At 45.8% G+C, this 236760-nt stretch overlaps 2 protein-coding genes, 1 long non-coding RNA gene and 1 other non-coding gene across 7 annotated transcripts; 1 reads left to right on the top strand and 3 right to left on the bottom strand.

Annotated features, from left to right (window-relative positions):
* The first annotated feature begins 45530 nt into the window (after window positions 1-45530).
* On the top strand, window positions 45531-80391 carry LOC125644147 (lysosomal dipeptide transporter MFSD1). The gene is made up of 9 exons (XR_012670180.1): window positions 45531-45551; window positions 52718-52831; window positions 68370-68485; window positions 74472-74572; window positions 76771-76882; window positions 77587-77724; window positions 78598-78737; window positions 78959-79069; window positions 79523-80391. It is a non-coding gene; the product is annotated as a lysosomal dipeptide transporter MFSD1 (transcript).
* On the bottom strand, window positions 60184-63894 carry LOC142073353 (uncharacterized). Its single transcript, XR_012670181.1, has 2 exons — window positions 61310-63894; window positions 60184-60721 (listed from the first exon to the last, which is right to left on the bottom strand). It is a non-coding gene; the product is annotated as an uncharacterized LOC142073353 (long non-coding RNA).
* A 4104-nt stretch (window positions 80392-84495) lies between the features above and the next one.
* Window positions 84496-105323, bottom strand: JPT2 (Jupiter microtubule associated homolog 2). 2 transcript variants are annotated; one of them, XM_048867668.2, is made up of 5 exons: window positions 105169-105323; window positions 92477-92625; window positions 90945-91087; window positions 87657-87705; window positions 84496-87048 (listed from the first exon to the last, which is right to left on the bottom strand). In XM_048867668.2, the coding sequence occupies exons 1-5, from the start codon at window positions 105210-105212 to the stop codon at window positions 86879-86881; spliced, it is 555 nt and encodes a 184-aa protein (XP_048723625.1). In that variant the 5' UTR covers window positions 105213-105323; the 3' UTR covers window positions 84496-86878. The 2 variants fall into 2 exon arrangements, with proteins under 2 accessions (XP_048723625.1, XP_074989005.1); XM_075132904.1 differs by lacking the exon at window positions 105169-105323 and adding an exon at window positions 104815-104917.
* Window positions 105324-119346: 14023 nt separating this feature from the next.
* On the bottom strand, window positions 119347-236471 carry CRAMP1 (cramped chromatin regulator 1). Of its 3 annotated transcripts, none has more exons than XM_075132903.1 (21): window positions 236020-236471; window positions 233108-233457; window positions 220867-221060; window positions 219702-219855; window positions 216394-216477; window positions 207489-207537; window positions 191891-191976; window positions 190546-190669; window positions 188894-188975; window positions 173616-174878; window positions 165639-165813; window positions 159938-160119; window positions 154158-154232; window positions 139316-139397; window positions 135819-135923; window positions 134391-134569; window positions 133602-133682; window positions 130805-131042; window positions 128017-128181; window positions 124940-125085; window positions 119347-123334 (listed from the first exon to the last, which is right to left on the bottom strand). In XM_075132903.1, the coding sequence occupies exons 2-21, from the start codon at window positions 233454-233456 to the stop codon at window positions 123170-123172; spliced, it is 3978 nt and encodes a 1325-aa protein (XP_074989004.1). In that variant the 5' UTR covers window position 233457; window positions 236020-236471; the 3' UTR covers window positions 119347-123169. The 3 variants fall into 3 exon arrangements, with proteins under 3 accessions (XP_074989004.1, XP_048722146.2, XP_074989003.1); XM_048866189.2 differs by lacking the exon at window positions 236020-236471 and adding an exon at window positions 233913-234081; XM_075132902.1 differs by lacking the exon at window positions 236020-236471 and adding an exon at window positions 233960-234068.
* Between the last annotated feature and the right edge of the window lie 289 nt (window positions 236472-236760).

Here is a 236760-nt window from a genome sequence, read left to right as displayed (position 1 = left end):
GAAAAGAAGAGAGCTGGGCTCACCTGGGAGCTGACTAATGAGGAGGCAGGAGCTCTCTGTTTGTCTGCCCGAAGAGATTGGTGACCTGCCAACCAGCACGGCCACTGGAAGCAAGTAAATCTTCCCCTGCCAAGGGGAGCCTGCAGATAAGCCCCAACTGCAGGGCAACTGGACTAGTGGGGCCATGCCCCAAACTAAAGAGACTTTAGTAGTAAGTAGCCCAGGAAAACTGGTCTTGACACACAAGTAGTATATACCTCAATAGTATTCATCACCATGTATTTTTGACAGGTTTCCACCCCCTTCTTTAGGGCTTATGTCCTGCCCTCTGTTCCTGTTTCCATTGGTGTCAAGGTTTGGTGACATCAGCCATTTTGAAAAAAAAATTTTTTTTATGTTTGAATAGGGGGAATGTTGCATTCTTATGCTTTGATACATTTGGTTGATTGTTTAGAGCAAAAGTTTGAAAGAATAGAGTGAGATAACTTAAAGATTAAAAAAAGAAAGCTTTTGTTAGGTTTAGAGGGAAAAAGGAAAGAAAGATTATTAAAGAGAAGAAAGATTGTTTGGTTAGGTTTAGTAAGGAGAGATCATTTTTAAATAATAGAAAGAGAGGAAAAAATAAGCACAGGGCAAAGAAAAAAGATTTTTAGTGAATAAAAAAAAAGCAATAGGAGAGGCTGTGTTACTGAACAGATCATAGAATCATAGAATATCAGGGTTGGAAGGGACCCCAGAAGGTCATCTAGTCCAACCCCCTGCTCGAAGCAGGACCAATTCCCAGTTAAATCATCCCAGCCAGGGCTTTGTCAAGCCTGACCTTAAAAATCTCTAAGGAAGGAGATTCTACCACCTCCCTAGGTAACGCATTCCAGTGTTTCACCACCCTCTTAGTGAAAAAGTTTTTCCTAATATCCAATCTAAACCTCCCCCACTGCAACTTGAGACCATGACTCCTTGTTCTGTCATCTGCTACCACTGAGAACAGTCTGGATCCATTCTCTCTAGAACCCTCTTTCAGGTAGCTGAAAGCAGCTATCAAATCCCCCCTCATTCTTCTCTTCTGCAGACTAAACAATCCCAGTTCCCTCAGCCTCTCCTCATAAGTCATGTGTTCCAGACCCCTAATCATTTTTGCTGCCCTCCGCTAGATGCTTTCCAATTAGTCCACATCCTTCTTGTAGTGTGGGGCCCAAAACTGGACACAGTACTCCAGATGAGGCCTCACCAATGTCGAATAGAGGAGAACGAGCACGTCCCTCAATCTGCTGGCAATGCCCCTACTTATACAGCCCAAAATGCCATTGGCCTTCTTGGCAACAAGGGCACACTGCTGACTCATATCCAGCTTCTCGTCCACTGTCACCCCTAGGTCCTTTTCCGCAGAACTGCTGCCTAGCCATTCGGTCCCTAGTCTGTAGCTGTGCATTGGGTTCTTCCGTCCTAAGTGCAGGACCCTGCACTTATCCTTATTGAACCTCATCAGATTTCTTTTGGCCCAATCCTCCAATTTGTCTAGGTCCTTCTGTATCCTATCCCTCCCCTCCAGCGTATCTACCACTCCTCCCAGTTTAGTATCATCCGCAAATTTGCTGAGAGTGCAATCCACACCATCCTCCAGATCATTTATGAAGATATTGAACAAAACCGGCCCCAGGACCGACCCTTGGGGCACTCCACTTGATACCGGCTGCCAACTAGACATGGAGCCATTGATCACTACCCGTTGAGCCCGACAATCTAGCCAGCTTTCTACCCACCTTATAGTGCATTCATCCAGCCCATACTTCCTTAACTTGCTGACAAGAATACTGTGGGAGACCGTGTCAAAAGCTTTGCTAAAGTCAAGAAACAATACATCCACTGCTTTCCCTTCATCCACAGAACCAGTAATCTCATCATAAAAGGCAATTAGATTAGTCAGGCATGACCTTCCCTTGGTAAATCCATGCTGGCTGTTCCTGATCACTTTCCTCTCATGCAAGTGCTTCAGGATTGATTCTTTGAGGACCTGCTCCATGATTTTTCCAGGGACTGAGGTGAGGCTGACTGGCCTGTAGTTCCCTGGATCCTCCTTCTTCCCTTTTTTAAAGATTGGCACTACATTAGCCTTTTTCCAATCATCCGGGACTTCCCCCGTTCGCCACGAGTTTTCAAAGATAATGGCCAATGGCTCTGCAATCACAGCCGCCAATTCCTTCAGCACTCTCGGATGGAACTCGTCCGGCCCCATGGACTTGTGCACGTCCAGCTTTTCTAAATAGTCCCTAACCACCTCTATCTCCACAGAGGGCTGGCCATCTCTTCCCCATTTTGTGATGCCCAGCGCAGCAGTCTGGGAGCTGACCTTGTTAGTGAAAACAGAGGCAAAAAAAGCATTGAGTACATTAGCTTTTTCCACATCCTCTGTCACTAGGTTGCCTCCCTCATTCAGTAAGGGGCCCACACTTTCCTTGGCTTTCTTCTTGTTGCCAACATACCTGAAGAAACCCTTCTTGTTACTCTTGACATCTCTTGCTAGCTGCAGATCCAGGTGCGATTTGGCCCTCCTGATATCATTCCTACATGCCCGAGCAATATTTTTATACTCTTCCCTGGTCATATGTCCAACCTTCCACTTCTTGTAAGCTTCTTTTTTATCTTTAAGATCTGCTAGGATTTCACCATTAAGCCAAGCTGGTCGCCTGCCATATTTACTATTCTTTCGACTCATCGGGATGGTTTGTCCCTGTAACCTCAACAGGGATTCCTTGAAATACAGCCAGCTCTCCTGGACTCCTTTCCCCTTCATGTTAGTCCCCCAGGGGATCCTACCCATCCGTTCCCTGAGGGAGTCGAAGTCTGCTTTCCTGAAGTCCAGGGTCCATATCCTGCTGCTTACCTTTCTTCCCTGCGTCAGGATCCTGAACTCAACCAACTCATGGTCACTGCCTCCCAGATTCCCATCCACTTTTGCTTCCCCCACTAATTCTACCCGGTTTGTGAGCAGCAGGTCAAGAAAAGCGCCCCCCCTAGTTGGCTCCTCTAGCACTTGCGCCAGGAAATTGTCCCTTACGCTTTCCAAAAACTTCCTGGATTGTCTATGCACCGCTGTATTGCTCTCCCAGCAGATATCAGGAAAATTAAAGTCACCCATGAGAATCAGGGCATGCGATCTAGTAGCTTCCGTGAGCTGCCGGAAGAAAGCCTCATCTACCTCATCCCCCTGGTCCGGTGGTCTATAGCAGACTCCCACCACTACATCACTCTTGTTGCACACACTTCTAAACTTAATCCAGAGACACTCAGGTTTTTCTACAGTTTTGTACCGGAGCTCTGAGCAGTCATACTGCTCCCTTACATACAGTGCTACTCCCCCACCTTTTCTGCCCTGCCTGTCCTTCCTGAACAGTTTATAACCATCCATGACAGTACTCCAGTCATGTGAGTTATCCCACCAAGTCTCTGTTATTCCAATCACGTCATAGTTCTTTGACATCACCAGGACCTCCAGTTCTCCCTGCTTGTTACCAAGGCTTTGTGCATTTGTATATAAGCACTTGAGATAACCTGTTGATCGCCCCTCATTCCCAGTATGAGGCAGGAGCCCTCCCCTCACAGACATTCCTGCCTGTGCTTCCTCCCGGTATCCCGCTTTCCCACTTACCTCAGGGCTTTGGTCTCCTTCCCCCGGTGAACCTAGTTTAAAGCCCTCCTCACTAGGTTAGCCAGCCTGCTGGCAAAGATGCTCTTCCCTCTCTTCGTAAGATGGAGCCCGTCTGTGCCCAGCACTCCTCCTTCATGGAACACCATCCCATGGTCAAAGAATCCAAAGCCTTTTCTCCGACACCACCTGCGTAGCCATTCGTTGACTTCCACGATTCGACGGTCCCTACCCAGGCCTTTTCCTTCCACGGGGAGGATGGACGAGAACACCACTTGTGCCTCCAACTCCTTTATCCTTCTTCCCAGAGCCACGTAGTCCGCAGTGATCCGCTCAAGGTCATTCTTGGCAGTATCATTGGTGCCCACATGGAGAAGCAGGAAGGGGTAGCGATCCGAGGGCTTGATGAGTCTCGGCAGTCTCTCTGTCACATCGCGAATCTTAGCCCCTGGCAAGCAGCATACTTCTCGGTTTTCCCGGTCAGGGCAGCAGATAGATGACTCAGTCCCCTGGAGGAGAGAGTCCCCGACCACCACCACCCGCCTTCTCCTCTTGGGAGTGGTGGTCGTGGAACCCCCAACCTCAGGACATCGCATCTCATGCCTTCCAACCAGCGGAGTCTCCTTCTGCTTTCTCGCCCCAGACATATCATCTGGTCCACTCTCCGCAACGGTACCTGTGGAGAGAACATGAAAGCGGTTAGTTACCTGTGTCTGTGTTACTGGAACCCGGACATTCCGCTTACCTCTTCTGGAGGTCACATGTTGCCAAGCTTCTTCACTGGCCTCTTGGCTCCTCTGTGCAACCTGCTCTATATCTTTAGAGCTTTGTGCCCCTAGAAGCCTATCCTGAGTTTTGTCCAGAAAATCCTCAGTTTCTCGTATGCAACGCAGGGTCGTTATCTGTTGCTCCAGACCTTCAATCTTCTCTTCCAATATGGAGACCAGCTTGCACTTTGTACAGACAAAGTCTCTTCTGTCCTGTGGAAGAAAGACAAACATGGCACATCCAGTGCAGGTCACAACAGCTGAACCCCCCCCCCTTCCATATCACCTTCCTACTATGAGCTTCCTCAGAGCAGTTTGTAAGACGTAAGCCTCACTGGGCTCACTCCAGGCGAACTCCCAGGCAAACTCCTGCTGTGAGCTGCTCTGCTGTCCCCCGCTGCTCAGCTGGTTTGCGAAGCTCTGGCTATTTTTAAACAGCCAGGCTTCCCTGACGCAAACAAACAGACACCCTAATGCCCGCCCCCTGCAGGCTAGCAGCCAATCAGACACTCACTCAGGCTCTCACACTGCCCTCCCAGCAAACACACACTCGGATACTTCCTCAGCAAGCAAACAAACACACACTCGGATACTTACCAGTCCCAGGCAAACTCCTGCTGTGTGCTGCTCTGCTGCCCCCGCTGCTCAGCTGGTTCACCGCCACTCAGCTGGTTCACGAAGCTCTGGCTATTTTTAAACAGCCAGGCTTCCCTGACGCAAACAAACAGACACCCATATTTACTATTCTTTCTATACATCGGGATGGTTTGTTCCTGTAACCTCAATAAGGATTCTTTAAAATACAGCTAGCTCTCCTGGACTCCTTTCCCCTTCATGTTATTCTCCCAGGGGATCCTGTCCATCAGTTCCCTGAGGGAGTCAAAGTCTGCTTTTCTGAAGTCCAGGGTCCGTATTCTGCTGCTCTCCTTTCTTCCTTGTGTCAGGATCCTGAACTCAACCATCTCATGGTCACTGCCTCCTAGGTTCCCATCCACTTTTGCTTCCCCTACTAATTCTTCTCCATTTGTGAGCAGCAGGTCAAGAAGAGCTCTGCCCCTAGTTGGTTCCTCCAGCACTTGCACCAGGAAATTGTCCCCTACACTTTCCAAAAACTTCCTGGATTGTCTGTGCACCTCTATATTGCTCTTCCAGCAGATATCGGGGTGATTGAAGTCTCCCATGAGAACCGGGGCCTGTGATCTAGTAACTTCCATTAGTTGCATGAAGAAAGCCTCGTCCACCTCATCTCCCTGGTCTGGTGGTCTATAGCAGACTCCCACCACGACATCACCCTTGTTGCTCACACTTCTAAACTTAATCCAGAGACTCTCAGGTTTTTCTGCAGTTTCATACTGGAGCTCTGAGCAGTCATACTGCTCTCTTACATCCAATGCAACTCCCCCACCTTTTCTGCCCTGCCTGTCCTTCCTGAACAGTTTATATCCAAGATAACCAAGTCAGGGCCGTACAGAATCACCTCTCTGGTGTGTAATGAGTGGCCAACAGATGCAGAGCCAGAAGAGCATGATGAGGTAAAAGCCGCTTAAATTATTTGAAAGAAAAGAAATATATCTATGTAAGGTGGTGGTTAAATGCTACTATACAGTTGTGCTTAATAATAGGTTGCTGAAACGATTACCGATGGAACTCCTGCCTGTGGTGATTCAGAAACAAATGACACAGCCAGGGTGTGTAGCGAGCAGTCGTCAAATGTAGAACCAAAAGAACATGATGAGGTAAAAACAACTTAGAGCATCTTGAAAGAAATATATATATATAATGGGGGGGCGGTTAAACATGGCTATATGTTTGTGTTTAATAACAGGGACCTGACACGGTGCCCGACAGTGCGACAGCCAGGGATAATGATGATGATTCAGAATCAGATGAGAGTATGATTGAGGTAGCATGAGTAAATTGTTTGCCTTTTTATTTTTAAATGATTGCAACAAAGAATTTAAAACATATTTTTTCTCTGCTTTTGACAGACGTCCTCAGAGGATGAAGAGGATAAAGAGAGACGTCCTTTGAGAAGAATAACCGTGATATGCACCTGCTGTTCTTGCATGAAGCAAGATTTAAAAAAAAATACTGTAAAAAGTAAGAAGGGTGACCACCAGAGCTGCGAAGATGATGTTATGGCCAAGATTATTAGGGCCGTTGTAGTAAAAGCCATTTACCACTGCTTGAAAAAACAGAAGGCTAACGGCTTGAAAAAACAGAAGGCTAACGGCTTGAAAAAACAGCTTTTTGAAATTCTACAGCCTGTGTGGTAGATGCTCCCAATCCACTTAGTCACCCGTGTATCTTTTGGGGTTGCTCAGAAGTATTTCACCAGATTAGATGTATTTCTTCTAAACTGAATGTGGCCCAGATCCTATATAAGTATATAGGAATCAATTCTGAAGCACTTAGACGGGAGGAAAGTGATCAGGAACAGTCAGCATGGATTCACCAAGGGAAAGTCATGCCTGACTAATCTAATTGCCTTCTATGATGAGATAACTGGCTCTGTAGATGAAGGGAAAGCAGTGGACGTGTTATTCCTTGACTTTAGCAAAGCTTTTGACACGGTCTCCCACAGTATTCTTGTCAACAAGTTAAAGAAGTATGGGCTGGATGGATGCACTACAAAGTGGGTAGAAACCTAGGGGTTACAGTGGACGAGAAGCTGGGTATGAGTCAACAGTGTGCCCTTGTTGCCAAGAAGCTAATGGCATTTTGGGATGTATAAGTAGGGGCATTGCCAGCAGATTGAGGGACATGATTGTTCTCCTCTATTCGACATTGGTGAGGCCTCGTCTGGAGTACTGTGTCCAGTTTTGGGCCCCACACTACAAGAAGGATGTGGAAAAATTGGAAAGCATCCAGCGAAGGGCAACACAAATGATTAGGGGTCTGGAGCACATGACTTATGAGGAGAGGCTGAGGGAACTGGGATTGTTTAGTCTATGAAAGAGAAAAATGAGGGGGGATTTGATAGCTGCTTTCAACTACCTGAAAGGGGGTTCCAAAGAGGATGAATCTAGACTGTTCTCAGTGGTAGCAGATGACAGAACAAGGAGTAATGGTCTCAAGTTGCAGTGGGGAAGGTTTAGGTTGGATATTAGGAAAAACTTTTTCACTAGGAGGGTGGTGAAGCACTGGAATGGGTTACCTAGGGAGGTGGTGGAATCTCCTTCCTTTGAGGTTTTTAAGGTCAGGCTTGATAAAGCCCTGGCTGGGATGATTTATTTGGGGATTGGTCCTGCTTTGAGCAGGGGGTTGGACTAGATTACCTCTTGAGGTCCCTTCCAACCCTGATATTTTATGATATGTTTTAAAGTAAGATGGGTTAGACGGTGAGGTTGCTAAAGAAAATTTATTACTGTCCTGGAGAAGTTGGGAGTTTTGGGGGTGTAACACACTTATTTCAGGCCACTAAAAGGCACTGTAAAACTTTGAGCAGAAAGCAGGTTGCAGCTTAGCTTGCGGCTCAAGATGCTTACACTTTTACATAAACCGGCTAGGATTAAATTTAAAAGAAATGAAATGGTTGTGCCTGATGTGGACGCGCAATGGCAGGCGGATTTGGTTGCCATGACCTCCTATTTTAACCACAATGATGGTCGTAAGTATATTTTAATGGTGATAGATATTTTGTCTAAATACGCCTGGGCGGTATCTCTAAAGAATATGACAGGGGAAGAGGTGGCAAAGGCGTTTAAAGCTATTTTTAGACAAGGCCACATGCCTCAAAAATTACAAATAGATCGAGGAAAAGAGTTTTTAAACAAAGCTTTAAAGACTTTGTTTAAGCAACATGGGCTATACCATTTTGTTACCAATAATGAAGTCAACGTCGGGGTCATGGAGAGGTTCAACATAACTTTAAAATCAAAGATGTGGAGGTATTTTACTGCCTGTAGCACCTTTCGATACATCAATGTGCTGCAGGCTTTCATCAATGGTTACAACAGAAGTTATCACAGAACTATCAGAAGACGCCCGATTGACGTGACACATGCTAACGTGCTGAGCGTATGGAAAACCATCTACGGGAATAGTTTTAAAATAAAGGCGCCGCGAGTGATTTTTAAGAAAGGCGAATCACGTAAGGGTATCTATAAGAAGGGTACTTTTGAAACGTTATATCAGCAAACTTTTACTGATGAAATATTTATCGTGTCTGGGGTTTTATTACAAGGACAGAGGTGTGTGTACGCATTACAAGATTATGGAGAAGAGGAAGTTGCAGGCTCTTTTTACCCCGAAGTAAAAAGTAAACCCTAACCAGGACCATGTTTACAGGGTAGAAAAGATTCTAGCGAAGAAAGGCCAGGGAAGGAATGAGTATTTTTTTGTGAAATGGAGAGGATGGCCTGAAAAATGTAATAGTTGGGTTAAAGCATCTCAAGTTCAAGACTGCTAATAAAGGGGGAGGGAGGAATGACAGAATGGGGTTTTTACATTACTTAACATAGCAACGCCTCTGCGGGGGCTTTTCCTTAAAATACTAGTTCCAATTTTACGATACAACTGGCCAAGCCTTCAAATTTGATAGGTTACTGGGATGTCGCTTTATCGGAAATACATTATTGTCACTCGTGGAATACAATCTTTCACGATACACTGTTTGTGTTAGCATCAAAAAAAGAAATTCAATCCTACAACATAGACACTGGCTATTATTCAAGCATTCAGCATTTAATAGAGAACATCAACAAGAACATCGACAAAGATTCCGAAAAACCAAAGGTCAGCATCATTTACAGCTAGGTGACTAGAAGAGTTTGGTTAAAAGCAAACAATGAAAACTACCTTTTTTCCCGCACAGGGAGAATTGGCAGCAATATTGGGAACAATTCCGAATCATCCATGTAAGTTAGCACCACACCCTGCAGACATCACAGGAGGGTTTAACTCTTTATACGTTGTGACAAAGTTCCTCCTCTGCCTTGGTGGGTCCTGTGCTTATTGGCTGATTTGCTCGCCTCAGAGGTTCACGGCAGCCCTCAGTTTGGCCACTTTTGTGGCTCAAATATGCCATTCACTCAGTTAGCCTCATCACTGGCCAGCATGGGAAAAAGGAAGAAGAACAATCCTCACAGTCTCTGCTGATCTACCTAGTGGATCGGGGAACAGGCCAGAGACCTTCCCCTCTGGTGGAACCTACAGTCCAGGTCAACTCCTCCAGTATCAAGTAGGGATGGAGGGATGGGGGGAACCCAGGCCCACCTCTACTCCGGGTTCCAGCCCAGGTCCCTGTGGATTGCAGCTGTGTACAGTGGCTCCTGTAACAGCTGCGTGACAGCTACAACTCCCTGGGCTACTTCCCCATGGCCTCCTCCCAATACCTTTATTCTCACCACAGGACCTTCCTCCTCATGTCTGATAATGCCTGTACTTCTCAGTCTTCCAGTAGTACACCTTCTCATTCTCAGCTTCTTGTGCCTCTTGCTCCCAGCTCCTCGCATGCATACCACAAACTGAAGTGAGCTCCTTTTTAAACCCAGGTGCCCTGATTAATCTGCCTGTCTTAATTGATTCTGGCACCTTCTTGATTGGCTGCAGGTGTTCTAATCAGCCTGTCTGCCTTAATTGTTTCCAGAAATTTCCTGATTATTCTGGAACCTTCCCTGTTAAGGAGCCGGAATCGTTCTTCACTCGCTCCTGAGCTATCTGCTTTCCTTTCTTTCCTAAAGCCCCCCGGCCCGGATTTTTCACACTTTTCCTTTTGCTTAGTTCCCCCCCCCGCGTTTGGGCCGGACGCTTTGTTTTTTTGGTTTCGTTTTTTCCCGTTTTTCTGAGCTGCGTCAGTGTGCTGGCCGGTCGCCAGCACCCCCCCCCCCCCGATGCCTGCTTTTGGACTTTGCTCTTTGCTTACTTGAAACCCCCGGAGGAGGGGGGGAGGACTGCCGACCTGCTGTCCGGAGAGGGGAGTGGACCCCCCCAGACCCAGCTGTTTTGTTTTTTGCCTGGACTTTTTTCCTATCATTACAACATTCCTAGCTGCCGAGAGCCTTGGGACAGAGCCAACAGCTGTAGCAGACGCCAGAGGCCGGAGAATTCGCCCGGGCAGCTATAAATCATCGTGGAGAGAGGCCGTAAGACTGAGGGATTTCTTTTGAATTCTACCCTCGGGGGGGGGGGAGTTGACTGCATTTCAGCTGCGTCTGTGGCGGCACAGGGGTGTAGCAGGGAGCTACCCCCAGATCCATCGGTGCCCCCAACCCCCCCACCACTATTACGACTATCACGGCCCCCGCTGCTTCGTCCCTGCTGGCAATCTGCCATCTGCCTTCGGATCCAGCTGTTTGCTTTGGACTTTGCCTTTTGGACCGGGCATAACAACCAACCAAGCGAGACTCTTTGGACACTTGTGGTGGGTTGTCCTCCCTCCACCCCCCCCCCCGGATTGTTTACCCCATAGCCTACCCCTACTACCGGACCCCGATTTTTGCCCCCCCCCCTCCTCCCAGTGTCTCCCTGTCTCTCCCTGCTTACAATGGCAGAGAAGGAGGGACGCAAGGCCCCTCCACCGAAATTGGTTGCCCCTTCCCCATCTACCCTCCTGCCCACCCCTCAAGATTTCCCCACCGCCTCCATTGTTAGAACCCCTGCCACCGCCCCCGCTGGGGCATCGGCAGTGGGAGGCACCGGGGCGCTTACTACTGCTGCTCTGGTTCTTGCCCCATTAGATTCTAGGAACCCCCCCCAGTTAGACGGAAAAATCGAAGCGGGCCAAAAGGGAAGGGCCCCGCTAATGCCGCTGGACCCTCCGTGGCAGAGGCCGCCCCCACCACAGTGGCCTCGTCATCGATCGCGGCACCCCTCCCAGCTGTTCCCTCCACCAGCTCTGTGACCATCCCTCCCCCGGCCCCCAGGACGTATGCCCGGGTGGCGACAGGCCCCCCCTCACCTGCCGCCTCCTCATCTCGCCCACCCACTGCCCCCGCTGCCATTACTAGCAATCGGGGCCCTTTTCCCGCCCTGACCAGGAAGCACGGTGTCCGTTGCCTCCTAGTGCCCGCCTCGCCCCACGTGGAGGCATACGTGCAGGCGTTGGCGAAAGTGGTAGGACCCATGGCCATTGTGGCGGCCTCCAAGATGTATGGGAAGGTCGTTCCCTTTCTGGCCTCGGAGACTGCCGCCCAGGAGGCGGTGGAGAAGGGCCTAGTGGTGGGGGGGGTGTTTCTCCCCCTAGAACCGCTAGAAGATCTGGGCGTTCGCTTCGTCCTCACCTCCGTTCCTCCCTTTTTGCCTAATGTTGCCCTGTTACCTGCTCTTTCTGCCCTGGGGAAGCTTGTTTCTGTTATTAGCCCTCTCCCGTTAGGCTGCAAGGACCCCGCCCTCCGTCACGTCCTTTCGTTCCGCCGGCAAGTGCAGATTTTACTGCCGGCGGGGGTGCGTGACGGAGAGGCGCTCGAGGGGTCCTTCCAAGTTCCCTACCAGGGAGCCCGCTATAGGGTCTTTTATTCCACCGGAGAGGCCCGGTGCTACCTCTGCCGCTCGGCAGGGCATGTCCGCAGGGACTGCCCTTTGGCCCGGGGGAGAGGGGCACCTGAGACCCCCGAGACCCGGCGGGATATCGGCCCTGCTGTTGCCGACACCCCTGGCCACCCGGCACCCGACACCACCCCCCCTCCCACCCGATCCACCGCTGCCCCCGTCCGGGCCCAAGAGGCACCCCTCCAACAACGCCCGGGCGACCACGGGAGTTCCACTCTTGCCGTAACCACCTCGGCAGAGCCTATGGAGGGGGGTGTGGCAAAGCTTTTACCGGGTGCAGGAGAGGGCTCGCCCCAAGGAGAACCCCCCGCCCCTAATGCTGCCTTACCGCTACCCCCCCAAACCCCTGAACCTCTGCCTCCGCGCCCCGCTCCGTCCCCTGCTACTCAACCCCCGGACGACGCCATGGAGGGCTGGACTGTAGTCCAGGGGAAGCGAGGCAAGCGGAGGGCTCGAGCTCCGCTGCATTCATCTGACGCGGAAGCCCCCCGGAAGACCAGGAAGGGAGGTACCGACCTTGAGCCTCCCGCCTCGGCCACGAGTGAGATCCATTCGCTGGTGTCGGGAGGTGAAGATAGACCAGCATTGGAGGGTGGACTCCCCCCTCCGCGGGGGACCCTCCCCTCCGAAGCCCCGGGGGAAGCCCCTTCTAACCGGATACCACCTGAACTCCCAACGAACCCCGACGTGACCGTCGAGGCGGGCCCTAGCGGAGAGGCCCCTGGGGTGGTGGGAGTTGGCCTCTCCTCTGTGTACGCAGAGATTGAAGCCCTAGATTTGACCCCGGTCACCCAGGGAGGGGATGATTTACTGCCAGCCGGCCTCGATTTGGGCAATCTCACCCCAGGCCCCCTCTCCCCATGTTCTTTCCCCCTGACTGCCTTTCCGGGTGAGCACCCCACGGAAAGTGGTTTACCACCTGAGGCCATGGCTGCCACGACCACCCCGGAGCCAGTACCTAGCATTCCTCGGAGCCCCCTCCCTTGCCCCTCAACCCCCGACCCTGCTCGGGAGGCACCTTCTTTTCGCTGCTTGCCTCCTGAAGCCCAGGGCCTTACCTCTGCCCCTGCCCCCACCCCTATTCCGGTTCAGTTTCCCTCCTCCTGCAAGGCTACCGCCGCCCCTGGGGTTATTTCTTTTCCGCCTTTTGCAGATTCCCCCCAGGGAGCAGTCTTTACGTTTTCTAGTTGCGACTCCCCAGGAGTTGCACCTTTCCCCCTGCCATCCCCGTCCACCCCAAGGTACGAGATGGAGTTAATAACCCCAGCCTGTCAGACACCCCGTCGGCGGTCCGCACCCTGCCTACCCGCCTTAGCGGACCACGAGGCTGTATCAAAAGCCCCACCAGGGACTGCTCTGGGACTTGTAACCCTACCCCCCCATGAGCTGCAGCATGCACTACGGGAGTTCTTAAAACAATGCCGTGGTGCCCGCGATAGGGCACAGCTGGCTCTCCAGCAGTGGGGGGACTTTGATCGACTCCTTCGGGCCGCGAGAGCCCTTATGAGGGAGGGTAGAAGGCAAGGGAAGGGCGGAGCCGCGGCCTACGAGCGGGCCCGCAGCTTCCGCAAAGATTTACTTACTCACGGGATGGGACACGGGTTGCTACGCGACCCGCCGGGGGCCTTGAGTACCCCCACCAATGAGAACTCCCCACCCCCCCAGCCCTCCGCATGACACCTCTCATTATTGTAACCCTGAACACCAGGGGCTGTAGGATGGCTCTCCGCAGGTCCCAGGTGCTCTCCTACCTTTGGGAGGGGGGGTACTCTGTGGTTTTCCTGCAGGAGACCCACACGGACCCAACCGCCGAGGATAGGTGGCGGCTGGAGTGGGGGGACGGGGTATACTTCAGCCACTGCATGGCTTGGCAAGCTGGAGTGGCGACCCTGTTCTCCCCCACCCTGCGGCCCGAGGTGCTAGGAGTCACTGAGGCCGTGCCGGGCCACTTGTTGCACCTCCGAGTTCGTCTGGAGGGGCTCGTGGTCAATTTTGTTAATATCTATGCCCCGCAAGTGAGTTCACAGCGGCCACAATTTTACCAGCAGGTGTCCGAATTTCTCGACACCCTAGATTCACACGAGTGCCTGATCCTGGGAGGGGACTTTAACACCACCCTCGAGGAACGGGACCGCTCAGGGGCCGAGCCGAGCCCGGCCGCCGCGACCATTCTCCGAGACATAGTCGACTATCACTCCCTAGTGGACGTCTGGCGTGACCATCACCCAGATGATACTTCCACGTTTACCTTCGTTCGGGTGGAGGCCCGTCGGTCACACCGCTCTCGGTTAGACCGTATTTATCTATCCCGTCTCCATCTTTCACAGGCCCACTCCTCCACCATTCGGCCGGCCCCTTTTTCCGACCATCATTTGGTTGCCGTCACGGTCTCCCTCCGTGCAGAGGGACCGGGGCCGGCTTACTGGCATTTTAACAACAGCCTGTTGGAGGACGAGAGCTTTGTGATGTCCTTCCGGGAGTTTTGGCTGGCCTGGCGGGAGCAGTGGCGTGCCTTTCCCTCGGTGCGGCGCTGGTGGGATTTAGGGAAGGTACGCGCCAAGCTCTTCTGCCGCAACTACACTCGGGGCACCAGCCGACGGAGAAATGCGGCGATAGAGCAGTTGGAACGGGAGGTCCTAGAGCTGGAGAGGCGCCTGGCCGCCAGCCCCGGGGACCCGTCCCTCTGCGGAGCGTGCCGGGAGAAGCGGGAGGAACTTCGAGCCCTCGAGGACCACCGGGCCCGAGGTGCCTTTGTCCGGTCCCGCATCCGCCTCCTTCGGGAGATGGATCGCGGCTCCCGCTTCTTCTACGCCCTGGAGAAAACGAGGGGGGCCAAAAAACACGTCACCTGCCTTCTAGCGGAAGACGGCACCCCCCTCACGGATCCGGAGGAGATGTGTGGGAGGGCCCGTGACTTCTACGCAAACCTTTTCTCCCCGGATCCGACCGATCCTGGCGCTTGCGGGGTGCTCTGGGAGGAACTCCCCACGGTCAGCGTGGGCGACCGAGACCGGCTAGAGCTGCCTCTCACTCTGGCCGAGTTCTCGGAAGCCCTCCGTCGCATGCCCACCAATAAATCTCCGGGCATGGACGGGCTGACCGTGGAGTTTTACCGCGCGTTCTGGGACATCCTTGGCCCAGACCTAGTCACTGTCTGGGCTGAGTCCTTGCAGGGCGGGGTCCTCCCTCTCTCGTGCAGACGAGCGGTGCTCGCCTTGCTGCCGAAGAAGGGGGACCTCCGCGACTTACGAAACTGGCGTCCCCTCTCACTCCTCAGCACGGATTACAAAATCGTAGCGAAAGCAATCTCGCTGCGGCTAGGGTCCGTGATGGCGGACGTGATTCACCCAGACCAGACCTATACTGTCCCGGGTCGCAGCATTTTTGACAACCTCTTTTTAGTCCGAGACCTTTTGGAACTCGGGCGGAGAGACGGTCTGTCGTTCGCCCTCCTGTCTCTCGATCAGGAGAAGGCGTTCGATAGGGTAGATCATGGGTACCTCCTGAGCACCCTGCGAGCGTTTGGATTCGGACCTCAGTTTGTGAGTTTTCTCCGGGTGCTGTACGCCTCCGCGGAGTGTCTGGTTAGGCTCAACTGGACCCTGACCGAACCGGTCAGCTTCGGGCGAGGGGTGCGGCAGGGGTGCCCCCTCTCAGGCCAGCTGTACGCTCTGGCGATCGAGCCTTTCCTCTGTCTCCTCCGCAGGAGGTTGACGGGGTTGGTGCTGCGGGAGCCGGAGCTGCGGCTGGTCCTGTCGGCGTACGCCGATGACGTCCTCCTCGTGGTCCAGGACCCGGGCGACTTGGCGCGAGTGGAGGCATGCCAAACCATCTTTTCGGCAGCCTCCTCCGCCCGAGTCAACTGGGTCAAGAGCTCTGGCTTGGCGGTGGGGGGCTGGCGGCAGGTAAGCTCCCTCCCACCCGCGCTTCAGACCATCCGGTGGAGTGCCGGCCCTCTGCTCTATCTCGGCGTTTACCTTTCTGCCACGCACCCTTCTCCGCCGGAGAACTGGCAAAGTTTGGAAGGCGGCGTGATTGAGCGGATCAGGAAATGGACGAGGCTACTCCGATGTCTCTCCCTTCGGGGGAGAGCACTGGTGCTTAACCAACTAGTCCTGTCCACGCTCTGGTACCGGCTCAACACCCTAGCCCCGGCCCCGGGTTTCCTGTCCCACCTCCGGAGATTGATTCTGGAGTTCTTTTGGTCAGGATTGCACTGGGCCCCTGTTGGAGTTCTCCACTTGCCCCTGAAGGAAGGAGGGCAGGGCCTGAAGTGTCTGTACACTCAGGTCCGCGTTTTCCGCCTCCAGGCCCTGCAGAGGCTCCTTTATAGTGCAGGTAGTTCGACGTGGAGCATATTGGCGCATGCCTTTTTACGTCGCTTCCATGGGCTCCGATATGACCGACAGCTCTTTTATCTTTGTCCGAGAGGTTTTCCGCGAGACCTCTCCGGGCTGCCGGATTTCTACCGGGACCTCCTCCGGGCCTGGAAACTGTTTTCAACGACCAGGTCCGTGGCGGCCATCGTGGGGGCAGATCTCCTCACGGAGCCCCTGCTACACAACCCCCAACTTTGTGTGCAGGCGGCGGAGTCCCGCACGGTGCGCCAGAGGTTGGTCCTGGCGGGAGTTACGAGGGTCGGGGACCTTCTGGACTACGACCGGGGGGACTGGCTGGATCCCCTGACGCTCGCTCGACGCATGGGGCTCTCCAGCCTTCGCACCCCCCGGCGCGTGCTTCAGGAGGTGGAGGCCGCTCTGACCCCCGCCGCTCGGGCTTATGTTAGCCGAGCCTTGCGCGAGGGCGCGCCCCGCCCATCCCTTACCCCAGGCCCGCCGGACCTTTCCATCGGGCCCCTACCCTGCCGATCCCAACACACCCCTCATCCTTTCACTGCAAGCCGGCTGCATGAACTGCAACCGGTCGGTTTTCAAGTTGCATCACGGCAATATTTATATACACTCACGCTTCATACCCTTCATGCCCGCACCCTGGTGTCCCGCCCCGATACAAAGTGGCGAGATCTCTTACCACCTTTGGAGGGTGAGCAACCTCGGTGGACCAGCCTGTACTCCACCTTGGTCCCGAGGCCCGTTGGGGACATCAGTTGGCGGCTCCTTCACGGGGCTGTGAGCACGGGCGTGTTTTTGACACGTTTTACCTCCCTTCCGGAGACTTGCCCTTTTTGCAACGTGAGGGAAACCCTGGCGCACGTTTATTTAGAGTGTGCCAGATTGCAGCCTCTTTTTCGGCTCCTCACAAATATTCTTTTGCGCTTTTGGCTTCATTTCTCCCCCCACCTCTTTATCTATACACTCCCCATCCGTGGCCCCACCAAGTCGCGGGATCTCCTGGTTAACCTCCTCCTAGCTTTGGCTAAAACAGCCATTTATAAGACCAGAGAGCGGAGGTTGGCTCATGAGGCGTCCTGCGATTGTGAGGCCGTTTTCCGACTCTCAGTACATTCACGTATCCGGGCGGAGTTCCTCTGGGCAGCGTCCACCGACTCCCTTGACACCTTTGAGGAGCGGTGGGCGCTGTCCGGGGTTCTCTGCTCGGTGACCCCGTCCGGTTCCCTCCGTCTGACCCTCTGAATGAGGGAAAGAGCGAGAGCCGCCAGCCACAGCCGTTAGTTGCTGTGAATACCATTATTACTGTCTTCTAGGAGGGGTCCTATAATACATGGGTGTACCCCCCTCCCTCCCAATCACCCACCCCGCAGCCGTGCCCATCTTGTCGGGCACTCTCAGGAGAGGGAGGGTCGGTGACCCTGGGCGTGGCACTAGGTAACTCGAGAGGGTGGAAGACCACGAGTGTCGAGGAAGCCCCCCCGCTCTAGGCCACCAGGTAACTCAGGAGGGTGGAAGACCACGAGTGCCGAGGAAGCCCCCCCGCTCTGGGCCTGGGCTAACCTGAACACCTCTCCCTCCTGAAAGCTGTTGTGTTATACCTTCTGATTGCGTTGTTTTGTTGCTAAGTTTTTCTTTATCCTTTTGTATTCTCTGTAACTGTTACAAATAAATTTCTTTTCTGTTTCAATAAAAAAACCTTCCCTGTTACCTTACCCGGGGAAAAGGGATCTACTTAACCTGGGGCTAATATATCTGCCTTCTGTCACTCTTCTGTAGCCATCTGGCCTGCCCCTGTCACAAATCCCCCCCCTGCTCAACACCATGGGGTTGGGCAACTTGGGACGTCAGGCAGTGTACCTGTGACAAACCATCTGCATTGCCATGGTGGCTTCCAGCCTGGTATTGTATGGTGAATTGGAAAGGTTGTAGGAACAGAAGCCATCTGGTCACCCTTGCGTTCTTCTCTTTATTTCGCTGCATCCACTGGAGGGGTGCATGGTCAGTCACAAGGGTAAACCGTCTTACCAGAAGGTAATAACGTAGTGTTTCCATGGCCCATTTCACAGCAAGGCACTCTCTCTCAACCATGGCATACTTCTGCTCTCTCAGGAGGAGTTTTCTGCTGAGGTAGAGGATTGGGTGTTCTTCGTCTCCGACCATCTGCAATAGGACAGCTCCCAATCCTACTTCAGATGCATCTGTTTGTAAAATGAACTCTTTTTTGAAGTCTGGGGCTATAAGCACAGGGTTACTGCAGAGAGCTGTCCGTAGATCCATGAATGCTTTCTCCGCAGCACCAGTCCACTTTACCATGTCCGGACCCCTGGCTTTTATTAGGTCTGTCAGGGAACTCGCTCTGGTAGTGAAATGGGGAATAAATCGCCGGTAGTACCCCACCACCGCCAGGAACGCCCGGACTTGCTTTTTCCGATTTGGCCGGGGCCAATTTTGGATAGCTTCCAGTTTGTTCAGTTGGGGCTTGACCATGCCCCTTCCTACAATGTAGCCAAGGTATTTAGCCTCAGCTAGCCCTATAGCACACTTGACTGGATTGGCTGTAAGGCCAGCCCGTCTTAGCATGTGCAGGACCGCTTCCACCTTTTCCAAGTGGGTCTCCCAGTCAGGGGTATGGATAACTACATCATCCAGGTATGCAGCTGCATAACTGGTATGGGGCCACAGGAGCTTGTGCATAAGATGCTGGAAGGTGGCATGTGCCCCATGCAGTCCAAAAGGAAGAACAGTATATTGAAACAGACCCTCTGGTGTCGAGAATGCCGTCCTTTCTTTTGCATCTTTGGCAAGGTGAATCTGCCAGTATCCCTTTGTTAAATCAAGGGTGTTCAAAAATCGGGCATTGCCCAGGCAGTCAACTAACTCATCAATATGGTTTATGGAGTATGCATCAAATTTGGATGTCTCGTTCAGCCGGCGAAAGTCATTACAAAACCTAGTGGTGCCATCAGGTTTGGGCACCAACACAATCGGGCTCAACCGTTGACTGTGGGACTCTTCTATGGCTCCCAGTTCCAACATCCTTTTTACCTCTGCCTTGATCTCCTCCCTTTTTGCTGCAGGGACCCGGTAGGGCCTTAAAGTTACCTTTGCCCCAGGGTCTGTGACAATGTGGTGATATGCTTCAGTGGTCTGGCCTGGTTTGGTTGAAAACATGTCCTGGTACCGGTCGATCATCTCAGTTACCTCCTTATTCTGGTTCGGTGTCAGATCAGGGGATATCCTGATCTGTTCATGTAGGTTATTTCCCTGGATCGGGGCCTCTTGGGCTACTACACATGCCTCTCGCTGGTGCCAAGGTTTCAAGAGGTTAATGTTATAAATCTGTTCTTGTTTTCGGCATCCTGGCTGCCACACCTTGTAGGTTACTTCCCCCACAGGTTCAACCACCTCATAGGGCCCCTGTCATTGAGCCAGAAGCTTGCTTTCTGCCGTGGGTACCAACACCATCACCTGATCCCCTGGTTGGAACTGTCGGACTTTTGCCTGGCGATTGTAGTGGATTCGCTGGGCCTCCTGTGCCTTTTCAAATGTTCCCGTACAATAGGGGTGACCCGGGCTATCCGGTCTCACATCTGCAACACATGGTCAATTATATTTCTTCCCTCATTGGGTTCCTCTTCCCAGATTTCTTTTGCGATATTTAGTATGCCACGGGGGTGGTGCCCGTATAATAACTCAAAGGGGGAAAACCCAGTTGAGGCCTGAGGTACCCAGTTGAGGCCTGAGGTACCTCCCGGATGGTGAGCATAAGGTAGGGTGTCCAAATCCTTCCCATCCCGACTTACCACCTTCCTTATTATAGCCTTGAGGGTTCGGTTAAACCTTTCTACCAACCCATCGGTCTGTGGATGATAGACCGAAGTCCTCAGGGTATGTATATAGAGTAGTGTACAGAGATCCTTCTTTAGCTTCAACATAAATGGGGTTCCTTGATCTGTTAATATTTCCTTTGGTAGCCCCACTCAGGCAAAGATCCCCACCAGCTCTTTAGCTATCATTTTAGAGGCCGTGTTCCGCAGGGGGACAGCTTCTGGGTTGCAAGTAGCATAGTCCAAAATAACAAGTATGTATTGGTGGCCCTGCGCTGTCTTCTCCAGGGGTCCCACCAGGTCCATGGCTATTCACTCGAAGGGGACCTCTATGATGGGAAGGGGTACAAAGATGCCCTCAAGTGGGGACGGGGACTGTGCAGCTGACATTCTGGGCAGGATGCACAGTACTTCCGCACTTCTTCATGTACTCCAGGCCAGAAGAACCATCATAGGACCAGTGCCAGGGTCTTCTCTACCCCCAAATGCCCCCCAAAAAGATGACTATGGGCAAGACTTAATACAGCATTCTGGTGTTTTTGAGGTACTAGGATCTGCTGTACCTTCTGTCCCTGTACTAGTGCAATCCGATATAAGAGATCCTTCTTCATTATGAAGTCCCTTCCACAGGAACCCCATCTATTTCTATTACCTCCTTCCTAATGTTGTCGTACCTTGGGTCTTCAGCCTGGTCCTGTCCAAAATTTCCTCTCCTGGGGCTAATCTGCCTGAGTTCTACGGGGCCAGTCTCTGTTGCCTTGACTGGTTCAGAGGCATTAGAGTGGGGGTCAGACTCGGGTGCTTCTCCCTCCTGGGCAGCCTCCTGTTCAGCTGCTTGGGTCCGCCTACCTACGAGAGCGACCCTCTGGCTTTGGATCAGTATTCGAGTTCCCAAGGCCTTAGCTGCCCTTCTTTCCCTTTTCGTCTTTCTACCCAGTCTGGGAGGGGAGAACAAATCTGGGGATATTTCAGAGAACCTTGGGGGTTGACAGTCTACTGTGGACGCCTCACTAATTTCCGGATCCCACCGCTCTCTCCAATCCCCCTACTGGGAGTAAGTCTCCAAACCCTGGGAAGTCCCTTCCTGTGAGCACCGGGTATGGGAGTTTGGGACTACACCTGCTGCTACCTCAGAAGTGTTCCCCTGGATTTCAATTTTTACTGGGATAATGGGGTAGTAACTAACTGTCCCATGGATGCATGTTATCCCCATACGTATAGCCTGCAGCAGCTGACAATGCTTCACGAGCTTCCCTGAGATAAGCATGATAGCACTCCCTGAATCAGCCAGTGCCGTGGTCTCTACCCCATTTATCTTCACTGGTCTGGTGTACATATGTGGGGTTAGTGAGACCCCCACAAGGTGGATTAGGGAGCATGGGTCTGCCCAGTTCCCCAGGTTACACTGCATAGGCTCCTCACCATTGGGATACTGTGCAGCTATGTGTCCCCACTCCCCGCAGGCATAATATCTATATGGAGCCTTAGGCATTCCCCAGTCTCTTGGTTTGGGCCTTCTAACATGATCCTCTTCCCCCTCAGTGCTCCGACTCTTTGTGGCTTCTGGTGGGCCTTTAGCCCCTCTCTTTTTCCACCTAGGCTCTTCTGATGGCTCAGTCACCCGAGCTCTAGGGCTTGGTGCTGCTATTTAACCCGGGGTGCCTCTTCCTTAATTGGTTGGGTCAGCTCCCTTGCTGTCCTTTGCCTCTCTACAAGTGCGACAACCTCGTCATAGGTGGAGGGTTCGTTCTGGCTTACCTATGCGCAAAGGTCTGGCAGTAGTCCCCTCATGTTGATGACCAGAACCTCTAGTATCTCTTCTGGACTCTGGGACTCAGTTCGCAACCACTTTCGTGTGAAATGGATGAGGTCGTACAATTGGGACCCCAGGGTTTTGTTTTCCTGGTACCTCCACTCATGATACCGCTGGGCCCTCACTGCGGTCGTTACCCCAGATCTGGCCAGGATCTCTGTTTTCAGCTGGGGATAGTCTGCTGCAGCTTCTTCAGGCAGATCATAGTAGGCCTTCTGGGCCTCCCCACACAGGAATGGGGCGAGGATGCCAGACCACTGATCTCGAGGCCAGGCCTCCCATAGGGCTGTCCTCTCAAAGGCCAGGAGATATGCCTTTATGTCATCCTCCCTCATAATTTTCTGCAGGCAATTGCTGGCCCTTATGATCCGCGTCCCATCATGGCTGCAGTTCATCTCCGTAAGGGCCTTCACTTGATTTACCAGTTCCCGCAACACAGTACGGTCTTGAGCGGCCTGGTCCATCAACAGGCGATTGGTCTCCTGCTGCAGCTGCACTGCCTCCTGTTGGGCAACTGCCTGGACACGGGTAGCCTCCTGCTGGGCAGCTGTGGCTTGTATCAGTGCCCGCACTATGTCTTCCATTGTGGTGAAAAAAAAATGAACCCGCTCCCCCTTTTTTTTTGTTTTTTCTTTTTCTTTTTCAAACACCCTCCTTCTTCCACCACGCTGTGCACACCAGATCCCACTGCTGACACCAGTTGTGACAAAGTTCCTCCCCTGCCTTGGTGGGTCCTGCGCTTATTGGCTGATTTGCTCGTCTCAGAGGTTCATGGCAGTCCTCAGTTTGGCCACTTTCGCGGCTCAAATATGCCGTTCACTCAGTTAGCCTCATCACTGGCCAGCATGGGAAAAAGTAAGAAGAACAATCCCTACAGTCTCTGCTGATCCACCTAGTGGATCGGGGAACAGGCCAGAGACCTTCCCCTCTGGTGGAACCCACAGTCCAGGTCAACTCCTCCAGTATCAAGTAGGGAGTTGGGGGGATGGAGGGATGGGGGGAACCTGGGCCCACCCTCTACTCCGGGTTCCAGCCCAGGGCCCTGTGGATTGCAGCTGTCTACAGGGGCTCCTGTAACAGCTGCATGACAGCTACAACTCCCTGGGCTACTTCCCCATGGCCTCCTCCCAACACCTTCTTTATTCTCACCACAGGATCTTCCTCCTGATGTCTGATAATGCCTGTACTTCTCAGTCTTCCAGTAGTACACCTTCTCATTCTCAGCTTCTTGTGCCTCTTGCTCCCAGCTCCTCGCACACACACCACAAACTGAAGTGAGCTCCTTTTTAAACCCAGGTGCCTTGATTAGCCTGCCTCTCTCAATTGATTCTGGCTTCTTGATTGGCTGCAGGTGTTCTAATCAGCCTGTCTGCCTGAAATTTCCTGATTATTCTGGAACCTTCCCTGTTACCTTATCCAGGGAAAAGGGACCTACTTCACTTGAGGCTAATATATCTGCCTTCTATCACTCTCCTGTAGCCATCTGGCCTGACCCTGTCACAACGTGTACACGGACATAGGGGAACATCAGTTAGTAGGGGACTACTACGTGCTGTTGTTGCGCTGCGTTTTCATCCGCAGTAGCAACAAGGAATTTATTACCATCACGTATGACAAACCGCATTACGTCCCCATGAGTAAGTAGCACATCGGTACCATTACTATTGAAATAAAGATGGATCAGAATAAACACATTACATTTAGTTTTGGGAAGGTGATTGTTAAACTACATTTGCGCCCCAGGAAAGTTGAAGAATGGTGACTATAAAAAACTACGGGGATCCCTTTTTGTATAGGAACTACTACAAGGCCCAGACTGGTTATGCCTTACCGGGATATCAAGGATTACCCATCATGTACGGGGCTGGTTTAGGAGGGATATTCCACAATCTTTTTAGAAAAGTCACTTTTGAAAAGGGATTTTGAAATTATTACTCTGCCAGAGTAGTTCTCATCCCGTGGCCCATGGACTGCTTGCAGCCCACTCCGTACACAGGTCTGTCCTGTGTGACATCCTCAGGGCCATACAGGTAATAGTGGACGTTGGTAAATGGTAAATAATGGTAAATAGGCTGAGAACCTCTCTGTCTGAGCAATGTGAAAAGGCCAGACTCCATCTGGCCAATACTACTCAGAGTCAGTGGCAGAGACGGGAATAGGATGCAGGTGTTTCTGTCCCGCAGTCTCTCGGGGCTCACAGCATCACATTGCTTCCATTTATGTGAGTGTCAGTATGTCTGGGCTCTGCCTTGGGCTTTAAAAAGGCTCTTGGTATTAACCCCTCAAGGCGGTCACACTTTTCCACCAGGCCTCAACACCTCTAAGACTGGCCTCTTGGCTCTACCTCACCTGTTTTTCAAGGTGAGCTCTGCCCAGCGAATATAGAATAGGTTTTATTAGTTTATTAGTCAACTGTTGGGAAATCCTTACGTTAGCACAGAGGATCAGAGGTTAAAACAAGGCTAATGCTATCTGAAGCCAGAGTTGAAAAGGTGTAAGTTTACAATATTTCAGCATCCCTGTTTCTAAATGGGTGAAAGTGACCCCAGGGGTCCATTTGAGGCACGCTGAAGCTCTAATGACAGCCAATGCTAAGGATCCAGAGCACAGGGTGGGCATAAAGATGTTTAGCAGTCCAGTTAGTAATCAGGAAAACCTCTTTTTGGGCCAGTCAGCAAAGCAGCTTGGACTCGGTTTTATAGATAACAATGCCTTCAGCGACAGCTACGTTAAATACCCTTTTAACTTTAGACATTATAACATTAATTTTGTGGCCTTGTATGTGGATGGCGAACAGGTGCCGGCAATAACATGCTCGAAGTGAACCATAGAAGAAACGTCCTGTTTGACTATATGTGATTATGAACACCGTGCAGCTAAGGCGTGTTTTATCCAAGGACGCTTCTTTTTAGATGTTTTTCCAAGCTCCCAAATGGTTTTGTGTCCAGAAGACCTTTGGGGCTTATTGTTAACACGCACGCAGCCCCACGACTTACCTGGGAACACTGGCTGACCCTCTATTTGCCAAAACAGGGACCTGGTTAGTTTTTTACTCCTACAGATTTCCCCCAGACAGTAACTTTTTTCCTAAATCTATCATGACTTTTTTAAACCTTAACTCTAATAACATTGTGTTTCATCAGAGACAACTACAGGACCTTCTAGTTGTAACGCGATTATCACTGTATTTTTTTTTTAAACAACATAGTAGGGGTTTATCTTTTGATCGCATTTTAAAATTATACACCAATGATTTACGAAACAATGACCTGCTGGGAAAAGGCCAGGCATGACCAGACTTGTTCCAAACATGTTTCAACATGTCCCAGACGTGTTTGTCTTATCTTGTCATGAGTTTAACGAGGCACATCAATAAGCACACGTTGAATTTTGTTTACTTCTTTTATTTTACACCATTAACCATTTGATTTTTCGTTTTTTAATAAGGACTTTTTAAAAGGCGTGATGCTACTTATGGCCTTGATAGGCATTAGCCCCGTTTTCAGAGGTTCTAAAAACTCTTTATTGGTAACAAGTCCTACAACGGAAGTAGGCACGTTCAGCTCCGCAAAGGCTTTCATAACAACATTCCACCTTTTACGACACCTCTTGTTATCAAAAGAATAAGAGTCGGTTATCCCCGCGACTCAATCGCTTCTCCCAGTACACACTACTGCCATTATTTGCCCAAGAAAAAACATCTTTACGCTGTTTGGGTTTATTTAACAATATTTCACCTTTTTTCTTATAGCGTGGATTTATCCCCTACAATACTTCCCGAGCGACAAAGTCCGATGAGCCCCCCCTCCTGGACTTCAGGAGGTCGAATTTCCTTTTGCTCTTGCTCTTGCCTGGGTAGAAAGAGGTTTATTTTAGGCTTTTCCATTTCACCATACTTGGCCAATACCAGGTATCTTTGCAGGACCCCCTCGTAAAGTTTAGCCTTTTCGTAGTCGGATAAACCGGATTTTTCAGTCCCTGGAAAAATCATGGAGCAGGTCCTCAAAGAATCAATCCTGAAGCACTTGCATGAGAGGAAAGTGATCAGGAACAGCCAGCATGGATTCACCAAGGGAAGGTCATGCCTGACTAATCTAATCGCCTTTTACGATGAGATTACTGGTTCTGTGGATGAAGGGAAAGCAGTGGATGTATTGTTTCTTGACTTTAGCAAAGCTTTTGACACGGTCTCCCACAGTATTCTTGTCAGCAAGTTAAGGAAGTATGGGCTGGAAGAATGCACTATAAGGTGGGTAGAAAGCTGGCTAGATTGTCGGGCTCAACGGGTAGTTATCAATGGCTCCATGTCTAGTTGGCAGCCGGTATCAAGTGGAGTGCCCCAAGGGTCAGTCCTGGGGCCGGTTTTGTTCAATATCTTCATAAATGATCTGGAGGATGGTGTGGATTGCACTCTCAGCAAATTTGCGGATGATACTAAACTGGGAGGAGTGGTAGATACGCTGGAGGGGAGGGATAGGATACAGAAGGACGTAGACAAATTGGAGGATTGGGCCAAAAGAAATCTGATGAGGTTCAATAAGGATAAGTGCAGGGTCCTGTACTTAGGACGGAAGAACCCAATGCACCGCTACAGACTAGGGACCGAATGGCTAGGCAGCAGTTCCGCGGAAAAGGACCTAGGGGTGACAGTGGACGAGAAGCTGGATATGAGTCAGCAGTGTGCCCTTGTTGCCAAGAAGGCCAATGGCATTTTGGGATGTATAAGTAGGGGCATAGCGAGCAGATTGAGGGACGTGATCGTTCCCCTCTATTCGACATTGGTGAGGCCTCATCTGGAGTACTGTGTCCAGTTTTGGGCCCCACACTTCAAGAAGGATGTGGATAAATTGGAGAGAGTCCAGCGAAGGGCAACAAAAATGATTAGGGGTCTGGAACACATGAGTTATGAGGAGAGGCTGAGGGAGCTGGTATTGTTTAGCCTGCAGAAGAGAAGAATGAGGGGGGATTTGATAGCTGCTTTCAACTACCTGAAAGGGGGTTCCAAAGAGGATGGCTCTAGACTGTTCTCAGTGGTAGCAGATGACAGAACGAGGAGTAATGGTCTCAAGCTGCAGTGGGGGAGGTTTAGATTGGATATTAGGAAAAACTTTTTCACTAAGAGGGTGGTGAAACACTGGAATGCGTTACCTAGGGAGGTGGTAGAATCTCCTTCCTTAGAGGTTTTTAAGGTCAGGCTTGACAAAGCCCTGGCTGGGATGATTTAATTGGGAATTGGTCCTGCTTTGAGCAGGGGGTTGGACTAGATGACCTTCTGGGGTCCCTTCCAACCCTTATATTCTATGATTCTATGATTCTATGATTTGAAGAATGTCTTTTATCTCTGAAGCCAATTGGCGAGTGGTTGTGGTTCTGATATTTCTTTCATCTCTTGAAGCACGCTTTAGTAGTTATAACTGATGGCTAGGAACGAGGTACAATTTTTCAGCAAAAAGAAAAGGAGTACTTGTGGCACCTTAGAGACTAACAAATGTATTAGAGCATAAGCTTTCGTGGGCTACAGTTCACTTCATCGGATGCATACAGAGAAGGTGGAAGTTGCTATAGAAACTATAAGAGGCTAATTAATTAAGATGATCTATGATCAGACGGAGAAAAAAACTTTTCTAGTTATAATCAAGATGGCCCATTTAGACAGTTGACAAGAAGGTGTGAGGATACTTAATATGGGGAAATAGATTCAATATGTGTAATGACCTACCCAGGTTAATGGTATCTAGTTTGCATATTAATTCAAGCTCAGCAGTTTCTCGTTGGAGTCTGTTTTTGAAGCTTTTCTTTTGCAAAATTGCCACCCTTAATTCTTTTACTGAGCAGCCAGAGAGGTTGAAGTGTTCTCCTACCAGTTTTTGAATGTTATGATTCCTGATGTCAGATTTTTGTCCCTTTATTCTTTTGCGTAGAGACTGTCCAGTTTGGCCAATGTACATGGCAGAGGGTCATTGCTGGCACATGATGGCATATATCACAGTGGTAGATGTGCAGGTGAACGGGCCCCTGATGGTGTGGCTAATGTGATTAGGCCCTAGAATATATATGTAGACAGAGTTGGCATCGGGCTTTGTTCCAAGGATAGGTTCCTGGGTTAGTGTTTTTGTTGTGTAGTTACTGGTGAGTATTTGCTTCAGGTTAGGGGGCTGTCTGTAAGCGAGGACCGTTCTGTCACCTAAGATCTGTGAGAGTGAGGGATCATTTTTCAGAATAGGGTGTAGACCTTTGATGATGCGCTGGAGAGGTTTTAGTTGGGGGCTGAAGGGGACAGCCTGACAGTAAAGTGAGTGCAAAGCTCAACAAAAGTCCGATAAAGCCCCCGGCCTGTTTTACAATTAACTTTTTTCTTTTATCAGTCAGCTTTTTAATAATCCCCCATTTTCTTTTTAGGACTGCTTATTTGTCAGGGTTTCAGAGGAACGTTTCTTTTTAAAGTGTTGAGCGCTATTTCTGAGATGGCCGCTACTAGGTCATCAGAAGCTGTGCAGAGAAGAGCCTTCCTTTGCTGGGGCTTGGCTTTGATGAGAAATCTTAAAAGAGCCAGGTGTCACTGCACGTAGCTAGACATGCTTGTCAGGGGGAATGCTCTTTTTTAAAATGGAAGTTTGGTTAAAAATAAGTTTTTATGGTTTTTTTTAAGGAATATACAGAGGGCCAGATGGCGGGGGGGGGGGGGGGGAGAGGCCTGTTCTTAAACTGAAGGCTTCATGCGCTGAAGCGTTTAAAGCCACCAGCAGATACCTATAGGGTTTTTTAGTAGCGTCCTCAAAAGCCTCCAAAAAGAATTATGTTTTACCAGGGTATATTTGCTGGGCTACAGTGCAGTTTATCGCGGGGAGGGTTAAACAAGAACTGTACACTTACTATTGAAATTAATCGGCGTTTTTTGGTCTGACAGGTTTTGCACATAATACTTAGGTTTCTGTGGTGTACATATTTTGTAAAGGCTTTTTCAGTTTCACCCCTTTGACAAGCAGACACCATTAGATCATCTGTAATAAACATACTCACTTTTTTTACTAGGAAATAAATGTTCATCATAAAAAGTGTTAGGTAAACCTTCCAAAACCTTAATGCATGGATATTTTTGAAACAACTCTATACAATGGATACCAACAGCTATAACACCACACAAAATTTTCAGCCAAGCCCGATAACATCTTACTGTCATTTTCTAACAGCTGCCTTATAAAAATGATTTTCCAGAATTTGAAGGACAAGAAAGCAAACAGGAAAAGGGGTGAACAAACTGAACATGGCTTTTTATCCGAGGGTGCCGAGGAAGTTGGCTGATGTGATTGCAGAGCCATTGGCCACTATGTTTGCAAACTCGTGGTGATCGGGGGAGGTCCCAGATGATTGGAAAAAGGGGAACATAGTACCCATCTTTTAAAAAAAAGAAAGAAAATCCGGGCAACTAGAGCCTCACCGCTGTCCCCAGAAAAATCATGGAGCATGTCCTCAAGGAATCCATTTTGAAGCACTTGGAGGAGAGGAAGATGATCAGGAATAGTGAACATGTATTCACCAAAGGGCAAGTCATGCCTGACCAACTGATTGCCTACTATGGTGAGATAACCGGCACTGTGGATCAGGGGAAAGCAGTGGACATGTTATTCCTTTTTAGTAAAGCTTTTGATATAGTCTCTCACAGTATTCTTGCCAGCAAGTTAAAGAAGTACGGGCTGGATAAATGGATGAATGGACTATAAGGTGGATAGAAAGCTAGCGAGAGTGTCAGGCTCAATGGGTAGTGATCAATGGCTCCATGTGTACTTGGCAGCCGGTATCAAGTGGGGTCTCCAAGAGTCAGTCCTGCGGCCGGATTTGTTCAATATCTTCATTAAAGATCTGGAGGATGGCGTGGATGACACTAAACTGGGAGGAATGGCAGATATGCTGGAGGGTAGGGATAGGATACAGGGGGACCTAGACAAATTAGAGGATTGGGCCAAAAGAAATCTGATGAGTCCTGCACTTAGGAAGGAAGAATCCCATGAACCGCTACAGACTAGGGACCAAATGGCTAGGCAGCTGTTCTGCAGAAAAGGACTTAGGGGTTACAGTGGATGAGAAACTGGATATGCGTCAACAGTGTGCCCTTGTTGCAAAGAAGGTTAAGGAATTTTGGGCTGTATAATTAGGGGCATTGCCAGCAGATCGAGGGACGTGATCGTTCTCCTCTATTCAACATTGGTGAGGCCTCATCTGGAGTACTGTGTCCAGTTTTGGGCCCCACACTACAAGAAGGATGTGGAAAAATTGGAAAGCGTCCAGCGGAGCGCAATAAAAATGATTAGGGGACTGGAACACATGACTTATGAAAAGAGGCTGAGGGAACTGGGATTGTTTAGTCTGTGGAAGAGAAGAATGAGGGGGGATTTGATAGCTGCTTTCAACTACCTGAAAGGGGGTTCCAAAGAGGATGGATCTAGACTGTTCTCAGTGGTAGCAGATGACCGAACGAGGAGTAACGGTCTCAAGTTGTGGTGGGGGAGGTTTAGGTTCGATATTAGGAAAAACGTTTTCACTAGGAGAGTGGTGAAACACTGGATTGCATTACCTGGGGAGGTGGTGGAATCGCCTTCCTTTGAGGTTTTTAAGGTCAACCTTGATAAATCCCTGGCTGGGATGATTTAGTTGGGGTTGGTCCTGCTTTGAGCAGGGGGTTGGACTAGATGACCTCCTGAGGTCCCTTCCAACCCTTATATTTTATGATTTGTTTTAAAGTAAGACGGATTAGACAGTGAGGTTGCTAAAGAAAATTTATTACTCTCCTGGAGAAGTTGGGAGTTTTGGAGGTGTAACACCCTTATTTCAGTGCATTAAAAGGCACCGTAAAACTCTGAGCAGAAAGCAGGTTGCACCTTAGCTTGAGGATCAAGATGCTTACACTTTACAAAAACCGACTAGGATTAAATTTAAAAGGAATGAAATGGTTGTGCCTGATGTGGACGCGCAATGGCAGGCGGATTTGGTTGCCATGACCTCCTATTCTAATCACAATGACCCTGTAGTGACCAGATGGTTCCTGTCCCTACAACCTTTCCAATTCACCACACAACACCGGGCTGGAAGCCACCATGGCAATGCAGAGGCTTGTCACGAGTACACTGCCTGACATCCCAAGTTGCCCAACCCTGTAGTGTTGAGCAGAGGGGGGGATATGTGACAGGGTCGGGCCAGATGGCTATAGGAGAGTAATAGAAGGCAGATATATTAGCCCCAGGCTAAGTTGATCCCTTTTCCCTGGGTAAGGTAACAGGGAAGGTTCCAGAACAATCAGGAACCTTCTGGAGACAATTAAGACAGACAGCCTGATTAGAACACCTTCAGCCAGTCAAGAAGCTGTTAGAATCAATTAAGACAGGCTAATCAGGGCACCTGGGTTTAAAAAGGAGCTCACTTCAGTTTGTGGTGTGCGTGTGAGGAGCTGGGAGCAAGAGGCACTAGGAGCTGAGAGTGAGAACGCGGACTGTTGGAGGACTGAGGTGTACAAGCATTATCAGACACCAGGAGGAAGGTCCTACGGTGAGGATAAAGAAGGTGTTGGGAGGAGGCCATGGGAAAGTAGCCCAGGGAGTTGTAGCTGTCACACAGCTGTTCCAGGAGGCACTCTAGACAGCTGCGTTCCACAGGGCCCTGGGCTGGAACCCAAAGTAGAAGGTGGACCCAAGTTCCCCCAAATCCTCCCAACTCCTGGTCAGAAACAGGAGTCATCGACCTGGACTGTGAATTCAGAAAAACGGCCAAGCTGAGGGCTGCCATGAAGCTCCAAGGCGAGGAAATCCGCCAATAAGCGCAAGACCTACCAAGGTAGAGGAGTAACTTTTTCACAGTATTGAAATTATGATGGATCAGAATAAACACATTTCATTTAGTTTTGGGAAGGTGATTGTTAAACTACATATGCGCCCCAGGTTGAAGAATGATGACTATAAAAAACTACCAGGATCCCTTTTTGTATAGGAACTACTACAAGGCCGAGGCTTGTTATGGCTTACTGGGATATAAAGGATTACGCATCATGTACGGAGCTGGTTTAGGAGGGATATTCAATGATCTTTTTAGAAAAGCCACTTTTGAAAAGGGATTTTGAAATTATTAAACCCCACACGAAAACAGCCACAAAAAATATAACCAGAGACGTAGTGAACCACATGTTTAGCGCCATTATAAACAAAAATAGGTGTGCACATGCCACAGGATATTTTAAAACATTAAAAACCCTTTAGTGGTGATGAGGAGAAAAAGAACAGTGTCGCACCAGCCATTTCAAACGCTTCCTAGGCCCTTAAGAAAAAAAGCTGCCAGAAGACACCTCTGTCATAAACCTAAAAGGCACCCTAAGAAGAGGTAGCAAAGCGTCGCCCAGGGTAAAAGGGATATATTTTAAAATGGCTTTTATTCATCGTGGTGCTGACAAATGCACCAAATTAGAACTGGATTTATTTCAAATAGCCCCAACACAAACCAGTAACGAGAACAGCTTTTATGTAGCGGTGCTTCCTTTGGCCACTTTAACGGTGAATGCCCCTCTAGCATTTTGTGTTTCAGGACACTTAGACCTTAACAACACACAGCTGTACATGTGCTGCAAGCTGGTAAAAGAAGATGGGTCAGACATTGACAACAATGCCAGTGTTGCCCAAACAACCTACCCCATTGCCACCCTTTTTAACCAGCTGGACGTCACTCTAAGCAACCGTCTTATCAGTCAGAGCAACAATTGTTACCCTTACAGAGCCTTGATAGAGCTGATTCTGAACTACAGCCATGACACCCTCGCTATGCAGTTTTCGACAGGAGGGTTTCATAAAGACACGGCAGGGGCCCACGAAAGCACTGTTTTGGTCAGGGTGGGTAACAGGGGTTTATGCGCAGGGCCAGACTAATGGCCTGCAGCAGGAAGCTGGATTTGTTGGGGCCTCTACACAGCAATTTGTTTTTTCAAAAAAAACTATTGCTGAATGGCGTGGACTTGAAAATTAAAATTAGCAAAGATGTTTTTTGCCTCAAGAGCGGGAATGCCAACCAGAATTATAAAGTTCACATTATTACAGCATCCCTGTTTGTAAAATGGATGATAGAGACCCCGGGGGTCCGTTTGGTGCACGCTGAAGCTCTAATGACCGCCAACGCTAAGTACCTGGTAGACAGGATGGGCATAAAGGTGTTTAGCATTCCGGCCGGCAGTTGTGTCGGTAACCAGGAAAACCTCTTTTTGTGACAGTTACCCAAGCAGCTCATAATCAGTTTTATAGATAACGAAGCCTTCAGCAGCAGCTACGTTAAAAATCCTTTTAACTTTAAACATAACATTAATTTTGTGGCCTTGTATGTGAATGGCGAACAGGTGCCGGCAAAACCCCTACAAACCAATTCTGAGAATGGAAACTGTGTGAGGGAGTAAATGCAGTTCATGCAGGTGACTGGGAAATATTTAAAAGACCAATCGCTCCTGATTGACCATGGTGAATTTGCCCAGGGCTATACACTGTACATCTTCGATCTGACCCCCGGACCAGGAGGGCGCCAACCCTTATTCTCTGATTAAAACTGGAAACCTGAAAGTGGAAATTCAATTTGCAATGGCACTGCCCTCTACAGTTAACATAATAGTGTATGGGGTTTTTGATAATATGCTCGAAGTGAACCATAGAAGAAATGTCCCATTTGATTATATGTGATTATGAATACTGGGCAGCTAAGGTGTATTTTATCAAAGGACACTTCTTTTTTAGATGTTTTTCCTAGCGACTTGCTCCCGAAGGGTTTTGTGTCTCGAAGACCTTTGGGGCTTATTCTTAACAAGCACCCCCCATGACTTACCCAGGGAACACTGGCTGGCTCTCTATTTACCAAAACAGGGGCCTGGTGAGTTCTTTGACTCCTTCAGATTTCCCCTAGATAGTAACTTTTTTCTAAATCTATTATGACTTTTTTAAACTGTAACTCTAGTAATGTTGTGTTTCATCAGAGACAACTACAGGACCCTCTAGCTATAACCTGCGGTTATCGTTGTATTTTTTTTTTAAGCAATGTAGTAGGGGTTTATCTTTTTATCGCATTTTAAATTGTACACCAATGATTTACCAGAAAATGACCACCTTGTGGTGCAGTTTTAAAAGGGAAGAGACCAGCCATGCCCAGACTTGTCCGAAACATGTGTAAGCAGAGTCAGAATGAGCTCTACCCTGACATCTGGTGGTGAGCTGTGGAAAAGGACTTCAGGGGCTGATCTCATTTGCATTGGCACTCTCGTTTGCATGGGCACACCCACCCTGCCTAGCATGATGGACTGCTTGCCCAAATGGTCACTTTGGCTGCTGTGAGATCTCCAGTCTCTCTGATATTGGGACAGGAGTAATAAAGGGTTGTTATCCTGATTATGTGAATCAAGGACATTAGAACTGTACTTGGCATTTTATGACGGAGGGACTCGCCCTCAACCAAGTAGCACTCGCTAGGCAAGGGACATGGGTTCCAGGTATGTGTACCTGGTAGTGTGGGCCCCTTCTGAGGCTTCAAACACTATTTTGATCCTGTCTCTCTTCACAATGTAATAATGAGAACTAATTTTGGCTCTATTAGGAGTCTTGTTATATTTTGCAGAGCTGAAATCACTGTTGCCTAGGTCTAAGCATTCACTGTACTTTGGGCTAATGGTGCACCAGCACTGAAGTGCTCCCTACTACCTGTTAAAAACCACTGAGAGTTGAAATCACTAAAGAGCTGAAGTTGCTGAGAGCTGTGTTATGGGGGGACCTGAAGACAAGTTGGTGAGCGGACAGCAGGACAACTAGCATGGAGAGGATAGCTGGGTGGCTGGTGGAGAGGAGTGGACTGCAGGACAGCTAGTGGAGAGCGGAGTGGAGTGGATAGCAGGGCAGCTGACAGAGAGGCATGGCTGGTGGTGAACACTGCAGCAGAACCCCATGGAGAGGGGTGATACTTGGCCATCGACCCGAGCAGCGGAGCATGTAAGATGCCCCCCATACCTCCCTCCACTTCCATCCAGGCTGAGAGGTAAACTCTGCAGATGAACTTCTGAACTCTGGGGGACTGCACTGACCAAGGACAGGAAACTGGGGAAGAGGGGGGGTGACTATTGGGTTGCTGGACTTAAGACCCTGAGGGGAAAAGGACACTGCCAAACTTACTTGGGGGTGGGTCTTTTGCTTATAGTTGGTGTTATGAATTCTGTTTGTGGTGTTTCCCCAACATAATTCTGCATTGTTTCCCTCCTTTATTAAAAGGCTTTTGCTGCACTCAGACTCTGTGCTTGCTAGAGGGGAAGTATTGCCTCTTGGAGGCACCCAGGGGGGTGGTATGTAATTGTCCCAGGTCACTGAGTGGGGGCTCAAGCCGGTTTTATACTGAACCCGGCCCTTGTTGCTGCCAACTCTGATGGGCAGAAGGGTTACACGTTTCAACTTGTCCAGACATGTTTGTCTTGTCTTGAGTTTAAAGATGTGCATCAATAAAGCACACATTGAATTTTGTTTACGTCTTTTATTTTACACCATTAAACATTCAATTTTTCTTTTTCTAGCAGGTACATTTTTTAAAGGGTTGATACTACTTATGGTCTTGGCAGGCTCTAGACCTGTTTTTAGATGTTCTAAAAACTCATTATTGGTAACATGCCCTACAATGGACTTAGGCGTGTTCAGCTCTGCCAAGGCTTTCATAAAAACATTCCACCCTTTCGAAGTCCTATTGTTGGCGAAAGAATAAGAGCTGGTTACCCCCCTGACTAAATCGAGCATGTGAGACCCCTCAATTGCTTCCCCCCAGTACACAAAACTTCCATTATCAACCCAAGAAAAAACATCTTTACGCAGTGTGAGTTTATTTAACAATATTTCAGCTTTTTTCTTATAGTGAGGATTTACCCCCTCCATTACCTCCCGAACGAGAAAGTCCGATGAACCCCCCCCCCCTTGACTTCAGGAGGTCGAATTTCCTCTTGCTCTTGCTTGGGGAGAATGAGGTTTATTGTGGTCTTTTCCATTTCACCATGCTTGGCCAATACCAGGTATCTTTGCAGGACCTCCTCATAAAGTTTAGCCTTCTTGTAGTCAGATAAACCAGATCTTTGAACAATGTCTTTCATCTCTGAATCCAATTGGTGAGTGGTTGTGGTTCTGATATTTTCTTCACCATTAGAGGCATGTTTTATTTGTTCAAACTGATGGCTAGGAACGAGGTACAATTTTTCAGCGTGTTCCATTATCTGTTAATTAAAAGGACTGACAGTAGAAAGAGTGCAAAGCTCAACAAAGAACCAATCAAGCCCCCAGCCTGTTTTACAGTTAGTTTTTTTCTTTTGAGGGATAGCCTTTTATCGCTCAGCTTTTTAATATGCTTATTTTTCAGGGTTTTAGAGGACCATTTCCTTTTAAAGTGTTGAGCGCTATTTCTGAGATGGCCGCTACCAGATCGTCAGAAACTGATCAGAGGATAGCTTTCCTTTGCTGCGGTTTGGCTTTGATGAGGAATCGTAAAAGAGCCAGGTTTCTCTGCATGCAGCTAGACAGGGGGATGTTCTTTTTTAAAATGGGAGTTTGATAAAAATAACTATTTTATGGGGTTTTTTAAAGGTGTATACACAGGGCCAGTCTGGGGGGGAAAAAGCCTGTTCTCAACCTGAAGACTTCAAGCGTTGAAGCATTCAAATCCACCAGCAGGTATCCATAGGGATTTTTGGTAGCGTCCTCAAAAGCCTCCAAAAATAATTGTGTTTTACCAGGGTACATTTGCCGAGCCAGAGTGGTGATTTGCAGTTTCTCGTGTGGGTTTTTTTAAAAGAACCATATACTTAGTATTTAAATTAATCGTTCGGCTTTTTTTCTTCTTGACAAAACACGTTTCGCACAATGTACATAATGCTTAGGTTCCTGTGGTGCACGTATTTTGTAAAGCCTTTTTCGATTTCACCGCTTTCAGAAGCAGACTCCATTAGATCATCTATAATAACCATATTCACTTTATTACTAGGAAATAAATGTTCATCATTAAAAGTATCAGGTAAACCTTCCAAAAATGTAATACATGGAAATTTTTGCAACAACTCTTTATACAATGGTTACCAACAGCTATAACACCACACAATATTTTCACGCATCCACGATAACATTTTATTGTCATTTTCTAACAATTGCTTTATAAAAAATGATTTTCCAGAATTTGAAAGAATCATAGAATCATAGAATATCAGGGTTGGAAGGGACCTCAGGAGGTCATCTAGTCCAACTCCCTGCTCAAAGCAGGACCAATCCCCAATTAAATCATCCCAGCCAGGGCTTTGTCAAGCCTGACCTTAAAAACTTCTAAGGAAGGAGATTCTACCACCTCCCTAGGTAACGCATTCCAGTGTTTCACCACCCTCCTAGTGAAAAAGTTTTTCCTAATATCCAACCTAAACCTCCCCCACTGCAACTTGAGACCATAACTCCTTGTCCTGTCCTCTTCTACCACTGAGAATAGTCTAGATCCATCCTCTCTGGAACCACTTCTCAGGTAGTTGAAAGCAGCTATCAAATCCCCCCTCATTCTTCTCTTCTGCAGACTAAACAATCCCAGTTCCCTCAGCCTCTCCTCATAAGTCATGTGTTCCAGACCCCTAATCATTTTTGTTGCCCTTCGCTGGACTCTCTCCAATTTATCCACATCCTTCTTGTAGTGTGGGGCCCAAAACTGGACACAGTACTCCAGATGAGGCCTCACCAATGTCGAATAGAGGGGAACGATCACGTCCCTCGATCTGCTCGCTCTGCCCCTACTTATACATCCCACAAAGACCACAAAGCAAACAGGAAAAGGGGTGAACAAACTGAATGTGGTTTTTCATAATAATCAATACCCATATGGCAAGGTTTTAAAATCCACCTCGAGGGCTCTTTTGTCGTAAACAACTTTCTGTTTCCCCCCCCCCCCCCCCCCAGAGTTCCCATGTCTATCAACCAGTGCTTTTTTACCCCTAAGGTTCCCTGGCTGCTGTACCACAATTTCTTTTGGGACCTCTCCTGTGGGGTAATCCCAGACAAGTTCTTTTAAGCTTTCAAAATTAATTTTCTTGCTATTCCCTGAGTTGAGCATGATTCCTTTTACGTTCATACAGATCTTATCACTAGACAGTTTGTACCCATATGTTTTAGGCCCAGCGGACACAAACTCCGAATGTGTTAATCAGGTGGTATTTCGCTGGTCAGATCCCCTAAATAATCCCCTAGAGGTAGGCTCCATGCCCCTTCTTTACTCACAAAAATCACAGAATCCATATCGTGGTAAAGACACCGCTCCTGTAAGAGATTTAACAGACGGTAGAGCTCTAGACAGGCATAAGTGATGGTAAAGCATGCTATAAACACATTAGTGTTGCTAGAATGGGTGCGGTGTTCTTTTTCATACTTCCAAGACACCACGGCTGTGTCATCGTCGATAAACTCTCACAATGACACATCGTAATAAGGTACAAAGACGTACTTGAAGAGCTCGTCGGTGTCCGCCACTATACTGGTGTTAGTCAAATTTGTTCTCTGACCAAATTTTCCCCACAAGGAATTTAAAAACAGCTTTGCGATTTGCGGAGTTTACCTTAAGCTTGTTTAGACGCAGACACAAGCCTTCTCTTTCATGGTACTCTTTAACGTACTGGGTTATTTTTTTCAACTTGACGGTACACCAGTGAGGGAAGCCCTTGTTTCTGTCTCAGGTGCGTTTTAATGTAGTCTGGAAACGGAGCATCTTAAGAGCAGTTAAAGTGCCAGACTTCATAAATCTCAGCGACCCTGTACTCGTTGTCTAAAGCCTCTGCCAACTCTATTGTGCACCAAGTCCCTGTTAAAGCCTGCTTCTCCTGATTGTGCATGTAGGGGTCCTTTTGTCTTGTTTCTGCACAAAGGGCACACAGAGGGAACATTAGTTTACCACCAACCCTGTATGGTAATACGGGGAAATACAGGCATCTTGGAGGGTACACTTTAACCTTGGCGATGCCAAAGTACTGTCTGATATCCCCAAAACCCTCATACACAATATGGGGGTGCCCCACAGGGTATTGTTTAGTCTTGTTAACAAAAGGGTAGAGGCTGGTAAAATCATAGTAGTGAATCTGCTCCCTGGGCTGTAGTTTGTAACAAATCCATGTGAAAGTTATATTAAGCTTATATTTACTTAAACAATTTTAATTTTTGTTGCATTATCAGACTAGTTTTGGTCTTAAATGTTTGCAGACCACGGACTGAGACACAGATACATGCTTCTGTGTTTGTTTTGTGTTTAGAAGCTGTATTAAAAATAATGCATAGCCTTCCATTCATGTTCCTATACAGTCCTTACCTCAACCCCCTGTCTTTTTAGACATTCAGCCTTAATCATGGTTTGGATGTACAGTTGTCCAGAGGTCGCATTAAGCAAAGGATTGTAATCATTTTCACAATAGCAGATGGGGCAGCCATGAAAAAAACAACAGTTAAATTCAAAGGCTGTAGATTTACCTGCTATGTCGGCGTAACCGTCCAAAAAATAGGACCCCACTTTAAACTCCCCACCTGCAAAGCATGTTGGATGTAAATGTTCTCTGTGTGGGCTACATACAACAACCATTGAATGGCCGGCGTGGAATATCTCTTCTGCTGTTTGTGGTAATTGTCTAATGGCAAAAGGGCTGTGGTTCGCAGTTTTAAAAAATTAAACCGGTACATGGCCATGCAAATCAAGGTTAATGTAAGGTACTGAAAGAGGTCTATACACTTAGTGGCCACCTCCTCGTCTTCCTGTCCTGGGATTTTAACAATCTGCTCTTTTGTCATTTTTATGAGTTTTCTGAACCAGTCGCAAGCCTCTCGAAAATGTCAACATCTTTTTGACAATAATAGCGCAGTTCTTTCTGGCGATTGTGTTGGTACCAGTTCAGAAATTCCATTTTTTCTTCAGGCATCATGTATTCTACTCCAAAGTACTCTATCCCGGGCATAGACCGCACATAGTCCTGATTTTCAGCAGTGTTAAAAAGTGCGGAAAGTACCCTTTGACTTCCTCAAACCCCATAGCTTTGGGTAACTTGCTGAGTTTCATGGGAAGAAAATTTAAAGAATCTATAAATCTGATGTCCAAGTTCACCACCATTATGCACATTACTTTTCCGCCTTGCGTTACGGGGCTGACAGTCATTTTTTCTTTAATCAATTTTCTAAGGATGAAATAACAATCGTAACCTTTAGCATTATGAGCGATAAAAGTGTATCCCTTAAAACGCTTGTCTACAAAGGTTCGAACAAATTCACTGATGCATTCTTCCCCCTTAAATTCCCAGCTGTTTTTTTTTAATCTAAGTGCAAGGCATAAACATAATTTGGCATGTGTACCCCCATTTCTTGCATGCATTCAAAATCATAAAACACATAATCCTTCCTCTCTTCTGGAGACCAGATATTACACATATTACACTCGTGACCATCTATGATATCGGTCTTCTGAGAACACTGGGGACACTTTTTGCTTTTACACCTGTGATTTTTAACTTTGTAGAAGGAGAACTTACGGCAAAGACTTCTGTTTTTACAGTCAACTTTACCGTCTTTTGCCAGCGTGCTGTGCCTTTCTAAACAGGCCTCGGACTTGCAAAACAGCTTACAACCGGGGCGTCTCTTTTTTTCCCCTTGGCCACTTCAATGCACTCTGCACTATTACACATACTGCAGTGGTTTTTACAGGCGGGCTGGTGTTTGTGGCTGTATGTGGCGTGACAGTAGTTGCACAAATATGCTGCTCCTAGAAAGGCTTTAATATTTCGGATGCCATAATAATGTTTGTCATGTAACACAACAAAAACAGTTTTGAGGTGATGTACACCAGCTGTTGGAAAAAAGCGGCAATTCCCATTTTCATGATACATGATTGTAATAGTCACACCTAAACGCTCTTCAAAAGAGCTCACATATGTAAAGCTAATCATTTTTTGGTCTGAAAGCCCCAGCTCCTGTTGGAGATGTCTGGTGCGCTCTAATAGTTGGGCATCTGTCAGTTTTTCATTTGATAAGAGATCCAGCGTGCTACCGGCAAAACACAGGTTGTCACCCTGGTTATTTAAATCAATTAAATGTTTTCTTTTTTTTCGATGATTCTACTATATGTGATAGTCTTTAAGGGTCTTACAGAGCCAACTTCACCAGCCCTGCTTCTAATAATCATGACAACCAGTCTTAGAGTTCCGGAACCCACGATCTCTGCGTTACTCTGCAACACCGTAACCAAGTTATTTAAAAAAATCAACAATGTTTAAATCTTCCCAAGACCTCTGCAGAGAAAAGAGCGGGTGATTTAGCCCCAGGGCATCTAAGCATAGCTGAACAAAATCTTCAGGCCCCACCTGATTATTAATATAATCTAGCAAATTTTGAATAGCGGTTTCAACAGCCACCATGGCCTCTGTGAACCCCATTACTCTGTCCAAATTAGCGAAACAAAATTCTTGAAAATATTCATAAGTGTTAAACTCTCTTCAGGGTCTTATCTAGTGTCTCACATGTTCCAAATACACCTGAGGAGGTGTATTAGGAGCAGGAGAATCTGTACCTTCAGAAGAGGGGGTTTGGGGGGGTCTATGTCTATTTCCCTTTCTTGGTTGGGGGTCATTTTCATAAAAAAGCTCTGGCTTTTTAAAGTTTCTTGGCCAAAAGCCTCCTCAATCTTTTAGATTTCTTCCACTTTTTTCCCCAACCCCTCTTTACGTTGTTAGGTATCATGTTTAGTCACACCCTCCCTTCTCCCTTCAAAACGCTTTCCACCTTTTCAGACAGTGCACGTGTATCTGTTACTTTTTGGTCTAAAACCACCTTTCTTCTGGAGAATGTTGCTTTTGAAACACCTCAAGAATTAGCTTTGAAAACTTTTTATCTATTAAACACTTAAGAGATGTACAAACACTAAACAGCTTATTACAAACAACAACTGATGCAGCAAGACCTACAGGTAGGTTATTATTTGTAGCAACGGTTCTTCAGCAACCAGAATCAGGGGGGCTGACCCCTTGACCCTGCTCAAGCCCACCGCTGGACACTGTTGCTGCTACAGGGTTCTTTGCATTTACCCTTTTTAAAGCTGATTCTTTCTGGGCTGTGATGGCATAGGGTTGCTCAGAACTAGGGGCTTTGACCCCTTTGCATCGCTTACCAATGTCCCTGGAAGCTGCAGAGGTAGATTTCTTGGCTCTGGAGGTGCAGGGCTGTTCAAAATCAGGGGGGTCTGATCCCCTTTTCCCCACCCCTGGAAACTGTCACTGCTTCAGGGGAAGATTTCTTGGCCCTTTTTATGGATGGTAGGCTCTGTGTAATGAAGGTTTTAGATGTGCAGGGCTGTTCAAAATCGGGGTGTGGGGGGGTCTGATACCCTTGCTTCCAACACTGGAAATTGCAGCTGCCTCAGAGGGAAATTTCTTTGCCCCCTTTAAAGGTAGTTGGCTCTGTGTAATGAAGGTTTTAGATGTGCAGTGCTGTTCAAAATCAGGGGGACAGATTCCCTTGTTCTAAACTGTAACTGATTCAGAGGGAAATTTCTTGGCCCCTTTAAGCAAGATCCCCTTTAGCATTTCTTCTTGTGGGATAACATTTGATAAATCTGCCAATACACATAAACAAAATGTTTTTAAACACATAATCCCATAGGTTCTTTTTACTAACAGCAACAAATATATCCCCCATATATATATTTCAAAAGCTTTCACACATAACCCATCCCGTGATCCTGAAACACTTTTTATAGAAATGGTGCTGAAAAACTGTGTGTTCAAATACAATGTAAAAAAAAAAAAAAGTGCTTTTCCCGCTTACAGCACAGGAGCACCATGCGGCTCCCAAACCCTCAACAGCCGCCAGCAAATCCCCCCCCCCCTTTTTTTTTTATTACAGTAAAATCTTTGGGGAAAAGGCAACTTCTTTTTTACTAATAGTAACAAACATAGCCCCAATACACATGTTAATGCACAACCCCTAGGGGGAAAAAATGTTCACTAATTCCAATAACCGTTATTTCACTAATTCCAATAACCGTTACTTCAGACACATTAAATAAACAGCTCATACCATTGATTTTGACTTCCATCTTGTTCTAAATTAAAAAAGTAATAAAATCCTTAAAACCATTTCTTTTAAAAATAAACCATAACTGTGTAGCATATTAATCAGCGTACCACAATTTAAAACTTTTAGTGCAGAATCTGGTATGTCAAGGGAAAAGGTATGGTCCTATTTAAAAGAAACAAATTAACTTTTAACTAAACACAACACATGCATAAAACGGTGGAGGCACACACACACTAGTAATTTTTCTTACCATGTCGTTGCTCCCCAGGACAGCAGAAGTCTTGCATCAGCAATATTTCTTTGACAGCATTGTCCAGTTTTCTGTCTCTATTTATAGGCCTAAACCTGTTGGAAAAAAAGGCATGGGGCCCCCCAAAAAATAAAATTTAAAAAGGCATTTCTTCGAAAAACCAGGGTGTGTAAGGGTCATTTTTTTTCTAGGAAAAAAAGGAGAGAGGCATGTTGCTACATACTTTAGCTTCTTTAAACTTTAATTGTAAATAGTTCTTATTTTATATATTGTGTATTTAAACAGTTAATAAAAATAAAATGTAAGTGTTCATTAATATCTCTGTAACCAGAAGTCTTTAAAAGCTGCAACCTGTTTCTTTTAATTAAATTTCATGGCCTTGGCTTTTGTTTAATGGTAACTAAACAGCTTTTTAAAATAAGCTTGCTGATTCAAAAATAACCCCTGTTAAACATATTACTAAAAGCCCTAAAATGTTTTTTTCCTTCTTATTTTACACTGTTAAAAAGGTGCCTTTTTAGGTTGCTGTGGCTTTTAAAACCTACACATTTGTTTCCTTTAATCAAACCAATATATGAAGAAACTACATAAGCCTTTTGTGGTTTACTGTGGATTTTTTTGAAATTTTTCATATTATGTTCTAACCCTTTTTTAAAAAGTCACAGTTGGGATGGGTTGTAACTGGACCCTAACTTTTAAAGCTTTCTGCACAATTTACAGGCAATGAGGGTTGGGTTTGGTTATCTTTTTATTTTACATTTTTAATAAGTTAGAAAAGATGGGTTTTTTAGGCATTACTTTAGAAAACACATTGTTAAGGGCATTTTAAAATTGTTTATATTATGTAAAAAGAAAAGGAGTACTCACAAAAGCTTATGCTCAAATAAATTGGTTAGTCTCTAAGGTGCCACAAGTACTCCTTTTCTTTTTGCGAATACAGACTAACACGGCTGCTACTCTGAAACCTTTCATATTATGTGTTGGCCAGCTTTTGTCTCGGGCGGGGGGAGGAGGTCCTTTTTTTTTAAAGATAAGAATGGACCAGGGGTCCTTTACTCGTTTTTTGGGGGTTTTTTGTTTTTTTTTCCTGGGAAAAAAGGAGGGAGGCATGTTACTACATAACTTAGCTTCTTTAAACTTTAATGGTAAAAAGTTCTTATTTTATATAGTAAGTTATTTAAACTGTTAATAAAAAGACTATGTAAATAGTGATATGCCCATTAACATTTCTGTAACCAGCAGGCTTTGAAATCTACACCTCTGTTTCCTTTAATTAATTTTATGGCCCTGGCTTTGTTTAATAGTAACTAAACAGATTTTTAAAGCAAACTTGCTCATTTAAAAATGCCCACTAAACTTATTAATAAAAACCCCTACAATGCTTTTTTTCTTCTTATAAACACAAAGTACACAAAAATACTTTTTGTTTTTATAAAGCATTATTTTAAATACAGCTTCTAAACACAAAACAAACACAGAAGCATGTATCTATGTCTCAGTCCATGGTCTGCAAACATTGAAGACCAAAAACAGTCTGATAATGCAACAAAAATTAAAATGTTTAAGTAAATATAAGCTTAATATAACTTTCACATGGATTTGTTAAAAAATGGAGGGGAAAATAAACTTCTCTCTGATCCACTGGATTACAGAATAAGAGGAATATAAACTAGCTGTTACTAAGGTTCTGTGGTTTTAACTCTGGGGTGTTTCTGCATGCTAATTTTTTATTGAAACACATGTAAAAATGTAAAATAAAGGGCTGTTTCCTCAAATAGGCTTGTCTTTTCAAGTGATTATAAAATAGAGCTTTATTACTTTACAAAACTTAATATAACTTTTACTTGCTTTTGTTCAAAAGTTTAAAAAGAAACAAACTTCATATCTCTTTGTTCTGGACATCTAACAGCCTTCTTTATCTCTAATTCACAGGCTAACAAAGCTGCTTTTGCTGCAGCTTCAAATTGTCCTCACCAAAAGCATAGGGAAAAACTTTTAAAAACTGTTTGTTATTAAGGGCTTATGGTTTTAACCTTTATTAAAGCACCCGTGTAAAAGTGCTACATGGCGGGAAAGATGCTTGGGGTTTGTTTTTTTAGATAAGAATAAAGCAGTTAAAGGAGAGAGGGGGTAGTGAGGGAGATCGCTCTTGTTTAAAAATCTTGGGACTGTAGGAGTGGTTCAGGAAAATTTATTCTATGACGCAACTGTAGAACAGCATCTGATTGGTCTGATCCAAAGGCGGAGGTAACTAGCCTGAGGGGTAGTGAGCCTTGGGAGCTCCCTCTTTCCGCCGGAACAGTCGCAAGGGTAAGATCTCTCTCTCTCTCTGACTCAACCACGTGCTGCCAATCTTTGTCCTTTGCAAAGGGGCTTTCTTTTCCTTTTTCCTGCCCTGTTCTCTCTTTTAACCTATCTTTATATGTTTCTCTTTTATTTAACTCTTTTAAATGCTCTTTTCTTAACCTATCCTTATATTTAATATTTTAAATGCTTTTCTATTAACCTCCCTTTATATTTTTTACCATGTGCTTACTAAACAGTCTCTGCTTTATAAAATTCCCTTTTTTGCCATGTGTTTTCTTTTAACCTTTTATATTTTTCTTTTATTTAATATTTTAAATGCTCTTTTTTTTAACCTCCCACCTCCTCTCCGGCTAATTAACTACTTAGCATAATCACCGTATCTCCTATATCTTGCTTGATTTCATCTCCAGTCATTTTAATAAGAACACCATACACTATCCTTTTGTTTCCAGCAGAAACTTGGGGAGTTGACAGCTTACTTTCCGTTTTCATAGAACCTTAGTCTTAAGTAGTTTCCCCACTTTTTTTTTACATTCCACTAACAAATCACCATCTTGTAGTTTCCTAGCTCTCACTATATCACGAGCGCACTTTTTTAACCACTCTGCTACTTTAGGAGGTTAACATCCTCTATCTTTATATCCTGAACCAGTGATTTCACAATTACAAAGTTTCCTATCTCCTCCTTGCTGATCCTTCTGAATCACGCAATCCACCCTTTTCTTTTTCCGAACCTGTGACCATTCTTCCTCCTTGCCATCCCCTTCTACATTTTCTAGACTAGCTTCAGTATCATCCACTAAATTTTCCATCTCTCCTTGACAAGCTACTGCCCCACCTCAAAAGTACTTAGCCTTCCCAGTCTTCCTCTGATCCATCCAGCATGCCCTCTCCTCCATGAGTCAGTCCCAGCCTGCAAGACTTTTCTTGCTCTTTGCAGTCATTTCCCTCCACCTCTTCCCCAAGCTGGGGGAAACGTCAGCCCAGCCCCAAAGCCCCCTCTGGCTCTCCACAGGCCTCTGTTTTATATACTCCAGGCCTAACTGAGTAACACGACCTCCTCCATTTTCTCCACCTAGGGAAGTGAGCTGATTCTGTCACAGGTGGGGCTGAACCTCATCTCCCCTTCTCTGGCTAGCCACCTGTGGAAATTTTTGTATAGCGACATTAGTGAGCTAGGTGCATTACAGATAGATATGAAGATGAGATCCCTCTCCCAGAGACCTTCCAATCTAGCTAGACAGTGTAAACAGAAAACATACAAGCAGAAGAGAGGTGATAGCAAGAGCAGGGAGACTGAGCACTGAAATGGCACGGCATGTGTTTTAGTGGTCCTATGATGTTTATTTAGATTTTTTGAAGGGGGTGGGAATATTGAAGGCTTTCTGTGTATAAAGGAATAAATACTGGTAGTTGTCTAGTTTGGTAATATTTGACCAAGGAGGAAGATTAATTGATTTTAAATAGGACAAGTTCATCCTGGATGCAATTCCACTGAATCAAAGGAGTTATATCACTTCTAAAGAGAATTATAGCATCATAGTACCAATGCTATAGAAAATAATCTGCTCATGGTGGAAGGCATGCTGTTTGGCATCTGCCCTGAAGCATGAGGTTTTATATTCCTTGTGCTTTTTAATATTAATGAATGTTACTGTGAACATTCTTATTAGGTGACAGTTAAGGTTTTACATTACAGTTCAAGTGAGATTAACATATTTTGTGTAGTGTGTGGTTTTATCCGCTGGAGGTGGAAAGGAGTTCCAGATGGAGGGGCAGAGTCTGTCAGTGAGACTTATTAATATGCTGTATTGGTGTCAAAATGTTGTAAATAAGTTGCCTTTTACTGATCATTTCCTTGCTTTTTGAGGGTTTATGTGGCTGGATTTTGCCTTTAAGAAACCTTAACTGTTTTTAACAATGTTTTTGTGCAGTTGGATTATAAATCCATAATCTTTTTCTAACTCCCACTAGCATTCTGTCCTCAATAATATCTTGACACAGTGAATTTGAAGGTTATTTATGCATTGTGTAACATAGTTACTAGAATCATAGAATCATAGAATGATAGAATATCAGGGTGGGAAGGGACGCCAGAAGGTCATCTAGTCCAACCCCCTGCTCGAAGCAGGACCAATTCCCAGTTAAATCATCCCAGCCAGGGCTTTGTCACGCCTGACCTTAAAAACCTCTAAGGAAGGAGATTCTACCACCTCACTAGGTAACGCATTCCAGTGTTTCACCACCCTCTTAGTGAAAAAGTTTTTCCTAATATCCAATCTAAACCTCCCCCACTGCAACTTGAGACCATTACTCCTCATTCTGTCATCTGCTACCATTGAGAACAGTCTAGAGCCATCCTCTTTGGAACCCCCTTTCAGGTAGTTGAAAGCGGCTATCAAATCCCCCCTCATTCTTCTCTTCTGCAGACTAAACAATCCCAGCTCCCTCAGCCTCTCCTCATAAGTCATGTATTCTAGACCCCTAATCATTTTTGTTGCCCTCCGCTAGATGCTTTCCAATTTTTCCACATCCTTCTTGTAGTGTGGGGCGTAAAACTGTACACAGTACTCCAGATGAGGCCTCACCAATGTCGAATAGAGGAGAACGATCACGTCCCTCAATCTGCTGGCAATGCCCCTACTTATACAGCCCAAAATGCCATTGGCCTTCTTGGCAACAAGGGCACACTGCTGACTCATATCCAGCTTCTCATCCACTGTCACCCCTAGGTCCTTTTCCACAGAACTGCTGCCTAGCCATTCGGCCCCTAGTCTGTAGCGGTGCATTGGATTCTTCCGTCCTAAATGCAGGACCCTGCACTTATCCTTATTGAACCTCATCAGATTTCTTTTGGCCCAATCCTCCAATTTGTCTAGGTCCTTCTGTATCCTATCCCTCCCCTCCAGCGTATCTACCACTCCTCCCAGTTTAGTATCATCCGCAAATTTGCTGAGAGTGCAATCCACACCATCCTCCAGATCATTTATGAAGATATTGAACAAAACTGGCCCCAGGACCGACCCCTGGGGCACTCCACTTGACACCGGCTGCAAACTAGACATGGAGCCATTGATCATTACCCGTTGAGCCCGACAATCTAGCCAGCTTTCTACCCACCTTACAGTGCATTCATCCAGCCCATACTTCCTTAACTTGCTGACAAGAATACTGTGGGAGACCGTGTCAAAAGCTTTGCTAAAGTCAAGAAACAATACATCCACTGCTTTCCCTTCATCCACAGAACCAGTAATCTCATCATAAAAGGCAATTAGATTAGTCAGGCATGACTTTCCCTTGGTGAATCCATGCTGGCTGTTCCTGATTACTTTCCTCTCATGCAAGTGCTTCAGGATTGATTCTTTGAGGACCTGCTCCATGATTTTTCCAGGGACTGAGGTGAGGCTGACTGGCCTGTAGTTCCCAGGATCCTCCTTCTTCCCTTTTTTAAAGATTGGCACTACATTAGCCTTTTTCCAGTCATCCGGGACTTCCCCCGTTCGCCACGAGTTTTCAAAGATAACCATGAGTTTTCAAAGATAATGACTCTTGACTTTCTACTGATGACATGAACTGTGAGAGCTAAATCCAGTATTACCACGCATCGGATATCCTCATAGGCTTGTGTTGCTGCTTACGCCCAAGGGTTATGCAAAGGCTCACCTCTTCTACACCACCATTGCGTTTTCCTTCATAGTAGACTCCTTCAGGCCACTCAGCATCATCTCTCTCCTAGGCTGTAAACTGGAGAACCTTGATTTCTCGTGAATAAAAGGGCTTTAGAGAATTAACATGGTATACTTTAGGTTTTAAGGTAGGGTCTGGGGACGCTATGAGGTAATTAACAGCTCCCAGGCACTTTCGGACCATAAATGGCCCTCTCACAACGCTTCCATCTTATTGGCCTGGAGCGCTTTCAGGATCATGACTTGGTCACCTACTTCAAAGGAATGTTCTCTGGCATGTTTTTCATACCAGGCCTTTTGCTCTTGTTGAGCATCCTGTAGGTTTTTTCAAGCAAGGGCTACAGAGTCCTTGCGGGTGTTTTGCAGGCTGGTTACAAAGTCCAAAATGTTAGTTCCTGGAGAAGATGTAACCCCCTCCCATTGCTGCTTCCCCAGCTGTAATGGCCCCTTAACTTCAAGGCCATAACCGAGGTCAAAGGGTGAAAACTCCAGACTGGGATGTGGTACAGCCCATTAGGCAAAGAGCAACTGCTGCAACACTAGGTCCCAATCACTGGAGTGCTCATTTACGAATTTACATAGCATGGCCCCCAAAGTTCCCCATTAAACTTCTCCACTAGGCCATTTGTTTGATGGTGGTAAGGGGTGGCAACCAAGTGGCTCACCCCATGAGTTTCACAAAGACGTTTCATGATCCCTGCCAGGAAGTTAGTTCCTGAATCTGATGGATGTTGGAGGGCCAACCTATCCTGGCAAAAATGTCTGCCAATTCCTGGCTCATGCCTTTAGCCCTGGTGTTGCTTAGAGCTACTGCTTCTGGCCATCGGGTGACAAAATCCATGAAGGTCAGTATGTATAGCTTTCCTCTGGGTGTCCTCTTAAGGAAAAGACCCAGAATATCCACAGCTACATGCTGAAATGGAACCTCAATGATGGGGAGTGGCTGGAGAGGGGCCTTGACCTGGTCTTGGGGCTTTCCCACCCTCTGGTACACCTCACAAGAAATTGACATAGGTAGGAACATCCTTGCCCATTCCCTCCCAGTGAAATGACTTCCCCAAACAGTCTTTGGTCCTGTTCACCCCAGCATGGCCACTAGGGTGATTGTGGGCTAAGCTCAAGAACTTTTCCCTATACTTAGTTGGAACTACCAACTGTCTGTGAGGATGCCAGTCCTCCTTGTGCCCACCAGAAAGGGTTTCCTTGTATATGAGTCCTCCTTCTACAACAAACCTGGACCTTTTGGAAAAGCTGAGAGGTGGTGGGTCTCTCCATGCTGCCATCCAAGCTCCCTTGAGGCTTTCATCCACTTCCTGCTCTGCCTGGAATTGCTCCCTTGATGCTGGAGAGATTAGTTTCTTGCTGGGTTGTGGACTTAGGCTTGGTCCCACTGGAAGCGATGCAGGTGATGGGATTGTCTCCGTCAATTGTGAACCGCTTTCCACTGGTGCACTAGGTTGTACTTCAGGCTCCAGTTGAGCTTCTTGCTCTGGTTTAGCTGCTGCTGCAGGTGCAGGTTCTGTGGCACCCTTTGGTGCTGGCTCCCCTGTCTCTGGTGGGGTTGTAAGCACGGGCTCTGGTGCTGACTACTCTACCAGTTCCAATTCTTGGGCTGGTTCTGGGTAGGTCCCAGGAACTGGATCTACAACTGCTGCCATAGACTTTGGTCTGGGATCTGGTTTCACCACCTCTGCCTGGGTCCCTGTAGGAGGCTCAGGAATGGAGTTAAGTGTGGAGGCCTGTTTAGCCTGGCTGCAGGTGTCCAGCCCCACCCTTTTTGTTAGCCTTACGTGGTATGTCTTCTCCCAGCAGCATGGGAATGGGATAATCGTCATAGACTGCAAAGTCCATATTCCTGACCAGCCCTTCTACTGGACTGAAGGGAACTTGGCTGAAGAGAAGTTAAAAGAGTTGGCCTTAAAGTGTTGCACTGTCATCTGGGCCTCTGGGTCGATGAATTTGGGGTCCACCAGGGATTGGTGGCGAGCTGACATCTGTGCTCCAGTGTCTCTCCATGCAGTAATCTTCCTCTGACCCACACTCACAGTATCCCTTCGCTCTGGGATATTTGCGAGGCATCTGGGCCTGAAGACTCTCGTTGGGACCCTGGGGTGATGAATTGCAGTCGGCTGGTGCTCTTGGGGCAGTTGGCCTTCACTTGCCCCAGCTCATTACATTCAAAGCATCGCCCAGCTGACTGTGGGCTGGGGCGAGGTGGGTGGTTGGAGAGTGGGGTCGTGGGACAAGAGGGCATCTGGGGTTTCCCTGGCTGTGTGGAGGGCTCCTCCTTGCGAGGTGGGGCCTTGGGCTGACTTTGATTGTGGGGTGTTGTCTCGGGTTGCCCCTTCTGCTATCCGCACTAACTGCTTGTAGCTTTCTTCTCCTCTGCCATCTCCACCCATTTGGCTTCGATCTCCCCCACCTCAATTACAGTTTTAGGCTTCCAATCTAGGATGTACCTTTCTATTTCCTCAGGAACACCCTGTAAGAATTATTCCATTTGCATGAGGCGAGACAGATCTTCCAGAGTCTTCACACTTGCTCCTAATATCCAGGCATCCTAATTTTTCACAGTGTGGTAGGCGTGTTGGGAAAATGCCATGTCTGGTTTCCACCTTCGGGCTCTGAACCGCCGACGGTCCTGCTCAGGTGTTAGCCCCATCCTAATTCTGGCCTTTTCTTTAAAAAGTTCATACTTGTTTGTGTGTTCTTTAGGCATTTCAGCTGCCACCTCTGCTAAAGGTCCACTGAGTTGTGGCCTCAGCTCCACCATATACTGGTCTGTAGGGATGTTGTACCCAAGGCAGGCCTTTTCAACATTTTCTAAGAAGACCTCTGTATTATTGCCTACCTTGTATGTGGGAAATTTCTTGGAATGGGGAGCAGTATGTGGAGGACCACCGATATGGCTAACTGGTTGATCCATCTTAGCCTTTTCCAGCTCTAAGCGCTTCAGCTCTTAGAGACTCCTTTTTAGAGACTCCTTTTTAGAGACTCATAAAGGTGGGAAATGTATTAGGAAGCACAGTTTGTGTCAGGGGAAGTCTCCCTGTGCTACAGCACCAACACAGTAGTAAGGAAGAGAAAAACACCAAAGGGATAAGGTAGAGCAAGTAATAGTGTATATTATAGATAAGTGCATGTAACTGCTTGCACCTTCCAATCAAAATTGATTTGAGATTCTTGATGCACACCTAATCTTAGAGTATGCATAGTCTTCAATTCCTTTCTCAACGTACATAATCTCAGGACATGCATATTCTTCAATTCCCACAGCCTCTACTCTCATCCTTCTCTTCCAATCCATGTGGCTTGAAGAAATTCTGAGTTTTTTAACTGCTGATTTGGCATGATAATGATAACCACAAGTCTCCAAAGTTTTAGCAACTAAATAATACCTTGAAGAAAAAAGATAACAGACAATATATGTAATGCCTTTGACTTGGATCTCCAACAGTCAGTGTCTACCTGTTTATTACACAGATATGCACCTTGTTCCTTTGCTTTGTCATGGACACCAGTGTTCGAGCAAGTTACACAGGGACGCGTCACATCATGTGGATCCTGTCATTGTGACTGTATCTGCCATGAACACAGGTAATGCACGCTCTCCATCATGCAGACAGTAATCATAAATTACTCCTCAGGGCATTCTGCACCAAAAAATTAAAAATTATGCGCCAAAAAATTTAAAATTCTGCACACTATTTTAAAATTCTGCAAAATGTATTTGTCAAAATAACACTACATAATCACACCAGTTTCAATTATTTTGGTAATTTATTTCAAAATACCTGTCAGCAAGTATGTCTGTAACAATACAGACACACACAAAAATTCCCTCAGGAATAAAGTTAAAGAAACCCCTATGAAAACCCTGTTCCTGTTTCTCTGCAACTCCCCTGCCCCCAAGTCCAGCCAGGGGCCAGATGCCCACAACCCCTCCCCACAGAGCCCAGGAATACAGAGGGAGAAACAGCCTGATGGTCGGTACCAGGCTTGCATGGAGTTTCCTGCCTGCTGCCCTTTCCTTCTCTCAGGGCATGCTGGGAACAGCAACTGCCAGGAACCCTCTAGCTCCCTCTCCCTCCCACAGCAGTGTCTTCTTTGTGCAAGCTGGGCTCTGTTGGGTCCAGTGGCAGCTAGCAGCATTGCAGCCCATTTCTGTGGGGGAAAGGAAATTCTGTGCACACATTAATTTCTGCAAAATTCTGCATTGCGCAGTGGTGCAGAATTCCCCCAGGAGTATACACCTATCAGGGATGGTCTAAATAATACTTAGTCCTGCCATGAGTGCAGGGGATTGGACTAGATGACCTCTCGAGGTCCCTTCCAGTCCTGTGATTCTATACATTCTGTTCTACCTGAGAGGACAGAGCCTGCCCCACTCCTACCTCCTCAGAAACACCCCAAAGCCCTGCCCCTCCACGCTGAGCATGCCACAACAGTGAGCAAGAGGGACTAAGTGTCACTCTCTCTCACATGCATGACTGCCCATCTTCTCCCCCCCCCCGGCCAGGGTGATTTATGTTTCTATCAGCTGCTTCAGTCACACAAACTGACTTGCCTGCACTGCTAGGGAGGGATACATAACTGCTCTTGCGGCTTCCCTTTGTTTCCCCATCAGAAGTCATTTTTCTGTGAGGAAGCAAAGAAATCTTCAGGGGACATGAATTCTGCGCATGCGCAGTGATGCAGAATTCCCCCAGGAATAATAAATACAGGTGACATACAGAATGGGGTCTCAGCTTTCCTAGTTGCCTTTTGTGATGGCAGATGACACAACAGTTCTATTCGTGTGCCTGACACAAGGGTTAGTGCCCACCTAGAAGACTGTGCTTCTACATTACTGACATCAAAGTATTTTCATGTGAATCTAATGTTCATTATATTTCTTCATTCTGCCTGTAGCTTTCACTTTCAAGGACTTTCCTTGACTTTTGGCTCTCTTTTATCAAACATCAAACAGCCGTGTTAGTCTGTATCCACAAAAACAACAAGGAGTCAGGTGGCACCTTAAAGACTAACAGATTTATTTGAGCATAATAAATCTGTTAGTCTTTAAGGTGCCACCGGACTCCTTGTTGTTTTTATCAAACAATACACTAAACAATGTGTCCCCAGTACCCTTAGTTTACATTCCCTTGGGAACTCTGCAATAAAGCCAGAGAGTGTACGTAAATGGTTTTGGATTTCTCTAAGATGGTATTGTGCTAATTACCACAGCACTGTTTGAAGTGCTGATCCTTACAGCACAGCACAATTTTGCCTTCTATCTGTATATTTTATTCATTCGCTTTGCTTTTGGTTGAGACTCCCTTGCTGTCCAACTCTTCTGTTCATGGCATATGATAATTACATTGATTTCAAAGATTAACACCAAAAAGTCCACATCTTGATCTCTTATAGTGTAATATCTAAACCCAAGTTTTGTTTCTTCCTCAACTGATTTGCTCCTGAAATATTTAATTCCTTTTTCTGAAGTTGTTAAATTTAATTGATAGACACTGAACTGAAGGGGGGAAATATGCCATCATTATGGTCACATCATGCCCTGACCTGCTGAGCCCAGTAACTGATTTTGTGTCCCTGCAGTCTCCACATTGTTCAGTGTGAAGAGAACAAAACAATAGAGTCCACCACATGTGATGTGGTGGGGAAAAGTAGATATGTAGGTAGCCCCTGTCACATCTATCTAGCTACCTTCCCCCACAATACAAAAATATATATGTGACTGATGGGATAGGTAGAAAAAGTGATGTGGGCCAAAAGGCAAGGAGAGAAATTGCCCTATTAACCCCTTGTACGCCAGTGTGGGGCAGATGCCCCATCATAGACAGACACTATTAGAAGCTCAGCAAATTAATTATGGAAAATGCTGCTTCTGTGACATGGACAGAGAACACAAATTAACAAGATTTCCCAGTTAACTGTAGTGTTAAATCCATAGTTGCTTCTGAGGAGTGGAGAAACCAGAACACTTCCTTTTGGTGAAGGAGCAACAGCTTCTAAACAGGCTGGAGTGGGTTGTAAGGAATCAGTAGTAGAAAAGGAAGGGTTATGTTATGAATCAGATTAAGCAGCACCCTTACCTACTGTGAGGTGCTTGGGGGGTAGGGGAGGATTGCTCATCCCAATAGCACCACAGTATAAAAACAGGCATGGGTTTTACTGGGGAAGACTGCAGCTGTAAACAACCCTCCCCCAGCCTGCTTGAGCTGTGGCTCTTGGATTTTCCTCCTTTTTAGCCTTTCAGATGCAGAGATGAACAGCATGAATCTTCAGGCGAGACAGCCTATGGCAGTGTCAGTCTCATCACCAAAAAAACAGCTGGCAGAATATAAGTCTTATGGGGGACTGGGCACGTCTCTGTGTGAAGACATTTGCTAGCCAATGATAAAATTACACAGTCACAATGAGGATGTGGGGAAAGAGTTATTTACCAAGTTAAATACCAGTGATTCTGCTTTTCCTAATTACAGAAGAAAATTGCCCAGTGCATAATCTTGTACAACATATGTATTAATTTTAAGGGACATTGTCATCTTAAAAATCATACTTTTTGAAAAATGTACCTACTATTGTTATAAGTTATATCGAAGATAATCATAACTGGGGGGGGGGGGTGGTTCTCATCCCTCATCTAGTCTCTAATTTTTAAAGTTTGACAGAACTTTGTTTATAGTCAATTTAACTGTTTTCCCCCTCTGTAGTCAATCATTTGAGCCCAGATTCTGCAAACCATGCCATCTGTGAGAGGCATAACTCACAGTGCTTTAAGTGTCCACAGAATTGAGACCTTAGTCAGTTTCTCCTGTCTGTGTGGGTCTCTCTCACAGCAACCAGTGAGGGAAAAACATTTAAAAGAGAGAATTGTAACAGGTGGCTTACCCCTTAATGGCTGGAGGCCAGCCCTGATTACAAAACAGTCCCCACCTCTGAGGAATCAGGCAATTACAGTATAAAATCAACAGGAAGGAGCAGGAGGTTGTCTAGAAATCTGTGGCCATGCCTGTAGAGATTGAGGATATGTCTACACAAGAATAGCACAGCTGCAGCTATGCTACTGTACTGTAGACACTTGTTGCAATGATGGAAGGGTTTTTTCCATTGTTGTAGTAAATCTTCCGCTCTGAGGGGTGGCTGTGGCTAAGTCAATGGGAGAATTCTTCTGTGGACTCGGTAGGTGTCTACACTGGGACATAGGTTGGCTTAACTGTGTCTCTCAGGGTGTGAGTGACATAGCTAGGTTGACCTAAGGGTATGTCTACACTACGGAATAAGGTCGAATTTATAGAAGTCTTTTTTTAGAAATTGGTTTTATATATTCAAGTGTGTGTGTCCCCACAGAAAATGTTCTAAGTGCATTAAGTGCATTAACTCGGCGGAGTGCTTCCACAGTACCGAGGCTAGAGTCGACTTCCAGAGCGTTGCACTGTGGGTAGCTATCCCACAGTACCCGCAGTCTCCGCTGCCCATTGGAATTCTGGGTTGAGATCCCAATGCCTGATGGGGCTAAAACATTGTCGCGGGTGGTTCTGGGTACATATCGTCAGGCCCCTGTTCCCTCCCTCCCTCCGCGAAAGCAAGGGCAGACAACCGTTTCGCGCCTTTTTTCCTGAGTTACCTGTGCAGACGCCATACCACGGCAAGCATGGAGCCCGCTCAGATAACCGTCACTGTATGTCTCCTGGGTGCTGGCAGTCGCGGTACTGCATTGCTACACAGTAGCAGCAACCCCTTGCCTTGTGGCAGCAGATGGTGTAATAGGACCGGTAGCCATCATCGTCATGTCCGAGGTGCTCCTGGCCACGTCGGCTGGGAGCGCCTGGGCAGACATGGGCGCAGGGACTAAATTTGGAGTGACTTGACCAGGTCATTCTCTTTAGTCTTGCAGTCAGTCCTATTGAACCGTCTTATGGTGAGCAGGCAGGCAATACGGATTGCTAGCAGTCATATTGTACCATCTTCTGCCGGGCAGGCAAGAGATGAGGATGGCTAGCAGTCGTGCTGTACCATCTTCTGCCGAGCAGCCATGAGATGTGGATGGCATGCAGTCCTTCTGCACCGTCTGCTGCCAGCCAAAGATGTAAAAGATAGATGGAGTGGATCAAAACAAGAAATAGACCAGATTTGTTTTGTACTCATTTGCTTCCCCCCCTCCCCTGTCTAGGGGCCTCATTCCTCTAGGGCACACTGTAGTCACTCACAGAGAAGGTGCAGCGAGGTAAATCTAGCCATGTATCAACCAGAGGCCAGGCTAACCTCCTTGTTCCAATAAGAAAAATAACTTAGGTGCACCATTTCTTATTGGAACCCTCCGTGAAGTCCTGCCTGAAATACTACTTGATGTAAAGCCACCCCCTTTGTTGATTTTAGCTCCCTGAAGCCAACCCTGTAAGCCATGTCCTCAGTCGCCCCTCCCTGCATCAGAACAATGGCAAACAATCATGCATCTGAGTTGAGAGTGCTGTCCAGAGCAGCAACAATGGAGCACTCTGATGGGGCTAAAACATTGTCGCGGGTGGTTCTGGGTACATATTGTCAGGCCCCCGTTCCCTCCCTCCCTCCGTGAAAGCAAGGGCAGACAATCGTTTCGTGCCTTTTTTCCTGAGTTACCTGTGCAGACGCCATACCACGGCAAGCATGGAGCCCGCTCAGGTAACCATCACCGTATGTCTCCTGGGTGCTGGCAGACGTGTTACTGGATTGCTACACAGTAGCAGCAACTCCTTGTCTTGTGGCAGCAGACGGTACAGTACGACTGGTAGCCGTCATCGTCATTTCCGAGGTGCTCCTGGCCACGTCGGCTACGAGCGCCTGGGTAGACATGGGCGCAGGAACTAAATTTGGAGTGACTTGACCAGGTCATTCTCTTTAGTCCTGCAGTCAGTCCTATTGAACCATCTTATGGTGAGCAGGCAGGCGATACGGATTGCTAGCAGTCCTATTGCATCATCTTCTGCCAAGCAGCCATGAGATGTGGATGGCATGCAGTCTTTCTGCACCATCTGCTGCCAGCCAAAGTTGTAAAAGATAGATGGAGTGGATCAAAACAAGAAATACACCAGATTTGTTTTGTACTCATTTGCCTCCTCCCCCATCTAGGGGACTCATTCCTCTAGGTCACACTGCAGTCACTCACAGGGAAGGTGCAGCAAGGTAAATCTAGCCATGTATCAATCAGAGGCCAGACTAACCTCCTTGTTCCAATAAGAACAATAACTTAGGTGCACCATTTCTTATTGGAACCCTCCGTGAAGTCCTGCCTGAAATACTCCTTGATGTAAAGCCACCCCCTTTGTTGATTTTAGCTCCCTGAAGCCAATCCTGTAAGCCATGTTGTCAGTCGCCCCTCCCTCCGTCAGAGCAATGGCAGACAATCGTTCCGCGCCTTTTTTCTGTGCGGACGCCATACCAAGGCAAGCATGGAGGCCGCTCAGCTCACATAGGCAATTAGGAGCACACTCAATACCACACGCATTATCCAGCAGTATATGCAGCAGCAGAACCTGGCAAAGCGATACCGGGCGAGGAGGCACCATCAGCACGATCACGTGAGTGATCAGGACATGGACACAGATTTCTCTGAAAGCATGGGCCCTGCCAATGCATGCATCATGGTGCTAATGGGGCAGGCTCATGCTGTGGAACGCCGATTCTGGGCTCGGGAAACAAGCACAGACTGGTGAGACCGCATAGTGTAGCAGGTCTGGGACGATTCCCAGTGGCTGCAAGACTTTCGCATGCGTAAGGGCACTTTCATGGAACTTTGTGACTTGCTTTCCCCTGCCCTGAAGTGCATGAATACCAAGATGAAAGCAGCCCTCACAGTTGAGAAGTGAGTGGCGATAGCCCTGTGGAAGCTTGCAACGCCAGACAGCTACCGGTCAGTTGGGAATCAATTTGGAGTGGGCAAATCTACTGTTGGGGCTGCTGTGATGCAAGAAGCCCACGCAATCAAAGATCTGCTGATATCAAGGGTAGTGAGTCTGGGAAATGTGCACGTCATAGTGGATGGCTTTGCTGCAATGGGATTCCCTAACTGTGGTGGGGCCATAGATGGAACCCATATCCCTATCTTGGCACCGGAGCACCAAGCCGCCGAGTACATAAACCGCAAGGGGTACTTTTCAATAGTGCTGCAAGCTCTGGTGGATCACAAGGGACGTTTCACCAACATCAACGTGGGATGGCTGGGAAAGGTACATGACGCTCGCATCTTCAGGAACTCTGGTCTGTTTCAAAAGCTGCAGGAAGGGACTTTATTCCCAGACCAAAAAATAACTGTTGGGGATGTTGAAATGCCAGTAGTTATCCTTGGGGACCCAGCCTACCCCTTAATGCCATGGCTCATGAAGCCGTACACAGGCAGCCTGGACAGTAGTCAGGAGCTGTTCAACTACAGGCTGAGCAAGTGCAGAATGGTGGTAGAATGTGCATTTGGATGTTTAAAGGTGCGCTGGTGCAGTTTACTGACTCGCTTAGACCTCAGCGAAACCAATATTCCCACTGTTATTACTGCTTGCTGTGTGCTCCACAATATCTGTGAGAGTAAGGGGGAGACGTTTATGGCGGGGTGGGAGGTTGAGGCAAATCGCCTGGCTGCTGCTTATGTGCAGGCAGACACCAGGGCGGTTAGAAGAGCACAGGAGGGCGCGGTACGCATCAGAGAAGCTTTGAAAACCAGTTTCATGACTGGCCAGGCTACGGTGTGAAAGTTCTGTTTGTTTCTACTTGATGAAACTCCCTGCCCCTTGGTTCATTCTACTTCCCTGTAAGCTAACCACCCTCCCCTCCTCCCTTAGATCACTGCTTGCAGAGGCAATAAAGTCATTGTTGCTTCACATTCATGCATTCTTTATTCATTCATCACACAAATAGGGGGATGACTACCAAGGTAGCCCAGGAGGGATGGTGGAGGAGGGAAGGAAAATGCCACACAGCACTTTAAAAGTTTACAACTTTAAAATTTATTGAATGCCAGCCTTCTTTTTTTTGGGCAATCCTCTGTGGCGGAGTGGCTGGTTGGCCGGTGGCCCCCCCACCGCGTTCTTGGGCGTCTGGGTGTGGAGGCTATGGAACTTGGGGAGGAGGGCGGTTGGTTACACAGGGGCTGTAGTGGCAGTCTGTGCTCCAGCTGCCTTTGCTGCAGCTCAACCATACACTGGAGCATACTGGTTTGGTCCTCCAGCAGCCTCAGCATTGAATCCTGCCTCCTCTCATCACGCTGCCGCCACATTTGAGCTTCAGCCCTGTCTTCAGCCCGCCACTTACTCTCTTCAGCCCGCCACCTCTCCTCCCGGTCATTTTGTGCTTTCCTGCACTCTGACATTATTTGTCTCCACGCATTCATCTGTGCTCTGTCAGTGCGGGAGGACAGCATGAGCTCGGAGAACATTTCATCTCGAGTGCTTTTTTCTTTCTTTCTAATCTTCACTAGTCTCTGGGAAGGAGAAGATCCTGTGATCATTGAAACACATGCAGCTGGTGGAGAGAAAAAAAGGGACAGCGGTATTTAAAAGGACACATTTTATAAAACAGTGGCTACACTTTTTCAGGGTAAACCTTGCTGTTAACATTACATACATAGCACATGTGCTTTCATTACAAGGTCGCATTTTGCCTCCCCCCACTGCGTGGCTACCCCCTCAACCCTCCCCCCTCCCCGTGCCTAACAGCGGGGAACATTTCTGTTTATCCACAGGCAAACAGCCCAGCAGGAATGGGTTCCTATGAGTGTCCCCTGAAGAAAAGCACTCTATTTCAACCAGATGACCATGAACTATATCTCACTCTCCTGAGGATAACGCAAAGAGATAAAGAACGGATGTTGTTTGAATGCCAGCAAACATACACTGCAATGCTTTGTTGTACAATGATTCCCGAGTACCTGTTACTGGCCTGGAGTGGTAAAGTGTCCTACCATGAAGGACGCAATAAGGCTGCCCTCCCCAGAAACCTTTTGCAAAGGCTTTGGGAGTACATCCAGGAGAGCCACGAATGCCAGGGCAAAGTAATCCTTTCACATGCTTGCTTTTAAACCATGTATAGTATTTTAAACGGTACACTCACTGTAGGTCCCTTCTCCGCCTGCCGGGTCTAGGAAGCAGCCTTGGGTGGGTTCAGGGGGTACTGGCTCCAGGTCCAGGGTGAGAAACAGTTCCTGGCTGTTGGGAAAACTGGTTTCTCCGCTTGCTTGCTGTGAGCTATCTACAACCTCATCATCATCATTATCATCTTCTTCGTCCCCAAAACCTGCTTCCGTGTTGCCTCCATCTCCATTGAAGGAGTCAAACACGGCTGGGGTAGTGGTGGCTGAACCCCCTAAAATGGCATGCAGCTCATCATAGAAGCGGCATGTTTGGGCTCTGACCCGGAGCGGCCGTTCGCCTCTCTGGTTTTCTGGTAGGCTTGCCTCAGCTCCTTCAGTTTCACGCAGCACTGCTTTGGGTCCCTGTTATGGCCTCTGTCCTTCATGACCTGGGAGATTTTGACAAAGGTTTTGGCATTTCGAAAACTGGAACGGAGTTCTGATAGCACGGATTCCTCTCCCCAAATAGCGATCAGATCCCGTACCTCCCATTCGGTCCATGCTGGAGCTCTTTTGCGATTCTGGGACTCCATCATGGTCACCTGTGCTGATGAGCTCTGCATGGTCACCTGCAGCTTGTCACGCTGGCCAAACAGGAAATGAGATTCAAAAGTTCGCGGTTCTTTTCCTGTCTACCTGGCCAGTGCGTCCGAGTTGAGAGTGCTGTCCAGAGCGGTCACAATGGAGCACTCTGGGATAGCTCCCGGAGGCCAATACCGTCGAATTGTGTCCACAGTACCCCAAATTCGAGCCGGCAAGGCCGATTTAAGCGCTAATCCACTTGTCAGGGGTGGAGTAAGGAAATCGATTTTAAGAGCCCTTTAAGTCGAAATAAAGGGCTTCATCGTGTGGACGGGTGCAGGTTTACATTGATTTAACGCTGCTAAATTCGACCTAAAGTCCTAGTGTATACCAGGGCTAAGTTTTAGGTGTGGAGCAGGCCTAAGAAGGCTCCTGCAGGGCCCTGAGTTGCATGAGAAGGCACCAGTGGGGAAGGGCTGTGGAGAAGCAGGTTTAAAAAAACTAAGGTAAGTGGAGGATTCCCTGTAACCAGAAGTCTTTAAACCATGATTTGAGGACTTCAGTAACTCAGCCAGAGGTTATGAGTCTATTACAAGAGAGAGTGGATGAGGTTCTGTGGCCTGCAACATGTAGGAGGTCAGACTAGATGATCATGATGGTTCCTTCTGACCTTGAAGTCTGAGTCTATAAGACAGATTCTCAGGGAGAAGCAGAAACTGGGAAGAGGAGTGTTCTATTTTGCAGGACTTTGTGTTATAGTGGCTTATCAGGACAGGGACGCTGAACTGGGGTTGGAACCTGGAGGGCCAGTGGATGTGAGGACCGAATAAATTGGACCGCAGGTGGGGAATGTTTAATTTCGTTTGGCTTGTGTAGCATTTGTTTAAAGAAGACCTGAAGAAGAGGAAACAGAGGTAGGGCACTGCAGAGGCACCCTTGACCAGGAGGGGGTGCTCTGGAGGCAGTTGACCCTATTTCAGGACGCTAAGCTGTAAAACTATAAAAACTGGCAGGGAAATTCAGGGGCAGGCAGAGGACCTGAAATTATCTTTCTTTTCCTTTTTTTTTTTTTTTGTAATTGACTAGATTTCAAGTTGATGGTGTCCCTTTACAATATCTTGTCTTTTTTTTTTATTTGAATCAGTCTAGGTTTTGACAGAATGTTCATTCCCATGGTATATGAGAGCTTGAGAAAAGAAGAAAACAGATACAGATTTGGTATAAATATGTATTCAAGACACAAACTTTGATATATATTAAAAGGTGTAAAAAGATAAGACTAAAATGACACAGCCTGGCAATTCAAAATTAAGGAAATGTAGAAAATTGATAAGTGAAGCAAAGGGACACAAGAGAACCTCTATAGCCAGCAGCAGTGTTATGGAGGAGTTTCCTAAGAGTATAAGGTACAAAAAGAATCTTAACAATGGTATTGGTTCATCAGTAGATGGAATGGTAGAATGGTAGAAGTCCTGGAAGACTGGAAAAAGGCTAATGTAATGCCAATCTTTAAAAAAGGGAAGAAGGAGGATCCTGGGAACTACAGGCCAGTCAGCCTCACCTCAGTCCCCGGAAAAATCATGGACCATGTCCTCAAGGAATCAATTCTGAAGCTCTTAGATGAGAGGAAAGTGATCAGGAACAGTCAGCATGGATTCACCAAGGGAAAGTCATGCCTGACTAATCTAATTGCCTTCTATGATGAGATAACTGGTTCTGTGGATGAAGGGAAAGCAGTGGACATGTTATTCCTTGACTTTAGCAAAGCTTTTGACACGCTCTCCCACAGTATTCTTGTCACCAAGTTAAAGAAGTATGGGCTGGATGGATGCAGTACAAAGTGGGTAGAAAGTTGGTGAGATTGTCGGGCTCAACGGGTAGTGATCAATGGCTCCATGTCTAGTTGGCAGCTGGTATCTAGTGGAGTGCCCCAAGGGTCGGTCCTGGGGCCAGTTTTGTTCAATATCTTCATTAATGATCTGGAGGATGGTGTGGATTGCACCCTCAGCAAGTTTGCGGATGACACTAAACTGGGAGGAGTGGTAGATACGCTGGAGGGTAGGGATAGGATACAGGGGGACCTAGACAAATTGGAGGATTGGGCCAAAAGAAATCTGATGAGGTTCAGCAAGGACAAGTGCACAGTCCCGCACTTAGGACGGAAGAATCCAATGCACTGCTACAGAATAGGGACTGAATGGCTCGGCAGCAGTTCTGCAGAGAAGGACCTAGGGGTGACAGTGGACAAGAAGCTGGATATGAGTCAACAGTGTGCCCTTGTTGCCAAGAAGGTCAATGGCATTTTGGGCTGTATAAGTAGGGGCATTGCCAACAGATCGAGGGATGTGATCGTTCCCCTCTATTCAACATTGGTGAGGCCTCATCTGGAGTACTGTGTACAGTTTTGGGCCCCACACTACAAGAAGGATGTGGAAAAATTGGAGCGAGTCCAGCGAAGGGCAACAAAAATGATTAGGGGTCTGGAACACATGACTTATGAGGAGAAGCTGAGGGAACTGGGGTTGTTTAGCCTGCAGAAGAGAAGAATGAGGGGGGATTTGATAGCTGCTTTTAACTACCTGAAAGGTGGATCCAAAGAGGATGGATCTAGACTATTCTCAGTGGTAGCAGATGACAGAACAAGGAGTAATGGTCTCAAGTTGCAGTGTGGGAGGTTTAGGTTGATATTAGGAAAAACTTTTTCACTAGGAGGGTGGTGAAACACTGGAATGCCTTACCTAGGGAGGTGGTGGAATCCCCTTCCTTAGAAGTTTTTAAGGTCAGGCTTGACAAAGCCCTGGCTGGGATGATTTACTTGGGGATTGGTCCTGCTCTGGGCAGGGGGTTGGACTAGATGATCTCCAAAGGTCCCTTCCAACTCTGATATTCTATGATTCTAACTGTCAATAATAAGGCAGAGTTCAAAAAATATTGATTTGTTTTGTTTTTCCCCTCCCAAATACAGATGATGTCAATCCATGTGATAACTTTCAATTCCACTAGTATCTCAGGAGGATGTTAAACAGCAGCTAGTAAAGTTAAACATATTTAAATTAGCATTTCCAGATATTCTTAGATGCAAGTTTTTAAAAGAGTTGGCTGAGGAGCTTGTTGTGGTGTTATTGAAAATCAGCATTAAGAATTGGAACACTGGGGAAGTTCTGATGAGAAGAAAGCTAACGTGCCAATATTTAAAAACAGTAAATGGGATGATCCAGGTAATTATAGGCTTGTCAGTCTGACTTTGATCCCAGGCAAGATAATGGAGCGGCTGTTATGGGACTTCATTCATAAAGAAGTAAAGGAGGGTAATATAATTTAATGCTAATTAACATGGGTTTAAAGAAAATAGATCCTTCAAACTAACTTATCTTTTTTGATGAGATTACAGGTTCATTTGATAAAGATAATAGTGTCAATGTAATATATTTGGACTTCTGTAAGGCAGTTGACTTGGACCCCTTTGGAAAGCTTAGACATAGTCTGCAGACCCCCAGGGGTCCTCAGACCACAGGTTGAAAACCACTGAACTAGATGATCAGTGTTCCCTTCTGCCTTGGAAATCTATGAAGGTTTACAGAGGTTGAAAATTTACTAGACATCTAATAGCCACAGACTAATATAAAAGATGTTTTACACACCCACTAGTGAGATCCAGAGGCTTATGAGCTACACTACAGACTCAGCACATACTCTGAGAGTGCTTGGATTCCTACAAGAATGTTGTCCTCTGAACCAGCTCAGGGGGCTCCATCTTCTAGATAGAGGCTGATATGGAAGAAGTCTGTTATTAAAGATGAAATCCCTCTCTGGCTGCGATAGTACAGAAGGAGGTCTTTCTCGCTTTCCTTTGCTCCTTCACTACTCTGTCCCCCCAGTCTTCTGGTTGAGGGGATGAGGTCTCTGATATTCTACCCTTCCCCCAGCTTCCATTTTATGGATCATCCTGCTCCGTGAGTAACTCAAAGGCCTGCTTCTCCTGCTGCCCATAACCTTCCTAATACAGTAGAACCTCAGAGTTCTGAACACCTCCTGAAAGGAGGTTGTTTGTAACTCTGAAATGTTTGTAACTCTGAACAAAACATTATGGTTGTTTCAAAAATTTAGAACTGAATGTTGGCTTTATACAGCTTTGAAACTTTACTATGCAGAAGAAAAATGCTTCTTTTAACCATCTTAATTTAAATGAAAGAAGCACAGAACCAGTTTCCTTACATGGCAAAATCTTTTTTTAAACTTTCTCTATTTTTTTTTTTTTAGTAATTTACAGTCATTAACACAGTACTAAACTGTATTTGCTTTTTTGTTTTTCTGCTGCCTGATTGCATACTTCTGGTTCCAAATGAGGTGTGTGGTTGACTGGTCAGTTCGTAACTGAGGTTCTACTGTAGGTAGCAGAATTAATTGGACATGATTCTTGTCAGTTTCTCTGCTGCCCATAAGGTTCTGAATGGTAGATTTCTGACCAGAGTCTTGTGTATTTCATTCTAGTACTGTTTGGGAAAGCTACAAGCAGCTGGAGAGACACAGGATCAGCCTATTCACAGACTCAGTAAGACAATACTTCATCTGGTCACATTTAGAAAGTTATCTGTAACCATAAAAGCTAAAATATTTTTTAATTAAATTTTGCAGAAATTGAGGTCTAGTGTCCTCCCCACTACACACATACACAAATATGCAAAAGAAAGTTTTCTATTCATTATTGGAAAGTAGTAATTGGCAATCACTTTGAACAGTTTAGTCAGAAGAGTTTATAAAATTTGCCAGCTGTGCCTGCAGAGTTTGTAACTTCTTTGAACCTAAGCAGTTTCCCTGATGTTTACACACTCCACTTACTATGCCACCCCAATTTTGTAAAACTTTTTGAACCAAAACAGTTCAGTTAGAAAAAGCTTACAATCTTTGCCAACATATAGCTTCTAAACTATTCCAGATGTTAGTAAACAAAGACTTGACAAACTGTTCAAAACTCCATTGCAAATCTCTCACAAGTATTGACTTTAACCAAAATAGTCCTATATACTGGGCTCATGAATAAAGCACATGTGAAATTTCTATTCCAGATCATTTATAATATATCATAGAATATCAGGGTTGGAAGGGACCTCAGGAGGTCATCTAGTCCAACCCCTTGCTCAAAGTAGGACCAATCCCCAACTAAATCATCCCAGCCAGGGCTTTGTCAAGCCTGACCTTAAAAACCTCTAAGGAAGGAGATTCCACCACCTCCCTAGGTAACCCATTCCAGTGTTCCATCACCCTCCTAGTGAAAAAGTTTTTTCTAATATCCAACCTAAACCTCCCCCACTGCAACTTGAGACCATTACTCCTTGTTCTGTCACCTGCTACCACTGAGAATAGTCTAGATCCATCCTCTTTGGAACCCCCTATCAGGTAGTTGAAAGCAGCTATCAAATCCCCCCTCATTCTTTTCTTCTGCAGACTAAACAATCCCAGTTCCCTCAGCTTCTCCTCATAAATCATGTGTTCCAGTCCCCTAATCATTTTTGTTGCCCTCCGCTGGACGTTTTCCAATTTTTCCACATCCTTCTTGTAGTGTGGGGCGTAAAACTGTACACAGTACTCCAGATGAGGCCTCACCAATGTTGAATAGAGGGGAACGATCACATCCCTCGATCTGCTGGCAATTCCCCTACTTATACACCCCAAAATGTCATTGGCCTTCTTGGCAACAAGGGCACACTGTTGACTCATATCCAGCTTCTCGTCCACTGTAACCCCTAGGTCCTTTTCTGCAGAACTGCTGCCTAGCCATTCGGTCCCTAGTCTGTAGGGGTGCATGGGATTCTTCCATCCTAAGTGCAGGACTCTGCACTTGTCCTTATTGAACCTCATCAGATTTCTTTTGGCCCAATCCTCTAATTTATCTAGGTCCCTCTGTATCCTATCCCTACACTCCAGTGTATCTACTGCTCCTCCCAGTTTAGTTGTCATCCGCAAACTTGCTGAGGTTGCAATCCATCCCATCATCCAGATAATTAATAAAGATGTTGAACAAAACTGGCCCCAGGACTGACCCCTGGAGCACTCCGCTTGATACCGGCTGCCAACTAGACATCAAGCTGTTGAGCCCAACAATCTAGCCAGCTTTCTATCCACTTTACAGTCCATTCATCCAATCCATACTTTTTTAACTTGCTGGCAAGAATACTGTAGGAGACCGTATCAAAAGCTTTGCTAAAATCAAGATATATCACATTCACTGCTTTCCCCATATCCACAGAGCCAGTTATCTCATCATAGAAGGCAATCAGATCTTATTATATTATCAGATCTTATTATAAAATCAGTGAAAACTTGGCCCTACAGTGTTTGCAACCCAAACTTTCCAGCCTTGTGCTGATCCATACATTGCAAAGAATCCAACTTGTGGATCAATGGAGAAGTACTAGTCATGTTGTAAGAGAGAAGCCAGGAACATGAATTGTGCAGAGGGCTCTGTCATTCAGCTCTCTCTCCTCCAGGAAAGTCCTAAAATCTCTTCTGTGTTTGCAGGTATCCTGCTCTGTATGTTGGGGTTTATTTTGGCCATCACAGTCAGCGTGCTGGACAAAGTGGGCATGAAGCAGCTTGGCTTGGATGGGGTTATCCAGCAAGAGTCCAAGAAAGTGGTACGTGGAATACAGACTGCCTTTTTCTCCAGAGCCTTGAGGTTCTGGCATGAGCTAACTGACTTTTCTTGTCTCTGCTGTGTTTATTTTGTGACTGAAGTTTGCAATAGCAGTAGCTGATGTTAGCCAGAAAAGGGAGCCAATGCCACTTATCCAAGTTTTATATGCAAAAAAGAAAAGGCATACTTGTGGCACCTTAGAGACTAACCAATTTATTTGAGCATAAGCTTTCGTGAGCTACAGCTCACTTCATCGGATGCATAAAGTGGAAAATGCAGTGAGGATGTTTTATACACACAGACCATGAAAAAATGGGTGTTTATCACTTCAAAAGGTTTTCTCTCCCCCCACCCCATTCTCCTGCTGGTAATAGCTTATCTAAAGTGATCACTCTCCTTACAATGTGTATGATAATCAAGGTGGGCCATTTCCAGCACAAATCCAGGGTTTAAAAAGAACGTCTGAGGAACAGTAGGGGGGGGAGGAAAAAACAAGGTAGCTATCCCACAGTTCCCGCAGTCTCCGCTGCCCATTGGAATTCTGGGTTGAGACCCAATGCCTAATGGGGCAAAAACATTGTCACGGGTGGTTCTGGGTACATGTCGTCAGGCCCTCCCACCCTCCGCGAAAGCAACGGCAGACAATTGTTTCATGCCTTTTTTCCTGAGTTACCTGTGCAGAGGCCATACCATGGCAAGTATGGAGCCCGCTCAGCTCACTGTCACCGTACGTCTCCTGGGTGCTGGCAGACGTGGTACTGCATTGCTACACAGCAGCAGCAACCCATTGCCTTGTGGCAACAGATGGTGCAATAGGCCTGATAACCATCGTCATCGTGTCCGAGGTGCTCCTGGCCGCCTAAGGTCGGTCAGGAGCGCCTGGGCAGACATGGGTGCAGAGACTAAATTAGGAGTGACTCGACGAGGTCATTCTCTTTAGTCCTGCCGGCAGTCCTATTGCACCATCTTCTGCTGAGCAGCCAGGAGATGAGAATGGCTTGCAGTCCTACTGCACCATCTGCTGCCAGACAGAGATGTAAAAGATAGATGGAGTGGATCAAAACAAGAAATACACCAGATTTGTTTTGTATTCGTTTGCTCCCCACTCCCTCCCTCCATGAAATCAATGGCCAACAATCATTTCGGTGTGGTCTGTCAGGGGCACCTTGAAAAGTATAATGGAGATCCAGTCCTGCCTGAAATACCGGGGGGAGGGATAGCTCAGTGATTTGAGCATTGGCCTGCTAAACTCAGGGTTTTGATTTCAATCCTTGAGGGGGCCATTCTGTGTAACAGTTGTTTTTGTTTCTCCTTGATGTAAAGCCACCCCCTCTGTTGATTTTAATTCCCTGTAAGCCAACCCTGTAAGCCATGTCATCAGTCGCCCCTCCCTCTGTCAGGGCAACGGCAGACAATCATTCTGTGACTTTTTTCTGTGCAAACGCCATACCACGGCAAGCGTGGAGCCCGCTCAGATCACTTTGGCAATTTGGAGCATATTAAACACTATGCGCATTATCCAGCAGTATATGCAGCACCGGAACCTGGCAAAGCGAAACTGGGCGAGTAAGTGACGTCAGCGTGGTGACGAGAGTGATGAGGACATGGACACAGACTTCTCTCAAAGCATGGGCCCTGGCAATGTGGGCATCATGGTGCTAATGGGGCAGGTTCATGCAGTGGAACGCCGATTCTGAGCCTGGGAAACAAGCACAGACTGGTGGGACCGCATAGTGTTGCAGGTCTGGGATGATTCCCAGTGGCTGCGAAACTTTTGCATGCGTAAGGGCACTTTCATGGAACTTTGACTTGCTTTCCCCTGCCCTAAGGTGCAAGAATACCAAGATGAGAGCAGCCCTCACAGTTGAGAAGCAAGTGGCAATAGCCCTGTGGAAGCCTGCAACGCCAGACAGCTACCCGTCAGTCGGGAATCAATTTGGAGTAGGCAAATCTACTGTGGGGGCTGCTGTGATGCAAGTAGCCAACGCAATCAAATATCTGCTGATATCAAAGGTAGTGAGTCTGGGAAATGTGCAGGTCATAGTGGATGGCTTTGCTGCAATAGGATTCCCTAACTGTGGTGGGGCTATAGATGGAACCCATATCCCTATCTTGGCACTGGAGCACCAAGCCGGCAAGTACATAAACCGCAAGCGGTACTTTTCAATAGTGCTGCAAGGACTGGTGGATCACAAGGGACATTTCACCAACATCAATGTGGGATGGCCGGGAAAGGTACACGATGCTCGCATCTTCAGGAACTCTGGTCTGTTTCAACAGCTGCAGGAAGGGACTTTATTCCCAGACCAGAAAATAACCATTGGGGATGTTGAAATGCCTATAGTTATCCTTGGGGACCCAGCCTACCCCGTAATGCAATTGCCATACATGAAGCCATACACAGGCAGCCTGGACAGTAGCCAGGAGCTGTTCAGCTACAGGCTGAGCAAGTGCAGAATGGTGGTAGAATGTGCATTTGGACGTTTAAAAGCGTGCTGGCGCAGTTTACTGACTCGCTTAGACCTCAGCGAAACCAATATTCCCACTGTTATTACTGCTTGTTGTGCGCTCCACTATATCTATGAGAGTAAGGGAGAGACATTTATGGTGGAGTGCGAGGTTGAGGCAAATTGCCTGGCCACTGGTTACATGCAGCCAGACACCAGTGCGGTTAGAAGAGCACAGAAGGGCGCGGTGCGCATCAGAGAAGTTTGAAAACCAGTTTCATGACTGGCCAGGCTACGGTGTGAAAGTTCTGTTTGTTTCTCCTTGATGAAACTCCCCGCCCCTTGGTTCACTCTACTTCCCTGTAAGCTAACCACCTTCCCCTCCTCCCTTCGATCATCACTTGCGGAGGCAATAAAGTCATTGTTGCTTCACATTCATGCATTCTTTATTAATTCATCACACAAATAGGGGGATAACTACCAAGGTAGCCTAGGAGGGGTGATGGAGGAGGGAAGGATACGGCCACACAGCACTTTAAAAGTTTAAAACTTATTGAATGCCAGCCTTCTGTTGCTTGGGCAATCCTCTGGGGTGGAGTGGCTGGGTGGCCGGAGGCCCCCCCTCCACATTCTTGGGTGTCTGGATATGGAGGCTATGGAACTTGAGGAGGAGGGGGGTTGGTTACCCAGGAGCTGTAGTGGCGGTCTGTGCTCCAGCTGCCTTTCCTGCAGCTCAACCATACGCTGGAGCATATTAATTTGATCCTCCAGCAGCCTCACCACTGAATCCTGCCTCCTATCATCGCGCTGCCGCCACCTTTCAGCTTCAGCCCTCTCTTCAGCCCACCACTTACTCTCTTCAGCCCACCACCTCTCCTTCCGGTCATTTTGTGCTTTCCTGCACTCTGTCATTGTCTGCCTCCATGCATTCTTCTGTGCTCTGTCAGTGTGCAAGGACAGCATGAGGTCAGAGAACATTTCATTGCGAGTGCGTTTTTTTTGCCTTCTAATCTTCACTAGCCTCTGGGAAGGAGAAGATCCTGTGATCCTTGAAACACATGCAGCTGGTGGAGGAAAAAAAAGGGACAGTGGTATTTAAAAAGACACATTTTATAGAACAATGGGTACACTCTTTCATGGTAAACCTTTCTGTTAACATTACATACATAGCTCATGTACTTTCGTTACAAGGCCACATTTTGCCTCCCCCCACCATGTGGCTAGCCCCTCCCCATGGCTAACAGCGGGGAACATTTTTGTTCAGCCACAGGCAAACAGCCCAGCAGGAATGGGCACCTCTGAATGTTCCCTTAAGAAAAGCACTCTATTTCAACCAGGTGACCATGAATGATATCACTCTCCTGAGAATAACACAGAGAGATAAAGAACGGATGTTGTTTGAATGCCAGCAATGCTTTGTTCTACAGTGATTCCCGACTATGTGCTACTGGCCTGGAGTGGTAAAGTGTCCTAACATGGTGAATGGAATAAGGCTGCCCTTCCCAGAAACCTTTTGCAAAGGCTTTGGGAGTACATCCAGGAGAGCCACGAGTGCCAGGGCAAAGTAATCCTTTCACACGCTTGCTTTTAAACCATGTATAGTATTTTAAACGGTACACTCACTGTAGGTCCCTTCTCCGCCTGCCGGGTCCAGGAAGCAGCCTTGGGTGGGTTCAGGGGGTACTGGCTCCAGGTCCAGGGTGAGAAACAGTTCCTGGCTGTCGGGAAAACTGGTTTCTCCGCTTGCTTGCTGTGAGCTATCTACAACCTCATCATCATCATTATCATCTTCTTCGTCCCCAAAACCTGCTTCCGTGTTGCCTCCATCTCCATTGAAGGAGTCAAACACGGCTGGGGTAGTGGTGGCTGAACCCCCTAAAATGGCATGCAGCTCATCATAGAAGCGGCATGTTTGGGCTCTGACCCGGAGCGGCCGTTCGCCTCTCTGGTTTTCTGGTAGGCTTGCCTCAGCTCCTTCAGTTTCACGCAGCACTGCTTTGGGTCCCTGTTATGGCCTCTGTCCTTCATGCCCTGGGAGATTTTGGCAAATGTTTTGGCATTTCGAAAACTGGAACGGAGTTCTGATAGCACAGATTCCTCTCCCTATACAGCGATCAGATCCCGTACCTCCCGTTTGGTCCATGCTGGAGCTCTTTTGCGATTCTGGGACTCCATCATGGTCACCTCTGCTGAGGAGCTATGCACTCACCTGCAGCTTGCCACGCTGGCCAAACAGGAAATGAAATTCAAAAGTTCACAGGCCTTTTCCTGTCTACCTGGCCAGTGCATCTGAGTTGAGAGTACTGTCCAGAGCGGTCACAATGGAGCATTCTGGGATAGCTCCTGGAGGCCAATACCATCTAATTGCGTCCACAGTACCCCAAATTCGACCTGCAAGGCCGATTTCAGCGCTAATCCCCTTGTCGGGGGTGGAGTAAAGAAATCGATTTTAAGAGCGCTTTAAGTTGAAAAAAAGGGCTTCGTCATGTGGACTGTTGCAGGGTTAAATCGATTTAACGCTGCTAAATTCGACCTCAACTCCTAAAGTGTATTCCAGGGCTTAGGCTTCTGCAGCTGCAAACAACAAGGGATCATGAAAATTAAACTAAACAAAGAGAATACATGTTGGCAGCCTACTGGAGACCAGAGCCAGGACTCTGAGCATGAGGGGTCAGCAAACATTCACCTGAGTTCATTGTGCAAGTTGCTTGTGAATACAGATGAGATTCTAGCCTCCTCTTGTGTGATTTACAGAGTAATCTGGTCAGAACTAGCCCATCTTCCTTCCAATGCAGAACCAGTCTTTGTGCTACACTCTCCAAGAGTATGTCTACACTGCAATTAGATACCCGTGACTGGTCCATGCCAGCTGACTAGCCCAGCTGGGCTAAGGGCCTGTTTAATTGTGGTGTAGACATTCAGGGCTCAGGCTGCAGCCTGAGTTCTGGGACCCTCCAGGGTCCTAGAGCCTAGGCTGTGGCCCAAGCCCAAATGTCTATACTGCAATTAAACATCCTGGTGAGCCCGAGTCAGCTGGCATGTGCCAGTCACGGGGGTCTAATTGCAGTGTAGACATACTGTTAGTGTCCCAAGTAACAGGGCTGACATTGCTTCAGGTCATCAGATCCATTAAACTTCAGAAGAGTATACCCTGAGGGAAGGTCTTAATGACAGTTTTCCATTCTTAATGTACTGGTTATATTCTGGTATTTCCCTTCATTAATAACTCCTAGTTATACCTACATCCCTGCTGTGCTTCATCCCATGGTTTGCCTTTGGCAGCTGCAAGTTCTGCTCAGAAAAGTCTTTTGCTGCCATAGACTTTTATGAAGGGAAGGAAAAGCACTTGACCACACTGCCAGAGAAGGGTGGTGTGTGGGTGTAGAGGGGCACAGCAACTCCCAGAGGTGAATGAGTGACCTTTCGGACTCTAGTCACCATCTGGCCCTTCTCATGGAATAGTAGAGGAAGAAGGTAACATAGTTATGAAGTTGGAAGTAGTTTGCATCCTATTAATCTAGGGTGCTTTTCTCTTTACAGCCGGTTCAGGATGGCTGGTGACTGCCACTTCGCTACTGGCTCCTAGTCCTAACCATCATGTTCTTCTACAACGGGGTCTTCCCTTTCATGGCAGATGCCAGGTACTGACTAGAAAGGTAGCATTGGTGCTGGTAACTGTTCCCGGCACTGGAGCTTTGGTACAGAGCTAACTGTGTCCATCTCCCTCTTCATTTAGCTAACAGGGGAATCTCAAAGGAATGGGGAGCTTTCCAAACAGCTTGTTCACTGCTGCCTTTGTGAGCACAAAGCCAGAAAGGGAGCACTGTCCCTCTCAAGCAAGGTGCTTAACATTTAGCAATAGAACATCAGGGTCCTTTGACTCTTCTCTCCCTTGTTACGCAGCCATCTCTGAAGATGATGCAAGACATGGGGATTTCCAATCCAAAGCAACCTTAAAGGCACTTGGATTCTTCCAAAACTCCAAAGATTGGGGAAATTCCAAATCTGGTCTCCTGCAAATTAATACTTCTCCTTTGACTTAAGTGGGACAATGGCAAAGAGGAAACCCATCTGACCAGCACCTGAAAGGCTCATGAAGTGCATCTAGATAGAACTGCCCAGCTTCTGAGGCCAGGGGGTTTGTGTTGCATAAATCCATTCAACTAAAACACTTACTGGAGTGGCAATGTCAACAGGAGGAAGGTGCAGAGGGCTCCGGTGGGGTCAGATTCAAGACCAATGATGCTGTAAAGTGTTTCTTGGCTAAACAACTCAGAACCATTGCAGCCTTCCCAAGACTGCCACACATGTGAGCAGCTGCCTAGAAGATGGCCAGCAGCCAGCATCTTAAGATAAGGCATAGATTAAAACTGCTGTGCATGGCAGTTCCTATTTCTCAAATGCTAGAACCTCAAATGCTAGAACCTCAGTGGGAGGGACTGCAGTTAGAGTAGCAGACTAGGGGGTCAAGAGACCTGGGTTCTGCCTGCCCTGGCTCTGACACAGACTCTATATGACCTTGGGGAAAGTGCTTCTCCTCTGTCTGTTTCCCCCATTTTGCAAATGGCTATACTGCTACTTTCCTCACAGGAGGCTTGCAAAACTTAACATTTGCAAAGTGCTTTGAGATCTTGGGAGAAAAATGAAAGGAGGGCTCTATATTTATAATACAAACAAACGGCTCAGCAGTTTGGGGTGGGGAGGGGTCCTTGCAGGCTTGCTGCAGCAATTAACAAAAAGGTCCTACTATTAGAACCTAGTGAAAGCAAAATGCACAGTACTGGGATCTTTGGGGCTCTCCCTGCACTCCCTGAAATGGGCTCTCTGGCCAGCTGTCATCTGCTTCCTTATCCAGAAATGGTCCCCATACGGCCTGATTCCTGCACTGCTGTATCCCCATGTTCTGTCATGGAGCAATACTCCACAGTGCCTCAGGCACAAAGAGTCATGTTTCAAATATCTCTTTTGGCAGATTAATTCCAGGCTTGTTTCCAAAACAAGAATCATGGCTCAGTGCCTTCAGTGTCATTGATTACTTGGATCTATGGCAGTAAATCTGCAGGGACAGCATTTTGCTGCCCCAGAGCTACAAAGAAGTTCAGCTGTCCTCAGAATAATTCTAGCCACTTAAGAGGAACCAGTCAAAATCTAGGTGAGCAGAGGGTTTCCAAATAAATTAGTTTCTCAAAGCTGCTAAGCAGTGGCTGGCCAGTAGAAATCTGGGTGCCCTACAAAGGATTTAAAAAACACCAGGTTTACGCCATTTTTGTCCTCCATAATGTATGAAGGAAGCTTGTTTTCTGCTGTAGCGATATCGGGGCCTGTCTTCTCTGCTTTTATTGGATATCTTCTTAGAGCAGTAGAGAACTGGAGTGGGAGATTTCTGAGCCCTTAATCAAAGGGTTGAAGTCGTTAAATGCTGATTCTTCCCTCCACACAGTTTTGAGTTAATGTATCTAAAAATTTAACATCCCTCTTACCCCTTCAGTTTCAGGGCTGAGATATCATCTACTCCCCCAAGGAGACCACCAGGGAAAACAGGACTCACTGTTCCTGGAATTTCCAAGATGCATGCTCCCCTCCCCATGCCCCCAAACTTTCAGGCCTCTTTTATCCATCATAAAGCGAGGAAGGGCACAAACCTCCCTCCTCCCCCCAACAGACCTTTTTGTTCAGCACACCTTTTAAAAAAAAATGATTGATTTGAGTTTGTGCTTTGACAAGTTCTCTAATTAAAAACTCCCTGTCCAGATGTGTGCTCAGACTTGCTTTGTGCCAAGATAACCAGACCAAGAATCCTAACGTAATTTTTTTTTGTCCCCCTCAATTTTATTTTTAGCAAGTTTATCCAGGATAAGTACTCTGACTACAGTCAGCAGGCAGCCGCTTACATTGCTGGGGCGGTATATGACAGCTCCCTTGTTCTCTCTGCAGCAGTTGGCGTATTAATTGTGAGTACCCAATACTTAGCAGAACATCAACTACATGGTGGATTGTCTGCTGATAGACCACGGCTTAGTACAAATAATATTTTGTGCATCTCTGACAGAGATCAAGTGTTTAAAATTAGGGCTCTGGAGTTGGGTCATTAGTGATGCAGGGGGTTAAGGGACTAGTCTGGAAACCCTGAAGACCATTCTGTATTAGGTCAGAAGTGAAATGAGTTTGATCTCTGATCCCCTAGTTCGTGCTGTAGAAGTACCACACCAATAGCTGAATACTCATGAGAGGCCCAAGATAAAACAATGAGGGGAGTGTTGCAGGTCAGGATTAAGGGGCACAGACAGAGCGTCACGAAGGATGAGGAGCAGTAGCTTGCATAGAATCAACTCATGCTTCGTCTAATTTATCAATCCCTCACTTCTGTAAGCACTAAAATGCAACATACTGCCTTAAAACTAAAACCTTGGAGTTTCAAATTCAGGTGATTTGGAACAGCCTTACTCTCTAATAGGCACACCAGTCTCTTCAGTCCTTCTTGGTACATGTGAGGAATGGGAACACTTTGTGAGGTGTTATTTTCCATTAGCTGATACTCTTATAAGTTATTATTTACACATTGCTCAGCTGCGCACATTGAGGAAGAGTGCACTGGAGCCCTGGTGGAAACCATGGGGGACTCTAGGTAAATCACCTTCTGTTTGTCCTTCATCAGGACTGTGTAGGACTGAGAGGTGTGTTTGCAGTTGGTTGTGCTGTGCTGACTCCGCCAGTCTTTGCTCTCCTGGCATTTACATTTGTTCCTCCGCTTGTCTCTACCATTTGTCTGGGGATCACTTACTCCTTTGCTGCTGTAAGTATGTAGAAGCCACTGCATTAGCTGGTCATTTTGTAGCTCTGCTCACTCCTTTCCAGACACTGGCATTTTACACTAGCCAAGGGATAAACATTGGGCATGTGTGCATTCTGAGGCTTTTGGATTACAAAGCCCAAAGGATTTAGTCAGCAAACACCCCCGTATAACCGAAAACAGCTCAAGGAACCCATTGGCATAGTCTGTGGGAAGCATTAGCTGTTAAGCAGTACTGTCCTTTCATGACACCTTTTGAGCAGGATCCAGAGTGTCCACCTGAGTCAGTTATCCCAGCTCCTTATTGAGATGTTTGACTCTGAATTGTGTGTGCTTTAAGCTGACTGGAGTAACTGGAGAAGAAAGATGTAGGCACTGTCATCATCCATTTACTGTAATCTACTGGTTTCAGAGTAGCAGCCGTGTTAGTCTGTATTTGCAAAAAGAAAAGGAGTACTTGTGGCACCTTAGAGACTAACCAATTTATTTGAGCATAAGCTTTCGTGAGCTACAGCACACTTCATCGGATGCATTCAGTGGAAAAACAGTTTTTCCACTGAATGCATCCGATGAAGTGAGCTGTAGCTCACGAAAGCTTATGCTCAAATAAATTGGTTAGTCTCTAAGTGCCACAAGTACTCCTTTTTCTTTTTGTAATCTACTGTAATCTTCTAGTGGTCAATGGTGGATGGGTCAGAGGAAGGTGTAAACCCCTCCATAAGGCATCCAAATGTGTAATGGGGACAACTTTCTCCCTCAGTCGATGAGCTAGTGGCCTGAAGCTGGGGCTTGAATTGTAAGACTCTTCTAGAAAGTGTCTTGGCAGCAAACTTTTCCTATTTTAACATCAGCCCATTTCATTACTCCTTACAACAGGCGAGTCTGTGGCCATCCATACCCTTTGTGGTTCCCCAGGCAACGTTAGGGACAGCTATGGGGCTTGCAACCTCTGTGCAGATGATTGGAATTGGCCTCTCCAATCTGATCGTTGGACACATTCTGGGAACCAAGTCCAGGTGAGAACTAGTGCCTTTTGTCTCTTAAGCAAAAGCCCACAAGTTGTGCTGAGGGGGACTAAACTTGAGAGCATAAAACCAGTTTTGTTTGTGGTCTAAACGAAGCATGGTTTCAGGACATGAAACTCAACACCATATGCTGCTTCATTTTATCTGGATGTTATATAGCGCGAGGAAACACATTCTCACATGATCATATGTTAATCTTCTGGACCCAACAGTGAACTAAAGATCCCACTATAGTGCTGGCAACAGATGATGATCTTCATGCTGGCAAATACCATTGCATGCATTATTGCCTTGTTAACCTCAACATGGTGGACAAGCAGCAGGTCATAACATGCTTACACTTTCATTACCCTCCTACCTCCAGGACAAGGTGCCTTGGACTCTAGGTATTTCCTACAAAAAGTGCATTGCGGCAGGTCTTAGGTGTAAACTTAGCTCCCAACATATTGGTTTGAAAGGGACCTTAGGTAGTGTAGTTTGTGTAGGTTTTCTCACCGACTCTGGAGAGGTATTGTTGAGTTGGTCACTGCAGAATATCCTGCAGATACCTACTGCTTTCCCTGTTTTGCTACCATACCATTTAAAAGATAGGCATGGCAATGGTGGGAACCACCAGTATCACACATGTTGGTGGCCTAATCACACATTCCTTCGCCAAGGTGGGTTGCACAAAATACTAAAGACCAAAATATCTGCTGAAAGGTTGTCTGTAAGCTACACCCATTTTCGAGGAAAGCTACTTGTTTGTTTCACTGTCTGCTTCTCTGAATTGCCAGGGTGAGACACTGAACAGAGCAACAAAGCAACCATCTGCAGAACAGGAGGTCAGGGAGCCTGTAGACACAGCACCACTCCTGGATGAAGTGGGAGGAGATGAAGGGTTCATCAACGAAGAAGCACCAGGATGCCCTATTTTGGATCCTACAGTGACAGTACAACTACAACGGGTTGCTGGCACAGTATTGTCCCTCTTTATTTCCAATTGTATGCTTTTAAGGAATACATTGTAATATTTTTAGGGGTGTTTTTGTTTTTTACAAGGATAACCTTATTCAGTCATCCATGAAAACAAGCTGGTGTATGAAGGGAATTATGCATATGAAGGGAAAGTTGTTTTGTTCCTTGTGTCTGGAACAAATCAGCCATATGGTACATTAAGCCAATGATGAAGCTTACGTAGTGCACTTTTTGAAATGGACTACACTACAATGTTTAGAGTCTAAACTCAATCCACCTGAAGTTTGTTCTAAGCAACTATATACCATCTTCTAATTCACCTTAATTCATCATTATAAATGTGTCAATATAAGGTATTTCATTAAAATAATCACTGCACCTTCACAGAAAGCTCCTCACACAGTGGCGTGAATGGGTTGAGGAGCCTTCCATTTCAAGAATTGTTGTCGATTGTCAATGTCCTGTCACAAATTTATTGTGTGTGTAAATAAGTTTGCCATTTTGTAATGGCAGAGGCTGCTGGGATTGTTTTTACTTATTTTAAATTGGCAAGACCAATTATATGAAAACTAGCCAAACCTTTTGCTTAACACTCCCACAAGCTGCATTACTCAGATACAGAGATGTTACCTTCAAATGGTATGAAACGGTTGATCGAAAATAGTAAATAAACCCCTTAAAACCTGAACTTATACTGTCAATGCACATTGATCATTGACTTGTCCGGATGAGTAAAACAATCATCTTTACTATGCAACCTCTTGAACGGTGCTCTTATAAGCATTGAGGACAATGCTTCAAGTGTGTGCTAAGTTCATTGTTAAACAGAGCTGAGAGCAATCACCTGAAAGATGATTTGCTTTAAAAAAAAAAAAAAGACAGGTATGGAATTTGCTTCTTGTACATGGTTGAACAATTGCAGAGTAAAATTACTAACCTCTGTATTAATGTGAGAGCAGACGGTGTACTGATGAGTCTGATAAGTAACCTTTTCTAAAGTAATTGTTACAGAGGAGAAATCCTCTGTTATAGCAAATTTTGTTCCAGTGATACATTTGAGCTAGGATAAGATTTTGATGTAGCAATTGCCTCTCTGCCTCCTGTTAGCATGTGTTAAGTTCATCTGAAGCTACTCCGGCTCACAGTACAACCTAATGCAAATAATGGAAGGACTGGACTTTAGGAACACCTATGACTAAGGCAACTGAAAGACTTATTATTTGTTATGGAGGGGGAGAGGGTATAACCTGCTCCAATTCCTGTGGCAGGAGATTTTGAAAGATACGATGCCCTATCTTGAAAACTTGATGGCTTATGCTCATACCTTCTACTATCATGAGGCAGTACAATGGAGATACTTGTAATGTGAGCGCACGTGTCCTACAGGGATGGTCATAATTGGACTTAGCTTGAAACTTCCTAGTGGCTGATCAGGAGCCTGTGTTGTTTGCCAGCAACAGGTTGCTTATTCTGCAGAAGAGAAGAGTGAGGGGGGATTTGATGATAGCCTTCAACTACTTGAAGGGGGTAGGTTCCAAAGAGGATAGAGCTCAGCTATTCTAAGTGGTGGCAGATGACAGAACAAGGAGCAATGGTCTCAAGTTGCAGTAGGGGAGGTCTAGGTTGGATATTAGGAAAAAATATTTCACTAGGAGGGTGGTGAAGCACTAGAATAGGTTACCTTGAGAGGTGGTGGAATCTCCATCCTTAGAGGTTTTTGAGGCCTGGCCTGACAAAGCCCTGGCTGGGATGATTTAGTTGGTGTTGGTCCTGCTTTGAGCAGGGGTTTGGACTAGATGACCTCCTGAGGTCTCTTCCAACCCTAATCTTCTAGGAGTATAACAATAGTTTTAGCCACCTATTAGTTGAGGGGAGAGCCTTTGGTGAGTTAGTAAAGCAGACCTCAGATATACTATCCCTTTAAATGCATATTTTTACATGCAATCACTGCTATTCTGCATTAGCATCGCATTACTAGACCTCCATGTTGTAACATTCTGTAGTTGCATTTGGAAAGTCATGCTGGGATTTCTATAGTCCAATGTAGCACACAAATGGTAGGGCTCTGCCTCAAAAGAATAACAGATGTACTCTGTGCCTAGTTAACATAGTCATAAGCAGCAGTCTAACACTTCACAAAAAACACAGCTGTTGGTGACCAGAAATGCATGTAGTATTCAAGGTGGGGGCATAGTATGGATTTATATAGTGGCATTATATTTACTATCTTATCTATAGATAAGATACTAAATATCTAACCTACTGGTTCCTAACATTATTAGCCTTTTTGACTACTGCTGCACATTGAGCAGATGTTTTCATAGAACTATCCCCAATGCCTCTAAGATCTTTCTTAAATTAGCTGTTACCACTCAGGCCCCATCATTTTGTATGTGTAGTTGGGATTGGTTTTCTAATATGCATTACTTTGCATTTAGCCAGATTGAATTTCATCTGCCATTTTGTTGCCCAGTCATGCACTTATAGTGAGATCCTTTGTAACTCTTTGCAGTCAGTTTTAGACTTAACGAACGAGGAATTTTGTATTATCTGCAAATTATGCCACCTCTCTACTGTACATCCCCTTTTCCAGAACAGCACAGATCCTTAGGCCCCCATTTAATTCCCTCCATTGAGAAAAATATTTATTCCTAGCTGTTGTGTCCTATTTTTTACCCAGTTACTAATTGATGAGAGGATCTTCCCTCTCATCCCACAACTGCTGATTTTGCTTAAGAGCTTTTAGTGAGGGACATCTTCAAAAGCTTTCTGGAAGTCCAAGTACACTATGGATGCTTATTTGAACCCTCAAAGAATTCTAATATACCTCACTGATCTAACTTACTTTATTTATTTCAAAGGTAATGGGAAGGCCAGTAACCTTCTGCTCCTTCCTCTTCTCTCCCTCAATATGTAAGTTTGCTGTTTCTCATGAATTATGTATAGTGAATTTTGAACTAGACTGTCAGATGCTACCTGACTGCTATTTGAGACATGAAAAAGCCTACAAGTGTTTTCTCTAGTGACTTGCCAAAGCATGCAATTGATCAACACTTCTGCTACATCTTAAGCTAACTTCAGTATGTAAACTAGGCACCTGCACTTTTCTGTTACATTGTCTAGAGCATTAACCTGGATAATGTTTACCTTAATAATCAGGAAACAGTACAGAAGTCAGATTTGTTTCTTCTAGAAGAGAAATAAAAAAATTAATTTGCAGATTGTATAGTATGACTAACATACAGTTCTGTTACTGTGGTCATGCATCAATTAGGTTGCTTAATCCTTTATCGCAGTCTAGGGATTACATCCACTGTTTGCACTCATTTATCTCCTTCCTATCACTGTATTAAGATTTAAATATTATTGATACTATTTCATAGGTGCACAAGCTCTTACCTAAAAGATTGTCTTAAGAATGTGTTCCACCAAGAGATGAAATAGGAAAGCTTGGTCTTACAAGCAGCACAGAGATACAGTGAAGTTGTCTGCAGCTGGAATATGGATCCCTGGTTGTTTACCTTCCAGCTGTGACAAAACATCAACTTTGACAGAGGGTCTGCATAGTTCACCCTAAGTTAATATTTCTCTCTAATTGCCATGCTGTTTAATTTATCTGGAGTTGGATGTGTAATAGTCTTAAAGTATCTAATCTACAGAACAAAAGCAGCTAAATATACAAGGACAGTTTTATGCACTCTAGTCCAACCCCCTGCTCAAAGCAGGACCAATCCCCAACTAACTTACATTTGTTGCAGTAGGGAAAAGGCTTACAGGTATGAATTTTCACAAATATGGATCAATTTCTAGGGACAAGTGTAGATGCTCAATAGCAAAGCAATTAGAGGCAAATTTAGATAATGTCAAGGTTTATGGAAAGGGGCTAAGATAGCAGAAAAACACATCTAAACACAGACTGTTGGAAGCTACTGCACTTTCATTCTTGTATCCATCACAGGGGAAGCTAGCGTAGATTCTGATTCCAGGCATGCTCTAGGATGGAGTGGGCAAACTTTTTGGCCCGAGGGCCACATCGGGGCGCAAAACTGTATAGAGGGCCAGGTAGGGAAGGCTGTGCCTCCCCAAACAGCCTGGCCCCTACCCCCTCCCACTTCCCCCCCATCAAACCCCCTCCATCCCCCGCTCCTTGTCCCCCTGACCACTCCCTCCTGGGACTCCACCCCATCTAACCCTCCCCAGAATCTCTACCCTATCCAACTGCCCCCTGTTCCCCATCCTCTAACCACCCCCTCCCAGAACCCCCCGCCCCTAACCACCACCCCCAGGGACCCTGCCCCCTGACTGCCTCCCAGGACCCCCTGCCCCTTATCCAACCCCCCAGCCCCCTTACCATGCTGCTCAGAGCAGCATGTCTGGGAGCTGTGCCGGAGCCAGACATGCTGCTGCACTGCCCCGCATGAGTGCACAGCCCTGCCGCCCAGAGTGCTGCCCGTGTGGTGGTGTGGCTGTGGGAGAGGGGGGACAGCAGGGGAGGGGCCGGGCATTACCCTCCTGAGCCAGGAGCTCAGGGGCCGGGCAGGACGGTCCCATGAGCCAGATGTGGCCTGTAGTTTGCCCACCTCTGCTCTAGGATAGGTTGCCTCTGCAACAGGGAGGGAGGCTGGCCTGCCACCCCATGTCAGAGGGTGGAGCACCTTTAAAATAACTGTGGTAGGAAGTAGAGGTGCTTGAGAAGGCTCACTGTATTACACAAGAAATGTTATATGGAATTTGATCACAGGGTAGTTTGTGCTATAAACTAGAATGGTGACTTATTTACAGGAGTACCCAGTGAAGTAACAAAATACTGTGGTTTATTAAGAAGTCCATGATTTAACCATTAATACAAGTTCCACTCCTCTTCCTAAAAGAAAAAGAAAAAGATGTGTCCTTATCAAACTTGAAAACTTGAAACACTGAAACACTGAGCACAGGGTGTATGCCAGTAAGGGAAATGTTAGCCAAACACATGCAGACAGAAATCCATAGTAGTTTAAGACTTAGCTGGAAACTGCTGTTTAAAACACAGGCACTGTACAACTGCATCTCTCAGTATTTCAGCTCCAGTTAGTCTATAAGATATCAAGCTTTGAGTCTAAGCTCACTGACTTGCCCACAGACAAACCCTTCAATACAAAAGCTGAAGGCAGAAGAGCAGACTGGTTGGTCTTTCCTACCTGCTAACCGTTTGAAAAGCCTAGCTCATACTGGAAAGTGAAGTTAAACACTAACAAGGCAGAAGGGGACAGGGGAGCTGTTACAGACTTGATCAAATAAGCAAAATAGGAATAGCAACTAGGAAACTGCTATATTAGGGGAATATGAATCTAAAAACAGACGTATTGGGCTCACACTCCCTCAATACTGATCAGCATCCTCTTACAGCTGGAGGGGGCCAACAGCAGGAGCGCCAAGTCTCCTGTGGAAGAGGTACAGGAAGCATTAAGATTCCTGTCACTTCCACCCTACAAAAAGGGGATTTTCACTTTCGTAAGTTAAAAGGCAGCTGCAAGTCTTTGTGGTACAGTTAGTCATTCATCTTTGTTTGACACTTTAATAATCATTATGACCTCTAAGCTGGTGTAGCACTTAGCTAAGAGACAACTCTTCTGAATAGTTTGTCACAGAAATAGTTTTCAGTGAACCTGGGCTAGAACAGCTACTGATATGTGGAGCCATTGTGTAGATAAGGCCACTTGGTCTCTGTACCTGAATAACTCCTGTATGTAATGAGTTAGGTAGTTTAAAAAAATTACTATTACAAGTGGCCAACAATCGAAGCACCTAATATTATCAAATACTGATATTTCAGATACATTTGAGGAAAGTCCAGTCAGAATTAACAACTGAAATTTGAGAGCCCTCCCCCAACCCCACATAGCTAATTGGAGAAAACAATGCACATTCTTGCAAACATAATTCAAAACAGCCACTGTGCCAGAAGAGTATTGCAGTGCTCCCTAGACTGGCCCAAGAGGATGAACAGGGACTAACAGTCTTAAGATAGCTACAAGAGTATGTGTGGATGAGCAACTTGGATTGTCCACACTACCAAAGAATAACTGAGGCAGTCAAAGGCAACCCACAGCTAACAAAACAGAGGTTTCACTAACAGAGTCAGTACAGAAACAAAAAACAAAGCTACTGGAGGATACAAGCAGAACAGTTCATTATTTCTCCAAGACAGAGGGAGAAAAAAAACCCTGCAGAAGCTAAAGCATCATTACATGAAGGCTTTTAGAGGCTGGTGATGGGACACTGGCTCACTAGAGATCTCCTGGGACAGTTTCCAGAATCTAATTATACACTGCTGTAGTTTGTCAGAGTTCTTTCAATAGATGTAACTCTGCGTGCCCAAATCACTGCCCTCCCTACCAGGAAGGCTGGAGGCACCCTTGCATGACATCAGTGAAATAAGATCTTTCCAGGAGTGCCTGGATGAGACAGAACACTAGACTACAATTTTTCCTTTATCAAGAGCTAATATGTATCAGCACAGACTATTACTGAAGTGCTCCGAAAGTTTACACAACTTGATGGCTTGCGAGATTGCCACAGAATAATGAGAGTTTTAAAATAATAAACCTGGGGAGGAAGCCTCTTCTTATGGCCAAGCACTAAGCAGAACTCTTCAGAACCCAGCAACACCGCTTAGGATGGAGTATGTTTATATTAAAGTGGTTGCAGATCCATTTTTAGCTTCTTGAGGTTAGGATACACTGCCCAGGGGAAGAGCATCAGTTCTTGTTAGGTTCAGTTAGATGGGTGCCAGGCCTGGCACTCGAGTCCCCATCCACTGGGATGAAATTTCACCATGCTGACTGTACCTAAATGCTTAGGTCCAAGAGTCTGAGCTACTAAATGGCTGCAAGCTTAAGAGTATTTTTTTTTTAATTGCCCACCACAAAGGGACACTCCTCTTGCACCTATCTAAGCTACTGTCCCGCTGAATCCTGTGCTGTCTAGCACATAAGAGTCTTCAGTTATTTCCATAAGCACCATAACTAACAGGTTTTACAGAAGTCTTAACATCAAGATGTCCTCCATTTGGATTAGATGAGTCACTAAAGCCCCCATCCTCCTGCCTAAAACATCTGTCCCCATACAAGTGTCTGAAAACAGAAAACTCATAGATAAAGTTTCTGTGCTGACTCCATTAGTGAAAGTGAACGTTCCTAATAAAATGCAATGCTGGATTTGCCACCAGGGGGATTGAGGACTTTGTTGTGTGACCGTGGCCTTGGCCCCAGTCTGGGTTCATGATCATCTATCTTGGGGCCTGGCTCTTCTTTCCCAAGATCTCTCTTCTCGCTTCTGTCTTCCATCTGTGGTTTGTTTTCTGTAGCTGTGTGATGACAAGGGAGGTTAGAATGGTTGCACTGCAGTAATATTGCCTTTTATGCACTCATCTTCAATAGCCCTGTATATTCTTCCCTCTTTCCAACCCTAACATCCTTCCCCTACATTTATCTTCCCCCTTCACTTATGCTGCCCCTGCTCTGACAGTCTCCCTCTATGCCTGCACTTTTCCTGCTCAAGGCCTACTTCTTCCAAGACTCTCCTATCTTGTTCTCAACAATTATTTATGTCCCCTTATAGACAAGCACAAAAATAGTCTCCTATAAAAACAGACAGACCATCTAGGAGACATTGGGAGGGCAGGTATCAAGACAGACACTTCCCATATCTAGATTTCAGCTTAGCATAGGGCCCACTTTCAACACCCTACCTAAAGTGACCCAGCTTAATAGAAGAGGTTAGATGGTTATTTCAGGGTCACTTCCTATCATGTAACTGATACTGAAAGTCTGACTCCCCAGTTTGAAGTTCTATAGCCATGACCTTGCTTGACTGTGTTGTCCTGAAAACCAGGATTAGTCTTGTTCATTGTTCCTCTTTGCATACACAAAATACTCTTCACAGCATCTCAGAAAAAGGTTTCTCTTGCCTTACCTTTCAGTTCCTTTGATGCATCTCCTGCCTCTTGTAAGACAATGTGATCCTACAATAAATTCAGAACTGTTTTAGGGCTTCATAGGGTATAGGTCAACTACTACTCCACTACAAGATTTTCTTAAATCTTGGACCTAAAGGATCCTTTAAACCAACACAATGCGATTTCTGCATTAAGAGCCAAATGCTGCAGCTGGCTCTCCATGAAGCCTCCTGCAATGGCATTGTAAGAGCAACTGTAGCATCGAGTTCGTTAAGGAGACAGTGATCCCTGTGATGGGTTCGGTTACAGAGAACCCCTTGGGACCATCACCTGATGTGCTGCAATTACCTCTGAGCCCGTTTTCTCTGCCAGTTTGGGCCTTCAGAACCCTGCCTTGTCAAGCCAGACATGCAAGCCTACTGCAACACAGAGCCAGGGTCTGAACCACATCCCCATAGCTGCAGACTTAACTGAAAACAGCTTAAGAAGTGCTCCCGTCTCCAGCACCCAGACGCCCAGTTCCCAATGGGATCCAAACCCCAAATAAATCCATTTTACTCTGTATAAAGCTTATACAGGGTAAACTCATAAATTGTCCGCCCTCTATAACACTGATAGAGAGACGTTCCCAGGAAAGCTCAGATGTGGATTGTCATCTCCCAAAGTCCATTGGTCAGTTAAGTGTTTCTTGACTGGGCAATTACTCCGAAGTTTCCTTTCTCAGGAAGCTGACCAAATACAAAAACGATACACACATACAGACAGCATAATCATAACCAGCAAATTACAACTGTTCCATAGACGCCTTACTTGACCTCCTTTGTACTAGATTTGGTGCAACTGTAGGACCTTGGTTGCAACAATGATCTATATGGTCACCGCTCATGTCAATAATGTCACAATCCCCATGTGCTCGTCACATTATGCTGGGCTGCCTGTATGTCTTACCAAGACAACTCACTTAATATACAGAAGCAAGATATGGCAATAGTCCATTAGACCCTTAAGACTTTCTACCCTTGGATCTATATCCATTCTAGACCATTATCTTGCAACACTCTTTTCTACAAGTACCCACTGATGCCCAAAAACAGCAGCAAGTGTTCAGACCCAGAACAGCAAGCTCTTCAGTGCTCCAGTGGGTGTCTCAGCAATAAAAACATGCTCAGTGAAGTACCCAGACTAGTTTGGATTACTAAGGGTATGTCTTCACTGCCCGCCGATCCGGCGGGTAGTGCTCGGTCCAGCGGGATCGATTTATTGCGTCTAGTCTAGACACAATAAATTGACCCCTGAGCGCTCTCCCATCAACTCCTGTACTCCAGCGCCGCAAGAGGCACAGGCAGAGTCAATGGGGGAGTGGCAGCAGTCGACTCACCACGGTGAAGACACCACGGTAAGTCGATCTAAGTATGTTGACTTCAGCTACTTTATTCACGTAGCTGAAGTTGCATAACTTAGATAGATTGCCCCCCCCCCCCCCCACTAGTGTAGACCAGGCCTGAGTCAGATGAGCCTTAAGGACAGTTTTCACCCATCCTCATATTCAGGAATCGGCTGTGATGAGCCAGCATGGCTTCAAAGGATCTCCTCACACCAAGACTGCTGCAGTCAAATCAATACAATTCATTAAAGTGCCCAGTACATCAAATCATTACTGTTCTACTGTTTCTATAATAGTTTCACCCCAGCAGAAAGGGCTGGCATGAAAATGACATTAAGAGATTTTTTTTTTTTTTTTTTTTTTTTTTACTTTTAACCCCCTCTTTAAAGACAGCATCACATTATCCAACAGAGTAAATTCTTTCAAGCGAGTACTCAAGCATTTCTCAATCAGTGGCTTGTGAGCTTAAAGTAGGTTGCAAGAGGGCACACACATTTGGGCTGCATGCTCTGAGGATGAGCAAGTGACTAGAATTCTACCTAAAACCCAACAGAATAATTTCATCCCCCTCCTCTTGCTGCTCTCACTGCATCCCTGCTCCATCCCAAATTACAATGCCTCATGCCACTCTCCCCACATCCAGTGATGGTCAAAATTGTGTTTCTAGAGAGTGGAGCCAACTGCACAGCAGTGCTACCCCAGAACCATCCAATGCAGAGGATAGGAAGAGAGGCAAAAAACACACCCTCTAAAGTAACACCAGACCCCTGAGCAGGCATGCACCCAACCCTCAAAATTCTCAGTTTCTTCCTATGATCCAAATCCCAGAATCCCTGGGAGTCAATACTGGCAGGACTGCATAAGAGGTTGGGATAAAGAATATCACTTCTGACTCCTGCCTCAAGTTTAGTTCTATGTTCTTAAACCATATTCTAGTAACATTGGTCAACTAGAACTTTAGAAGCAATAAAGCTACTACCGTCAGTTTCCCTTCAGCAGAAATTTTAGTGGAGCACAGGCTCCATTAACACTAGTGCTTAAGGGACAGTATGTTTCCAAGACTCTCCACTTGTCAAGAACTTTGCCAGTATGATGGCTGACTCACCCAGTGGTGCAGTTTCAACTTAAGGAAAGAGTTAACCAGCCAAGATGCAGGAGCCAATCTACTATGCAAGAACATGGTACATAAGTGGCAAATATTTACATTCTTGTTTCCCCCCAGAAGAATGTTTGCTCATAGCTATGACCCTGTGTCTAATGTGATTATGCAGCCAAATAAATTGCCACATAGTAATCCTATGACTGACACAACTGTGTACCTGAATCAGTTTCCGTACAGCCCCAATTTTTGCCCAAGATCCCTAAGTGGCCCCCTCAAGGATTGAACTCACAACCCTGGGTTTAGCAGGCCAATGCTCAAACCACTGAGCTATCCCTCCTGCCCCAAATTCAGCGCCTCCCAAATTTGAAGTCAGCACCGCCTGGAAAAAGGAACAAGGAGATCCATCTCCTTCCAATTCCAAAAGCCTGAAATGCCTCCTGGTTGTCAGAAGACAGCCTCCTACACCTTATCTGGGTGACACAAGCACTAGTTCTCCTCTATCCAACTGAGAAAGCTTCCGGCTTCCCCCTCATACCTCCATAGTGCAACTGTACATTTTTACGTACAAAACTCTGCAATACACTGAGAACTGATGCAGCATAAATGAGTTTACTATCAAAAGTAACAAGTAACAACTTAACTAGAAGAGGGTTGTGGAGGCAGTGCTGACTAATTTTGCATTACCTGAGGCATAATGTAGGACTAACATGCCACATAGAGTTAATGTTCTGAACAAGGCTCCTATGTACTACCAGATTATAGTTAGCCCTATTAGCAGTTTTTTCTAACCCATTTTCACAGTCACAGCAGTACAGATACCTTGGGTTTGTTTGGGTGTGCTCGAACAGGGCTGGCAGGTACTGGAGACCCAAAGATATCACTTGTCTTCCCACCAGGCGGATTCATGCGTTGACGAGACTGGACAGGGCTAGGATCCTCAAAGATACCACTTCCTTTCCCCCCTGCAAGGTAACGAACAGTTACTTGGAAAAGGGTTTTAACTGTTCCCTTCTAACTTCCTGTAAAATTTTAACTAAGGTGATTAAAAAACAGTCAAATATCCAAGTTTGAGGTTTTTGGTATCACTAACTGAATCTGTACCTTAAATCCAGAAATCCTAGAATTTTGCTTACTACAATATTCTGAAAATACTTAAGACTTTTGTCATCAGAACTCAGAAAAATCTTGGCTTTACATGTGGTAGAACTGAAGTAGTTTCTTTGTGTATGTCACCATTTCAGCTGGAAAAGTCTCTGGAATGGATCCTCCAAGTGTCGCTCCCCCTCCCTGACACTACATGGTGGCTACATTAGGAAAGAGATCTAATTCCCTACTAGGATTGGGCAACCTGATGGTATCATACCTATTCTATAGCTTAGGCCAGAAAACTACAGGCCTGAGTTCTGCCAATGCAGACACAGACTTAGACATCATCCAGTAGTTACTTTATAGTCTTGAGCACTTACATCTCAATGGCTGCAAACAGGCAGGGCTGGAAAGTTGCCTATGGTTTTAGTAACATGATTTTTTAAAACCAAGAGCCTATAGTAAAGTCCAGTGTAGCACTCTAACTTTACTTGCCATTCTAATTCATGCTTTGTTCAATTATGTACAGTAATTTCACTTCAAATAGTAAGTTTTCATCAGTAGTTTGTACAGTTAATAGCTGCCATATTGGACTAATGGTAACTATTTACCTAATGCCCATATTTCACCGCTGGCAAGCTTATCACCACTAAAACTATCCATGTAACGAAAGCTCACACTAAATATGCAAGCAGAAACATCACCCTAGTGTATGGTTTACACAGTGCAATATCAGCTCTATTTCAAGCTTAAAAATGACTACTTCAGGGTTCTTATGACATGGACAGAGTAGTCTCATTGCTGCCTACAGGCAGAAAAAAAGACTACCAAAACTCTTATCCCACAGTACCTTTGTTCAATGTTTTAAGTCCTTTAAGCCTAGCAGGTGGATTAATGATTTCCCCAATCCCTATATTTAACAAGGTCAGACTGATGGTTCATCAGGAGAAAAAGTACTGTATTTTACAGCACAAATTCAGTTTAGAGCTAAACTCAGAACTCATGATTGAATGCTCCCTGATTCAGGTGTGCAGATGGGTTTAGTGCACAAGCTCAATCAGCTAGCAGTAGTGTATAGTTTACAGGGACAGCAAAAAAATGCTGTTGCATTGATATTTATCTGCTACATTGCTCAAAGTGTAACTTTGTTTCAGGATACTGAGCTGGAACATGAACTTTGTTCAAGAACCAATTATACCTGCCAACCCAGAATCAGCTATACTACTTCTCCTCAGTAGTTTCCTTGAGGAAACTGGTGTTCTCACCTGGAGGGTTTGTTCTTTTTGGAAAGTTCTGAGGTTCCTCAGCTGCTCCAAAGATGCTAGATGCCATTCTGTGTGGTCTGCTGGAAGAGGAAACTTCTTCTGTGCTCCCAAACAGATTACTAGAGCCTCCTCCAGGGGGTTTCAATACTCTGTTGTGGAACATTAACAGTTACTGACAGATGCCAACTTATCTGAAGTCTACTGCATTCAGCATGTTTGCCACATTCCTCCCCATCCCCCAAAGTTAAGATTAAATTTGGTTAAAGTGCTCAGTTTTTTATACTATATAATTTGGAATTAGCAGACCAGAGTTAGGAATACTGTGTGCAGTTCTATCACTAAAAATTCACCTAAAATTCACAAGGTCCAAACTATGACAAACGTTTGTAAGTCAACACCGAGCAGCAGTGGGGTGCCATATCTGCCTCTTCCAGAATATAAAATATTCAAAATGTTATTCTAGTAATTAGCTTGACAGTTTGATACAGATACTGGTTCTGACCAGGATATGCCTGAATATAATCCCATTGTGACATTATACTACTGTAATAATGCAGGCCTGAAGGGTTACATTCCAGAATTTGGACATAACCCTCATGTTAATACAGAGCAACATTTCCTTTGGCTTGACATTTTCTTCTATAAAAGTGTAAATTTATCTGTAGTTTCCATTTGAGCAAAGCAAACTTAGAGATAGTAAGCAAGGGAAGGAAGACCAGTATACTTGCTAAAGCAAGATTAGAGTCAGCCTTATGTTAGAGGACTTTCCCTTCACCCTCCCACTTCCCGGGTTCTTGTCACACAGACAGCAAGCAGCAAAAGACCAGAAGTCTGAAGTGCGGACAATGTGATGTTTATTGGGGTTAATTTCCAGAAAGCATGATTCCTGCATTAGTAGGAGCATGGCCAGCAGATTGAGGGAAGTTGTTATTCCCCTCTATTTGACACTGGTGAGGCCACATCTGAACCCCCCAGTTCCTTCTTACCGGCTACTCTGACAGAGGGGAAGGTGGGGGGAAATGGAATAGATATGAGCAACACATCTCGAAGAACAACAGTTACAACAAGGGTGAGTAACCGTTTTTTTCTTTTTCGAGTGCTTGCTCCTATCAATTCCAGTTAGGTGACTTCCAAGCCTTACCTCGGAGGTGGGGTTGGAGTCAAGGTAAAGCCGACCAAAGTACCACTCTGCCAAAAGCCGCATCATCCCAAGATTGCGGGATGGTAGTGTAGTGTGACATGAAAGTATGCACTGAAGACCACATGGCAGCCCTGCAGATTTCCTGGAGAGGTACATGGGCCAGGAAGGCTGTCGATGAGGCCTGTGCCCTCGTGGAGTGAGCAGTGATGTCAGGCAGAGGAACCCTCGCCAGGTCATAACAAGTGCGGATACATGCTGTAATCTAGGAGGAGATCCGCTGGGAAGAGACTGGCAAACCTTTCATCCGGTCTGCTATAGCAATGAACAACTGGGTTGTCTTGCAGAACAGCTTCGTGCAGTCGATATAGAAAGCATGTGCCCTCCTGCTATCAAGCAAATGCAGCTGCTGTTCATGGGGGCTGTTGTGTGGTTTCAGATAGAAGACTGGCAGGAAGATGTCCTGGCTAACATGGAAGTGGGAGACCACCTTGGGAAGAAAGGCCAGGTGAGGTCTAAGTTGCATCTACCTTGTCTTTATGAAAGAGAGTGTACAGAGGCTCAGACATGAGGGCCCACAGCTCAGACACGCAGCGCGCCGATATGATAGCCACCAGGAAGGCAACCTTCCAAGAGAAGTAAAAGGAGCAAACAAGAAGCTAACGGCTTGAAGGGAGGGCCCATGAGGCGAAAGAGGACTAGGTTGAGATCCCAGGCTGGAACAGGGGGCTTCTTCGGGGGAAATGTATCTTTTCCAGACCTTTCAGGAAACATCCCACAATGGGGTGCGTGAACACCAAGCATCTGGAATCACCTGGGTGAAACGCCAAGATGGCCGCAAGGTGGACCTTGAAAGAACCAAACACTTGTCTTTGAGGTACAGAAGATCGTCTAGGATACAAGGGATGGGAGCCTGGAGTGGGAGCACTGCCTTTGGGCACACCAGCTAGAGAACCTCTTCCATTTCGCCCTGCATGTGACCCTAGTAGACAGCTTGTGGCTCTCCAGAAGGACCTGCCTCACTGGGTCCAAACAGGGCAAGCTCAGCCTGGTTCAGCTACCGATTCTCCAGTGCATGAGGTGGAGCGACTGAAGGTCCGGGTGAAGGAGGCGACCGTGGTTCTGTGAAATGAGGTCGGGAGTGAGAGGTAGCCGTATCGGTGACTGGACTGACAAGTCCATGAAGGTGAGGTACCAGCACTGGTGCAGCCAAAGTGGGGCCACCAGTAGGATGTCCGCCTTGTCCCTGCGGACCTTGAGAAGCACTTTGTGGATGAGTGGGAATGGTGGGAAAGTGTATTGCAGCTGACCGGACCATGGAATCATGAATGCATCTGCAATCAAGCCTGGACTGTGGCTCCTGAAGAAGCAAAAGGCTGGGCACTTCCTGTTGGCCAGTGTGGCAAACAGGTAGATTCAGGGGAACCCTCCGCTGTGAAAGATGGAGTGGATGATGTCTGGGAGAATTGACCACTCGTGCATGGGGAAATGTCTGCTCAAGCTGTCCGCCACCATGTTCTAAACACCCAGCAGGTACGAGGCCTGGAGAAGAATGGAGTGGGCTAGGCAGAATTCCCACAGTAGGAGGGCTTCCTGACAGAGAGGAGATGATTGGGCTCCACCTTGCCTGTTTATATAAAACATGGTCATGGTATTGTCCATCAATGCCGCTACGCAGTGGCCCTGAAAGCAGGACAGAAAAGCTTTGCAGGTGAGCCGAATCGCCCTGAGTTCTTTGGTGTTGATATGTAGAGCCAGTTCCTCTACCAGCCATAAGCCCTGCGTTGTCAGGCTTCTGAGATGTGCTCCCCAGCCCAAAGCGGATGAGTCTGTTACCAAAGCCAAAGTGGGTTGGGGAGGGTGGAAAGGAATCCCTGCGCCTACCATGTGGGGATCTAGCCACCACATAGGGGATCAAGGGTTTGCCTCAGGATGGTAAGCACCATGTCCAGGCTGTCGCGGCACGGGTGGTACACAGACACTAGACACGCCTGCAAAGGCCTGAGACATAACCTGGCATGTTGAACCATGTAAGTGCAGGATGCCAGATGGCCTAGCAGTCTGAGACACTGTCTTGCTGTGGTGGTGGGGAAGCTGCAAAGGGTGCTGATTATCTGCGAGAGGGCCAGGTGACGCGTCTCTGGCAGAAATGCTCTCGCTTGATTTGCATCCAGAACCGCTCCGATGAACTCTATTCTTGGAGTTGGAGTGAGCATGAATTTGCTGACATTGAGAATGATACCCAAGTTCAAACGTGTCTGACCATTTGCACCTGCGATTCCACCTGCTGATGGGAGCGGCCCCAAAGAAGCCAGTTGTCCAGGTAAGGGTAGACATGCAAGTGGTGGCAGCAAAGAAGACCTGCCACGCATTTGGTGAAGATGCGAGGAGCTGTGCACAGTCTGAATGGGATGGCCGTGAACTGGTAATGCACCTTGTTCACCACAAAGCAGAGGAACGGTCTGTGAGCCCGGGTGATAGATATGTGAAAGTAAGTGTCCTTCATACCGAGGGCGGCGTACCAGTCTCCCAGGTCCAGGGAAGGGATGATTGTGCTCAGTGAGACCATAAGGAACTTCAAGCTGACTATGAACTTGTTGAGCTCCTGTGGGTCCAGGATGGGCCTGAGGCCGCCCTTTGCTTTGGGGACAAGAAAGTATCAGGAGTAGAAACCCTTGCCTTTGAACTTCTGGGGGGACCTCCTCCACCGCTCCTACAGGAGACTCTGGACCTCCTAGACGAGAAGGTGCTCATGAGAGGGGTCCCTGAAGAGGGACGGGCAAGGGGGATGGGGAGGAGCAGAAGTGGATAGAATATCCTGCCTTTACCATGCAGAGCACCCACCGGTCTGATGTAATGAGGGACCATGCACGATAGAAGTGGGATAAACTGTTCAGGAAAGGAGGATGAATGGCCAGGTTGTGGACTGGTAATCTGTCCTTGTGCACACTTTCAAAAGGGGCGCTTAGGGCCCGGAGGGGGTTTGGGTTGTCCCTGGACCTGCCCAGAGGGAGGGCGTGACAGCTTGTGCTGACTATATGTGTTTCTCCTGCGGGAGAAGTCCTGTTTGGGTCTGGGGGAAAGACCACTGTTGGGTGGTCTGTGGTTTAAAGGACTTCCTTTGGGTCGTTGGAGTGTGCATGCCAAGGGACTTAATTGTATTCTGGGTGTCCTTTAGGCTATGCAGTCTGGAATTTGTTTGTTCAGCAAATAGGCCCTGTCCATCAAAGGGAAGGTCCTGTATTGTTTGCTGAACCTCTGAGGGAAGACCAGAGGATTGGAGCCAGGCGTTGCGCCTCATTGCAATCCCAGATGCCAGAGTACATGCTGCCGAGTCCGTGGCCTTGGAGGGAAGTCTGGGCAACAGCCCTGCTCTCCTACGCAATGGCCCCCAACTCCACTCGTGACTCAGAGGGGAGAAGCTCTTTAAACTTCAGGATTGAGGACCACAAGTTGCAGTAGTATCTGCTCAGGATCACAAGTTGATTAGCGATCCTGAGAGAGAGACCCACCCCCCATGGAATAAACTTTCCTTCCAAACAAATCAAGTTATTTAGCGTCTCTTGATTTGGGAGCGGGGGCCTGCTGACCCTGCCTCTCTTCTTCATTTACCGCCTCCACCACAAGAAAGCATGAGGAAGGGTGGGTGAAAAGATACTTGTATCCCTTAGTGGGAACAAAGTATTTAGGCTCAGCCCCTTTGGCCGTTGGGGGGAATGGAGGCAGGCATTTGCCAAACAGTCTTGGCGTTAGACTGAATAGACTTTATGATGGGTAAGGCCACCCTACAGGCCCCTCTGGTGCCACGATGTCCACCATAGGGTCCTCCTCTCTGACCACCTCCTCCACCTGGAGGTTCATATTCAGGGCCACCTTTTGGAGAAGTTCCTGCAGGGCCCTGTAGTCCATGGGTGGTGGTCCAGATGGGGAAGTGCCTGCCACCATGTCATCAGGGGACAATGAGGAAGAAGCCACTGGCAGAACCGGTTCTGTGGCAGCCTCTTGATCCTCAGGGGCCAGGTCCTCACGAGCACCGGGTTTAGCTTCCACATGGGGATATGGGAGTGGGTCCAGGTCCTGAGGTGGGCAGCTGAGGGTTGCCTGTGGGAGACGAGATCCTAAATGGGAAGGCAGAGGGACGCCAGGAGGGGCACCCTGGGCCTCGTGGTACACCCAAGGAGTCCAGGATTGCCACTGGGGCACTGAAGCATTCTGCCTTAGGCTCCCCTGCCATGATCTGGGCATCTCAGATGCTCCTGCTGCCCTACCGATCTGAGGGAGGGTGATCTCGAGCAGGACGGCCAAGGGGGAGTGGTGCGAGACTGCACCAGGGAGGCATCCTCCTCTGAGGGACCGTGAAGGGTAGCGTGGGTCTTGATGTTTACTGGTACCACAGTACAGGGTGGTCCTGCTGCGAGGAGTGACTGCAGGATGTGGAGCGGTGCCGCGACATGGGGAGCGATGCTGCGATGTAGAGCAGTGCCGCAATCAAGGACAATGTCGAAGCGGAGACCGCTGCCATGAGCGGGATTGGGAGTGGTGCCATGTTGGGGAGCGGTGCCTGGAATGTGCAGGCTGAGGTCGGAGCTGAGAGCGGTGCCGTGAGGTCACAGAGCGAGACCCGACCTCTAGCGGGACCACAACCTATCCCCTGATGACCACCTCGAGCGGGAGTGGCTCCAAGGATCAGGGCTGCAAGACTAGTGCCGCGAGTGGGACCAGCATGGGGCATAGGTGCGATGCTGGGACTCAGGGTGCGAGGTTCGGAGTCCTGGCACCAGAGATCCTGGTCGGGGGGGGGGGGGGGAGGGGGCAGACGGTCCAAACATGCCAGCTTGCCCCTGGACAGTAACATGCCTTGAGGAAGTGGGGGCCTTGAGGTTGGAGACTTGGGCGCAGTCATCTCTATGAGCCCTCTAGCGGCTTCGAAAGCGTCCGGAGTGGAAGGCATCATGACCTCCGCCACCTGCGGCCGTGGTGAGTCCAGGAGCGCGGGGCATCCTGGGGAGACAGGGGCCCGCGATGATTGTGCCTGGCCCTAGGGTCTGTTGGCCATAGACCCGTTCCCTGCACCGTCCCCTTCCAGGGGTGCGGTGTCCATGGCTGGGGGGACTTCCCCTTGGCCTGTTTCTTACAGGCAGCCAGTGAGTGAGAGCGGTGCTGGGGAAAACGCTTCTGGGACCCGGGGGACCAGCAGCCCCTGGGTTGGCGTGCCAAGTCCTTTCTCGGTACTGCAGACGGCACCGCAGGAGGAGCACTCTGCACCGAGGCACTTGGGGCCGGGTCCTGCTGCGGACAGAGGGCTGACTCCATAAGGAGTTGCTTGAGACGAATGTCCCTCTCTTTCCTGGTGTGAAGCTCGAAGGCCTTGCAGACCTTGCACTTGTCCAGGAGAAGCCCATCAATCAGACACGGGAGGCAGGAGTCGTGGAGGTGACCCATGGGCATAGGCTTAGTGCAGGAACTACAGTGTTTGAAGCCCTGGGACGGCATGCTCCGGAGCCCTGCAGGGCGCGTGTTGGAGGGGAATCACCCTCAACCGCTAAAGACTACAATTAACAACTAAGTGAGAACTATTAACTAACAATGAGTAACTATGTACAAAGATTAGCAGAAGAGCTAGGGATTAGTGGGACACTTGCGAGCAAGAGACAACTGTTCCAACAACTGTCACTGGCGGTAAGCAGGAACTGAAGGAAGGTCGGGCCGACAGGGTCATATACAGAGCGCCATACCGGCGCCACTCCAGGGGGCTCCACAGCCAGCCCGACAGGTAGCTGCTAGGGAAAAGTTTTCCAACAGCTGTGGACGTGGCACACGCACACCTAACTGGAATTGATATGAGTAAGAACTCGAAGAAGAACTGGGCTTGTTTAATCTGCAGAAGAGAAGAGTGAGGGGGGATTTGATAGCAGCCTTCAACTACCTGAAGGGGGGTTCCAAAGAGGATGGAACTCAGCTGTTCTCAGTGGTGGCAGATGACAGAACAAGGAGAAATGGTCTCAAGTTGAACTAGGTTGGCTATTAGGAAACACTATTTCACTAGGAGGGTGGTGAAGCACTGGAATAGGTTACCTAGGGACGTGGTGGAATCTCCATCCTTGGAGGTTTTTAAGGCCCGGCTTGACAAAGCCATGGCTGGGATGATTTAGTTGGGGTTTGGTCCTGCTTTGAGCAGGGGGTTGGACTAGATGACCTCCTGCGGTCTCTTCCAACCCTAATCTTCTGTTATTCCAATTTTCCCACCCACTTCCTGTTTTACCCCAGTTTATATAGTAATATTCTCAGCTATACATTAACCAATCATTTTACTGAAACTGAACCAATTCTCTAACCAATTATATCCCACTATCCTAATTAACTTACACCTAGCAAAATTAATTATACAGCGGACAGAAACAATTAGAGAACCAGACAGATTAACAATAGAAAAGTGGGGGGCCATAAAGATAAAACAATATGGAAATGAAGGTTTCACAACCACTGATAAGTGATTTCTTGCCAGACAGGATGCTATCAAACTAAGTTTTCCTTAACTATCTTAAGATCTGTTTCTTTATATGGTGGTGATGGGCACTATCAGGACAGGATCGTCTACCTAACAGCCCAATACCACCTTATTTCAATGTGACTGGTTTGGAATGTGAGGATATGACCATATGCTTTCCAGCTTATGGCTGCCCCTGCTGCTTAGCCAGAGGCCTTAACCTAGAACAAGGCTTCAGACTATCCTAGTGAGAGAAGGCCCATACAACAGGCGCACTTGTGAGTCTGATTCTTTGTTTTATACCTCTATAACTAGCTAAGAGACACAAATACACCTAAGTTCTTAAAGTATAAGCCTTTACAGGCAGGCCTGAATATCTATATTCTAACACCCTATACACCCTGTGCATCATCAATTCTGCTTAGTTTGTGCTGTGACTGGATGAACAGAACAGTGCTTTTCGAGAATGAGGCAGCATTTAGTTCTATCCCATTTAAAGAATGTTGTCCCAGTGGAGTCTTAGTTTGGCTACATCACACTAAAAGTCACCTACTACAATTTAACTGTTCAAACTGCACCCTGCCGATGGAAGCTTATTCTCAAGCAAATTGCAATTTCAGTCAGAGTTTGTAGCGCAGTGCTCTAGCTTTTGATTTGAATTAACTTGCTATTTCTTTATATGCAGTGTGTAACTAGATGCTAATGTCCTATTTCTGAACTTTGTTTAACTACACATGGATGCTTTGATATCTCCAGCATGGCTAAAATGATTTAACTAAAGTCTGATTTAAACAAATGATTAGCTGTTGCTACTTTTTCTTTCTTCTAATGTTGTAGTCTTAAAATTAGAAACCAGATGGTTAATACAATCAGTGTGACAGAGGCAAGAATTTCCTCATTGTTAGAATTTCAGATTTTACACAGAGTTTCTTATTAAAAAAAATCTTCAGCTCTGATCCTGTACACATTTATACACCCTTATTTGAGATCAGTATGACTGCTTGTGTATTTAATACCTGAATTCCTGTTAACACTTAGAAGCCTCAGTCACGGAACAAGAACCTGTTGCGCTAGGTGCTGTACAAACAGAACAAAGATGGGCCCTGTCCCAAAGTACTTACAATAAGTGTTTTCAGGGCCTTAAAATGCTTATCTATGTCAAGACATTAGGTCCAGGGCCTTGTTAGCCTCCTCTGTGGGAAAGCCACCGGAAACCTCAGAACACTAAGGTGATAAGCTTTGCTCTATCTGCAGCACACACTACCTTTTGATATATTAAGGATCCACAAATCAAGAAAGCTGAAATACTTCAGGGTTTGGAATGGCACCAGACATCTTTTGGATGAAGTGGTTTAAAAGGAGAAGACCAAGGCCAAGACTTAAGAGTCTAATTTCAGGCACCCATTTTTAAGTCCATATTTTAGGCACCTAAACAAACTAACCTGTTTTTCAAAGTGCTGAGCACCCAACAGCACCCACTGCTCTGAATAAAGGTATTTTTAATACTTTGTTCTTTGCCTACAGCAGTTTGTAAAATTTAGATAAGATATCTTATCCATAGGGACACTGAAGTCAATGGCTGAAATAGGATAAAGTTTATAATTAAACTGAAATGGCACTAAGCACAAATTTTCAAGTTAAATTGAGGCTAACTCTAAAAAAAAAAAAAGAGCCAGGTGATAGTTAATTCCACTTTATATAAGTTTTTGTCCCATACATCTTTTTTTGGTTGACCAAAACCATCTACAGAACAGAATGGCTAGTGGTTATTTGTGATGTTCCAGGAGCAATAGGAGACTAAAAGGAAGTCTGAATCAACAGAAATTTCATAAAGTTAACCTTCAAACTGCATCAGACTTTTTGCCAGAGCTCTTTTGGTGTCTTTATGTCAGTTTTTCTGCTACAATTCCAATTTAAAGTTGGAAATAAGAGCAAGCATTTCAGCCCTAGGCCATGTAAAAACTTCTTAAACTAGAAAATTTGTGACCCCATCACCAAAGATCAGACTCCATTAACCATTCGAGGGTTTACAGTGGACAGATGTAGTCCAGTGAAAGTCAAGCTTTCAACAAACAGAATGCAGCCATAAGAAGACTGCAGCAAGGGAGACAGGAATGAGTGCATGGAGAGGTGGTTATAGTAGAATCAGATTAGTGAAGCCTAGCAACAAGCTCCAACAGCTAAAGCTTGCCCCTGGAGTAGTAAGTCCGTAGCTTTATCTATGTCTAGGTCAGCTGCCTTTACCTCTTACGTTTGAGTAACAAGTTTATCTTGTACAAGAAATGGGCCGCATCAGCAATGTGATGGAACCCAGAGCAGCAGAAAGGAAAAGTTAGCGTGTTACACAGTATGCTTTAGTTGGGAATTGTGGGAAAAGACAAGAATCTATGGAGGTTACGACTAACCATAGGGACATTTCTCCTTATGATGCAGTTCTTTCCCCTTTACCACCAAGTGCCTCCAGATCTTGAAACAAATGTCATCATCTAGTTCATAGCCTAAATTAAGGGTTTTTTGTTTGTTTGTTTTTTTAAATCTCAGAATGCTTGAAAGGAAGAGTAACTGCAAGAGCCTCATTCCACTCTAAATTACGTTTTACCTCAGCTAAGTGTTTACTGCAATGCATCTCCTTCATATGGATAAGACAATACTGTCCGATTCCAATACTGCAGACACAAATGAAGATATGAAAGAGCCTGTTTCTATGCTGTGTATGATAAAAGCAACATCTAACCCAAGCAACAGGTAACAGTCTATTTTCAGTGCAGCACCTCATAGCCAGCTGCCAGGTATCCATTTCTATGAAGCTTGACTTCAGTTACACAAATTAAATGTCAGCATTTCAGACCTCCTGAAAAGGGAAGTAGCTCCAGTTTGTTACAAGGGGTGGGGGAAAAAAAGCAGAAAGTTCCCCTTTTGTGTTCAGAGCAATTTCTTCCATCAAATCAAGCCTCAGTTGCATTTTGCTTTTTGTTTTCACCTATTTTTTTTTTTTTTTTTTTACACTTCCTAGTATCACTGTGAAGGCCAGTTTACTGAACCCCTTCCATTTGCTGTGATTTTTAGCTACAGACTCAAACACAACAGGTAAGGCCTTTTGCTCATGATGTAGCAGGTTCAAGTTTAAGGTTGAATTTGTCACAACACTAAGCTAATCAGTTCTCCAGCTGGGTGAGCTATATTTTTCTAGCTATTTTAAAAAGAACTAAACTGCAATCAAAATATACACAAGAAAGCCATGTTAGAAAGAGTCCGCTTTATCTCAGTGCTCTATTTACACAAAGCCAAGTTATGGCTTGAGGTCACCTGAGTGACCAAAAACCATAACACAGGACCTGGGGGAGGGATTTCTGTGAAGAAGAGCATATGAGGACATACCAAGACACTAATGGAGCCAGTTAAATGATTTACTTTTTGTGGTCTTGTTCTTTATAAGAACTATAGCACTTTTATGTAAGATTTTGCCTTCCCAACACAGTGTAAACACTGCCACAATACAGATTGTTCCTGCAACCACAGCTTCATGGTTTCCTGTTAGAAGAGTTCATCCCTGCAGTCCAAACTCCATGCAGCAATACAGCCTATGAGTTACAAAGAAAACAGCTCCCAAGCTGCTAAACCTGAAAACAGAAAACTCTTCAGGGGTTACACTGAGCGTGCAGTTTTCATGGCAGCCCTTCAAAATTCAAGTTATAGCTTATTTTGGACTTTGAAAGTTAGATAAACTGAAAGGGGCCTCATAATTTTATAATTAAAAAAAAGAAAAGAAAACTGAACTGCAAATTAAAAAGTAAAACTAGTCTCCTTCCATCACATCACAGAGCCACGTGGCCCTATTGCAAAGGAAGGAGAAGTGCAGACACATTGTAAGGGTATTTGCTCACAAAAAAATGCAACGCCCACTTAAATAAAGTTGGTATTGCACGGGATCCCTCCTGTGCAGCATCCGATGAAGTGAGCTGTAGCTCACAAAAGCTTATGCTCAAATAAATTGGTTAGTTTCTAAGGTGCCACAAGTACTCCTTTTCTTTTTGCGAATACAGACTAACACGGCTGCTACTCTAAAACTTGGGATCCCTCCAGAGACATATACAGTACCAAACAGCAAGATCTGGACCCCTTCCACAAGCCAACCTAAGTTAAACCTGTAGAGGGAAGGTTTCAGAGTAGCAGCTGTGTTAGTCTGTATTCGCAAAAAGAAAAGGAGTACATGTGGCACCTTAAGACTAACCAATTTATTTGAGCATAAGCTTTCATGAGCTACAGCTCACTTCATCGGATGCAACCAATTTTCTTTCTGTAGAGGGAAGTGGCACCAGGTAGCCTGGCCCTTCTTCTAGGACTAGAATCCATCCTGGGAACCAGTGAGGGGCAGAGTATCTGACTCTCCTGCCAGCAGTGTAATTCTCCATGGAAAGACTCCAGCAAGGAGTGGGGTCAGGATCCCTAGTCACTGAGGCTCACATTACCAGGCTTTGGCGGCGGGTGTGATCCAGGCAGTCACAAGAGAGGGGACGTTCTCCAGCACACAGAACACGTGTTTACACTGTCCAGCACAATAGGACCCCATTCCATATAGCAGCCTGCAAATGCTCCTGTAATCTGAACTACTGGACCTTCCCATCCTCCCGCCACCCCACGCCCAGCCCAGTGCACCACAGGCCCCCATACAAACCAAGCACCCGGCCCCTTTAAACGAGAACGAGCACTCACCTCGCCCCCTCCAGGCAGCCCTTTGGGACCAACCAGGGACACCGAGGAAGTGCAAGGTCACCCAGCCTTGCCCACATTCACACGCAGGAGCCCGGGGAACAGAACCCAGACGTCCTGCCTCCGCCCCTGGCGGCAGGGGAAGGGGGTATGGGGACCACCCCCGAAGGGGAGGAAGGGGAGTATGGGCGCCGTCTCCGGAGCGACCCCGCAGCCTACGCCCGCCCATAAGGAGGCCTCCCCAGTCCCCAGGGCCGCTCCCCGCCACCCCCGCAGGGCAGAAGCCTGCGCTCCCTGCGCCCCGCCCTGGGGAAGGCAGGGCCCCGCCACCACCCTTGAGCCGGCCACCCCAAGTACCTAGAGCTGGGCTTGGCGGATTCGGCCTCCGGCCCCTGGAACATAGCAGCAGCAGCGGGCCAAGGGACGGTTCTCTGCTGACTCGGCTCCACAGCCCGCTCTCGCGGGTTGCGCTCGGTCCGGCCGCCTAGACAACAGGTAGCGCCCCGGCCCGCCCTGCTAACCCATTGGCTGATCTGTACGCCAATCTCATCGAGCCGCCTACCATACGCTGCACACTCCCACAAGAACCCGCCCACCAGACCTGGGAGGGAAGCTTTAAAACACCCGCTCCGTGACTCACGCTGCCCCCCTGCCCATTGGAGCAGTCACCTGCCATTCAGGAAAAGCTGCGGGGCCATTGGGCAAAGTGTGGGGCTAGAAACAGGAGGGCAACCCTTGATATTTAACGGGACAGGTCTAGGCACTTCACCCTTTCTCTGTTCCTTAAGGAAGGCCTGTCCCGAGGATTCATCCCCAGCCTGCCCGGGCTATCTGGAGCCATACTGGGCCATAGATTAGGGTGCCCAGATAGCAAGTATGAAAAATCAGGACAGAGTGTAGGAGGTAATAGGCACCTATATAAGAAAAAGCCCAAATATCAGGACTATCCCTATAAAATCAGGACATCTGGTCACCCTACCCTAGATACAGGAGACACCAGGTGAGTGAGGCGATATCTTTTATTGGACCAACTTCTGCTAGTGAGATACAAGCCCGGGGTAGCTAAAAGCCTTGTCTCTCACACCAGCAGAAGTTGCTTCAATAAATGATATTGTCTCACACATTGTCTCCCTAATATCCTAGGTGAGGCCCAGATCCCAGCCTGGCGTGCTTGGGCCGAGGCAAGGCCTGCTGAAGCATCTCTGGGGTTACCCCTACCCATCCCAGTTGGGCCTACTCCTTCAGGGGCAGTTGATGTTGCTCCATCCCTGGCAGGGGTAGTAGAGAAGGCTGTTCCCAGCATCTGCTCCAGTGATCACAGTGGCTAAGAGTTGCAGTTTCTATGGCTTGAAGCTCTGCGTGGAAGCATAGGACTGTTCTGAAAACAAGTATGGGGTTCTACAGTTGTATCACCTTGAAGCCCATATCAAACATGCTCCATTAGCAAGTAAAAATTTTTCTATTCTATCTCCTAGCCCTCCAGTACTCACTGTAAAGCTAAACCTTATTTTACATTTCACCATTATTAGTAAAGATTTGGCAGGCTAAATTATACCCTGAGGGTATGTCTACACTACGGAATAAGGTCAAATTTATAGAAGTCGGTTTTTTAGAAATCGGTTTTATAAATTCGAGTGTGTGTGTCCCCACAGAAAATACTCTAAGTGCATTAAGTGCATTAACTTGGCAGAGCGCTTCCACAGTACCGAGGCAAGCGTCGACTTCCGGAGCGTTGCACTGTGGGTAGCTATCCCACAGTTCCCGCAGTCTCCGCTGCCCATTGGAATTCTGGGTTGAGATCCCAATGCCTGATGGGGTTAAAACATTGTCGCGGGTGGTTCTGGGTACATATCGTCAGCCCCCCGTTCCCTCCCTCCCCCCGTGAAAGCAAGGGCAGACAATCATTTCGCGCCTTTTTTCCTGAGTTACCTGTGCAGACGCCATACCATGGCAAGCATGGAGCCCGCTCAGGTAACCGTCACCCTATGTCTCCTGGGTGCTGGCAGACGCGGTACGGCATTGCTACACAGTAGCAGCAACCCCTTGCCTTGTGGCAGCAGACGGTACAGTACGACTGGTAGCCGTCATCGTCATGTCTGAGGTGCTTCTGGTCGCCTCTGTGAGGTCAATCAGGAGCGCCTGGGCAGACATGGGCACAGGAACTAAATTTGGAGTGACTTGACCAGGTCATTCTCTTTAGTCCTGCAGTCAGTCCTATTGAACCGTCTTATGGTGAGCGGGCAGGCGATACGGACTGCTAGCAGTCGTACTGTACCATCTTCTGCCGAGCAGCCATGAGATGTGGATGGCATGCAGTCCTTCTGCACCGTCTGCTGCCAGCCAAAGATGTAAAAGATAGATGGAGTGGATCAAAACAAGAAATAGACCAGATTTGTTTTGTACTCATTTGCTTCCCCCCCTCCCCTGTCTAGGGGACTCATTCTTCTAGATCACACTGCAGTCACTTACAGAGAAGGTGCAGCGAGGTAAATCTAGCCATGTATCAATCAGAGGCCAGGCTAACCTTCTTGCTCCAATAAGGACAATAACTTAGGTGCACCATTTCTTATTGGAACCCTCCGTGAAGTCCTGCCTGAAATACTCCTTGATGTAAAGCCACCCCCTTTGTTGATTTTAGCTCCCTGAAGCCAACCCTGTAAGCGCCCCTCCCAGCGTCAGAGCAATGGCAAACAATCGGGCATCTGAGAGTGCTGTCCAGAGCAGTCACAATGGAGCACTCTGATGGGGCTAAAACATTGTCGCGGGTGGTTCTGGGTACGTGTCGTCAGGCCCCCGTTCCCTCCCTCCCTCCGTGAAAGCAAGGGCAGACAATCATTTCGCGCCTTTTTTCCTGAGTTACCTGTGCAGACGCCATACCACAGCAAGCATGGAGCCCGCTCAGGTAACCGTCACCCTATGTCTCCTGGGTGCTGGCAGACGCGGTACGGCTTTGCTGCACAGTAGCAGCAACCCCTTGCCTTCTGGCAGCAGACGGTGCAATACGATTGGTAGTCGTCCTCATTGTGTCCGAGGTGCTCCTGGCCGCAGGGACTAAATTTGGAGTGACTTGACCAGGTCATTCTCTTTAGTCCTGCAGTCAGTCCTATTGAACCGTCTTATGGTGAGCGGGCAGGCGATACGGACTGCTAGCAGTCGTACTGTACCATCTTCTGCCAGGCAGGCAAGAGATGAGGATTGCTAGCAGTCGTATTGCACCATCTTCTGCCAGGCAGGCAAGAGATGGGGATGGCTAGCAGTCGTACTGCACCATCTTCTGCCGAGCAGCCATGAGATGTGGATGGCATGCAGTCCTTCTGCACCGTCTGCTGCCAGCCAAAGATGTAAAAGATAGATGGAGTGGGTCAAAACAAGAAATAGACCAGATTTGTTTTGTACTCATTTGCCTCCTCCCCTGTCTAGGGGACTCATTCCTCTAGGTCAAACTGCAGTCACTCACAGAGAAGGTGCAGCGAGGTAAATCTAGCCATGTATCAATCAGAGGCCAGGCTAACCTCCTTGTTCCAATAACAACGATAACTTAGGTGCACCATTTCTTATTGGAACCCTCCGTGCAGTCCTGCCTGAAATACTCCTTGATGTACAGGCACCCCCTTTGTTGATTTTAGCTCCCTGAAGCCAACCCTGTAAGCCGTGTCGTCAGTCGCCCCTCCCTCCGTCAGAGCAACGGCAGACAATCGTTCCGCGCCTTTTTTCTGTGCGGACGCCATACCACGGCAAGCATGGAGCCCGCTCAGCTCACTTTGGCAATTAGGAGCACATTAACCACCACACGCATTATTCAGCAGTATATGCAGCACCAGAACATGGCAACGCGATACCGGGCGAGGAGGCGACGTCAGCGCGGTCCCGTGAGTGATCAGGACATGGACACAGATTTCTCTGAAAGCATGGGCCCTGACAATGCATGCATCATGGTGCTAATGGGGCAGGTTCATGCTGTGGAACGCCGATTCTGGGCTCGGGAAACAAGCACAGACTGGTGGGACTGCATAGTGTTGCAGGTCTGGGACGATTCCCAGTGGCTACGAAACTTTCGCATGCGTAAGGGCACTTTCATGGAACTTTGTGACTTGCTTTCCCCTGCCCTGAAGCGCATGAATACCAAGATGAGAGCAGCCCTCACAGTTGAGAAGCGAGTGGCGATAGCCCTGTGGAAGCTTGCAACGCCAGACAGCTACCGGTCAGTTGGGAATCAATTTGGAGTGGGCAAATCTACTGTGGGGGCTGCTGTGATGCAAGTAGCCCACGCAATCAAAGATCTGCTGATATCAAGGGTAGTGACCCTGGGAAATGTGCAGGTCATAGTGGATGGCTTTGCTGCAATGGGATTCCCTAACTGTGGTGGGGCTATAGACGGAACCCATATCCCTATCTTGGCACCGGAGCACCAAGCCGCCGAGTACATAAACCGCAAGGGGTACTTTTCGATAGTGCTGCAAGCTCTGGTGGATCACAAGGGACGTTTCACCAACATCAACGTGGGATGGCCGGGAAAGGTGCATGATGCTCGCATCTTCAGGAACTCTGGTCTGTTTCAAAAGCTGCAGGAAGGGACTTTATTCCCAGACCAGAAAATAACTGTTGGGGATGTTGAAATGCCTATATGTATCCTTGGGGACCCAGCCTACCCCTTAATGCCATGGCTCATGAAGCCATACACAGGCAGCCTGGACAGTGGTCAGGAGCTGTTCAACTACAGGCTGAGCAAGTGCAGAATGGTGGTAGAATGTGCATTTGGACGTTTAAAGGCGCGCTGGCGCAGTTTACTGACTCGCTTAGACCTCAGCGAAACCAATATTCCCACTGTTATTACTGCTTGCTGTGTGCTCCACAATATCTGTGAGAGTAAGGGGGAGACGTTTATGGCGGGGTGGGAGGTTGAGGCAAATCGCCTGGCTGCTGGTTACGCGCAGCCACACAAGGGCGGTTAGAAGAGCACAGGAGGGCGCGGTACGCATCAGAGAAGCTTTGAAAAACAGTTTCATGACTGGCCAGGCTACGGTGTGAAAGTTCTGTTTGTTTCTCCTTGATGAACCCCCCCGCTCCTTGGTTCACTCTACTTCCCTGTAAGCTAACCACCCTCCCCTCCTCCCTTTAATTATTGCTTGCAGAGCCAATAAAGTCATTGTTGCTTCACATTCATGCATTCGTTATTCATTCATCACACAAATAGGGGGATGACTACCAAGGTATCCCAGGAGGGGTGGTGGAGGAGGGAAGGAAAATACCACACAGCACTTTAAAAGTTTACAACTTTAAAATTTATTGAATGCCAGCCTTCTTTTTTTTGGGCAATCCTCTGTGGTGGAGTGGCTGGTTGGCCGGAGGCCCCCCCACCGCGTTCTTGGGCGTCTGGGTGTGGAGGCTATGGAACTTGGGGAGGAGGGCGGTTGGTTACAGAGGGGCTGCAGTGGCAGTCTGTGCTCCAGCTGCCTTTGCTGCAGCTCAACCATACACTGGAGCATACTGGTTTGGTCCTGCAGCAGCCTCAGCATTGAATCCTGCCTCCTCTCATCACGCTGCCGCCACCTTTGAGCTTCAGCCCTGTCTTCAGCCCGCCACTTACTCTCTTCAGCCCTCCACCTCTCCTCCCGGTCATTTTGTGCTTTCCTGCACTCTGACATTATTTGCCTCCACGCATTCGTCTGTGCTCTGTCAGTGTGGGAGGACAGCATGAGCTCGGAGAACATTTCATCGCGAGTGCGTTTTTCTTTCTTTCTAAGCTTCACTAGCCTCTGGGAAGGAGAAGATCCTGTGATCATTGAAACACATGCAGCTGGTGGAGAAAAAAAAAGGGACAGCGGTATTTAAAAAGACATATTTTATAAAACAGTCGCTACACTCTTTCAGGGTAAACCTTGCTGTTAACATTACATACATAGCACATGTGCTTTTGTTACAAGGTCGCATTTTGCCTCCTCCCACCGCGTGAACGGATTTTGGCCAGGCCAGCAAACATACACTGCAATGCTTTGTTCTACAGTGATTCCCCAGTACGTGTTGCTGGCCTGGAGTGGTAAAGTGTCCTACCATGAAGGACGAAATAAGGCTGCCCTCCCCAGAAACCTTTTGCAAAGGCAGAACCGCAAATGCCAGGGCAAAGTAATCCTTTCACATGCTTGCTTTTAAACCATGTATAGCATTTTAAAAGGTACACTCACCAGAGGTCCCTTCTCCGCCTGCTGAGTCCAGGAGGCAGCCTTGGGTGGGTTCGGGGGGGTACTGGCTCCAGGTCTAGGGTGAGAAACAGTTCCTGGCTGTCGGGAAAACCGGTTTCTCCGCTTGCTTGCTGTGAGCTATCTACAACCTCCTCATCATCATCTTCTTCATCCCCAAAACCTACTTCCGTATTGCCTCCATCTCCATTGAAGGAGTCAAACAACACGGCTGGGGTAGTGGTGGCTTAACCCCCTAAAATGGCATGCAGCTCATCATAGAAGCGGCATGTTTGGGGCTCTGACCCAGAGCGGCTGTTCGCCTCTCTGGTTTTCTGGTAGGCTTGCCTCAGCTCCTTCAGTTTCACGCGGCACTGCTTCGGGTCCCTGTTATGGCCTCTGTCCTTCATGCCCTGGGAGATTTTCAGAAAGGTTTTGGCATTTCGAAAACTGGAACAGAGTTCTGATAGCACGGATTCCTCTCCCCAAACAGCGATCAGATCCCGTACCTCCCGTTCGGTCCATGCTGGAGCTCTTTTGCGATTCTGGGACTCCATCATGGTCACCTGTGCTGATGAGCTCTGCATGGTCACCTGCAGCTTGCCACGCTGGCCAAACAGGAAATGAGATTCAAAAGTTCGCGGTTCTTTTCCTGTCTACCTGGCCAGTGCATCTGAGTTGAGAGCGCTGTCCAGAGCGGTCAGAATGGAGCACTCTGGGATAGCTCCCGGAGGCCAATACCATCGAATTGTGTCCACAGTACCCCAAATTCGAGCCGGCAACGTCGATTTAAGCGCTAATCCACTTGTCAGGGGTGGAGTAAGGAAATCGATTTTAAGAGCCCTTTAAGTCGAAATAAAGGGCTTCATTGTGTGGACGGGTGCAGGTTTAAATCGATTTAACGCTGCTAAATTCGACCTAAAGTCCTAGTGTAGACCAGGGCTTAGTGAACCTATGCCGCTCCATTGTCTTTGAACAGGTATGGAAGAATATTCATGACTTACTCCCCTCTTACCCTGTGTCTTCTCTTTGGTACTGACCATAATAAGTAAAAACATGTCAATAGGAGCTGCAGGGGCAGCACTTGGGGTGGGGGCGGCTTGCAGAGCGGAGCCCCCGGCTGCCCCTATGTGTAGGAGCCAGAGTAGGGCCATGCCGCTGCTTCCAGGAGCCACATGGAGTGGCCCCTGACCCTGCTCCCCAGCTGGAGTGCTAGAGTAGGGCAAGCTCCAGACCTGCTCCCCAGTGCGAGTTTGAGAGACAGATTAAAACAGCTGGTGGTCCAGATGCGGTCCATAGTTTGCCCACCCCGGTCTAGTTCATATACATGCTGAGTGCAAAGTGGATTGCCTTTCCTCTGATTCCCAAATAGTACAAAAAGCCAGAGGTCTTATGACTAAATTCAGACGTGATGCCTTTTGTGATGTATATTAGATCCCCTTGCGCATGCCCTAGCTATGTATAAGAGAGAGACCAAGCAAATTTGTGCTTAAAAAGATGTGGGTAGCATAGTGGCTAACTTTCACCAACTGGTCCTTACATAGAAGAGGCCTTCCTGCAAAACATAGGATCTTCCTTCTGTGACAGGTTCGGTCACAGAGACCCCCTTGAGGTGGTCACCGGAGGAGCTGGAATTACCTCTGAGCCAGTTTTCTACAGCCAGCTTGGGACTCCAGAACCCTGCCTTGTTGAGCCAGACACGCTAGTCTGCTGCAACACAGACCCAGGTCTGGTCCACGCCCCCAAAGCTGCAGACTTTAACCAAAAACTGCTCAGCAAGTCACCTATCTCCAGCACCCAGACACCCAATGGGATCCAAACCCCAAATAAATCCATTTTACTCTGCATAAAGCTTATACAGGGTAAACTCAAATTGTCCACTTTCTATAACATTGATACAGAGATATGCACAGCTGTTTAATACCTGGGGGAGCAATCACTTACCCTGAGTTAATGAACAAACAAAAGTGATTTTATTAATTATAAAGAGTAGGATTTAAGTGGTTTCAAGTAATAACAGGCAGAACAAAGTAAGTAACCAAACAAAATAAAACAAAACATGCAAATCTAAGCCTAATACATTTAAGAAACTGAATACAGGTAAATCTCACCCTCAGAGATGTTCCAATAAGCTTCTTTCACAGACTAGACTCCTTCTTAGTCTGGGCCCAATCCTTTCCCCTGGTACAGTTCTTGTTAGTTCCAGCTCAGGTGGTAACTAGGGGATTTCTCATGACTGGCAGTCCCATTTGTTCTGTTCCACCCCCTTTTAGATCTTTAGCACAAGGCGGGAATCCTTTGTCTCTATCTGGATTCCCACCCTTCCTTCTAAATGGAAAAGCACCATGTTTAAGATGGATTCCAGTATCATGTGACATGTTCACATGTCCACCCCACTCTTTGTTGCCAACAGGTCAGCTGGGTGAACTCTCCCGTCCAGGAGATCTGACCCCCAGTCTTCCCTCAAAACCTGATCCACAGGTGAGGGGTCTGGCATTTTAGATGCAGATCCTTCACCCTCCTCCTGGGGAAAAGCCTTTCTACAAAAAGGTGGGCAAACCTTCCTTCCATCTGGACTTTCGTCTCTGGGCTCCCCTTGGGGACAGACACTCCTGTATCCCCCAAAAGGGAAGGTGACCCTGATCCAGCTGTGGGCTCACATCTACCAGCTATGACAGACCCTTCACTGGCCAGCAAAATCCCTCTCCCTTTCACTCAGGTTGGGCTTGCATCCAGCTTCTGAGCCCTTGGGGTCTCTTCCCACTGCAGCGGTTGTCAGGACCCCAACCTCCATCTCCGGGATACATGTTTCTGTGCACCCCAGGGCAGGCCCCATCCCCTGCTGACCTGCAACTTCCTGGTAATTAGCAGCTAGAAAGGCCTCCCTGTTATAAGGTGGAACATCCCCCTCCCCCTGGAAGATGATCACAGGACAGGAGCTGGTACTTGCCTTGAGCCCTGGGGCTACAGGAACCAGTTACGACCATCCCTGCTGCGACCGAGGAATTAAAGAGACACTCACCTGTTTCCCCAGCAGCATTTGTGACTTTGTCCTGAAAGCCCCAGAGGGGAGGTAAGATTACTTCTTGCTGATAACAAACCCTGGAACAGATTCTGCCACATCAAAAAAATAATTCCCCAGTAGAAACGGTGCAAAAGTATGTGCCACCACTGCAACAGTCAGTTCAGCTTCCAAATCACCAGTTCCATGTGTACCTTAGCTAAAGGTGCAAGGACTTTGTAACCTCCCACCAATTATTATTCTGCCATTTTTCTGGATCAGGTCTCTCCTGACCACAGAAACCTCTGCACCAGTGTCCCTTCAGCCTTGGAGCACTTTGCCATTAAGTTTAACAGCATGCATATGCTCACTGCTTGGTTGTGTAGAAGCAACCTTTACAAATCCTGTGTGGAAAGAGGCAGTAGCCTGGGATACCCCTGTGCTCTGAGAAACAGCAGCTTCATGAGTTACCTGTTCCCACTCAGCCAAGGACATTTATTCCTCAGGTGTTCAGTGGACTTACAATGATAGCACCTTTTGGGCTCCTCTGCTTGTACAGGAGACTTGGGACGAATAATAGGTAAATAGGGAGGTGAATGCCCAGCCTCAGGCATTCACCTTGTATTGAGGGGTAAAACGGTGATTCTGCTTTTCACGAACCCTCTACCCCTCTGCCAGTGGTTTATGTTTAATTGCAGCTTGTGACTGCTCGTAAGAGTCTGCAAATCCAGCCAATTCCCCCATTGCACACACCTTTTTATCCCACAAATACTGTTCCTGAGTAATTAAATCTCACATTTTTTCAAACCTTGTAATGCCTTTTCCCCTCACCCACTTGTCTAATAAATCTCTCAATTCATTTACATAGGCCACATTACTTAATCCAGATCCCCTCTTAAAAGTCCTGAATTTAACCCTGTAGATTTCAGGTGTAATCTGAAATAGTTTCAAAACCAGTTTCTTAAATTTACCATTGTTTGAAGCATCATAAATAGGCATCTTATTGAGTATGTCCAGAGCTCTCCCAGTCAATTTTGCCACCAAAGTGGTCATCTTTTGATCTTCAGGAATCGCATGGAGAGTGCAGTCTCTCAAAGGTGATGAAATATTTGGCAATATCACTAGATTCATCATACTGCAGGCATAATCATTCCCATTTGTGGATTTTTGGGGAAGTGAAACCAGCTGCTGAAGGGTTTTGTCTCTTCCACTCCATTACAGCCAGTTCATGCTCCTGGGTCTCAATTTGGGCCTGTATTTCTCTGTCTTAATTCCAGGGCTATCTGCCTCTCTCTTTCCTTCTCCTCCTGAGCATCTTGCTGTGCTAGGGTCTGGGCTTCAAGCTCTTTGTCTTTTTACTCCATGGCTCTTTTGTAAGCAGCTTCCTCCCTGGCTGCCTCTGCTTCTTTGAGCCTCATCTGAAACTCATGCTCTTTTGCCTTCTCTTTTTCTTCCAGTCTGGCCAGCTCTAGTTTTGTAGCTCCTCACTGGTAGTCATTTTCCTGCTTTCTTGTGCTTATTTCCCTCACCCGCAATAAACAAACAGAAAGTAACAAACCAGTAACCACTTTGTCTGTTCTCCAGCCACCACACTCAACTCACTTAAAATCACTACCAGTGTCTCAAGGCAATCAGCTGTGCACAGATCCTATTCGACTATGCCACTGTGACATGTTCGGTCACAGAGACCCCCTAGAGGCTGTCACCTGAAATGCTGGAATTACCTCTGAACCCATTTTCCATTGTCAGCTTGGGACTCCAGATCCCTGCCTTGTTGCACTAAACATGCTAGCCTGCTGCAACACAGACCCAAGTCTGGTTCACGCCCCCAAAGCTGCAGACTTTAACCAAAAACTGCTCAGCAAATCACCTATCTCCAGCACCCAGCTCCCAATGGGATCCAAACCCCAAATAAATCCATTTTACTCTGTATACAGCTTATACAGGGTAAATTCATAAATTGTCCGCCCTCTATAACACTGATATAGAGATATGCACAACTGTTTGCTCCCCCAGGTATTATGAATAAACAAAAAAGTGATTTTATTAATTATAAAAAGTAGGATTTAAGTGGTTTCAAGTAATAACAGACCGAACAAAGTAAGTAACCAAGCAAAATAAAACAAACACACGCAAGTCTAAGCCTAATACATTTAAGAAACTGAATACAGGTAAATCTCACCCTCAGAGATGTTCCAATAAGCTTCTTACACAGACTAGACTCCTTCTTAGTCTGGGCCCAATCCTTTCCCCTGGTACAGTTCTTGTTAGTTCCAGCTCAGGTGGTAACAAGGGGATTTCTCATGACTGGCAGCCCCATTTGTTCTGTTCCACCCCCTTTTCGATCTTTGGCACGAGGCGGGAATCCTTTCTCTCTCTCTTGGTTCCCACCCTTCCTTTTAAATGGAAAAGCCCCAGGTTTAAAATGGATTCCAGTATCATGTGACATGTTCACATGTCTGTGAGACTTTATTACTCACTGGCTGGCACCCACATATACAGGAAGGCTTACAAGTAAACAGAGCCATTTACAACCAATTGTTCTAGTTAATGGGAGCCACCAAGATTCCAAGCCACCATTAATGGACCACACTTTGCATAGTTACAATAGGATTTCACAGTAATACTTCATATTTCTAGCTTCAGATACTAGAATGATACATTCATACAAATAGGATGAACACACTCAGTAGATTATAAGCTTTGTAATGATACCTTACAGGAGACCTTTTGCATAAAGCATATTCCAGTTACATGATATTTACACTCATAAGCATATTTTCATAAAACATATGGAGTGTGACATCACACCTTCCACTTTCACTTGTCAGTTAAAAAAAATGAACTGAAACAGCAGAGGGCAACTCTAAGATAGAGTTACTATAAAGAATAGGTTTGTAAGCATCCCCCTTCCCCACAAAAAATGTCAGGGTCACATCCACTGGAAGATCCTCCCTACCCACCCACCCTAAATGCACACACAAAAGGCATACCTAGAATTGCTTCAGCTGTAGTTTAAACTAGGTTATTATCTGGCCATTAAATTCTCAGGCTTAGAAGTGCAGCCCCATCACTGCTTTTGTAAAGAACATTTGAAAGAGTAGGCAGGAGAGTAACTATATATATAGTTTCATATGAAAAACTACCTCAAAATGTAACTGTATCCATGCAGTAAGTCACAGGCAATTTTGTTGCTAAGATGCTGGAAGTAGTTTTGGTGGAAGCTTGTACCAGTGGGTTGCTTTAATGGAAGATCTTCCCTGTCCTCATCTACCTGAGCACTGCCCAGGCTTTTGTTATTTTTCCACATTGTTAATACAATTCAGGTATCAGTGCAGTTACTACACAGGCTTGGTGCTTTATGCAGCCCCACCATCAAGTTAGCTGTCCTCTTCTCTTCTTTCTCTGCAATACCTGATGGAGGTGCGTTTGCCTCTTTGGAAGACAAGGAAGCATTAAAAAAGGAAAAATATAAAAATTTTAGCTTTTATTTATATTCTCTTCCACCCTGCCCCAAAAAATAAAATCTGGAGCTTTTGGAATTTTTGTTCAGATGGTGTAAAACAAAATAATACCTCAATTACATGGCTCCACATTGTGAAACTGAGTAACTGCAGGTATGACATTAAGAACATAGGGTAGCAAGGATTAAGAGCAACAAGAAATGTCTTTATAGGGAGTCTGAACTTTTTGTAGAATGGAACATAGTTTAAGGCACTTTTACACTGAGACATGCAGGAAAATTAATCCAAATTAACCATAAATGTGAATTTAAAGCACATTAAACCACATTAAGACCCTATATGGGCACTCACTTGGCATTAAAATGCCTTTAATTCAGTTTAACTTTATTCCTGAGAATTAAGCTAAACCAAATTAAGGCTATTTTAATTCCAAATGAGTGCCCACACAGGTGTTAATGTGATTGAATGAATGTGCTTTAGATTTACAATTTTATTTAATCTGGATTAATTTACCTAAATTCCTCCATCTAGACAAACCCTTAGTGACTCAGACATTTGACCTACCCCCATTCCGACCTGAACATTCCACCTCCCCTCTCATTCATCCAGCTTTGCTTAACATCCTGAGGCAACTACAACAATTGCTTATATGTGGGAAAAGTAATATTATGAAGGTAACATTCAACTGTCTTTAGTGTGATGTAGAGCAGGTGGAAAAAGAGGCAGTATCATGTAACTAGACAGCTCCTTGAGGCCTCTAGTTGTCCACAGAACACAGTGAAGGACTTATGTTGCTAAGACAGATAGGAGTGGGGAGGAGAGTTGCAACATACAGAAATATCTTAAGGTGGTTCTCTCACCCATATCTTCTAGAAATAAGCGGTGAAAAATATCGGCTCCACTGTAATCAATGGGAATTTTGTCACTCACTTCAATGGAGCCAGGACTTCACCCCAAGAATTAAAATTTTGAGGACAAATCTCAGTCGCATTTGTTTCCAATGGGAGCATCACCAGTCACTACCAAGTAAAAACTGGTTAAAACCCAAAACCTAATGAGAGACTGCAAGGCAGAAACTGCACATGTAACAAACAACTGACCATCAGTTAGACCAAGTATTAGTATGTATTTATGCACAATAAAAACTTTACAAGTTGAATTGGAAATTTAAACAGAGGAAGTTTAACAGCTTTTGTATATTATATTAAATAACCAAAAACATCTTTTTCCAAAATTGGTAAAGAATAAATAATATAATTTACAATATGGTACAAAAAATCAGTAAGGACAGGCATTCTGCTTTATACATACACTATATATGTATATTTATAATCTATAAAACAAATTCACATCTCAAACAAGCCAAAAACCTTAGATGATATGGCTTAACTATTATTAAAAGAAACAGCAATAAATTTTGCTGCCAAACCAAAAGCTCTAAAGCCAGTTATCACGTTTCAGTAACTAATGATAACTTATTGCCGTAGTGCTTGCCAAGGTTTCACTTATTTAACATGTATAAATCACTGTGAACTCAGGAGATTTAAAGGTTTGAAAAGGTTAAAAAAGTGCAATACTTTCCTTACAAATGCATCTGACTTTTGAGCGTAAAAAAAAAAAAGCAACAGTAATTTACATTGCGGGATTGGTAGTCAATAGATGAGCTTTCTTTGTAGATGATGTTTGATCCAAGCTATTTAATTCAATTTAGAAATATAAATAAGAAGGGTGTGAAGGAAAAAGTTACACAATGCCATTTTAGAAAACAATTAAAATTCCTATACTTGGTAGATTTAGTGATGAAGGACAGAATGAATTGTTTGGCTGAACAGAATCTGATGCCCTGGTAGGTGGCCTATTACTAAGCGCACAGGTACAAAAAAGGGCAGATATATTCTTTAGGAGATAATATTGCTTTATAACCAAACTACAATGACAAGTTTCATGTTTTCAACATCCCACTTTAGGGGATACAAAGAAACCAGTTACATCATTCCATGTACGCTCACAGGCTTGCCAAACAACTGAGATCAAGAAAATAACTCTAAACTCTAAGTCAGAGCACAAGCTTTACAGGAACTTACATCAGAAGTGGAGGCCAGGTTGTCAATGTCCATTCCCCCCTCCCAGCCTCCTCCCAGTGCCTCATGAAGATATGAAAATAACGGAGTAAGTGTTACTCCCCTGAAACAATCCTGCCTACAGCTGACTAGCAACATAGCTGAACATCTGTTCAGGAAAAGCTGAAATGGTTACCAAAGTTGTTCTGGTTACTTAGTCATGTTGGAGGAGCTGGAATAGCATAATTCAAATTTTATTTTTCTACTTTAAACAAGATGTTAGCTTTCCCCATGGCAGCCCTAAGTACAACCTCTTGAAGTCCAGAATACAATTGGGCATCTGCTAGAGATCCACCAATTCCTAGAGAAAGGTATCTCCCAAGGTGTGTGTACAAGCAACTTCACGAAGACAGTAAGTTCTCTATTGATATGAATTTATCATTATGATCTAAGTTTGTTTTAAAATTTTCCCTGATGCTAAAAAACTTTGTTTTGCTTGGGTTTTGCTATTACGATGCAATGTGCAGGGTATCATAACATTCCTGAATCAGAGAACAGATATAGCAGGTGGGAGTATTCTGTGTGCACTGAAAATATCAGGAAGAGAGGAGGGAAGGAAGGGGCCATGGACACCATGGGGAGAGGAGAGGATGTTCAAATGTGTGTTTATAAGAAGAATTTTTTAAAAGCAGATGCTAAGCACATTTTTACCATAAAATTTCTGGGTGCTGAAAGGTGGCTCTGCCTATTCTCCACATTTGCCTCCCCACCTAGTGCTCCTGATCTGCCTTGAGAAGTCCAGGATATTAAAATCTGCTGGCCTCATGGGCCATTACAAATATCGACTACATTGAGATTCATCCTGTAACAATTCTGTTCCTGTGGCAAGGCATATGGGCTGTAGACAGCTCCCTGCATTCTGGCGACAGACTCATAAGTAGATACTGCTGAAATGTCATGCCCTTCACTTCCAACAGGGCTGGCATAATCTAGACCCGCTTATGGGAAGAGTGCTCACAAGATCAATGTGACATCTGTCCTATTATCAATATCTATTTTGGGGGGTGGGGGAAGGTTGAAGTAACCAAATATACTTGCCAGCATAAGGCTAGCTTCTCAAAATTTAAGACATAAAAACCAACTGAAGGTTCAGATTTGTTGCACTTGACTAAAACTGGTCATGTCTCCTCCTTTTACATGTGCTAAATGTCATTATGTTTTGGTAATCCAGACACATCTATACTAGGAAGCCTCTGTTAGTTAGCAGAAGTAATTCTGGAGAATTACAGATGGCATTACTAACATGGGTAGCCAAAACCTGGAGTTGCTGCTTTGAGAAAAACTGGACTAAAAGACATCTGAACTACAACAATCACTGGAAAGATTCAGACAGTGGGATTCTTGGGTTTAATGGAAATCCTGGTTTCTACCAAGTTTGAACCCTTCAGAAACAAATATACATGACTAGGTGTAGATTTGGCTGGCAACTTTAAACATGCTTGTGATCTAAGACTGCATGAGACCCTGCAAATCGTGATAGGATTTTAGACTGCATGTTCTGAGAGGAAAGACCCCAGGTAATCTATAGCCAAAGCAGGGAGTTAGCTTATTAGTATGAAATCTTCCCCCTTTAGTTTGCTGACCCACTGCTTGCTCGTAATGCAGGTCTGAGTCCCTGCTGGGAATACTCAATTGTATGAATGCTGTGTCTAACTGGGCAGGTGATTCCCACATCCAAGAAAAGAACGAAGCAACCAGACACAAGGCATCCTACAGCATGAATCAAAGGAGTGGCCTCCAAGTCTTAGGGAAGGAGGTAAATAAACCTGCTCTGGGTCACAGAGTATGAATATCAGAAAACTGGTTAAATTCTCTCTTAAAGCTAGAGAAGCACAAAGCAAAGAACATACCAACCAATATCAAAAATGTCTACCCGGGTGGGGGTAAAGTGACAGGGAACATCATATGCCCAATCAGTGCTTCGTGGGCAACATTTTAATAAGACTCCCAGTCAAATGCTTTGTAGGAGTAGGTAGAACTAAATCCAAAGCATAGCACAAGTTGAGAAAATGAAGCCCTAGTAATGGCCTTAAGGATAGAGGGGTTTATGTTTTATTAATTAGCAAACAGCTATGTATATAAAAGTTTGAAGTTTATACAGGACTAGCTCCTGGAAGAGCTTCAGAGCTACCTAAAATAGTCAAGGGGAATCTTTTTACTAGAGGCTGCAGATAATGCTTTAAAAACAGGCACAGTAAAAGTATCCTTTTCAAGACTGATGGGAAAAGAAATAGGAGAAGGATGTATCCTGAGCTGTTAGAAACAAAAGGAAAACCATCTGTAAAGGAAGTAACGTTACCAGAACTCCTTTGGACCTACTGATATCAGGACTTGGGTCTTTCAGGCATTAAAACACTATACCATAGAAATGCACAACAGCTTAGCTGGGAACTTCTGGACCCATCGTGCCAGGGAGGAACTACAATGAAAAATTATGCCCTGAGGTACCACAGATCATCTAGGTAGGGCAGGACAGGGTGGAGAGATCAGATTAAAATGAGACTTGACACCTCGCCTCCTCATTTGAAAGACATAAGATTGCTGAAATCTAACTTAGTTTAAAAATATTATTTATATCTTTATATGAACATTGTTCTTTCCTATCTCCTCTCCCATAAGAATCCCCAGCGAGATGCTGGATCTGGCATATATGTGGAGAAAGATGGTGATATACAGGTTTCCTAACAAAACCAAAACCTATTAAGGCAAAGCTTTAAGAGTGATTCCAGGAAAACCCCTTTCTGCAATGTTTCCTCTCCTGGAAAGTAACCATCTTCCAGGGAAACAAACTCCCATTGGTGGGGGATGACCCACTGCACTGTCCAATGCGATGAAGAATCCTGTGTCAACCTACTAAAAGGAGCAAGTAGATTCAGTCAGAAGGATGGTGGCTGTGATGTAGGGTAGGATTTAAAAAACAAGGAAAATCTGCAGGGATCCACTGAATATGTAGGGGAGCCTACATCCTCCCCAAAACAAGTATGCAGGCATCTGCCCAACTGGAATGTTCAATATACAAGGTGTAGCCAAAGAAACAGAATGTTTTATAAAATGGCAGCACAAGCATTGCAGAGTAACGGTGCCTTTCAGGAGAGTGCAAGAAACTTCAGTTTGACTGATTCGACAATCTTGCCAAGCAGTATGTTTCAAGATATGAGTAGAAAAAGCATTTCCCTCTCTCTCCGCCCCTCAATTTCAATGTGGATCCCAAATCATGGTATGTCTATCACCATACAAAAAAAGATTCAAGTTGAAGAAGTTTCTAGTCATACTCTTGTCCAAGCTTCTTGCCTAGGCCATGCCAAAAGTACAAGTCCAGGACCACCTCAAACGCATTTATTCACCATCTTAGATCATTGATGCAGACATCACTCCCTGTAATAATGTTCCCCATTACATTTTTCCCAGCATATTGCACATTCTAGGACTTGCAGATACTTCTTCAAAACTCTAAAGACAACGTTGCTCTTCTAGAAAGGCGTGCACCGGTCGACGGCATTTGGACTTCAGTTGCATATCCTCAACTTGCCTCTCAGATCTAGTACAATAAATTCCACTAAGCTGAACAGTCTCCACCAGCCTCCTAGTCTCTTATGCTCACTGCGAGAGGTCACCAGTTGGAGGGCCGCCTCCTCCTCCATCAAAGAGGATTTCCCTACGGGTTGGCTCAGGTATTGACAGCTCCTGGGCAAGATCGTTGAAACGAGATATGTAATCTATGCTGTTCTCATTCATCATGCAAGCCAGCTGGGAATCCACCACCTAGAAGACGGATAGGAAAAAAGGTCAGCAGAGGCTTGTCTCATTCATTTGGGTTAGAGAGAGTAACATCTGCCTGTGACTGCTAAGGGACCAAATAATACAAGCTGAGATCAGGGCCACATAGGAAAATATAAGATTTTCACCTCCAATTCATCTGTTCCAATGCAGCCCAGCTCAACAGTTAACTGCTGGCTCTTCAGTGGCCTCTCTGAAATGAATTAGTAGCCTCAGTCCAATTTTAGCTGACAAGTGTCCACTTCACAAAAAATTTCAGATTGGTATGTCTGTGGCCACCTTAACCAAGAGCTTAAGAATGAATGGGACATGCCAACACACCCTCCAGATCAGCAGCGAGGTGCACTGGCAGAGTGATGTGGGGTAAGCTTGCGCAACTGCTCCCTGCACTGTACCTGTTCCATACATAAAGAAGACTTCCTTCTGAAGGACCCTTGATGACAGACCTTTCAGAACACTGTTTTTGTTAAGACTACTATTAAACTGTTGTGGCTGGCTCCCTCCACAAAAAACATGACAGCTTGCCTAAAGTAATGGCTCACATATCACCTTCTCTTAGATGACTACACTGGGTCAGTCAAATTCTATCCAAGTACAATGCTATGAGCTCTGAGTTAACATAGGCTTGATTCACTCCAGCAAAAACTGGCAGTCTTTGCTGACAGAAAGTTGGACTGGAGGCTGCAGTCGCATAAAGGCGCTCACTCCCTCACCTCCCTATCCAGAGTGGAGGCATAGTTATAACAGCCAGTGATGTATACTGCATCAGCATAGTCCTGCTGCAGCTCCATGGATCAGGGTACAGAGAACAGCTGGACTAGAACTCCCTGTATGCCGAGTTCAAAGCATATAATCTATAGCAGCGTTTCTCAAACTGGAGTCCCCACTGATCAACTCCTCCCCCTTCCTCCCAGTGCCTCCTGCACACCAGGGAATAGCTGTTCAGCAGCATGCAGGAGGTGCTGAGCGGGAGGGGGAGGAGCGGGGATGAGACATGCTCAGGGGAGGGGACAGAATCATGTCCTGGGGCCTCCAGCTGCGCTGATCAACTCCTCCCTCTCAGTGCCTCCCTCATGCCACGGAACAGCTGTTCCCTGGTGTGCAGGAGGTGCTAGGAGGGAGGGGGAGAAATGGGGCACACTCAGGGGAGAGAGCGGAAGGAGGCAGAGAAGAGGTGGGGCCTTGGGGGAAGGCGTGCAGTGGGCACGAGGCCTGGGACTGAGCCAGGGACTTGGGGGTCCCCAAAAAATTTTAAATCAAAATGGGGGTCCCTTGGGTTGCTAAAGTTTGAGAACTGCTGATCTATAAAATTGACCTGATCTCCACCAGCCAGTGAGGCAGAAGTCATAAGGTTGCTCACAAGAGTTTCACACAGCAACTCATGCAGAACATACCACCAGTTCATTCTGCATCTTCCGTGTAAATCTGTTTCTCTGCTCTGTTAAATGTAAAGCCTGGCATCTGCCATGAGTATCCAGAGGAAATATAATGAGTAACATGAACAATACTATTAAAAAGGGAAGCAAGGAGGCCCATTCAATGGTAATTATTTCAAGTGCAAATACAGCCTGATGTGATTTGACCACATACCTCTGCTACATCTGCCAGAGAGCGAGACACAAAAGAGTCCCGTGAGTTTCCATCCAGCAGGCTTGGTCCCAATAAGGAGGTGCCACTAGCAGTTCCAACAGGAGTTGGCAACATTTTCCGGCCCTTCTCGGGGGAGATGAAACTTGCTGCATAGAGAGGAAAAGCATAAGAACATAAGAATGACCCTACTGGGTCAGACCCAGGGTCCATCAAGCCCAGTATCCTGTCTTCCAACAGTGGCCAGTGTCAGGTGCCCCAGAGGGAATGAACAGAACAGGTAATTATCAAGTGATCCATCCACTGTTGCTCATTCCCAGCTTCTGGCAAACAGAGGCTAGGGACACCATTCCTGCCCATCCTGCCTAATAGCCATTGATGGACCTATCCTCCATGAATTTATCTAGTTCTTTTTTTACCTCTGTTATGGTCTTGGCCTTCACAATATCCTCTGGCAAGGAGTTCCACAGGTTGACTGTGTTGTGTGAAGAAATACTTCCTTTTATTTGTTTTAAACCTGCTGCCTATTAATTTCATTTGGTGACCCCTAGCTCATGAAAGCTTATGCTCAAATAAACTTATTAGTCTCTAAGGTGCCACAAGTACTCCTTTTCTTTTTGCGAATACAGACTAACATGGCTGCTACTCTGAAACCTAGCTCTTGTGTTATGAGAAGTAGTAAACAACACTTCCTTATCTACTTTCTCTACACCAGTCATGATTTTATCCACCTCAATCATGTCTCCCCTTAGCGGTCTCTTTTCCAAGCTAAAAAGTCCCAGTCTTATTAATCTCTCCTCATATGGAAGCTGTTCCATACCCCTAATCATTTTTGTCGCCCTTTTCTGAACCTTTTTCAATTCCAATAGATCTGTTTTTTGAGAAGGGACAACCACATCTGCACACAGTATTCAGGATGTGGGTGTACCATGGATTTATATAGAGGCAACAGGATATTTTCTGTCCTATTATCTATCCCTTTCTTAATTATTCCCAGCATTCTGTTCGCTTTTTTGACTGCTGCTGCACATTGAGTGGATGTTTTCAGAGAACCATCCACAATGACTCCAAGATCTCTTTCGTGAGGGGTAACAGCTAATTTAGACCCCATCATTTTATATGTATAGTTGGGATTATACTTTCCAATGTGCATTACTTTGCATTTATCAACATTAAACTTCATCTGCCATTTTGTTGCCCAGTCACCCAGTTTTGAGAGATCCTTTTGTAGCTCTTCGCAGTCTGCCTGGGTTTAACTATCTTTAGTAATTTTGTATCATCTGCAAATTTTGCCACCTCACTGTTTACCCCTTTTCCAGATCATTTATGAATGTTGAAAAGGACTAGTCCTAGAACAGACCCCTGGGGGACACCAATATTTACCTCTCTCCAGTCTGAAAACTGACCGTTTATACTTACCCTTTGTTTCCTATCCTTCAACCAGTTACCAATCCATGAGAGCACCTTCCCTCTTGTCCCGTGGCAGCTTACTTTGCGTAAAGAACCTTTGTAAGGGACCTTGTCAAAGGCTTTCTGAAAATTTAAGTACACTATATCCACTGGATCCCCTTGGTCCACACGCTTGTTGACCCCCTCAAAGAATTCTAGTAGATTGGTGAGTCATGATTTCCCTTTACTAAAACCATGTTGACTCTTCCTCATCTATAAGTCTGACAATATTGTTCTTCATTATAGTTTCAACCAGTTGGCCCGGTACTGAAGTCAGGCTTACAGACCTGTAATTGCCAGGATCCACCTCTGGAGCCCTTTTTAAAAATTGGCGTCACATTAGCTATCCTCCAGTCATTTGGTACTGAAGCTGATTTAAATGATAGGTTACAGACTACAGTTAGTAGTTCGGCAAATTCACATTTGAGTTCCTTCAGAACTCTTGGGTGAATACCATCTGGTCCTGGTGACTTATTGCTGTTTAATTTATCAATTTGTTCCAAAACCTCCTCTAATGATACCTCAAATCTGGGACAATTCCTCAGATCTGTCACCTAAAAAAAGAATGGCTCAGGTTTGGGACTCTCCCTCACATCCTCAGCCGTGAAGACCGATGTAAAGAATTCATTTAGTTTCTCCGCAATGGCCTTATCCCCCTTTAGTGCTCCTTTAGCACCTCGATCGTCCAGTGGCCCCACTGGTTGTTTAGCAGGCTTCCTGCTTCTGATGCACTTAAAATTTTTTTTGCTATTACTTTTTGAGTCTTCAGCTAACTGTTCCACAGATTCTTTTTTGGCCTTCCTAATTGTATTTTTACACTTCATTTGCCAGTGTTTATGCTCCTTTCTATTTTCCTCACTAGAATTTAACTTCCACTTTAACTTCCACTTTTTACCTCTCACTGCCTCTTTTACTTTGTTGTTTAGCAGCAAGTAGGTGTATTGAACTTGTACATTTGAAGAGGAGGAGGAGAGGTACATGGAAACCTAGCACAAAGCAGATCTAAAGCCATCTCTCTCCTCTACTGCCTCAGAATAAGAAGTTACTAGCATGAGCACTACCAGCAGGCTGCCAAATGGATCAAGTAATCACCTCAGCCCAAAAGAGGTAAACACACATTACACTGGAGACACTAGCCATACAGCTATTCATTTTTTGAGCTAAGTCAGAAAAAACAATTCTCTCACCTCCTTAGAATTATGCACCACGCATACAATGAAACCTACACGTTCCAAACAGAAGAGCTGGTTGCATCATTTTGCTGTTTTAGCAGAACACTCAAAATGTTTCAACCTAAAAGATGAGTCTGACTTGCAAAACCTAGCAGACCACAAAAAGGTCTCAGTTACTCGCTCCAAGGTATATGCTGTTGCCCCGTGCCAGTTGAGCAACTTCTATTTCAGGAGCAGACTTCCAAATCTGGGCTGAATGAAATTAAGTCCATCTAGGGGTAACAATTCCAGTTAGAGAGGAAGGTGGGAAGGAAGGGAAAAAGTCTTCCAACATCCTACTGAGTTTACTCTCTTCCAGGGACTCCCTCCAAGTCAAGGGACTGGGGCTGGGTGAAGAGAAGCTCTTTAGAAAAGATAGGACCATTCCTCCATCATAGTTCTCTGTGTACGGACACTCACAAAACAGGCTGCTGAGAGATGAGTCGGTAGAGTCATTGGGGTACCACTGTGGGTCATGGCTCGGAGAGGCAATCCAGTTCTGCTGAGGACTGCTGGAGGGGGACGGAAGACTTTTGGAGCTGTCACTGCCATTCAGTTTCGCAGGAGAGAGGGAAACACCTTCATCTGAAAGCCAATGCAAAGAATCACTGACTGAGTCAATTCTGTAAAGCCACCAGGACAACTTCAAGTACTTTGGGGTGTTCAACACATTTTCAGGCAACTGGAAGCAAGGCACTCCATAATACTCTTAGAATGAATGCCACTGTACAGAGAATCAACCAACACCAACTTATTCTGAACTACAATGGCATTACCCAGTGGAGTAAGGGAAACTGGATTTAGTCCTAAACCAACTCATCTTAAGGATATTGACTGGTTGATGAAAGAATTTAGCTATGATGCAGTGCAATTTCCTGAGGGAGGAGTGTGATAGTGGAAGGTGGGGATCTGAAAGGCCCAATTTAGTTCAGTCCTAACTGGACCAGGTGTGTCAAGATTTCTGTGGGAAAAGGAAATAAGATGGAAGCTACTGTCCACACTCATTTAAAGAAACTACAAGCAAACTGAAAATATAGAATCTTTAGAGGACAGTTGGTCAACTGGGTAAGTGGCACAGAATTACCATAGTGTGAAAGACCATTTGACGCTATATCCTACTAAAGATAATTGGGTGTTGGGTCTCTCTATAGGTTCTCTGCTAGTAGGTGAAGACGTTTAGGCCCTTATTGACTGCCAGGTAATGAGACCTAACTCGTTCCTGTATGCCCAATAGGGTAGGGTTCTGATGGGCTAGCCAGACATCTGGAAAAAGAACACCAAGTTGCTCAGAATTCAAATCCACAATTCTTTTAAAAAAAAATGCCCCAAGATGAAAATTTTTAAAATTGATATCAAAATTTTTTTTGCATAAAGAATATTGTTTTTAGAAGCATACACCATTACATCCTAAAGCATGTTCACAAATGAGAAACAGTACAATTATTCAATCTAATGCAACACTTTAAAGGTGAAACTGAAAATCTGAACAAGTAGAGTTAAACCCAGATTTGTATGCCAAGTACTGGTGGGTGCTTAGTCCTGAGGGAGGTTTTGACTGACTTGTTTTAAAACTGCGTCCCTCACCTCTCAGTACATGCTGCAGACTTCACAGTTAATTTACTAGATCTCAGTGCATTTTCAGTTACACTAAATGGCTCCTTACCAGAAGCATTATGGGTTGGGTTGTATCTGCAATATCCAAAATTTGAGTTTCAGGCTCTGACATTGACTTTTTGTCGGGTCTTGGGCAACTCAAATTAGTATGGCATTTTAAATGACAAAAAGTGATGTGATGGGGCTCTATGTTCATTATACATCAACATTTCGAGATCAAATTTGCTCAGCTGACCAGTAACAGGATGTTTTAAATGTCAGTCCTACAAAGTCACCCTGGGAAATGGCTCTTTCCTTCTTCTGTAACCTCACAGATACTAAAGATGCTGTAGGTCAAACTATGCAACCCCATTGACCTTTATTATCGATGAAGATGCAGGAGAAGTAAAGAACTCAGTTTGAGTCTCAGATCTCAAGGTGAATTTGCAGGCCCAAATTTAAAACATATTTTTCCTGGGAAACTGAGCAAATTTTACCTGGAAATACTGACACACAAACATAGAATTATAGAAGTCAATGATGAAAGGAACCTCGAGAGATAATCTAATCCAGTCCCCTGCCCTCAAGGCAGGGCTAGTAATAACTAGACCATTCCTGACAGGTGTTTGTCTAACAAAAAACACTGTTTCAATACTCTGTATTTTTACAGAATAATATTTTAGAGCAGAAGTTCACTTTAACCTCTGTCTCAGTTTTCCTCATCTGAGAGATGGGAATAAATGTTCCATTCGCTTGCATATTTGTTACTTTAAGAAATCTCTTACATATGAAAGTCATGGTATAGTCCACCAAGGCCATGTTTCTGCAGGGTTAAATGAAGGATTGGAAGACAATACTTAAGCCATGTCTAAACTAGCACTTATATTGGCAAAACTTTTGTCGCTCAGCGGTGTGAAAAAACACACTGCGGAGTGACATACGTTTTGCTGGCATAAGCGCATTTGTGCACCATGCTCTGTCGGCGGGAGACGCTCTCCTGCCAACATAACTACCGCTGCTCATTTAGCTGGTTTTATTATATGCTGATTGGAGAGCTCTCTTCTGTCGGCATAATGCAGCTACAACAGTGCTCTTACAGCAGCACAGCTGTATCAGTACAGCTGTGCCACTGTAAGCCTGTAAGCGTAGACATGACCTAAGTTCAAAAAATCATTTATGAAGACCCATGGTATCATTGGCCAAAAGGCTGCCTAATTCACTTAAATAATATGTAAGAAGCCATATTCCCTCCTCATGTGTGTCTACAGGGCTACCACTGAAATCAATAGGTAACCCAGAGGGAGATCAGAGAGAAGATTTTGGTCCTTACTATTTAGTAAGCTATGGAGGACACTGCTGCAGAGCTGTTCAGTAAGTTCAAAGAGCTACCAAAACTCTCTGCTAGGCCAGCAACAACTTAAATGTACATTAATTTAAAATGCAGTCAGACTCGTTAAGAAAAAGGGGAACTACACAATTTAACTTCTCAAAGGATATCACTAAGTCCATGATGATGCCTCGTAATAAGGATTTTTCTGATATTTAGAACATGCTGCAGTTAATAGCATTTTTTTAACTTTAGTAATGAAAATGCCTGATCTTGACTTAGTCTTACTGTATTGACCAGAGCTGATAGCGATTTCAATGATAGAGTCGCTTATTTGAGTAGCAGGTTCTCCCTGAGAAAGCACATCTTCAGGTGGCCCAGGCAGAGAGATATCCAGCAGAGCAGAGACGTTGGGAGGACACAGATGCGTACTGGAGGCCTGTGATGGAGGAAGAGGAGGAGTGGAGAGACCATTCTGGAGAGGGGTCTTGGACAGTTCTGACAGAGAAAGGACTGATGTGTCCTGCTGTAAGAGTCAGAGAATGAACGAGTCATTAGTTTGCATAGGACTTGGACACTTCTAAAAGTTACAACAGACAGATCATGCGTGCGGAGAGCCTGAGCGTTGGGTTGAAAGAGAAGAACAGATGGATGCAACAGAAGCAGGATAAAATCAAGCAGAAAAGACTCCTAGCATACTCTGTTCCACCAGTCCAACTACCTGATGAAATATTTGTATTTTTCATACAAGAATAAAAGATCTACAGGTTCCATGCTCTGGACACCTATCAAAAACTGAAAACCACACAAAAGGACAGCCCACAAGCATACTCAGCCCATACCCTCCACAATAGCCTGACAAAAGTTGGGTTTTGCATCACACTCAAATGCAACTGATTTAAACTAGAGCATTTCCGAAACCTTCTACAACTGAAACCAGTGAAAGAGTTAATGAGAGGAGTCCCATTATTCTACAAGACTCTTCTTAACAGCTGAATATTGAATCAGGCTTTGTCAGCTGAGAAACATGCAGCTGCTTGGAGATCACCCCTGATTTAACAAGATTATTTTTCTTGAGGACTTCTGCAGCCAGCAGGTTCCACTACAAAAGTGAGCCCTACACCTTCTTCCACTAAAATAACTGAAGCACCATTAAGTGCTCCCATATATATCCTTGAAGAGTGTCTCAACATCACATTTGAAGTTGCATTAGCCACCAGATTAGTCTGAGGTTATAAAATTAACATCCATCAAACAATCCTTGCTTCTATAATTAGCCATAGATAGATTCATAGATTCTAAGGTCAGACGGGACCATTATGATCTTCTAGTCTGACCTCCTGCACAACGCAGGCCACAGAATTTCACCCACTCACTCCTGCGAAAAACCTCTCACCTATGTCTGAGCTATTGAAGTCCTCAAATCATGGTTTAAAGACTTCAAGGAGCAGAGAATCCTCCAGCAAGTGACCAGTGTCCCATGCTACAGAGGAAGGCGGAAAACCTCCAGGGCCTCTTCCAGTCTGTCCTGGAGGAATATTCCTTCCCGACCCCAAATATGGTGATCAGCTAAACCCTGAGCATATGGGCAATATGGGCAATATTCACCAGCCAGATACCCAGGAAAGAATTTTCTGTAGTAACTCAGATCCCACCCCATCTAACATCCCATCACAGGCCATTAGGCCTATTTACCATGAATATTTAATTACCAAAACCATGTTATCCCATCATACCATCTCCTCCATAAACTTATCGAGTTTAATCTTAAAGCCAGATAGATCTTTTGCCATGAGCTAGACCCAAAGCAAAGTGTTTCTCTTGAGAAGATTTGGTTATGCAACTAGTACTGTCATCAAGATCACACTATTGGATAATGTTCCTCCTGCAGTGATACACAGTGACAGCACTGCCAGAATGCATACTTTACTCCTGGGGGAATGCTACATCACTGCACAATGCAGAATTTGAGCAGAATTAATGTTCTGTGCAGAATTTCATTCCCCACACAGAACTGATGCTGCAGAGCTGCTGGCCACCACTAGGGGCTGCTGGACTCAGCAGAACCTGGCTCTCCGGCTCACATATACAGGACCCCATGGGGGAGGGGGGTCAGAGCTGGAGGGTTCTAGGCAGCTGCAGTTCCCATCATGTCCTGAAGGAAGGAGGCAGCGTGCAGGAACGCCATACAAGCCTGAGGACCCATCATCAGGCTGTTTTTCTCTCTGGATCCCTGGGCTCTGGTAGATAAGGGGTGCTATGGGGTGCCCCATGGCTGGGCTCTGGGAGTAGGGGGTGTGGGTGTCAGACCAGAGGGGCAAAGTTTCCCCGCAAGATGTGCCCACCTGGCACGTGTGATACACCCAGACTGAGGCACACAACAAAAACATGACAGAGAAACAGGAACTGAGTTGTCATAGGGGTTTCTTTACCTCTCTACTCGCTGGGGGAATCTTTTTTGTTTTGTTACAGACATACTTGCTGACAGGTATTTTGAAACAAATTGCCAAAATAATTGAAACTAGTTTGATTATATTATGCTATTTTGGCAAATAAAATATGCAGAATTTTTTTTATCGTGCACAGAATTTTAAATTTTTTGTTGCAGAAGTCCCCCAGGAGTAATACTTATTTCAGTTCCTGGGGTCTACTTTCCCTTCAGACAATGTTTAAAATAGACTGGTGCAGTATAAAGGTACCTGTTTGCTTTGCTACACTCCTCCACTGTACCAGTCAATGCACAAGCGCAGCATTAAACCAGATCTGTTTGCTCTTCAGAGATCAGAAATTGTCAGTTTCATTCTGCTCTTCCACTCTCAGAGTAGTATAAAATCACAACATAAGCAGCTGTCCACAGCAACCTGTGAGACTTCCATTCCAGCACAGTAACAGTCATGGAGAACAATTACCCTGATGGCTGAAGGAAGAGCCATCTGACCTGCAGACTATTTCTGCAAAAATGGTTAGAAAATGGGGACATGGTAAAAGGATGGCACTGGAATATGAGTCCCTAAATAATGCTTGTGTGAAGAACACCACTGCTATAAACTTCATGCAGCTGCTCTTTGATCAGCTCATACTGTACCTGGAATCCATCAGGGACCGCTTCCTGCTCTTGCTGTGTCGGTAGGTTAATGAAAGGAACCCGACACCTACTGCTTGAACCCTAGAAGTGCAAAAGGGACTACATGAGTCACACTTATACACCACTTATAGCAAACTTAGCAGGAGCTACAAGAGACAAGCACATATGATCATCCTTGCCACAATTTCCCCCCTTATCCTCTCTTCTAAGATGGGATCTCAGGGATACTGCTCTCTTAACCACCATCCCAGGGAGGTAGTGAACACAGACACCTGTTCTAGGTATAGATAAGGGAAACAATAAGGGTCATCACAACTCCCACTTATAAAGTGATCTCCTGAAAGAGGATGCAGCTGGAATCAGAACGCAGGCACTCGGAGACCCATGTGAATACTCAGTCACATTAGGAGAAAGCTGTTTACTACCAGCACTCTCTTGTGCCCACAATTCCCTACTCAATGCATCTTTCTCAAATGGTGCCTTGCCTTTTGGTTTCAGACTTCTGGAGTGCAGATCGAAATTGCATGGCTGTAAGCCTCCCAGCAGGATGGAAACTTATTTTCCAACACAGCAGTGCCTGTTTCCCTAGATTCTCCCCAGCAGGTCCTGAACACCACACACCCACCAACCCACTCCGTCCTGGGCTAGGCTTGCTCTGAAAAATGAATCCATCCAACAAGTCTCAGGAGGAAGCTGACCACAGATTCACAATTAATACAGATGTTGGCTTCTTACACAAAACGAAGGAAATTATGAATGCTTTGACAAGCCTATTTAAGAGATACTGACCCCTACTGTGCCAATGGAGCCTCCAATCTGATCTGCCTTGGCCGACTCCTGCCCTGTGACCACTGCAGCCACACAGTCTGGAGACAGTGGAGACACACCTGACAAGCCCTCAGAATCCAGGACAGGCAAGGGGCTGCCAGGGATAATACCAGCACTTTTAGCTGCTAAGTCAATAGCACCTTTGGTAAAATAGAGAGAAAAAATATTAGAGATCTTTTCTTTCATTGACTGCCCATCTCTCCTATAAATATCTTTGGGGAAGAATTGAATCAGGCCATGTAGCTAAATCTTAACATAAGCATAGAGATGCAGAAGTGGTAATGTTGATTCAGATCCTGCAGACATGCTTGTTGTCCATATTTAGGAGGTGCAGTATTTTTAGCAAAATATTTATCATTTTTCCACTCTGTCCCCTTAAGGCCCTCCCAGTCCATTGTACTGCACTTCAATGGAGTTTAAAAGAGGTATCCCAGTTTTGTCTCCACAAATGTTCCTAGTAGTATTTACATGTCAAATATGCTGTTTGTCCACATGATTTTTAAAATTATGCAGTAATGCAGTTAGTTGTGTAATTTCTGGGAAGTGCCTACAGTTTGAGAGAGGTGCTATAACACCAGCATAATAGTCTCATCTAATACCTTGCTTCTGGCTGCAGCCTAGGCTTGATATTTCTGTTGGAGGAAAAACCCATAATACACTTGGCCAGCTGTGTTATTCTGCATGAGGGAGGAAGATTTCTCCATATTAGCTGACCAGCTTATTCTCTGAAGCATAAAGTTGTGCTCTGCATTTTAACTTGCACAGGACACAGCGTTTAGGTAACTTAAGCTTATCCAGCTCTTTCACAACTTACAACATTTAACTGTCTTCCTATGGCAGAGAATTCCCCAGGCCAACTACACACAATATGAAACAGGATTCCTGGTTACATGTTCTCACTACCAGTTCATTTAATTAAGAGGCATGTTCTTTTATTATGGGGCAGGGTAGAAAAGGAGGCATTGGTGAAGTCCCCTCCATGCCCAGTGTTCCAAATCTTGTCTTGGTGGATAAACTATTAGGGCTTAGAACAAAATGTAACACATACATATGCAGAGCTGAATGTGAGCCACAAAGTCTGTATTCTAACTTTCCCCAGAGATCAGGGGATTCATGATGCTCGGTCTGGTTCAGATCTGTAGATACATCCATCCATCTATATGCCAAGTGTTAGGATATGAGCATGGTATGTGATATTAGTTTGGAGTGTGTCATCATTGCCCACTCCCCTTCCCTACAGCAAGTCTCTCCACACCTATTGTGGTGCAAACTGTTTTTATGTATTGCAAAGTATATATATAAAAACAAGCAAAACATTTTAAAGGCACCAAGGATTTGTACCTGGATGCAGGAAATCAAAATATGCCAGTTTTATGAGGGCAGACTTACTGGACAGGTGGTTGGTATCTTGTGCTGGAAGAACCTTGGGCACAATGGGTCGAGAAACAGCAGCTTTAGTCAATGAAGACTGGATTGGCCGAAATGAACCTCTCCCTAAAGAGTGAAGAATTAAATCTCAGAAGGAGCCAAAACTGAACATCTTCCTTAAACCGCAAAAAGAAAAGGAGTACTTGTGGCACCTTAGAGACTAACCAATTTATTTGAGCATAAGCTTTCGTGAGCTACAGCTCACTTCATCGGATGCATACTGTGGAAACTGCAGAAGACATTATATACACAGAGACCATGAAACAATACCTCCTCCCATCCCACTCTCCTGCTGGTAACAGCTTATCTAAAGTGATCACTCTCCTTACAATGTGTATGATAATCAAGGTGGGCCATTTTCAGCACAAATCCAGGTTCTACAAGCCATTACCCTATGATCCCACTGAGAGTTACCAAAAGCAACTACAGCATTTGCTCAAGAAACTTCCTGAAAAAGCACAAGATCGAAAAAGCACAAGATCAAATCCGCACAGACACACCCCTGGAACCCCGACCTGGGATATTCTATCTACTACCCAAGATCCATAAAGCTGGAAATCCTGGGCGCCCCATTATCTCAGGCATTGGCACCCTGACAGCAGGATTGTCTGGCTATGTAGACTCCCTCCTCAGGCCCTACGCTACCAGCACTCCCAGCTACCTTCGAGACACCACTGACTTCCTGAGGAAACTACAATCCATCGGTGATCTTCCTGATAACACCAGCCTGGCCACTATGGATGTAGAAGCCCTCTATACCAACATTCCACACAAAGATGGACTACAAGCCGTCAAGAACACTATCCCCGATAATGTCACGGCTAACCTGGTGGCTGAACTTTGTGACTTTCTCCTTACCCATAACTATTTTACATTTGGGGACAATGTATACCTTCAGATCAGCGGCACTGCTATGGGTACCCGCATGGCCCCACAGTATGCCAACATTTTTATGGCTGATTTAGAACAACGCTTCCTCAGCTCTCGTCCCCTAACGCCCCTACTCTACTTGCGCTATATTGATGACATCTTCATCATCTGGACCCATGGAAAAGAAGCCCTTGAGGAATTCCACCAGGATTTCAACAATTTCCATCCCACCATCAACCTCAGCCTGGTCCAGTCCACACAAGAGATCCACTTCCTGGACACTACAGTGCTAATAAACAATGGTCACATAAACACCACCCTATACCGGAAACCTACTGACCGCTATTCCTACCTACATGCCTCCAGCTTTCACCCTGACCACACCACACGATCCATCGTCTACAGCCAAGCTCTGCGATACAACTGCATTTGCTCCAACCCCTCAGACAGAGACAAACACCTACAAGATCTCTATCAAGCATTCTTACAACTACAATACCCACCTGCGGAAGTGAAGAAACAGATTGATAGAGCCAGAAGAGAACCCAGAAGTCACCTACTACAGGACAGGCCTAACAAAGAAAATAACAGAACGCCACTAGCCGTCACCTTCAGTCCCCAACTAAAACCCCTCCAACGCATTATTAAGGATCTACAACCTATCCTGAAGGATGACCCAACACTCTCACAAATCTTGGGAGACAGGCCAGTCCTTGCCTACAGACAGCCCCCCCAACCTGAAGCAAATACTCACCAACAACCACATACCACACAACAGAACCACTAACCCAGGAACCTATCCTTGCAACAAAGCCCGTTGCCAACTGTGCCCACATATCTATTCAGGAGACACCATCACAAGGCCTAATAACATCAGCCACACTATCAGAGGCTCGTTCACCTGCACATCCACCAATGTGATATATGCCATCATGTGCCAGCAATGCCCCTCTGCCATGTACATTGGTCAAACTGGACAGTCTCTACATAAAAGAATAAATGGACACAAATCAGATGTCAAGAATTATAACATTCATAAACCAGTCGGAGAACACTTCAATCTCTCTGGTCACGCAATTACAGACATGAAGGTTGCTATCTTACAGCAAAAAAACTTCAAATCCAGACTCCAGCGAGAAACTGCTCAATTGGAATTCATTTGCAAATTGGATACTATTAATTCAGGCTTAAATAGAGACTGGGAGTGGCTAAGTCATTATGCAAGGTAGCCTATTTCCCCATGTTTTTTCCTACCCCCCCCCGCCCCGACATTCTGGTTAAACTTGGATTTATGCTGGAAATGGCCCATCTTGATAATCATACACATTGTAAGGAGAGTGGTCAGTTTGGATGAGCTATTACCAGCAAGAGAGTGAGTTTGTGTGTGTGTGTGTGTTTTGGGGGGGGGGGGTGAGAAAACCTGGATTTGTCCTGGAAATGGCCCACCTTGATTTTCATACACATTGTAAGGAGAGTGGTCACTTTGGATAAACTATTACCAGCAGGAGAGTGAGTTTGTGTGTGTGTGTTTGGGGGGGGGGGGGGGGGGGGGGAGTGAGAAAACCTGGATTTGTGCTGGAAATGGCCCACCTTGATTTTCATACACATTGTAAGAAGAGTGATCACTTTAGATAAGCTATTACCAGCAGGAGAGTGGGATGGGAGGAGGTCTCTGTGTATATAATGTCTTCTGCAGTTTCCACAGTATGCATCCGATGAAGTGAGCTGTAGCTCACGAAAGCTTATGCTCAAATAAATTGGTTAGTCTCTAAGGTGCCACAAGTACTCCTTTTCTTTTTGCGAATACAGACTAACACGGCTGTTACTCTGAAACCTTCCTTAAACCAAAACACTGCACAGTTAAATAGATCTGTAGGAATTTTAAGCAGCTTCCAAACTAAGCTGACACTGAAAGCAGTGATGAAATTAAGACTTCAAATAGTAGTAGCACAAGCTAATCAGCAGTTCATTGCCAGGCAAGACAATGGCAATACTGCGTGTAACCACAGCTGCATGCCATTATTTCCAATTAAAATAACCTTGAGGTTCTAATGCTGATTTTGAGATCCATGGTGGGATGCAAATTAACTTGTGTCAGTGCTATACTCAAGAAGATGCCAGAGGGAAAGGCCAAATGGCAGACAAAATACCGGTCAGTGAATTTATTTCACCATATGAAATTCATATAACATTCTGACGCTAGAAAAAGCCTAACATAAAGTTGAGTATGACTACTCTCTAAGGAAAAGAATTCCTGGCTCAGTATTTTCACCCACAAATTCAGTTTCTTGATGTAGAACTCCATGGAACTAGGATTAGGAAAGAGGGAGAGAAACTGAGGAGAAATGATTACAAGCTAGGTAAAAATGATCAAGAAGCAGAAGCTTGTCACCCCATGGGACATGACTCAACTAAACTGGTGAACGGTTGTGGTTTTGAACGGATTCATTTTTCTTTTAAAGATTATTCCCTCACTCCTCACCACACACAGTGGTAAGAGAGCCTTTCTAATTCATCCCAGTATCAGCTCACAACTTAATATTCCCACTATGGATCTTCATTCTGTAATGCAGAAAGGGCAGACTCACCTGTTATGGAAGAGTTGGATAAGATGGAGAAGGAGCAGACATGCTGGGACGGATTTCCCGATGGCCTGGGGAGCAGTGTTCTCTGCGTGGGGGAAGATAACAGACCAAAACAGATTTAAAAACAGAACAAAGTGAGTTGGTTTCATATAGTGCCCTTTGCAGTTGTGATACCTTACAGAATAAGGAGTTGAATATCAGTACAGTAGGAACCAGCGCTGGCCTTACTATGAGGCAAACTGAGGCGGCCTCACCACAGATATGGTGGAGTGCTGTGCTGGAGGAAGGAGGGCACATGGGACATAACAGGCAGGAAGGAGAAAAGGTGAGAGGGAATAACAGAAAGCAGCAGGAGCTGCAGGGAGAGAGAGGAGGAGGAGGAGCAGCCTCTTATGTACCTTTCTACCACCCCCAGGAGCCTGAACTGATTAACACCAACTTCTCAGGGAGCTTCCTGTTTCCTGCTGCTTCCCTGAACCCACTTGAGGCGAACAGGCAGTCAACTGAAGTAGCAGGAGCCAATTTGGCCCTTAAGACGCTGATATCTTCCCTCACTCAGCCACCAACCTGCTTATTTGTCCCCTTCAATTGAGTGTTGAGAGCCACTATAGCTGGCACAGAACAGCAGTCATGAGTGAAAGAAGAAAACTGCCCTCTGGGGCAGCATTCAGATAAAGAAAGCAAGCAAAGGAAGCTTTTCTACATAAGCAGGAAGGAGCTCTCCTGAGATAGACACACAAATGTTCACGGTGAGCCTTCTGGCCCCAGTGAGGATGAGAGTGGTGAGGAGATGCCTGATCTTCCAGTTAGTCAGAGTGCAGGTGACCTGGCAGCTACTGCAGCATCCATATCTCCATCTCAAATGGATGTAACCATGCACATTCCTGAAGAAAAAGTGTAGATCAGAGAAGAGCATGGTGGAGGAGCAAGAAACAGCTGCTGCCGAGTTTAGTTCCTTAAGTCTAGATGATCCAGGACTGTGGACCCACTTGAGCAGTAGCCTGAGAGACTTCCTTGTACTGCATGGGCCACAGCAAGTGAAAAACTTCATGTTCCCCAAAGACAATGAAAATAGAAGTTTCCATCCAACACATTACTGGCGTGAAATCCCCAATGGTGAGAAAGAGGAGAGGCCATGGCTTATGTACTCAAAACCCCAGAATGCTGCATACTGTTTTTGTTGCAAACTCTTCCAGTCTAATGTTCCAGACATATTGGGTTCTAGAGGAACAAAGGACTGGAAAAATCTAGCTAGAAATCTGCCATGAGAAGGCAGCAAATCACTGGAGAGCATTCCACAGGTGGAAAGAGCTTGAGATAAGACTAAGGTTAAAGGCCACCATAGATTATCAGCATCAAGAGAAGATTGCATCAGAGTCTCTTTACTGTCAAAATGTTCTGAAAAGGCTCATTGTCATTGTGAGAATGCTTGCTACCCAAAACCTAGCACCGCATGGCACTTCAGATCAGCTGTATGTGCCAAACAATGGAAACTTCCTTAAAATTGTGGAGCTGATGGCAGAGTTTGATGCTGTACTCCAGGAGTATCTAAGAGTCACCACCCAAGAAATGTACACACACCACTACCTTGGAAAAACAATTCAAAATGAGGTCATACAGTTACTGGCAACAGAAGTCCAACAGAAGATTGTGGCAGATCTGAAGTCAGCAAGATATTACTCTGTTATTCTGGACTGCACACCTGACATTAGCCATACGGTACAAATGACTTTAATGGTGCGTTTTGTAACAACAACAGAACCTAGTGAAAATGTCCCTGCAATGGTGACTGTCAGAGAGCATTTTCTAGAATTTAATGACACCGATGATACTATAGGAGCTGGTATGACAAATGTGCTTCTTAAAAAGCTGGAAGATACTGGAATTATGAAAGCTGACATGAGAGGTCAGGGCTACGGTAATGATGCCAACATGAGAGGAAAGAACAGAACAGTGCAGACACGGATCAGAGAGTTAAACCCTCGAGCTTTTTTTGTCCGATGCAGTTTTCATTCATTGAACTTGGTGGTCTGTGATGCATCAGCAGCTTCTAGTGAGGCTGCTGAATTTTTTAATGTAATTCAAAGTATCTGTGTATTTTTCTCTGCATCAACTCATTGATGGCAAATTTTGAACCAAATCTGGGAACATACTCTCTGACACTGAAACCACTGAGTGCCACATGATGGAAAAGTCAAGTGGAGGCAGTAAAGCCTATCAAACACCAAATTGGGAAGATAGATGATGCCATAGTTGCCATTATGCAGGATAATGCTATGACAGGAACTGTTCATGGGAGAACAGTGGCAGCGGGGAATGGAATCACCAGAAACATGCATAACTTCAAATTTCTATGTGGCTTAGTGTTGTGGCATACTGTTCAAAGTAAATGTTGTAAGCAAGAGACGCCAAGGTGTTGACCTTGCTATATCTGGAGCAATGGAACAACTGGACAAAGCAAAAAGCCATACCTAGAATCTTACCGGTCAGATGAGGGATTTCAAAACATTCTGAAGAATGCACAGAAGTTGGCAGAAGAACTTCACTCTGAAGCTATATTCCCACCCATTCAAGAATACAAGAGTCACCGAAGAGGACAACATTTTGATTACGAGGCACGGGATAATCCCATAAGAGACCCCAAACAACAATTCAAAGTTGAATTTTTTAACCAGGTGCTAGATTGTGCAATACAGTCAGTTGAAGAACGTTTCATGCAGCTCAAGGAACACAGCAGTATATTTGGGATGTTGTATGATATTCCGAAACTCTCACTATACCTGAAGAAGACCTACACCAGCAATGCAGTGACATGCACGATATTGATGCAAGTGATTTAGGTGATGAAGTGAAAGCCCTTTCAAGATACATTTCAGCAGGATCAACTCCAAAGGCTGTTCTGGAATATATGAACACAAATAAGATGAGCGCCCTCTTTCCAAATGCTTTTGCTGATCTGCGCATACTTCTAAACACTTTCTGTAACAGTTGCCAGTGGAGAACGCAGCTTCTCCAAGCTGAAGTTAATAAAAACACATCTACACTCCACAATGACACAGGAGAGGCTGGTTGGCCTTGCAACCATATCAGTAGAGCATGAACTGGCCCAGGCTGTGGACCTTCAGGAAGCAGTTCAAATCTTTGCAACCAAGAAGGTACGGAAAGAACCACTTTGATTATTCAAACACATAAAAATGCCAGTCTTTACTATGCATACAAGAAAAGTTACCTTTGCTGTTCAGGTGTTTGAAAGTTAAGTGTTACTTAAAATTTTAAACAAGGCATTTTAAGTTGTTAGTTCTCCTTTATTGGGGTAGGTAGCAGAGCACTAGGAGAGGAGAAGAACAGGAAGAAGGCAGAATTGAGACCTTTCAAATTTTTGGCCCAAGCAAGGGGCCCTGGCAGTGACTATGTGGGCACACACCAGTCAGACGCAGCAAGAACCCTTTCTGCTTCCGTTTGAGAGGGAATGTAAGTTACATGTCTCTTTTCTCTGCAAAGCACCATGGCATTGAAATTCCATCTGGACAACATCCAGAGATGGATGTGAAGTCAAACTCAGCTCCTGTCTCACTGATAATGCAGCAGTCTCCGAGTCCCCTAGAGCAATGGTTCTCAAACTTTTTTTTTGCGGACCACTTGAAAATTGCCGAGGGTCTCAGCGGACCATTTAATGATCTTTCCAAATGTTGTTTGTACCGTTAGCTAACTATTGTAAAGTGCTTTGGATAAAAGCACTATATATTAAAACAAAATTAACTTTTTTTTGTTCTACAAATAAAAGCCCACAACTCATATTTTAATATCGGTAGTCTTACCTTTCTAATGTGATGGATGTGCCCTCTCTTCCCCGCCACGGCAGCCACGGAGCTGAGGCTGGGAAGGAGAGGGGTCTCTCCCTTTTCCCCCCACCACAGCAACCACAGAGCGGAGGCTGGGAAGAAGGGCAGTCTCTCCCCAGCAGCCGCATCCCTGGAGCTGGGGAAAGTCGCCTCTTTCTCTGGCCCTCGCAGCCCTGCACATCCCAAATTCTCCTCACCCCCTCTTCTCACCCCACTTCCCCCTTCCACCTACTCTTTATCCCCCCCAAGGCCACCACCTCACCTTACAAGTGCATCTTCTCCAGGGACCAGGCACCTAATTAGTGGAGCCACACCTGCACGGCTCCACTAATTAGGTTGGTGGCCCTTCATTCTCTCGTGTGCGGCCCCCCAGGTGCGAACCTTAGAGGGAACTAATCGGCGGACCACCTGAATGGAGCTCACCACTCGACCACCAGAGGTTCTCGACCACTGGTGGTCCACAGACCACAGTTTGAGAACCTCTTTCCTAGAGTATTACACTGTAGTGTCACCTCTGAGCATGGGCACAAGCTTTTGTGTGGGACTTGATCCTCTGTCATGGTTAACAACTAAATGATAATGAACGACAAAGGAAACTACATTCAGAAATTTTAAAAGATGGAATTGTATGGAACAGAACATCTCACTGAGGCCCATAAAATGCAATTTCTTAGGCACAGGAGACCTCTAAGGCAGAGCGTGGACTCTCTCTTTTCGTCCCTTACATATAGCTAAGGAGACTAAAGAGCCCCTGGTCACATGCTAGCATTTCATAAGATTTTTTCAAACAAATGCCAAATAACGTTTCCATTTTCTTATACTTTGTTGTTCCTGCCAGTTACATCAGCCCTGAGTCTCTCTCCCTTCCCCTACCATCTGTGCTTTTATAATCATAATTTTCCTTTTTGGCTGGGATTTGCAGGGAGCTTTAGAGAGGCTAATGATACCCACTTACCAGTGAAATTCAGAAGGAGCTGGACACCTTGCTCCCATCAACCTCACTGAAAATCCCAGCCTTCATTTTTAAATTAGTGCCCCTTTGAACTGAGTTTTTTTTTCTGGTATAATCTGTCTCCCCACCCAATTTCGTAGACATTTCAAAAACAATCAGTGGGAAGACAAACTGAAGATCTTGTTGTAATAAGGAATGAGACACCAGGATTCCAAATATACACAAAAGATAGAAGTCTGCAGGACTGAGGTATAAAGTAGAATCCTAGTTAGGATATTCCATTTGTTCCAAACTTTCTTCCAGACCAAGTATATTTTTGCTTTCCCAACCTCCCTTCCATGTGGCTACACTACACTGTTACTGCAGCTGCTGTTGCTGATGCGGGAATCTAACCAGGTTTAGTTATTAAAGAGGCTAAAAGAGAAAGTTACTTACCTTGTGTAGTAATGATGGTTCTTCGAGATGTCCCCCCCATGGGTGCTCCATTGTAGGGGTGTGTGTGTGTGTCCCCTTGCACTTCTAATCAGAGACCTTTGGTACCAGTGTCTGTTCAGCCTGCACATGCTCTTTATCCCCCTCCCTCTGTGCTCTGCGTCGAGGCTAATTAGCACTGCACGGGCGAACCCTCAGGTCCTTCTCTACTCTGAAGTAGAGTTGTTGGTTGTTGAGCACCCATAGGGACACACATCTCGAAGAACCATTGTTACTGAACAAGATGAGTAACTTTCTCTTCTTGAGTAGTGTTCCTATGGGTGCTGCACTGTGGGTGACTTCTGGGCAGTATCCCCAATGGGAGGTTGGGGCTTCGGCGTCTAGTTTGTTATGGATGATAGTACTATGAAGATGAAGATGGTGTGAGAAACAGAGTCTCCAGTAATCGCAGTGTTCAGCAAAGATATGAGCAGATGCCCGAGTCATTGCTCTGCAGATTTCCAAGATAGGGACATTCTTGAGGAAGGCAACCAAGGAGGAAACCAACCTCGTGGAGTGCGTGCGGATTCCAGATGGAGGTACCACATTGCAAACATTACAGGAGTGTTTAATACAAGTTCAAGACCCATTAGGAGAGTCTTTGGGCTGATACTGCCATGCCTTTAGACCTTCTGCAATGGAAAGGAAAAGCTTAGAAGATTTCCTAAAGGCCTTTGTCCTGTCCAGGTTAAAGGTCAGAGCTCTCCTAACATCTAGCATGTGCAGTATAGCCTCCCTGTTATCACAGTGAGGCTTAGGGTAAAAGGTCAGGAGGTGAATCAGTTGGCTCATGTGAAAAGACGATGTCACCTTGAGGATGAACTTTGGATAGGGCCAAAAAGAGGAACCTCATTTTTAAAGATTATTATAAAGAGTGGTGCACCATTAGTGCCACTAAATGTTCTCCTTGCCAAGGTGAAGGCTATCAGAAATGCTGTCTTCATTGCCTGGTATGTGAGTGAACAAGTGGCAAAAGGCTCAAAAGCGTGATCTAGTGAGACTCTTTAAAACGAGATTTAGGTCCCACACTGAAGTGGGATGTCTGGGTTGGGGAAAAAGAGGTTCACCATGTCCCTGAGGAATCTTTTTGTAATTGGGCAGGAGAAAACAGAGTATCCCTCTACTTGTAAATAGAAAATTGCTGTGGCCGCCAGATGTACTTTGAGTGAACTGAGGGACTGATTGACCTGACCTCTTGAGGTCAACACACACCATGGGAAGGATAGAAGATGCCAGGGTAATTTGTCTGAAATTGCCCAAACCTGAAACCTAGTTCACTTTTGCAGGTAAGTATGACCAGTAGTCGATTTTCTACTGTGTAGCAACACTTCCTGTACAACCGTGGAGCAGCAGCATTGTGTGTGTTGGTACCATGAAGGAACCAAGCCTTGAGCCATTCCGCAGGTTGGGAAGGAGAATGTGTCCTTCGTTCTGTGAGAGGAGGTAAGGAGTTGGTTGAAGAGAGATTGGTGGACACACTGCAAGCTGTGACAGATACAGGTATCATGTTTGTTTGTCTCAGTCAGGTGGGAGCAATCAGGATGACATTTGCTTTTTCCCTTTTTATTTTTAACAGGATTTTCAACAGCAGAGGGAATGGAGAAAAGGCATATAGAAGGTCCTTGTCCCATGGAAGAAAGAGAACATCTCCTAATGAGTGCTGTCCAAGGCCAACCCTGGAGCAGTAGTGTGGGCACCTCCTGTTCAGCTAAGTAGCAAACAAGTCTGTTGTCGGTGTCTCCCATTGACAGAATATGCTGTGGAGTACTGCTGGGTTCAGTTCCCACTTGTGGTCATGTGAGAACTTCCAAATCACAGTGTCCGCTGTTGTGTTCTGCACTCCTAAGAGATAGGCAGGCTGCTGATATTAGAACATTGTGGCAGATTCACCAGTTCCAAAGCTTTAGCACTTCCATGCACAGGGAGGCCAATCTGGCGCCGCCCTGACGATTTAGATAGTACATGCACACAATGTTGTCTGTCATGACCTTCGTGTCTGTACCTCTGATCAGTGAAAGAAAGTGAAAGCAAGTGTTCCTGACTGACCTGAGTTTGAGGAGATTGATGTGGAGAGTTGCCTCCAGGGATGACCACTTGTCGAGTTGTGAGGTTGTTGAGATATGCACCCCAACATATGAGGGATGCATCTGTAGTGAGAAGTAATGTTGGGGGGGAAAGTTGTGTGAACTTTTCATGAACACCCATGCAAACATTTGTTGGGTCTTTCCACCAATCCAGGGAGCGTTTGACCCTGGAAGGCGCTGAGAGAGGTTTGTCTAACCTGTCTGTTTGACCTGCAAACCGAACTGAACCCTGTCTACAGACATCTCATGTGAAGTCTGGCATGAACTATTACAAACGTGCCAGCTGCCATGTGTCCTAGAAGCTGGAGGCAATGTCTGGCTTACATTTGTGGACTGCTTTGAACTGTCTCTATGAGCGTTGACAGGCTGTGAAATCTGTGTTGTGTGAGGAGCACTCTCACATGCAGTGCATTGAGATCGGCCCCTATAAGCTCCAAATACTGTATCAGAGTTAAGGTTGACTTTTCGATGTTGATTTGTAGCCCTAGCTTCATGAATAACTCCACTGTCCTGTGGGTGGCCGATAGGGCGTCTTTGAAGGAGTAGGCCCTGAAGAGACAGTCATCCAAGTATGGGTAGATCATGATCCCCAGGGTGTGTGGAGAATACTCTGGGAGCCAACAAAGGCCAAAAGGGGTACTCTATACTGGTAATGATCCTGACCTAGGGTAAGCCAGAGGAATTGTCTGAGAGACTGTAGAATTGATATGTAGAAATAGGCATCCTGAAAGGTTGAGGGCTGAGAATCAATCCCCCTATTCCACAGATGGAATAATCACTGGTAGTGTGACCATTTCGAATTTTTTCAGCCTTCACATTTTTCTTCCATGCTCTAAGGTCCAGTATCGGTCTCCAACCTCCCTGTTTCTTGGGGATCAGGAAATATCAGGAATAAAATCCTTTGCCTCGGAGATATGCACAAACAGAGATAGGAGGTGATTTATTTCCTGTCTAAATAGTCTCTTGTGAGAAGGATCCCTGAAGAGAAATGGGGAGGAAGAGTAGAGAGGATGGAGGGAGGTGAAGTGGATGGAATACCCATGGGAGATAATTTCTAAAACCTATCTGTCGAATGTTGTGTTCCCAGTTCTGATGGAACAGAGCCAGAAAGCATCCAAAGGGATGTGAGAGGTTGAGAGAGCTGGTGTGGTAGAGAGTGACATCAAAATTGGTGTTTTGAGGTGGAAAGCTGAGACATGGTGGCCTGATGGTTTGCCCCTCTGAAATTTGGACATTTTTCATTGTGTCTGCAGCACTGTGATGGGTAATTGGGTGGATGTGACTTCTGTGATGGCTGAGGACTAAGTTTCCCTTTTTTGTCTGGACATATAGATTCCCAGCAACTGAAGTGTGAATGTGGAGTATTTCAGAGAGTGGAGTGCGGCATTGGTCTTGTCCACAAACAATTTCAGGCCTTCGAAGGGGAAGTCTTTGACCATCATCTGAATCTCCTTCTGCAGTCTCAAAAGATGCAGCCACAACACTTGCTGCATCACGACTGCTGTCGAGATCGAACAGGCTGCAGTTTCCATAGCACCTAGTGCGGTCTGGAGTGCTGGTTTTGTCACTAACTATCCTCCCCCGTACGATGGCCTGAAATTGGTCTCTGTGTGACTCTGTCAGGTGATCAATAAAGGCATTAAGCTTTACATAATTTGTGCAGTCATATTTGGCTGCTAAGGCTTGGTAGTTTGCAACTCAAAATTGCAAAGTTGTGGAAGAGTAGGCCTTCCTCCCAAACCAGTTGTCTCTTCCAATCTCTATCGTAAGGGATGGATTTTGAGTAGTTCTGGTGGCCATAAGAGTTCACCAAATCCACCACGATGGAATTAGGTGGCGGGTGGGAGAAGAGGACATAATACTTCTTGTTGGCCCATTTGTTGGCCAACAAACCATCCCGATGTGTAGAAAGAATAGTAAATATGGCAGGCAACCAGCTTGGCTTAACAGTGAAATCCTTGCTGATCTTAAAACACAAAAAAGAAGCTTACAAGAAGTGGAAGATTGGACAAATGACCAGGGAGAAGTATAAAAATATTGCTCTAGCCTGCAGGGGTGTAATCAGGAAGGCCAAACCACACTCGGAGTTGCAGCTAGCAAGCGATGTTAAGGGTAACAAGAAGGGTTTCTTCTGGTATATTAGCAACAAGAAAAAAGTGAAGGAAAGGGCCACTTACTGAATGAGGGAGGCAACCTAGTGACAGAGGATGTGGAAAAAAGCTAATGTACTCAGTGCTTTTTTTGCTTCTGTCTTCACGAACAAGGTCACCTCCCAGACTACTGCACTGGGCAGCACAGCATGGGGAGGAGGTGACCAGCCGTCTGTGGAGAAAGAAGTAGTTCGGGACTATTTAGAAAAGCCGGACGAGCACAAGTCCATGGGGCTGGATGCGCTGCATCCAAGGGTGCTAAAGGAGTTGGCAGATGTGATTGCAGAGCCATTGGCCATTATCTTTGAAAACTCATGGCGAAAGGGGGAGGTCCCGGATGACTGGAAAAAGGCGAGTGCCCATCTTTAAAAAAGGGAAGGAGGAAGATCCGGGGAACTACAGGCCAGTCAGCCTTACCTCAGTCCCTGGAAAAATCATGGTGCAGGTCCTCAAGGAATCAATTTTGAAGCACTTAGAGAAGAAAGGGATCAGGAACAGTCAGCACGGATTCACCAAGGGCAAGTCATGCCTGACTAATCTAATTGCCTTCTATGATGAGATAACTGGCTCTGTGGATGAGGGGAAAGCAGTGGACATGTTATTCCTTGACTTTAGCAAAGCTTTTGACACGCTCTCCCACAGTATTCTTGCCAGAAAGTTAAAGAAGCATGGGCTGGATGAATGGACTATGTGGTGGATGGAAAACTTGCTAGATCATCGAGCTCAACAGGTACTGATCAATGGCTCCATTTCTAGTTGGCAGCCAGTATCAAGTGGAGTGCCCCAAGGGTCGGTCCTGGGGCAGGTTTTGTTCAATAGCTTCATTAATGATCTGGAGGATAGCGTGGATTGCACCCTGAGCAAGTTTGCAGATGACACTAAACGGGGAGCAGAGGTAGATATGCTGAAGGGTAGGGATAGGATACAGAGGGACCTAGACAATTAGAGGATTGGGCCAAAAGAAATCTGATGAGGTTCAACAAGGACAAGTGCAGAGTCCTGTACTTAGGACAGAAGAATCCCATGCACTGCTACAGACTAGGGACCGAGTGGCTTGGCAGCAGTTCTGCAGAAAAGGACCTACGGGTTACAGTGGATGAGAAGCTGGATATGAGTCAACAGTGTGCCCTTGTTGCCAAGAAGGCCAATGGCATTTTGGACTGTACAAGTAGGAGCATTGCCAGCAGATTGAGGGATGTGTTCATTCTCCTCTATTTGGCATTGGTGAGGTCTCATCTGGAGTACTTTGTCCAGTTTTGGGCCCCACACTACAAGAAGGATGTGGAAAAATTGGAAAGAGTCCAGCAGAGGGCAACAAAAATAATTAGGGGGCTGGGGTACATGACTTATGAGGAGAGGCTGAGGGAACTGGGATTATTTAGTTTGCAGAACAGAAGAATGAGATGGGATTTGATAGCTGCTTTCAACTACCTGAAAGGGGGCTCCAAAGAGGATGGATCTAGATTGTTCTCAAGGGTACCAGATGACAGGACAAGGAGTAATGGTCTCAAGTTGCAGTGGGGGAGGTTTAGGTTGGATATTAGGAAAAACTTTTTCACTAGGAGGGTGGTGAAGCACTGGAATGGGTTACCTAGGGAGGTGGTGGAATCTCCTTCCTTAGAGGTGTTTAAGGTCACGCTTGACAAAGCCCTGGCTGGGATGATTTAGTTGGGGATTGGTCCTGCTTTGAGCAGGGGGTTGGATTAGATGACCTCCTGAGGTCCCTTCCAACCCAGATATTCTATGATTTGCACGTTGGTTTGGCTGATGCTGGTGTTTGCCACAAGTTTGGCTCGATCCAAAAGCACCTGGTCAATGAGGAGGGCGATCTTTGAGGAGGAGGGTGTATGTAATATGTCCAGCAGCTTATGGTGGGTGTCCCTCACCTTCTTGAGAGGGATTTGTAATCAATCTGCCACCCTCTTTGTAAGATCCTGAAAGGACCTAAAATTGCCTGCCATGGATGGAGGAGGGGACATCACTGCCTCATCTGGAGAAGAAGAGGAGAAATTAGTTGGTGGTGTGGTCTCCTCTTCTAGCTCCATCTCCTGTTGTTCGGATATTTCCTCAGGAGGTGCTGAGGCTCTAGATGCAGAGGTAGAAGGAGAGCCCCTCATGGATTCCCAGTGGATGACTGCGATGGGATCCCTGTTTATAATCTGGAACTGGGATACTGCTGTGCCCCCTTAACTCTCCAGCTTGGGCTATCTCTCACAATGCTTTGCTAGTGACAAGCAGCAAACCCCTCCAGGCGAGGTTATAACTCAGTACAACAGCATGTGGAGCCCCACATCAAGCTAAATTGCATGAATGTTCCCTGAGTCACTCATGAATCACACACAGAAAGGCACCAGCAAATCTGGCAAGCCCCCAGCCTTGTCCCCAGAACTGAACTGTCTTGCCCTGGTCAGAAGCCTGACCAGTATAAGTTCATTACCCAATCCACCCTCTCTCAGTGTGGAGAGGACATACACTAGCCTTGGTAACCTGAACGAAGATTGTCCAAGCACTTCAACCAAAACACACTATTTTAGGTAAAATATAAAACAGATTTATTAACTACAGAAAGACAGATTTTAAGTGATTATAAGTGGTAGGCTTAAAAGTTCAGAGATAGTTACCAAAGAAAATAAAAAGTAAGCACACAGTCTAAATTCTAGACCTTATTAGACTGAGCAATATTTGGATCATACAGTTTCTCTCACCCCACTGGATGTTGCAAGTAGGTTACAGTTCTTAACACACAGGCTTTCCCTTTAAGCCTTGGACCAGTTTCCTCAGTTCAAGTCTTTGTCTTCCCAGCATTCGTCTTCCCTTCAGCATAGGTGGGGGAAGAAAAAGGTGAACAGTGGCATCATGAGGACCTTATTTTATACTAAGTCCATGCCCACGGAAAAAAACTAGCCCAGGTATACCTGGTGGGCCTTGCTGAGTTACAGGGTTGAGCAATCCCCATTGTGTGGTGCTTCTCTTACACAGTTGTAAATCCCTTGTTTACAATTCCCCTGCTGATTAATGGTCTTTTAACACCATGTAGGTGTGGATCACCTACTTTGTTGCCACTGGAGAACTAGTGATGCCCAAATTTGTAACATATTTCAACAACCACTATACAGCAAAATCTGATAAGATCATACACACTGATATACATGATCATATTTTCATCAGATCATGATCTTTTCTAGGATATATTATATGACATGCTTTGTATGAAATATCAAAATCATATATGAATGATGAATATGGGGATTACAGGGCACTACTCTGAGGTACAGAATGCTACCATGACACTGGACGCCTCGAAGCTCTGGTGTGGCTGCTGTGGCCGTGGAAAAGGCATGGGTGACAGAGCCCACAGCTGGTCATACCATGGGGTTGGAATCCAGAGTGAAACTGTGCCTGGGAAGGTCCGGGCTGAGGGTGGGAGGGAGCATAATGTGAGTGACAGAGAAACTCCTCCTGGCCGCTACCAATTGGAGGTGCAGATAAGGAGACTGGAGGCAAACTGCTTAGTACTGGTGGTGATTCAGGGTTTGAGATGAATCCAGAACCGAGTAAAGGAAACTCTGGGGTTTCAGATACCACCAGGTTCTTAGAAAATCTGTACTCCTGCAGTGCCATGGTCATCAGTACGGTCAGGGCTTGCCACTGCTGACTCATCAGTACCGAAGCAATCTGCAGTCTTGACCAAGATGAGCGGTCCAGTGAGGTTTAGTTGTTTTTGGTACCGAGGGTTTCCGTATCGGTGCCGACTTCCCACAAGCAGTACGGTCTGTGCTTCTGTCTGACAGGCAGTACTGCTACCTCAAGTGCCTGTGCCCAGAGGGTCCTTAGGCTTACTCCAGGTGTCCACACTGGATGACCCACATGACTTGGGGGTACCATGTTTAGGAGCCATTGGTACCGAAGTGACCAAATGTGACAGGGATCTCCTCTAGCTGGTTAGGGACTCACTGTGAGGACTTGTGGCTCTCATTTTGGAGATGTTTCACAGGGAATCTGAAGGTTTCTTCTTCAGTTCACCCCCCTTGGAGGTAGAAGGCTGCAGAGATGGCTCTCATCACTGAGGAGATTCAACTGCAGGTTGCAGAGCTCCCTCCATCAGAGGTAGTTTTAAGCTTTATTTCCCAGTTTTTCCAGGATTGGGCTTTCAGTTGCTGACACAAAGCACACTTTTGGGGAATGTGGGCCTCCCTGAGGCACTGTATGCGGTGGGAATGTCCACTTGTTATAAGTAAGGCCTCTTTACAGGAAAGGCACCTCTTTAACCTGAGGGAGCTGGGCATACCCCTTGATGGCAGCAATCTCCAGTAGAGGAGGAAAAAATAAAGTAAAAACTTTGGGTGTGAGGGGGAAGGGAAAAGAATAGCAATGAACCACATTACCTAAGAAGAAAACACACACAAACACACTAAGGCTATGTCTACGCTGCACTTTTGTCGTTAAACTTTTGTTGGTCAGGGTGTGGAAAAAAACCAAACAACCCACCCCGACTGACAAAAGTCTTAGTGACAAAACGCGCCAGTGTGGACAGTGCTTTGTCAGCAGGAGACTTTGTCAGCAGCAGATGCTCTCCCACCAACAAAGCTTCTGCTTCTCACTGGCAGTGGGTTTAATTTGACGGCAGGCGAGCTCTCCTGCTGGCAAAAAGTGGCTAGACTGAGTACCTTAGTCACTGTAAGGTATGCAATGTAGACATAACTTAAGAATGACTAAGAAAGAATTTCTAAAGACCTAAAGCAGGGGTCTCCAAACTTTTTGGATTGCGCACCCCCAGGGCCAGCTCTAGGGAAGCAAAAAAAAAAAAAAAAAAAGGTGCCGCCAAAGACGGAGCGGGGAGAGCCGAGCTGCTGCCGGCGTGCCACCGAAGAATCAAAGGTTCAGGAGAGCTGCTGCCGCCATGCTCCTTCTGCAGTGCTCCTCCTGCTGCACACCCCCAGGGATGGTCTTGCACACCCCACTTTGGAGACCACTAATCTAAAGTATCTGTGAATAGACTGCTAATCACTCCATCTCTAGTCAGGGGCAGTTAAGAAGGAAGTAAAGGTGGCTCACCATGCAGCACTAATTAGCCTTGAGGCAGAGCACGAGGAGAGAGCACATGTATGGGCCGAACAGACACTGTTACCAAAGATCTCCGATTAGAAACACAGGGACGCATACACACCTACAGTGGAGCACCCATAGGGATACTACTCAAAGAAGAATCCTTGTTCCCTATGACCTTTCAGTTTTATTTCCCCGGAGGACATGAGAGAGGAAGCGAAATTCTTATTTTTAGGAAAACCTCACTGATTGTCTACTCAACAAGCAAATAAATGCCAGACTCAGTCAAATTTCTCTGACCTGTACCACCAATGGCTTCCGCAGGTGCCTGTTCCGCAATCTCCTTGGTTTTGGCAAGAAGTAGTCTGACTGCATCTGGGGGAGCGGGGGGGGGGAGGGCAGGGAGAGAAAGGACACGTGTTACACACTATTTTGACCACCCAGTCATGAAAAATTCCTCCCTAAACTCTGATGAATAATGTAACTATTAAAGACACCAGAAACAAAACAACACCTCTTTCATAGAATAGCAGGGTTGGAAGGGACCTCAGGAGGTCATCTAGTCCAACCCCCTGCTCAAAGCAGGACCAATCACCAACTAAATCATCCCAGCTAGGGCTTTGTCAAGCCTGACCTTAAAAGACTCTAAGGAAGGAGATTCCACCACCTCCCTAGGTAACGCATTCCAGTGCTTCACCATTCTCCTAGTGAAAAAGTTTTCCCTAATATCCAACCTAAACCTCCCCCACTGCAACTGGAGACCATTACTCCTTGTCCTGTCATCTGGTACCCCTGAGAACAGTCTAAATCCATCCTCTTTGGAGCCCCCTTTCAGATAGTTGAAAGCAGCTATCAAATCCCATCTCATTCTTCTGTTCTGCAAACTAAATAATCCCAGTTCCATCAGCCTCTCCTCATAAGTCATGTACCCCAGCCCCCTAATTACTTTTGTTGCCCTCTGCTGGACTCTTTCCAATTTTTCCACATCCTTCTTGTAGTGTGGGGCCCAAAACTGGACAAAGTACTCCAGATGAGGCCTCACCAATGCCAAATAGAGGGGAATGATCACGTCCCTAAATATGCTGGCAATGCTCCTACTTGTACAGCCCAAAATGCTGTTAGCCTTCTTGGCAACAAGGGCACACTATTCATTCATATCCAGCTTCTCGTCCACTGTAACCCATAGGTCCTTTTCTGCAGAACTGCTGCCAAGCCACTCGGTCCCTAGTCTGTAGCAGTGCATGGGATTCTTCTGTCCTAAGTACAGGACTCTGCACTTGTCCTTGTTGAACCTCATCAGATTTCTTTTGGCCCAATCCTCTAATTGTCTAGGTCCCTCTGTATCCTATCCCTACCCTTCAGCATATCTACCACTCCTCCTAGTTTAGCGTAATCTGCAAACTTGCTGAGAGTGCAATCCACACCATCCTCCAGATCATTAATGAAGCTATTGAACAAAACTGGCCCCAGGACTGACCCTTGGGACACTCCGCTTGATACCGGCTGCCAACTAGACATGGAGCCATTGATCACTACCTGTTGAGCCCAACAATCTAGCCAGCTTTCTGTCCATCTTATAGTCCATTCATCCAAAACACCCCAGCCAGAAGCTGGGAATGGGCGACAAGATGGATCACTTGATTACCTGTTCTGAAGCACCTGGTATTAGCCAGTCGGAAGAGAGGATCCTGGGTTAGATGGACCTTTGGTCTGACCCAGTATGGCCGTTCTTAAGTTTCAAATCAGTCTAAAGTCCCATGCCAAAATTACCTGCAGACCATATATACCTCCCTCATCTTTGGTATATGGTGTATTGAAATTGTATATTATTCTAACTGCAGGCTGCTCAAAGTTAGACTTCAATGAGGGGAAAGCTCCACTGAACTATGTACACTATGTTTAATTTCCCTAAACTAGAAATTAATACTTTAAGGTCCTCTTCCAGTTCTCCTCAGCACTGAAGCAGCTTGGTCCAACTGACAGGGCATTAGACTGGGAATCAGGAGACCCGAGTTCTTTTCCTGAATCCGCTACTGACCTGATGTGAGACTCTGGGCAAGTCACCTCATCTCTACATGCTTCTGCTTCCCCTGCTCCCCCATATTTGGTCTGTATTGTGTATCTACACTTAGGCAGTTTGGGGCAGGCCCAGTCTCACTGCGTGTTTGTAGGTGGTCTAGCACAATAGGGCCCTGATCTCTTTTAAGGCCTCTAGGAACTACTCCAATAATGTTTTCTGTCAGGATCACTCATTTTATAAACTGAGCAATACATTCTTTTACCAGTTTTATGGGAAGGAAGCTCACTCCCAAAGGAAATGTTTTACTAACTACTCATCTATCATGGTTTGGTATGAGGAGGTTACTTACCTGTTACTGGAAGTTCCTGGAGATGTACCTGTATTCTGCTGTGGATTACGCATGCGCAACAGGCACTTGGAGTCAGAATTTGAAAGTAGTGTCTGTTGATCCACACATGCTCCCCAACTTGCTTCGTGCTTCTGTCTGAGGTGACAAAGGGCAGGGCAGATCAGGTCTCCAGTTCCTTCTCCAATGTGAATCTGGCAGATCCAAAGCAGAGGAGAAGGAGGGCGGGAAGTGGAATACAGATGGGGACCACCCACCTCGAAGAGCCTCCAGTTAGAGGTAAGTAACCTCCTCTTCAAGTGATGGTCCCTACTGTATTCCACTGTGGTTGACTGACAAGCAGTACCTAAGTAGGAGGAGGGTGTGAGGACGAGGACAGAAGGGTCATGTGGAGAACCACCATGCCAAAGGAGTCATCTGCCACCAAGTCCTGCACCAAGGTGCAGTGTGTGGCAAATGTGTGGACAGAATACTCCATGTGGCCGCTCTACATATCTCTGTGAGAGGCACATCTTGAAGGGATGCTGTGGTTATTCCTTCAGCTCTAGTGGAGTGAGTTTGTACCCTCATGGGGGGTGGGGGGGGAAGGCAGATTTGACCAGGGCTTTGGAGCAGAGCCCGGAGCTGGAGCGCAGAGCAGCTCCAGAGCAGTGGAGCTGCAGGTTTTTGCCTGGAGCTGGAGTGGAGCTGGAGTACAGCTCCAAAGCCTGGATTCAACATCTGGTAGCAGAATTTAATGCAGCTGGAAATCCATTTGGAGATTCTCTGGGTGGAGACGGCCTGGCCCCTGATTTTCTCTGCCACCACAACAAACAGGCGAGGGGAATTCCTGATTGTTTTTGTTCTCTGTAGATAAAAGGTCAAAGCCTGTCAGATGTTGAGGGGAGATGTAGAGTTTGTGGGTGTGTGGGAAGAAGACAGGTAGGTGAATGGATTGGTTAATATAAAACCAGGAGACGACCTTTGGTAAAAAATAAAATTTTGGGTGTAGGTATAGAGACCTTATCCTTGTGGAATACTGTAAATGGCGGGTCCACCATCATAGTCCTTAGTTCACCAACCCTTCCCGGTTAAGTGATGGCAACAAGGCAGGTGACCTTCATGGAGAGGAGGAACATGGAGCAGGATGCCACTGGCTCAAAGGGGTTTTTTTGTTAATACGGAAAATACCAGATTCAGGTCCCACTGAGGTGTGATCATTTGTAGAGTGGGACCGTTCTGAGGAGGTCTTTCCAAAATCTACTGGTTAGTGGGTGTGTAAAAACTGAGTAACCCTGTGTTGGAGGATGGAACACACTAATTGCCGATAGACAGACTTCCAAGCAGCTGATAGAGAGACCCGATATCTTTAAGGACAAAATGTAGTCCAGGACTAGGGGAATCTCTGCAGCTTCCGGAATCGCACCTTTATTCTGTGGGACGTTGTGGAGTTCCCAAGGCATGGGACACCAGAGGCTCTGGGGAAGGTGAGCAGATAGTTGCTACCATGGTTGTGCCGGTCTCTGTGGTGGTGCATAGGAGTGGTATGGGAAAGGTGATTCTTCTGCAGGTTCAGATTCATCCAAAAAAGAAAAGGAGGACTGGTTCCAAAGGCAGTACCGTTGGAGCCAATGGAGAGGTGTATAGCATATATGTTAGGGGGCAATAGACCCTGTACCGCAGGCATGTCTTATGGCAGAAATATGAGTTCCCTGGAGCTGGAAGGACCCGATGGAGGAGGAGACGACTTTAGATCCAGTAAAGCAAAGACATCTTGGTGCAGCCATAGATCAGGATCTCCCTGGCAGAAGGGACACTACACTCTCTTTTATGGCTGCCAGTAGTGGCACTTTACTGGTGCCAGAGGGTCTCACGTTTTGTGAGGTGCTGGAGATAGCAGTACCGATGGGTCACTGCCTGGAACCAGTGTTCTCACTGTTTACGGGTCTTCTTTTTGTGCCTGTGGAATGTAGAACACATGTCATCCCCTTGGGCCGAGCTGGTGGAAGGAGTGTTTCTTTGAGGTAAGACTTGGAGGAAAACTTAGTCCCACACTGATGGGAGTGCTTCCAAATCTCCCAAATAGGCCCCAACACGAGCTCTGTAGGGGTGGCTCTGCTGTTACCGGAGTTGGATGTAGTAGCAGCAGGAGGCACACTCCTCACTGATTCTGGCAGATGTATGGGGGAATTCTCCAGCCTGGGTCCAACTGTAGTCTCATGGCCTTCTCCAGGAGATACTTCTGGAGACAAAGTGCTTGACTTCTGCTACAGCTGGGAAAAGACTGACAAACACTGCACCTAGCTGCAATGAGAGCCTCTTCTAGGCTGTAGAGACAGCATTGGTGGTCATCACTGACCGAGAAGGATCGTGGGCAGGAGGTGCAGTTTGAAATGCTGGGCATAGTCCAGTACTCGAATGAGGTATAGGGGGTGTGGGGACTGGGGGAAGTCGCTGACCTTTATTCTGAGCTGTTAAAACTACAACTAAAACTAAAAACTATGTACAATTAAAGGTAACAGAGCTGCATCAGAGATGAGGACACTGGAGGCTCCAACCCAGACCACGTGGCAGTGAGAAGGAACTGGAGATGCAGTTGGTCTGCCGTGACCTTTATCACCTTGAACAGAAACATGAGGTGAGTCAGGGTGCATGTGCATATCAATGGACACTTCTTTCAAATTCTCCGACTCTGGATCCATGTGTAACCCACAGTAGACTACAACAGGGACCATCACTTGAAGAAGAACAAGTAGTTATTGAGTCAACAAAACCTCATGAGACATTTCAAACTTTGATAAACAAAGAAATATCAACTAGTTTTTCTACATGTGTAAATACGACAGAACTTTGACTTCAACTGGTGAACTTGAATTAGCAAAGTGCCAGTGAGATGGCATTCTGGCTTTCAAGTTGGTGTAGCTTTGAAGCTCAGCTGTACGCTCAAGCACCTGACAAGCTTCTTCCAGTGTAATGTCAGTTCTGAACACTATTGGAGACATTTCTTCATAAAGAAGACAGTGCTTTTTAATATTCAAATCAGTCATTCTTGGACCAGTAGGATTTTAATCCCCACTAGGAGCTGGGTCAGGCTCCAGCATGCTACATTTTGTTCACTGGTCTCTGTAAGAGGGCGTGGCTGCCTGTAGTGCCCCCTGATGGCCAAGTGTGGCTCTATAGAGGCCTGTCTCAATTTCCCCTTCTTTCAGGACTCCTTAAACTCTACACAGGCTCTCTCATGGCTAACACCATGCTTCCTTGGGACTGGTTCAATAACAAACAGTTCACAACAATCCTCAAAGTCCCACAATAAAGTCCATCACCACAACACAAAAGTTCATATTCAGCCAGTTCTGGAGCTCTTCTGTCCCAGTCTGCTCTTCACCAAGCAGCCATTCCCTGCCCTTCCTAGCTGGAGCTCAGCCTTCTTCAATTCTCTTTTTCCGGATCAGAAAAATCAGCAGGCAACCCCTCTTTGGGCTCTCTTGGCCCTCCCCTGGTTACTCTGGGTCTCCTGCGGGAGCCTCCTGCTCTCCACAGTCTCTGCCACAGCTACATCCTCGAGCTGCACCCTTACCTCTCTGGGTAGTCCACCTTCTCCTGCTGCTGTCTCCCCCTTTACAAGACCCAGGTGCCATCCCTTAAACCTAATTGGGCAGCAGGTAATCAGTCAGAGGTGCACTGGACCCTGCTCCCTCTTAAAAGTGCCAGTCACCCTGAAACAATTTCACTTACACTGATCGTGTCCAAGTGCTGTCGGAAGGTCATTTCTGCTTCCTTGCTAGGCAAGAACAGCTTTCCATGTCGGCTATTGGGTGGTAGAGTCGTGGGAACTGCGAAGAGCCCACCATCTGCATCAGCTCCTCCAGAACTTGAGGGACCAGCTGCCAAGAGAGGTCTAGGGGGGTTTCTCAAACCTGGAAGATTTTAATCAACCATTTAACAAAATAAAAATGAAAGGAATTATATTTAGTAGATGGAGAACAGGACTGGGAGTCAGCACTCCTGGATTATATTCCTGGCTCTGCAACTGACTCACTGTGTGACACTGGGCAACTCAATATCTTTGTGCTTCAGTCTCCCCATCTATACAATGGGGATACACTTATCTACTTCACAGTGATATTGCGACTCATTAATTTGCTTTGAGATCTTTGGATGAAAGGCGTTAAAAAGCAACACATTAATACAGACACTGACATCTATGGATCTGATTCAGAGATTCACACGACTCTACTGAGAAGTGTATCTTTTATATCTGCTGAAACAGTTGAGGGCGGGTTTCCCAAATGGTAAATATACATGACTAATACATTCACAAGCAAAGGAGTGTAGTGCAAATAAGAGGTCAGTGTCCAAAGATTCTGTATTGTTTATTTCTGGTTCAGATTGATACTGTATTTGAAAAAACTAAAGTATGAAATATAGTTGAACAAGGTAAATACAAAAACAAGGTAAATAGAGGTACAATCCCTATGTAACTTTCTGATTACAGTAAATTGAGAGACTATTGCTCAGTTCACTAGAAACACTCTGCCACTACTCCCAGAGGTACGAGGCAATAGATTTTTGCATAATTAAATAAGGTTATGATGATTTAGTGAAAATTTCATTTTTTGAAAATTAAATATAAATGGAAAATATCTTGGTTTGGACAACAATGCAATGTCACACTCCAAGCTGCCAATCAATTTTGAAAAAAACACACTGGCTGAAATCCAATATTGCTAATGTTCTATGACAACTGAAAAGTGTGTGAAATTTACACTGTGCGTATAAAACTGGGTGTCTATATAACAGTTTATTATAATGCATAATACTTTACTTAAAGAGTGCTTTGAAGAACATTAACCCTGACTTACCTAGTTTGCAGTGGATATATTTTCCCCATTTTACAGATGCGGACACTCAGATACATATGAGATAAAACTGTAGGGCCATATTTCAAAAGAGCTCAGCACCCAGCAGCTACACTAGTGGATGCTGAACTCTCCTGAGAAATCTATTTCAAGATTTTGAAGAGCTACTGAGCGACACAATTCCCATTGACTTCAGTGAGAGAGTTTAAAAAAAAAAAAAAAAGGCAATTTATAGTAATTTGGTTAAGACCACACAAGTCAGTGGAAGTGGTGGGATTGTGTTCAGTTAACTAGGCCACACCGTCCTTTCTAAAAATCACCTAGGGGTTTTGGTTACAAACCAGGAGAGCAAAGCCCACATGGTTTGTGATACTATTAGTTACCAATTTTTATTTGGTAAAAAGAGTTAAACAAAACTGACAGCGGAAGGTATTTTCTTATATAAAGCAGTAAAAAGGGGTGTCAAATGTACCCAGTAAGACACCATTCAGCAGATGCAATATAGTTTATGGGATCAAATTTAATTTTGTTTAAACTTTCTAGTTCACACTGTATCTCTCCTGCTGCTCTTCCCTTTTTTCCCCGCAGTGTACAATCCCCTTTTTCCTCATCCTGGCCTTCTTTGCTGCTGCCGTGAAACTGTCTGTTAGTCAAGACTTTCAATTCCCCTTAGAGTGTGCACAAGCTGGCTTTTAAATTGTTACTTTCTATTGGAAAAGCTAACTCAATTTAGCTATAAGAGGTTAGATGTCAGAATAAATAGCACTATAAAAAGCACTGTGAGAAATCACAGCTAAAAGGTTCATTTCTAAAAACCTGACTATTTATTTTCTGGCAGACATTCTACTGCAGACTTTAATAGCACTTTATGCACAGATGAGATGGAGTTTGTTACTGTGTACTAACAGAGTTATGATCCAGACCACTGAAAATACATCTTAGATTTACTATCTGGGAGTAATTTCCAAATTCAGCACCCAGATCAATGCTACTAAGCACCATACTGATAGTGTGAAAAACTACTTAAATTCAAGCTATGATTTTACATTATTTTCACCTTAGTGAGTAAAATCCTATAACATAAGAGTGGCACTATATCTCTATATGTTGCGATTAGCAGGTGTGAATGATGCAGGCTAACACAGACAACTATATCTTCCTATTTATATGTGAACATGAAGCCACATAGAAGCAGGCACCGTTTTGTTTTATTTCTAAGGGACAGATATACAATATAATATCTCAATTAGAGCTGCATGAATACTAGATTTTCTCTTTCACTGGCAGGAACACCATTTCAGACCTTGGTGAGGGGAGCATCTTTAACCATGATTCCAGGGGCTACTTAGGCACCTGAAAACTTATTTTGCAGATGATAGCTCCAGTGCTCATGTCAGCTAATTTCTAAGTTAACTTCTATATAAAGAAAGAAAATTAAATAAATATTAGACTCCACTCAGCTCCAATATTAACATGCTCTGACATCTTGTGGCTAGTCACTTAAGGGACACTATTTAACATTGGAATTGAGCCTTTCACTTTTGGAAACATCCTACTAGTAGAAGGCCTGGTGAGTTTATACTGCAGCTGTGTGGGGCTCTAGGGGTGTTACCCAACTACTAACAAAAATAGGCTAGAAAGTGACTATAAACAGGAGTGAAACTGACACTTTTAAGTCACTTTCACTTTGGTTTAAAGCAGGGGTCTCAAACACTGGGCCCGCGGGGTTATTTTCTGCGGCCTGCCAGTTCCCTGTGGTACCTCCGCCATTTACCGAGAAGCGGCCAGGATCTGGAGGCACAGGGGTCTGTGTGTTGCCCTGGCCGCTCCTCCAGGTACCTCCCCCGAAGCTCCCTTTGGCCATGGTTCCCTGTTCCTGGCTAATGGGAGCTTCAGGGGAGGTACCTAGAGAAGCAGCCAGGGCAACACACAAACCCCTGTGTCCCCCCCCCCGGCACAGGTCCTGGCTGCTTCCCAGAGCAGCATGGGGGCAGGGCAGGCAGCCTGCCCTGCCCACGGTGCACGCCAGGCCGGATCCGCCCCCTGGAACCCTTCCTGCACCCTGACCCCCTGCCTTAAGCCCCCTGGTGCACCCCAACGCCCTGTCCTAAGCCCCCTGCTGCACCCTGCACCCCTGCCCTGAGCCCCCTGCTGTACCCTGCATCCCTCCTGCACCCCAACCGGCCTTGAGCCGCCTGCCTCACCCTGCACCCTGACCGCTTGCTCCACCCTGCACCCCTGCCCTGAGCCCTGACGCACCCCGCACCCCTCCTGCACCCCAACCCCCTGCTGCACCCTGCACCCCTCCTGCACCTCCTGGGGGGAGGGAGGGGGCAGAGTTGGAGTGGGGATTTCAGGGAAGGGGTTGGAATGGGGGCAGGGAAGGGGTGGGAAGAGGCGGCGTGAGGGTGGGGCCAGGGAGGTCAGTGGTGCGGCCCTCGGGCCAAAGTCCTCATGTGGCCTTCTTGGTCATTTGAGTTTGAGACCTCTGGCTTAAAGGCTAGTTACTTTCCAGAAGGCTCTTAAGCACAACACTACAGTGATTGAGCTGCAGTTCTCACAGGGGAATATTTAAAATCAAACACTAAGAGAATTCAACATTTTTAAGTTGAGAAGAAAATTGAGCCTTATTATTTAGAGAGTTTGTGTGTGCACACATATTTTTAAAGTACCTCTGTGTTTGGAAGCTGTGCCTCAGTTCCCATTACTGTAACATGGGAATAATACTACTTGCCTGTCTGCCATATCCAATTATAAGGAAGATAATTATAGAGATCTGTGAGACAGGAACTGGGCCTTCTTAATGGTTTGTATGGTGCTTAGCACAATGCGGGGGACTCCTACTGATTAAGGTCTTTGGGCACTACTGTAACATTAGTCAGCTGTTGAGATGCCTTCTGGTGGTAACTGAAGGAGACTTATCTGGGAGCAGGATGTCAGTGGAGGACAGGTCAATCTCTGTGTTGGCCAGCAGCACAGCCTTCATCCCCCATGAGATCAGCACTGCTGGCAGAATTTGCAGCACAGCATGGACACACACCTGTCCTTGAAGCAGCAACCACCAGTGGTCAAGATGACTGTGGACCAGAAGAGTCTGTCTGCAGTCTACACCCAGGGAGAGGTGAGGGTGCTCTCTGCTACTCGGAGGGCAAACTGACTCCCAACCCTTCTTCAGCTCCCACTCCCTCAGAATCCTTGCCCCAGAGATGGTTTCCCTTCATCTGCTCCTCCCACACTCACTGCCCACCCCCTCCCTCAGGGCATAGTCCAATGTCCTCACCTCTCCTTTCCCCTGGTGATTGACTTCCCTTTCCCACCCCACTGCCCCCATTTCTCTTTGCACTAACAAAAAGGGTTTTTACACTTAGACCTATAAAATTACTGGGCTCTTTCCTGAAAATTAAAATACAGTCTTGTCTGCAAACCAATGCAAGGAAGATTTAAACTAAGATGAAATTGCTTCGTATTACTCTATAATGAGAAACACACAGAGCCCTAAGTACAGTGTTTTACAGCATTAATTAAATTGATCATTAAGGCACTGGCATTACAATAATGATATAAAAATGCTGATTATTCCCAGTAACCTTGACACCTTCATGGCCTGTTCTGCAAGCCATAAAATGTGTGATGACAAAAGCAACTAGACTGAGAATGAGGACATTGAAATTCTGTCCACACAGTTGGAGCTGACAAGCGACAATCCTCTAGTGGGATAAGAAGGTAATTCATGCTCATTCAATATTCCAACTTGGTAGAATGACACAGGAATGTCTCATTTTAAATGCTATTTTACCTGATCTTAACCAACATACTTCTTATCCCCACATTCTTCACCCTTATGACACTGTACAATCCAACATCATTCATTATCTCACAGAAGGAGGCTTCCCCAGGAAGACTGACTAGTGAGTGGCTTCCTTTACTAGAAAATGTTTCACAGTCACGTAAAGTTAACCTACATCATTCCCACATGTAAATGCATTATTGAGGTGAGTAGTTTGCAAGATTCAAAAAAATAAACCTATATACGAGTAACTTGTAGTGACTCTAGCTAAGTTACCAGGGATGTGTGTCTTCATCAACTGTCAAGAATGAATGATCATCCCTTCTCAACCAGCCACAGAAATAATATTGCAGAACTGACCAGGTGCATTATGGGTAAGTTTAAGATTTTTGTCATGGTTATTTTTAGTAAAAGTCAGGGACAGGTCACAGACTTCTGTGCATTTTTGTTTATTGCCTGTGACCTGTCCCTGACTTTTACTAAAAAATACTGACAAAAATGGGGCTGACAACAGGGTGAGAGCCCAAGCCTTGCAGAGGGATAGAAGGAGGGGTGGGGGGTCCTGCACCCACTGCTCGCAAAGGCTGAGAGCTGCAGGGTCCCCCCAATGCCTGCAGCAGCTGAAGATGAAAATGTCACAGAAATCTCAAAGTCACAGAATCTGTGACTTCCATGACATAATCTTAGCCTTAAATTATGGGAAGGGTTTCCTCTGAAGGATGGGACACTGGGGTAGTGATTTGGTGGACCAATGGTATGATCCACTGAGGTCATTCCCATGGGTGCTCACCTGAGGAGCTGGAACTAGCATTGGGAGAAAAGGTCTTGTTGCGAAGAGCAGATTGGTTTCGGGCACAGCCTGGACTCCTGGTGCTGATGGCAATCACCTTCCCAGGAGGAGTCAGTGATTGCTCTTCTTGAGTAGGTTTTATAGGGGATGTGGCGACAGAGTTCATCTCAGGTATCTGAAAAACCAAGCACAATTGTTCAAAATGCTGCCAGAATATTACAATAAATTATTTAACAAATGCCCTCCCAGGAAACTTAAAAGTCATTACGAACTTATCCATTACGAACTTATCCACATTATAGTGTGATTGATCAGCATGTTCCTGTATTTGGTTAATCCATACCATATGTGTAGGTTCCTGCATTTGGTTAATGCATTTCCCTATGCTGAATATGGGACACCTGGTCAAATTACTCATTCAAGCAAGTTCAACGGCAACCAATCAATCAGAAGAACTATGCAGTACAAAACGTTCAAATTAACATCACTTGACTGAGCCCATTAAAAAGAAATACTACATAGTTGGATTCTTTTTATTTACCTTCTTATCTTTAAGGCTTTAGGGTTCACACACCCCTACCTCCCCCCCCATAAACACATGGGGAGAAGTCTCACACACACCTGTACACCTCTCTTACACGGGGGGTGACTGACCAATCTGACCCTCCCTGCCCAGTATTCTCCGCCCTCCATGCCTGGCTGGGCCCCAGGACGGACCCACCTCTCCTGGTACCTGGCGCCATGTCTTCCAAGGCAACACACTGGGAGGGGCATGCAGTCACATCCCTCCCACCCCCGATTTCTGCCAGGGTTCACACCAGAATGTGGCCAGCAGCAGCCTTTCTGTACTGTGTGGGAGGGAAGGGATGGAACTGACTTGGCCCATTTCTTTGCAGAGCTCATCTCTTCTCCCTCTTCTGCCACTCCCCAGTGGTTGGAAGTAGCTTGTCCCTTCCTGCCTGCAAAGTGTCGAAAGGTAGCCAACACCTCCAGGCTGCTGCTGGCCACCAACATAACCCAGCTGCCTCCTGTCCCCCAGCTACAGCACAGGCAGGAAGGGGTTAAGCCCTAAGGCATTGTGCCCCAGGGCCCAGAGAACCTGACTGCAGGTCTGCAAACCCGTCTCAGCAGAAGAGGGTGCCTAGGGGATGGAGAAGCCCTGTACTCCCTGGGGGTAGACACTGGGGGGGAGGAGCGGGGCGGAGACAGGCGAAGAGGGTGCTAAGCCCCTGCCTGGGGGGCTGCTGTGAAGCCTTCAGGGGCAGGGCACGAACAGGCTGGAAATTGCTTTCCGCCACCACTCCAGAGCTTAGCTGATGAACAGAGAGGCTTCCCTGTGCCAGCGCTGTGTGGGCCTTTGGTACATGCAGGACTCAGCTCCTCCTGGCCAGTACCCCGGGCTGGAGGGTCTTGGACTTTCCTGGGGCACCAACCCAGCCAGACGCAGCGGGGGAAGGAAGGAACCAGCCAGCCAGGCTGTTGGTGATCTGAGCACTTCGACCACGGGCTGGCTCTCCGCACAGCACTGGGAACGGAACGCACTCTGCCTGGGATGATATGGAGGACAAGCGGGACTGGGGAGGGGGAGGGAGAGGACAGAGAGAGGGGGAGTAGATAAAGGGCCACCGGGTGGGCAGCAGGGGCGATACCTAACTGGCTGCCATCTGGTGCCTGCCTGCACTTACCAGTCACTGCAGCTCACAGTGTGCGGCCAGTGCCGGCTGGAAACAGGACGGGGGGTGGGGCCCTGGTGGCTGAGAGTCGGCATGCAGCTGTGGGCTGCGCTGATGGAGCAACAGGGGGAGCAGCTGGCCACGTGCACTGCAGTTTTGCTCCGCCACCAGCCTTGCACACCCACCCCATCATAGAATCCTAGACTAGCAGGGTCGGAAAGGACCTCAGGAGGTCATCTCGTCCAACCCCCTGCTCGAAGCAGGACCAATCCCCAATTAAATCATCCCAGCCAGGGCTTTGTCAAGCCTGACCTTAAAAACCTCTAAGGAAGGAGATTCCACCACCTCCCTAGGTAACGCATTCCAGTGTTTCACCACTCTCCTAGTGAAAAAGTTTTTCCTAATATCCAATCTAAATCTTCCCCACTGCAACTTGAGACCATTACTCCTTGTCCTGTCCTCTTCTACCACTGAGAATAGTCTAGAACCATCCTCTCTGGAACCACCTCTCAGGTAGCTGAAAGCAGCTATCAAATCCCCCCTCATTCTTCTCTTCTGCAGACTAAACAATCCCAGCTCCCTCAGCCTCTCCTCATAAGTCATGTGTTCCAGACCCCTAATCATTTTTGTTGCCCTTCGCTGGACTCTCTCCAATTTATCCACATCCTTCTTGTAGTGTGGGGCCCAAAACTGGACACAGTACTCTAGATGAGGCCTCACCAATGTCAAATAGAGGGGGACGATCACGTCCCTCGATCTGCTCGCTATGCCCCTACTTATACATCCCAAAATGCCATTGGCCTTCTTGGCAACAAGGGCACACTGCTGACTCATATCCAGTTTCTCGTTCACTGTCACCCCTAGGTCCTTTTCCGCAGAACTGCTGCCTAGCCATTCGGTCCCTAGTCTGTAGCGGTGCATTGGGTTCTTCCGTCCTAAGTGCAGGACCCTGCACTTATCCTTATTGAACCTCATCAGATTTCTTTTGGCCCAATCCTCCAATTTGTCTAGGTCCCTCTGTATCCTATCCCTGCCCTCCAGCGTATCTACCACTCCTCCCAGTTTAGTATCATCCGCAAATTTGCTGAAAGTGCAATCCACACCATCCTCCAGATCATTTATGAAGATATTGAACAAAACCGGCCCCAGGACCCCTGGGGCACTCCACTTGACACCGGCTGCCAACTAGACATGGAGCCATTGATCACTACCCGTTGAGCCCGACAATCTAGCCAGCTTTCTATCCACCTTATAGTGCATTCATCCAGCCCATACTTCCTTAACTTGCTGACAAGAATACTATGGGAGACCGTGTCAAAAGCTTTGCTAAAGTCAAGAAAAAATACATCCACTGCTTTCCCTTCATCCCCAGAAGCAATAATCTCATCATAGAAGGCGATTAGATTAGTCAGGCATGACCTTCCCTTGGTGAATCCATGCTGACTGTTCCTGATCACTTTCCTCTCATGTAAGTGCTTCAGCATTGATTCTTTGAGGACCTGCTCCATGATTTTTCCAGGGACTGAGGTGAGGCTGACTGGCCTGTAGTTCCCAGGATCCTCCTTCTTCCCTTTTTTAAAGATTGGCACTACATTAGCCTTTTTCCAGTCATCTGGGACTTCCCCCGTTCGCCACGAGTTTTCAAAGATAATGGCCAATAGCTCTGCAATCACAGCCGCCAGTTCCTTTAGCTCTCTCGGATGCAACTCGTCCGGCCCCATGGACTTGTGCACGTCCAGCTTTTCTAAATAGTCCCTAACCACCTCTTTCTCCACAGAGGGCTGGCCATCTATTCCCCATGTTGTGATGCCCAGCGCAGCAGTCTGGGAGCTGACCTTGTTAGTGAAGACAGAGGCAAAAAAAGCACTGAGTACATTAGCTTTTTCCACATCCTCTGTCACTAGGTTGCCTCCCTCATTCAGTAAGGGGCCTACACTTTCCTTGGTTTTCTTCTTGTTGCCAACATACCTGAAGAAACCCTTCTTGTTACTCTTAACATCTCTCGCTAGCTGCAGCTCCAGGTGCGATTTGGCCCTCCTGATTTCATTCCTACATGCCCGAGCAATATTTTTATGCTCTTCCCTGGTCATATGTCCAACCTTCCACTTCTTGTAAGCTTCTTTTTTATGTTTAAGATCCGCTAGGATTTCACCGTTAAGCCAAGCTGGTCGCCTGCCATATTTACTATTCTTTCGACACATTGGGATGGTTTGTCCCTGTAACCTCAACAGGGATTCCTTGAAATACTGCCAGCTCTCCTGGACTCCTTTCCCCTTCATGTTAGTCCCCCAGGGGATCCTACCCATCCGTTCCCTGAGGGAGTCGAAGTCTGCTTTCCTGAAGTCCAGGGTCCATATCCTGCTGCTTACCTTTCTTCACTGTGTCAGGATCCTGAACTCAGCCAGCTCATGGTCACTGCCTCCCAGATTCCCATCCACTTTTGCTTCCCCTACTAATTCTTCCCGGTTTGTGAGCAGCAGGTCAAGAAAAGCTCCCCCCCCAGTTGGCTCCTCTAGCACTCGCACCAGGAAATTGTCCCCTACGCTTTCCAAAAACTTCCTGGATTGTCTATGCACCGCTGTATTGCTCTCCCAGCAGATATCAGGAAAATTAAAGTCACCCATGAGAACCAGGGCGTGCGATCTAGTAGCTTCTGCGAGCTGCCGGAAGAAAGCCTCATCCACCTCATCCCCCTGGTCCGGTGGTCTATAGCAGACTCCCACCACTACATCACTCTTGTTGCTCACACTTCTAAACTTAATCCAGAGACACTCAGGTTTTTCTGCAGTTTCGTACCGGAGCTCTGAGCAGTCATACTGCTCCCTTACATACAGTGCTACTCCCCCACCTTTTCTGCCCTGCCTGTCCTTCCTGAACAGTTTATAACCATCCATGACAGTACTCCAGTCATGTGAGTTATCCCACCAAGTCTCTGTTATTCCAATCACGTCATAATTCTTTGACATCACCAGGACCTCCAGTTCTCCCTGCTTGTTTCCAAGGCTTTGTGCCTATCCTCTGCCACTGGACCCTCCCACTCACCGCTGGTGGGTGGGTAGCTGGCAAGCAGGGATCTGTCCAGAAGTACGACCCGCCATTACTGATGGGAGGGGGGACACAAAATATGGGACGATTTGCCCATTTTTAAGAAAAAGTCAGGACACCTGCAATATATAAATATGGGACTGTCCCTTTAAAAACCGGACATCTCGTCACCCTACATATGTGAAACGTTATTATTTTGTTAGAATCAAGTTGGCATTTAATAGGCCTCATCATCGTGCTAGCGGTTTGAGATCTTATCAGAAAAAGCCATAACAGAGGGCAGATAAAGACTTTAAGCTACAAAAAGGTCTGCTTTTAGGTTCAGTAGCAAAACTGACAACTTAACTATCACATACTCAGTAACCATGCAGTTGCTTCCTTTTGTTGCAAAGATATGTGGGAAACAAAGTTTAATTGTAAAATGAGCTATTCTGACTTGGCATCAAAGGTGATCTGTTCTGAAATGCTGCCCGTTTCTTTTCCTATTTCAGATAATATCATAGCAATTAAAGTCAGAGCCACATGTTGAGGCCCTTTGCTAATGTTCCAGGCATATACAATTAATTTCACTACAAAAGTTGTTTATGATGTTTTCTAACAAAGGCTGTCTTTTAAAAGAATCTGTATGTAACCACAGGCATAAAATTACCTCCCACACTTGATTGCAATGCAATTTGCTACAGTTTGTTTTATGCTGATAATCTTCATTTAAAGGCAAGAATCACAGCACAGTTAGCCATTCTGGTTTGGTTACATACAGTCTTGTGAAAAGAGTCAATCAATGCATCTTTTGTTACAGTAGATTTTTATCTTTCACCTCAACAGCATGGATCATCCAGCTCGGCAATGCTGAATTACAGTCTGAATCAATGATGGCTCGGCTGCCCCTGAAATTCACAACATCTAACCTGCTATTATTAAGAAGCTATTTTCAGGGCAGACCTGGAAACGCTGCAGCAAAAAAGAGTGACCTCTGATCACATGCTTCATGTGGCAGCAAAGATCAGGCATGTGTCACAGCTGACAAAACTGATCTCCAGTGGAACTCAAGTGCCTCCTAGCAAAAATATTTTACCTTCCCTATAGCCATCTGAGGTGCAGCAGGTTTAAAAGAATAAAACTGCAGGGGGTTTCCAGATCTACAATGGTTGCAATTAAAAAGTAAACATTTCGTCCCAGAATGCCTGTCATCTCCCCACAATATCACAATACAATCGATATGAGAATGTTTACTTTTTACTGACAGCCACTGTCATCTAAACTGGCTCTGGCCATATAAAGAAATGAGTTCACTTACCCTTTAAGTTTTATTATCTGAAAGGACTTAATTTTTCCAGGACATTTCATTACCGTGATAAAGACATGAATGAAACTGAAAGGTCAGGAATGTACTTCCAAGTTAATGCCTCAAGTTTCATTTGGCTTTTTATTATTATTAATTATTATTATTAATATAGTGTTCCTCTTCCTACTTTACATCTGCTCACATTTATAATTAATGTGGTTTCGCTGGATGTCACATGTCTCCCAGTGTGAAGCTTTCCATCACCAACCGCTAGGAGAAGAGATCAGTACAGATCTGTAAGATGCCTGACCACAAGGCAAACCAGAATGAAAGGTGATAGTATAAATCTAAAGCCACAATTCCACCAGGAACCAGTTTTCAGGGAGGAGCTGCTCAGGAATGCTATCAGCAAAAACACTACTGTCTAATGAGCTTTGGCTGATAGGATCATGTCTGCTCCTTGATGGAGAGACTTGGGACTCTCCTCAGGTTTAGAAGTTAGAATCAGAAGAGAGTTCGAAAAAAAGAGGAAAAGAACCAAGTCTCCACCAGCAAGCAAAGATCAAAAAACTACACATTTCCCAGCACAAATGATGAATGTTTAATTTAATTTGAAATAACTATGCAAACATCACCTTTAACTCAAGTTTATTCAGTCATACCCGTTATATTCTAATTTCTTCCTATGCATCAACAGAATCATTTATTAAGCTCCAATCAGCTACACCATTAAAAACAGGCTGAATGAGCATCAGAGGGCAGAATTTACCCTGTAAAATCTTTAACATTGGTGGATGATGTGCAAGGAAGGAAGGAAGGAACACAGACTGACTCAAGTCCCACATTAGGTCCACTGGGCTGGCAGTTCAGAAAAATATTTTTTGTGTGTAAAACACCACATTTATTCTGGAGTCACTAAGATACAAACGCACACTGCCACTTCTAGGGAATCACTTTCAGAGCTCACTCCTAGACCAGTTGTTCTATATATCGAATCAGAAGCATTTATAATTTTTTACCACTGCAGAAGAATGGAGGACCTGGCTGGCTCAGCCACCCAAGATAAATCAATTAATTTTCATGCCAATACTTTAAAAAGTCAAATTAACAACCGTAATCAAGGGTTTATAGTTCCTCCTAATGGATTAACTCTAAATAGCCTAGCATGCTGCTAATCTCATGACTTGGCTGCTACAGCAGCCATGTTAAATATTCATCATAACTAACGCTATGATTTGGTCATGCAGGTCGCGGAAGTTACGGAATCTGTGACTTCCACAGATCTCGATGACTTCAGCCCACAGCTGCTGGGAGCTAAAGGGTACCCCCACCTCCTGTGATGGCCTGGAGCTTCAAGGTACCCCTGCCAGCATTGGCGGGGAGTTGGGGAAATCACCCAGCAGTACCCCGGTGACCAAGAATTTTTGGGGTGCCCCAGCCACCACGGGCGGGAAATCCCCCGGCAGCTGCCCAGCCTCCGTGGGCAGCGGGGGTATCCCCCACAGCTCCCTAGCTGCCACAGGCGGGGCCCCTCCCAGCTCCCAGCCACTGGGCAGGGGCCACAGCTCCCAGCCACAGCAGGGCAGGGTGCTGGATCCTCCTCCCTCCGTGTTTTGTCATGGACGTTTTTAGTAAACGTCAGGGAGAGGTCATGGCTTCCGTAAATTTCTGTTAATTGACCATGACTTGTCTGTGATTTTTACTAAAAATGTCCATGACAAAATCGTAGCCTTAATCAAAACAGCTACTGAAGCTGAAGACACATGGAATATACTGTTAAAAGTTAAAATGGGATTAAAAAACAGTAGCTGCAGCATATAGTGGAAGGAGTCTAACTCTGCTGCAAGCTGCCTGGGATGGTTTTCAGATAGAAATCTCTAAGATCTCCATAGGGCTTACCATGGAAACAACAGGAACAAGCAATTGTCTCCAAAATCAAGCGTCACGCATAGGGCATCAATGCTAGTTACTTACTGGTTTGGGGTTGACTTCAGTGGAGATGAGTTTTAAGAGGCAGTTGAGGAGTCTTTGCTTGTGAAAGGTGGAAGATGTGGGGACAGCACTGGGTTCGGATGTTTCGTCCCTGGAATCCTGGGTTTCTGGCCCTAACATAGCTAGCCAGTCATATTCCAGCTGCAGCTTGTTTGGCTTGCCCATCATGAGGTAAACTTCAGCCAACGTAAGGCTCTCAGAGTTTCGTAGACTCCACCCCTCCTCTCTGACCTGTTGAGCAAGTCGGCTTGGGTCATCCTTCAGAGGCTTTGCAGAAGGTTGTCCCTGAGGTGGATGCAGAAATGAAGAGCTCAGCTTCTCTTGAGTCTCCTCCACTATTGCATCTTGTAAAACCTTACTAAAAGTATCAGGCTGTGGTCCCTGGCTGTGGGTAGCTTGAGTTTCAGGTCTGGATAGGCCACTGCCAGGCGATGCTACCACAACTCTTGCTATCTGTGCAGAACAGGGGTCAGCTGCCTCTGTATTCTCAGCTGGAAGAGCCACAGGAGAGGCACTCCCAGCTGACGGAGCAGGGTCTTTCCCTTGCAGTTTGTCTGTGCAAAAACATTTCTCTGGGACAATCAGATCCTGACAGGACTTCATATACCGAGGGAATGGATCGAGCAGAGAGAGTTCCTCCAGGTCAGGGATCTTGCTGCAAACACAAGCTGTGTTGCATGATGGTAGCTTGGTTGCTTGGTCACTGGCCAGGGCCTCCTCACCCTCAGCACAGAAAGCCATGAAGATTGGCTTCTCCAGACTCCCTCCTGGGTCCTGAAGTCCAGAAGGTGGTTTTTCAAGAGAGTTTGTGATGCTGAAACCAGTGGGTCCTTCTGTCAGGCCACTCTCTGGGGAGATATCTTCAGGGCTTGCAGAGACTTCCGCTATGGGCTGAGAGGTTCTGCCTTGCTCCATAGTGCTCTCTGTCCTTCCGCCACTCTTACCCTCTGATCCCCGAGGGTACTTTAGCTGCCCTCTGGCTGTCCCCTGACCACTCTGAATGCCTAGGATTTGGGCAGGAGGCAATAAGTGAGAGTCCTTTGTATTCTGTTTGCATTTGCCAGTTTCCTGCCAATGCACTGTGCAGAAAGCCTTGGAGTGGACTACTCTGGCCACCTCAGGGAGGGGGATGAGTGTACAGTTCTCTCCTGGGAAGAGATGAAGCATCACTTTCTCCTCTGAGAGGCTGCCTCTTGCTTCTGAATCTCTGGAGTCCTGAAGCTGCCGTTCCTCTAGTGTTTTACGCTAAATATACTTTGTCAAAGATTACAACCATTTTACATTATGCAGATTAGCTGCAGCATCAGCCACAGATACCCCTAAAAAGAACATCTGGCAGCCCAATTTGTAGTTTAAAGAGATTAATAAGCAGCTCTCCACTCAGGATAGATGTGTATGTTCTGTAATCAGGAATTAAGCCTTTACATGTTGAGAAGGGAATATACCCAAGACCACAATTTTTCCATGAACAGCAAACTGATCCTACATTCTAGGACAAGGTCATTGGTCTCAGCTTCACTTATAGATTTATAGTTTAAGGTCAGAAGGGACAATTCTCATAATTTAGTCTGACCTTGATAACACAGACTATAGGAATACCTGAATTAATTCCTATTTGAATTAGAGCACGTTTTGTAGAAAAACATCCAACCTTGATTTAAAAATTGGCAGTGATGGAGAACCCACTGGATCTTGTTATACCCTTGTCTGCTAGACGGAAGAACCCTCTATTATCAAATTTCTGTTCCTCACATAGGTAATTACAGACTGTGATCAAATCACCCTTTAACCTTCTCTTTGATAAGCTAAATAAATTGGCCTCCTTAAGTCTATCACTATAAAGGCATGTTTTTCCAATCCTTCAATCATTCTTGTGGCTCTTCTCTGAACCCTCCCCAATTTACCAACACTCTTGTGCCGCAGACTAGAAATTCCATGGCAACTTTGTTTAAATTAAAATGAGAAGTTTTCACTGATTTTGGTATAAAAATGGACTGTAAAGTCAGTACAGTAGCTCCTTGTTATATATTTTCACCTTGGTATCTGTCTCTACATGTAAGGTGCTACTCTGCAGCTGCTGCAAGGCTTACAAGTTAAAGACTTACAAGTTGAAGAAAAAATAAATTAACAGAAACGTGAAAGAGCTAGGAAGAAGAGAATAGTTGGCATCTTATAAGCGTTTCTATTAAATTACAAAGATTAAAGTTTAGAGGTAGGAACATTAAAAAAAATACATCTTTGCAACAAACTCTAGGGCTTTGTGATGGGGGTTAACAAGGGCCTGAGAGGTTAACTGGTGTCTCCTGTGAGAGGGAGAGCCAGGGTTAGTTAAGAGTGAAGCTCAGCTGGGAAGGGCTGGGATTGCAACATAAAGCTAGGAGGCTGAAAGCAGAAAGGAGAAGCAGAGAAAGAGGGGTGCAGTCATAACTTGGGAAGTCAGAGACAAAGGAAGAAGTCCAGGGAGAGAGAGTAAGCCCTGAGATCCCGGAGCAAGGAGTCTGCCAAGAGGCTAGGAGGGGGTGAAGTAGCCACAGGGAGTACAGTAGGAACCCATGGTAAATCCAGAAAAAGGCAAAGAGAGGCTGCGTAGGAAACTCCCCAGGGAAACAGCAGCAGGGATTGGGACTGAGCAGACCTGGACTGCTGGTTATAAGGTCCCTAGGCTGTAGTGGGTGGGCCTGGATTTCCCTCACACCACTGGTATAGTGGCACTGAGCCCCAGGCTGGAGTTGAACACTGACCACAGAAGGCATTTGGACTTTGGTCCTCTTGGACTTAGTCACCTCGGAAAGGGTGGTCTAAATGGGGACCTACCTGGAGAGCCAACTTACCAGAAAAGAGACTACTGCAGAGTGAGCAGAATGGGTCATCCAATGCCCTGAGAGTTACTTCCCCAGATTAGAAGCGATTCCCCAGACATAAGGAGGTGCACTAGCAGTGACCGGGAACCTTGTTATAAGGCTTGTACAAGAGAAAGCTACTCACCTTATGCAATAGCAATGGTTCTTTGACAGGTGACTCCCTACGGGTGGCTCCACCGTAGGCATACTTGCGCCCCTAATCAGAGATTTTAGGTAGCAGTGTCAGTTTGGTGTGCACATGCACTCTCCTTTCCACGTAGTCTGCCTCATGACTATCTTGGGCTGCTCAGGCAAACTGCCCCCAGTTCCTTCTCTACCACAGAGTGCCATATTGAAAACTCCGAAGTAGAGGGGAGGACAACAGGTTATGGAGCACCTATAGAGAGACATCTCAAAGAACCATTGTTGCTGCACAAGGTGAGTAACTTCCTCCTCTTCTTCAAGTAGTGTCCCTATGGGCTAAGTTCCCTCTAAGCTGTGCGACCAGTCGGCCGCCCAGCAAGCTATCAAGTGCTATGCACTGCAAGTGTCCCTCCGCCCACTGCTGTGCTGCTCCTGCCCTCTGTCTTGGAGCTGCTCCCCGAAGCCTACTTGCTATGCAGAGTAGGGTGGGAAGGGGGGTGCTGATGTCAGGGTGTGCCCCTCCCCCGACCTCTGTACCAATCTCTGCAGAGCTGGGCTGTGGGGAAGGGAACGCAACAGGGCTCAGGAATGGGATGGAGGGAGCTTGCCGGTAGCTGCTGCTGTGTCTGTTTTAAGTGCAGATCTACTTAAAAGGGAAATGTACAGCAGCAAATCATAGGGCTGAAAAGAAACAGTAGCGCTCAGGATTTTATTGAGACTCCTTTTTGTCATCATCTGAAATTCTGCGCTTTAATTAAAGCAATCCCTGAGTTTCTATCTTTTTCCATTGTGAATATAGTGTAAATCGTGTTAATTGATGTGTAAACACTAGAATGACAGTAACCTCCACAGAGCTGCCTCTGGTGGAGAGAGGGGGCTGGGTCCTCTGTAGAATAAGAAAAAAAGGGCCCTTTTCAGTGAGGAATGCAGTCTGGGAAATGTATTCTCCCACCCTGGATTCATGTTGCCTGGGGCTGGGGCAATGGCCTGACTTCTCTATCTGCACGCAGCTCCATGTTGCAGCGGTCAGGCAGGACTCCACATTTAGGGCGTACGGATACTTTTAAGTTTTAGTCCCCCGACTAAGAATGGGAGGAAGCCATTCCACTTCTCCCAGAACTCAAGGACATGCTGTATGTATATACATACATACTACTTCCTGAATATCATCCTCCCGTGCCCATGTATACACACTGGGACTTTAAGGGAAACCACCATATAGTGTGAGAATTAGCAATACTGATTACCTGAAGGATGCCCCAGGGCATCTGCAGTCCACAGGGGAGTCCTGCCAGGCTGTGAACGTACTTAAAGGGGCAATGCATATCTGTCTTGCGCGTGTGCACACACGAGTCTTTCACACTCACCTCCCAACACATACTTGTATTATTGTTGGTGTTACTTCTTGATACTTCCTGCAATGCACATATAGTCTCTATAATTGTATGCTTTCAAAGTGTTGTTTGAGTTTTTTGACTGGTCTATACATTTCATAATTTTTATTTCTCTCTCCCGATTAAATTTTATTCTTTGAGTACTCTCTTCAAAGTTCTTTTCAACTTTCCCTTATGGTAATTGTTGACTATCAGTCTCGTGCCAGTATTCAGCCTTAGATGGAGTTTACCACCAGCTTTGGGCTGCATTCCCAAGCAACGTGACTCCAAGAAGACCCGGTCCAGGTGCGCCGGGGGCCGCTACCGGACTCACACCATCCACTGGCTGGCGGTCATCTCCCTCGGCCCCAGGATGCGGCGAGAGCTGCTGCCTGGGGGCTGTAACACTCCCTGCTGTGAAGCAGTGAGCCACCTGCCCGCCAGGCTTTCCCAGCCAACCCAGAGCTGGATGCAGCGCACCACCTAGGTGGAAATGAGCCCGATGGGGGCCGGGGCCGTCCGAGCGGTGGTCCCCTCTCAACACCCCCGCAGAGGGCGGCAAGGGGGATCCATCGTCCCAGGCCGGCCAACCGAACCCGCCAGGTTGAATCCTCTGGGCAGACTGTGCGGACTCCACCCGTTTACCTCTTAACGGTTTCACGCCCACTTGAGTTCTTTGAGTAGTGAGTCCTAAAATGCCTAACCTGTCCTGACTAAAGTAATTATCGCTATGGTAACTTTTAAAAATTTATATATAGAGAGAGAGAGAGAGGGAGAGGTTCTTTTGTTTCTACTGGTGGCGCACATCCGCACATTACCTCGATAATTTGATGCACATAACAAAAAGCATTCCACACATGGATGGAAAAAATTAGAGGGAACATTGCCTATGGATGCTCCACTGTAGGTGATTTCACAGCAGTATCCCCCCCAGGGGGCTGGGTTTCAGAGTGGAGTCTGTTATGGCAGAGAATATGGTGCAGCCAAAAGGTGGAATGGGAGGCTGAGGCTCTCATGAAACACTATACAATCACGGAAGTGTGGGGAGAGGCCCAAGTTGCTGCTTTGCAAATTTCAGAGACAGGGACATCTTTAAGGAATGTGACAGAGGTAGAGATTGACCTCTTGGAATGTGTACAGACTCCAGAGGGAGGCAACAGGTTGCACCCCTGATAAGTGATTAATTCAACCAGAGACCTATTTGGATAATTTTTGAGCCGATATTGCAGAATCTTTGGAACCTTTCAGCAAATGAAAGGAAGAGCTTAGACTACCTGAAGTCATTAGTCCTGTCCAAGTAAAAAGCTAGTGCTCTTCTAACATCTAGTGTATGCAGAATTGCCTCTGACACTGAATCTCAAAATAGCACCCTGGAACCCCATATTCACCACTGTGATATGATTAAGATATGTTTTGTACAATGAATGCCTTGTGAAGTATCATTTAAAAAGTCTCGATCTCTTGAACAGTAATATCATGTTGAATTGTATGTACTATCATTTAATGTGAAGTTATGAAGTATTGCTATAGGTTTGTTACTGAAACAGGATGTGAGGTTGGGAGACGCCCACAGCTAGCCTTTCAGTGCAATAAAGGGGCAACTGACAAGACAGATTTACATTAGGACCAGCCAGACGTGTTGATGGTCCATCAAGAAGAATCCACTCTCCAGAGACTAGTCAGAGAAGGCACATATGCAATGGGGGCCACCTAAACCCCATGTCACAGCAAGGATCTTTCTAGCACCTAGAGAGAAAATATAAATGAGGATTGATGACATCACCATTTGGCCTCTCTCCTCCCCCATCTCAACACCTGGAAGATCATTTGGAATACAAAGACTTTGAACTGGGAAATTGGTTCCAGGCTAAGAAGGAAATTCTGCCTGTGTAGTGAGAACTGAAAACGGCCTGAAACATCCAGTGGGGTGGAAAAACTTCTTGATTCAAATCTTGCTTAGTCTGCAGAATTTAGATTGCAAATTTTATTTTTATTTCTTATGTAACCAACTTTGATCTCTATGCCTGCTACTTAAAATCTATTTTTCTATAGTTACTAAATCTGTTTTCAGAGTAGCAGCCGTGTTAGTTTGTGTTTGCAAAAAGAAAAGGAGTACTTGTGGCACCTTAGAGACTAACCAATTTATCTGAGCATAAGCTTTCGTGAGCTACAACTCACTTCACCTATTTTATAATTTATCTAGAACAGTGTGTTTTTGGTTCAAGTGCTTGGGAAATCTCAGCTCAAGTTAACAAGGGTTGTTGCAAGTCCACCACCCTTTGTTGGAGTGGAGAACTAATTAATGAGCTTGCACTGTTCAAGAGTGTCTTGAGCAGTGTAAGACTGTATATTTCTGGGGTGCAAGGCTGGGGTGATTTGCTGGTGCTGCTGTATAATTCATGAGTAGTTTTGAGAGCATTCATGCAATTTTGCTGGGTGTGTCTCCACATGCTATTGTACCGAGTGATTACAGCGCCTGGAGGGGTTTGCTGCTTGTCATGGGCATAGCATTTAGAGACAGACCAGGCTGGAGATTTAAGGGGGCACAGAGGTTCCACAGTTTCAGGTTATACCCCAGGGATTCTATCACAGCATCCCTGTTGTCACAATGTGGTTTAAGGGATAAAACAGGAAGATGGATTTATTGATTCATATGAAAGGGGGAGGCTACTTTAGGGAGAAACTTGGGATGTAACCTCACTGTTACTTTGACTTTAAAGAATGAATGGTGGGTGTGGCATCATATTTCTCCTATTCATCTGGCTGAGGGCAATTTAAAATGCTGTCTTCATGGACAGGTATAGGAGAGAGCAAGTCACCATGGGCTCAAAGGGGAGCCTACTCAAGGCTCTGAGAATTAAAGTAAGATCCCAAGTTGGAGCAGGTGGCCTCACATGCAGGAAGAGATTTCCAAAACCCTTAAGGAATCTACATACCCTTAAGGAATCTACGTACCCTTAAGGGAACAGAGAAAGAGCTTTGACTTTTTGAGGACTAAAATGTAGTCTGAAATGGGGGGGCGGGGGGAAGGGGGAGAAAGAGAGGAAGGAAGATGTTTGGTCTATGTGCTTAGAACGACACGAAATTTGGCATAGATTAAATTTCTGCAGGTAAGTACGCAGAGTGGTCTACTTTCTGTGTAGTAGCACATTTTTCACTTTGTCAGAGCATTCTACCTCTAGATCCTGGAACCAAGAAGGAGCCAAACCTGGAGGCGAGAATCTGCAAGTTGCGAGGAAAGATCTGTTATTTTGAGAAAGAAGATGAGGAATGGGCTGAAGAGGAACCAGAGAACATAGTGCCATCTGTGCCAGGTAAGGGAACCACACCTGCCTTGGTCTTGGTTTACTTCTTTTAAGTACATCAGAAACAGGAAGCCAGCTAAACAACCAGTAGGGCTACTGGACGACCGAGGTGCTAAAGGAGCACTAAAGGGGGATAAGGCCATTGCGGAGAAACTAAATGAATTCTTTGCATCGGTCTTCACGGCTGAGGACGTGAGAGAGATTCCCAAACCTGAGCTATTCTTTTTAGGTGACAGATCTGAGGAATTGTCCCAGATTGAGATATCATTAGAGGAGGTTTTGGAACAAATTGATAAATTAAACAGCAATAAGTCACCAGGACCAGATGGGATTCACCCAAGAGTTCTGAAGGAACTCAAATGTGAATTCGCCGAACTACTAACTGTAGTCTGTAACCTGTCATTTAAATCAGCTTCTGTACCAGATGACTGGAGGATAGCTAATGTGACGCCAATTTTTAAAAAGGGCTCCAGAGGTGGATCCTGGCAATTACAGGTCTGTAAGCCTGACTTCAGTACCGGGCAAACTGGTTGAAACTATAATGAAGAACAATATTGTCAGACATATAGATGAACATAATTTGTTGAGGAAGAGTCAACGTGGTTTTAGTAAAGGGAAATCATGACTCACCAATCTACTAGAATTCTTTGGGGGGGTCAACAAGCATGTGGACCAAGGGGATCCAGTGGATATAGTGTACTTAGATTTTCAGAAAGCCTTTGACAAGGTCCCTTACAAAAGTTCTTTACGCAAAGTAAGCTGCCACGGGACAAGAGGGAAGGTGCTCTCATGGATTGGTAACTGGTTGAAGGATAGGAAACAAAGGGCAAGTATAAATGGTCAGTTTTCAGACTGGAGAGAAGTAAATATTGGTGTCCCCCAGGGGTCTGTTCTAGGACTAGTCCTTTTCAACATTCATAAATGATCTGGAAAAAGGGGTAAACAGTGAGGTGGCAAAATTTGCAGATGATACAAAATTACTAAAGATAGTTAAAACCCGGGCAGACTGCGAAGAGCTACAAAAGGATCTCTCAAAACTGGGTGACTGGGCAACAAAATGGCAGATAAAGTTTAATGTTGATAAATGCAAAGTAATGCACATTGGAAAGTATAATCCCAACTATACATATAAAATGATGGGGTCTAAATTAGCTGTTACCACTCAAGAAAGAGATCTTGGAGTCATTGTGGATGGTTCTCTGAAAACATCCACTCAACGTGCAATGGCAGTCAAAAAAGGGAACAATGCTGGGAATAATTAAGAAAGGGATAGATAATAGGACAGAAAATATGTTGCCTCTATATAAATCCATGGTTCACCCACATCCTGAATACTGTGCGCAGATGCGGTTGCCCCCTCTCAAAAAAGAGATATATTGGAATTGAAAAAGGTTCAGAAAAGGGCAACAAAAATGATTACGGGTATGGAACAGCTTCCATATGAGGAGAGATTAATAAGACTGGGACTTTTCAGCTTGGAAAAGAGACCGCTAAGGGGAGATATGATTGAGGTGGATAAAATCATGACTGGTGTAGAGAAAGTAGATAAGGAAGTGTGGTTTGCTACTTCTCATAACACAAGAACTAAGGGTCACCAAATAGAATTAATAGGCAGCAGGTTTAAAAACAAACAAAAGGAAGTATTTCTTCATACAACGCACAGTCAACCTGTGGAACTCCTTGCTAGAGGATGTTGTGAAGGCCAAGACCATAACAGGGTTCAAAAAAGAACTAGATAAATTCATGGAGGATAGGTCCATCAATGGCTATTAGGCAGAATGGGCAAGAATGGTGTCCCTAGCCTCTGTTTGCCAGAAGCTGGGAATGAGTGACCGGGGATGGATCACTTGATTGCCTGTTCTGTTCATTCCCTCTGGGGCACCTGGCACTGGCCACTGTCAGAAGACAGGATACTGGGTTAGCTGGACCATTGGTCTGACCCAGTAGGGCCATTCTTATGGTCTGGAAGAGGCAATCAGAATAACTCCCACTTTATCTCATCATACCTTCAGCAGGAGCTTGGACAGTAGAAGAAACGGGGAAAAGGCATATAAAAGGTCTCTGTCCCATGGGAGAATGAGTGCATTTCCCAGGGACTGATTCCTAAGGCTTGCTCTGGAGCAATAGCAAGGACATTTCTTGTTCCAGTACATAGCAAAGAGATTTATAGCCGGGGATCCGCAAAGGGCAAATATGTTGTGAAGCACTTCTGAGTTCAGTTCCTATTCGTGGTAGTGATAGGCTGTCAAAACTTCTGTTGGCTGTCACGTTCTGTATTCCAGGTAGGTAGATGGCTGAGATAGGCACATTGTGTTGGATGCACCTATTCCAAAGTCTGAGTGCTCCTGTGCAGAGGGAGGGAGATCTGGTGCCCTCACGGAGACAGATGTAAAACATACAGGCTATATTGTCCTTCATGACTTTTGTGTGGGTGTTTCTTGATAAAGGGGAGAAAGTGTGCACGAGCATTCCTGACGGCTCTTAACTCCAAAAGATTGATATGGAGGGCTGCTTCTGTAGGAGACCACTTGCCCTGAACCTTGTGGTTGTGTAGATGAGCTCCCCAGCCTATCATGGAGGCATCCATTATTAGGGTCAGCATAGAATCATAGAATACCAGGGTTGGAAGGGAACTCAGGAGATCATCTAGTCCAACCCCCTGCTCAAAGCAGGACAAATCCCCAATTTTTGCCCCAGATCCCTAAATGGCCCCCTCAAGGATTGAACTCACAACCCTGGGTTTAGCAGGCCAATGCTCAAACCACTGAGCTCTCTCTCCCCCCAAGGATCAGTGGCAGTTGTATGAATTGAATACCTGCTCAAATGTTGGATGAGTCTTTCCACCAGTCCAGGGAGTGTCTTACAGTAGAGGGCGTTGACAGCAGTTTGCTTAGTCTGTCCTTGTTAGGGAATAGATAGACCTGAGCCACATCTTTAGACACCTCATGAACAACCAGGCGTGTGGAATGACGAAGATGAATGCTGCCTTATGACTGAGTAACTGTAGGCAGGTCCTGGCCAATGTTTGTGGGCTGGCCTAGACTATCTCTATGAGGTTCACAAGGATGGTAAATCTGTGCAGTGGGAGATATCCTCTTGCTTGCACTACGTTGAGTTCAGCTCCAATAAACTCCAATCGCTGCACTGGAGTGAGGGTTGATTTCTGGTTTCGAGCTGTAAGTCCAGTTGTGCAAATGTGCATAAGGTCATCTGAGTGGTGCGTATGTCATTCTTGAATGAGGGGGCCCTGAGGAGGTAGTTGACTAGCTATGGGCAGATCACAATGCCCAATGTTCACAGGTGCGCCGTTAAGACAGAGAACCTTGGAGAATACCTTGGGTGTGGACGAGTCACTGTACTGATAATGGTCTTGCCCAAAGGTAAACTGTAGGAATCTCCTGTGTGATGGACATATGGAGATGTGGAAGTAGGCATCTTTGAGGGCTGAAAACCAGTCTCCTTGTTTCAGAGCTGGAATAATGGCTGCTAGCATGACCATCTTGAACTTCTGAACCTTCACGTTTAATGTCATTAGATCTAGAATGGGCCTCCAACCTCTCTTCACCTTGGGGAATCAGGAAATGATGAAAGTAAAACCCCTTGCCTCTGACTTCCACTGGGACTGGTTCTATGGCCGTTAGGTGAAAGAGATGTTCTATCTCCTGACAAAGTAGGTTCTCGTAAGAAGGGTCCCTGAAGAGGGATGGGGAAGGAGGGTGGGAATGAGGGAGAGACGTGAATGGAATGGCATAACCCTTCAAAATACTCCAAGGCTCATCTGTTGGAAGTGATGCTCTCTCACCTGCTGTGAAAATGGGACAGGTGATTTCCAAAGGGACGTGACAGGTGCATAGATAACAGCTGATGTTGCAAGGCATAATTGTTTGGGCCCTCGACCAACCCATCAAAAGTGCTTAAAAGAGGGTCTGAGAGGTTGAAGATTGGGGTACTGACTGTTTCCATGTTTGTACCCTGGGCCTCTTGTGCTGTGACACTGGGTACTGAGAAGGTCGTGACCTGTGGTGTGGTTGAGAGCAGTATCTCCTCTTTTATCCCACAGTATAGATTCCCAGGAAGCATAACGTGGCACAGGAGTCCTTCAGGATGTGAAGAGAAGTGTCAGTCTTATCAGCGAAGAAGTTGGGCCCTTTGTACAGGAAATCCTCAACTATAGTCTGTACCTCTTTGAGCAGCCTGCCTCATAATCACTTCTCTGGAGACCGAGCAGGCTGCTGTATCTGCCATGTCCAATGCTGTCAGTGCAGTTCTGGCCACTAACTGGCCTGCACTGACAATGACCTGAAACTGCTCTTTTTGCACCTCCAGTAAATGTTCAGTGAATACGCTATTTTCCATAATTAACAAAATCATATTTGGCCATGACAGCTTGGTAATATATGACCTGGAACTGCGATGTCACTGATAAATACACCTTCCTTCCAAAGAGAGCTAGCCCTTTCCAATCTTGATCATATGGGGTTGACTTGGGGTGATGTTGCCTGCATCATACATTAACTGCATCTACGATTGAATTGGGTTGAGGATTTGAAACAAATTCTGCCTCTTTGGGAGGGACATAATATTTTTTGTTGGCTCTCTTGCAGGTTGGGGCGATGGAGGCTGGTGTCGGCTGGAGGACTTTAGCAGCATCCAAAAGTGCCTCATTAATTGGGAGGGTAATTCTGGAGGAGGAAGTGTGCAGAATATCTACCAGCTTGTGATGTAGGGGAATTTGCAGCTCATCTGCCACCCACTTAGTAAGATCTTGAAAATTCTTAAAAATCATCAGCTACTGATGGAGGGGAGGCATTACAGCCTCATCTGGTGAAGATGAGAAGTTTGCTGGAGGGGTAGCCTCCCTTTCGACCTTTTCCTCCTGTCCTTCAAAAGTTTCCTCCTCCTCCAGTTCAGGGGCTCTGGATAGCAAAGCTATCCAAAACAGTCTGGCCGACTCTCACTGGGAGACAATGGACACCCACCAAGAATCCCAATACGGCCATTGGGGATGCCCAAGTAGGCCTGTACCAAAATTGCAGGTTGGCATGAGGGTGAGGAGGACCCTAGTACTGTGACGGCATGCCATGGTGAGAGACCAGGGAAATAACATCCTCTTTGTCACTGTCAGACTCGTCACTGTGTAAAGGTGGTGCTGACCAGGGTGTTGGTAGTAAATGGTGAGGTGCCATGTGTGATTCTGGGCGTTAGGATCTGCTTGGTACCTGGGTCCTGGTACAGAGTAATGGGGATTGCGGTTCTTCTATGACCTCCAGGTCTCTAGGGTACCAGAGATCTTGTGGTACCGTTGACTCACTAGGCACTGTGTAGGAGTATCAGCGATAAGTTGTCAGTACTGACTGTTGCTTATGTGCGGAACACTCTAGGGATGGGAGTTTTGCTGCACTCAGTATGGGTGCTTTACTCAGTGCTACTGCCTTAGAAGTGGTGTGGACTTTATTCTTCTTAGGGAGTGATACGCTGCATCAGAGCTTGAGCCCCAGCACCTCTAGGCAGTGTGGCTAATCTCATAGCAGAGGCACCCTGATGCTTCTGGGTACTGTGCTTCAGAGCCCTGGTACTGAGGTGGCTGAGCATGCTGGTGAACCCCTCTGGCTGGCCAAAGACTCTGTTTGGGGGCTTGGAGGCCTTTTTCTCATGCTTTCATGGGGGGAAATCTGCTGATTTTTTCCACGATTCTACCCCCTTGGAAGTTGAAGATTCCAGGGACAATCTGTGTCCTGGAGAAGGTCTGGCACCCAAGTCATCTGGCAGCTGAAATTCACTCTCCATCAGAGGTTTTAACTTCAGCTCCTGTTTTTTTCAAAACCTCACCTTGAGCTGCTCACAGAGGTGCACTTTATGGGATATGCGATTCTTCCAGACACTTTAAACAGTAAGAGTGCCTATATGTTACCAGGATTGCTTCCTTGCAGTAGAGAAGTCTCTTGAAACTGGGAGAGCCAGGCATGCCCCTGGGGGGGTGGGTCTATCACCCTGCAAAAGTGAGGAATGCAGAAGAAAGCTGGTCCCGCTTCTTCTCCCCCCCTTGCCCACCCCTTAAAAAAAAAGTTAAAAAGTCTAAACTACTAAATGCCCTAGGTGGGGGGGGAATTCCCCCAGAAAAGGCAGGAAACATGAAATAAATGTTCTTTTCTTTTTTTAATCTCAATGGGGTAAACCAGGGGTGGGCAAACTTTTTGGCCTGAGGACCACATTGGGCTGCGAAACTGTATGGAGGGCTGGGTAGGGAGGGCTGTACCCCCCAAACAGCCTGGCCCCTGCCCCCTATCCAACCCCTCCCACTTCCTGCCCCCCTGACCCATCCAACCCACCCACCCGCTCCTTGTCCCCTGACCACCCCCCAGGATCCCACCCCCCTGCTCCCTGTCCCCTGACTGCCCCGACCCCTATCCACACCCCCACCCCCTGACAGGGCCCCGGGACCCCACCCCCTATCCAATCACCCCGGTTCCCCGTTCCCCCCCCAAACCTCTGCCCTATCCAACTGCTCCCTGTCTCTTGACTGCCCCCCGGGACCCCCTGCCCCATATCCAACCCCCCCCAGCCCTGGCCCCCTTACCATGCTGCTCAGAGCAGCATGTCTGGAGCCGTGCCACCCGGCTGGAGCCAGATGCTCTGCCCTGCAGGAGCACGCAGCCCCGCCACCCAGAGCGCTGCCCACACAGGGGCATCGCTGCATGGGAGGGGGAACAGCAGGGGAGGGGCTGGGGATGAGCCATCCCAGCCAGGAGCTCAGAGGCTGGGCAGGATGGTCCCATGGGCCAGATGTGGCCCACGGGCAGTAGTTTGCCCACCTCTAGCTATTAAGGGAAACAAGAGGACTAAAACTACTACTACTTATGCTAATGACACAGAAAGAAGAGACAACTGCTCGCTCTGTTCAAGACCAAAGGCGGTCGAGAAGGAACTGGGGGTAGTTTGCGCAGTGATAGGTAGACGTGAGGCAGACCACAAGGGAGGAAGAACGCATGTGCAGGCTGAAAAGACACTGCTACCTAAAATCTCTCATTAGGGGCTCAGATACACCTACAGTGGAGCACTCATAGGGACACTACTTGAAAAAGAATATACAGATTTGTCCAGGGCAGTAGCAGTACAAAAAACTTCCATCCTACTGTCCAACTAACAGTCTCACAAGACCATGATTAAGGAATATCTTTAAGTGCAAGTTGCTAGATCAGTCCTCCTTTGCCTCTTTGCTGAGGCTGCCAACCCAAGGGCCAATCATCATGATGGATTTTGTAATGTGAACATCCATCCATGAGCAATTGGACTGAGCCCACTGGGGGGAAGGGTGGGGGGAGGTGAGCTTCATTTAAAATCAAATATATTTTTCCTGGGAATTCAGGATAGAAGAGCTGAAGGAAAGGGAGAATACTTCTAGATTCCATGCTAGAGATATCTTCACTTCACCGGCTCTGATATATTAGCACCTTACCTTTAGTAAACAGGGGGCTAGTGTTCCTTTAATGGAGATTTGTGTGTGTGAGAAAACAGTGAGGTTAGAATAGCGAGGGAATTGCCCTGAACACGGTACACAAAGCAGACTAACGGTTTTGCTATAAACAGGAAAAGGATACAATGCGCACTTCATGGAGAGCCCACTTCTGTTTCAGGAACTCAATGAGGCTGGAGACCTTCCGATGTAACTCCACTATCATTCTGCATAGGAGGTAAACAATGTGAGGGAACTGAGAACTCAGTCAGCAGAAACTCAAAGCACAACCTGCTCCCAAAACAGAATCAAGGAGAGAGATTGGACTGGCACAGTGTAAACTAGGAGCAGAGACTGCGGCAATGTACACACTATGCAGAGTTATCCTTGCACCTACCCCTGTCTTACTGTAACCCCCATGAGAAACAGGAGGCAATTATAATGCACAACGCTAACATGTAGCGTAACTCATAATAATTTGTGAGTAACCTCAAAATTCTGTCATATATATTGCAGAGGTGACTTGGGCTCTCAGTTTCTCCTGGAGGAAAGAGAAGAGGAGGGGAATGTTAGCTATAACTCTTAGCAAGTAGAACACGAAACTACAATACCAAGCGTGGTAAGGAGGATAAAATTGGGATAAAATTTTTGTTTTCTCCCCTTGTCCTCAAAATGTCTGGCCTCTATCACAGGGTAGGAGGATAAATCCTACCCTAAAATATTAACTCTTCCCCCGGCCACCTTATAGCACTTTGTTATTGGTTCTGAATTTTTCATTGAAGTAATGAAAGTTACACTGACCAAGGTCCAGGACTTGTTACACTCAGTCCTGGACTAGTGCTAAGAAAGTGCTGGACAGCATTAGAGTGATATCATGAACTCCCAAAAGAACGTTGTATATCTCCAGAAATCTAGAAATCTGCTTTTCATCAGTATGTAGTAATTGCCATGTCCAGAATCACAGAAACCTATCATTTCAACTGCTATTTTGCCCTCCCTCTCAACACATTAAATCCAACACATCTTAACTAGAGTTAGTGCCACAAGCCAGTGATCCACCTAGATCCCCTCAAAGCTTATTAATGCTTTGTGTATCTATGCTATCTAACTTCAGCAGTTCAGGAGAGAAACTGATAAAGTCATACGTGAACCAAAATAAGGGGATTTAAAGCAGAATAAAATGTCATTCTGATTACCAAAGTCTGGTATCACATGACCTATTAGAGAGGTGGTTCTCAACCAGGGGTATGTATACCCCTGGGGGTATGCAGAGGTCATCCAGGGGGTATATCAACTGATCTAGATATTTGTCTAATTTTACAACAGGCTACATAAAAAGCACTAGCTTTTTATGTAGCCTGTTGTACAAACTAAAATTTCATACAGACAAAATGAGAAAGTAAGCCATTTTTCAGTAATAGTGTGCTGTGACACTTCTATTTTTATGTCTGATTTTATAAGCAAGTAGTTTTTAAGTGAGGTGCGACTTGGGGATACATAAGACAAATGAGACTCCTGAAAAGTTTGAGAACCACTGCACTAGAGTCAAGCATTTTGGCAGACAAGCACAAATGCTTTCAGGATCAGCAAATTTAAACATGCTGGTCCGGGACTGGTGATTAGAAAGTATTTCGATTTAACTCTTTGCAGCCCTGTTAGCAGATAGAATGCCACAGGCATCAGGAAAGGACAAATCCTCAACTGAGAGGGAATGAAGTTGGAAAGGTGCCCTGTACCACACCCGTGCATTCTCTCCCTTCATTCTCAACATATAACATTCATCTTGCCCTTGGTTACCTGAGCCGTGGGTTCTGGGCCAGGCTTTGCACCCGAGCCCATGCATGATTATTTCGTGGCTGTAACTCCACAGGGACCCTCAGAGGAAGACGCACTGGCTTCTGATCCTCCTCATCACTAATGCCTAAAGGAAGGAGAGCAAAACAATGGGTCAAAGCGGACATGTGTTCCTGACACATGCAACTCGGTCAGAAATGTAGCTAAATGTTCAGTTAGATGAATTAAAAACTGTAGGTGGGGAACGCATCATAAGAGCATTTGGGCAGCTCAAATTCACCAGTGGAGCCCACTTCCTCAGATTACCTCCACTTCTGATGCACCGATGTTATCTTTGGACACTGCAACTGCACTAGAGCGAACAGGTGATTAAGCAGTGCTATGTCAAAACACAGATGGCTGGGAACTGACAAGTGTAATTGTTCAGAACTTTAAATTGCATTTAATATTGCTCGCTGCTGAAAGCGTGCTTCGTATTGAGGTGGAAAGAGTAAAGAAGATCTGAAACGTTCAATGCTAAGCAACATACTGCTGTTCATTTGCTGGCACTAGGATGAAGCTAGCCATCCACAAGTACAGAACAGCCTGAGTAAAGGTCTGCTTGTGCCTAATTTTTAAGCCTGAACCAGTTTTGAACTGGACCCAAGACCACCCGATCCAACCATAATAATTAACTGACCCTTCCCCACAGCCTGAGTCAGCACCGCTGACAGCTGCCTGTGGGGTCGGCAGGTTGGCTGCTGCATGCAGTGATTGCATGCCCTACTCCTATCAGCCACTGACCCTGCTGGGCTGTGCACACACACTGCGGAGTAAGAGGCACTGCAACTCCTTGGCGCACACACTCTGTAGCACACCTAGTACAGCGAGGTGATGGCAGTTGGCAAGAGCGGGACATGCAAGCCACTGCACTGACCCCATGGGTAGGAGGGGGAGAGTCAACCTGACCCTGAGTGGGTCAGGTTGCTTTCTGACCCGACCAATAACTGACATGTCGTCTGGTCCTGTCAGGTTCAAGCTGGGTTGCAGGGCTCTAAGCCTGAGATGCAAAGCAAAGTGGATTATCTCCAATGTAGCAAATTCCTTTCCAATTTCTCTATTGGCATGGTACTTTAACAGCCAGTGTCAGATCTCAAGATCTATAGAAGTGGATTTTTCTCAAAGCTGTATCACTGGTGATGCAAATGAATGGGTCAATGAGAGAACAGGAACATCCAGTGCCCCAAAAGAACCTGAGATAGCATGAATTCCCTTGCCAGAGAGGCACACACCAAAAAAGCCCCACTGCCACTCACACTCTCCTGATCAGCTGTTACAACTCTTTCTCATTTCAGCTTCTCTTACGTACCATCTGGGTCACAAAGTTTCTTCAGCGCCCTGCACATTGGAGCTTTAATCCGAAGGTTTCTCCCTTTGTAGCGAACAGTCGTGGCCCTAAGTATATTTGAAAGAGAAATATTTATAGGCACTATGAACAAAGCAACATATATATAGTTCAGTGAAAAAGTTGGATGCAAAGAATTGTACATGACTGGGCAGGAATGCAAGGGTTTGCTGGGCAGGAATCCAGATTTACAGTGGCATGTTGAGGCCTTTGCCATCTCTTAGGTGCCTGAAAATGAAACAGAAGTGACTCTTGTACCTCTGCACTGCTAGACTCACAGGAAGCACTATACAAGAAGCTGCCCATTAAATGAGGGACCCTATATGAAAAACAGGCTTGAATTCTTTGTCACCTTGGCAAGAGGAGATGATCCTCAGAGCCAGCCTTTTCGTTTTGGGGTGACCAAACAAGTTTTGTCTTACTTCCTCCCCACAATTGCACCACTGCGCACAGGGCCTGCCTGAAGATTCCGAAGAGTCTTTGAGAGGATTCTTTGCATGCTCTCAAATCTAAAGGCCATCACCAAGCTCCTCCATAGCAGAAATGAAGGCCAGCTGCTTGTGCTAGGGTCTCTGCATAGTAAACATTTACAGTATGGTTAGACAGTATGTGGCTCCAAAACCACATCAATAATCATAAGTCTCCTGAGAAGTAAGATAATTTTTGTTTTCCTTTTGGGAAAAGTGTTACTTGTAAACCTCTTTCCCCACCCCTCTTAGGCTGTCCTGCTCTCTAGTTACAGGCCCATGATGCAGGGGCTGACAGCCCTGAGCTCCTGATGGTGGTAACCAGAAGGGGAATCCAGATTGTGCAGAGGCTGGCTGGGCTAAGGAGATCCTACAGAGTGTGAGAGGAAGCAAAGGAGTCCTGGAGGCCGCCTTCTTTGTATGATGGAGGGAAGAAAGATGGACAGGTAAAGGGTTCCTAACCTAGGCTGCTAAGTGGGGAAGCTGCTAATGGGGGCGGGGGGGGGGGGGGAGGAATGAATATGATGATTCAGAAACTCTCAGATTCAGAAACTGTCAGAGTAGATTTTTATTTGCACTGAGCTGTCAGAAGCCAGGACAGCTCTTTTGTACTAGCACCATTTGATGAACTTTTGTGATACACAAGAGGTGATGACTGATCCCTTAAAAAAAAAAAAAAGATTTTAGAAAGCTCACAAGTGAAATAAAAAAAAACCTTTGTTGCTTGAAACAAAAGCTACTTGCTAAGCTGTGAAAACAGTGCTTCCTATCCTCAGTCTGCTACAGACTTGTCAGCCATGGGACCTTCCCAAGTGTACGCAAGGACTGATTTCTTCACACTGATGCAATATATTGTAACTGCTATAAGCATAGCATTGCTGCCTTTTTAAAAAATCTAACCAAAACTGGGATTGTTTGGAGCCAACGATTAGTCCCTGAGGTCCATCAAGTCTAACACCAGGTCTCTGGCAATGACCAATACCTGATGCCTCAGAGGAGGACACAATACACACCTGGCTGTCTATGCAATGCAGCAGTTGAAAGGTGGGATTCCTTCCTGACCACCGCAACAGAGATCTTATGCCCCAAAACTTGAGTTTTGATCCCCTTATCCTAGCTACAATTACTACTGATCATGAAGTCACAGTCCTTTTGAAAAAAATCAACCTCCTGCAAGCAAGTAGATTTACATGAAACTAGCATGTGATTTAGCAACCCTGATTAAACACAAAACACTCGTTTGTGTTTAATCAGGGTTGCTAAATCACATGCTAGTTTCATATAAATCTGGCATGAATGAACTGGCATGAATGAACTTCATTCACAAGGACTGAAATCTATCTTCCTAGTGGGCGGACAGTGTGAGAAGGCAACAAACTCAGACGAGAATGCCTCTATCAGACTGTTTTGCCTAAGTTTAGTTGGCGAACATTTGAGTTTTGCTTTGGGCAAGCATAGAACCTCCTCCTTGTGTCTGACTCATCAGATGTATGATGTCAAGCACCCACTTTTCATCAGAGGCCCAATTTTCCATTTCCATTGGAGTTTGGGGACCTAAGTGGTTTGCAGGTGTCCGTGCTAGTCACAGTGCCACCATCTCAAGAGTGACACTGGGGATAACAGCACTGAGGATTCTGCTCTAGGCCATGCTGTCTGGAATGGGAAATGAGTTGGAAAGATCTAGTGAGTCTGCAGTAGACAAAAAGCTCTGGATATATATTAGCATCTTTGTTCAATATTTATTATTGTTTCTCCTTCCCGCAAAATAGTAACTACAAAAAACTTAAATGAACTTAAATTTTTGTAGCCCAATACAGTGTACAGAGTGATGTTTCAGTAGTGGTTACTGCTGGTGAGTTACTGCTGCCCAAAGTGTGTCTGAGCAGGAAGCAGACAGCTGAGTAGGAAGCATGGCAGCTAGCCCATTATACGTGGCAGATGCAACGTGCATAAATGTTCTGTGGGCAACGCTGTCAGAATTCGTAACGCAACAAAAAATACAAACAATGACCCTAACCTTAAATGGAAGGTTGTCTACTTTTACTGTAACTCTTACAAATGTCCTTGAATTCTGATACTTTGTAATGTTCTAAAGCAATATTTACCAGAGATTCACAATGCTTCCAGCAACAGGAATACCCCAAAGTTCTGACTGTGTTAGGCAAAAAGGTATCAACAAACCACTGCTTGGAACGCTCCATTTACACAACCGCCGTCCCAGATGTTTTATAAGTATTGGTTGCAAAGCAAGGTCTGGATCAGGTTCTGTTGAACCAGTACAGCCTCCTCAATGAGGACGTGAAGGTACAAGCATTAGACATACAGTACACTGCTGCAGCTCCCTCCTACAATGTAGTGCCTCATGTATGTTAATCATCAAAAAGCCCCATTCCCACCAACCGTTCTGGGCATTATGGGAGAAGCATTTTATGAAGTCCATGCTGGATAGGATAAGGTGCAAGAACACACATCATAGTTGTAAGATGTGTTATGCCTGGATGCACCAAAATGGTTCTAGCGGACGCATTGCTGCTACGTGGACATGTCAAATCATTATGTGGACAAGTGGGACCACAATGGATTCACACAATCAACACCCCTGTAACCATTTTTTTTTTTGCTCAGTGGAAACTCAGTTTTCCACTGTAGTAAGAGGGGAAACTATTGGTGTCATCACAACCTAATTTATGACTTGATCCAAAGCCCACTAAAGACTGTGGAAAGTCTCCCATTGAATTTAATGTGACTTCCAGAGACCTCCCTGACATTTTCTGCTACTGGTGCGGCAGGGGGACCCCACAGCTGGCCAGCCACCATGGATGGACCCTGGAACTCCCAGCTGTGGGCCCACAGCTCTGAGTAGCCACAAGTGGCAGGGGGACCCCAGCACTCTCAGCCACCATGGGCGGCCCCCCGGAGTCCCAGCAGCAGTAGGTGCTGAACTCTCCTCCCTCCCCATTTTGTCTCAGTTATTTTTTTAGTAAAAGTCAGGGACAGGTCACAGGCTTCCATGAATTTTTGTTTATCACCCATGACCCGTCCGTGACTTTTACTAAAAATATCTGAGACAAAAATCTTAGCCTTAGTTATGGATCAGGCCTTTTAGGTACAAATCTGAAAAAATGCGGAGAAGCCCCATAGGAGGTGCAAATTATCATAGTATCATCAACTTGCATGACAATTTAGAACAGCTGAGGATCAGCTCCTGTAACTAGATCTTAATTAAACCAAAATTTCTCAGACAAGTGTCTTCAATGTAGTATCACATATAAATTCACTGGTGCTGTACAACTGTGTCGCACAAGCCATCAGCTCAGTTTAAGTGCCTGACCCATGTCCAGATAAGGGTACATTATCGACTCTACAAAAATAGCTTAATAATTTCAAGGTACTAACTGGAGCTAGGGTCGTAAAAATGCAACAGCCACTCTAACAGATCACTATAGTTTTACCAAAAAACTCAAACACTAAGAAATTCTAAGATAAGGTCACACTTTGTTTGTCAATAAAAATCAGATTTTCTGAACCCCCACAACAGATTTTAAATGTATAGGGAGACAGGAAATGAAAAATGAAGAAATATTTTACCACTTTTTGCCAATTTATTGCATCTCTTATACTAATGTAACTGATCCAAGCAAAAGAAAAAAGGTTAGGGTTAGGGTTATTGTTTGTATTTTTTGTTGCATTATGAATACCACAAAACATTTATGCACATTGCACCTGCCATGTATAATAGGCTACCTGCCATGCTTCCTGCTCGGCTGTCTGCCACCTGCTCAGACACACTTTGGGCAGCAGTTACTCAACAGCAGCAACCGCTACTGAAACATCACTCTGGGACTGTATACATGTATCTGGCTACAAAAATAAGGATAGCTGACCAGTATACCATGTGATCCTAGGCATGATTCTCTCTGCAACACATCAGACGTAAGAAGTGTAGAGACAGCAGAGAAAGGGCAAATAAAGGAAAAGAAAATAAACCAAGGATCGAGGAAATAAGATAAAGGCAAAACTACTGACTGCACTACTGCTGGATGACCACATCACGCTACCCTATGTATTTCATGGGCTACAACAGTTTGGAAGCAAGCGATCAAGTTGTGCTCCACCAAATTATTATACACTAAAACTATTTATTTACCCCAGGTAGCTTATCTAAAAAGGATGAGGGAGATGAAGAATGCTACATCAATATATTCACATGGAAATTCACCATGTCTGCCCGTGGATACTAATTCATGACATTAGCATTCAAAATTTCTACTCTTTACCCTCCTTTAAAATGAAAGAAAAGAGCTCTCCTCCAAGATTACATGTCCTGAGGTGGTGGAATGATTTCTCTTTCTCCCTTTTCAGTAAGGCATGATGTTTTTAAATGATCTAGGAAGGAGTCCAATAATCAGTTATTGCAACTTTAAACTAGTGTAAAATTAAATACGGCTGAAGGAGGCAACTTCCTAATGCAAACATATGGCACAGCAGGGATAGCGGGAGGAGTAGCTTAATTAATTTAAAAGAACATGACAGATTAATGAGTATCAAAACAGAAACAGCCTGCAACTAAAGTAGTTATCTTAAAAATATGCTCTTCCTTCTTAGCTCTTGGTTTCTTTTAACCACAGATGTTTCCAAACCTAACAAAGTGCTGAACATTTAAAAACTGATATTACACAAAATATGATTAAGAATCTTTAGTATTAGGAAATGCTGTGGATGTGTACTATCTGCTGAAATAGAGCTTGTGATGTTTGCGGCCTTTCTGCAGTATAGATTCCAATTTGATTTAGGTATTGAGAGATTAATTGAGAGTTATCAAACATGAATGTCAAATGACAATTCTAATCCTACAGCATGTCCAAGCACCCAACTCCCAGCAAAATCAAAGGGAACTCAAGCACAGCACCTTGCAATATCTTTCTTACACCAAACAAAGCAACCCTCTGAGTTTAACTGAGAATGCAAGCATTCATCAAATGGACACAAAATTAAAAATTTCTTACTTGTGCTTTTAACATTATTATTATTAAATGTATTTGAATTCTCTGATTTGTCAGAGATGCTGTACACATTACCATTGATGCCGTTTTTGTTTTGAATTTCTCTCAGTTTAGAAAAAAGAAAAGGAGTACTTGTGGCACCTTAGAGACTAACCAATTTATTTGAGCATGAGCTTTCGTGAGCTACAGCTCACTTCATCAGATGCATACCGTGGAAACTGCAGCAGACTTTATATATAAACTTTATATATACTATATATACTTTATATATATAAAGTCTGCTGCAGTTTCCACGGTATGCATCTGATGAGGTGAGCTGTAGCTCACGAAAGCTCATGCTCAAATAAATTGGTTAGTCTCTAAGGTGCCACAAGTACTCCTTTTCTTTTTGCGAATACAGACTAACACGGCTGTTACTCTGAAACCTCTCAGTTTAGACACATCCATCTACCCACTTACAGCCCCTATGACCACAGTATCCAAGCACCACACAATCTCTAATACATTTAACATTAGCACACTGCCCTGTGCTGGCACTAGAGGCACACAGAGATTAAGTGACTTACTCAAGTTCACCCAGGATGTCTGTGACAGAGCAGGTACCTGAACATAAACCTCCCACTTGCTAGGCTAGTGGTCCCGCCCACTGGTTCATCCTTCCTCTAACAGATTACTTGGTTTCCCCTTCTAGTCTTTATGAACTAACACACAACTCACACTGGATTTACAAACACAGACAGAGTAGGTTTAAATCCCCCACATATGCGTTCAGTGAATTTAAAAAAATCCAAAGGAACATTTATCTTGAGCCTGGGCTTTGTAAAACCTTTGTTTACTAAACAAAACATAAAATTTGGGCCTAAATCCGCCAGTATCACTTTTAATAACTCTAACACGATATCATGTGATTGGAATAATAGAGACTTGGTGGGATAACTCACATGACTGGAGCACTGTCATGCATGGGTATAAACTGTTCAGGAAGGACAGGCGGGGGAGAAAAGGTGGAGGAGTTGCACTGTATGTAAGTGAGCAGTATGATTGCTCAGAGCTCCAGTATAAAACTGGAGAAAAGCCTGTTGAGTGTCTCTGGGGTAAGTTTAGAGGCGAGAGCAACAAAGGTGATGTTGTGGTGGGCATCTCCTATAGACCACCAGGATGAGGTAAACGAGGCTTTCTTCAGGCAACTAACAGAAGTTTCCAGATCACAGGCCCTGGTTCTCATTGGGGACTTCAAAATCACCCTGACATCTGCTGGGAGAGAAATACAGCAGTGCACAGGCAATCCAGGAAGTTTTTGGAGTGTTGGGCACAACTTCCTGGTGAAAGTGCTGGAGGAACCAACTATGGGCCGTGCTCCTCTTAGCCTGCTGCTCACAAACAGGGAAGTAGAAGTGGGTGGCAACCTGGGCAGCAGTGACCATGAGATGGTCGAGCTCAGGATCCAGACAAAAGGAAGGAAGGAGAGCAGCAGAAAAACTTCTGAAAAACCAGATTTTGATTCCCGCAGGGAACTGATGGGCAGGATCCCCTGGGAGGTTAATATGAGAGGGAAAGGAGTCCAGGAGAGCTGGCTGTATTCTAAAGAAGCCTTATTGAGGGTGCAGGAACAAACCATCCCAATGTGCAGAAAGAACAGCAAATATGGCAGGCAACCAGCTTGGCTTAACAGTGAAATCTTCAGTGAGCTTAAACACAAAAAAAGAAGCTTACAAGAAGTAGAAACTTGGACAGATGACTAGGGAGGATAAAAAATATTGCTCGAGCATGCAGGGGTGTAATCAGGAAGGCTAAAGCACAATTGGAGTTCCAGCTGGCAAGGGATTTGAGGGGTAACAAGAAGGGTTTCTACAGGTATGTTAGCAACAAGGTTGCGGTCAGGGAAAATGGGGACCCTTACTAAATAGGGGAGGCAACCTAGTGGCAGATGATGTGGAAAAAGCTGAAATACTTAATGCTTTTTTTGCCTCGGTCTTCACAGACAAGGTCAGCTCCCAGGCTGCTGCACTGGACAGCACATTATGGGGAGGAGGTGAGCAGCCCTCAGTGGTGAAAGAACAGGTTAAGGACTATTTAGAAAAGCTGAACATGCACAAGTCCATGGGGCCGGATGCAATGCATCCGAGGGTGATCAGGGAGTTGGCTGATGTGATGTGAGTAGTTACTACAACTCCTGAGGAAGCTCGTAGAAGGAAGGTAATATGGATGGGGGCGTGTTCAGCTGTTCTGACTTGCACTGGATGTGCCATGTTTGTCTTTCTTCTACAGGACAGAAGCGACTTTGTCTGTACAAAGTGCAAGCTGGTCTCCATATTGGAAGAGAAGGTTCAAGGTCTGGAGAAACAAGTATTGACCGTGCGTTGCATAAGAGAAACTGAAGATTTCCTGGACAGACGTCAGGATATGCTTCTACGGGCACAACATTCTGAAGATTCAGAGCAGGCTGCGCAGCGGAGACAGGAGGACGGTGAAGAAATTTGGCAGCATGTGACCTCCAGAAGAAAGGGGAGCCATGTACCAACAATGCAGATACAGGTAAGCAACCATTGTCATGTTCTCACCACAGGTACTAATGCGGAGAGTGGACTAGATGATACATCTGAGGGAAGGAGACTCCGTCAATTGGAAGGCATGAGATGCACTGTCCTAGGGATGGGGGTTCCACGACCACTGCTCCCAAGAGAAGGAGGTGGGTGGTGGTGATCGGGGACTCTCTCCTCAGGGGGGCTGAGTCATCTATCTGCTGCCCCGACCGGGAAAACCGAGAAGTCTGGTGCTTGCCAGGAGCTAGGATTCACGATGTGACGGAGAGACTGCCGAGACTCATCAAGCTCTCGGATCGCTACCCCTTGCTGCTTCTCCACGTCGGCACCAATGATACTGCCAAGAATGACCTTGAGTGGATCACTGCGGACTACGTGGCTCTGGGAAGAAGGATAAAGGAGTTTGAGGCGCAAGTGGTGTTCTCATCCATCCTCCCCTAGGAAGGAAAAGGCCTGGGTAGAGACCGTCCAATTCTGGAAGTCAACAAATTGATATGCAGGTGGTGTTGGAGAGAAGGCTTTGGATTCTTTGACCATGGGATGGAGTTCCAAGGAGGAGGAGTGCTGGTTGTTTGTTTGAAAAGTGTGAACTGGGAGTGCTTTGTTCCAGGTGAGCCTTGAGTGGGCCTGACTGTTATAAAAAGCCAGTCAGCTGCGAACCAGCCAAGCAGCAAACAGCAGAGAGGCTAACAGAGGGAGTTTGCCTGGGATCTGTCTGAGAGGAGGTACGCTAAGCGCTGCATTAGGGTGGCTGTGTTGGTAAGTATCTGAGTGTTGGTGAGTATCTACGTGGCTCTGGGAAGAAGGATAAAGGAGTTTGAGGCGCAAGTGGTGTTTTTGTCCATCATCCCCATAGAAGGAAAAGGCCTGGGTAGAGACTGTTGAATTGTGGAAGTCAACGAATGGCTATGCAGGTGGTGTCGGAGAGAAGGCTTTGGATTCTTTGACCATGGGATGGTGTTCCAAGAAGGAGTGCTAGGCAGAGACGGGCTCCACCTGACAAACAGAGGGAAGAGCATCTTCGCAAGCAGGCTGGCTAACCTAGTGAGGAGGGCTTTAAACTAGGCTCACCGGGGGAAGGAGACAAAAGCCCTAAGGTAAGTGGGGAAGTGGAATACCGGGAGGAAGCAGGAGGAGAGTGCAAGAGGTGAGGGCTCCTGACTCATACTAAGAAAGAGGGACAATCAGTGAGTTATCTTAAGTGCCTATACACAAATGCAAGAAGCCTGGGAAACAAGCAGGGAGAACTGGAAGTCCTGGCACAGTCAAGGAATTATGATGTGATTGGAATGACAGAGACTTGGTGGGATAACTCACATGACTGGAGTACTGTCATGGATGGATATAAACTATTCAGGAAGGACTGGCAGGGCGGAAAAGGTGGGGGAGTTGCATTGGATGTAAGAGAGCAGTATGACTGTTCAGAGCTCTGGTATGAAACTGAGGAAAAACCTGAGAGTCTCTGGATTAAGTTTAGAAGTGTGAGCAACAAGGATGATGTCGTGGTGGGAGTCTGTTATAGACCACCAGACCAGGGTAATGAGGCGGACGAGGCTTTCTTCCCGCAACTAATGCAAGTTACTAGATCGCAGGACCTGGTTCTCATGGGAGACTTCAATCACCCTGATATCTGCTGGGAGAGTAATACAGTAATGCACAGACAATTCAGGAAGTTTTTAGAAAGTGTAAGGGACAATTTCCTGGTGCAAGTGCTGGAGGAACCAACTAGGGGCAGACCTCTATTGGACCAGTTGCTCACACACAGAGAAGAATTAGTAGGGGAAGCAAAAGTGGATGGGAACCTGGGAGGCAGTGACCATAAGATGGTCGAGTTCAGGATCCTGACACAGGGAAGAAAGGAGAGCAGCAGAATATGGAGCCTGGAATTCAGAAAAGCAGACTTTGACTCCCTCAGGGAACTGATAGGCAGGATCCCCTGGGAGAGTAACATGAGGGGGAAAGGAGTCCAGGAGAGCTGGCTGTATTTTAAAGAAGCCTTATTGAGGTTACAGGGACAAACCATCCCGATGTGTAGAAAGAATAGTAAATATGGCAGGCGACCAGCTTGGCTTAACAGTGAAATCCTTGCTGAGCTTAAACATAAAGGAAAAAAGCCTACAAGAAGTGGAAGATTGGACAAAGGACCAGGAAGGAGTATAAAAATATTGCTCAGGCATGCAGGAGTGAAACCAGGAAGGCCAAATCACACTTGGAGTTGCAGCTAGCAAGGGATGTTAAGAGTAACAAGAAGGGTTTCTTCTGGTATGTTAGCAACAAGAAGGTGGTCAAGGAAAGTGTGGGCCCCTTACTGAATGAGGGAGGCAACCTAGTGAAAGAGGATGTGGAAAAAGCTAGTTGTACTCAATGCTTTTTTTGCCTCTGTCTTCACGAACAAGGTCAGCTCCCAGACTACTGTACTGAGCAGTACAGCATGGGGAGGAGGTGACCAGCCCTCGGTGGAGAAAGAAGTAGTTCGGGACTATTTAGAAAAGCTGGACGAGCACAAGTCCATGGGGCTGGATGCGCTGCATCCGAGGGTGCTAAAGGAGTTGGCGGATGTGATTGCAGAGCCATTGGCCATTATCTTTGAAAACCCATGGCGATCGGGGGAGGTCCCAGACGACTGGAAAAGGGCTAATGTAGTGCCCATCTTTAAAAAAGGGAAGGAGGAGGATCCTGGGAAATACAGGCCAGTCAGCCTCACCTCAGACCCTGGAAAAATCATGGAGCAGGTCCTCAAGGAATCAATTCAGAAGCACTTCGAGGAGAGGCAAATGATCAGGAACAGTCGGCATGGATTCACCAAGGGAAGGTCATGCCTGACTAATCTAATCGCCTTCTATGATGAGATTACTGGTTCTGTGGATGAAGGGAAAGCAGTGGATGTATTGTATCTTGACTTTAGCAAAGCTTTTGACACGGTCTCCCACAGTATTCTTGTCAGCAAGTTAAGGAAGTATGGGCTGGATGAATGCACTATAAGGTGGGTAGAAAGTTGGCTAGATTGTCGGGCTCAACGGGTAGTGATCAATGGCTCCATGTCTAGTTGGCAGCCAGTATCAAGCGGAGTGCCCCAAGGGTCGGTCCTGGGGCCAGTTTTGTTCAATATCTTCATTAATGATCTGGAGGATGGCGTGGATTGCACCCTCAGCAAGTTTGCAAATGACACTGAACTGGGAGGAGAGGTAGATATGCTGGAGGGTAGGGATAGGATACAGAGGGACCTAGACAAATTAGAGGATTGGGCCAAAAGAAATCTGATGAGGTTCAACAAGGACAAGTGCAGAGTCTTGCACTTAGGACGGAAGAATCCCATGCACCGCTACAGACTAGGGACCGAATGGTTAGGCAGCAGTTCTGCAGAAAAGGACCTAGGGGTTACAGTGGACGAGAAGCTGGATATGAGTCAACAGTGTGCCCTTGTTGCCAAGAAGGCCAATGGCATTTTGGGATGTGTAAGTAGGGGCACTGCCAGCAGATCGAAGGATGTGATCGTTCTCCTCTATTTGACATTGGTGAGGCCTCATCTGGAGTACTGTCTAGTTTTGGGCCCCACACTACAAGAAGGATGTGGAAAAATTGGAAAGCATCCAGCGAAGGGCAACACAAATGATTAGGGGTCTGGAGCACATGACTTATGAGGAGAGGCTGAGGGAACTGGGATTGTTTAGTCTGTGAAAGAGAAAAATGAGGGGGGATTTGATAGCTGCTTTCAACTACCTGAAAGGGGGTTCCGAAGAGGATGGATCTAGACTGTTCTCAGTGGTAGCAGATGACAGGACAAGGAGTAATGGTCTCAAGTTGCAGTGCGGGAGGTTTAGGTTGGATATTAGGAAACCTTTTTCACTAGGAGGGTGGTGAAGCACTGGAATGAGTTACTTAGGGAGGTGGTAGAATCTCCTTCCTTAGAGGTTTTTAAGGTAAGGCTTGACAAAGCGCTGGCTGGGATGGTTTAGTTGGGGATTGGTTCTGCTTTGAGCAGGGGGTTGGACGAGATGACCTCCTGAGGTCCCTTCCAACCCTGATATTCTATGATTCTAGAGCCATTGGCCATCATCTTTGAAAATTCGTGGCGATCGGGGGACGTCATGGATGATTGGAAAAAGGCAAACATAGTGCCCATCTTTAAAAAAGGAAAGAAGGGGAATACAGGGAACTACAGACCGGTTAGCCTCTCCTCATTCCCTGGAAAAATCATGAAGCAGGTCCTCAAGGAATCCATTTTGAAGCACTCAGAGTAGAGGAAGGTGAACAGGAACAGTCAACATGGATTTACTAAGGGCAAGTCATCCCTGACCAACCTGATTGCTTTCTGTGATGAGATAACTGGCTCTCTGGATGAGGGGAAAGTGGTGGACGTGATACACCTTGATTTTAGCAAAGCTTTTGATACGGTCTCCCACAGTATTCTTGCCAGCAAGTTAAAGAAGTATGGATTGGATGAACGGACTATAAGGTGGACAGAAAGCTGGCTAGATCGTTGGGCTCAATGGGTAGTGATTAACAACTCGATGTCTAGTTGGTAGCTGGTATCAAGCGGAGCCCCAGAGGTCGGTCCTGGGGCCAGTTCTGTTCAACATCTTCATTAATGATCTGGATGATGGGATGGATTGCACCCTTAGCAAGTTTGAGGATGACACTAAGCTGTGGGGAGAGGTAGATACTCTGGACCCTATCCCTACCCTCCAGTGTGACCTAGACAAATTGGAGGACTGGGCCAAAAGAAATCTGATGAGGTTCAACAAGGACAAGTGCAGTCTCTTGCACTTAGGAAGAAAGAATCCCATGCACTGCTACAGGCTGGGGACCGACTGGCTAAGCGGCAGTTCTGCAGAAAAGGACCTGGGGATTACAGATGAGAAGCTGGATATAAGTCAACAGTGTGCCCTTGTCGCCAAGAAGACTAACAGCATAGCGGGCTGCATTAGTAGGAGCACTGCCAGCAGATCGAGGGAAGTTGTTATTCCCTTCTATTCGGCACTGGTGAAGCCACATTTGGAGTACTGCGTCCAGTTTTGGGGCCCCCACTACAGAAAGGATGTGGGCAAATTGGAGCAAGTCCAGCAGAGGTCAACAAAAATGATTAGGGGGATGGGGCACATGACTTATGAGGAGAGGCTGAGGGAATTAGTCTTATTTAATCTGCACAAGAGAAGAATGATGGGGGGGATTTGATAGCAGCCTTCAACTACCTGAAGGAGGGTTCCAAAGAGAATGGAGCTAGGTCAGGGGTCTCAAACTCAAAATGACCATGAGGGCTACATGAGGACAAGTACATTGGCCCAAGGGCCGAATCACTGACCCCCCCACCCCTGTGCTGCCCCGGCCCCGCTCCCACTCTACCCTTTCCATGAGGCCCTGCCCCTGCCCCACCCCTTCCCCGCCCCCATTCCAACCCCTTCCCCGATCAATACTTGCTATTTGCGGCCCTGGTTTTCAGTTCAGCTGCAAAGGTTCTGACCAACATATCTAGTCATTTAGTTTTGATAAATAATGAGTGAGGATCTTGTGGAAAGTCAGAGATGCTGCATGGTCTAAGTAGAATGAAAGACGTCAAGACCCTAAGTTCAAGTCCCAGCTATGCCAGTAACTTGCTGGGTAGCTCCTCACTGTTCCTCTGCATCTCAAAGTTTCCCCGCTTGTCAAATAAGGCTAAAACTTACCTATCTCATATGGGGACTGTGGAGATAATCTACTTTCATATATACGTTTCCTGTTGTGTTTGGGAAGGGGGAAGAGAAAGATCGCCTGTGACTAAGTGTGTGATTATGGCTTTCTAACAGGACGTGGGGTAACTTCCACAGCACAGTGAGCTGGAGAAAGAAGGTTTTAGTCCATATTGTATTTGACTATGCATGTGGAGTTGGGGGGCTGTGTCTCTACCCATCTTTCCTGGATTAATGTACACAGACTACTATTTGGGTAATGGAAATATAATTTTACACGCTGCTTTTGTGCAGCTTGCTCATCGGAATGACAGGATACTTTTTGGGCAGAAAGAGGATGTCCCTATTCTGCCTGATAAGAGCAGAGTCAATCTGTGCTATTTCATCTGCCAAAGAGTGAATAATTCTGGATTTCCCAATAAGAAAAGTAAAACCTATCAAAACTCAATCTCTTAATATGACCTGGAGTATAAATATATTTAAGTGCAAGGATCCACATTTCTGAAATGCTTGGATAGGAGACAAAATCTTTGTAAGATAAATATCTAACTTTCTCCCAGACAATCACCATTTGGTTAGAACAGATGAGATTAATGAAAACTAAGGGCCCAGTCCAGCAAAGTAACACTGACAGGAAAACCCCTGAGCCTGTAAACATCACACTACAGGACGGGGCCTAAATTTGCTAAAAATGAACATGTTCTTGTCATTATGTTGTGCTGCTCAGAGTACTTGGATGACACTGACTTTATAAGAGATCCCCAATTCACCATATACCTATTTCCTAAAGTCTAGGTGTTAGAATAATGAGCCATTTAGAAATGCCTGAAATAAAAATATCACTAGTACTCCCTTAACACAAATGCAGTAACTAAACAGGCCTACAACTGGTGAAACTGTTCATATACTCTAATACAGTTATGCTTATTAAAAAATGTTTAACTGAACATTTGTGCAAGAGCACAAAACAGCTATCAAAGCAAAACAGTGATGGGAAGAAAAAAAGAAAAGCAGACTAAAAATCTCAAAATTTAAAAAAGGATTATATGTAAAATTACATGGCTGGCACACAAGAGCAAACCCAAGTGGTAATTTTTAGCACATCACTTTTGCTCTAATTTTAACAGACAGAAGCAAACTATCTAGTTAACAGAACAGCTATCAGGCTATTCCAAGATTTGTGATCCTATTGCAAGTCTTACAAAAGAAGTGCACCCTGGAGATGGGAAGTCATTAAGAGGGGAGGTCAAATGCTCCATTGTAAGGCTCATTATAACTGTGTACAAGGAAAGGACTTGAAGAAGCTGTCAGCATTGAAAAGCAGAACAATTCAATTACTTACTTCCCCTGCCCCCTCCAGAAGTATTTCATGCATTCATTTCTAAAAGTAGTAGAACTTCCTACCACTTATATAATCTAGGGGATAGTGCAGTTCAGGAGTGAGGCCCCAATCCTGCTTGAAGTCAAGGAAACTACTCATGCTTACAGTCAAGTACATCCATAAGTGTTAATAGGATCGAGACCTAAGGTACATTGGCAGAGCTGTGTGAAGGCCTAAAACCACAGTAGTATCAGTGCTGAAAGTCATATTCTGTACATTCAATCAACTTAAAAAAAAAAAAAAGACATCTTCTACAAAGCATTCACACACTATCAGGGAATGTCTTAAACTTTACCCTGGTGTATTTACTATTTAAATTAGTTTGCCTCTCAGGAAAAGGTAGGGGAAAATATGAAACAAGGTTATTTCATGTTTTTCAGCATATTAAATCAAATTACAGCCCTTACAAAGTAATAAATGCTCCCTACACTGGGCCATCAACTCAGCAATCAAGCTGCTTTATGATCTGATTTTATTAGTTGCGAAAAAAATTTTTACTTACCCAATTTGAATGAGCTCATTAAGTTTTGTTGCATTTTTATCATCCATACCTTTAAGTGAAAAAGAAAACAAACACAACACACTATATTAAGAATTAAATAATAGGACACAGAAATGATAATCATGTCTGCTTGCCTTATAGTTTATGATGTTGTATTACAATGGGAAGATGCTTTTGATTAGCATAACAATACTAGGGCTACAAAAAAGTTCCTGAACATATTCTATTCATATGCCTCAGTATAGTACAATTCAGTTTAAGCAAGGCAAGTAGGGTTTATACACACCTTGCTGTGTTAATTACATTTCAGACACAGATTAAAAAAGAAAAGTTCATCAGTTCTGCAAAGGCCTTAGGTTTCTGGGTGTGGATCTGACACTGCAGTATTGACAGCAAAGATACCTGCTCTTCATGCTCTGTTGCTAAGGCAGCACAGCATTATGGAGAAGCCTGAAACCTTCACAAGTTTGGATGCAATACAAGAAAAAAACCCACATACACCCACGTCCTATGCAATGTACTGCACATTTTGAAACACATATTATGACAACTTGATTTATATCCTCTAAGATAGCAAAGCCTAAACCTACTTGCAGAGGAATTGACCTTTCCCCAGCAATGCTGGAAGTCATTCCTGATACACTTTCATCCTTCCATGGCATCTGCAATTTCTGAGAATGCAGACAACCACCTAGTTCCCAAAGGAAAGGGAAATAAGCGGATTCTGGCAAGCAACAGGGTAGACCTGCGATAATACCTGGGAGGGGAGGTTGCTGCTCAAGTCTATTGGGCAAATGGAAACAAAGAATTTTCAAGGTGAGGGTGAAGATGGTACATAAGAGGATGCAAAAAAAATTATTAGATAATACATAGTTGCACAGACAACATGCATGCATCATCAAGATGACTGAGCGACACTTGATTTCCTGTCACAGCCAAGGTGGGGTCAGTTGATGCTCCTGGTCATTCTAAGACAAGGTGTGGAGAAGCAGGAAATACACTGTTGGTGTTTTCTATTGACAATGCAACCTGCCCTACCTTTGTCATGAAGCAGATCAAAATTGCTTCTCCAAGATTGATGAGCACACTGGAGATCTTTGAACTAACAGAATAAAGTGAGTATGAACAGTCTAAACAGTCCCAACAGTCCAATTCATGAGATAATAAAGTAAAATCCCACAGTGAGGAGAGAATGTAGTAAAAAGTCCCCAGGTGCACCACTATACTGTAGGGAATTCAAATGATCCACCAATTATGCCTTCTTGTTTTGTTATTTTATAAATAATCCAGTCTTTAAAAGGAAATAAAAGTTGAGAACATTCTACATTTAGTTCCCACATCCCACCAGCAAAGCTATACACATAGATGCTACACCATCCCTGCTAGGGCACTGGTCCCACCAAAAATGCTTGAGACCAGACTGAATGAAACACATAGGACACATAGTGCAGACAGGGTTAAAGAAGTTGATTTATTTAGAATGCATCTTACTGAACAGTTAAAGTTTTTATTGCTGATTAAGACTGGTAATGTTTATTCATTAAGTATTTATTATTATATAAAGATTTAAGGCCCAACTTGGAGAACAGCATCATCCCAGACTCTGATTTTGGAGGCACAAATAATGGCAGATGCAAGTGATATAGTTTATATATTTAATTGCTTGATTTTCAGGAACCACCAGGTAGCCAGATATATAAATCACATGTATTTCACCTGCAAAACTGTGGATGGTTCTTAAAACAAAAAAAAGAAAGGACAGTTACTTACCTTCTTGTAATTGTTGTTCTTCGAGGCGTGTTTTTCACAGCCAGTCCAATCAGGTGTGTGCGCGTCGCGTGCACGGTCATCAGAAACTTCTTCCCTCAGCAGCTCCCATTGGGTCAGCTAGCGAACCCCCTGGAGTGGCGCCCCCATGGCACTCAATATATGACCCTGCTTCAGTTCCTTCTTGCCGGCTACTCCAACAGAGGGGAAGGAGGGTGGGTATTGGAATGGACGAGAACACCATATCTCGAAGAACAACAGTTACAAGAAGGTGAGTAACTCTTTTCTTCTTCGAGTGTTTCATGTTGATTCCAATCAGGTGACTCCCAAGCTCTCCCATGGGGGTGGGGTTGGAGTTAAGGAATCACTGATTTGAGAACTGCTCTGCCGAAAGCTGTGTTGTTTCTAGAATGCTGGATGATGGCATAGTGGGTGGTAAACATGTGCACCGAGGACCAGGTTGCTGTTCTGTAGATCTCCTGGATGGGCACCTGGACCAGGAAAGCGACAGACAAGGCTTGAGCTCGTATCGAGTTGGCCGTAATAGCCAGGGCTGGGAAGTTGGTGACGTCATAACAGGTACGAATGCAGTCCGTGATCCAGGAAGAAATGCATTGTGAGGAGACCAGAAGCCCCTTCATCCGGTCTGCCACTGCTACAAACAGTTGGTTTGACTTTCCAAAAGGCTTTGTGCGCTCAGTGTAGAATGCTAGCGCTCTCTGCACATCTAGTGAGTGAAGCATCTGCTCCCGTGCAAGAAAACTGGTAGAAAAATGGCAAAGAGTCCTGTATAAGGTGCCACAGGATTCTTTGCCGTTTCTACAGATCCAGACTAACATGGCTACCCCCTCTGATACTTGGTAGAAAAATGTTTTGGCCAATGTGGAATTGGGATACCACCTTGCGCAGGAAGGCTGGGTGCAGCCTGAGCTGTATTTTGTCTTTGTGGAAGACTGTAGGGGGGGCAGAAGTTAACGCTTTTAACTCTGACACCCTCCTGGCTGACCAGGAATGCCATCTTCCATGAGAGATACAGAAGGAAGCATGTAGCCAGTGGCTCAAATGGGTCCCCCATAAGCCTAGGTAGGACCAGACTGAGGTCCCAAGTAGGTGGATGGAACTGTGGATATAGCCATTCCATGCCCTTAAGGAAACGGCCCACCATAGGGTTGGCGAATACCGAATGACCTAACTCTCCCGGATGGAACACTGAGATGGCCGCGAGGTGTACTTTGATGGATGATCCGGCCAAACCTTGCTGCTTCAGTTGCAGTAGATACTCCAGAATGAATAGTATAGATGCCTGAAGCGGAGGTACGCAACTGTGCTCACACCAGCACAAGAACCTTTTCCACTTAGCTAGGTAAGTGGCCCTGTTGGAAGGTTTCCTGCTACCAAGCAGTGATTCTGTGCATTGGAGCTCCATTGGGTTTAGCCATGAAGCTTCCAAGCCATGAGATGTGGGGACTGGAGGTCTGGTTGAAGCGGGTGGCCGTGGTCCTTTGTGATCATATCAGGGAGGAGTGGCAGCTCGATTGGGGTGTCCACTGACAGCTCCAGAAGCGTGGTATACCAGTGTTGGTGTGGCCATGCAGGGACCAGCAGAATTACCTCCTCGTCTCTGCTGATCTTGAGGAGTACCTTGTGGATGAGTGGTATCAGAGGGAAGGCATACAGTAGACTGTTCCCCTAGGGTAGCATGAACACGTCTGAGACAGAGCCCAGATTATGCTTTTGGAAAGAGCAAAATATTAGGTCTACCCGGGAAAACCTCCACCTTTGGAAGATGGAATGTATGACGTCCGGCCGGATAGACCAGTTGTAGTTGCAAAACAACCTGCTGAGGTGGCCTGCAAGCTTGTTCCGTACTCCCGGGAGATAGGAGGCCTCCAGGTAAATGGAGTGAGCTATACAAAAATCCCACAGCTGGAGAGCCTCCCGACAGAGAGGGGAAGAGCGGGCTCCGCCCTGTTTGTTTATGGTGGTAGTGTCAGTCACCACGGCCATGCGCTAACCTTGTAATCTGGTATGGAATGTCTAGCAGGTTAGTCTCACCACTCCGAGATCCTTTATGTGGAGGTTCAACAAGGACAAGTGCAGAGTCCTGCTCTTAGAACAGAAGAATCCCATGCACTGCTACAGACTAGAGACCGAGTGGCTAGGCAGCAGTTCTGCAGAAAAGGACCTAGGGGTTACAGTGAAGGAGAAGCCGGATATGAGTCAACAGTGTGCCCTTAAAAAGAACAGGAGTACTTGTGGCACCTTAGAGACTCAATTCTTGTTGCCAAGAAGGCTAACGGCATTTTGGGCTATATAAGTACGAGCATTGCCAGCAGATTGAGGGACATGATCATTCCTCTCTATTTGGCATTGGTGAGGCCTCATCTGCAGTACTGTGTCCAGTTTTGGGCCCCACACTACAAGAAGGATGTGGAAAAACTGGAAAGAGTCCAGTGGAGGGCCACAAAAATGATTAGGGGACTGGGACACATGACTTATGAGGCTGAGGGAACTGAGCTTATTTAGTCTGAAGAAGAGAAGAGCGAGGGGGGATTTGATAGCAGCCTTCAACTACCTGAAGGGGGGTTCCAGTAATGGTCTCAAGTCGCAGTGGGGGAGGTCAAGGTTGGATATTAGGAAAAAATATTTCACTAGGATGGTGGTGAAGCACTGGAATGGGTTACCTAGAGAGATGGTGGAATCTCCTTCCTTAGAGGTTTTTAAGGTCAGGCTTGACAAAGCCCTGGCTGGGATGATTTAGTTGGGGATTGGATTTAGCAGGGGGTTGGATTAGATGACCTCTTGAGGTCCCTTCCAACCCTGATATTCTATGATTCTATGGAGCAGGATCTCGGACTGCGACCACCTGCCCTGAGTCTGTAGGTCTCCTAAGTGGGCCTCCCAACCCAGATCTGACGCATCCGTTACTAAGGTCATGGATGGTTGAGGGGTGCTGAATGGGACTCCTTCGCAGACCATGCGAGGGTCCAACCAGCAGCCTAGGGTATTTAAGGCTCGTGCCGGTACAGTTACTACCGAGTCAACTGTCTCAACCTGGGTGATAAGATGAGGCAAACCACGCCTGGAGTGATCTGAGCCTCAGCCTGATATACCTGACCACACAGGTGCATGCCGCCATGTGTCCAAGAAGACTGAGGCATGTCCTCGTGGTTGTGGTGGGGCATCATCTGAGAGTCTGAATGATGTCTGACAGTGTTTAGAATCTGGTCTCTGATAGTATGGCTCTTGCCTGAACTGAGTCCAGCACCGCCTCAATGAATCCTATTTGCTGGGTGGGTGATAATGTCGGCTTGTCCACATTGAAGAGGAGACCTAATCTCTGGAATGCATCTCTGACTAACCAGACCTGGGACTCCACCAGCTCCCTGGAGCACCATTGCAGTAGCCAGCCATCGAGGTAGGGATACACCTGCCTCTTGCAGAGAAAGGCCATGACCACAGACATGCACTTGGTGAACACCCTAGGGGCTGTTTATAACCTGAATGGGAGCACTGTGAACTGATACTGTATGCAGTGGATAACAAACCTCAGGAAACATCTGTGGGCTGGCCAAATGGCAATATGAAAGTAGGTTTCTTTCATGTCAAAGGCAGCATACCAGTCCCCCGGATCCAGGGAAGGGATAACTGCGCTCAGGGAGACCATGCAGAAGTTCAACTTTACCATAAACTGCTTGAGTCCTTGCAGATTTGAGATGGGTCTGAGACCCCCCCTTTGCCTTGGGGATGAGGAAATAATGTGAACAGAATCCCTTGTCCCATAGCTCCTGAGGAACCTCCTCCACTGCCCCTACGGCGAGGAGAAATTGCACCTCCTGGATAAGGAGTTGCTCGTGAGAGGGGTCCCTGAAGAGGGACGGGGAAGGGGGGGTGGAAAGGAGGGGAGGAGCAGAATTAGAGAAAATATCCCATTTCTACTGTGCGAAGAACCTAGCGGTCCCATGTTATATGAGACCATGCATGGTAGAAGTGGGGTAGATGATTCAGAAAGTGGAGAGAAGGATCTGGGATAGTGGCTGGTACGCCGTCCTTGGGCGTCCCTTCAAAATCCTTGCTTGGATCCCAACAATGGCTTGGTCGGGCCCTGCCCCTGGCCTGAGGGATGGTTAGAAGGTCTATGCCTATTGTTTCTGCCCCTACAGCAATAAGTATCTTGCTTTGGGCAGGGCTGGTATTGCCTCTGCTGCTGCTGGGGTTGAGGCTTGAAGGGCTTTCTCTGTGTAGCAGGAGTGTGCATCCCCAGAGATTTCATAGTTGCCCTCGAGTCTTTTAGGCTGTGAAGCCTTGAGTCTGTTTGGTACAAAAACAGCCTTGTGTCCTCAAAGGGAAGGTCCTGCAGGGTCTGCTGAACTTCCAGGGGAAGCCCGGAAGCTTGGAGCCATGCAGTTCTCCTCATGACCACCCCAGAGGAGATGCTACATGCTGCAGAGTCAGCCAAGTGGAGGGAGGCCTGCAGAGATGTCCTGGCCACTGCCTCCTCGACCAGAGGTGAGAACTTCACCTTCAACTCAGTGGGGAGCAACTCCTTGTATTTGGACAGAGTCCCAAGAGTTAAAATTATATCTGCTGAGGATAGCTGGTTGGTTGGCTAGCCTCAGTTGTAGGCCCCCCACAGCATAAACTTTCCTGCCAAAGAGGTCTGTACATTTGGCCTCTTTAGCCTTGGGTGCCGGTGCCTGTTGCCCCTGGAACTCCTTCTCATTCACCGCCAAGATCACCAGGGAGCAAGGGTGTGGGTGGGAGAATAAAAACTTGTATCCCTTGGAGGGAACAAAGTATTTCTCTCCGCATTCTTGGCGGTGGGCAGAATGGAGGCTGGAGTCTGACACAGAGTATTATAGTTGTCGTGAATAGTTTTAATGACTGGCAACAACACCTGGAAGGACCTTCTGGGGCGATAATGTCCACCATCCGGTCCTCTGACTCAATGATTTCCTGCCCCTGTAGGCCCATGTTACGGGCAATGCGGTGGAGTGGGTCCTGGTGTGCCCTGTGGTCAATGGGCAGATGACCTGAAGCTGACGCTTCTGCCACAGTCTCATCAGGCGAGGATGACGAGAAAGCAAGTGGGGATACAGGGTCCTCGTGGCCCTCTATGTGCCCACGTTGCCCCTGGGTTGCATTGGACTTGTCCATTGGTTCGACACAGTCAGATGTGACCTGGGCTATGGGTGGGTCTGGAACATACTACCCTGTAGTATGAGGAGGCAGTCTGGATAGGGTCGCCTCTGTAACCCAAGGAGCAGGTCCATCCATCAGTAACCGGGAAGGATGATGTCCCAATGCCACCAACCTAGAAACTCTTGAAAGCCCACGGCATCCAGAAGGACCATTGCATGGCAGATGGCCACTGTGGCTGCAAGGCCGACTGTGCGTGTCTCTGGCGCTTATCCGACCTATGTTTATTGTACCACAAGTAATAGGAGTCGGCCTCAGAGTCAGAGGATCCCAAGGGCGATGACCACAGTGGTGCCGACGATCCCTGAGCCGGCGGTCGGTGCCGAGAGAAAGAAGCCGGGGATCGGAGCTGCGACAATCATGTTGGGAATCAGTGCTGGCAGTCCCACTACCGAGACTGGTGCCACATGTACGGTGCTGAAGAACGGCTGTTGTGCTTCGGTGCTGTGTCTAGGTGCCAGCCCAGCAAGGGTGTTCGCGATTGGTGCCGAAAACCTCGGTGCCGAAGACACAAATTGTTGAACTCCCGGCACTAGGCAATCTTGTACCAAGGCCAGTGCCGGGCAGTGCTGCGGCAATGGAGACCGGGAACAGTGCCAGTCCGGCAACAAGGAGAGCCTTATCATTGCGGGCTTGCCTCTAGATGGCACCCATCTAGGCGGTGCCAGAGGCGTCTCTCTAACAGCAAGGGGCTGAGGTGCAGTAATTTCTATAAGCTCTTTGGCAGCCTCAAAAGTGTCCGGGGTGGAAGGGGGCTCCAACGCCTTGACCAGGCACTGCCCTGTCAGAGAGTCACGAAGTGCCAGGCTCAATGGTGCCACCTGGCGCGCTGGAGTCAACAGCACAAGGTCTTGCTGCTTGGAAGTCGAGTCCTTCCTCTGGGGCAGCAAAGTCTCCCCGATGGTCTCAATCTCTGAGGAGAGCGCCCTCTGTCCGCTGCCTTATGGCACTTGTGGGCCACCGGAGATGTTGACCGGTGCTGGGGCGCTGCTCCTTGCTGTGGTGCTGGGGATCTTCATTACCAAGGGTGTCTCACAGCGTAGTCCTTCCTTGGTACCGATTTGTGGACCGATGCCAGAGCACTCTGCACCAAGCTCGGGCCCGGGCCTTGGTAGTCAGGTGCTGCTGGACGGAGTGTGGCTTCCATTAACAACTGCTTCAAACAGAAGTCGCATTCCTTTCTAGTTCTGGGCTTGAAAGCCTTACAAATCTTGCAGTGCTCAAACTGATGCGACTCCCCTAGACACCTCAGGCACGAGTCATGGGGATCGCTATTGGGCATAGACTTTCTGCATATACCGCAAGATTTAAATTCTTAGGCTTGAGGCATGCCCCGAAGCCCAAGGTGGGATGAGGGGAGAAAGTATAGACTTGGTGAGTGGGATCAAACTACAAATAACAATTAACTACTAAACAAAAACAGGGTAGGACTAGGTAATAGGCTAAGGGAACACTTGCAAGCAAAATGCAGTTCCAATGCTGCCACAGATGGTAAGAAGGAACTGAAGGGGGATCGGGTCAGCAGGGTCATATATTGAGCACCATGAGGGCACCACTCCAGGGGGCTCCCTAGCCGACCTGACGGGAGCTGCTGAGGGAAAACATTTCCAACGACCACGCATGCGGCGCGTGCACCCCAATTGGCATTAACGTGAACAAGCACTCGAAGAATAAAATAAAATCAGGCCTGTGTTTTCTGCATTATCTGCATAAAGAAAGCTAAATAAAATATTATGTTAAAGAAAAATGGGAATCCCATGTGACTGGCCAAAAAAATTCTTCTAGGGAAAAAAATCCCTTAAGAAAGCTACACAACACAGAATTGCACCAATACAACAGGCAGACATTTTGAAAGCAACCAAAGCACAACAGTACAGGTCAAGCCCAGTCCTCACGGTAGATTCTAGAGTAAAAGAAACTAGAGGAAATTCATACTCACAGCCCCCAATCTTCTTCCTTAGTTCCCCATAACAGACTAAGCCATAAAGCTCCAGAGAGGATTTTTTCAGACCTTGAGAAAACACTGTAAAACAAAATAGGTATCAGGCAAAATATGAGACAGAGAGCGCCCTCTCTGCAGATATGCCACTAGCTGCAATAGACCAAGTAACTTTCCTTAGTGAAAGGGACAAAAATCCACATATTTAACAAATACACAAAGATCTCACTGCAGATAGCTCTAAGTCCTATTTCACAGTAATGCTAAATCAGAGGAGTGCATGTATTTCATAGCTATGACTTTATATCTTGGAAATGCAACATTTTTATACAAGATCAAAAACTTAGAAGAGATTTCACAGAATTTTAACAAAACGTTTCAGCAAAATGAACTGAAGTTAGAGGTGACAATTTGCTATTACCCCACAACTTCATCACCACTCAAGTTAGCTGTCTATAACTATAATCAAATTAAGTTTCAAGACACATTGATGCCTTCTAGAAAACTCAAATATATGTACGTCTGTGTGTTGAGTCACACACACACTTGAGTTTTCTAGAAGATATCAGTACATTTTGAAATTTAATATATGTATTTTTTCTAAATTTTGGGTCAATTTCTGTAATTTTTTCTTCCAACAACAGAATACATTGGTGTGGGCATTTTATTTGTATTGTGGTAGCATGTTACAGCTTATATCCACAGCTAGTGTTAAAGAAAACCCTTTGGCATACAAATCAGACCAAGAAATATTTATACCTGATGCTGCGGTGACCATTGCAATTCTCTTTGATTTGCAGGCTACAAATAAGTCCAAAATTCAGCCATATGCATTTTCACCAGTACTCAAGTTTAGCCACATGCTCCTCAGATTCTTAAGCCTCTACACTGGCAGCTAAGAAGCTTTCATACCTTGCAGATTTAGGTATTTTACTTTCATTTCTTCATTTTTGCTTATCCAGACCACAACTGACGATCTACTTTGGAAGGACTTCTGAACTTATATGCACATAGGCTTCTTCCAATGCTGAATTTTCAGGGTCATTTATTTTTAAATTAAAAACTAAGGCTTGTTTGATCTCACAAACTGTGACCATCTTCTGTGTATAGAGGGAACATTCGAAGAATACCTATGCTAACTGTGCTTTACAAATGGAAATCATCTTAAAAATCCTAATCTTAAGGGGCAAGACCAATCAATTTTTAAAGGGATTTTACTGGAGAGCCTTTACATGCTGTTTCTGTTTTCCGAGAAGCATGCTGTAACACATGCTAAAGAACTACTTTCATTTGCAACTGGTCATCAGCACTGAAAAATCTTATCTGTCTCTCTCAGACAAGCACACTTCTTTAATAAGAGTAGTTGTAGCTGTAAAAATTAACGGAATGAACTGATTGTGGGGATTATGACAAAAGTTAAAGAACTGTTTAAGGGCAAATGTATTTAACCACCTTCTAGATGTAACAATATATACTCCTGAGGGAATTTTGCACTACTACACACACGTAATTAATGAGTCACGCATCTTTTTAATTTTTTGCGCAGAAAAAAAAGGCCTCTGCTGAAATGTTGCTGCAGTTCTGCCTTTTGCCCCCCAGATGGTGCTGTGGCAATAGAACAGCGGCAGCTCCCAGCCAGCGAGGGAAAAGAAAGAGCCTGCCTTCTTTGCAGCACCTGTCACGCCAGGTCAGGAGACAGACAGCATACGATGCTGGGCGGTCAGACAGGGGCTCATAAGGGCCAGTGGGGGAGGACAAACTGGGGCAGGGGCTGAATGGGAGTGGAGGCACAGGACCACAGAGGGGAGGGAGGTGCAGGGCCACAGGGACACATGGGGTACAGGAACATTGGGACAGGAGCAGATGTGCCTGACTGAATGGGAGAGGATAGGAGTCAGCCAGGGTCTGCATGGAAGAAGCTCCTTCCCAATCCCGCCCTGCCCCCCCCAAAAAACCTGTTCCATACTTTTCCCAACCATACCCAACAACCCTCCAATTTCACACCCAGGCTCCTTCCCAGCAATTTACTTCCCTCTCTCTCAGTTCCTCCGTTATCTTTGACTCCCGCAAGCCTCTTCTGAGGGGTGCAGGAAATATGGTTCTGTATTGTAGTTTAAATGAATTATTATTCGAAGTTCTGTATTAATATGCCTAGTAAAGAATCTATTTGTTAAAAAACATTTCCTGAATCTTTTTTGTTGTCTGTATTGTTAAACATAGTTGCTGACAGGTATTTTGAAATAAATGACCAGAAATAATTGAAACTGGTGTGATTATACTATGTTATTTTGACAAATAAAATATGCAGAATTTTGCAGAATTTTAAAATATTGTGTGCAGAATTTTTATTTTTTTGGCGCAGAATTCCCTCAGGAGTACAATGTACAACTACAATACAGGATCAGTAGAATATGAAAACTAAGGGGACCTGTACTTGCTGCTCAACTTGCTAATATAAGAGGCACTCCTGATTAGTTCTTTTGAATGTTAAAAGATATTACAAGTTTGGAATTCACACACTTTGCAAGACAGATTTTTTTTAAGTCCATCATCTAGACAAGGTTACCGGCAAACAGTCCTGGACCCTAGTTTCACTAAGTACATACAATTCAAGTGAATTCAGAACTCAGTTAGTACTAATTACTATCACAGGTATGAATCACTATTGCCAGTTACTTGGCTATCTGGTTTCCCCACCACTGTCCAACAAGGGGGAAAAAAAACATACATTGCGTAGGATTACCTTGGATTGTCCAATCAGTGAAATAAAGTAACTTAGACATTTACTGAGTATACAAGTGCAAGAAAAGTTCACCATTTTGGCCATATGTTAGCATGCAGACTAATTTGCTTCTTACTGGATTTTGCTTGACCCAAGAAGTTAGGAACACTGAAGTCATGATTTGCTACAATGCTCTGGCTGTCTATCATCGCAGTCAAAACGCTTGGAGCGGTGACATCCAGGATGTGTTGGAAGATACATCTCTTTAATCTGGCTTTTTGCTGATTAGGTCAATAGTTAGATGAATATTTATTATAGGTGCATGGGGTTAGTAACAGAGGAATGGTCTTGTTTTCTAACTGGAAAATATTTTGTTTTAAATTTGTGAGAGTGAGCCTATTTGTGGCCATGACCGGTACAGTACAAGGTATTCAGCGATATCTTAATAGTATCCGATATTTTTCTTATCTTCACCATTCCTGTGCTCTGAGATCATATTAAAAGACAGGGCTCCAACTCCCACCAAAAGGAATACTCATCCCAGACCCTGAGCTGGTCATGGAATCCACTCCCACTGCATACTCACCATTATCAAAATCAATATATTTAGAGATCTTGTGCCAGGTGCGGTAGTAGAAGTGCCGGACCTGCTCTTTGTTCTTCACCATGCTTGCTGGTTTACCTTTCTTCTTGTACTTCAGGGCAATGTTGTTCTGAATAGCTTCAAAGTCCTTCCCATGCTGAAAAAGTACAAGATTCAAAACCAATTAAAGAACAAAGTACAGAGGATAAAAAGGATGAGGAATCCCATCTAATGACACAGACTATCGTCTTCTGGACTTTATGATCTAGCTAGGGCTTTTCCATTTCTCCTATCCAGTTATAGGCCTGGCCAGATCCTGTTTAGGAGTTTAAGACTGCGTGACAGCTGATGTGAGAGGGTTGTTCTTTGCCAAAGAAGTTTTCCATTTCTAACTTCTATAAAAAACTCTATAATAAAGAACTGAGGTTATGCTGCCATGTAAAAAAATAATGCAGCACAATTGTATACATTTTATTTCTGAAGGTTGAGATGGGGGCACCATATGTATTTTTCCCCACTGGAAACAATTTACACTACTTTTAAATTGTGCTTTTATTACAGTCATTTTGTAAATGAAAATAAAATACTAATCACATGATTTCATTGTCAGGGCTTGTGTGTTCATTATGGAATGCTCACATCTTGCTGAGGATTTAACATTTTGTTTTTTCAGGCAGATGGAATAAAATAGAGAAATGGCCCTATCAATGCACAGGAATGATGCAAGTTTGTTCATTACATCTCGAGACAGGCACTTTATTTTAATAGACAACCTCAAACATGTACAAATTCTATGGACAAGGGAAGAAAACAGGAGGTTTGGGGGTTGCATGCATATAGTAAACTGATTTCTTCTTCTAGCTTCACAGTGCCTGATGATTTTAAGCAGATAGCTTTGGTTCTGCCTCAGTGCAAGAAGATGGACTTGACTTCAAGATCCCTTCCAGCCCTACCTTCTTATGATTCTATGGTTCACATGCATTGTGCAGCCAATTGTGCTCACTTGTATACAGGATATGTGCACATACAAAACCAATCTGAAATGTCATCCTCTACAAACTCCCAAATCAAGTTTTCATTTAAACATAAAACCAAGCCAGCCAAGCATGGGCTCCATAAGAAGCACCAGGCCAGCTGCCTGCCTTTCTTCTTCCATATACAAACACACCTCATAAAGTCCCTCAAAGAAGGTATTCTTGTCCTCTGTGCTCCATGATTCCCACTGACGTCTGACCTTCTTTCCTTCCTCCTTCTCTCCACTTGAGGTCCCCAGGCTCCTGGCGGCAGTCTTAGAACTCCCAGCAGGAACACTGGGAGGAATTCCTGATGTGCTACCAGATGAGGTCCCTCCATTATCTGTCCCTTTAGACAACAAAAGTGAAATTAGAAGCATTGTGAGAGGTCACATAAAGGGGAAAAATCCTAGAGAATTAAAAGAAAATATCTGATTTCTTGACTGTACCATGTTTTCCAAGGTTTTCACCTGAAACACATTAGGCAGATGATGAGTTGCTGAAAGCTATGAAAAGCAGCAGTATGCCTCAGCAGGAGGGTTAGCAGGCAACCATAATGAAGGCTGGAGTGGGTCAATTGTACATCTCCAGAGAGATGGAAGATAGGTGAGAGCATCTCTCTTCAGAGGTGCTAGAGGGATGATGCAAGCTGCAGTCCCTATACTGGTATATAATAAAAGTACATATGCCCTGGCACAGCTGAAAAGAACCTAAACACAATGTTGAATAGTGATGTGCACATGAGTAATCCACTGAACTGAGGGCTGCAAGATCCAGCTTTAAAACTCAAAACTGCAATACCTCAATTGATTAAAAAAGAAGCACTAATAAATGTTCACATCATTCATTGGAGCAGTGTTCTCAGTAATCCCCTCTGCTGTACATAAAGCAGTATCTTTGGAGTGTGGTGACTCTGAAGTTGTGAGCTGTATCTCAAAGACGAACAAGCCCCCCATCGTCAACACCCAGTCGCATGTTGGTCTGACTGCTCTCCATAAACACAACTGCCTGTCTGGAAACAGCACCTTTGTGCTTAGGTATACTTAGATATTTTTGAGGTCAGGCTTGACAAAGCCCTGGCTGGGATGATTTAGTTGGGGATTGGTCCTGCTTTGAGCAGGGGGTTGGACTAGATGACTTCCTGAGATCTCTTCCAACCCTGATATTCTATGATTCTTGCCAATTTGTCAACACTCCAAAAGGCAAGATTCAGAGAGTAGCAGAATCATGGGAACAGTGAAAATAGGATGATAAAGCTGGATGGAAAAGGAGGTAGCTTAAAAGAAAACGGTAGGGAAGATGAAGATGAAACTAAGTGCAAAGGAGGTGAGAGGAAGGAGGGAAGAGAATTTCAGGGAATGGAAATAAGGCAAGAGTTAAGGTATGTTGACACTGCCCACGTTACAGCGCAGCCGCGGCAGCACTGTGACGTGGGCAGCATAGACATGCTTTATCGCTGGGGGAGAGCTCTCCCGGCAATTAAAAAAACCGCACCATGAACGAAGGGTGGTAGCTTTATCGCTGGGAGCATGGTTCCCAGCGATAAAGCGCCGTCTATACTGGTGCTTTTCAGCACTAAAACTTTTGTCGCTCAAGGGGGTGTTTTTTTCAGACCCCTGAACAACTAAAGTTTTAGCGCTGAAAGTGGCAGTGAAGACACAGCCTAAGTCATAGTGCAATAAGGTTCCATATTACAATTATTTCATAATAACAAAAGCATTTTAGCTTCTGCATTGTTCTGGTACGATCGCTTTGGGTTCTCATGGGCTCCAGCATACTAGCGGCTTTCCAAACAGTGCAAAAGTAGAAAAAATTCTCTCCTCCTCCAAGAATCCTAAATTTATTAATCCCCCACAATTCAGATGTCATTGAAGGGAGTTGGAGCTCTTCTCTATTCACCTTAACAGTTCTTTAGCTAGAAAAACCCTAGATTGACAATCAGTGATAGAATACAGCATAATACTAATTTACAAATCTGACTGTTCTCACAAAAAACATTGCCCAACCCCACTTCTCTATAAAGATTTTAGAATGTTTACTGACTACGTTACATTTTAAAAACAAACAAACACTATCTTCAATAACATGCTATGAAGCACTAACGTTTTAAAATTAGACTACCATTGTCAAAATAGAGATACATTTTGTCACACAACAGCCTCCATTTTAATATTAAACCTGAGTTTAATACATCATAAAACATTACACTGATGACCACTTCTCTAGCTAGCTATCACATTTGGCTGAAATATTGGATACTCATACTGTCCTCACACATAATATTTACCTTTGTGTCATTTTGTATGCCCTGCTTTCCTGTTATTTTAAAGAGAATATGTTGCCTTGATTTGTTTTTATTATTGTTGTTTGTGAAATTTTGTGAACTGATGAGTAAGCAACCTACAGTAAATTTCCCAGCTCTTTGTGTGAATTAGCAAGATTCTATTATATATGCTTAGGTTTAAAAATAAACTATTGAATAAATATTTGAAAGCAGCTTTTCCATTTACCTACCAACTCTGGAATTCAAGATTGTGTTCCCCATACAAGAGTTGGGGACATCGGACCCTAATAGCATTGCAACAGAGTACAGGGAATTGAACTGTTCTAGGTTTATTACATTGTGCAAGGGAAAGAGAAACCTGAATGCAAAACTTAAAGGAAAGCATGACTACTTTTGTTTCAAAAGACTAATGGTTACTAATTTGGGGTGTTAAAAATAGTTTTGCTTTATATTTTAAATAAGGTAATTTTGATTCAAATGTAACATAGAATATTCCAAACTAACTTGTTTAAAAATATTTTGTAAGAAAATTTGAAATTACGTATTTTTCTTTTGAGTGTAACTGTACAATATTTCATATGAAGTGCATAGTTAACACAACAACAATTTTAAGACTGTTTCTTATGGTCTCCTAGTTTAGACTTTGTCTTTCAACAGAAAATTATTACTACCTTGGGGAAGTGTGTGAACCAAAAGGAGGTTCAGTCTATCAGAAGTAGAGAAAAATCAATTTAATTTTTAAAATACTTTGCAAATAAACAACTTTTCTATCCCCTGAACCTAAACTCACACATTTATAGAAAAGTTTGAAAGATACAAAAACTGTGAAATAAACAAAATCCCCAAAAGGCTCGTATTTTGACATTAAGACTTGATAGCTTTTTATAGCAAAACCATTTGGCACTGCTAATAGGTGGCTCAGAAGAAAAAAAGCAGTTTTAAAACCAAGAATTGCTTATCAAAAGAGACAGATCTGAATGTTTTTTCTAATATGTTATTTGAAAATGACATTTCAATCTATCATTACTATAAAGATTTCTCTCAAAAACATAGATAGAGCCCTGCAAATCTGAGACATCTGCTTTATATCCACAGATATCCGTGGACCATGTTTTGCAGACCAGATGCAGATACAAATTTTGTATCCGCGCCGGGCTCTAGACTTAGGGGGAGATCCTGTAGAGAATCTATCCCTGGGAATCAAGATCCTAGTCTTCAAACCTCTAGCCAACAAGGGGAATTCAAGTCTATCCTCTTTTTGCAAAATCCTCCTCCCTCATTACTGTGCACAATGCTGTTCACCAGCTAGTTGCCACAACCTACCCTAGTGTGGCTGCATTGCAGTGGGGATTATCCCTATCACATAACTTTATAAAGTATTTTGCATGAAAGGGACTGAAGAAAATGAAGATATTCATGCATCATTATGTTTTGCCTCTGGAAATCCATGATTTAAGTTCTCGCAATACTACTTATATATATTTTTTACACACACACACACCCCTCTCCATTGAATCTCGCCATCCGTCACAAAGTTGTTGGATACCGGAAGAGGAATATTTCAAGAATCTCAGTTAGGTGTCTATTCTAAAAAGAACATTTATAAAAGGACCTCATTGCAGATGAGGCACAGAGGCTATTCTTGATCTGTCTGTTGACATCAAGTTACATGAGTCCCAAGACTGGTCATCCCACATGATCATATCTCTGACAATTCCTTCCACTACCCTACACATGGGAGAAAGAACTCTTGCACAGTAGGTAGAAAGCACCGAGTTTGGAAGCAAGAGTTCTTAGCATTTTGTTCTTGTGCTACTAATTGTAAAGGCAGAAGTTTCTGTACATGCTGATATTTGCAATGACCTGTGAGGTACGAGTCCAAACAAAACTACACATATGAACCCTACAACACTGGTGTTTTGGCTCCATTTACTCATTTTGTTAGTGCAGTGGTCCCTACACATTTATAAGCCTGGTAGTACTGGTACACGAGACTTCTGTGACTGGTGCTTTGGGCCCCACTGCCTAGCTTCACCATGTCCCTCTGTGCTGCGTCTTTGGGCCTGCCTCTCAATCAATTGTGCAAGTTTAAACCTCTATAAATTCTGGACAGTTGGTAAAACCTAGTACTTAGCCTGGTAAACAAGTACACGTAAATTAGGAGGTCGGAAATCACATTAGGCTGAACTGGACTCAATTTTTAGTATTTCGTCTGGACTTCAGAAAACAGCCATTTTCCCTCTCGTGTGGTTTGAGTTTCATCCTCATGATCTTCATGTTCTGATTGCGAGAACCCAGATATTCTACTTAGAAGCATGAAGACAGAAAATTTGCTAAAAAAATTGCACTAAAAAAAAATCTGAGGATTGAAATGCAAAAACCTAATGTGCACGTTAGAAACAATGGAATATTGCATACATCAGATACAATAGATGAGTCAGAGACAACACTGGTGTCTCATAAAGGCTAGTCACGAAGAGTTCTTCCATCCAGGCTCCAAACAGCAGCTTAATGTTTGGTCTCCGACACCCCCACTGGCACCTTTTAAAAGTCAGAAAATTCACAGCTTCACCTGATGGGTCCTGCATACAAAGGGTCACTCTCCACTAGAGTCTCCTGTACCAGCCTAACTGAACATACGTTAGATTAAGCTCCCCTTATCCACATTCTACAGGCCAATATTAAAATGAGTACAGTATGCAAAATGCCATCTTCAAGGGTCACTTGTCAGCTGCCTGCTGAACATCTACCAGGTATATCTGTTGGAAAAGAATGTGGTTTTTACTGTTATTCGCATAGAACAAGGGCAAAATTAAGAGTTAAACATGCTTTTGTCTCCATTTCCTAAAAGGATATCTACTGAATACCATCTTTTAAGACATATGGAAAGATTATTTTTGAACAATCTTTTTAGATGTTTTGGCCTTTCATTATAGCAATCAGTAACACTAAGACTGCACATAACTTCTTCAGAAGTACTTCTTAGCTGAAGGATTGTATTAGAAAGACTATGGTAGAAAATTCCTTCTTGGCTCAGGAATTTTATGTAAGCCCTTGAATTAATTTAATAGTCCAGCACAGTTACATAGCAAAATACTTATCCCTATTGCCCAGGTGCACTTGTGTAAGGTGTAAAGGTTTACGTTTCAGAAAGGTTACAAAAGCATCCTGCTACTTTCATAGCGATATCTTTCTTGTTGAAAAAGCAACCAAATGCAAGACAGGTGTTGAAATTTCCTCACTGCTCTCCAAACAAATAAGTCCCATTGTTAAACCGCAGTCAACTTCCTTTCATTGGCCAGATATAACACAACAAACACTGCAGTGAAAAAATGAATCTATCAACCCCACAAAAAGCATGTACTTCAGGAATTCAGCAAAGCATCTTGACCTGTGAGGCAACCCTCCAAAGCTGAAGCCTAGATCTGATTTGCTTTCTGCTCAGAGAGGGAAAAGCAGCTCCAGCTAGGAATAGGATAAAAAGCAGGGATGGCTGATGCTTCATTTTGAGTATTTGCCCTGTAATGGGAAAACTAATTCATAGCCTGTTTGCCTTCTACAGCAAATGGCATGGGCCTCTCACAAGTACAAGTCTAGGACAGCACTAGCCCCCTGGATATGTTCACACCGCTGTTTTATTACTGACACTTGATGCTTCAAACAAGGCAATTAAAAGGCCAATAAAGATGAAGCCTAATGGCAAGCTTCTTCCATCTCCTCTACACTACATGCACAAATCAAACAGCTGAAGTGCAGCTAAATTTGTTTCAGTATGTCCCATTCTAATTGCTGTCAGGGAACTATACACAAAAAACATAGTTAGACGCATTCCCTACACCAGTGGTGTTCAAACTGTAGGTTGCGACCTACTGGGTTGAGGCAGCTCTGGTCAGCATCAGCAACCGGACCGTTAAGTCCGGTCAGCAGTGCTGCCCGTCTAAAGCAGGCTAGTCCCTACCTGTTCTGACACTGCACTGCGCCCCAGAAGCGGCCAGCAGCAGGTCTGGCTACTAGGCGGGGGGGCCACAGGGCTCCATGTGCTGCCCCCAGCCCGAGCACCAGCTCCACACTCCCACTGGCTGGGTCCCAGTCAACGGGAGTTGGGGGTGGAGGGTTGTGCCTGCAGGCGAGAGCCGCAAGGAGCTGCTTGCGCGCCTCCGCCAAGGAGCCGGACCTGCTGCCAGCCGCTTCCGGGGCATAGCGTGGTGTGAGGATAGGCAAGAAGCCTGCCTTAGCACCCCGCTGCGCTGCTGACCGGGAGCCGCCTGAGGTAACCCTGGTTCCCAATTCCCTGCCCCAGCCCTGAGCCCCCCCCCATCCCAGAGCCCCTTCCTGCACCCCAAATCCCTCATCCCCAGCCCCACCCCAGAGCTGGGCCCTCAGCCCAGAGACCTGACTCCCTCCCACACCCAAAACCTCTGCCCCAGCCCAGAGCCTTCTCCCACACCCTGAACCCCTCATTCACAGCCATACCCCAGAGTCCTCACCCCAACCAACCCTCATCCCCAGCCCTGAGCCCCTCCCATACCCCAAACCCCTCATCCCCAGCTACGTTGGGTCACAGGCATCAATAATTTTCTTCAACTGGGTCGCCAGAAAAAGTTTGAAAACCACTGCTCTACACAGTACATACTTTAACAAGTGCAGAAATATACATGGCTAGTATGGGCATGGTACATCTGCATACATTGTACATCATTTTAAATAAATGTGGCATGAGGCTCCCACCCACAGTAAATCAGCATTCACTTGCTCTCACATTAAAAGAAAGGGCTAAGAAGAGGTGTGCATTTTAGACACCAGCACTAAGCATACAACTGAGTGCTCATTTGTATTTTCACCTTGGAAAATTACTTAGCCAGTTTAAGATATGACAGAGATACTGTTAAGTTTATGTGAGCACTTCAACTATAATCTCTTTCGCTTACACACATCCCTTACAGGATTTTATAATATGGCTGGGGGGAAATGCAATCAGACAAAAAAAATCATTAGCATACAATGGCTTAGCCAGGAAGAGGTTTTTTTATGACAAAATTTAACATAGAATCTAGCTAAGTTGTACATACACAAAGTTGGGATTTATGGACATATTGTGTGTCAACCCACCTGGGGCATAGTTTATTTTAAAAAGTATCATTAGACAGCATTCCTTATTAACTTGTTATAATTAAGGATATGATTTAGTCATGGAGTCTGATTTTACCAGACCTCTGTGGCTTTAGCTTCAGCAGTGAGTGGTGGGGATGGAGGTGGGGCAGTGCACCCCCCGCCCAGCTGTGGCAGGAGCTGGGGCTGTGCTTCCCCCACCACCACAGCTTTGGCTCGGGCTATGTGACCACTTTCCTCTCCCCGGGCAGGGACCTGTGCGCCCCCCCCCCAAAAAAAAAAAAAAACACACAACAACCCTGCAGCTTTGGCCAGGGCTATAGCCAAGGCTGTGCCTCCACCTCCCTAAGGCTGCAGTGTTTCAGCTTTCATCCCTTACTCCTTCCAACTCTCTTTCTCCCCGTTATATTTAATAAAGTCATGGACAGGCCATGACTCCCATGAAGTTTTGTTTATTGCCCACAACTTATCCCTGACTTTTACTAAAAATAATCATGACAAAATCTGAACCTTTTGTATGTTAAATACTATAAGTTATATCCTTAAGTGGAAAGGTACAGTTCCCATCAGTGTTCCCCCTAAACCACATGGCTGTGCAGCCACACCCCTTACTGACATGCACCAAGTGCAACTCAGCGCCTTGTAGGCAAGGGAGCTGCACTTTGGTGCTACTGTTTGGGGGGTAATGAGAGAGGTTCTGCAGAGCTCTCCTATTCCCTGGTCATTTTCAGAACAAGGAGGAGGGTGCAGTAATAAACATGGAACACAATGAATGAGAGCAAGTCAACAGGGAGGAAGGAAATGGACTGATTGAATGAAGAGATAGACTGAATTAGACAGGAGAAAGGAGGTTTTAAACAGTTATTCATTATCCAGAGATAAAACCAATTTTCAAAGCTCAAGGATAAAATTAAAAAAAAAAAATCAAATATCTCAAAAAGGTTTCCTGTTTGCATGAGTGTAATTTACAGTTAACCAGTGCCCTAATACATGTCCTATAGCACATGCAACTCATGGAAGCCCGAGAATCAATTTGGGGTTCCTCTTTCTAGTGAATTTTACAGGAACAGCTACAAAAGAATATTTAACAAGATGGAGCATTTTCATTCAATCCACTCCTCCAGCTGAACAACTTTCTGACTCACAGGAACTACTACTGAGGAAGCAAAGAACACCATTTAGCCCATTGGGACTAAATCTGGAACAGTAGTGCTGTAAAATGCTTCCAAACTTCTGGAAGAAGCTTCTATCTTGGGTGATCCATCAGAGGGCTACTGTCTCCTTACATTCATTCATTCATTCTCTGAACAGAGAAATGGGTTAAGTGCACGAATGAAGACCACTTAACTTTGCCTCAAAATATAGCTGCAATATTTAGCAAAGACTACAACGCTCTTAGTATTCATTTTTGCCAAGATGCTCACAAAAGAGTTACTTATCTGTTACACACAATGCACTAGATAAATCACTCAGCAAGTGAAAAAGTGGGCCGGAAGAAAAAAACAGAATTGATGCTTCACTTCAAGATGCGTTTATGTCACCTCTTTCCCTAAAACTGCAAAATGCAACAACAACTCAGTGTGCTACTGGAGCGAGAGCTGCAACCCAAGAATCCAACTGGAAATACATTCCTACTTATTTTAAAGTCAAAGTTCCCAAGAGATTTCCTTCTGCTGAACAGAATTGGAGAAAGAGGATGGATAAAAAGTTCCTTAAACTCCACTGATTCCTCTTCAAACTATAGTCAAACTATTTTTCCCCATCACTTTTAATTATATCCTAAGTTTTTTATTTATATAATTGGTTTCCTAAAATGATATGCCCAAACAGCACAAATAAAATTGATTTTCTTTTTAAACCAAAAGACAAAAGCACATCACTTACAGGTAAACCATAACAAATAAATGATGAGGCCCAACCAATGCACTGTGACAAGCTACTATTTAAAAGCAGGGCTTTGGAGCAGAACCTGCGGAGCAGCTCCAGAGCAGTGGAGCTGCAGGTTTTTGTCTGGAGCTGGAGCAGAGCCGGAGCACAGCTCCAAAGCCCTGTTTAAAAGAAATTAAATGCCATGTTTAATGACTGTACCTTTGCTAATTTCCCTCCTGACACCCTCTCCACATATTCTCAAGTGAGCGTTCTAAAGATTCTAAAAGAATTCTTTAAGAATATTTGGAAAGGTAATCATGAGTGTATTAGGGATGTAAGAGTTTAGCCGGTTAACCAATAAGCTTGATGCTTACTGGTTTCTCTTAATGGTTAAACTCCACCCAGGGTCCCAGCAGCCACGCAGCAGGAGTCCCAGCTGCTGCCCCGTGTGCCTGGAGTCCCTCCAGACTGCCAGGGTCCATCACAGTTGCCAGCCCTGCACCCAAAGTCCCAGCTGCTGCCCTGCTGCCACCTGGCATCCATCCCGGTTGTCAGGGGACCAGCAGCAGGGAGCCCCATGTAAAATGTAGGAGTGCTGCAGCACCCCCCCCAACCATAGTTCCCCAGGTAAATGTTTAACTGTGTAACCGATAGAACTGTAATCTAGAACCGATAGAACAGTTACTGTTTTTAAATGTTATTTACATCCTTAGAGTGTATTATTTGAAGATCATAACACAAGGTGGATTTCTGATATGGTCCAAATGTAGCTGCAGAATGGCCAGTGTTAACATGGTCCTTGCAGCAGTCATCTGGCAGCAACATGCCAATGGAAAGGCTTGAGCTCTCACAGCAGATCCAAAGGTTTGAGGAATCCTACATGAGTACTGCAGCAAAGCACAAAGCACTGACCATAACCAGCTCAGATGCATAATTTTTTATGGGGGTGGGGAGGAAGGGTTTGGGTATGGGATGGAAAATGAGAGAGAGCAGCAATTTTTAGCTCCGTTTTCTTTAAAAGCCTCCTCCCTTCAATTTGTTTCCTGCAGGAAGCTCACACTGTGTGGTACTTCACTTGGAAAGTAAACCCCTTTACATTTTGATCACAAGACACGTCGTTATCACAGATAGAATTTAGACGAACCAGTAAAATGTTTCAGAGCCTACATCTTTGGACATAAAGAATTCAAATTCGGAAGCATCCCACACTCCACAGCTCTATTCTCTATGATTCTGACAGATACAACGTCAGCCATATCAGAGGAACCACCTCCAATGCCTTCACAGCAAAACTAGCCAAGTGGAGTTTCTAGCTGCTCTCAATTTGAAATGTGTTATTGACGGTCCTCAATGATTGAATAAAATTCCCCAAAACATGGACAAAATAGAGTCAGGTACAGTGACTTGTTTCTATAATTACTGAAAAGATTCTAGTCATTATATTCGCAAAAAGAAAAGGAGTACTTGTGGCACCTTAGAGACTAACCAATTTATTTGAGCATGAGCTTTCGTGAGCTTGTAGCTCACAAAAGCTCATGCTCAAATAAATTGGTTAGTCTCTAAGGTGCCACAAGTACTCCTTTTCTTTTTGCGAATACAGACTAACACGGCTGTTACTCTGAAACTAGTCATTATATTGTACTGTGCATAACTTTCTTTTGTTAATTTTAGTATGTGAATCTTAAAATAAATGGAGTCTGCTGATTTAGTGTAAGCAAGGCTATTTCAAGCCATTCCACTGTTCTGAAAATGTGTGTATGCATTTAATGTATAATATACACAAATACATACGCATTTACCATGCTGATTATGGAACATATACATCCCAGAGATATAATACATTAATACCACTCACAATCCTTAAAATAATTAGCTGCATCGAAGTATTCTTCTGTTTATTTTGTTTGTTTAAGTGCATTGGGAAGAGAATTATCTAGGCTTCTCAGTACTAGGCACCCCACATTGAAGTTCTGCTGAGGCTTTAAAAGATTAAGTAGAATTTACTAACCTATAAAAAGTACTTTCATAAACTTTACAAAAATATTTGCCACACAACATACTTAAATTTTTGTTTAAATACACTTTGCAAAGTTATATTTTATTTATTTTTAATGCAAAGCTAATATTGATTCTCAGCATTTTTACCTTCTGTATACTATGTGAAGATTCAGTAATTGGGAAAGAAGAGATAAGGTGACCTCTATAACATATTTAAGAAGTACCAAGTTATTTTTAAGGACAGATGGAGGTAAAAATTGCTTACTCAGATAAAAAGGCTAAGAACAAAAACATTACTTATCCTCAAAATAATGAAAATACACTTAAGTATTGGTGCCCAAAAGTAACTAAAATTATATCCAAGTATCACTCAACTATAGAGCCAGGTGTCAACCAGAAAGCACAGTTTGCACATAATAGAACCAAGTCTCTCCAATACCCTTTCCCCTGTTCCCTCTATATAGGGAAGCAACAGCTCTGATGAAGTCATCCATGGAACTAAAGTAAAATAACTAATCGAAGGGGTTAACATATAAGTGCCCTGGACTATTCTGAACTAGTAACACACTAGCAGAGGATGCTGCACAGAACCTAAGGCAACATGGTTAGACATGTTTACAGTATGTACATTTCAGACATGTTTCCAAAGCCAGAGCTCTTTGTTGCAATAGTCTCACAATTTATCGTGTGGGGGACAGACTGCAACCTCTCTTTCAGATATTATCCTGCACACCCAATAAATATTCTGTTATAGCCCAATGCTAGTAATTGTGTGTGTAATCACCTAAATGAACCCATTTTGCTACATTCTAATTTACGAGCCAAAATAAAGGAATTTAGTGAGGATTAAAACAGAGTAAATACAGGTGTTAAATACCCTCATTGATATTAAATGGAGAGCAGGGAAATATCCATGCACACATCCAAAGTGCCCATTTTTGCAACTTAAACATGACAGTGGGCAGCATTCAAGCTGAAGCCTTGAGACACAAAGAGGAATTCAGCTGCTACAAGAAACAAAACAAAAAACATCACAAAAGATAGCATCTGCAGGACAAAACTGTCAGCCTCTGAAAATGCACTTGACCCCCACCCCCACCCCTTAGGTGTGTTTTAGGGGTGACAGAATACAGTACCTTTTCCTTTTGCAGTAGTGCTGCTGCTATTGCCAACTGAGCAGGATGCCTGAGAATCCTTCCTTAACCTCTTGCTCTGAGGTCTGACACTGGACCTGAGAAAATGATGCTGGTCCTGGCTGTGGGAGGGCTGGAGGGAAGATGGGGCTTGGGGTAGATTGGGGCTGGATGAGGGGTTATTAGTGTTGTTGTTAATAATCTTCTCTTCTTTCTTTGTGCTGCTCCTGCCTGGAGCTGCCTCTCCTCCTCTTCCTGCCCCTTCTTCCAGGGACTCCTCATCTCCTCCTGCTCGCTTGCCTAGCTTTTTCACCCCTTCCTCACCGCTGCTGTCTCCCAGCTTCACTGTCATCCTGTTGGGGAGGAGAGAAAGAAAAGAGGGGGGCAAAAAGTCAAGCCACAGACCCCCACTAGAGAGGGAGGAAAATCCTTGAGCTGAGAGGGGAGAAGTTTAGCTGCAGAAATTCCTCTCAACATGGCCGCCGTTGTTTGTTACTAAATCCCCTTTCGTTTGCTGTCCCGACCCAACAACCTGTGCCGAAGGGTGGGAGGGGAAAAGCCCCATAGGAAACCCCCCAAACCACCCCAAAAGGGAGCCAGGCTCCCCAGCAGACCCCTGGCACCTTCCTGGAGGGATTAGGAGCGCCTTTGGCAAGGAAATTGACAAGCCAAACTCAGGCGTTTGGAAGCGCTCGATAGGCACACACAGAGAGAGAAAAAACAGCCACCAAAAAACCCACAGCGAAACAGGGGGAGCGCAGAGCAGGGACGGGGCCCCTAAAAGTGACTCGCCACCATCCCCTCCTACCCATTGTGCTGTTCCTCTGGCCCAAGGGGGCTCTTCTTTCTCCTCACCATGGAGCCGAGGTGATCCGACCTGCTGAGGGGGGGAAATTCATATTCCTAGATGCAGCAGCAGCTACTCCTCTCTGTCTCTGTCTCTCTCTGAGGCTGGGACTGGCCAAGGCTACAAAGATTTCCAACTCCCCCCGCCCCCGCCTCCAAATTACTAGGCACCTTTCTGCTTTACCCTAAGCTGGAACTTTTTCCCCAGGAAGGTGGCAGACCGTCAAGTACACAATGAGCCCAAAAGCTCTGGTGTCTTTGCAAAGGAGCATCGCTTTGGGGGCTGATTGCCTGTCAACGTTTGCATTTTAAAAACGGCACACCGGGAGAGGATTTGGCTTTCCAAATCCAAAAACTTTGCTTGCTACGTCATCAACTTCCAGCATTTTTATACTTATTGTAAGCCCCCCCATCCCAATTAAAAAAAAACCTACAAAACGCTCAGATCCAAACATTTGCTGTTGTTTTTTTCAACCTAAAGGAAACCGTTCAGCTCAGAGATTCTGCAATCACTTTGCCAAGTAAAAAGTTTAAGCACATAGATTTGTTACAAGTCCACTTGACTGGGCTCTGCTGCCACTGAAATGCATTATACATCATCGTTAATTCCAAAATTGGACCCACTTTGGACCCACTGTAGCCCATAACCTGACCACTCGCTTTGCTTTGGTTCATAAATCTGCTCCATTTTAAATTCAGTGGAAAATATCACACTACACACGAAAGTTTTAGACAGTGAGACTTTTAGCAGATTTAATTTTTACAGAAAGGAAATATATTACAGACACTATATCTAAAAACAACAAGACTACACCTTTCAATAAAGACGCCATACTAAAATAAAACAGAACGATCTGGCAACAGCAATGCAATTGCCTTATCACAAAACCAGAATCCATAGTCCAACTTAAATTAAGAAAAACTAACTACCAACAAAAAATAAAATTCCAAGTAACAAAACTAAAACATTTAATACACACTGAAGTGAATACAGAAAAAGCAGACACGAACATAATGCATTTGTAAAGGGAGTCTGTTGGCTGCACAACCTTTTACAGTAGTGATTTTGTTAAAAAAGGGTGACAAAAAGTACATATTTTTCTCTCTATGCTTTAAATTAAGCCATTATATTTACAAGTGTAGAATTATTCTGGAAAATGGTCTCTGTCAACAGCGTACACAACTGGGCTGAACTACACATCAAGGCACTTAAACCCTGAATACATATTAAATCATGGTAAGCGATTCACCTGACAAACCACCTCAACTACAGACAACAAGGCAATTTACAGTTTGCTCTTTAAAAAACAAAAACAAAACCACTTTACCTACTAATAAGACTAGGGGTGTATGATATTTAAGGGGGGTTTCAATCCCTTTTATTAAAAGAGGGTAGTTACAAGCCCACCATTTGTTTCATGGTCACAAATTAAACGAATACATCCTCCAACGACCAGGGCAACAGGGAAGAAAATGTACCCTCCCCACCAGAACAAAATCTGCATAATGAAAGTCAGTGTAATGGCTACTGAAGTATCAGGAAAAGCAAGTCTCAGTGTAACCAACAGTTTCTTTTATAAACTGTTCTGGCTAAAATCTCTCATGCTTATCACAGTGCAACTCTCCTCCCAACCCACACACCCAGCTGCTGTCGCGTAACTTTCTTCTCCACATTACACTCGTTTTCCCCTTTCCTCTAAAACGGAAAGATCTTGACACCTGTATAGCCTTTGCTTTTCCATATCTTCATGCTCTGCTACCCCTTCCTCTGGTAAAACCCACACTCCCCTCTATGGGCACTTCTCTTCTTTCCAAAAATTGTATTAAGACTACAAAACTGTGTTTTAATAAGGAGTTGATCTGTGGTTCTTCAGTCCTCCTTTAGAGCCAAAGACACATGAGAAGGAAGACAGCGGCAGTCTTCAGGTCCCACGGGGCAAAATGCCGGTCCACACACACAAATATAGATGCCAACTTTTGGTTCCTGAAATCGCTCCTCTCTTTCCTGATGCAGAGATTCCCCCCGACCCAGATCACACTAGAGGCCCCATCTCCTAATGAAGCTTTACCTGATGCATCAATACCGCGCTGCAGCCTTTGCGCCCCAGGTTTTCCGGTCGATCTTCTGGCTCTGGCAGCCCCAGGACCCCCCCCAGCTGCACCCCAAATCCGCCAGCTCGTACAGCTGCCTCAGCACGCCAATATCCTTCGGTTCCAGCTGTCCCCCCACACCCCAGTAGTTTCTGCAGCAGCCCGTGCTCTGCCGGAGAGGCGAAGCCGGCTCCCCCAACCACGGCCTCTGCCCCCGGCCGGCGCAGCTGGCCGTTCTCCGCGGGCCCTCAGGCCCCCCCGACCAGAGCAGCAGCCCCCACCCCTCAGCTCTGGAGCTCGATCCTGCAGCGGGCCGCGTAGAGGAGTCCTGGCAGCGGGACGCGGTTCCGCTTCCTCGTCGCCCTGAGGCCGGCGGCAGCGGGGGAAGCGCGGCAGGCAGGCGCGGGCCCAGCTGAGAGCGCGTCGATACCCCCAGCTCCTCCCTCCAGACCCCAAACAAACCACCCCATTGGCCGATGGAGAACGGGCGAAAGGCGAGAGGCGGGGTCCCAGCCACACCGCTGGCCAACCAGAGAGCGGCGCGCGGACGGTGACGCAACCCGAAGGCAAGGGGACAGGCGGGATCTGGCCAGGCTAGGCAGGGGTGGAGCGGGACAAAATCAAGAGGCTTTGATTGGCCGAGTGAGGGCCAATGGCGATACTTGAGGGCGGGGCCTGAATATGGAATTTCCTTCAGAAGCGTCCGGAAAGGGGTGTGG

This window comes from Caretta caretta, chromosome 10, assembly GCF_965140235.1.
Source record: "Caretta caretta isolate rCarCar2 chromosome 10, rCarCar1.hap1, whole genome shotgun sequence".
Lineage (NCBI taxonomy): Eukaryota > Metazoa > Chordata > Testudines > Cheloniidae > Caretta > Caretta caretta.
Note: the sequence above shows the minus strand (reverse complement) of the source record. Positions and strands in the feature narration are given on the sequence as shown.

Coding starts and splice junctions, on each gene's coding strand:
- JPT2 (XM_075132904.1), bottom strand. CDS start 104,891: ATGTGGGCAAGGCTGGGTGACCTTGCACTTCCTCGGTGTCCCTGGTTG. Junction 91,088..92,476: donor AAAAAGAACAAACCCTCCAG/GTGAGAACACCA, acceptor GTTACCTTGCAG/GGGGGAAAGGAAGTGGTATC. Junction 87,049..87,656: donor TGCATCAAAGGAACTGAAAG/GTAAGGCAAGAG, acceptor GTCATCACACAG/CTACAGAAAACAAACCACAG.
- CRAMP1 (XM_048866189.2), bottom strand. CDS start 233,962: ATGGTGAGGAGAAAGAAGAGCCCCCTTGGGCCAGAGGAACAGCACAAT. Junction 190,670..191,890: donor GAAACTTTGTGACCCAGATG/GTACGTAAGAGA, acceptor TCCTTCCTTTAG/GCATTAGTGATGAGGAGGAT. Junction 128,182..130,804: donor TATCAGCTCTGGTCAATACA/GTAAGACTAAGT, acceptor ATTGGCTTTCAG/ATGAAGGTGTTTCCCTCTCT.